This window comes from Mustela nivalis (genome assembly GCF_964662115.1).
Source record: "Mustela nivalis genome assembly, chromosome: 3".
Taxonomy (NCBI): domain Eukaryota; kingdom Metazoa; phylum Chordata; class Mammalia; order Carnivora; family Mustelidae; genus Mustela; species Mustela nivalis.
Window position 1 is genome coordinate 61323321 of NC_139022.1, and position 288358 is coordinate 61611678.

At 39.5% G+C, this 288358-nt stretch overlaps 4 protein-coding genes and 1 long non-coding RNA gene across 51 annotated transcripts in view; 1 reads left to right on the plus strand and 4 right to left on the minus strand.

Annotated features, from left to right (window-relative positions):
• Nucleotides 1-14195: 14195 nt before the first annotated feature.
• On the minus strand, nucleotides 14196-120023 carry LNPEP (leucyl and cystinyl aminopeptidase). 3 transcript variants are annotated; one of them, XM_082723855.1, is made up of 19 exons: nucleotides 117199-117268; nucleotides 84179-84259; nucleotides 79631-80471; nucleotides 75052-75190; nucleotides 73605-73736; nucleotides 54219-54339; nucleotides 53376-53530; nucleotides 51082-51195; nucleotides 49536-49670; nucleotides 45559-45690; nucleotides 43076-43236; nucleotides 42761-42849; nucleotides 36023-36206; nucleotides 34749-34905; nucleotides 28226-28410; nucleotides 26821-26982; nucleotides 24426-24566; nucleotides 23657-23738; nucleotides 14196-22806 (listed from the first exon to the last, which is right to left on the minus strand). In XM_082723855.1, exons 3-19 carry the CDS (start codon nucleotides 80446-80448, stop codon nucleotides 22675-22677), a joined length of 3039 nt encoding a protein of 1012 aa, XP_082579981.1. In that variant the 5' UTR covers nucleotides 80449-80471; nucleotides 84179-84259; nucleotides 117199-117268; the 3' UTR covers nucleotides 14196-22674. The 3 variants fall into 3 exon arrangements, with proteins under 3 accessions (XP_082579981.1, XP_082579979.1, XP_082579980.1); XM_082723853.1 differs by lacking the exon at nucleotides 84179-84259 and having other exon boundaries at nucleotides 117199-120023; XM_082723854.1 differs by lacking the exons at nucleotides 84179-84259; nucleotides 117199-117268 and adding an exon at nucleotides 116322-117151.
• A 9736-nt stretch (nucleotides 120024-129759) lies between these two features.
• Nucleotides 129760-170571, minus strand: ERAP2 (endoplasmic reticulum aminopeptidase 2). 3 transcript variants are annotated; one of them, XM_082723876.1, is made up of 20 exons: nucleotides 170080-170183; nucleotides 168401-168483; nucleotides 166680-167374; nucleotides 162268-162406; nucleotides 158640-158774; nucleotides 156867-156987; nucleotides 154175-154329; nucleotides 150586-150699; nucleotides 149356-149487; nucleotides 148989-149120; nucleotides 145915-145980; nucleotides 144531-144706; nucleotides 142316-142395; nucleotides 141157-141340; nucleotides 136776-136932; nucleotides 136125-136309; nucleotides 135336-135497; nucleotides 134678-134818; nucleotides 132541-132622; nucleotides 129760-131597 (listed from the first exon to the last, which is right to left on the minus strand). In XM_082723876.1, exons 3-20 carry the CDS (start codon nucleotides 167231-167233, stop codon nucleotides 131454-131456), a joined length of 2859 nt encoding a protein of 952 aa, XP_082580002.1. In that variant the 5' UTR covers nucleotides 167234-167374; nucleotides 168401-168483; nucleotides 170080-170183; the 3' UTR covers nucleotides 129760-131453. The 3 variants fall into 3 exon arrangements, with proteins under 3 accessions (XP_082580002.1, XP_082580001.1, XP_082580003.1); XM_082723875.1 differs by lacking the exon at nucleotides 168401-168483 and having other exon boundaries at nucleotides 170080-170571; XM_082723877.1 differs by lacking the exon at nucleotides 168401-168483 and having other exon boundaries at nucleotides 170004-170129.
• Nucleotides 170572-226712: 56141 nt separating this feature from the next.
• Nucleotides 226713-231921, minus strand: LOC309861213. The gene is made up of 3 exons (XR_014309818.1): nucleotides 231623-231921; nucleotides 227574-227696; nucleotides 226713-227207 (listed from the first exon to the last, which is right to left on the minus strand). It is a non-coding gene; the product is annotated as an uncharacterized lncRNA (long non-coding RNA).
• On the plus strand, nucleotides 231447-271949 carry ERAP1 (endoplasmic reticulum aminopeptidase 1). 3 transcript variants are annotated; one of them, XM_082723873.1, is made up of 19 exons: nucleotides 231447-232518; nucleotides 237487-238030; nucleotides 240643-240781; nucleotides 243428-243562; nucleotides 246320-246440; nucleotides 247221-247375; nucleotides 247706-247819; nucleotides 248988-249119; nucleotides 250460-250591; nucleotides 250744-250815; nucleotides 252308-252462; nucleotides 259673-259752; nucleotides 260313-260496; nucleotides 262079-262235; nucleotides 263592-263776; nucleotides 264647-264808; nucleotides 265262-265402; nucleotides 266137-266218; nucleotides 270232-271949. In XM_082723873.1, exons 2-19 carry the CDS (start codon nucleotides 237504-237506, stop codon nucleotides 270385-270387), a joined length of 2829 nt encoding a protein of 942 aa, XP_082579999.1. In that variant the 5' UTR covers nucleotides 231447-232518; nucleotides 237487-237503; the 3' UTR covers nucleotides 270388-271949. The 3 variants fall into 3 exon arrangements, with proteins under 3 accessions (XP_082579999.1, XP_082579998.1, XP_082580000.1); XM_082723872.1 differs by having other exon boundaries at nucleotides 237491-238030; XM_082723874.1 differs by having other exon boundaries at nucleotides 232434-232518; nucleotides 237524-238030.
• A 1250-nt stretch (nucleotides 271950-273199) lies between these two features.
• The window catches only part of CAST (calpastatin), a 113721-nt gene continuing 98562 nt past the window's right edge, over nucleotides 273200-288358 (minus strand). For 24 of the 41 annotated variants that reach the window (XM_082723915.1, XM_082723895.1, XM_082723894.1 and 21 more), the window contains 7 exons: nucleotides 287133-287240; nucleotides 285742-285834; nucleotides 284765-284809; nucleotides 284264-284353; nucleotides 282909-282980; nucleotides 274736-274800; nucleotides 273200-273784 (listed from right to left, as the gene is read on the minus strand). In XM_082723915.1, coding sequence (XP_082580041.1) covers nucleotides 274750-274800; nucleotides 282909-282980; nucleotides 284264-284353; nucleotides 284765-284809; nucleotides 285742-285834; nucleotides 287133-287240 — 459 coding nt within the window. In that variant the 3' untranslated portion in view covers nucleotides 273200-273784; nucleotides 274736-274749. The remainder of the gene's footprint in view (nucleotides 273785-274735; nucleotides 274801-282908; nucleotides 282981-284263; nucleotides 284354-284764; nucleotides 284810-285741; nucleotides 285835-287132; nucleotides 287241-288358) is intronic. The other 17 variants (XM_082723917.1, XM_082723897.1, XM_082723896.1 and 14 more) reach the window with 1 other exon arrangement.

Here is a 288358-nt window from a genome sequence, read left to right on the forward strand (position 1 = left end):
CTGCAAGGTAACAAATTATTGCAAACTTTAGCGGCTTAAACACACAAAATTATTACCTGACAGTTCTGTAGGGCAGGAGTTTAATAGGGGTCTCATAGGCTAAAATGTAAACATTGGTAAGGCTGAGTTCCTTTCTGTAGGCTCTGGGTAAGATCCACTCCCTTGCCTTTTTTCAGCTTCTAGAGTCAATGCATATTCCTAGGCTGGTAGTTCCCTTTCTCCATCTTCAAATGCCACAAAAACGAGTGGAGACCTGCTCACATTGCATCATTCTGCTCGGTCTTCTTTTTCCACTTTTAAGGACCCTTGTGACTCCATCGGGCCCAACTAGATAATCCAGAATAGTCTCCCAGTTTTAACGTCAGCTACTGACAACCTTAGTGCTACCTGCAAACTTAATTCTCCTTTTTTTTTCCATAAGGTAACAAAAGCTTCCTACAGTTAGGACATGGACTTTGGGGGACCATTTTTTGCCTACTACATTGTACTTCCGAACTTCAATCAGAGGCAGAAATGAATCCAAAATGTATCTGTATAAAATGAAAGAGAGGCAGGATGCCTGGGTGGCTCAGTGGGTAAAAGCCTCTGCCTTCAGCTCAGGTCGTGATCTCAGGGTCCTGGGATGGAGCCCCGTGTTGGGAATCTCTGCTCAGCAGGGAGCCTGCTCCCTCCTCTCTCTCTTTACCTGCCTCTCTGCCTACTTGTGATCTCTGTCTGTCAAATAAATAAATAAAATCTTTTTTAAAAAAATGAAAGAGAGGCAAACTGTTTTCTCCCCTTGCAAAAATGCCCGTGCTTAAATGGCTTTGGAGTCTGTCCCATAAGTAGAGAGCTGCCGAGCATGTGTACTTCTCACCAAAGTCTGGTGCAGCTTGCCAGCTACAGGTCCTATTGCATTAGGAAGATGGGAAAACAATTTAGTAGGTTGTGACTCATGTTTTAAAAAGTCACATAAGACAAAACGAGAGCATACTGAACATAGTGAAGGTAAATAATGATTTGTGAAACATTTGTTACAGCTAAACATAGGTTGCAGGGTAAAATGCTTGTTAAAAATCACGTTTACTCTAATTAGTTCATGTCATATCTTCTCACTGATCTGCAGAAGTTCCATCTCTTGTTTTATTTCCCTTAATCTCCCATCCTCCACTTTCATTTACCTCCTTGTCCCCCATAGGCAACCATTATCATGTGTTAAATGTGTTAACTTTTTTTGTTATACATGTATGTCTTTGTAAAATATTCCTTCTTCTGGGCTCATGCTTTTTATAAGTTACATGAAATGAAACTAAAAAGACACTATCTCTACTCTGGTCCATTGCTTTCATTGCTGCAGAGTCTTTCATGGTGATATCTACCCTGTTTGCTGTATGTCTTTCTCAGGGTAGAAGTGAAAAACATCTGAAAGCCACTGGTCTAGCGAGAACACCCAGGATTCATTGGAGACCTTTTAGAAAGGAAGGAACTGGAAGTTTTCTTCATCCAAGTTGCATGTCTAAAATGTCTGTTTAGTCTTCTTGTTCCCAACCGTTAAGACCTATGGATGTCAGTGTTCCCAAACTTGGTCCTATAGGAGGAAACAGGTGGACATATACCATAAACAGAGAATCCTTTATCCACTGATGTGAGAAACACCCTCTTCCTGCCCTCTTCCCTGGGCCCTCCATCATTTTAACAGACAAGTATTTAAAGATAGTTTGATTTCAAGGAATAGAGACTCACTCAACATAAAATAGAATTTCTTGAAAGGGTTTTGGGTATCTTGGAAAACCCAAGAATGGGAAGAAATCCAGGCCTCAAGACCATCTTTATCTCTACCAAATTGCCTAAAACAAGGTGAATGGTCAATAAACTTTGGTCCAGTATTAGATGAATAGGTGAGAAGAGGAAGGAACTGGAAAATCATCAGGAGAAGAGGCAGCAGCTCTCGCTGATTCTAGGGCTAGCCCTGTAATTCTGGATCTCTGCTCACATACGTCTGCTTCCCTTGCCTACTTCTGTACCAATATGTATACTGGCTCCACAGTATACATATCGGCACCCTTCTAGGGTGACAAGCTACCCAGTTTGCCTGAACTGTGGGGGTTCTTGTGATGCAAGATTTTCAGTGTTAAAACCAGGAAAGTTCAGGCAAACCAGGAGTTGGTCACCTTACCATTGCATCAGGATAAGCTTTAAAAATCAGCTTCATAAATGCAACCAGTCCCTGTGAGTTGATGGATTGAGTTCCTCCAAGCCCCAGTGTTGTGAAGTTTGGAGCACTTGATTGGATTTACCCAAAATGTGATTTATTTCCCCTATACCAGGTGTTCATTCCTGGGTCAATCAATCTTGACTGAGCTATAGTGAAGAGGCTAGGCAGGTACCTAACTCATCCATAAGCCAATGCAATGGACCAGCTTCACCAAGAAAGGGTGTTGAGGCAATGTTGGGCCTTTGTAGTTCACAGATAGGACCTAGCACATCACTCAGAGATTTCCAGCATGAGCTCTCTGTCCAGGATCAGAAGAGTGAAGGAATGATAACAGTGAAATTATTAGACTTTCTAAATGAGATGTACCTCATCCCACCTTTCACTTAGTATGATATTTCCAAGATTCATCCATGTTGGAGCACGTTATCATTACTTCATTCATTTTTACAGCTGAATACTATTCTGTTGAATGGATATACCACTTCTCTTATTAATCGATGAATTAACTAATGACACTTGGATTGTTTTTGCTTTTAGCTAATATGAATAATGCAGCAATGAACATCCACACATACATCTACAATTTTTTGTATAAGCATTGTTTTGAATTCTTGGGTACCCGAATGTGGGTCTTATAGTAACTCTCTTTAACCCTTTGAGGAATTTTTTTTTATATGCCCACCAGCCAATGTATGAGGGTTTCAATTTCTCTATTTCCTCACCAACACTGACTATTTTCCAGTTTTAAATTATAATTGTGAATTGGACCTCATGAGTTTTGATTTGCATTTTTTGATGACTAATGATGTTAAGTATATTTTCATGTGCTTGCTGACTATTTTTACATCTTCTTTGGAAAAGAAGATCAGATCCTTTGCCCATTTTTCAAGTGGGTTGTCTTTTTACTGTTAAGTTATATGAATACTTTATATATTCTGGATACCAAACTCTCACCAGACATATTATTTGAAAATATTTTGTGCCATTCTGTGGTGTATCAATTCATTTTCTTCATAGTGTCCTTTGATGCACAAAAGTTTTTAATTCTAATGACCTTGGGTTCATTTCACTTTTGTTGCTTGTTGGCAGTTAGGCTATTGCCTAACTTAAGGTCATGAAGATTTACAGCTGTTTTTCTTCTAAGAGTTTAATATCTTTAGCCCTTACATTTAGGCCTTTGATCCATTTTGATTAATTGTTGGTTTTTGTATATGTTATGAAGTAGTGGTTCATATTCATTCTTTTATATGTTGATATCTAGCTGTTCCAGCACCATTTGTTGAAGACATTGTTTTTTTCCCCATTGCATTGCTTTGGCACCCTTGTCAAAAATCAATTAAGCATGGGAGTCTGGTTGCCTCAGTCTCTGGGACATGCAACTCTTGATCTCAGGGTTCTGAGTTTGAGCCCCATAGTAAGTGTAGAGATTACTTTAAAAAATAAATCTTTAAAAAAATCTTTAAATCTTTAAATAAAACAAGTCAATTGTCTGTAGCTGTATGGGTTTATTTCTGGACTTTCAATTCTATTCCATTGATCTGTATGTCTGTCCTTATGGCTCTACCATACCTGTCTTGATGGCTGTAGTACATAGTAGGTTGTGAAATTGTGTAGCGTGAGTCCTCCAACTTTGTTCTCCTTTCAACATTGTTTTGGCTATTCCGGGTTCCTTGAGTTTTCATGGAATTTTAGGATGTGGTCATTGGCTCCTACAAAGAAGCCAGCTGGGATTCTGATAGAAATTGTGTTGAATCTCTAAGTAAGTTTGAGGAGTACTGACTTAACAATACAAAGTGTTCCATGGGATCTTTCTATTTATTAAGATCTTCTTTAATTTCTTTAAGCAATGTTTTATAGTTTAGAGCATACATATCTTGAACTTCTTTGGTTAAATTTATTCCTAAGTCTTTTAATTTTGGGGTGTGCTATAATACATGGAATTGATATCTTAATTTCATTTTTGGCTTATTCATTGTTAGTGTTTAGACACACAACTGACTTGTACATTGATCTTGTCTTCTATAATCTTATATACTCATTTCTTAGCTCTCATATATATATATATATATTTTATACTTTAGGGTTTTCTATGTGTAAGATCATGCCAACTACAAATAGAGATGGTTTTTACTTATTCCTGCCTAATCAAGATGCCTTTTATTTCTGGGTTTTTGTTATTGATGTTGTTTTTGTTTGTTTGCCAAATTGCTCTGGCTAGAACCTCCAGTATGATGTTGCATAGATATATTGAAAATTGGCCTCATCATCTTCTTTGTGATCTTGGATAAAATCTTTCAATCTTTTACCATTAAATGTGATATTAGCAATTGTTATTCACAGATGCCCATTAGCAGGTTGAAGAAGTTCTCCTTTATTCCTACTTCATTGTATCTTTTTTCATGAAAGTACATTGGTTTTTGTCGAGTGTTTCTGTATCTGGTGAGATGGTCGTGTCATTTGATGTTTTATTCTATGATGTGTTACTGATACGAAGGGCTAAACTAGTTTTTGGGTATCAAACCAACCTTGCATTCCTGGACTAAATCTCATTTGGCCATGATGCGTAATCCTTTATATATATATTGTTGGATTCATATAGTTGAGCTCTATTTACATCTATATTTATATATATATTATACTATATTTGCATCTATATTTATAAAGAATGTTGATTTGTAGTTTTCTTTTCTTGTGATATCTTCTGCTTCTACTACCTTTCTTGGGCCAGAAATGATTTCTTTTTTTTTTTTTTTTTAACTTTTTATTTTTTATAAACATATATTTTTATCCCCAGGGGTACAGGTCTGTGAATCACCAGGTTTACACACTTCACAGCACTCACCAAAGCACATACCCTCCCCAATGTCCATAATCCCACCCCCTTCTCCCAAACCCCCTCCCCCCAGCAACCCTCAGTTTGTTTTGTGAGATTAAGAGTCACTTATGGTTTGTCTCCCTCCCAATCCCATCTTGTTTCATTTATTCTTCTCCTACCCACTTAAGCCTCCATGTTGCATCACCACTTCCTCATATCAGGGAGATCATATGATAGTTGTCTTTCTCTGCTTGACTTATTTCGCTAAGCATGATACGCTCTAGTTCCATCCATGTTGTCGCAAATGGCAAGATTTCATTTCTTTTGATGGCTGCATAGTATTCCATTGTGTATATATACCACATCTTCTTGATCCATTCATCTGTGGATGGACATCTAGGTTCTTTCCATAGTTTGGCTATTGTGGACATTGCTGCTATAAACATTCGGGTGCATGTGCCCCTTTGGATCACTACATTTGTATCTTTAGGGTAAATACCCAATAGTGCAATTGCTGGGTCATAGGGCAGTTCTATTTTCAACATTCTGAGGAACCTCCATGCTGTTTTCCAGAGTGGCTGCACCAGCTTGCATTCCCACCAACAGTGTAGGAGGGTTCCCCTTTCTCCACATCCTCGCCAGCATCTGTCATTTCCTGACTTGTTGATTTTAGCCATTCTGACTGGTGTGAGGTGATATCTCATTGTGGTTTTGATTTGTATTTCCCTGATGCCGAGTGATATGAAGCACTTTTTCATGTGTCTGTTGGCCATCTGGATGTCTTCTTTGCAGAAATGTCTGTTCATGTCCTCTGCCCATTTCTTGATTGGATTATTTGTTCTTTGGGTGTTGAGTTTGCTAAGTTCTTTATAGATTCTGGACACTAGTCCTTTATCTGATATGTCGTTTGCAAATATCTTCTCCCATTCTGTCAGTTGTCTTTTGATTTTGTTAACTGTTTCCTTTGCTGTGCAAAAGCTTTTGATCTTGATGAAATCCCAATAGTTCATTTTTTCCCTTGCTTCCCTTGCCTTTTGCGTTGTTCCTAGGAAGATGTTGCTGCGGCAGAGGTCGAAGAGGTTGCTGCCTGTGTTCTCCTCAAGGATTTTGATGGATTCCTTTCGCCAGAAATGATTTCTTATCCACAATAGGAAAAGAGATACAAATGATATACAAGGATACGAGGAAATAAGTACCACTATACACCTCAGAGGTTAAAAGCCTTAATCTACCTGCTTTTCTCGGCCCCCTCCCCAGTAATTGGCTGGCCTTCATGAAAAAAGGGAGAGGCTTCCTGGCTCCAGGGATGCTTCTTAGTCTGCTAGGCAAGTCTGCAAAAGTGGACTGTTAGTGTGTATGGCACATCCAGTAAGCTTGGAATTCCAAATCATGAATCATCTGCCTCAAAGCATCATCACCTTGAACAAACCCTGTGGAGAGTAGAGCCACAGAAGTTACAAGGTCATGTTTGCTAGACTGCCTTCCCCAAGTCCAGGACCCAATACCTGTAATACCCAACCTTCCTGTTAGTCTGGTCTCAATGTATCTTCTGTGTTTTTCTACCAACTATTTACAGAGCTGGCCTGGTAACAAGTGAAAGAGGACATTTCCTTGGATCAGCTGGAGGCTGAGGACCCTGAGCTGCTGTTCTCTTCTGTATACTCAGTGTGATGCCCTTTGGAAGCACATTTCATGGCAAATAGTCAGTACTTTGGCCTCCATATGGATGGCACATGCTCCTGGGCTAACTCAGGACAACCATCTGCAAGGTAACCAAGGAACAGCTCTGAGGACCACACTCTTCTTGCCTAACCCTCAGAAACCCTTATGTCACAGATCCTAGGGAAGATACCTTGCCTGCAAGGACCTGGCAGCACATTCCCACCTCTGGGAGTTGGTAACCTCCATCCAAGGCCATGGCCTGACTCCTCCCAGATGGGATCTGTCTGTCCTGGGAAAGTACCACCTTCCCAGTCTCTTGCTGCAACAAGTCCTGCTTAGGACAGCTCAACTCATTTCTTGGTCATTGGAGATTTCTGGGCTGCCTAAGTCAGATTAGAGCTCTGGCCACTTTGCAGGAAGGTATGGGATGTCTATTAGAGCTGACTAGCCATCTCTTTTAAACTAGAGAGAAGTACTTCTGTTTTTGTCCAGTCTTCACAGACTTGTTTTCTTTAGTGTCCTCTCACAGGAGCACATTTTCCAGAATTCCTTCCATTTCACTCAAATTTCCCTATCTCTATATGAGTCTGGGATTCCTTCTGCATGGACTGTATGGACCCTCAGCCATCTCAGGACAAACAAGTCTTCCCACCTGCTCTTGATCACTCCTGGGGAGCACTGGCAAGGACAGAAGCCATTAGAGGTTTTTGGTTTTTATTTAATCCACTGGCTGCTGCTGATGCATCCCAAGCATGTTCTAAAAGGTCTCTGCAGACTGCTCTTAATTTAAAGCAGGGAACTTCGAGAGATCAAGCCTCCTTGCTGAGGCTCAGGGGCAGTCATTGAAATAAAAGAGGCACAGTGCCTATCCTTTAGAAGCCTTTCAGACAAGCAGTGCATTTCCCATATTGCGCATTTCACTCATCATACTCTGGGACATCACCTATTGGCTTTTCCACGTCAGGCAAGCCCTCTACCTTTTATTGAACGTTGTTGTAAATCAAGACTCCCTCATTTATAAGTCCACCTTGAAACACTCTTCTTATTCTTGCTTGGCTACACGGAGCAACTCAGACAAGAAAGCACTCTTACAACTTGGGTTGAGGTGAGCCAAGCTCATTTATGGCTAATTAGAACTTGGGGGGAACCTGGAGTAAAACTGCAACAGGCAATTAACTTCCAGTCTCTGGTGATTCACTTGGAACACCCTTAGGAATGAATACCTGCGTGGTCACTCAGAGCCCAGCCAAAGTGCCTGTGGTTCTCAGTCAGTGACACAAGGCATTACATGTGGCCACTTATGCAGTCCCTGCGGTGAGGCCTCCGTTTTTCCCTGGCGCTGCACACCCAAATGAGCAGAGGGGAATTCTGGTGGAGGACACGAGAGCCCCCCCAGCCCCGCCCCACTCAGGGCGGTGCTGTTACTGGGGTGGTTGTAAGCACTCCGGGCCTCAGAGTTAGAACCTCCCATGGCACGCCCTTCACTTCTGCTCCTCAGGAACGCAAATGTCCTCGTCGGACTACCACCCACTGCGCAGGCAGTGTTTATAAAACCCAGGTGGCATTCTCCCAGCTGGAGCCAGCTGCTCCCATTAGAGCCGAGCCTCATGTACCCACCTCTCACAAGGCCTGGTGCAGAGTAGATGATTACAAATATTTATTGAATGAATGAGCCATGAAAAACTTTGAAAACGACGGCCTGGTTTCCGTCTTCTACCAGATCAATTTAGGGCTGCTTTTCTCTCACCCAGAGTCAGGATGTACTCAGATATTATAAGCTCATTCTCATGTTAACCTAGAAAAAAACAGGAAAAAGTTGGTTGCCAATCAAATGAAGTGGATAAAGTTTCCTTTTATGAGAACAATGTGCTTGTTTGAAACATAGTGGAGAAGGTGCTGGGAGTAAGATTACAAGGAATATAGCAAAATAAATAGCAAAAGGCCACAGAGGGGTCCTCTAAATCACGGGGCCAGCTGTTCACCACAGGCCATTAGCTGCCCAGAGCTCCTGATGCACTTGGCCGTGTGCATCTGGGTGTGGTTGCTGATGTGCAGTGCCACAGAGGAGAGACATTTCAAGTTCAAGGAGATGTCTAGGAGGAAGAATGAGCAGTCAGTGAGGCGTCTGTGTGTTTGCGTGTCCCGGTGTCCATGTGTATGCACACTTTGGTGGAGTACAGTGAGTGAAAAGATCCCACAGAAACAACAAGGTGAGGGAAGGGCTCCGGAGAAGAGAAATATTAAGTGAGGATGAAGCTGTTTGTTGTGGCATGAGAGAGATTCTCCCCTATGTAATCCCAGGGAAGATTTGCAATGCTCAGTAATGCTTTGTCAGCAGTGGGTTTGTAGGAAGGAATTGTAAGAGGCAATAGGCTCTAAGTTCAGGTTTGCTCAGGACAGAAAAGAGACAATGGGCAGAGAGGCAGGGCAGAGGAAGGTCAACTGACATCCATTATGCCCCCCAACTCTCAATAAAGATTAAATATGTGAAAACGATTTTAAAATTACATGTTAATACTATGTCTTTTCCCACGACTGTAAACTTCTGTGAACTTCCTCATCTTCTACATGAAGTTGGTAAAGCTGATATCTATGTTCCTTCCATCCAGTTCATCACCCATGATGACGATGGCCCCCCTCACCATTGTTAACCACCGCTTTCTCCTCCTTGGGGTCTCCCGTGGGGGTGACAGAGGTCTGTCTGAACCTCTGTCTGCCCTTAGCATCTCCTACCAGAGAAAGGTTACTTCATTGAAACCCACTTACTTCAAACATGCACAAAAGGGTATGTGGATGAGGTATATGGATGTTAACGTCTGTATACCGATGCTTTGGAGATTGTAGTAGATCGTTCTTGTTGTTGAGTTTGTTTTTTTAAAGATTTTATTTATTTATTTGACATAGAGAGAGAACACAAGTAGGGGGAGAGGCAAAGGGAGAGGCAGGCTCCCCACTGAGCAAGGAGACTTATGTGGGCTCGATCCCAGGATCCTGGGATCATGACCTTGATCATGATCATGATCAAGCCAAAGGCAGACGCTTAATCGACTGAGCCACCCAGGCACCCCCACATTGTTGAGTTTAAAGGTTAAAATACTAGGGTAGTTTTTAGCTCCATACTCTACATTAAAATAATCAAACACCTCTTTCAATAGTGAATTCTACTACTCTTGTTTCCAAGGAAATGGTATCCTGCAGGCCAATGCATTTAATTTGTGTCAAAGGCAACACAAACTTTTTCTAATACAAACACACATACAAATTCAACATATAATGTTATATTCTGGGGGTCTTCGCTAAGGCATAGCCTCTGGTGCCCTTACATTATCAGTAAAAGGAGGGAATTAGACTATGTCATATGGGAGGTTTTCTCTAGCACGGAGATCTTTCTTTCTTTCTTTTTTTTTTTTTTTAAGATTTTATTTATTTATTTGACAGAGAGAGAGAGAGAGAGAGAGAGAGAACACAAGTAGGCAGAGCAGCAGGCAGAGAGAGAGGGGGAAGCAGGCTCCCCGCTGAGCAGAGAGCCCAGTGTGGGACTTGATTCCAGGACCCTGAGATCATGACCTGAACTGAGGGCAGAGGCTTAATGACTCATCCACCCAGGCGTCCCATGAAGAGAGATCTTAACACATTTGGCCAATTTCTCTGCCACATGCTAAGTTGTACCATAGATTTTCTGGCTAGAACTAAGACTTGTATATGCTTAATTCTTTTGCATATTTAAGGCAAATAAATCACTGAAAGGAAAAAAGAGCATTTACTGAGTACCTACAAAGTACCAGATTTATTTCCCATATATCTGTGCCTGCCTGATGTTATTCCTACAAAGTAGGTATTATTACCATTATTGCAGATTAGTCAATAATCAGGATTTTATTTCATACATATTTATAATTAACCAAATTCAGTGACAGGACATTATTTCAGTTGTGAAACCTATATAACTTCATGCTTTTTCTAATATACTATAATAATTCTCAAATCTGCATATCTATGGCTTACATTTACAAAGAGGATTAGACTAAAATTATTTCTCTAATTTCTTCTTCTTCTTCTTCTTCTTCTTTTTTTTTTAGTATATGTGCCGCCAAAGCGAGCACTATTTCTCTAATTTCCTAACTGGCAAGTTATATAACCTATTCAATTAAAAAAAAAAACAAACTCATTTCCATCTGGAACTGAGGGTATTAACATCTGTGTAGCCCAGAAAGCAGCAAAAAGTTATATCGATATCAGTTGACATTTACTATCTAACTTTGATAATTATAGGCATTGTGCTATGTAATTTATAGATATTTTATTTATTGTGAGGTGAACAACCTCATAAGGTGGGTAGTATCCCTGTTTCATTATTGGAGGAAACTGAGACTTGTAGGAATTAAGTAACAAGTGGCAAATGACTGAACCGGGAATTGATTCCAGTCCTGATCGATGCTAGTCTATGTTCCATGGCCTTTCAAATATTTTAAATTTCTAGGAATCATTACCTTTGCTACTATGTCAAAATAGTGATACTCCAAGAATTCAGCTTCAATTAAAAAATCACAAAGGGCTGGGAGGTGATATAAATGAAGATAGAAGCAGCCACTACACGCCTCGGGCAGCCAGTGCACCAACCTGCTCGAAGCACCCGACACTCGCTACATTCACAGAGAAGGGTCACGTCAGCAGACACCAAACTGAAGGGCTCGCAGCTAGCCACAGCTGCTTCTAGACAAACAGCCTGTGAATAAGCAACACCTGGGTCAGCTAACTAGCCTTCCTAAGAGGACGTGGCTTCCTGTCTGCCCCTTCAGCAACATCACCTACTCTAACCCATTTTTTTGATCATTTTATTATGTTAATTACATTATGCTCTTCCTTTCAAAGAAATAAGTGGGATATTAGGGGAAAAAAAGTTATTATACATATAAGCAAAGGTCCTGATTCTAATTCGGTTCAGGCAACAACAGAAATCACAATCACGTAACTGACTCGATGACTATCCCTAAGAAAGGTAATAAAAATGAATACCAAGCAGAAAGCACTGGAAACATATTGCTAATTAGTGAAGGTGAGCGATAATGATGATTTAAAAGTATGTTTTTGCTCTCTGGTAATAACATGCCTGTGGAGCATGTAAGTCAACTGTTCACCTCACACACAAGTTTTAGGAAGCCCTGGATGCTTGTGTGTGTGTGTGCACATGCGTGTGTGTGCTGCAGTGGGTGTGGGGGGCAGGTAGGGCTTTACGGTAAGAATTGAAGTAAAGCAAAAAGAAAATATAACTGAATCAAACTCTTCTATGCCATGAATCCTAAAAATGACTTTAAAAAACTAAAGTTCTATTATTACTCTCATCAAAAAGTCCATTGAAATCAAAGTGCTCTTCTCTACATTTATAAAGGGTTTTAGTTCAACTGTTTTTGCAGTATCAATGAATAAAAAAGTATAAAAACTGTAACCAGTAGCTTTTGATCAAAACCTCCCCAACTCCTAAGAACCTTTCTCTAGCATATTATGATCTTTAGTTGAAGTATAGTTGACGACACAATGCTACATTAGTTTTAGATGTACAACATGACTCAACAGCTCTTCCTTAAGCTCCCCACAAGGACAGCTGCCATCCGCCTCCATACAACACTGTTACAATACCATTCACCATAATCCCTACGTTGTGCCTTTCATCCCAATGACATACTCATTTCCTAACTGGAAGCCTGGACCTCCCATGCCCCTTCGCCCCTTTTGCCCATCCCCATACCCCTCATCACTCTGGCAATCATCAGTTTATTCTCTGTATTTATGGGTTTCTTTCTGCTTTGTTTTTAGGTTCCACATATGAGCAAAATCATATGGTATTTTGCAGTCTCATTTTGCTTAGCATAATAACCTCCAATTCATCATGTTGTTGCAAATGGCAAGATGATTCTTTTTTATGTCTGAATAATGTTCATATATATATATATATATATATATATATATATATATATATGAAATCCATTCATCTACCGATGGGATACTTAGGTTCCTTCCATGTCTTGGCTATTGTAAATAATACTCCAATAAACATAGGGGTGCATATAGCTTTTCAAATTAATGTTTTTTTTTTCCCTTTGGATAAATGACCAGTAGTAAAATTACTGGATCATATGGTAATTCTGTCTAATTTTATAAGGATCCTCCACACCATTTTCCAAAGTGGCTCCATCAGTTTACATTCCCACCAACAGTGCGTGAGGGTTCCTTTTTCTCCATATCCTTGTTGACACTTGAAATCTCCTGTCTTCTTGATATTAGCCATCCTGACAGATGCAAGGTGACTTATCATCGTGGTTTTCATTTGCATTTCTCTGACAATGAGTGCTGCTGATCATCTTTTCATGTGTCTGCTGGCCATCCATATTGTCTTCTTTTGAAAAATGTCTATTCAGATCTTCTGCCCATAATAATCCGATTATTTGTTTTTCTAGTGTTGAGTGGTGTAAGTCATTTATATATTTTGGATAGTTACCTCTTAACAGATCATTTGCAAATATCTTCCTCATTCAGTAGGTTGCCTTCACTTTGTTGATTCTCCAATATATATCAGAAGAGATTCTTAAAAGGTATAGCTTCAAGATAGTTTTGTGTCCCAAGAAATAAGGTTTTGGGTAAGGGGATGATGAGTCACTGTACTTGCCCTAAAATGCCCAACTTTAAGCCTTAACAACTACTTGTAAGAGAATATTGGTTCTAGTTACCCCATCTGGAAGGCTAAGAAATTTTTAATTGTCCCTCAAGACCACTCATGATGGGTTAGAATAGAGAAACTCTTAGTCGACCTGACCAGGAATGTTTAATGAATGAAGGAATAAATAAATAAATAAATAAAATATATAGTTTTAATTAAAAAAAAAAAACAACTCACCATCTCCCTTGAAAGCTGTGCACCCCCACTCCAATTATATGTGAATCACAGCAAGGGGGGGTTTCCTTGGTAACTTTCCGTGTCCTTTCACCTTCAAATTCAGATCGTGAATGATCTTTGGTTTCATTGGCATATGTCATTACACGTCTCATACGGAGTAAGGTACTTAACTATTACTGTATCAACTGGTACTGAGCATTCATAAGAAGCAGTTCGGTCTAAAAAGTAAATCATTGCCCTAGATAGAGCTCCTGTAACTGTTACTGAGCCCCCTGCTCCAAGCATCCACTGAAAGTTTTAATACCCACTGCATCACAGGAAAAATTTGGCAACGTCTAGAGGCATTTTTCATTGTCACACTGGAGTTGCCATTAATTTGTATTTGCTATTTACATTAGAGGCTGAGGATGCTACTAGTCATCGGAGAAAGCACAGGACAGGCCCAAATATCAATAGTGTGAGTTTGAGAAACCTTGAGTTACAGGCAGTAGAGATACTGGGGTCCTAGTGGGGTAGAAACCAAATCATGCAACACAATGAGTATGGTCACTATCCTGGTAGAGCATGTAATCTGAGAAGATGCACCATTTTACATACCTAATTTTTTTTTCATCCAAATAGGCCACACAACATTTATATTTAAATACTTTTATTTTCATTTCACCAAAAAAAAAAAAAAGCAACAGTGTTTGCAATTACACATGCCTTTCAGTCAGTGCTGGTCATATGCAAAACAAGTTATCAGAAATATAAAGAAAAATAAGCCTTTTCCCTTTACAAGTGACACAACACAATTTGCATATATATTATACATACTGTTTTCAAAATTTTCCACAAAAGACAGATTATGATACAAATTTAGAATTCCACCCACAAGCTCAAATTCAAAGAACTGGAGATCCACTTAGGTGTTTAAATACAAAAATGTAATACTTTTACAAGTTTCCAAGTAATTGCTTTCAAAGTGTTTGAAAGAGACTACTCTTCATAGCAACATGGAACACTTGGCTTTAATCAAGACGGCTATAAGACTAAGTTTTGTCTCAGTGTGAGTTTGCTGATTAATGCAAATGCTCCAATTATGCTATAATTCTATATATATATATATATATATCTGTATGCACACACACATACACACACTTACACACACAAGTGTATTATGTACTGATGGTTTATACAGTGCAAATTCTGGAACATTTCATTCAGCTAAGCCATGACCTTTACTTCTTTGAAGTATTTCAAATTAAGAACTGTTCAGAAATATCACTAATGACTACCATGACTAATTCCAAAAAGGTGCCCCTTTCTCGCTTATTTATGATCAAAGTTACATGTGTCATGAACAAACTCTTATTTTTTTCTACAGCAGCAGGTATAAATAACAGCAAAGTATAGGCTAATTTTTGAACACTAGAACCTGAGATTTTGATATGGTAAATGGTATCTTTTTGCAAATGTTCTAGGAGTCCTATCAACATTTCTAAAAAATATATATAATAAAATAATATGGCAAATCTTCAGCATTATATTCATTATAAACTGCAGAACAAACAAAGATTGCTCAGAAGCTTAAAAAAAAAAGCAAGGAAGGAAGGAAGAGAGGCAGAGAGGGAGTGAGAGACTTGACACATGCATTTTCTTTGATGCAGACAAACATGGAGTCCTAACATTTACCATGTGGTGGGTGAAGAGTCAGTACGACGCAAGAATGCTGAAAGTGAACACGCCAAGTCTGGATGTATGAAACACATGCAAAAACGTACAGCTGATGAGGCAACACGGGCTTACATTTTTAAGCATACGTGAGGGTAACATCTAATACCACAGGCGCTGAAGACAAAAAGAAAAAAACAAAACAGGAATGGTCCAGCTAACGGAGAACTGAGGAGAGAGAAGCAGCCACACAGAAGAGCTCTGGGTAGTAAAGGGCCAACTTGCCCTACCATAGATGGGCGCTGAGGGAGGGCCTGTCCCCCAAATCGTTGTGGAATGATTTATTTTGGGGCCCATGCAGTTATTCACTAGAACTATGGCCATAACTCAAAACACTCATTCCAAAAATCAACGTAAGTTGTATCGGTTACATAAGAACATGCTATCAATGGAACTACGGGAGACTTCTGTAGATAAGTCAGAATTCCAGGCCCCCCAAAGAAGCTACTCTCAAGGGTCTTCACACAAGTTCTAGGCAGCACTGTTATTACTGAAAGATTCATCAGCAAAGACCTTTAAACCTACTTTGTACTTAGGATTGTCTTCTTGGCTTTCTGAACTCTCCAAAGTACAGGTCTCTTCTCACCATTTCCTTCAGTTTGACTCAACACAAGAAATGCTGAATCTGATTAGCTATCCTAAGTCAACCACAGCCAAGTGTCTTCTCTCAACTTCTTTGCTCTATACTTGTTGCCATGAGTTACACCACCCCATGCCTTTCAAGTCAGAGGGCAGGGATTCAGTGGGACTTGATTTTTTTTTTTTAGATCCATGCACAACCCGGAAAGGGACTATGTATTAATGAAAAATAATGAAAAAAAAAAAAAAGATTAGATATGTGCTTATATACACTTATATTTTTAAAGGCATATATCTAGAGAATAAAACAAAATAACCACAAAACAACAACTATACTTGGCACTGTTAAATGAAGAAATATGTGGGAAAGGAAGAAGCGATCTGTCAATTTATGAAACTGAATTTTCATTAGGTCCCAATAGAGATAGCAATGCAAAGAACTAAATACAAAACGAAACAAAAAAACCCCCACCCATATTAAGAATATTCCCCTGCCAAAAATATAACCCCTCCCCAAAAACCAAGTAAATAAGCAACACACAACTATTCTATTCACTATTGCCAACATAGGCAATAAGGGAAAGGGGAGAAGGGGAGATTTGTCATACACTGATCCTCAGTTTTCATTTTGTACCTGTACATCACGCTAAGACTAGGTACAAAATCAGTAATAGGAAAACATTTATATACAGTTTTTGAAAGTTCATATCCTGTCCTTTTCCCCTCCCCATAACCCACCCAAATCATCCTCCCCCTTAAAAAAGTCACCCCAAATTATAAAACTATTGCCCATGCAGGCAGTGAGGGAAGGGACGCAGAGGAGATTTATCATACGTATGGACCTCCATGTTTCATTATGTAACTACAAGTCCTACAAAGGACTGAGTACTAAGTGAAATAACACACAAAACGTAGCAAACATTTATATACATTAAAAAAATTTTTACACACACACACACATACGCGCGCGCACACACACAGAGTGTGTGTACACACTCTCTCTCTCTCTCTCTCTCTCTCACTCAGACTACACCCACCCCCCACCCACCCCCCAAAAAAGAAACTAAACATCTATTCTTCTACCACTGCCGGCCAGGCAATGAGGGAAGGGGAGTAGGGGAGATTTTTCATAGAATCAATCTCAACTTTCGGTAAGTACCTAAATCGTCATGCAAAGGTCTAGATTCAAAATGAAGTAAACACCAAAAAGAAGCAGAAACATTTATATACATTTAAAAAACCACCTATCTTACCTAATAAGCCCATTCCCCATTAAGAACTTCAAACACAAAAAACAAACACCAAGTCCTCCAGTATCCTCATACAGTCGTGCACAGGCTGTAAGGGAAGAGAGAACAGGTTTATCATGCCTCTGGATCTTGGCCTTTGCACTATGCTGCGTATCTACAAATCCAAACCAAAAAAAACCAGTTCAAAGTAAAAGACCAAAACAACCACCACCACCACCACAGCAGACGTATATGTACATCTTTTAAAATGTAAACCCAGAAATGCCCCCACCACCCTGCCAAAAAAAACCCCTCTAAACAACTATGCCGCTAGTCATTGCCTGGACAGGCAATAAGGGAAGGGGAGAAGAGGAGATTTTTTTCATAGAATGAACCTTGATTTTTATCATGTACCTAAATATCCTTGGAAAGAGCTAGGTACAAGATGTTGTAACAGAAAAAAGGAACAAAAATATTTATATACATTTTAAAAAGTACATATCCCCACCCTCTCTGAGGAGGGAGGGGTAGAGTAAAAAAACTCATCTAGAACTACTCTAAAACTACTGCCCACAGAGGCAACAGTGGGAGGGGACAAGAGGCCACCGTCATACATTCAGACCTCCATATCTCGTTAGGTACCCCCATGTCCAAGGAAGGGACGGGGTACAAATGGAGTAACACAATGTAGTAATGAACACTGTACATACAGTTTTCAAAAAAGTCTATATCCCACCTTTAGTCCCTTCCCACCCCCAAGATCTCAAAAAAACCCAAACTACTTGAAAATTATTGCCTACATAGATAAAAAGGGAAAGGAAGAAGAGGAGATTGCTACACATCTAGAACTCCATGGTTCTTTAGGAACCTATGTGTCCAAGTGGAAGACTGGGTACACAGAGAAGCACTATATAATAAGGAAGTAAACACACACACAACACACACACACACACACACACACACACACACACACACACACTTAAAGTATTTACCCCCAAACCCACAAAAGAACCCCTGAAACTAATTAACTACTCTACCAGCTATTGCCCACTTGGGCAATAAGGGAAGGGGACAAGAGGAGATTGTTATACATCCGGACCTCCGTGGTTCATTGGGTGAGTTCCAGTTGGGATACCCAATGAAATAATACAACTTGGTAGTAAAAACAGGTATATACAGCATGTACACATCCCTTCCCCCCCACCCCACCCCCCACCCCGCCAAACCCCACTCCAACAACTACTCTACCAGCTATTGCCCACTCAGGCAATAAGGGAAGGGGACAAGAGGACAATGTCATACATCCGGACCTCCACGTCTCATTGCGTACTTTGACATCCTCTCAGGAGGAGGCAGTACGAAATGAATAAGTAATGTCAAGTAGTAGGAAGTCTATTTACATATAAGTACATACCCTGCTTTCTCCCACCCCGCAAAACAAAACAAAACATCAGCTACTACCCAAGAAGGCAATAAGGAAAAGGGCAAACAGGAAATCTGTCATATTCTGAACCTCAATTTCACTAAATATGTATGCACACATCCAAAAGAACATACATAAAGTGAAACATAAAGAAAGGGGCATAACACAGATATACATCTGAAAGGATGATACACAACCCCCACCCCACAAGACTAGATCCAAACAAAAGCAGCTATAACTAATCTGTAGTTACTGTCCATGCAAGCAACAAGGGAAGCGATACCTGGGCATCCATCAGACTTCCGGACTGCCACCGTTCATTAGGAAAATGAACCACGAGAAAGACGAACAAAGTGCAAAATGAAATAACACCCACAAACAACAGCAAAAACATTCTGCATGGATTTTAAAAAGAACATACCCTGCTCTGCCCCCCACACCCCCAGTATCACCATCAACTTCCAAAAAAGAAACACCAAGTAACTACTGGGCAGCTGTTGCCCACACAGGCAATATAGGAAGGGCAGAAGAGATTCTCACAGGACAGTATCTCACTCTTTATCAGAAGACAGTACACAGAATGAAGGAAAATAAAAGTAGATCAAAACCACGTATGTACATTCAAAAATTATATACCCCTTTCCCCGCCAAAAGCCACTCAAAGACATCAATCCACTGCTCTATGGGCTATTGCACATGCAGAGACGGGAAAGGGAGGAGAGGAGATTTATCCCACGTGTGAACAGCCACTTCTCGTTCAGGACCTACTGCCAGTGCAGAGAATGAAGCACGAAAGAAAAGAATGCAAAAATTAGCAAAATTACACACATTCTTTTTTTAAAGTACAAACGGAAGTGTCAGAGTGGGGAGAGAAGAAGCTCTTTAGAAAGATTCATTGCAGTAAAAACCAAATAACAAAGGCAAAAGGGAGAAAAAGAGCTCTATCGGACCTATGGAATTCAGATCTCATTTTGCAAACTCCACCCAGGAAACGCTATTCTCGGCGAGATACGAGAGACTCCTACGCTTTCTCTGCATCCCCATGAAATGAAAGGGGGTGACATTAATACTCAGCAATCTGACCACACATTATGGGCCCAGGTGCTTTAGTTTGCATTGGCTTTTACAATACAACTCAGTAACAGGCTACCAGTAGTAATCTGACAAATTCAGCACTTAACTTTCATTTCTTACTTTCCAGTATTCAGAAAGGACTCTGTTCGGTCCCCAGGGAGAATGACACAGCCCCAGAGCCTCTATATACCCAGAACTCCTCTGACAACTCTTTTGTTCCTACAGAGGCTCAAGTACAATAAAATGAAAACATGAACTGCAAAGAGAATTAAGCGGAACCTGGGATGGAAAGAAGGTTCAGGAACACTCACACAATGGCAACACAGTTTCACTTACAGGGATTTCTAGAAAACGATGAGATGGGGACGGCAGCTGGGGGTACCTGCAGTTTAATGTATCCAATCTCTTGCTGATAAAGAACTTGGATGCCTTAGATTTCTACTTCATCTCCAAAGCACCAGTTTTTCTTCTACAATTCCAAATTCCCAACTTTACCTTTCTTAATCATCCAGCATAATGGGTGTCTTCTACTACGTTCAAGCAGCTCGTCCGTCTGCAATGAACATGAACACCCGACCGCGTCACGCTAGGCCTGGCGAGCCACAGGAGCACAGACGGGAGTTCTCAGAGACACCATGGCTAAGCCAAAGGGTGGGGAGGGGGCATAAAACTTCAAAAGCTACAGTTATGCCTGTTATGTCACATGTTCTACCTATTTCATAGCCTTATATCCTGACTAAGGGTTGTTTTTGGAAGTGCCATCGAGATGGGTTAGCTTGACATTAAAAATTATGGAATTCTGTGGGAAACAGTGAGGTGAGGGCTACTCTAAGGGGAGGCCTACAAATAGAACTACAGCCAGCAGGGATCCCGCATTATGGCAATGAACAGACTGAGTACAAAGAAAGCAATGGATTACAAGGCAGCTCTTCTTTTAGCCCATGTTTTGATAAGGATTACTTAAACATTACCCTCTGCCCACACACACATATACACACACTCAGGAAAAATGATATAATTCAAGATAAGATTTGCCATATGCAGAATTTACACACATTACAGGAGCAATGGAAAGATGGGCAGGTATAACTGAAGAATCTTAACTAATGTTGAGAAGTAGCAAAATTTAAACTCTGTATCAAAGTGGAATTCAGTAATATAACATGGTAAAAAACCAGCAACCAAAAAACCCCTCAAAAGTTTAGTATTTTCCCCACTCTAAAAATATAAAAACACACTAACTTCCAATATCAACTAAACTATTATTCGTCTGCTGAGCACAAGAGGAATAAAGACCTACAATCACCCCAGTTTCCATAACACATCTTTAGAGGATTCTGCAATTCTCAGGATATAATATTTTGTATTCTGAACCAGAGGTAAATGTTTAGAAAAGACTAACTTGGGGAAAAACACACTAGGATTAAAGAAAGCTACCTTTTAGCTTGCCAGCATTTTAAATTTTGGTATATAAAAATATTTTCATAAAATAAAATATAATTTTATACACAATCCCACATATTTTCACTGTATACCTGCTAACTTAAAAAAAGGTGACCTTTCCCATTGATTCTCTGGAGTGTTTTAAGTGCTCACAAATGGGTATCTACCCTTTTTATGTACACAGAAGATGTTTTCAAACAAAATATTAAGTACTCAAAAATTATTAGGAAGAAAGCTTTTCCCCTAAGAATCAAAGAAACTCAACAATCTAGGTATTAAGTCTGCATAGCTCGAAAAATTCAAGTACAGTATTTCTCCTTTACAAGGAGTGAAAATGCCATACGATTTCAGAAATCTTCCCTTTCTTTCTTTCCTTGGCCATTCCTTTTAATCAGTTAGTTTGGCCATGATAGAAACAAAATAAAACAAAACAAATAAAACCCACTGATTTTTCAACTAAAGAAAAGTACTGTTTTGATAGTAGAAAAAATTCAAAGCCCACCATATTAAATCTGAATCAAGTTACTCCTATCCCATATTCTCTTTATTCCTTTAAGGTACTATGGTGAACTTCAAATAAAAATGTTCAATTTCACAAAGGCCCTATTTTAAAATATGCTTCTAATATATGCTACCATATAACATGAAAATCTACACAGGAGTATGACTGACAGAGCAAGTGTCTATGATCAGGTAACATCAAAGGCAACCTAAACTAATTTTATTTTTAGTAACAGTGATAAAGTCATGATAAAAGACAACAGTACTAACAAAATGCTCGCCACACATGTAGACATATTCTTCTATAACACAAGGTATATCTATGGCAGGGAATGATAAAGGTGTACAGATTGGGAGAATATTGGAATTCATAAATAAAATAATTATAATTAAAGCTAGCTCAGTTTGAAACATTTTCCTAAAAGATGAAAAAATAAGTACTAGATATCTGGAAAATGTAATCTCTTATCCTTGTTACTTAGCTTTTCAGAACAACAAAAATTTAAAAATTCTGTAGCACCTGGCTGTTCTGCAGAAGAAAAAAAAAATAGAAGCTATAGATCTTATTTAAAACTTTGTTTCGGAAAATAAAAGATTAATCAAAACCTCAAACCAAAGTAGATCTGCACACCTGAGATCAGTTTTCTAACAGTTGTAGGATTTGCAGACTTCGTTACCATAGTTTTTGAAGCTATGTTCTGTACCACACTCAAGGAACATCTATCATCTATCACTAGGCAGCAACAAGACTGGCAAAGCAGCGCCCGCAGAGGCCGGCTCCCACGGTAGATCTTCCCTTGTTTCGCTGGGTCAGTACTTTCCGGATACTGAGAAACAGAACAGAACCAAAACAGACGTTCCCCCCCCCCCCCATTTGTGTATCTTCAAAGTAGAAAAATTACTCACTGTTTTTGTAGATGTTGGCATATAGGTGAATATAATTTTGTAATAAATAACTATGTATTGCCCAAAGACAATTCAAGAAAGACAGATGAAAAACACAGACGGGCCCTGAGCGAACTAGAACTCCTAAAGACTGCAAACGACTCGGCAGCAATTCTGACTTCACCTTGGCTTTTTGCAAAAGCAGCAGAGCCCACGTTAACAAGCTCTCTGAATGGGCAACAAAATGGGGCACAGTTGTGCATGCTACAACCACCATGTCAGAGTTTTGAGGTTCTTCTCCATCCAACGGATATTCAACTGGATGACTTCCAGAGCCTCCTGGACACAGCGAAGCCGAAAGGTTGCCTCTGACTGATTTTCAAAGAACGCCTGGACCTGTAAAAGTTGCATGGACAAGTATTTCAAAAGAACAGGAAATCATAGGTAACTCTGAATAAGTTTAACTGAGTCATGCCTATGCTGAGTTCTTGAAAGAAGTACAGAAGAGAAGGACTTTATTTTTGTTTTATTTTATTTTAACTTTTAAAAGATTTTATTTATTTATTTGAGAGAGAGAGAGAGAAAGCAAGAGAGAGTACGAACAAAGGGTGGGAGCAGGGAGAGGGAGACGCAGACACTCCACTGAGCAGGGAGTCCGACGCGGGACTCAATCCCAGGACCTCGGGACCATGACCTGAGTGGAAGGCAGATGTGTAACCAACTGAGCCACCCAGGTGTCTCCAAGAAGTACTTTAATATTTGAAGTATTTACATCAGTTCCTGATCACGTATGGTGAAATCTGAGGTAATTTTAAAAATGAATTGCCCTTAGTTCCACAAGCATGCATTTTTCCAGTTTAGAATAGGAAAAAAGAAAAAAAGCCAAGTAACAGTAAATGAAGTAGTCTAAAAATAAAATTAGAATTAGTGCCCAGTTCTACCTTTGGAATGGAATTCTTTAAAACCATTTTATTACCACTTAAAAAGAGACTTGGCATATGCTGGTCTTAATTCAAAAAATGATCTGTATCAGGCAGATGCAGGAATACTGTTGAGAATGGAAACAGAAATCTTCCTCACCAGAATTTGTCCTCATCACTGAGGACAACTTTTAGTAATCATCCCAGGGCAGAATTGCTGGCACTGACCAAGGCCAAAGAGAGAAGGGGCAGAAACTGGCATGACAAGGCACCATCTGACTTAGACTGAGCAGCCTAAGGGGAAAGGGTGACCCAATACAACCAACCTCAGACAAATGCGCCTTTGTTGAAAACAGGTGCGTCGACCCAGCAACAATACTTTGTATGGTATAGGACCCCAGATGAAACCTGAAGAAACACAAATACAAGAGCCAAAACAGCAAAAGCATGAGGCAGCTGCTAGGAAGCAAAGTTCCTAAATGCAGAAGAATTACTTGACCATACATTACACAGGCCAAAGGCGGACTGGGAGTCCTGCTCTTGGGTAATGAAGCTCAGTAACTTGGCAGTAACCCTACACACATTCCCACTATCAGTGGCAAGGAAAGGTGGGCAGAAAAAGGCAGGAGTTACGGATACCCAGATAAAATATTAATTCACTTATTTGATTCAAAAATCACACCTTACCCCAGAAATGCCATTACTACTTTGAAAGGAAAAAAAAAAGTCCTCCACATGCTGTCTGGGTCGCTGTTGAGTTCTTATCCATTCCCCTGGCAATGAAGAGGTGTTTTTCAACACACATAACTAAACAGCTCTTCTGAAATAGTCAATAGCCACGTGAAGCGAAGTGACCTAAGGGTCAAGCATGGCTGGGCTTAATCAGTACCGAATGGAGCACCACTGTCAAACGACTCACATTATGGGATTACATTTACAAGGGTGAAAATTTCTGGGTGTTTCAGTTAAACTGTCACTGAAGCATTTTTCCTCTCACAGCAGATCTTAAATCCTATGAATCAATACAACATTGGGAAGAGTTTCAAATGAAGAACTGGAGAATATGAAAAATTAGCAGTTATCTGAGAAACTTACTTCTGGACAAGCTTGCTCCAGTTCTCTTTGACAAAATCCCATGCCAGCAAGTGTCCAGGGAAGTGTTGGCCAACTGTTCTAATGATGAAAGACAGCTTTTGTGTTCGGATGGTATCGCCACTGAGGCTATTTTTCATTAACCTGAAGAGCAAAGCAGAGGTAGTTTCCAAAATAAGTATTCATCATGAAGTGATCACTGAACTTAAAATCAGTGCCAGTCTCCTAATTAAGGTTCTGAAGCAATTCAAAGGATGTAAGTTTTGGGTTGGTCTAAGATTGATCCATACATTGAAAACTCGTCATTTTTTTTTTTTTTTACATGAAGGCAGAACTCACCAATAAGATAAGGACTTAAATATACTGTCACACAATAATAAAATAGTTCTTAATGTAGTAAGGACATTTAGGAAATAAATTCAAGTAGAACTTTTATAACTCTGAAGACTGGATTTTGTTGTTGTTGTTAAAAACCTTATTTGATATGAGTAGATAGGTACATTGGTACTCTTAAAAAACTGGGCTGTTTGATGTAAAAAAGCAAGAACATTTTAGAATATGCTTTTAATATTAATAGTTAACATTTATCGATACTTTATATGTACTAGATTATGTTCTAAATTCTTGACACAACAAGGCTTCAAACAGGGAATCATTACCTATCTCCACTTTACAGTTTAAGAAACTGAGGTTATTTAAATTGACACCAGGACACAGCTGATAAATACTAAAGCCTGGTAATTAAATAAATTGCAATTCTCATCTATCGTGCTAGAATATCTGTTTCTAGCAGGAAAACACATATCCCGAAAAGAATGCAGAACAATTTTTTTTTTAAAGATTTTATTTATTTGACAGAGAGAGATCACAAGTAGGCAGAGAGGCAGGCAGAGAGAGAGGAGGAAGCAGGCTCCCCGCTGAGCAGGAAGCCCCATGCAGGACTGGATCCCAAGACCCTGAGATCATGACCTGAGCTGAAGGCAGAGACTTTAACCCTCTGGGCCATGCCCCAGAACAATTTTTAATGGGAGGAAAACCCAAATGCCCACCAAGATGTGATGGATTAAATAACATGTGATAGAGCCATACTGTGGAATGGTGTGTAGCCATAAAAACAAATGAAATAAGCTTTATGAATGAACAAGGCAAATCTCAAAGACTGATCACTCACTACAAAGAATGTTACGGAACACCCGGTACAGTATAAACTATGCTCAGTATATAAATACACACACCGGGACAGATGCTGTTAACAGAGAGAAGAGAGTAAGGATGGTAGTGAGGGGTCATATGAGAGGTGCTTTCACATTTTATTCCGTTTCCTTAGGTACTGTTTAAGTATTTATACTGGGGAATTCATCAGTGTACTACTAGTTCAAGACAAAATTATTACTGTTTAAAAACAAAAACTTTTTTTTATTTGCTTGGGTCAGAGGCCGGCTGCTACTTAAAAAAAAAAATGACTATAGTGCGTCCTCTGGAAAGTGGGTCTGGACAGGTGCTAACACCACCTCTGGAACACTAGAAGGATTTACCTGAGCAAAAAACAATGAGAGCCACGTGCCTCTCCTTTCCTTCCCACTGCTGACTTTCAAGATACCTTCATATTTCTCCTGGTTACCTACAGCTCCTCTACCTGACACTGACTGTTCTTCCTGCCAGGAAACCTCACCTCCTTACTGCCCCTCTTACCCCATGTGAAACTACCACCTCTAGCCCTTCATCTGCTGGATATTAAAAAGGAGGAAAGGTCTGGGGTGCCTGGGTGGCTCTATTGGTTAAGCAACTGCCTTCAGCTCAGGTCATGATCCCAGAGTCCTGGGATCGAGTCCTACATTAGACTTCCCGCTTAGTGGGGAGTCTCCTGCTCCCACTGCTTATGTACATTCTCTGTCAATTAAATAAATAAAATCTCTAAGAAAAAATAAAAAAGGAAAGGTCTGACAAATTCACATGAATGTATAACCCATGGTTTTTACATGTTTTACTGAAGTGTCTGCATTTTTAAAATGATAGCTTGGATAGAGAGCAATGCCTTGATCAAAAAAAAAAAAAAAAAAAAAAAAAAAGGAAAGAAAAGAAAAGAAAAAAGCACTAACTAAAGAGAACATCCCAAGCAGATCAAAAAGTTCTTAAGCACAAAGGAGAAGGGGACTGTGATTTTTGGCATCTCCCAATCTCTTTTAGCAAAGCCCCTCCTGCCCATCCGTACAGGTCCAGTCCCTGAGACGAAGCCCAACACATGTGGGCTCCACCACACACTGTCCAAGTCAAGGCTAGTCCACAAGTAAAGGCAGAAATAGGGAGATCCCAGAGAAAAGGAGCTCCCCAAACCTAGGAGCACCATGCTTTTATGCTTTGGGTTTTTATGTATCATATTGCTTGGGTGGTTTCATACCAGTAAAGTTTCCGTACATCCTCTGAGCTGGCAAGAGCTTCAAGTATTTTATTCTTTTCTGCTTCGGAGTCTATAGAGACATACTTGCTTAACAGGAATGACCAGCCTTTCTCTGTTTTTGCTCCAACCTTGAACACAGTACTCATGACATCAGTAGGTAGGCTGTAAGAAAGGTACGAATATGAGAAAAACAAGGAAAGGCAAGGAATTGACTAGTGGTGGTTGTGCACATAACAGAAGAGTCTTTACAACTCATTGTCAAGAAAATATTTAACTCAGTGGGCAGCTACTTCCTTGGTGGTGTGACCATAAAGAGTATCAATTCATCTTAATGCAGTCATTATTCACTGAGCACCCACAAAGAACCAGGCAGACACCTGGCTGGAAGCTGGGAAAGAGAAGAAGGAGACCCAGTCTCTCCCTCTGGGAATTAGAGGCTATCACAAGGTACAGAATAAATCAATGCATCACCACGTATTGTGGTGAGTTCCATGGTGGAAATACAGTGGTGAGAAGAGGGGAAGAAGCACAGTTTCCTGGCCTTATTAAGATCTCAGAGCTGGAAAGGATATCAGCAGGTTATCCCAATCCTCCACCCCAACTCCCATCTGACGCTTGAATCTATTTTCATAACGCCCACTAAGGAACACAGAGAGAACCAGTCATCATCAAAAACATGTCTACTAACTGCTAACTACACTTGCTATGGTATAGCACTAAATTAATTACAAGAGACTTGTTTGACAGCTCATACCCACACCGATGGCTGCTATAAAAAAGCAGAAAACAGCAAGTACTTGGTGAGGATGTGACAAAACTGGAACCCCTGTGCCCTATTGGTGGGACTATAAAATGGTGCAACCACTATGTAAAAAAACATGGCGGTATCCCCCCCCAAATTAAAAATAGATCTACCATATGATAGAGCAATATCACTTCTAGGTACACATCTGAAAGAGTCAGAAGCAGTCTTGAAGAGGTATTTGTATACCTACATTCATAGCAGCATTATCTACAAAAGCCAAAAGGTGGAAGCAACTCAAATGTCTATCAATGGGTGAATCAAGAAACAAAATTCAGTGTGTATACACCATTTACACTGTATACACACAATGAATATATTCAGCCTTAATAAGGAACAATATTCTAACACATGCTACAACACGGATGAAACTTGAGGGCAAGTGAAACAGGTCAGTCAGAAAAAGACAAATTTTATGCTTCATGTATTTTACTACGGTTTAAAAAAACAGTCTTGTTTGACAATACAAGTATATAGAATTCACCTATGCTAACATTCAGTCTTATAACATTTTTGAGCCAGGATGAAAAGATCCTGGTTTCAGTACATGATACCAAGGTAAGGAAGAGGAAGAGAGCTCATTTGAGTAGAAGGACATGTCACCTTTGAGTTCCATTGGATGCCACCCAATCGTCAAACAGCTTCATGGCCACAGTGCTGCAGTTCTCGAGGCTGTGGGCGCATGCGAACTCCAGCAAGGCTGACCGAAGCTCCCGGGCAGATGGGGGGCCTTCGTCAGTCCAAGTCTGCTGTTCGATTTGGCTTCGAAGTAATTTAAATACCCTGGCCTACAGAGACAAATTGTTAACAATCATTAGGACAATCAGAAAAATCAAGATGGCTAGATCGTTCTTCCCCAATGTTCACTCAGGGAGATAAAGAGGATCTAGGTATTACTTCATAAATATCAACTGACATACAAAGCGTGTGTACAACTGGGCAAAACCATTCAATAACAAAGACTATACATCAGCTTCTAGAGCCAAGGGGAGAGGATCTCTTAATTACATAACACAGAAAGAATGGATGACTTCACTGCAGTAGAAAGCCTGTCTTCTGTGTGAGAAGATATTTTCCTGCTAGCAAGTATCACTTATAGCCACTGTCAGAGGCGAGCTGGAACTTTCTAACCTCATGACTTTAGACTCCATAAACCCACAAAACAATGAGAAAAATATACTTCTTTACCGACAGGCAGATGTTTAAATGTCTCTAAATGCAATATTAAAGGAATACTTAAAATATCAGTTAGCTTGATGATGTAATAAATTAATCTAATTGAATTAGCAAGAAAATGAGGCATGCAGAGTTGTTTATCGTTATCTCCCCACCCTCAACTTTTTATGTAAAGTATTTTCAGACCTGTAGTAAAACAACAAGAGTAACACAGTGAATACCCATATGCTAGATTCATTGGTCTGTAACACTCATACGCCCCAGAAAATCAGCTCAAATTCTCCACGGAGCATCTTTTTCTTGCAGAGTACCACTGTCAATACCTAAAATGAGTCCCATTTGGAGCTTTTTAAACTGCTGACGCCATTTTCCCAGCAGACCTTCTCTACAGAAGTCTCCCATGGAGCTACAAGAAAGAAAAAATGGAATCTGGGCAAGGGGAGGGACTCCCAAGTTTGTGATAACATGTCCACTCGCTTTTGTTTGCTTCAAAAGCAATGAAACAGAGAACAGACACCTTGTGGAATGTGTGAATAACAAAGCCTGCGAGTCATTGAGAGGACATGAAGTGGAAAAATACTTGCCACGCTGATGGATAATCCAAGGGACATGAAAGCAAGGCAGGAGATCCTACTGATACACACGGCTGCACCGAGCATGCTGCCCGCCACTGGCCTGACGTTCTCAATGGCATGACGGCAAAACATCCCAAATGAATAAAGAATAAAAGAAAATTCAGAGCGACTCAGAACTGTCAAGCAGAAACAAGCGAAGAATGAGAAGAAAAAAAGTTACATGCTTGAGATACTACTAAAAAAAAAATTCAGTGGAGAAAAATGTCAGTGAGAGTTTACTAAAACATATAGAAATGAATAGGGGGAAAAGAACGGCACGTTAAAATACTGGAAGCTAGGGATGCCCAACCCTTGAAGAAGCTCAGGCTAATTCCCAAGCAGTTATTCCACTAGAGTTACTGGGTGCAATCTTACTAGTTATTTCTGGTACCACAGAGTTAAGATGAAATCCCCAAAGAGTTGATTTTATATATGTTTCAAATGATAACATAATAGAGCAAAAGATTTTATTATAAAAATAATTCTGTTTTTAGAAAATTCCTGTTTATCATTTTTATAAGTAATCCAGGTTATATTTTTCATATTAATAAATCATAGAGCACATGCTTCTTTGCTGAAGCCAGCGATTCAAAGAAAGAACCCATTCTTCCATGACTCTAAATTTTGTTTTGTAAACAATAGAATCCAATCCTCTGATTTTATAAAATGAAAATGGCAAGTGGGGAAAAAAAATAAACGGATGGTTATACAAGCTACAAACATTGGGTATGCAATAAAATGCAAGAACAGTTACACAAAATGATTTTTAAAATAAAACAGACAGGAAAGATGGAGGCATTTATATTATGTACTACATTTTGATTTACTGCTTTAATTTTACACTGATATGCCCAGGGAGTTCTTTCTTGGGTCAACTCAGCTTCTTAAAAGTGATGTGTCAGCTTTTATTGCAAAAGGTTTATCCCACCAATCCCTCATCTGTAAAAGAATGACAGACTTGTAAGTGATGAAACAGGAATATGGCTGGGATCAGACGATAACATCAGATGTGAACCATTTGACACCATTCAAAAGTGCCTGCAGACCCAATCTACCCTAACGCCACAGCATGCATCACAAAATGTGATAGAGATGTATGTACTGTGTAGGTATGTGCAGCCTAGATAACAAAATGACCAATATATGTTCAAAATGCTCTGGTGACAACAACACAGAAAATTAGACACGAGTCTTAATCACAAATACTATTTGAAGATTGGATCCAAGGACTCAGAAATGTCTACCATTCCCATCTCTAACTACAGTATCAGATTTTATACTTTGAGTGCTGTGATGGTACCAGAATGCCCTCTGAATTTAAGAGACAATTTCTCACTCTTGGTTAACTAACCTGACTTTTAACTAACGATCAAGTGTACAAAATCTCCAGCAGTTATGGGCCCATAGGCTCACAGACACATATTAAGCTGCAATTTTCCTCTAAGCATCCATCCCCTGGGCCCCGCCCTGGCGTATGTTCTTCATAAACACATTCCGGCCCAGCACACTGGAAATCATCATCCAGGATGAGGACTCAGAGTTACTCAAGCGTCACAGAAAGAAAATACTCAAAAGATCTAACTCCTTGGATTGAATTTAGCATCTGTGTTCACAGCATAGAGACAGCCTGAGATAAGTATCAAGTGCTTTCTGACACTAGGACCCGGAACAGAGTTACTGGAGAGAGGCAGGGGGAAGAATGGCTTCTGTCACCATGAAATTTAACTAGCTGGGCAGCTTCAAGAACATTCAGCTAACTTTAAAAAAAAAAAAAAAAAAAAAAAAAGAATTCTTTATACATTTTTTAAAAAGATTTTATTTATTTGACAGAAAGAGATCACAAGTAGGCGGGGTGGGGTGGGGAAGCAGGCTCCCTCCTGAGCAGACAGCCTGATGCTGGGCTCCATCCCAGAACCCTGGGATTATGACCTGAGCCGAAGGCAAAGGCATTAACCTACTGAGCCACCCATGCGCCACCATTCTGCTAACTTCTTTAAGCATATTCACTATCAACATGCTCCTTCAATAGTAAAAAAAAAAAAAAAAATGAGTGATACATACTCAAGTTATTTATTGTATCCCCCCAACATTCATGTCTGCTTAGAATCTGTGAGTGTAAAGTTATTTGGGAATAGGTATTTGCAGATGTAATTGATTTAAGATAAGGTCATACTGAATTTGATGGGCCCAGATCTACTGACTGGTGCCTATATAAGAACAGGGAAATTTGGACACAGAAACAAAGAGAGAAAGTCAGGTCAAGACAGAGGCAGAAATTGTAGTGATGCATCTACAAGCTAAGGAATGCTAAGTACCGCTGGCAATGGCTCAAAGCTGGCAGAGACATGAAGACAGTCTCCCTCAGAAGGAATCCATCTGCCCTGCCAACACCTTAATTTTGGCCTTCTACCTTCCAGAACTATGAGAGAATATGTTTCTGTTGTTTTAAGACAACAAGTTTGTACTAGTTTATTACGGCAGCTAAAGGAAACTAAATTACTACCGCAAGTGGTGTTGATTTGATATGGCACTAATAACCCCCAAAGTAATCATAAAAATTCAATAATAAAAAAATCTATGCATACAATAAAGCACACTGGTGACGGATCAACTGGATGGCCATATCAAAAAAAGAATCTTTGTGTCTAACTCATACCATACACAAAAATCAATTCCAGATGGATCATTGTTCTAAATGCGTAAGGTAAAATCATAAAGTTTTCAGAAGGGAACAAAGGAGAATATCTGTGGGTTGGCAGATTTCATACACAAAAATTAAGAATTTACGCTAATCAAAAAACATCATAAAGAGACTGAAAAAGCCTGAGGGGGAGAAGATACTTGGAAATGTACATGAGCAACAAAGGACTCCTATCTTGACTATATAAAGAGCTCTACAAATCAATTAGAGAAAGGCAGAAAATCCAATGGGAAAAACGTTAATCACCTGGGCACTTAACCAAAGTGTACGTCTACTGGTCAATAAACAAATCCAAAGGAATTCATCTTCACTAGTCATTAGGGAAATACAAATAATTTTTTTTAAAGATTTTACTTATTTATCTAAGAGAGAGAAAGAGCACAAAAGTAGGGTGAGGGACAGGAGGAGAAGCAGGGTCCCCACTGAGCAGGGAGCCAACGCGGGATTTGATTCTGGAACTCTGGGATCCTGACCTGAGCAGAAGGCAGATGCTTAACCGACTGAGCCACCCAGGCACCCGGGAAATACAAATTAAAGCCAAAATTGTGATACCACTATGCATCCAACTGGATGGCTAAAAGGAAAAAGATCACTATTAATACAAAGTGTTGATAAGGATACAGAACCAGAATAGTACTCAAATTCTCATAGCCTGCTGATGGAGCACAAATTGATACAACATTGAACAACGATTTGATGGTACAGTATTAACTATAAATATGTTATGACTCAGCAATTCCACTTCCAGACATATACCCCATAGAAATGCATACATATATTCAACAAAGCTATATATAAGAATATTCGTAGCAATGCCATTCGTAATAGCTCCAAATTGCAAACAACTCAAACATTCACCTACAGTAGCTGAAGTGGCTACCACAAAGCCAATCTCTTCCATAGACTAACAGTACAAAGTCAGTGTTGGATTCTAAATTTGCCCTAAAGAGACCAATAAGTTATTTGCATACCCTTCGAAGTGTACACGGAGAATATAAATTTTATTAACATTTTAAATATAAAAGAAATCTCAAATATTAAGTTGACAACTTTATTTTCAAGGGCACTAAGTGTAAGTCTGTCATCTTAAACCTTAAACACACGGTCTACAAATTTTTCAAATGGCTTTAATTTATAACCTCTGTTTAAAAAAATGATAGCAAAGAAACAGTCTTGATTTTTCCAACCAAAAGGTATCCTTTGAAAGATGACATTGCTAGAAGACAAATTAAGTTAAAATACAACAACATAACACAAAACCAGTGGGCTTCAGAGTGGAACTAATCTGGGTTTGAAGCTCAGCTTTGTAATTTACTAGGTAAGTGATGGGAGGGAGGTTATTGGGTCTCCCTATCTATTCAAGGAGGGTAGAGATATCTGTCTGGCATAGTGTGAGGATTAAATGAGGTAATCTACATTAAACACTTAAGCATGCTGTACAGAACATAACAAGCACTGAAATGAACAGTTTCTGGTTTGTTTCACTCATTTGTTTGCTTAGTATTTACTATGGGTTGAGTCACATTTTGAAGATACTGGTTTTTATTAAGGATGGTAAGAGCCTCATGATACAGAAGAAAGATGAAAATCGTAACAATGAGAAAAGCCCTCAGAAATCATCTGACTTAAGTATCACCCTTATGGGAAGGAATAGGCATAGCTCTTTTGGGGTCAGATCAGAGACCTGGGGGGAAGAGTGCTTCTCAAGCTCCATATGGCCCACCAGCTGGCCTTGCCTCCTCACACTGAGAATAGTGTGTGATGGGAGAACTCATCACAGAAGATGTGCAGCAGCCTAGCAAGAGGCAGAAAAGAGGTGTTTAAAAAAAAAAAAAAAAAAAGATGTAATCCAACCTCTTGCCTTCCCCAGTGAAGACACCAAAACCCTAAAAGACGTTCTAATTTCTGGTTCAATACTTTCTTCCTTTTTCTGAAAGCTGCCTTTTGCCTAGTGCCTGGAAAATCTAACTGGTCTCTAAAGCAAAACCTGTTGTCAGAATGTGATGATTCAGAGTCAGATGAAAAAAAGAATTAATCTCTTCCTCCTACGCTTTTACTCTGTCAACAGTATAATACTGAGATATCAGTATTAAATCTAATTTAACACTAATTAGGCAACTGGTTTTAAAAAAGGGAAAGCAGTCCCCAATACCGAGACTCCTTTAGTACTTTGCAGAGAAATATATCCACCAGTATCATCCTCCGTAAGAGAGGTATCAGTAAGAACTCCTAAAACAGGATATTCTCAATACAAACATCACTGTCATTTCATAATGACCAACTAGGAAATCAGTGGGGAACACCCCATTGCAAAAGGACCTACTTCAAGCATTTATTATGTAAAAATAGACTGGGATTTGAATAGAGGTTTTCTTTCCATGTGCCCTCATTTTGACAGCAGTGTCAGAATTCTTTATTTTGATATTCAAACAAGACCATGTTATGCAAGCCTTTTATCAACACTTCCTGGTAAGCAATGTCATAATGATTCAAAGTAAAGATTTCATAACTAGGAAAATGAAGAAAAGGGAACGTGGCTGGTTGCTTTTTCAGCCAATTACTCTGCTGAACAGAACTGTGAATCACAACATTAAAGGCAAGCAACAAAGACATACTGGCAATAAGGGAGACTTACCACAACTCTTGAGGCCAGATCCATGTATCCTAGCTTTTCAAGGAGGTTATAGATGAGGCCGGTCTGGAACAGGGCTTCAGTGATGGGTGCGGTATAGGTCTCATTTCCAAGGTAATCAATCAAATCAAAAGCCCTCTGAAGAGATACCTTGCCTAAGCTAAAAGGTAATAGAACAGAAAAGTCAATATGCTGAGGGAGATGAACTCTATAGGCATGCAGAGAAATGTTATGAACAGATGGTGAGTCTTGAAGAACTAAAGTTTTAAGCTTAGGGTGGTATTCTGTAAAGTCAGACTAAATATTATTATCCTTGATTAAGTTCATGTGTATGACCTAAGGTTAAAGATAGATTTCATGAGAAAGATAAACAAGAGCTCAAGTTTTATTCCCCGTCACCTGTAAATTGCTACAGACTCATGGAAAGTATTACAACGTCCCATTTCGTGGGAAACGATGAAGAGTACTACCTTTATTTATTTATTTATCACTTATATTTACCAGGTGAGGACAAGTAGCATAAAGAGGATTTGAATCAAAAAGAAAATATTTTGTTATTTGTATGGGAATTTGTCAAACTTGTTACAGGTCCACTGTGAATTTATGGTGAGTATATTTTAAGAATTAACCATTTAGGAGAAGTCAAAACAATGATGGCTCAGATAATGTAAGGTCACTTCATACAAAATGAACCAAAATAAGGTCAACAAAGGTCAGAAAGAACACTTTTGAATATTCCATGTGTCTCTAGACCCAATAACAACCCAAGTTGATACTCTCACTTTTCAGAGGATAGCTACACACATCACTTCCATACATGGTTTTGGGATTCCATAAGGCACAGAGTAGTTAGGAGGCAAGCTGTACACAAGTACGAAGGCCCCACATCTCAGACACATCGCTCAAACCAGTGGGTAGCACTAAGCTTCACGCCTAAACTAAATGCTGTTTGAAAAGAATTCTCTCATGAAATAAAGCCAGAATGCCTACTTTATTCAGCAAACAGGTGTCCTACTTGTTGGTATGGGCAAGTCTTAAGATACTATTTAAATCTTGTTATTTAACTGTTCACTATGTTTGTAGTGGATGTTGCTATATAGATTATAACACCCCTGAAGGCAAGGATTAGATCTTACATTTTCCCAATCATCCAAAACAAGTACACCTAAGAGACTCTACATGCGCTAGTTCTCTTGAATTGTTTTTCTAAAGTGTTTTTTTTCTGCAGAACACTTGTTTGAAAACCAACCCGCCAACCCAAACCAAGCTCATGTTACCCTGCAAGCTCAAAGATGTTGTTGATGAGGTTGGCTCGGTCTTTGTCACTCAGGACATAAGGATTTGTTTTCAGCTGTTTGATTAGTGCTTCCCAGTCGTCATCTTCATAGTGTACAACATAATAGCCGTTCATGTTCGTATTGACTTTGACCCACTGCACTTCTTCTGTAAGATTGATGACACCTAATACAGACCAAAAAATGAGAGAAAGAGAGGAGAGATAATAGAAGAAAAAGTACTGAATGGGCATTTTGTTTCAAAGTTAATATAGTATATTGTTACATTTAATTATTCTACTAATGAACTAAATGTCTGTCTCCTAGTGCAGTTATTTTAAAGTCAGCAAAGATCACCACTCATTCATTTCAAAATTTTTTTTACTTTTTTTTTTTTTTACTTAAGATCAATTAGCCAACATATAGTATGTCATTAGTGTTTGATGTAGTGTTCAACGATTCATTAGTTGCATATAACACCCAGTGCTCATCACATCATGTGCCCTCCTTAATGGATAAAGAAGATGTGGTTCATATATATAACAGATTATTACTCAGCCATCAGAAAGGATGAATACCTACCATTTACCACTCATTCATTTAACAATTTTTTATTTAATGGTGAACAAGGGAGAAATGCCCCTTCTTCCCCAGATCTTACAGTCCAATGTAGCCAGGCAAACAGAGTATCATATAAATGTAATTGACGGAAAAAGAAAATTTGGCATCCTATGGAAGAACATAGAAGAAATGCTCCACCACCAAGTGGAGGTTAGGAGAGGTTTCTGGGAAGAAATGACATCCAAGTTGAGAGAGTTCAAGATATACAGGTGTTTTAAGCAGGTGATAAGAATGTGTAGGGTGGGGGCGCCTGGGTGGCTCAGTGGATTAAGCCGCTGCCTTCAGCTCAGGTCATGATCTTGGTGTCCTGGGATCGAGCCCCGCATCGGGCTCTCTGCTCAGCGGGGAGCCTGCTTACCCCTCTGTCTCTGCCTGCCTCTCCGCCTGCTTGTGATCTCTCTCTGTCAAATAAAATAAATTAAAAAAAAAAAAAAAGAATGTGTAGGGTGAGGAAGCAGGGAAGATAGTGAAAAAACTATGTAAAAAGTGTGCCATCTCAGTCTTTGTCTTTAATTACATTGGAGAAAGAATAAGTGAAGCTATTTAGAAAAGTCACGTAATTCAAAGCTAGCAAAAATAGACATTAGGGGAGGATGAAGATCGCATTACGCACAAATATATAAGTTGGTTAAAATAACAGGAAAGTGATATGCATTTTTGAGTCCCTACTATTAAATATACGAATGCTAAAAGAATTGTTGGAAATTTATATAAAATGATTTCAATTAATAAAGAGTTATAAAATATATGACTACCAAAATATATTACTACAAAATCTGACTACAAAATATATGTAGGAATTTTTCAAATTCTTTAAATTACGAATCAAGAAATGTCCTTTAAGTAAGTTGGCAACAAAGACTTGGACTTAATTTAATAGTTAAGGGTATGCTTCTGAGCATCTCCAGATTTACTTTTTACTAGAATCTAGTTCTATGAGCTTACTATTTTGTTTACTGCTAATCCCTCAGTGCCCAGAACAATGTTCCTAGCAGATACTAAAAAAAAAAATCCTAAGTGAATTAATAAATGAATGAACAAAATAACCATGTCATAGTAAAGGTTTTCAAACCAAATCTAAATATGGTTTATAGATACTTACGAAGTAAGTTTTCTTCCCAACTTTAAGGAGTACTTATTTTTAAAAATTATCAAAGAAGAACAGAGACAAGGAAAATAATCTAAACACAGACAATGATAGCTTTGTGGGGGTGTATTCTGTGCCAAGACTTTTCCCATACACATTTTAATTAATGTAATATTTCACACAGTGGACAGATATGCATTAATATTTGTATTGCTTTTTTACCTATCAGTTTCTACCTCAGCCATTTTCCCACTGTCTTCACATGCAGTATTCAAGTATGTTCATAAATTCCATTTGAAAAACTACCATAGTTTAACCCATCTTCTATTTGGAAATACTTACACTGTTTTAAAATTTTCATTACCATAATAACTCTGTATGATGGCTTTTGCACATAAAATGCATTAGGAACACATTTAAATTTGGTACCTAAAATCTCAGGGCCTATCAACTTCAAAAGCATGAATTATTAAAATTTATCAGATTCTCTTAATACCTGAATTTCTCCAATTCTACTGAAACTACAAAGGATGTTTAATATGGAAAAGACTTACATTCTGATCATGTCCTAACATGACATACCAAATAATCAGTTTTTTCCATTAAAAAATCCTATATTAATGTCTGTTCTATGGCTGATAGAGCAGAAGATGAGAAAAATCAACTACATTAATAGGATTTATTCCTTTTCGTAGAGCAGAGTGCAGTTCTAAGGAATAATAGGAAGACATTTAAAAAAAACAATGACTGATGAAATGATAACTTTATTAGTAACTACGGAAAAAATATCGACCTTCTCCAGGTTACCCAACACAATTTCCTGCAGAGCTTTTATCAAGAAAGAACCTTGGGAATCAAGACTAAAGAGCTCCAAATCTCCCTTTGCCAAAAAAAGAGGCAAGAAATGAGAAGTATGGCAATTCTTCCCCTGGATGGATACAGGAAAATACTGAAATACAGTGTATTTTGACTGATAAGCAATTTGCCGTGTTGTAAACTTGGCCAAGTCCAGATGGTAGAAAGGAGGAAGGCAGCTGGGAGTGTACTCGAAATTATTACTGTCATCTCGATGACAGAATACAAAGCAGGGTAGCTAAGAACAGAGAGGAGAGTTATCATTTTAAAGAATCAACATATTAGTCTCCCTCAGGTCTTCTGAATGATCCAGAATGAAGGATCTTAAAACCACAGGTATCAAAAAATAATAGCTTTGCACACAAGGGAGGTAACTACATCCTACAGCTCAAATGTGGATGAGGCTACCCTCATATGTTTTTAATTTATCGTAATCATTAACAGATTAAGAGTTCAATTTTCACAGTCCATTGAGTATTAAAAAAGACTCACTCCAATCTTATATGGCAGAAGCCCAGATGAAGCAATTTAGTAGTGATTTTAAAAACCACTTGTCAATGAGTTATGAAAATCAACTACTGTTTTATACAGAAACACTAAAACATAGAAACAAAAAACAAGTTCTTACACAAAGTTGAGAAGCTGCCTGTGCAGCTTGCTCCAGAGGGCTAGCACGATATGCGCAGTTACACTACATTCCCTCTTGTTCAAAAGCATTCCTTTCCCCAGTACCCTTTATTCTCTTTTATTTTATTGGGGGGGGGGCAAGAGCAAGAGATGGCACATAATAAATACCCTAATTATATGCCCTTCCTTATTCTGTTCTTCCAAATGCCCTTTATTCAAAGACAACACCTGGTCTTTTAGTTTGAGATACATACTTCTGGCACAGTGGTATCATCAGTGTTTCAAATTAGATTTAATATAAAGATTTCCTACAGTTAAAGAGCTTAGGTCTGAGTAAGATGTGGATGAGAGAGGGAGTGGGGAGGGAAAAGAGGAGAGAAGGGAGAGGAAGACACTCATTATTTTAGTGAAATTTTCTCAATATATAGCTTGACAAAATGGCCCCTTTCACACCTTCTTAGGCCCAACTATTTTTTTTTAAAGATTTTTATTTATTTATTTGATAAACAGAGAGAGATCACAAGTAGGCAGAGAGGCAGGCAGAGAGAGGGGGGAAGCAGGCTCCCCGCTGAGCAGAGAGCCCAATGTGGGGCTCGATCCCAGGATCCTGAGATCATGACCTGAGCTGAAGTCAGAGGCTTAAACCACTGAGCCACCCAGGCGCCCCTAGGCCCAACTATTAATCACTCAAAATTCACGTATGTGGGAAAAAGTGACAAAGATATTGATCAAACATAACTCCTATAGTTGACTGAACAAACAGACTAACCCAGCAGCCCTGGCATTAGAACACATGGAAATATACTAGAGACTTAACAATTCACACACCGCACTAAAGTCATACAGCAAAAAGTAAGCCTCTGTAGCCCCTGTCTCTACCACACTTCTTTTGGGAATAGAAAAAAATTAAAATGCAATTAAAATAAGAGTGCTTCTCACCAGAGCATTAGGAATCAAGAAGACCCAACCACCCTCAGGGTCAATAATTTTTAGTGAGGACAGAACATTTTCAGTGTGGACTCTGAAAACCTGAACTGCCCGGAATTGAAACAGCAGGGGCAGCAGTGGCAGCAGTGGCGGCAGCAGCAGCAAGGGAAAGCACATTTGAGAAGAGGAAGTAACAGACACTGCTTTCATCATCTGTTGGCTCCATTCCAGCTCCAGATTAAACCAATTACATTATGGCACATTTTGCATATTCCCCTTTATTAAGAATACTTGCAAAGGAAGTATTATTATCATTTCATCAGGCTTTGCATGCTCTTTTCCTAAAACTTTTCACAGTGAGACCTGAAATTGAGTCACCTCGTTACATACTAAATTTTATTCATTTAAAAAATGTGTGCGTACTGGGTGCTAAGGTCGCAAAAGTGATTCACCTAGCCAGGAACTCTACCTTAAATAGGGAACACATCTAATGTGCGGACAGACCTAAGGGAACCAGTATTTACAGTATATCAAAAGAAGAAAAGCAGAGCGTATTGTTAGAGCACACAAGCAGACATCTAACCTGTCTTGAGGTTAGGGAAGGCTGCCTAGAGCAAGCAGTGAGCACGCTGAGATCTGAAGAATGAACAGCAGTAAATCAAGGGAGTAGAGAGGTAAGAGTGTTCTTCCTGGAGCGCAAACAGCACGTGCAAGGGCAGGAGAGCACATCTGAGGTGTGAAACAGTTTCTGTAGAGCAGAAGCACAGAGTGCCAGGGAAGGGCGGAGGGAGAAAAGGCTACAGCAGGAAAACAGGAGCTAGACTTTGGGATATGAGACTCAAAGACAGTTTTCAAAGCTCACATTCAAACTGAGCTTTAAAAGTTAAGGGTCTTTTATAAAAGCAGGTTTCTCATTGCCCAATTATTTCTAATACCACCAAAAATTTACATACTATTGGGAGGTCTGGAAAATTTCCTTATTGGTCCAAAACAGGGATGGGATGAAGTGTTCTTTCTTTAGTCAGGGACCATCCTTCCAAGGACACTTAAAAGTAACGAGTTTTGTTTTCATCAAAGGCAGCCCTTCCTTGAACCCCTGGTTATGTTATATTAATCAAAGATATAATATCAAGTGTTCTTAATGTTTTAAATGAGATTGTGTTAACACTCCACTCTAGTTAAACAGCAATGCAACTGGTATGCTCACATATTTCACCTGGCATTATAAATTATTACATCATAGAAAGGCAACTTAGAAATGTGTATTAAATCACAAAAGATAACAGTCTTCATTTCTGAGAAGCATTCCTATGAAGAAGTTCATATAACGGCAAAACATTAAGATCACAAATTTTTACTAAGACCTTTTTTTAAAATAGAGACAAATGGTGAATCAAGTGACCAACAGGAAGGAAAAATCAAATCAATATTCTATATGTTTTTCAAAAAGGCAAGATAAAAATCACTTGTACACAATGGTATCAACTAAGTAAAAAAATATTTAAAAATTATTAGAAAGAAATAATCATGAGAATAGTTGTGATGGGTTGATCTGTTCTCCATTTTCTACCTTTTATATAATGTGGATATACTATGTTTAAAGATTTTTCAATAATAGCATGAATAACAACAGGTAACTTGTATATACCACGTAACACATGCCAGACATTACTCTAGGTGCTTCACATAAATGAACTCAATCTATAACACTATAAAATAGGGTCATCATGTCCACTCTGTAGCTGAGGGAATGAGGCGCAGAGAATCACAGAACTACATGCAGGCATACAAGTGAACCAGATAATCTGGTTCCAAAGTCCATTCCATTAACCACTAGACTATACTCTCTTCTCAAAAATATAGGTGTGAAAACCAGACACAAATTCAAACAAGAAATGTTCCCTTTTCATAAATCTAGAGTATCACTAATGGTTTCTGCAGGACCCAAGATCTTCATGTTCTTTCAGGATGTAAATTAAGAGGGTGCATGGTGTGGCATTTACAGTGGTATTTAACAAATGGTTAGAAACTACATTTCAATTTTGCTTTTTATAGACTCCTACGGGTCCAACAACATATACAATCTTTACATTTTCTTATCCCCCTCTTCAGAATCATAATTTCTTACCCCATTTTCTTATTAACAAAAAATGTATACTATGTTCATAGGACATTTTGTAATGATTATTTGCTCTAAATCTAGATCATGAGTCAACCTTTATTATGCATGAGAATCACCTGAAATGCAGTTGCCCAAACTCACCACTAAAACGTAGAGAGCGGAGTATACTTTAAGAGACTGCTCTGCTTCTACTACTTTATACCTAGTAACATAAAATATTAATCTAGGATATAAAAAAAGACAGCATTTGCTGTTTTCTACCAAGACTGCTAGCACATTCAGGGCAATTTTCTATACCTTACTTCCCATGAACAAGAAAGACGAACTTCATACATGATATAGGGACCAAACTCACTTTAGTCCTATCTTGTGTAGGTGATTGGTAAAACTAGTTCCAACAGTGTGCACTTAGAAAACCATAATCTCCTTCCTGCTGCTAGGTCAGAGTTTTAAAAAAACATGCTGTTACATATTTCTTATCAGAAAAGAATTAGAGTCAAACCTGACTTCTTGTCCAGTAAATATACCAATGGGTATTTTGAGAAATTTCTTCCCTCAGTGACATAGGATAGTGGAATATGCCAGAGATAGCTGTAAAAAAAAAAAATTTTTGGAAGATTATTACTCTCTCCAGTATTTCAGTCAGTTACACATAATTTGTTGGGTCTTTTTTTTTTTTCCTTTTGGCAGGAAGAAGAAATTTTCAAGCTCTTCCCAGAAAAAGATCATCTTGTTAGGTTTCATAGAAACCTGTGACTACAAATACTCTAACCCAAGGGTGAAAGAGAGAGAGCTGGAGGAGAAAGCCGGAATGTACCTTGCATCTGAAGGTTGAATTTCAGTCTTCGTATTTAAAAAGTATCTTTCTTGCTGCACATGAAGCTCCCTTCCTTTTCTCTGAACAGTCACTAAAGGAAGTCCTTTTTGCAGGGTCCAGGTTTTCATCATTTTTTTTACATCTAGTGTTTTGTTTGTGATCTACCAAAAAAAAAAAAAAAAAAGAATAAATTATTTTCGCTTAAAAGTGAACAGCTTAAAAACTATAGTTTGTACCTTTCCCTCTCTGTCTACCATATTCTATGAAGACTACACATTCTATTAATAGAAAACCAGAAGCACAAATACAGAGTTAAATTTATACTTCTGATCTAAGTGAATGAGCAGCTGCCAAAAGGAAAGTCACCTGGAACAGAACTTTCTCTAGATAACTAGAGAAAGTGAGAGAAACCCTGTGTTGAAAAAGAAGTACACCCAGTGTTTGTCCAAATCTCTATGTCAGGACAAGCACTCTTTCAGCTCACAATACCACCCTATAGAAGGTATGAATCATGACAAATACTCTAGAGTAAGAAGCACAGCTTTCTCCTGTGAGTCAGCCTGCATCCAGACCTTCTGCTTTCCGTACATGTGAGTGTCCACCTTGGAAAGAACGAATACCATGGGGAGTGTCAGAAAGCAGCAACAAAGTAAGATGCTAATGGGCCCAGTGCTCTCTCCCAGAAACTGCATCAGTATCTACGAAATCTAGAATCCAGCGTCGGAGGTTCACAGACCCTCTAAAGTCCACTATCTCTATGACACTGGAATCATTGATTAAATAGAAATTCTGGAACTATCTCTTTAAAGCAGGTGAGTTAACCTTCCAATTCCAACCATTTTCTAGGTTGCATATGGATTTGAACAGCAAGTGCCTAAAATCATTAAGCACTTTAAGTGTTTGCTAACAGTATCGTTGCATGATGACACGCCTCACCTCTACCTCCATATGCCCATTTATTTAAAGCAGAAAGGATGGATGAAATCTACCCAAATTCATTGCAATATTAATATTACATTTCTCATGGCTCTGATCTATTCATCTCTAGATAAGGAATTGGGAAGAAAACAAACTTTGCCAAAGGCACTTTTGGGCCTCTGAAACAGAATGGAAATGAAAAGCCCAGTGCATTATTCGAACCCGACGTAGGTGCTGAAAGACCTGGAGATAGTGTTAGGGATGAGGTTGGGATAGGAAAACATTATGATGCAAAAGCTGAAGACAGTCAGAAAGGCAGAAATATATTCTAAATGTCAGGAGATAATGCAATGAGTATAGAATAAATAATGTGGCTTTCAATTGAAATGTTACCATATAATGAGAGCAAAAACAGTGATTTGAAAGCAACTCTTAAGTAATAGGGACTAATTCGTCTTTGCAAAGAGAACTCAGAGAGAAGGGAAGGTCTATCTTCTGGGCGCAGGGTTAACAGCTAGAAAACACAAGGTTTCAGATAAGATAAGGAAGCAGAGAGAGTATATGGGAAAGATTGAGAGTAGGAGGTGTTTTTGTTGTTGTTTAAGATTTATTCACTTATTTGAGAGCCAGAGAGAGTGAGCGTGCCTGGGGGCTGGGGGAGGGGGGCAGAAGAAGAGCGTCTTAAGCGGACTCTGCGCTGAGTGTGAAGCCTGACATGGGGCTCAATTTCATGATCCTGAGATCCACGACCTTGAGTTGAAACCAAGAGTCAGACAATTAACCGACTGTGCCACCCAGGTGCCCCCAGAATAGGAATTCTTAAACCAGGGCCCTAAAATTTTGAAACTTTGTGTATATATGTGTTTTTTCTGGGGAACATGTCCAGAATATTCTTCAAAGTTTCAAATACGTCTGTGATCTTCCAAAACATTAAGAACCATTGGTCTGGATCAGGGTGACATACCAAAATGCTCATAAGGGTTATGCAATTAGCATAAATGTACAATGCAGGCTGGGTTCATGCACTGCTCTGAAGCCTAACTTGAACTTCACTGCTTGTTAGAACACCTGCAGGAACAACAAAATCCAAACAGCAAAATGATCCAAGGGCAATACGCAGCCCATGGCAGCAGCTTATGATCTATCCTCTATGAAGATGGCCTTGTAGGAACATGGCCACAAAAGACAGGAGGATTTATAGAGCAGAGTGTAGGAAAAAATTATGAATCAGAGATAGATAAAGATGCAAAAGCATAAGAAAAGGAAAACAGATTTTTGAAAAAATCAAATAATGAAAATATAGTAATATATATTAATTCAGGAAGAGCAACTTTCCTACAAAGTAGGAATTTGAGATTAAGGTATAGAACAAAAATAGTTACACAAGGCCATACACAATAATCTCAATACTTAAGATGAGTACTTCCATTTCTTGACATTTAATCCAGTCATCCCCCTTTTCTCAAATAACTATCCTTGGTACCATGGCTTAGTTATATACTTGATAAAAATATAAATAGAAGAACTCTTCTCTCAGAACTAAATGAAATATTTGGGTCACTTACCTCATTAAAACTATCCCACAGATCATCACTTCGAATGGATGCATAGCTATGATTATGCAGGTAAAAAACAATAGCATGTTGAAATACATCTTCACTGAGGTAAGTTTTCAGCATCAACAAGAGGGAAGCTCCCTATGTTAAAAAAAAGTGAGAAAAAGGGGAAATCATGGGAAATGAAATAAAGGTTATAGAATTGAGAACCTAAAATTCAAAATATAATTATTCTAAGTATATTCTTATAGAGAACCAGTTATAGCACACAGTTATTTACTGTCATATAATCAGATGTGAATTGTGCTCAGATTTACTGAAAAATTATTTTAAGGGATTTGAGAAAAAATAATGGGAGCAGATTCCCACGTGCACTAATTCTACTATAAGCTATTTTATGTGGTCTGTCAGTTCCTGTCTCAGGGCTATGATAAGTGTTTATGAATACATCTTTAATAGAAAAGCATGCCACATTTTTCTGTGGAATCCCCATCCCAATCCCAGAGCTCAAAATACCAAAAGTTGAATTCATGAGTTCACTGCCAGAGATAATCAACAAGCAGAGCTCCAGAGGCCTCTCAGCTTGGGAGTACATTAATTTCCAGTTTTAGTACATCAAGTTGCTAACATAACGAAGATCTCTCTTCTTCCTGCAGAGTCACTTCAAAATATGCTGGGAACTAGTGAATGCATAGGGCAGAAAGCATACACTAATAATTCTGAACCCGGCATGCAACTGTTAAGGCTCTTCAGTGACACTAGACTGTCGCAGAAGCCCAGGTCATCATTTCCAAACAACATCTTTGGGCGGCCTTCCATGATTCAAGATAGAGTTCTCCAACTTCAAAAACAATTTATATCACTCCCTGCATCTGCTACAGATATGTATTTAATATATATATTTAGATATTTAGGTAGATATACATTTAAGTATGTATTTATAGATGTAGATATATACTTATTTCCTCTTCTAGACTATATGCTAGCTGAGGGAAAATCCAAAAAGCTCAAATCTAGTGATTAAAACAGCACTTAGTAACAAAGGTACTCAAATAATCTTTGAATTTCACTTCTGGTAAAAGTGTAGCAGTATTAAGCCATCAAGATGATCAGATATAGACAACTCAACTTAATCCCTACTACTCCCTTTTTTCTATTTACTCCCTTTTTTCTATATTGTGCTTCATGTTGTTACTTTTTCTATCAACTTAAGTACTCATTCCTGTTCCCAACAGATCCCTTTCACCCCTGCATCACCAACTTTTCCTCACTACTGTTCCATTCCCATTAACAAAAAAACTATGCAACATTCCTCATTTAAAGCAAATAAAAAATGTCCTTCCTTTCTTTAACTCCATGCCTCTTCCAGTTATCACCCTATTTCTTGTACCCCCTTTGTAGTAACTCCTTGAAAGAGCTGTCCACATCTGCCATCTCTATTTGTTCTCTTACCACTTTCTCTAGACCCATCATCCAACCATCACTAAAAGTGTTTTTATCAAGGTCAATGGAGAACTTCATGGTGTCAAACCAATGGTAATTCCCACACTCAACTTATCAACCTGCTAGCAGCATTTGATATGACTGATTACTCACTCCCCCTTTAGAGTCTTTCTGCACTTGGCCTTGGGACACCCTCTTGATTCTCCCCCTAATCACTGCTCATCATTCTCAGTCTCTTGCTGGATCCTCATCTCCATGGAACCACCTCATTTTGGTGGCTCCTGGCACTTAAATTTTAGACCTTTTTCCTTTTTATTTCAAAATTTACTTCCTAGTTGATCTCAACAGACATCCTGTATCAGAATTAGGCTTAGAGATTAAAAAACCCAGAAAGAATATGTCTGTCAAACACATTTCCCTAATCATGCTTATTTGTCCTTAAATACAATATTGGTAAATTACTCAGTGTCCCACTTTTTCCAATTATGTGGGATATTTGCCCAAATATTCAAAAATCCTGATTCCAAAATCCTGAAATAAGTAGTTAACCATACTGACAGGAGTTAGATATGCTGTAGAAACCAAATGATCAGAAGACACTGAATTCAGGGTTTAGGGGGTGGGAGTCAGAGGATGATGGAGCTCAGTCAAAACAAATCCTGAACAGCTCTGTACAAGAACAGAACCACAAGTTTAAACATTTTTGTCAACAGATCCAATACAGGCTTTAAAAATCACAGCAGCAGCAGCTCTGATTGGAATATATTTAATATAGCTAACTAAATTCCTGATTCCTTATTTGTTAACAGTATAACTATTTTCCATGCCAGTCAGGTGTTCGCCTGGAAAACATGGCTACCTCTTTGTTTACCTGCCTTACCCTGTCACTAAATCCTTCCAGAACTTCCCTCTACCCAGTGCTTTTACAGTCATCATTTTCCTTCCACTTTCAGTACCACTCCTAATTTCACACTTTGACCACATCGTGTTAGGACTTTAGCAGCAACCTTCTGACTTTAGATCTCCCTCCGTTTAAATCTACTTTGTAAGCTGGAACAAATTAGTTTTCCTAAACAGTAACTTTAATCAAGGAATTCCTCTGTTTGAAAAATCTTCTAAAGCTTACTATTGCTTACAGAAGAAAGGCCACATTCCTGATGGCATTCAGAACCTTCTACAACTGCCCCAACCTACCTTCCTCATCTTTCCCCTTCTCCACCTACGGCTTCCACCACAGTCAAGCATTTACTCCCTAAACAAAAATGCCTTGCCCATTAGCATTCCTGACTTTTCTTTATAGACTTCACTGCCTTATTCCTGACCTACTCAGTGCTTCTCATTCCTCTTTATCTGTACTCTTTTTATTTTTTAATTCTCTTCAACTTCTGTTTTCCTCCAAAAAAGTTTTCTTCAAAATCCTAGGTAAAAAAAGTCTATACCATTCATTCTACCTGCATCAATTTTTTACTGCTTCAGAAGCACCCACCACCTAAACTTTGAGTTTCTTGATGATATGGTCTGTATCTCACAGGTTTTGTGTATTTCCTCTGTCCAGTACAGGAATTCATTTATTAATCAATTAATCTGACAGCCAGAGTAAGGAGGCAAATAAGCCCAAATATTCATGACTCCCATCACAACTGTGAGTGGTACTGTTCTGTTCTCTGACCTATGATGATCCTTTTTTTTTTTTTAAAGTGCATGAGTGGGGGTGGGGGGAAGTTGCAGCGGTAAAGGAAGAAGAAAACTCCCCACTGAGCAGGAAGCCCAACACAGGGCTTGATCCCAGGACTCAGAGATCATGATCTGAACCAAAAGCAGACACTCAGCCATCTGAGCCACCAAGGTGCCCCTGATCTATGGTGATCCTAGTCAAGTTTCTCGTTTTCTGTTTTTGCTTTACTCCCAAACCCGGAGTCTTATGTTTCTGGTCCTGCAATCTACTTTTCAGTTCTTATAGTCTCTTTTTATTTATGTGTTTTGGCAATTGTGACTTTGGAACATGCCTCAATTGTCAATAACCCAGCCAAGGGCTTGCTTAGAACATCCTCTGGATATATTCTACCTGTAGATCTATAGACTGAACCAACTTTAAGAGATATATGGCTGTATGATCTGATTAACTACCCAGAATACCAGTCACAGAACTTAAATGAGAACAGAGATATGGAGAAAAACCCAGAAAAGTTAAAAACAAGATTTAAATAGAAGCAAACATGAAAATAATCTTAAAATATAATCTTTAAAGTAATCTAAATTATGCAGCTTGCTCACATATGAAATTAATTTGAGGGGTGCCTGGGTGGCTCAGTGGGTTCAGCCTCTGCCTCCGGCTCAGGTCATGATCTCAGGGTCCTGAGATCGAGCCCCACATCGGGCTCTCTGCTCAGCAGGTAGACTGCTTCCCCCTTCCCTCTCTGCCTACTTGTGATCTCTCTCTCCCTCTGACAAATAAATAAATAAAATCTTAAAAAAGAAAGAAATAAAGGAAGAAAGAAATTAATTTGAAACCCACTTCAGGTACTTGGTGTATAGAGCAGTACCTTAAAATAGGAAAGAGAATCAAACATTTCTTCAATCTGTTCTGAAGATTCAACAGATGATGATGATATTGGATGAGATGAATTCAAGGAATCTTTCTTCATGGTTTTAAATCGAGCATCTAAGAAATCTTCATACTAGCAAAAACATCAAACAGATTAGGAAACCACAAAAAGTATCAAAGGCAAAGGCAAGTATAGTGATTATTTATATGAGTTAGACTAATAACTGTTTAAGTTCATTATTAAAAAAAAATCTTCACTAGACTTTATAAAATAAGCTTTTAAAATGTAGGAATACAGCAACTTTCATTTGTATTCCTTAAATTAAAAAAAAATTATAACTTTCTAGCCACATGAAAAGCATTGTTTCCTAAACCACGCCGTAAGAATAAATTAAGAATCTATTACTAAAGCAACCAAATGTGCCAAGTCCAGAGAGAAAATCAAAGTAAGTATTCTAAAATGGTTAGTGTACATTTTCAAAATAATATCTGAAATTAAAAAACAAAAATAAAAATCGGTCCTTCAGCCAACTTTTCATACATGGTTTCTATTAAGATAATAGACATTTCCCTTAACTGAGATTTATTCAAAATAAAATATGACACTTAAATCGAATTCATTGATAGCTCAGTAGACAAGCTCCCCTAGAATGTCCATTAGAAGGTTTTAAACATTCTGGGCACCACCAAGTGGTGAAACTGTATATCTCATTGCTCAATTAAGTAACACACATAGATTTAGAATATTTTGCTTAGTATTCTAGTTCCTTCTACCCACCTGAAGTTTTTGAACAGGACTTACATAAAAATTTCAGATTAAAAGCTCTTAAGAGTATCCCTATTTTGAAACAGTCTCGGATCATATACCCAGGAAGTTTAATATAAAGTCAGAGAATTTTAGGGCTGAATGGGATCTTTATTTACACACTCCCACCTATTGGTTGGATTATTTGGTAATACCTATTGTACTATGGCCTGGTGTGTTCAAATATCTCTAATGATAGGAAACTTCTCCAGAGTCTAATAATACAGTTTCATTATTATGACCTCTATGACAGAATGATATCCCAATGATATCCCTTTAGAAAGGGCACAAAATATGGTTTGTATCTTAACGGGGCAAATTACTTGTCTGTATCAATCTATGTACCATGTTACAAGAAGGATCATAGTAATAACAGAGAGATAGCATTGTTACACATTGTCTTAATTTCTTTCTCTCTTTATACAAACGATAAAATGTTTTGTTGTCCACAAAAGGTTTTTCAACTTTATCTAAATTCCGTCAAGGAGAAGGGCTAAATCTCTTAAAAATAAAATGTAACAAAGTGATTTAAAATGTTCATCTTAACAAAGTATAAAATAATTTCACATAACTTCAGCTTTCAATGAAACATTTCAATAAATAAAAGCTTAGTTTTCATTGCCAGATGTCAAGAGGTTGAAGATTTATCAGCAACAAGGATCAATTTTATCTTTCTAGAAACACTTTCATTTCTCCAAATGGCAAATATGAGAGTATATATAATAAACGGTGTACTTACACTGGAGAGCTCTTTAAATATTTTTTCCAAAGAGAAATACTCCATGAATGTAGCAAACCCTTCATTTAGCCACAGATCGTTCCACCACTCCATTGTGACCAGATTACCAAACCACTGTGGGGAAAAAACAAACTACTAACCAACACAGTATTTACATTCTTAAAAATGTCCTAGTAATTGAATTGTCAGATTAATCACCTATATCCAGATTATAACTACTTAAAAATAGTTATTAGTTAAACAAACTACGTTCAAATTAAAGACTTATGAGAAAATTTGTATATATTTATTCTAAAATGAAAATAAAAATTTTAGTATTTTACTCTGTTAAATGGGAAAACAAGCAAGAAACACAATTAGCATATTTCAAATTAACACACACACTGTTTGCTAGGTAAAAACAGTTTTTAGCCACTTCATTAAAAGTGTTATTTCCTAGTATTATTCTTTTACCTTCTAATATTAAGTTACTAAGATTATTTCCATCTATCTACAGCCATCCATGTAACTAAGAAATAAGTTTGTATGTGACAGATTTTCCTACATAAGCCCAGGCTTCATGTTTCTCCTCAGGCACCTGAGAGGAGGTATTTACAGGATTCAAAAAAGAATTCAAATAACATCCTTAAGATAGTTGGCATGCATATAAGTAAAGGACATCAGAAAGTTATTTAAATGTCTTCTTTTATGATGTAACCATAAGAAGAATAACAATGATAGGAGACTCCCCTAAAAAGAGTATCTCAAAAATCCCCCAAATGGAGAGTGGTGGGTATGCAATTTAGTGTGGCCTACGGCTCATCTCAAACTAGCAGCAAAATAATATTACTAGGTATTGAAACAGAACAGTTTTGAGAATTATAAGAACGTGCTTTTCAAAGATATTATCTTTAAACCTGTTTCAGAGGAATATGGTTTCTAAGACTTAAAGCAGAAGTAACAGAGAAGTGGTGATGGGTGGCCCCAAGCATAAAAGACCAAGAGGATATCCTCTAAAGGACAACGTGGCTACATGCCCAAAACCATGACTGTCAATAAGGACGTGCTTCAGATGTCAGCCTGTTATGAAGTGTTCACAAGGGCTCCAGAGTTGCACATATATGGTGTTGGAGACAGGAAGCAAACTGACCAGATCATGTGCTACTCTTCTTCCACATTTCCCTTCCGTCATGACACCCCCAAACCATACCCAACACTGTTTTGTTTTTTTTAGATTTTATTTATTTATTTGACAGAGAGAAATCACAAGCAGGCAGAGAGGCAGGCAGAGAGAGAGAGGGAAGCAGTCTCTCTGCTGAGCAGAAAGCCCAATGCGGGGTTCGATCCCAGGACCCTGATATCATGACCTGAGCTGAAGGCAGAGGCTTTAAGCCACAGAGCCACCCAGGCACCCCCATACCAACAATGTTAAGCCCCTCAGCAAGGGACAAAAGAAAGACAAGGTGTTGGGGAAGAAAACAGGATGTTCACATACCCACATAATTTTCTTTCTTTTTTCTCCTCATCATACAAAGAGTACCCTCCCTCTCTCAAATTAACAAAGGACACAGTTTGGGCAGGAGAAGAAAACATAAATCTAGTTCTGACAACTGCAGTCCAAGAGTTATGAGAACAGAGTGAAATTTAGGGGAGGGGTTTGTCTACCACAAAGCTATACTGAACAGCTGGCATCTGTCAGGGCTGAAATAGATCTCTATCATTACAGGGCAAGAAATGAGAGGCAGATCTTGAGTAGACAGTGGTCTTCAAGCCCAGTGCTGCCAATTATTAATTGTATGACTTTGGATAAGTCATTTATTTAAACTGAGTCTCAGTTTCCATATCTGTAAATTGGGATTATCACCTGCCTCAGAGCAGTTATAATAAGTAAGTGAGATAATGGATATGCAAATGCTTTACAAACTGTAAAATCCTACACAAACATGAGAAAGCATTTTCATTTGAAATCAAGTTTGTGTTAGAAAACACCCAGGGGCACCTGGGTGGCTCAGTCATTAAGCATCTGCCTTCAGCTCAGGTCATGATCTCAGGGTCCTGGGATTGAGACCCACATCAGGCTCCCTGCTTGTCAGGAAGCCTGCTTCTCCTTCTCCCACTCCCCCGCTTGTGTTCCTGCTCTCACTATCTCCCATACCAAACAGAATCCAAAAAAAAAGAAAGAAAGAAAACACCACTTTATTATGAAAGAAGGCGATACTACAATAAAACGCTGAATTTCTTATTAGCATTAATTCTACTCTAAAACTCCAGGATATAAAAGAGAAAGGAAATACAATATTCTTGGCTACTAATACCTGATGGGATAGTTCATGAGCAATAATTTTAGTAACCAGTTTTCTGTCCGCCACTGAAGAAGTATTGTTGTCATACAGAAGTGTTTCTTCTCGGAAGGTGAGCAAACCCCAATTTTCCATTGCTCCTGCTTCAAAGTCAGGAATAGCCACCAAATCTGGACATAAGAAAGAAGTGATCAACTTTCCTTCTTCTAGGGCACTCCCTAAATAAAAATATTTTACCCATTGGTTTAACACTGTGAATCAAGAGACAGTGAGGTCATTTTATACTCAGCAAATGGAACCCTGCTCCTGTCTTGTACATTCCCCACCTGTCAGTCAGTTGAGAAAGACCTGAACCATCCCTTTAGAGTCACTGCTCCCCTGTCACTTAGCGAAGGAAGAGAAACCTAATTCCTTCACAATGAATCAACTTTCTAGAGCAGGGAGGATAAGGTGCAGATCCGACATTCCCCTATCTAGCTCCTGGTTAAATAGCTCTGATATGCTCTTGCTTTCCTGAGCTCCCAATACTCAATTCTTGTTATTTGAGTCAGGAATTTCTTAGGAAGTTAGAATTAGTCAAACTCCAGACTAAGCCCTAAGCAAATTCCCACATACACAGCTTATACACTGTGTAAGCCCTTTTAACACCTCCATAAACTTCTAAATGTTTTAAGCTCCACATTTAGATGTTTTTATGGAATCTGAATAATCTCAACAAATAGAGACAATTTTTAAAGATTTAAGTGTTTCTTAGTTTTCTTTTAAAATAACTTTGGCAAAAGTTTTCTAAAAAAACATTTGCAAAATGAATCTAGGTTGTAAAAGCAATGAAAATCAGAGGCACTGTTTGATTCTTACCCAATTTCTTAAGCGGGTATTGAATTTCAAAGTAGCTTTGATAGAATTCAAGAAGCTTCACAGTTGTTTCCAAGGCATGGTGAACTTGACCAATCTTTTCTGGTACAGCATATATAGAAACCTAAAAGAAAACATATATATATATATATGTATATATGATGTAAAGACAGGTACAACCAAAATGGCATGATAGTCATGTGAATACTGTGAAGCATATGTGAGAACTGAAAAAAGAGTTTTATGAGATTTTATAGGACAGAAACTCTTGCTTCCAAATCAATAAGCCCCTGGAAAATTTAGCAAGTCACTTCCACACATGCCACCATGTTCAAAAACTTACTGATTTTTTTTTTTTTTTAAGATTTCATTCATTTATTTGACAGACAGAGATCACAAGTAGGCAGAGAGGCAGGCAGAGAGAGAGGAAGAAGCAGGCTTCCTGCTGAGCAGAGAGCCCAATGCGGGGCTTGATCCCAGGACCCTAGGATTATGACCTGAGCTGAAGGCAGAGGCTTTAACCCACTGAGCCACCCAGGTGCCCCCTGATTTTTTTTTTAAGTTAACAGAACATCCCAAATAAACTATTTGGGTCATATCATAGCAACATACAAGCAGTTGCCTATTAATTTCATGATACGTATCTTCTCCATTACCTAAAGTTGCCCTTCCTTACCTATGAGCTATCAAGACTGAAAAATTTGAAGGACAAAACAAATTTTCCTCTTTTGAGCACTTTTACAGTACCTGGCATCAAACAGGCACTCAACACAGAGAAGTCACATAAGGGAGTTAGCTCTAAAGTAAACATACAAGGCAGAAATTACACATTTGTTGAAATTACCCTGGGAAAATCTGTTACAGACCAATGCATGCTTTGTCAGTAAGTATGGCAAGCCTGTTTTTCTTCTAGCCTTGGGATAGCTTACTTTTTTCCAGTTGTCGGCTTGTTTTCATGGGTCATGTTGTGTAAGAAATAATCATACCAAACAGAATCCAATGCTCAGTGAGTGGCACACAGTAGCTAAAACCAACGAAGGGGATGATGAATCCATACTCCAATTACCCATTCCCTTCAGGATACATGCTCACAGAGGGGAGGCAGGCAGATCTGATTGCCCACATCATTTAAATTGCTATTTTTTCTCTCTTTTTCTAAGTGCATAAGTTAAACACATAAGCTATAACTAACTATAAACATCTTATTCAATAAGTATCAAAAGGCAAGTTTTAAGCAATTTTGTTAAAAGCAATGGGTTCTTAAAAAGCATTATTCATAGTTTTTTAGTTGATTGAAAAAAACAGAAGCCCTCTATACTCACCTGGGAATGTGAGATATGGCCAAGACATAGTAGAAAATAAAAACTTTAAAAAAAAATCTCAACTGATGGGAAATGGAGACTTACTGAATAAATCACCACTTGCAAAAAATGCACTGAACTCTAATTCAATTCTCTCATTAAAGGGCTAAAAAACTGTTGACAATTTCTAAAAAGTCAAATAGTTTTCAGTCAGAGTTGTCCTTATGTGGGGCTTTAGTCTACAGTTAATCACAAAAACATAGAGGTAACCCAGAATAAAAATTAAATGTAAGGAAAAAAAATTAAGTAAACAAAAATAAATCTCTGCTAGTTATATGACGTTGAGCAGTTTCGTTAACTTTCCTTGTTGGGTGAGAAAAGTAACTACCTACCTTCACTGGGTTGCTGGGAAGATTAAATGGGCTAATACATATATAGAACGTAGACTAGTTTCTGACACGATGTAAGTGTTCAATAAATGGTAGTTATTATTATTATTATTATTATTTTAAAAATACAGAAATGGGGTAAAATATGTGTGAGTAGAGCATTTGTGCCAAAGGTTACTGGAAAAATAACCTCTCTAGGACTAGAGTTAATCAGTTAAAACTATATTGTTAAGGGAACTATGAAAGAAATTTAACCCTCTTGCCTCATGTGGCCAAGAGTACGTCACCGGCCCAGGATTTTGCCATCTGTAGCCCTTAGTAACCAGTTTATTGAATGCAGTCACCACTTGCCAAAGGAACTATAAGCTCATTCCATTGATGTGTTACTTCCTGCACCCTTCCCCTCTGCAGTCAATGTTAGTGGGGGCAGGGTAGAGACTGACATATTCTTTTACACTCTCTAACTTCCATTGTAAATGACTATACCAAGATCACTAGGAATTTGAGACAAATCTTCATTATCTCTGCCTATTCTTTCCAGAAACACATATTTTATATTATAGTCAACACATTAACCTCCAAGATGCTATCCCAATGGAAATACCACCCATGTCCCCTAGATTCCTCCTCCAACATCCCTCTGCCACACATACCATTTGGCCATGCCTCTCTCTATGTGTGAAAGCACCTTTCTTTGGAGGAAAAGTAAAGGAGGAAGAAGAAATTCACGTGAAACTAAAATCTGACCAAGGGATCCATTTAGTTCCACTTCTGGAATACAGAGATTAGGAAAAAAGATAGTTTATTATTTTCTCTCCCCCGCCTTTTTTTCCCTTAAAGAATGATGTGCTATGAGTTCTCACTAGATAAATCATCTGGTAATTATAATTATTAGCAAGCTTGTTTTAAGAGCAAAAGAAGCAGTAAGAAACAGAACAACCTAATTCAACAACAACAAAGAAGTCTTGACCAGTACTCTGGGCTGGATAAGAGCACTCTAAACACTATTAAATGGAAGTCAACTAGCATTCAGACCTTAAGACTTACAGCTTAAAACATGGTATGTACATCTGATTAACCAGCACTGTACTCTATGATTCTACAAATTAGACCTGTCTATGATAAAAACAAAATCAGGCAATGGCAAAAATAAAACAAAAACCTCAAGACAAAGCGGTGTATTTCAAAACTGGTGTAGAATTTTCTAGGTAATTCTGGCATTTCTAAAAACAGAAAGAGGTGTAAAGAACACTGAAGACCAGACAGAAATGATAAAAACAAATGTTCCTCTTTCTTTAAAACTTTGACAATGTAGTGATCTTTATCACTAAAGAGGGCATGTTTAATAACTTTGACATTTCTAGCTCTTTGGTAAGACTGACATTAGTAAATAAAGCCCCACTGCCTTATTCCTGAATTTTGTGAAATAGGCCTAATGTTAACTACTACACAAGATAGAATCCATCCTAAAGATTACCACATTTTAGTGTAAGAAAAATCCTTTGTTAGACTTCAAGTTGAGATTTATGGTCACCAACAGAAGTTATTTCTGTCACTGGGTATAAGCAGCAACACATTGTGGTGGACAGTATAATCCTGACTCTCACTTACTATGTAATCTTGGGTCACTTAACGCAACCTCTTTGAGACACTGTTTCTTCCTCAGCAATACAGGATTAATGTTTCCCTCTCGTGTGGTTTATGAATCAAAAAGGTATTTATAAATGAGGCAAGACAAAGGCCAGCACAGAGTATAGCTCCATGAGTATTAGAGTCTTCCCTCATCCTAATAAAAAGAGAGAAAATTAATGAAACAACTGTTTATTTGTATAACTTTTTTTTTTTTTTAGAACACGTTTTGAAATACGCAGGTGCTGGGTAGCATTAAAAGTTATGACTTTACAATCAGAAAAAGACAATTATCATATGATCTCTCTGACATGAGGAACTTGAGATGCAGGGCAGGGGGTTGTGGGGGCTAGGGAAGGAAAAAATCAAACAAGATGGATTCGGGAGGGAGACTACCCATAGGAGACTCTTAATCTCATGAAACAAACTGAGGGTTGCTGGGGGGTGGGGTAGGGAGATCATGGCTGTGGGGTGATGGACACTGGGGAGAGTATGGGCTATGGTGAGTGCTGTGAAATGTGTAAGCCTGATGATTCACAGACCTGTACCCCTGGGGCAAATAATACACATGTTAATAAAAATAATTTTTAATAGTTATGACTTTATATTCACAGACATATAAGGAAGTTTATGTATGTTTGCCAAATGGATAAAGAGTACCATGTGGGGGCGCCTGGGTGGCTCAGTGGGTTAAGCCGCTGCCTTCGGCTCAGGTCATGATCTCAGGGCCCTGGGATCGAGTCCCACATCGGGCTCTCTGCTCAGCAGGGAGCCTGCTTCCTCCTTCTCTCTGCCTGCCTCTCTGCCTACTTGTGATCTCTCTGTCAAATAAATAAAGAAAATCTTAAAAAAAAAAAAAAAAGAGTACTGTGTGTGTGTGTGTGTGTGTGTATTACTATCTCCCAGGCAGTAAGTATTTTACAAAAAAAATCACCATTTAATCCTTGAGAGGGCAGGCTAATATAGGCATTACAGTATTAGATTTGTAGAAGTTGAGGTTTAGGCAGGATTACAGAGGTATCTGCTCTCTTGAGCACATCCTAGGAAGCTATAGAGGAGGGACTCCAGAGTGCATGTTTAACCATGTTGCTTCATAATACACAGAAATTAAAAGGAAAGAGAAAGCCACCCCAAATTCCTCTCTATCTCAGTCTCAATCAATCACTTTCATGCTCTCTCCATTTCCCCTGCCCCCCTCTCTATATATGAGAATAATATAGAGCAGTGAATAATTCAGCTTGGCCAAATCCATACTGAGGCAATGAGAAACAAAGACGGATTTCTGAGAGAGCCCTGAAGATCTGAATGATGACTTTAAATATAATCCTAGAGGCAGTAAGAAGGAAGGAGGAAGGGACAGAGGGGAAAGAAAAAGCCAAGACTGCATATATTTTGGGACACAATAAAAAGTGCTAGGGATTTTATATCAAAGAGTATGATAATTACAACAGAGATGTAACCAAAGTGCTATGAAAGATCACAGAGGGAATGATTAATCCCAGCTGGGGAAAGAATGAACTGCTTCAAGGAGAGGATGGTATTCAGCTGGGTTTTGAGAAGCAAACCTGACTCTCCTCGGTTGAGCCTTTGGGATTTTATCCAGGCTGCAACATCTGAATCAATAGCCCGATCCGTGGTGTGATGCTTGAAGAAAAATTAATTGAATTTTATCAGATTTAAACCAACCTCACTATCCTTTTCAAAGGATTCAGAAAAATTCTTTGGTTTAGACTTGAAAAAAAATCTTTCAGGCCAAAGATTTGTAAATCATTTAAGCACTTGGCCACTACATAGTCTACACCTAAACTTGAATGCTGAAACTTCGTGAGTCATTCCATCTTTTACTGCTGAGCATAATGGCATAGGGTATCACTGCTGATGAAAAGCCATAATCCTCATCTCTGCCCTTACCTCTCAGAGTTATGCAGTAGCCATTATAAGCTTTTCTAACAGAATGAGTATATGCTTTTTGATTAGCAAAATCTAAATATAATGTGATTAAAATAAAGCTTTAAATCTAAAAAGGAAAGCCAGCTCCAACTGAATGTGCTCAATGAGTAAAAATATTTCCTGAGGTAATCAAAATATGAAAAAAAAAATCTAAAAATTATATTTCTATCATGAAGAATAATCATTTTTAGTTTAAAAAAGACCCTTTCGTATCATGCTTACTGAAATAAGTCAAGCAGAGAAAGACAACTATCATATGATCTCCCTGATATGAGGAAGTGGTGATGCAACATGGGGGCTTAAGTGGGTAGGAGAAGAATCAATGAAACAAGATGGGATTGGGAGGGAGACAAACCATAAGTGACTCTTAATCTCACAAAACAAACTGAGGGTTGCTGGGGGGAGGGGGTTTGGGAGAAGGGGGTAGGATTATGGACATTGGGGAGGGTATGTGCTTTGGTGAGTGCTGTGAAGTGTGTAATCTTGGTGATTCACAGACCTGTACCCCTGGGGATAAAAATATATGTTTATAAAAAATAAAAAATAAAAAAAAATAAAAAAAAAATAAAAAAGACCCTTTCTCCTATAGTGTTAGTGTATAAAAATATTAACTAGGTCTCTATGGTGAAATTAAAGAGTAAAATCTAAACGAATAATCATTTATTGACAGGGACTAATGACCTAGAAAAGCAGAGAAGCCTAATTAGAACAAATAATTTTTACAAATTATAGATACATAAGACCTTTAAATAGTCTTACTCACTATTCTAAGGAAACTCAATCTGAACTTCCTCTTTTAAGGAGGAAGATTAAATTAACTTTTATAACCTGGGGTTTATCTCCTAACTACATTTGTACACTATCTCTTAAATCTGCATATTTTAGATATAGTGCTGTCCAATAAAATTTTCTGCACTGACGGAAATGTTCAATATTCATGATATGCAACATAGTAACCACTAGCCACAAGAACACTAGAAATGTGACTACTCAGACTTGAGGAAGTGAGTTTTAAATTTAAATTAATTTTTTGCAACTTTACATATTGATATAATTAACACGTAACATTGTGAAAGTTGAAGGTGTGCAATGTGTTGCTTTGATACACTGTTATACTGTGAAATGATTACCACAGTAGTATTACTTAGGACATCTCCATCACCTCACATAATTACCGATTCTTTTCTGTGATGAGAACTTTCAAGATCTAGTCTCTCAGCAACTTGCAAGCATATAATGCAGCATTCTTAATTACAGTCACTATGCTATACATTAGATCTCAAACTTATAACTGGAAGTTTATACCGTTGGACCAACATTTTCCTATTTTCACCCTCACCACCATTCTAGTCTCTAAAAGTTCAGCTTTCTTAGATTCTTCATGTGAGATTATATATAAAGTCTTTCTCTATTAACTTATTTATGTCATTTAACATAATACCCTCCAGGTCCATCTATATTATTGCAAATGGAAGGATCTCCTTCTTTCTCATGGCTAAATAATAATCTATAATACGTTTACCACACCTTTTCTATCCATTCATCTGCAAAGACCTTTAGGTTGTTTCCGTATCTTGGCTGTTGTGAATAATCTGACAGCAGACATGGAGGAGTAGATATCTCTTTGAGAGCCTGGTTACATTTCCTTTGGATGTATACCCAGAAGTAGGATTGCTGGATCATATGGTAGTTCTATTTTTAATTTTTTGAGGTACGTCCACATTGCCTTCCATAGGGGCTTTATCAGTTCACATTCTACCAAGAGTGCACAAGGGTTCCCCTTTCCACCACATCTTCATGGAGGTCATTTTAACAATTGTGAGGTAATATCTCCTTGAAGTTTGGTTTGCATTTCCCTTGTGATTGGTGATGTTGAGCACCTTTTCATGTACTTGCTGGCCACTTCTATGTCTTCTTTGGGAAAATATCAGTTCAGTTCCTCTATTTTTTTTAAGAGTTTATTTTTAAGTACTCTCTACTCCCAATGTAGGGCAAACTCACAACTTCAAGATCAAGAGCTGCATGCTCTGCGGACTGAGAGAGACAGGCACCTCTCCTCTACCTATTTCTAAATCAGATTGTTTATATATATTTTTGCTAATGAGTTATAGGAGTTCCTTATATATCTTGGATATTAATCCCTTATCATATATATGATTTGCAAATACTTGATCCCATTCTTTCGGTTGCCTTTTCATTCTGTTGATGTTTCTTTTTGCTGTGCATAAGCTCTTTTTTTTAAAGATTTATTTATTGGTAGATTTATTTATTTATTTATTTATTTATTGGCTCTTTTTTTAAAAGATTTATTTATTTACAGAGAGAGAGATCACAAGCAGGGGGAGCTGCAGAGGAAGAAGGAGAAGCAGGCTCCCTAGTGAGCAGAGAGCCATTGCAGAGCTCAATCCCAGAACCCTGGGATCATCACCTGAGCCAAAGGCAAATGCTTAACTGACTGAGCCACCCAGGCATCCCTGTGCAGAAGCTCTTTAGTTTGATGTAGTCCCACTTACTGATTTTTGCTTTTGTTGCTTGTGTTTTGGTGTCGTATACAAGAAATCATTACCAAGACCAATGTCAAGGAGGTTTTTTTTTCCTCCTAGAAAGAAGTCTTATGGTTTCAGACCTTATGTTTAAGTCTTTAATAGGTTTAATTTTTTTGAGTGATGTAAGACGAGAGTCCAATTTCATTCTTAAACGTGATTGTCCAGTTTTCCAAGCACCATTTATTAAAGAGCATATCCTTTCCCCACTGAGTATTCTTGGCTTCCTTGTTATATATGAGTCGACCAGTTATGCATTTTTTTTCTGGGTTCTTAATTCTGTTTCTTGGTCAATGTAATGTGTCTATTTTTATGCCAGCACCATATTCTCTTGATTAGTATACATATGTACACATATACATATATTAGTACACATACATAGTTTTGATTACCATAGTTTTGTAGTATAGATTGAAATTTGTAAGTGTGATATCTCCAGCTTTGTTCTTTCTGAAGAATTTTCTAGATATTCAAGGTCTGTGGTTCCACACATATTTTAGAATTCTTGCCCTTTTTTTTTTTCTGTGAAAAATGCCATTGAAATTTTTATAGGAACTGCACTGAATCTATAAATGGCTTCGTGTAGTATGGACATTTTAACAATATTAATATTTCTGATTCATGAACATGGTATATATTTCCATTTATTTTGTCTGCTTTAATTTCTTTTAACAAAATCTTATAGTTTTCAGTGTAAAGATCTTTCACCTCCTTTGCTAAATTTATTCCTAAGTATTTTATTGGTTTTGAATGCTATCATGAATGGGGTATTCTTTATTTATTTTTCAGACATTTCATTGTTAGTATACAGGAATTCAACTGACTTCTGTATGCTGGTTTGAATCGGGCAACTTCACCAAATTCATTGATTAGTTCTACCAGTTTTTTGGTAGAGTCTTTAGGATTTTCTATACATAATATCGTATCATTTGCAAATAAAGACAATTTCACTTCTTCCTTTCCAATATGAATGCCTTGCATTTCTTTTTTCTTTTTTTAAAGATTTTATTTATTTATTTGACAGAGATCACAAGTAAGCAGAGTCAGGCAGAGAGAGAGGAGGAGGCAGGCTCCCCACGTAGCAGAGAGTATAATGAGGGGCTCAATCCCAGGACCCTGAGAACATGACCCAAGTCAAAGGCAGAGGCTTTAACCCACTGAGCCACCCAGGTACCCCTTGCATTTCTTTCTTTTCTTTTTTATTTTTTAATGAACTTTTTTTTTTTTAAATAAACATATAATGTATTTTTAGCCCCAGGGATACAGGTCTGTGAATTGCCAGGTTTACACACTTCACAGCACTCACCACAGCACACACCCCCACCCCAATGTCTATAACCCCACCACCCTCTCCCGACTCCCCTCCCCACAGCAATCCTCAGTTTTTTCTGGGAGATTAAGAGTTTTTTATGGTTTGTCTCCCTCCTGATCCCATCTTGTTTCATTTATTCTTTTTGTACCCCCCAAACCTCCCATGTTGCATCTCCACTTCCTCATATCAGGGAGATCGTATGATAGTTGTCTTTCTCCGATTGACTTATTTCGCTAAGCATAATACCCTCTAGTTCCATCCACGTTGTCGCAAATGGCAAGATTTCATTTCTTTTGATGGCTGCATAGTTTTCCGTTATATATATATCTATATCTATCTCACGTCTTCTATATCCGTTCATCTGTTGATGGACATCTAGATTCTTTCCATAGTTTGGCTATTGTGGACACTGCTGCTATAAACATTCGGGTGCAGGTGCCCCTTTGGATCACTATGTTTGCATTTTAGGGTAAATACCCAGTAGTGCAATTGCTGGCTCCATGGGATAGCTCTATTTTCAACTTTTTGAGGAACCTCCATACTGTTTTCCAGAGTGGTTGCACCAGCTTGCATTCCCACCAACAGTGTAGGAGGGTTCCCCTTTCTCCGCATCCTTGCCAGCATCTGTCATTTCCTAACTTGTTAATTTTAGCCATTCTGACTGGTGTGAGGTGATATCTCATTGTGGTTTTGATTTGTATTTCCCTGATGCCGAGTGACATGGAGCACTTTTTCATGTGTCTGTTGGCCATCTGATGTCTTCTTTGCAGAAAAGTCTGTTCATGTCCTCTGCCCATTTCTTGATTGGATTATTTGTTCTTTGGGTGTTGAGTTTGCTAAGCTCTTTATAGATTTTGGATACTAGCCCTTTATCTAATATGTCGTTTGCAAATATCTTCTCCCATTCTGACAGTTGTCTTTTGGTTTTGTTAACTGTTTGCTTTGTGCAAAAGCTTTTGAGCTTGATGAAGTCCCAATAGTTCGTTTTTGCCCTTGCTTCCCTTGCCTTTGGCGATGTTCCTAGGAAGAAGTTGCTGTGGCTGATGTCAAAGAGGCTGCTGCCTGTGTTCTCCTTAAGGATTTTGATGGATTCCTGTCTTACAATGAGGTCCTTCATTCATTTTGAGTCTATTTTTGTGTGTGGTGTAAGGAGATGGTCCAGTATCATTCTTCTGCATGTGGCTGTCCAATTTTCCCAACACCATTTGCTGAAGAGGCTGTCTTTTTTCCACTGGACATTCCTTCCTGTTTTATCAAAGATTAGTTGACCATAGAGTTGAGGGTCTATTTCTGGGCTCTCTATTCTGTTCCACTGATCTATGTGTCTGTTTTTATGACAGTACCATACTGTCCTGATGATGACAGCTTTGTAATAGAGTTTGAAGTCTGGAATTGTGATGCCACCAACTCTGGCTTTTTTTTTTCAATATCCCTTTGGCTATTTGAGGTCTTTTCTGGTTCCATATAAATTTTAGGATTAATTGTTCCATCTCCTTGAAAAAAATGGATGGGATTTTGATAGGGATTGAATTAAATGTGTAGATTGCTTTAGGTAGCATAGACATTTTCACAATATTTGTTCTTCCAATCCAGGAGCATGGAATATTTTTCCATTTCTTTGTGTCTTCCTCAATTTCTTTCATGAGTACTTTATAGTTTTCTGCGTACAGATTCTTTGCCTCTTTGGTTAGGTTTATTCCTAGGTATCTTATGGTTTTTGGTGCAATTGTAAATGGGATTGACTCCTTAATTTCTCTTTCTTCTGTCTTCTTGTTGTTGTAAAGAAATGCAACTGATTTCTGTGCATTGATTTTATATCCTGACACTTTACTGAATTCCTGTACAAGTTCTAGCAGTTTTGGAGTGGAGCCTTTTGGGTTTTCCACATATACTATCATGTCATCTGCAAAGAGTGATAGTTTGATTTCTTATTTGCTGATTTGGATACCTTTAATTTCTTTTTGTTGTCTGATTGCTGAGGCTAGGACTGCTAGTACACATGTTGAATAGCAGTAGTGATAAAGGACATCCCTGCCGTGTTCCTGATCTTAGTGGAAAAGCTTTCAGTTTTTCTCCATTGAGAATGATATTTGTGGTGGGTTTTTCATAGATGGCTTTGATAATATTGAGGTATGTGCCCTCTATTCCTACACTTTGAAGAGTTTTGATCAGGAAGGGATGCTGTACTTTGTCAAATGCTTTTTCAGCATCTATTGAGAGCATCATATGGTTCTCATTCTTTTCTTTTATTAATGTGTTGTATCACACTGATTGATTTGCAGATGTTGAACCAATCCTGCAGCCCTGGAATAAATCCCCCTTGGTCATGGTGAATAATCCTTTTAATGTACTGTTGGATCCTACTGGCTAGTATTTTGGTGAGAATTTTTGCATCTGTGTTCATCAAGGATATTGGTCTGCAATTCTCTTTTTTGATGGGATCCTTGTCTGGTTTTGGGATCAAGGTGATGCTGGCCTCATAAAATGAATTTTGGAAGTTTTCCTTCCATTTCTATTTTCTGGAACAGTTTCAGGAGAATAGGAACTAATCCTTCTTTAAATGTTTGGTAGAACTCCCCTGGGAAGCCATCTAGCCCTGGGCGTTTGTTTGGAGATTTTTGATGACCGATTCAATCTCCTTACTGGTTATGGGTCTGTTCAGATTTTCTATTTCTTCCTGGTTCAGTTGTGGTAGTTTATATGTCTCCAGGAATGCATCCATTTCTTCCAGATTATCAAATTTGTTGGTGTAGAGTTGCTCATAGTATGTTCTTATAATTGTTTGTATTTCTTTGCTGTTGGTTATGATCTCTCCTCTTTCATTCATGATTTCATTTATTTGCATCCTTTCTTTCTCTCTCTCTCTCTCTCTCTCTCTTTTTTTTTATAAGTCTGGCCAGGGGGTTATCAATCTTATTAATTCTTTCAAAGAACCATCTCCTAGTTTCATTGATTTTTCCTATGGTTTTTTTGGTTTTTTCTTTGGTTTCTATTTTATTATTTCTCTTCTCCTGCTGGGTTTAGGTTTTCTTTGTTGTTCTTTCTCCAGCTCCTTTAGGTGTACGGTTAGGCTGTGTATTTGAGACCTTACTTGTTCCTTGAGAAAGGCTTGTATTGCTATATATTTTCCTCTCAGGACTGCCTTTGCTGTGTCCCACAGATTTTGAACAGTTGTGTTCTCATTATCATTTGTTTCCATGAATTTTTTTCAATTCTTCTTTAATTTTCTAGTTGACCCACTCATTCTTTAGAAGGATGCTGTTTAGTCTCCATGTATTTGGGTTCTTTCCAAATTTCCTCCTGTGATTGAGTTCTAGCTTCAGAGCATTGTGGTCTGAAAATGTGCAGGAAATGATCCCAATCTTTTGATACTGGTTGAGACCTGCTTTATGACCCAGGAGGTGATCTATTCTGGAGAATGTCCCACATGCACTAGAGAAGAATATGTATTCTGTTGTTTTGGGATGGAATGTTCTGAATATATCTGTGATGTCCATCTGTTCCAGTGTGTCATTTAAGGCCTTTATTTCCTTGTTAATCTTTTGCTTGGATGATCTGTCCATTTCACAGAGGGGAGTGTTAAAGCCCCCTACTATTATTGTATTATTGTCAATGTGTTTCTTTGATTTTGTTATTAATTGGTTTATATAGTTAGCTGCTCCCATGTTAGGGGCATAGATATTTAAAATTGTTAGAGCTTCTTGTTGGACAGATCCTTTGAATATGATATAGTGTCCTTCCTCATCTCTTATTAGAGGCGTTGGCTTAAAATCTAATTGATCTGATATAAGAATTGCCACCCCAGCTTTCTTTTGATGTCCATTAGCATGGTAAATTGTTTTCCACCCCCTCACTTTAAATCTGGAGGTGTCTTCGGGTCTAAAATGAGTTTCTTGTAGGCAACATATTGATGGGTTTTGTTTTTTTATCCATTCTGATACCCTGTGTCTTTTGATTGGGGCATTTAACCCATTAACATTCAGGGTAAATATTGAGAGATATGAATTTAGTGCCATTATATTGCCTGTAAGGTGACTGTTACTGTATATTGTCTCTGTTTCTTTCTGATCTACTACTTTTAGGCTCTCTTTGCTTAGAGGACCCCTTTCAATATTTTCTGTAGAGTTGGTTTGGTGTTTGCACATTCTTTCAGTTTTTGTTTGTCCTGGAAGCTTTTTATCTCTCCTTCTGTTTTCAATGATAGCCTAGCTAGTATTCTTGGCTGCATGTTTTTCTCGTTTAGTGCTCTGAATATATCATGCCAGTTCTTTCTGGCCTGCCATTTCTCTGTGGATAAGTCTACTGCCAATCTAATATTTTTACCATTGTATGTTACAGACTTCTCTTCCTGGGCTGCTTTCAGGATTTTCTCTTTGTCGCTAAGACTTTAGTAAATTTTACTATTAGGTGACGGGGTGTAGACATATTCTTATTGATTTTGAGGGGGGTTCTGCTCCTCCTGGATTTTGATGCTTGTTCCCTTTGCCATATTAGAGAAATTTTCTCTAATAATTCTCTCCAATATTATTGCACCTCATTAATAGCTTTTTTTGATTTCAACTTGGTTAGATTTTCGTTCTTTTATTTCTCCAGAAAGGGCTTTTATCTCTCCAGGGAGGGTTTCTCCAATATCTTCCATGCCTTTTTTGAGCCTGGCTAGAATCTTGAGAATCACCATTCTGAACTCTAGATCTGACATATAACCAATGTCCATATTGATTAGGTCCCAAGCCTTCGGTACTGCCTCCTGTTCTTTTTTTTTTTTTTTTTTTTTTTTTTGGTGGTGAGTTTCTCCGCCTTGTCATTTTGCCCAGATAAGAATATATGAAGGAGCAAGTAAAATACTAAAAGGGTGGCAAACACCCCAGGAAAATGTGCTTTAACCAAATCAAAAGAGACCCCAAATCGTAGGGGGGAGAGAAAGGGGATAAAAAGAAGTTTGGAAATAAAAAAAAAATTAGAAAAAGAAAAGAAATAAAAAATATTAAAAAGAAATATATATATATGTATATATATATTATATATATTAGACCCATGACTAGAACAGGGTCACCCACTTAATTTGGGGAGTATTTTGGTCTCTTAGAAGAAACTACCTCCCAAAATTTTAGTTTGTTTATTTATTTATTTATTTATTTATTTGACAGAGAGAGAGATCACAAGTAGGCAGAGAGGCAGGCAGAGTGAGAGGGAAGAAGCAGGCTCACCGCTGAGCAGAGAGCCCAATGTGGGGCTCAGTTACAGCACCCTGGGATCATGACCTGAGCTGAAGGCAGAGGCTTTAATCCACTGAGCCACCCAGACGCCCCCTCCCAAAATTTTAAAGAATGAAAAACATATGAAAGGGTAAACACAATGAAGGGATGGAATATGCCTATAAAGATGGAAAAAAAACCATTTTTTTTTTTTTAATTTCTAAAAAAGGAGTTGATAAAGTAAGTTGGTTAGGAGAATAAAGAGAAAGAAAGTGGAGAGAATTTGCTTGGGCTGGAGACTAGAACAAGCCCGGAGCTAGATTTAGGGTATATTTTGATCTATTAGAAGAAGTTGTACCCCAAATTTTTTTAGAAGAAAAAACTGTATGTATATACAAAAAAATAAAGTTAGATACAATGAAGGATAAAATATGACTATAATAATGAAGGTTCAAAAAAGATTATTATTATTATTTTTTAATGAAAGGTATTTTTAAGATAATCTAGCTAAAAACATTAAGAGGAAAGGTTAAAAGTTAAAAAAGAAATTTAGCAGAAGAAAAAAAATAAAATTAAAAAAAATTAATTAACTGAAAGACTAAAGAATCATGGGGAGAAAACCATGAATTCCATGCTTTGCTTTCTCCTCTGGAATTCTTGATAAGTGAACTTGGTCTTGGCTGGATTTCTTATTGATCTTTTGGGGGAGGGGCCTGTTGTGATTCTCATGTGTCTTTGCTTGAGGTGGAATTGCACCACACCCTTAAGGGGCCAGGCTAAGTAATCCACTCAGGTTCGCTTTCAGGAGCTTTTGATACCTGAACACTTTCCTTACAGTTCCGGAGGATGGGAATGAAAATGGCAGCCTCCTAGTCTCTAGCCCAGAGGAGCCGAGAGCTCGGGGTCCCACTCCTCAGTGCGCCCTCAGAGAAAAGCGTCCAATCACTCCCGTTTCCCTGGCCTCCGGCTGCACTCCGAGCTCACCCAGCCTGTGACCAAGCGTCTCTGTCTCTGGCACACAGCTCCGCCTGGAGTCTCCGAACCCCGCAGATCCCTGAGCTCCCCCAGGGGATGCCTCCTTGGATCTTGTGGGGACCTCCTTCACAGAGCAGTGGCCTGTGTCACGGACTACTGTTCAAGGTAAGCCCAAGTTAAGAGCTCACTTCTGAGCTCCGTCTCTGTAGCTGGCTTCCCTGCTCTAATACCTGCAAGCTCTGTGACACTCAGACACCCCTGATCCTTCTGTAACCCAACAGGACTTGGGGCCACGCTGACCCCGCGTGGGCTTCACCCCAGTTTAGCCTCTGGAGCAATGTCCCTCAGTGGAGCAGACTTTTAAAAGTCCTGATTTTGTCCTCCATTCTTCCACCGCTTGCCTGGAGCCAGTCCCTCCCTCTGTGGTCTATCTTCCCGTGGCTTTGGATTCATTTCACCGGTCCTACCTTTCAGAAAAGTAGTCGATTTTCTGTTTCTAGCATTGTTGCTCTTCTTCTCCTGGATCTCCTATTGGATTTGTAGGTGTTCGCAGTGGTTTGATAAACTACTTAGCTGATCTCCTGTTACCTGATGTAGTCTCAGCCTGCTACTTCTCCTCCATCTTGACCCCTCCGCATTTCTTTTTCCTTGTCTAAGTTCTCCAGCTAAGATTTCAAGTACTATTTTAAATAAGAGTGGTGAGAGTGGGCACCCTTTCTTGTTCCTGATCTTCAGCCTTTCACTGTTGAGTATAATGTTACCTGTGGGCTTGTCATATATGGCCTTTTATTATGTTGAGTTATACTCTTCTATACCTAATTTGTTTAAAGTTTTTTAATCAGGAAAGGAAGCTGTACTTTGTCAAATACTTTTTCTGCAGCTATTGAGATGATCATGTGCTACTTATCTCTCATTCTATTAATGTGCTGTATCATATTTAGGATTTGCATATGATGAAACATCTTGTATCCCAGCGATAAATCCCCTTTGATCATGGTCTATGATCCTTTTAATGTGCTACTGAATTCAATTTGCTAACATTTTCTTAAGAACTTTGTGCAGAGACAACTACTGCATATATATTCATCAGGGACAGTGGCCTATAGTTTTCTTCTGATGTCTTTATCTGGCTTCGATATGAGGGTAATGCTAGTCTCGTAAAGTAAGTCAGGAAGTATTTCCTCCTTTCCAATTATTTAGAGTTTGAGAAGAATTGGCATTTTTTTCTTTAATGTTTGGTAGAATTCACCAGAGAGACCACCTGATCCTGGACTTTCTTTGCTGGGAGGTTTTTGATTACTGATTCAATCTCTTTACTCATTTCTGATCTGTTCAGATGTTTTATGTCTTCATGACTCAGTCTTGTTAGGTTGTATGTTTCTAGGAATTTATGCATTTTTTTCTAGATTATCCATTTTATTGGCCTATAATTGCTCATAGTAGTCTCTTATGTTCCTTTGTATTTCTGTGTTATCAATGGTAATGCCTCTTTCATTTCCGATTTTGAATCTCATGTTTTCTTAGTCCAAGTAAAGGTCTGTCATTTTTATTTATTTTTCAAAAAAACAAAAATAAAAAAACCTGGCTCCAGTTTCACTGATCTTTTCTAATGTTTCTCTGTTACCTCTTTCATTTATTTGTCTTCTGATCTTTGTTATTTCCTTTCTTCTGTTAACTTTGAATTTAGTTTGTTCTTTTTCTGGTTCCTTGAGGTATAAAATCAGGTTGTTTATGGGATCTTTTTTGTTTCTTAACATAGGCATTTATCACTCAAAATATCCTTCTCAGAACTGCTTTTTATGCATTCTGTTGGATGCATACACCACCACATGATACTGTAAGAGTATTCTGAATTTGGCTATATACTTACCTTTACCAGTGTGTTGTGTATTTTCATGTATTTTCATTTTACTAATTAGTGTCCTTTTTTTCAGCTGGAAGCACTCCTTTCAGCACTTTTTAAGGGAGAGCTAATGGTAAAGGATTCCTTCAGCTTTTGTCTGGGAAAGTCTCTCTCTCTTTCATTTCTGTAGGAAAACATTGTCAGACAAGAGTATTTTGACTGGCAGTTCTTTCTTTCAGCACCTTGAATCATCTGACTCTCTTCTGGTTGCTAAGTTCTCTGCAGAGAATCCACTGATAGACATATTCCTTGAAAGATACAAGCTTCTCTTCTTTTGATCCTTTTAAGATTCTCTTTGATTTTTTGACAGCTTTATTATCAGGTCTCTCTTCAAGCTGTCTGCTTGATAACCTGTCAATTTCATAAACTTGATTATCCAAATTTCTCACCATATGTGGATAGCTGTCAGCCATTACTTCTTTTGAATAAGCTTTCTGTCCCCCTCCTCCGTCTCTTCCTTTTGGAACTCCAGTAATTCACAAATTGTTTCTTTGATGGTGTCCTATAAATCAGGCTTTCTTCAGTCTTTTCTCCATTTTTATTTGTTCTCCTGCTGGATAATATCAGCTTTCCTGTCTGTCTCTCTCTCTTTTTTTTTTTTTTTTCTTTTAAAGATTTGGGCTTGGGGGGACAGTGCATGTGCCAGGCTGAGGGATAGAGGGAGAGGAGGAATCCTTGAGCATGTTCCCTGTTCATGGGGAGCTCATCATGGGGCTCCATCCCAGGACCCTGAGCTCATGACCTTAAATGAAATCAAGAGTTGGATGTTTAACCGAACGAGCCATCCAAACGCCCCTCAACTTTCCTGTCCTCTAACTCACAGATTCTTTCTTTTGCTTGATCCACTCTACTACAGATGTTCTCTACTTCCCCTTTTTTATTTCACTCATTGTATTTTTCAGCCCCAGAATAAATTCTTTCTTATGTTTTCTCTATCTGTTACAACTCTCATTTTGTTCATGTATTGTTTCTAGATTCCACTGAATTATCTTTTTGTTTCCTTTAAAAAGCTATTTTGAATTCTTTGTTGGGTAAATCAGATCTCCATGTTTTTGGGATCTGTTACTAGAAGACTATTGTGATTCTCTGGTGTTGTCATGTTTTCTTGATTTTTCATGTTCCTTGAAGTTTTACATTATTGTCTTCACATCTGAAGTAGCAGTCACCTCCTCCACTCTTTAGTAACTGCTCTTGCCAATGTATCCAAACTTGCATTTCTTTCCTCCAAGAGTGCTGAACTTTTTGGCTAGAAATGTGGACTTCCACAAAGGCTATTTTGTCCAGGTGTTACTATCTAAGACAGTATTTCTCAGATGATCCCACACCATGGCCAAGAGGGCTAGAGCTATTTCACATGCCATTACAGGGTCCACAGCCAGGACCATGGTCTATATGCCTAGTACCTGATGCATCAGTGGGCAAAATTCCTCCCAGGTCCTTTGGCATATGGTGCTGGATTCCATAGCTTCCATTTTTGTCCATGAACAGATGTTAATTATTGTTGGGGTGAGAGGACATGAATGAGGGACACATTATTCAGCCATGATGCTATCATCTAATTTTAGTTAATTTAAATGAAAAACCACATAAAGCCCTTGACTACCATATTGTGCAGCCCAGTTATAGAAGCTTTGTTATACATATACTGTCTTACTGGAATTCTCTTGTAGAAGTAAAATTAAAGGAAACTTGAAAATTATTGACTGGGTATTTAATTAATGAAAGTAAATAACATTAAGCAAAAAATAACATTTCTAGCATAAGTTGTCAGAGTTGTGATCCAAAAGCTTGTTTTCCTATGTGGAACTTAAGAAACAAGGCAGAGAATCATAGGGGAAGAAAGGAAGAAATGAAACAAGACAAAACTAGAGAGGGAAACAGACCATAAGATCTCTAAATCATAGAAAACAAACAGAGGGTTGCTGGAGGGGAGGGTGGGGTAGGGATGGGATAACTGGGTGATGGACACTGGAGAACGTATGTGTTGTAAGGAGCACTGAGTATTATATAAGACTGATGAATCATGGACCTGTACCCTGAAACAAATAATATATTTTATGTCAATTGAATTTAAATTTAAAATTTTTTTAAAAAGCTTATTTTCCTTCATAAATCAGCTGTCAAAAGTCATTAAAGAATCTCTCTTAACCTCTTATGAAACAGGCTTTCAAAACAATTACTACAAAACATACCAGGGTTCCATTTACATCCTGACTCAGGTTCTTCATCTCCCCAACAATGAATGCAACAAGGTAAGTGCTCATTTTCACACTCTCAGAAAACTCATCTTGAACGAGTCCATCTTCCATGATGACTGATGAGTTCTACAAGCAAAGGGGAAAAGATATCTAGTTAACTATAAGAATAAATGACAGTAACAAACTAAGAAGTTGAAAATTCAAATAGGATACAAGTAGGGAAGATGTTGGCATATTTTAGTCTCTCAGCACAAGAGAGCATGACTCTTACTCTAAACAGAGCATGGCCTTTACTCTCAACCTGCTCCATTGTGCCTCATCATGCAAATATACTGAGTACAGTGAAAATCTTTAAGGAATTTTAATTTCAAAAGATCCACTTTAAATAAATGTAACTTAGAAATAGTGAATATCAGTGGTTCTGTCTTTCCCCTTTAAAATACCACCCAAACCAAATCCTTCCTTATGATGTAGGAGTGCTCCACTCTACTGCTATAAATTCAGAAGAAGGAGCTACAGATAGGATATCCCTCTGAAAGATCTGAAACAGCTTTTTTAAAGTGTCATGTTGATGACCTTAAGAAGGCTTAGCAGAATCAAATGTGATAAGTCACTAGAGAAGTATGCAGTAGACACAAGATGAAAGAATGCATGCAACATTGCAAGATTTTCTGACTATGAATTAAGATACCTTTTGGGATATTAGGCAAGTAGGTATCTCCCCTCTTTTAAAGGAAGATTAAGGTGAAGAGTATGGCTAGGAGTGGAGCTGCTGAAGTGATGTCCCTATTGAAGGACGGATCACATCCTCTCTTCTCTACAAAGGTTGACTCCATAGTCTGTTAGATGCGGCTGTTCCTCTCTACTAACCACATGGGTTCCACATGGCCACTCACGTGTCAGGGAAAAAACCAAAACCCTAGCTTCTGTTTAGCATAAAAGAAATTCTGCTTTGTTTCATCCTCACTGTCTCCCACACAGAATTTACATCTAAGAAACAGGTACACGCTCTTGTTAAACCTCCACATTACCATAGAGATTTTTCAAATAACCAATAAAACACAAAGGTCAGTCATGATTCAACACTATCATGTATCACTTTTTAGAATAGCAAATACACATCTCAGAAAATACCACTGTGATCTTTAGTACTAGTTCATATAATATTATTATTTGTACAGCTTTAGTATATGGCACACACTTCCATTTCCTGCCCACACATTCCACATCCAGCAGGTCTTCCTCTTCCTTCAACTGCTCCTTGGGCTGACTTCTTGATTAATTTCAATGTATATTTTAACTTTTACTTAGGTATTTTAAGAAGGAATAAGAATGTATATAATTTTAATCATTCTCAACATTATCACAAAGAGGAATTCAAGTATTAATTACAAAGAAAGAGATCCACTCAAAGGTTTTACATTAAGGAACAGAACAGTACCTTAGGCATATTTGATAAAGCAGTGTATTGCTCATCCCTTATGATCCTGATGATAAATGTGGCTTTAAATCCTGGTTCATCAAAACAAGGAAAAGCAGATCTTGCTGCCAGGGGTTCAAACTGAGTTGCTGCAAAGTACCTAAAACAAATGTAAATTCATCCACAGTTATTGAGCACCTACTCTTGAAGGCATCTTGCCAAGTACTAGGGACACTAAGATAAACCTGGTAAATCCCAGTCATTAAAGGATCTGCAATCAGCTGGGAGAGGCACAGGTTATATGATGAACAGACCCCTGTCAGGCTGTAAACTATGTCATTAATAATGAAAATAAAGCAGTGGAAAGAAAGGATAGGAAACAAATTCTGAGTAGCGGTTGAAATACCGTATGGAAACTGGTGACAAAATTTCAACAGTCTTAAAAAATGAGGAATATTTCAAAAGGTGGAAAAGGTAAGAAAGGACACTGCAGAAAGAGTGGGAAGCACAAGACAGAGTGATGGATACTCAGGGACTGGAGGTGGCTGTCCAGGATGGCTGGAGATAAAGCCACAAAGGTAGCCTACAATGGGCTACTGAGGTCTTAAAAAGGTTTCAGAAGGACATCAGTATGAAAGGTGGTCATTAATTGCCATCAATCATCTACCCAGACTCTGGCTTCACAACACTAAACCTTAAACTTACTACTTACACTTTCATGAAGACTAAAAAAAAAAAACAAACAAAAAAACCCCTAGGCGCTCTGTAGTATGATGGTCTTCACAAACTTCAGAAGTGAAAAAAAAATATTTCCTCCCTTTCCTACAGCACAGCAACAACACATGAGACTTAAAATCATACGAAAGTCCTCAGTTAAAAGTTGGGAGAAGAGCATAAAAAGAAAAAGAAGAGAAAATCAGATTTTCAATTAAAACGGAGGAATAAAAGAGATCTGCAATTGGGAAATCATCCCAATATGGCCATAGAGTAAGCAGGGCAAGTATGGCCCTGTTGCACATATTTTAGGTACAAGCCAATATGGCACATGTACAATCACCGTGCCTCTGGACATGATGGCCTCACTTGCTTATGGCTTAGTTTCCACTTCGAAAAGACATACAGAAAAGAGTGTGGGATTTAGAGTAAGAAGACGAAACCCTGCATGTGACTTTAGGCAAATCAGTAACATACTCCTCGGTTTCCTTATTCATTAACTTAGGACTGCCAAACAGTTAGGGGTTTTGTTAGAATCTATTAAGTCTATTCAAAATAAAAACTACTTGTCTGGCACAAAGTCCAACATAGATGTTTATTACCAATGCTAGATAGTCATAACTCTTCATTCACACTTATAATTATCGTGCTTTTGTTCCCATAAAAATTTGCCCAAATAATTGTTTCTATTGAGTAAACTGCACAAAAGATAGCAATCAACATACAGGAAACAATTTAAACATATTATGTTGCTAATACTCAATTTCTTCACTTCACTACCAAATTCTTACCTACTTAACAGAAAACTATGGAACAGGGCCACAAGGGACCAGGGGATAAAGTTTAATAATATCCGTAACATGCATATAGTCTACTTAGACCACTGCTTTATTAGATAAAAATTGGATTATAATGTTCTGAGACAAAGAAAATTTTAAATTACTGTTCAAAGGGATGCAATAATAACTTTTACATAAAAGTCGCTTTGAGAAGGTTGCTGCTTGAGGATACTTATAATCTATCCTATCTATGTTGAACACCCTGAAGCTTATGCTTTCATTAGTGATTTCCTTTGCTTTCAGAAATATTAGCTGCACTTTGAGCATTACCTGAAGTGCTGAAGACAATTATGAATTAGCTGGGGGTCATGCAACAGAATTCTAACCACTGGGAGTAACAATGGGTAAATGAAAAGGTGGTGTGAACTAGGGAGCCAATACATCACAGTGGTTAAGAACAGAGCTTCTAGTGAAAATGACATTGAGGTCCCCCTCTGCTACTTGCTAGCCGATGTTAGATGAGTTGCTTTATGTGCCTCTGCCTCATTACCTGTAAAATGAATGAAATATTAATATCCACCTCTTGGTGGGTTTGAAAAGATCAAAGACTAAACACAGAAAGTGCTTGGAAAAGTTTCTAGCACTTTGGTTCTCAGTAAATATTATTATTATCACTGGAATTCAGGAGAGTCACATGAAGTTCGTTATGGCAGGTGAGGGATAGAGATAAAACAAGGGCCAGATCTGTTGAAATCTTGAACTGAATCCTATTAGAAAAGAGGAAGTGCTAAAGAATCTTAAACCAAAGATCAACATGGTTAAATGTGTATTTCTAGAAATATGTGCCTGGAAACTGTGTGTAAGATGGTGACAAGAGAAGAGTAGGGGATAAAGTGGCAAGTTTGGAGGCCAGGAGACCAGTTAAGAGGATGCTTGAAGAGTTCAAGAAAAAGGACTGAAAAACTGAAGGACAAAGAAATAAAACACATCCCCATCCTAAATTTGTTTACTAGTTCTTTTAGTATCAGTTTATTATCTAGAACCTTAAGTATATCATCAACACCTTCTAGAGTGAACTCCAAGTTCAATGACCCTACATCTTAGGGTCATTGATGTCTACATCTTAGATGATATCGGTAAAGTTCCCTGACCAAAATATATGTTTGACATTTACATATAATCTGGTTTTCCCATCAATAAGGAATGTATCCCTTAATTATTTTATCTAGTTGTTTAAGTAGTTATTCTTACTGCACTTTGGAGGGGGCATGCAAAAAATTTCTCTAATAGAATCATGCAAAATTAAAAGTTGGAGAGAAACCAAAAATATTGCTTTGAATTACAGTTCTCAGATACCTTGAAAGGTAAATAATCTTCTCAACTCTTACTTTCCATCAAGATATACAACCATGTGGGGCATTCATTTTACTGAAGTAGGCAGGTTAACAGATTTATATACTTTTTTAACAGCAGTATTTCACATACTAACTTGTTTTAATATATTTAAAAACACTTTTTAAAATAATATTCTATTTCTTATTTTTAAGGAATTGTCTTCTCTATTTTTCTAGCATTTTCCACAACTTGATCTAGCCCATGGCAAGAATCAACAAGTGACCATACCCCAAATCACCTTTCTCTGCCATACATTTATTCCTTCCATTAGATAGTAGTTGGCCCAAGGGACTCCAAGGGCAATAATCTGATTAGAAGAGATGACCACAGGATTTGTCTTCCAGGTTTGTTTGTATTGTTTTTATGTATATCCTGTAGTTCCTAGAGATGATGATTATAAAGGGAGAAATAAAGGCAAGAAGCCATGAGCTGCCATAATTACAAATTTGCCCTTTTGGGGGGGGAATCCTGTTTACTATATTACAGTTCAGTTTTCTTTGTTAATAGAGACATTTGAACAGGTAAAATTCTAGTTTTAGATCAGAGTGAAAGTAAAAAGAAAAGAAACATTGACCCACAAAGGAAATGGGTATGAACCTATCGTGGGTCACATTCACCTCTGGCAATACCCATCCCCACATCTGACAAATCATAAATTTGTTTTTAACATCAGATCTCACACAAGCTCCAGAATGCCTTTTTTTTTTTTTTTTTAAAGATAAAGGCAAAGAAAAAAATTACTTTTCTGCATAGGTATAGAGATCTTGCTTTGTCTTTCATCATTTAAGAAGGTTCAAACCATTTCCTTAAGATAGATTTTATTTTATTTTTTTTTTTTAAGATAGATTTTAAATGTTCATTGCTGTTCTATTTTTCTCAATATACCAACATACATTTGCCAAACGGCTAGCATCAGTAATTCAAAAACTGGCTTACAAAGTAATATGAGAGAATGTGCCAATCAAATTAAACAGCTCTAATAAGATTTCATGTACATTAAGAGAAATGACATTATTGCTACTTAAGAATAACCTGTATGCAGTGTATACTGCATCTTTCCATATTCATATATACTATGAATACTAAGATTCAAGTGAAAAATAACAGTCTAAATAGGGGGCTGAGTACTTTTATGTTTTGAATCACCTTTTTTAAAAACCAAATTAAGTCTCTCCTAGATTTTTTAAAAAATTCCATCAGAAATCCAAATCAAGTGACTTTTTTAATGAACAGCAAATATCAAGGACACTAAAAATGATATATGTAAGCATACAAATGTTCTTCCTGCCCTCTTTCTCCATCTCACTAAGCACCTCCTAAAAGCTCTGCACGTTAGGAAAATAGGTCTTAAAAAAAATAAAAATTCTTTTTTGCATCCACCGAGATCCCGTGAGGTGACTGAAAACTAGATTCACCAGCATTAAAAGCTCAAAATAACTTAAGATTTTGTGCTAGAGACTATAATTGATATAATCTTCATCCATTTCTTCCCACCCACCTGCCTAAGTCCCTCCATGACATAGTTGCTAATGACTTTGACTAAGACAGAAATAGTATATTCTTCCAAATCACCATTCTACTATTTTGCACATAACCTCCAAAAAAAAAAAAAAAAAAATTCCAGTTAATGTCTCTTGGTACGGGCAAAGGAATCCATATTATGTAAGTCATCACAGAGCAAAGAAGTAGAATCATTTAGGAAGACTACATACTTTTTCTCATTACTTTCATCTGTGTAGGAGATTCCATAAAACCCATAGTAAGAACTAGATATATTCGCTGAATACTCTATCTTCAAGGTATAATTGTGTCCTTCGAGAAGGGTTTCAGGGGCAACAATGGCAATTTGTTCATGAAATGGGTATTCCAAGACCTCAACTTGTTTTTCTTGGCTTGAAACTGCTGACATAAAGGTCACTCTCGAAATATTATGGCCTGTACTGTGAAGAACGATATTCCACGTGGCCTGAAGAGCCTGAAGTGAAATTGTCACAGAACCCTTGAATGTCATCGAGGTGAGATTTGGGTGTAGGTTAAGTTCATAGCGTAGTGGCATAATGGTGGTGGGAAGCCTGACTTGTGCCCACGGAAACACCTTTCCATTTGTCGCAAGTGGCTGAATTAGTCTCATTGATTGGTTTTTTTTATGGCAGCCTTCTTTGGTAAAGGTACATCTGGGCAGTAGATAAATCACCATGATTATAGAAACAGCAACCACAATAAGAAAAACACAGACCACCATGGTCCTTGCAGACGGTACGGAACAAGTCCCATCTGGGCTCGGCCTATAGCCAGCTGCACTGTTCCGAAGGCCTGAGCTTCTGTTCATGAAGGACATGCCCAGCAGTTTCGCAGATGACTCATAATCCTCTTCATCCTCATCCATCTCATGCTCACCAAGACCCCGCACCAGCAGTCGTGAACCCCGGGGCTCATATTCCACCTCATCAGGCTCTAGAGGATGCAAACAGGGCTCTTTGGCTAAATCTACCACATCTGGTTCTTCCTCAAACATGCTGTTTTCAATCATATTCCTGGGGAGCTGAAGCAGATCTAAACAACCAAAACATAAGGACAAGGCACAGAATTAGAAAAAAAAAATTTTAATAAAATGCCTACTATCAAAACCACATTTAATCTAAGAACTTTTTTTTATCACTAAGACTTATTTCCATCTCAGAGCTACTGAAGGTGCTTATAATTATAAGGTGCTTATAATTTCCTTGTGTCATCCATTAAAAACTCAAGCATAAATAAAAGTATACCATAGTCATGAAACAAGAAAGCTAAATAAATGAGCTAGTATCAAAAAAAGGCAGTGAAGACTAAATACTAATTTCCTTAATACACTCCTGTCTAACAACCTGGGCCCTTGTCTTGAGCTTTAAAGGCCCATCGAGGCCCTGGCTTTAGAACTGCTGTGCCTGTCCTCACAGATCAGAGATGTGCCCACCCATGTTCTATGTCCCCCTTCTGGAGAACTGGGGTTTGGTCACCAGAACCACCAGAATTCCTGCCTAAAAGGCCTCAATCCTACTTCTAAGGCACTTGTGGGTCTCTTCGCTGAGTCTTCACTAAGATTCTCCCTACAGAGGAACACAAACTGTTGTATCTAATTTATAGGCTCGAATGATAGTTAAGCAAGAGGCTGGGCTATTTTTTGCCTCTGTAAGGGGGATGTTTCTATTTCACAACAAACCAAAAGTGGCAAATTATATACAAAATTTTCATAATCAAGAAATCATTTAAAAATAAGAAGGAAGAACTCTAAAAACCAGATACAACTACAATCCAACCTATTATTTCATGCTTCCAGAGCATTCAGAAACACAACATATTTTCCTCTGTAAAACCATATTATATACCATGAGAATAAGTGGATCTTGAGTTAAGGAGAGCTCTTATAAACTACAAAGAACATTACTTGGCAAAAATGAGAACACAAGACACAAAAAGTAAAAAGGGTTAAATCATATACAGATCAATCATTCCTAAGATAAGATCACCCAATATTCTTTATTTAAGAATAGTAGAAATTTAGCTTCAAGGGATCTCAAAATTTGGTGATTGAAACCTCCATTAATCTTTCTCTGCTAGGTACTTCATACATTATCATTTCTAACTCTCACAACAATTCTACAAAATGGCAAGTATAACTATTTCAGACATGAGAAAACAAAAAAGAGAAATGGGTTAATTTAGCTTCATTAAGTCATAGTTGTTTCAACACACAACTGATACTGAAGTCCAGGTCTAAAAATCTAATTCCAAATTTTAGATTATTCCCATTATTATACTGCATCATCTTATTCAGCTAATTCAATAAAAATAAGAGTTTATACCTAAATTATTTATTTGCCCTTGGCAATGAAGTTGCTAAGAGTATTATTTTACCATCATCAGAACAAAACATATAAAATTATTTAATATCTAAATATCTACCTTAACAGAAATGCCATGTATTTTGCAATATCCAACAAACACTGAACAGGGGTAACTCATAATCCATGAAACAAAGTATCAGTAAATATTAGGACAAAATTGAGTCTTGAGCCAAGTGTGGTCTGTGGACCAGTGCATCAGCATCACCTTGCAACTTTAGGGAAGAGCAGACTCTCAAGCCCCCTTCCTGAGACGGAATTTTAGCAAATTCTCAGGTGATTCATGTGCACATCCGCTTGAGAAGCACCGGTTTCAGCCTTCTCTACAGTCACATCCCAGCCAGCATTAGACACTTCACTCCTGGCTGTACTCGCTGCTTCAAACTGCTTCCTCTTTTGAGAACAACACATTGCTGTTTCAAACTATCCTCCACGTGCCTGTTCTCCCTGTTCCCCTTGCCAGCAATGTCACCATTTCTCCTTTCCATCCCAGACTACCAGGTGAACATGTTATGCCATAACTCAGGTTCAGTTGCTACGATATAAATTAAGAAAAATTAAGAAAAGTTATTTTCTTTTTGTTTCTCCTTTTTAAAAAATTACATTTAAAAAAGAAACTTTCTTTTCCCTACATGTCACCCCTTTCTGCTTTGGGGAGCACAGAGAACCCAACGAGGTTACATTTTCCTACCTCCTCTCTATCCTGAACTTCCATACAAGCCATGCTACTACTTTATAAAGTTTTCTTTGAATAAAACGTTTGGTCACACTCTAGGGGTGGGTTTAGCAAGCTGCCATTTTCCCACCTCCTGTGAATGACCTACAAATGGAAGAAGAGTGACTATAAAATCCTGCTTTAGGCATTTCATCAACTACACATCTGACAGAACTTCTACTTCTCATAACAAAGTGTTGGGGTTTTTTGTTGTGCTTTGTTTTTTGATGGTTAACTGTGTTTGGAGGTCGTTTACTTCTTTAACAGAGCAAATATTGCTGTAACTGAACTTAAAAAGAATTTAACTCTTAATGAACTCCTAAGGGTCAGAAATTTTCTGTGTATCTTTTAGTCCTGGTACAGTGCTGAAGCTTAATTGCTTAATTCACTTTTTTAAAATATCTGAAAGGCTTTTTCTGACTTTTTTTTTTTTTAACCTCATATAGGAAAATTATGTTCTCTTAGCATTTGCCCATATTGTTTTGTTCTGTGTCAGACCTAATGTAGACAAAAAGGAGGTTGGCACAGTATGGCTTTTTTTATTTAATCAATTTCTAAACTAACTCTAGGTATAACTTTAGTTAACTTAGAGCACACCCACTCTTGAATTCACAACCCCTTGGAACTTTGGTTTTGTGTGTTTTGATTCCTCAGCAGTGCCTTTTTTTAAAGGCAAGTAGTGTTCTACCATCTGACCATTTAAGCATCACCTGTCTGTAGTTCATTTACTACAAATCTTGTGATAAGGGTTTAGTCATTTGTCTAACAAATCCAAATACCCTACTTTTGTTATTTATCACCTATTCAGATTAATAGCTATGTAGAATTTTAATCTTTCAGAAGTAGAATATATTGACTCATCTGCTATAATTTATTGCACATTAAAGGGAAATTTTTGTATATGCGTACAATATCAAATTAAATATATGAAACCAGGGGAAATCATTCTTGTTATAGGTAACCCATGAAGACTATTCTTCCAACCTATTTAAGAAAATTTTGCCTTGGGGGCACCTGGGTGGCTCATTGGGTTAAGCATCTGCCTTTGGCTCAGGTCATGATCTCAGGGTCCTGGGATGGAGCCCTGCGTTGGGCTCCCTGTATCCGGCTCCCTGCTCTGCAAGAAGCCTGCCTCCCCCTCTCCCATTCCACCTGCTTGTGTTCCCTCTCTTGCTGTGTCTCTCTCTGTCAAATAAATAAATAAAACCTTAAAAAAATTTTTTTTCTTTGGACTCCTAAATTGATACACTTTGATTTTAGCATTAAACTGTAATGGAACATGATTACTCCTTGCTCTAATGGATTTACTTATATTAAAAGAAGGTATCCTACAGAAACAGGAAATTTTCTAAAACCTCTTAATCCATATATACACGCTATCTATAAGCCAGAAGCAAAGAACATCCTAACTGACATGTTTCCATTTTAAATAAATAAGCCCATCTGGTAATCTGAGACAACTAAAGACATTTCTCTTCCTCAGATACCATGAACCAGTGCTCCTCAATGTTGTCTGTGGATCAGTGTCAATCTACAAACTGTTATCTGTCTGTGACAGGATATATGTGGACGATTAGTATTTAAAAACTTTCATAGCAGTTTGTCAATTATTTTATGGCTATCAAATTTAATTATTTTAAAAATGGAGCTTATAGTTCACTTACATTTTTCACTTCAGCTTTCAATAATTCATATTTTTTTTCTTTTTTTCCCAATAATTCATATTTTTAAATGCTATAAAACTTCTGCAACAGATTAAAAATTTTAAAAAAATTAAAAACCTCTATTATTTAGCTCAGGTAATATGGGAAGCAATGAGTTAGATTGTCACTATAATGGCAATCCAGATCAATATGAAGTTCTCAACTATGACAGCAGAAGAAGTGAAAAGGAGGGAATGATTATAAGTCCTGTTAAAAAGGGAGAATACCCAGGAACTGAGGCTTCCTTGGGCCAGACAGGTCTGAAGATGGAACGACAGAGGGAAGTCTACGTCAATTCCTGACACACATTCTGGCTTGGATAACTGGAAGAAAGAATGCCATTCATTGAGATTGAGAATATAGTTTTCAAATTCTCTCTCTTGGTTTTGTTTGTTTGTTTGTTTTGTTTTGTTGCAGGGGAGAGTATAAGAGGAGGAATAATGAGAACGGATTTAGGGATGGCATTCGTTATGGGGCATGACATATTTAATACATCTCTCAGATAGCCAGGTGGAGATGTTTAATTAACAGCATTTTACAGAGTTAAAGACCTCACTTTAGAAAGAAGTTCAAATTCTGCCTCTGCAACTGACTGCTTGACCTCAAAGAGATAACCAAACATCCCTTCACTTCAATTTCCTCACCTATAAATGTGGAAAGCAGAACTATTTTGTAGGATTGTTATGAGGATCAGGTCATGTGGATATGGATTCAAAACAGGGATCTGCGTAGAAGATTCAGATTTCAGAATCACCTGGGTATACAAAACGAAAACCATGCAGATGAGTGACACTACTGAAAGGGAGGTAAAAGAGAGCATTAGCGCTGAAGACATGGGCAGAAGAAGAGGGGCAGAAAAGAATAAGAAGGAGTGTGCCACAGGTAGGAAAATCAGGAAGTAGTACCCAGAAAACAAAGAAGTTTCATGAAGGAAGTGGTCAGCATTAAACGTCTTAGAAAAGTCACAGAAAATGAGGCCTGGAGAGGTCACCAGATTTGGCAACCAGGGAACCAGTAACTTTTTGTAGAGCACCTTCAGGGGACATAGTGGATATGAAAGCCTAACTTCAACAGTCCGAAGAATGGAAAATTAACACGGGAAGGCAAGAGCTACTGCCCATTCCTTCAAGGTACATAGTGAAGAGTCAAGAAAAAAAAAAAAAAAGCACAAGGTCAAACTAAAAGAAAAGATGGCACAGGGCACCTGGGTGGCTCAGTGGGTTAAGCCTCGCCTTCAGCTCAGGTCATGGTTTCAGGGTCCTCAGATCAAGTGCTGCATCGGGCTCTCTGCTCAGTGGAGAGCCTGCTTCCTCCTCTCTCTGCCTGCCTCTCTGCCTACTTGTGATCTCTGTCTGTCAAATAAATAAATAAAATCTTAAAAAAAAGAAGAAGAAGAAGAAAAGATGGTGCAGATAAGAGTTAAGTTCTTTTGTTTTGTTTTTTGCTTATTTGTCCGTCTTTAAGATGGAAACAACTTAAGCATGAAGGAAAAGTAATGAATGACAAAATGTGGAGGTAAAGGAGTAGACAAGATGAAATGCTGGAATAACATCCCAGAGGAGTAGGAAGACGTCACAAAAACTCCAGTAGGCAGATTAACCTTGATGGGAATGAGGCACTTCTCCTCTGAGCCTGGGAGACAGAAAGTAAAGACGGAGAAGAAAAATGTTTAAGCGCATGAAAAGCTTGGATGTGAACACAGAGTGCCTCCATGTTCTCTGTGATGGAAGAATCAAGGCCATCTGCTCCAAGGCAGTTGTGCAGAAGGCATAGGTGGCTTAAGGACAAAAATAAAGTACAGAAGCCATACCAGAGGACCAGGGAAGGATGATGCAAGGATGGAGTATGGCTGAGAAGTTCAGTATGCCCAGCAGAATTTGTTGTACTACCAGTCTCCATAAATGCCTTTGGCAGTGCTCACCGGCCCAAGTCTACAAGAAGAAAAAGTGTGTTATGTGTATTTTACCACAATTACAAAAAGGAAAATATAAATGTCAAAAAAATTTTAAAGAGTAGAGAAAGCAGATGGGTTAATTCAGTATTCAATGTATAGAGAGAATATGGTGAAAAGTTAAGAGGAAAATGCACAAGAGGTGCTGGCAAGAGAGAAAACGATTAACAGAGGGATTCAATTTAGAAAACACAACAAAAAGGAAAGCTATGGCAAACAATGTGGTGAGCAACTCGAATTAAAACAAGAAAACTTCCCACAACTCTAATCCCTTGAAACTACCATTACATTTTCTGAGAAGATGAAATGAAATGGAGTGTATTTTCAAACCAACAAGGCAAAACAACTTGAAAAGAATAGGCCTGATTTCAACAAGGCTTTTTAGGCAGATGCAAGATTGCTATATTCAATTAGGTAATAAAACAACTTGCTATATTCAAATTGGGCCTTAACAATAAAGAATTATGCTTCTTCAGAGGCCTTCCAGACATACTTAAACAGAGCTAAAAGCTTCAAGCATGAGACAGCTTTTATATCTTCTAGATCACTGCCAAATGGAAACTTCATAAAATTTCTGAGTGATGGCTAATTATCAAATACAGTAATTATTTCCCCAATAAGCAATCCTCTGCCATCAAAAAGAGACTTTATTTTTTAAAAGATTAATATTAAAAAGGAAAGAAAACAACTAGAATTTAGAACAAAAACAGTGATTTTTCTGTACAGCTCTGATCTGACAAAACATTATCCCACTCCTCCTCAACAGACACACTCAAAGAAAATCTTTCCTATTTATCACAATGCTTCTGCTAAGTTACATGCTTAGATACAGCATTTTCTCACCAGAATCTGGAGAGTAGTCACTAACAGAGGACAACTTTTCAAGATGTTTTCAACAGCCCCTTTCCCTGATACACCCTGTTTGCTTACCCTTCAATGTATGAGCAGTGTCATAAAATACTAACACAGAAAGCCCTGTATGTGTTCCTACTTCTGTGTAGTGCCATTTCAAAAGCCACATTTAATTTTCCAATTGATAGGTGCAAGATCACAACCTATGATGCATGACCCAAGTAAGGTCTTTCTTTCTTCTGTTCCCCCTTCCCACCTTGTCTCTCTTGGGAATAGACAAGACAGCAGTGAATGGAAGACTAGAGGTGAGAGGCAGGAAGATGAGAGAGAAATGGTCAGTTCATACATACCATATGCTCACTATTTAGTTGTAGAAGAAACTAAAAAGTAATTTTCCCTTTCAAGTTACCTCTAAAGTTCACTTCAACACATAAAAATGCTGTGAGAGACTTCTACTTCCAATATGACACAGTAACTGATACCAAACTTTTCTTCTCATAAGCAACTATTACCTAGACAAAATGATGCAACTATTTTCAGTTACTGGATAAACGAGCAATAACATGAGCTTACATTTGTCTGCTTCTCTGCCTTGGGAATACTTTCTAATTTTATTATGCTGAGATAGAGTCCTAGCCGAGCAGGGCTGATGGCAGACACAAGACACTGGAGAGGACAGAACTGTGCAGAGTGGGGACCACATAAATTTGTATAGGGTTACCTGAGAGTCCTTAACCAATGCTGGGCATAACTACATAAGGCTTACCTAAGAGTGGCTGTAATAAGGTTAATATGGAGTAGAATTACTAGAGGTCAAGCAGGATAGGGAAACATTGCCAGTCTAACCCAACTTGAAGAAAGAAAACTATGAAACTCTGCACATCAATTTGAAAAGCTTGAAAGACTTCACTTTAAGGGAAAAAGCACATCCTAGAATAAAACCAACTCTAGACCACATTAACAAAATTTAAAAACAAGCCCTAACAAAACCCATAGAGCAAAAAGAATCTGGGGGCAGAATTGTGCTAAGTTAGAGAAGCCTGAGAAAAACTTGAGCTTTCCACAGATAGTCCCCAGCAAACATATACAGGGCCATCAGCCAGTAACTAAACTACTAAAACAAACACCACTCTACAAAGAATTTTTTTTTTTAATCAGCATCTCTACAATGTATCAACACTATTCAATAATTAAAACATTACTAGGCATTCAACAAAACAAGAAATGTGACCCATAAGAAAAAATAAGTCATTAGAAACTGACTTTAACTTGGCCCAGATATTGCATTTCATAAAAACTTCAGAGCTACTATTTGAAATATGTCTTAAATAAAGGAAAATGTTTTGAACAACAAAGGAGAATACATGAACAGATGAGACTCTCAACAGAGAAACTGAAACTACAAAAAAAAAGGAATGAAATTGGGGGTGGGGGGGAATGGAAATTCTAGGACTGAAAGCTTCAATAATTAAAATAAAAAACTCATGGAATGGACTTAATAATAGATCAGAGATGGCAGAAGAAAACAGTCCATGAACTTGACAGATCACTAGCAATTACCAATTTGAGAAACTGGGTGGGGGGGAAGACTGAAGAAAATGAATACAGCATCAGAATTTTATGGAACAATATCAGAATGTCTAACACTTATATCATAGGAGCCCCAAAAGACTCTGAAAATAAAGCAGAAAAAATATTTGAAGACACAAAAGTTAAAATTTTATTAAGTTTGGTGAAAACACTATTTACCAGATCCAAAAACGTCATCAAACTCCAAAAACAATAAATACAAAGAAAATCATATCTAGCTACATTACAGTAGAACTGCTGAAAACCAAAGACAAAGTCTTTTGAAAGCCTAAAAACAGGACAAAAATAATACAAAGAACACTAAGTTTTTATCACAACAATGGGGGCCAGAAGATGGCAGAACAACATTTTTAAAGCACTGCAAGAGAAATATTACCAACTCAGAATTCTATATCCGAAGAAAATATCCCTCAAAAATGAGATAAAGATCTTCTCAAATGTATAAAAGCCGAGAGAACTAATTTCAAGCAGATGTGCACTTCAAGATACTACTAGGAGGTTCTTTAGCCTGGAGGGAAATTATACCAGATAGAAACTCAGATCCATAGGATAGGAAGAATACTAGAAATAACTAATAAGTTGTTAAAAATAAGTTTATTCTCTTTATTCTGCTTAAAATTTCCTTAAAACACTGTATATTAAAGCTATTTAAAAGTAAGATATGTGTTTTTAACATATATAAAAATAAAAAATACAAGAGCACAAAAAATAGAGGGTGGATAAGAGGAATTAAATTATACCTGTGAACTGAGAAGGGGAAATGTTAAGTGTCCAGTGAGAAGCCAGAAGGGTCAGGTATAAAATATTAAATGGCATAATATTTACAATAAAAAGATTTTAATAAGTTAAGGATACATATTATTAACCCTAGAGTAATCAATAAAAATTTAATTTAAAAGACAGCTAAAAAACTAGTAAAGAAAATAAAATGAAATACTTAAAAAATACCCAATTAACCCCAAAGCCAGCATTAGAAAGAGACAGAAACAAAAACAAAATGGACAAATAAAAAGGTAGCAAAATGGCAGATTTAAACACAACCACATGAATAATTTCATCAACTGTAAATGGATTAAGAATTCCAACTAAAGGACAGGGATTATCACACTGGATTAAAAAAAGCAAGACTCAACTTATATACTGTCTAATAAGAGATGCCTTTTAAATTTAAGGACACAAATAGATTAACAAATCAGAATAAAATTTTGATTAAAGAAATTCATCAGGATAAGATACCAAGCTAAAATATGAATGTACCTGGGGCGCCTGGGTGGCTCAGAGGGTTAAGCCTCTGCCTTCGGCTCAGGTCATGATCTCAGGGTTTTGGGATCGAGCCCCACATCGGGCTTTCTGCTCAGCAGGGAGCCTGCTTCCTCCTCCTCTCTCTCTGCCTGCCTCTCTGCCTACTTGTGATCTCTGTCTATCAAATAAATAAATAAAATCTTTTAAAAAAATATGGGTGTACCTAATAAGAGAGGTTTAAAATTCAAAATAGAAAATGGCAAAACTCAAGAAACAGAAACATCTCCAAACATAATTGGAGATTCTATTATCTTTCTCTTCATAATTAATCAAACAAGTAGACAACAAGCAAGCCACAGAATATCTAAACAATACTATCAACTAATTTGGCCTAAAAGACATTTATAGAACATTACACCAAACAACTGCAGAATATCTATGTAACAGTCACCAAGGTGGGCCATATACTGGGCTATAAAATAAATCTCAATAACCTCTAAAAGACTGAAAGAGGGATGCCTAGGTGGCTCAGTGGGTTGAGCATCTGCATTCAGCTTAGGTCATAATCCCAGGGTCCTGGTATCAAGTTCCTCATCAGGCTCCCTGCTGAGTGGGGAGTCTGCTTCTCCCTCTACCTGCAGCAGCCCCTGCTTTTTTTTTTGCTCTCTCTTTCTTTCCCTGACAAATAAATGAAATCTTTAAAAAAAATAATAAAATACTTAAAGAGTTTTTTTTTAGACTATGAACTCTGACCATAATAAAAATAATTTTTAAAATTATTTAAATAGTAATAGTAATAAATTGCAATAGTAATAAATAACCTAGACGATCTCTAGATATTTGGAAAACAGAAAAAAAAAATTCTAAATTATTCACAAGTCAAAGAATAAACCACAAGAATTTAGAAACTATGAAATAAATAATAAAAAATTTTAATTTTAAAAATTGAGAGAAATCTACTGCTTTAAATACCTTTACTAGAAAGAGGTTTAAAATCAATGATATGTTTCCACCCTAAGAAAGTAAAAAGAATATAAATAATAAAGAACAAAGCAGAAATCAATGAAATAGAAAACAGATACAACAGAAAATTAATAAAGCAAAAAATGCTGGAGGGCAGGAAAGTAATATTACTGGTTCTTAATCATATTCTCCCAGAAACTGGGCTTCAGTAAACATTATGTCAGGTCCTCATGGATCTCCAAGACCAATTTTTCATTTCTCAAAAGTCTAGTTAGGTTCATGTAAAAGACAAATCAGAACTGGGTCTTGGGCTAGAGACATAAATTCTCTTTCACAAGCCTCACCATCTTCTGTCTCTTCTGAGAGTATCTGATAAACACAAAATAATTTAGCCAGTGATAATGCTAGCAACACCCATATGTTTTAGAATATTAAAATTTCAGACAATTAAAAGATCCATATGTATTCCCCACCTCTTAAAATAAAAAGCTAGGGTTTTTTTTTTGGGGGGGGGGGGTTGTTGTTGTTGTTGTTTGTTGTTTGTAAATCCAAGTACTTAAAGAAATTGGGGAGCTATTTAAAGGAAACCTCTTATAATCTCTTCAACAGTAAAAAAAAAAAAAAAGCATTCTTATGCAAAAAAAAAATGTACTTAACTCATCTATTTCTGAATTTAGATTTTTGTATATTGTTTTCTTAAAAAGAGAAATCTTTTTGAAAACCCTTTAAAAGAAACTATACATTTAACAGAAAACCCAAGCATACATGTGTAAACAAATTAATGTAAAAGCATCAGCTATTACTTATGCAGCTCCTACACCAACAGTATCCAATTCAAGGACAGGAAAAGGCTGCAAAGCATTTAGTTTCCACCTTTTTTGAAACCACACTGAGTAGTTTCCAAAAGTGAATGGACAACACAAAGGCTGCAAAAAATATCTTTTTAAGTGTCGATTTAAAATTTTAATGAGTACTTCTCAATAAGAAAAAGAAAAAAAAGGGGGGGGCCTCGTTTTTTAAGCATTTGATTTAAAGTGTTCAATTTATTTGGGGTAAATCATAACTCTGAGGTTCATTCTGCAGAAATAAAACCATTCTGCAGTAGTTCAGGTTAGTTTTGTGGAACCAAACTCCATAGCCAACAAACACCTTTGTTCTAAATCTCAGGGAGTCAATGACCAAGCCTATATTTAAACTAACTAGACCATTCCTCAGGTGGCAACAAATCCTTAGACACATACAACCACAGCAGAGTGCCTGTGCTGCCCCTGACCAGTATGTGAGACCATATATGCGTAACATACGTCTGTCTCAGTTTCTCTCAAGCATGGATGGCTGTTGCGGCCACTTCACAGTTTACCCCTAGCCCACCCTCTTCACTCTTCTCAGCCCAAAAGACTCTTTTCTCCCTCTTTATTACACTAGTCCAATGTAGTCTTCTCAAATCCCTAGTTTCTTTCACCTTTTAAAAATCTATTCAACTATTAATGGGAACAAATGTCCTACTGTGACCCATTACCCTACTCTCCTTAAAATAGCACACCATAAAAATTAAGATGTCAACTGTTCTCTCAGAATGAAAAGGTTAGAAGGACTGCAATAAAGAAATGCTTAAATGGGCCTTTAAAAAAATAAGTGAGTGAGACTTTCACAGATAATACCTTTGTCCCCTGTTGTAACTCATGAGACCAAGTAGGGAAAAGCAACTTGATTTATGTAAACTTGACATTATCTAGTCATCATTTGCAAGGAATCCTGCCAACGTGATTATTTATCCAGTACAGGCTTTCTTCTTTGGTCACCACTGTCCACAGAGTTGTGTTTATAATTAGACTGTGCAGTGTTAATTACTCTGGCCGCCCTGCCAATGTTCTATAGGGTCTACAGGGAGAGATCAAAACAATCATTCCCAAATCATGACTCACCTCACTCTTTCCACACTACAAACCCCTGGCAGCCTCTCAAAACTGAAAAATGATAGTTGTGTACACAACATACTTATACAGTCTTTCACATTTAGGATGAAATACGAAGTTCCAAAAAACCAGCTCCATATATTTTTCTAGAATTTTTCTACATTTTAATTCTGTAACTTTTTGCTTATTACAGAATTATAATTTGAAGGCGAGAAGGTTTAAAAAAAATTCCAAGGCTTGGTTTAACCTATAAAGAAGGGAAGTTCTGCATAGGTGAACTGTAATTACAGATTTTGCTTCACATTTAAACAATTCCTCCAGGGAGGGGCTCTTCTCGCATTCATCTTGGTATCCCTGGCGCCCTGCAGGGAAAAGAGCTGTAATAAATGCTGAAACGAAAGTAGCAACAGCCAACACATTACAAGTAAATATTAATTAGTGAAAATTACCTCCATGTCCATTCATAGATTCCCCAAGGACTAAACCCAGGTCTACTGAAGCTTGGAATAAGATAGAATTAATATGCTAACCACGAGGTAAGAAGGCCCTTCTAACACCTGCTGTGGGGCTTTGAGTCACACTGCGTTTCATTTCTTCCAGACACTGATTCTTTGGACTTCTTATTACATTTCCTCCTCTTTCCTCACAGCCGGTATATAATTTAAACTGATTATGGTTCAGTTTAGTGTTGAGAAACCTGTGGATTCGGGTTCTGGCTCCACCACTTAAGTATGCTGTTGGGGTCTCAGTTTTCTTACAGGTAAAATGGAGATAATAGCTGCCCCATCTGCTTAGATGATCACAGGGGTTGAATCAGATAAATGGGTCATGACACTCTGCAAACTGTGAGGTGCTCCATTAATAGTTTATTGCTCATATATTAAATAATTATGGTAGGAGCTTCAAAATCATAAGCAAATAAACACATCTTCTACTTTTCAGTCAAGCACACTAGCATTTCTCTTTAAGATTCACCAGTACAATCTCCCACCTCACACCTTTTACTATAAAAGGTGATGCTTCTATGTCACCCACAGCAAACATCAGTAAATAAATTCATAAAATAAGTCAAGTCCAGAAACCCCATTTTGTCTTCTGTGCCACAAATACCAAAGGATAATATAAATAACAATTCTGGCCTCCTGATGTCTTTTAAGATCAGCATCAGCAAGGTCCATAGAGGATTTCAGCCAGTATGGAACAGGATAACTTGAGATCATTCTATCTGTTTCACAGAGACTTTAATACACAGGTTTTATATTTTAAGTCCTCTGACTGCTGAGATATTTGCCAAATGGCTGCCTTGATTGTAAAGATACTACAACCCTTCCCAAAATATCTCTAGGGATTAAGTGTATTTTAAGGCCATGCTCATTTACTATAATTGCATTTACACAATAAAACTCAGATAACTAATGACAGCTACAATTTATAAGAAGGCAATTTAAATTGCTCACACTTTCTGATTAAAACGACCTAAAGGGCAGTATTACATAGCCATCAATTTCACTTTACCAAACTAAAATACTCAGTCAATAAATTTTTCACCATCTTCAAATTCTACACCGCACTGTATTCTCTGAGTCTAATCACAGGTGGTTTTTTCTGTGCAGTTTTGTGTCCTATAAGCAAAAGCCAACATTTTAGTTCAGAAGGGAAGAAAAAATTAAGATGAACTGGCTAGCTTTATGTTGCAGCTATGAAGCACATTATTTTAAATATCAAGGAGAACATTTAAGATGAAAAGGAAGCATTCATTCTACTAGAAAAAGCTAATGACCAAAGAGTATCAAACAGGAACAAGGGCCACAGCACCTAAAGAAGCCTGCTATGAAATGCTTCAGATAAAGAACTGAATGTAAAAGATCAAGGAGAGGGATACATAAATATCTGTAGTTTAATACAAACCTTAATTGTAAAACAAGAATAAAAAAAATGAAATTTCCTTTAATAAAAGAAGAAAAATTTTTACCTCAACAAAGTAGGTGTCCTCTTAACTTATGTCCAGTTACACCTCCAAATTAACCAACGTTCTCCACTGCCCTCCAAAGACATTTTCTGATGCCAGGTGCCCACTGAGTGCCAGAAGGGCTACTCCGTAGAAGGTCCAAGCACTATGTCCCCACAAGAGCAGCTGTATTCTTGCCAAGGATTAGCTGTTCTCCAATCAATATATGCTAGCTAAAATTATAACTGCAGTTATGTAATAATTATTGCATTAAATGAAAAAAAGAAAGAAAATCATTTCTGTTCAGTTCTGAAAACTGAACATGCAGCAGAAAAATCCCACAAAAGTGAGTCCCCCAAATAAAACGGCTGCCAAATTAAGTATTAGCAAGTAAAACAAAAAGATTGAGGCAGGAGGACCCTACAGAAGAATTTTTGCCCCTGGGCTTCAAGGATCTAAGTTCTCAAACCCCTTGAATAAAAAATAAAGACCTGGAAGTTACAGATGCATCATGGGTAGCACAGAAGAAATGTGAAGAACTCTTTTTTTTTTTTTTTTAAGATTTTATTTATTTATTTGACAGACAGAGATCACAAGTAGGCAGAGAAGCAGGCAGAGAGAGAGAAGAGGAAGCAGGCTCCCTGCCGAGCAGAGAGCCCGAGCGGGGCTCGATCCCAGAACCCCAGAACCACAGAATGTTTAAAATAATTTCTCATCAACTCTTAACCTCACAAAACAAACTGAGGGTTGTCAGGGGGAGAAAGGTTAGGAGAGGGTGGTGGAGTTATGGACATTGGTGAGAGTATGTGCTATGGTGAGTGCTGTGAAATGTGTAAACCTGGTGATTCACAGGCCTGTACCCCTGGGGCCAATAATATATTATATGTTAATAAAAAAATAATTTCTCATCAATATATGTCAAAACTTAAAATATATTCTTTAACCAAGTTACTCCACAAGAGAAATGCATCCCATGAATAACTGAAAGATGTATGCATAAGAATGTTTACAGCAGTCTTGTTTACACAGCAGGAAAAAAGGAAACAACCTAAGTACGGAACGATAGGGGATAGGTATATTCATAGCTAATAAAATACTAGGCAGGCATAAAAATTATTTACATCAATTTATTTCTATTTTTAAACATGGAAAGGAATTAAAAATATAGTATTAAGAGGCAGGTTACAAAATTTCAAATAAATAAATATTCATCCAGTTGGATACACTGTAAATAAAAATGTTAATACTAGTTTTTTCTGGGAGGTTATTTCTGGGTATGCTGGGTGTTTTTATTATCTATATTTTCCTATGTATAAATAAAGGAAAACATCCTCAAACAGATCATAATTTAATTTTTCAAGATCTAAAGTTAATGAACTGATGAAAAATTACCATCTAATTTTAGAAATGGTCCTGGATGATGAAATCAAGTAATCTGGATACCAGGACAGTACTTGTTACTAACATCCCACTGGACCTCTTAGTAAGAAGTGGAGTCTCGGGCACCTGGGTGGCTCAGTGGGTTAAGGCCTCTGCCTTCAGCTCAGGTCATGGTCTCAGGGTCCTGGGATCGAGCCCTGCATTGGGCTCTCTGCAGAGCAGGGAGCCTGTTTCCCCCTCCCTCTCTGCCTGCCTCTCTTTCTACTTGTGATCTCTCTGTCAAATAAATAAATAAATAAAATCTTAAAAAAAAAGAAGAAGAAGAAGAAGTGGAGTCTCTATCTCCACCCCTTGAATCTAATGGTTTTAAACCTTCCTGCCATCAATGGAACATAGAAGTGACACTGCAAAATTTCCAATCCTAGCTTTAGGAACCCTTGTCACTTTCATTAGTTCTCTTCTACTGACCTGCAACCCCCATGAGCATAAATCTGAGCTAGCCTCCCTGTGGATGAGGATCTACGTTGGAAAGACAACCCAGCCAACAGGCAGCACCAACTGCCAGATATGCCAGTTAAGCTATTTTAAATCTTCCAGCTCCAAATTTCTGCTAAATGATGGCTGCTACAAGTGACCTCAGGTAAGACTAGTGGAAGAAACATCCAGCTGAGCCCAGTACAAACTGTTGAATACAAAATTGTGAGCAAATAAAATGGTTATTATTCTAAGCCATTAAGTTTTGTCATTTGTTACACACCAAGAGATGAATGATTTATCCACCACTCACACAGTAAACTTTTAATATTGTAGTGTATAATTCTTACAGACTAATCTATCCCCTAAGAAAAAATTGAGATTACACTGTACATATAAGTTCTATGACTCTATGGCATCTTGGCAATGGGAACATAAGCAGGGCCTCATGGTCAGACTTCTACTTTGACCCATTCGAGTAGAACACCTGGTATTCAGAACACACAGCATTCTTTATACAAAAACTGTGTGTAACTGTGGACTTTTCCTCCGAAGCCCAAGGGCCTTGAAGTATATGACTTCATAGTTTCTTACTCCCCCTCATTGATAGATATGAGGGTGCTCTGCCTTGGCTCTTAGTACAGGACCACATCAGACAATGAAAAAAGACCAAGTTCATTATCACAACCACTGTCTTAATGCCACCACCAACAATGATGATGATAAAAACCAACATTCACTAAGGGCTTTAGCATGTGCTAACAGTGAGCTGGGCTAAGCAGGGTAGTTAAGAATGTCTCTGAAACTGGAGTGTTCTGTCACTGTCACTGTATAACCCTGAGCAAGTTATTTCATCTTTCCAAATTCAGTTTGCTCATTTGTAAAATGGAGGTAATGGTACCTATCTCACTGAGTTGTAAGAATTAAATGAGATATGTGTAAAGCATTTAGAACAGAGCCTAGCACATAGTAAAGTGCTAAATAATTATTAGCTTTCAGTATTATTAGTCAGCATTTTACATATGTCATTTCATTTAATTTAATCCTCACAACATTTTATAGATGAAGAAGTGAGAATCAGAGAGGTTAAATAACTTGCTGGTAAATGGCATGGCCAAATTTCAAACCCACATTTTTCTGACTGTAGTAGCTAAATCCTTCTAGGCCATGTGCCATGACTTGAAATAGCCCAGAGAATGTCAAACCAGGTCCAATGTGCCAGAGAAAAGTCCCATGTCTCTGCAGTCTCTGGATCCAGGGTGATCACAGAGTTGCCTCTATGTCAGGCTGAAAGGCTACAGAGAGGGTCAGGATGGTGCCAGAGATTGAGGACACTACCACCGTGTGTCAGACACTGACACTACGGTTTACACAACTCTCTCAGCCAGACGTTTAGCAGTATTCAAAAAGTGCTATTTGATTTTGCCCAATTATATTCCGTTATGACTTCATCATGGTCTGTAAATTGAATGTTCTCCCACTCATTAGGATTATGAAATTATCCAAATATAATACCCATTTTACTGAAACTTTACTTTTTTGCTACTGTAGAGAAATAAAAGGGTTCTTTCTTTTTTTTTTTAAGATTTTATTTATTTATTTGACACAGAGAGAGACATCATTAGTAGGCAGAGGCAGGCAGAGAGAGAGGAGGAAGCAGGCTCCCCACTGAGCAGAGAGCCCAATATGGGGCTCGATACCAGAATCCTAGGATCATGACCTGAGCCAAAGGCAGAGGCTTAACCCACTGAGCCACCCAGGCACTCCAAGAACTAAAAGTTTTTATGAGACCCTCTAAGCCTATTATATTTTATGGATAATTAATTATTGTTCATAGTTACTCAGCTAGTTAGTAAAACTGAATGAAATCAAAACTTTTTAAAAATTTTTAAATTTTAAGTTTTCTATAAGAAAGTTGGAAGTGAAACAATGAACAAATTTAACCCACAGAACTGCTTAGCTAAGTTTAGTTCTACCCAAATTCAGCTCAATGATTTTGAAAACAACCACTTTCTCAGACTTACAGGAAATGGTTAAGCAACCTCAGAGAAGTCATTTCTTCTTCTGCCATAGTAGAGAAGATAGGTTTTTTTTTTTTTTTTTTTAATGAGTCCCTTCCAGATAATAGAACTTTGGAACATTGTACAAGTGCTCATCAACCTAAGTAGCAAGTCTAAAAGATGCTACAGTTATTACTTTATTCTATTCTTTTTCCTTCGAAAAGAGCAAAGAACTCTGATATTTTTTTTAAAAAAATGAGTTTTTACATTTCATAATAAATGAATTCTCAAGACTTTAAGTCCAAACTGGAAGAAGAAAAAATGAACATATTAAAATTAACAGACAGGGGCGCCTGGGTGGCTCAGTGGGTTTAAGCCACTGCCTTCAGCTCAGGTCATGATCTCGGGGTCCTGGGATCGAGTCCCGCATCAGGCTCTCTGCTCAGCAGGGAGCCTGCTTCCTCCTCTCTCTCTCTGCCTGCCTCTCTGCCTACTTGTAATCTCTCTCTGTCAAATAAATAAATAAAATCTTTTAAATAAATAAATAAATAAATAAATAAATAAATAAAATGAAATTAACAGACAGGCTGATAGCTCAAGACCGAACAACATGATTCCATCCTGATCTCAGACAAAACAGAGACTAGATACAATTGAAAATGTTATAACTTTTAGGGAAATTTCACATGTTATACTATAGCTTATTTTTTTCAGAAAATCTATTTCCTGTCTCTTTCTCCCCTGTAGCACTATTTGAATCCTGGTATTGGAAAACATAATACTTGGGATGACAGACTCTGCATAATCATCAATATAGGAGTTTTCTGGCTAAGAGATGACACTTTACCAAATTCTAAAATTTGTTTTTAATGCAGTATTTCTAACACATTTTATTACATTCCCATCTTCTTACAAAGACTGGTCTCAACATAGTCCTCACTGAGGAAAAAATAACTGCATGACTCTGTTGGGACACAGAACTCACTACTGTAACTGACAGACTACTGATACAGAAAATGACACCTCCATACCCAAGCACCAAACTGGCCAATTTGCTTAAAAATACATTTCGTCAGCAACTTAAAAGTTTACAGCAAATCATATCGTGCGGGGTTTTTTTCAAGTTTCACTCTAGATTTCTTCACTGAACCAAGTTTCACTGCAGCTCATTACTCCAGCTATTTTTCGGGGGGTTTACAAGCTCAACTAAAGGCCAATTTTGATTATGATTTACATATCAGACAATAAATATTTCTTTTAAACAAATTATTCTATTTGAAGAACCCAGGGAAAAGAAAGATTGAGAAAAAAAAAAAAAAAAGAACAGTACCACAAGGACCTGTAAGAAAGTAGCAAAATGATTAACATATATGTAACTGGGAGTTCCAGAATGACATGAAAAAAAAAAAAATACTGAGACAGAAAAATTATCAAGAAACAATGGCCCAAAAAAAGAACTCCTGGGACTTCACCAAGATAAAAAGCTTTTGCACAGCAAAGGAAACAGTCATCAAAACCAAAAGACAACCCACAGAATGGGAGAAGATATTTGCAAATAACATATTAGATACAGGGCTAGTATCTAAAATCTATAAAGAACTTATCAAACTCAACACCCAAAGAACAAATAATCCAATCAAGAAATGGGCAGAAGACATGAACGACATTTCTGCAAAGAAGACATCCAGATGGCCAACAGACACATCAAAAAGTGCTCCACATCACTCAGCATCAGGGAAATACAAATCAAAACCGCAGTGAGCTACCAGCTCACACCAGTCAGAATGGCCAAAATTAACCAGTCAGGAAACAACAGGTATTGGCGAGGATGCGGAGAAAGGGGAACCCTCCTACACTGTTGGTTGGAATGCAAGCTGGTGCAGCCACTCTGGAAAATAGTATGGAGGTTCCTCAAAAAGTTGAAAATAGAGCTACCCTATGACCCAGCAATCACACTACTGGGTATTTACCCTAAAGATATAAACGTAGTGATCCAAAGGGGGCACGTGTACCCGAATGTTTATAGCAGCAATGCCCACAATAGCCAAACTATAGAAAGAACCTAGCTGTCCATCAACAGATCAATAGATAAAGAGGATGTGGTTATATATATATATATATATATATATATATGAATACTATGCAGCCATCAAAAAATGAAATCTTGCCATTTGCAATGACATGGATGGAACTAGAGGGTATTATGCTAAGCGAAATAAGTCAATCAGAGAAAGACAATTACCATAGGATTTTACTGATTTAAGTAATCTGAGAAACAAGACAGAGGATCATAGGGAAAGGGAGGGAAAAATGAAACAAGATGAAACCAGAGAGGGAGACAAACCATAAGAGACTCTTAATCTCAGGAAACAAACTGAGTGTTGCTGGAGGGGAGGGGAGAGAGAGGGAAGGGGAGGCTGGGTAATGGACACGGAGGAGGGTATGTGCTATGGTGAGTGCGGTGAATTGTGTAAGACTGATGAATCCCAGACGTATACCCCTGAAACAAATAATATAACTTGGAACACTGAAAAATAAATTCAAGAAATTCAATGGAAAAGAAAAAAAAATCCAAAGACAACCAAACCAAGACCCAAATAAACAAACTGCTAACAACCAAAAGTAAAGAAAAACTTGAAACCAGCTATGAAAAAAAAAAAGTGATATATTACAAATAAGGTAATACCAGTTCAAATTACAAAGGTTTTTTTTTTGTTTGTTTTAAAGCAAATTCTACCCCCCCATGGCTCAAACTCATGACCCAGAGATCAAGAGTCACATGTTCTATGGACTGAGCCAGCCAGCCATCCCACCATAGCTTTCTTAACAGAAAACTACAGAAGTCAGAAAATGAAAGAGTAACATCTTTATTGTTTTTATATATATCGAACTATTATTATATATGTATGTGTAATATATATAATACATGTGTTATATATATTATACATTTGTGTAACTTGTTTAATACCTTTGTGTAAACACATACCCAAAATACATAAGCAGCCCTTGTAACTCAATAACTGGGCAAAAAGATTTGAACAGCCATTTCACAAAAAAAGATGAACTAATGCAAAAAAAAAAAAATATGAAAACATTTTCAACATCAGTAGTCATAAGGAAAATGAAATTAAAACCACACTGAGTTACCACTATGCACACACTAGATTGGCTAAAATTTTAAAAAACTAATCACACCAAATTTTGGCAAGGATGTAGAGAATAAGCACTCTCATATACACTGATGGAAATGTGAAATGGTAAAACCAGTTTTGGGGGGTTCTTTAAAGATTTTATTTGTTGGGCACCTGGGTGGCTCAGTGGGTTAAAGCCTCTGTCTTCGGCTCAGGTCATGATCCCAGGGTCCTGGGATCAAGTCCCTTGTGGGGCTCTCTGCTCAGTGGGGAGCCTGCTTCTCAGTTTCTCTATGCCTGCCTCTCTGCCTACTTGTGATCTCTGTCAAATAAATAAATAAAATCTTAAAAAAAAAAAGATTTCATTTGTTTACTTGACAGAAAGAGTGCAAGACAGTACAAAGGTGGGGCGCAGCAGAGGGAGAGGGAGAAGCAGGCTCCCCACTAAGCAGGGAGGCCTACGTGGGGCTTAATCCCAGGACTCTGAGATATGACCTGAGCAGAAGGAAGATGCTTAACCAACTGAGCCATCCAAGTGCCCCAGGTAAAACCAGTTTGGAAAACAGATGGCAGTTTCTTAAAAAGTTAAAACATATAGCTACCAGATGACCCTACCAATCATCTCCTAGATACTTAAATAAGAGAAACAAAAACAAATTGTCTACACAAAGACTTGTATTTGAGTTTCCCAGCGGCTTTACAATAACTCAAAACTGGAAAGAAACATCCAGTAAGAGGTGAATGGACAAACAAATGATAATATATCAACAAAATAGAATACTATACAGCAATTTAAAAAGAAAAAGAACCATACTAATACATGGATAAATAAATTATACTGAGTGGAAAAAAACAGGACAAAAAAGATAGTACATGATCCCATCGGGATCTATATAATTCTATATAATTCTATTTATATAAGATTCTATAAAAGTAAGGGCACCCGGGTAGCTCAGTCAGTTAAGAATTTGCCTCCTTCTCCCTCTGCTACTCGCCCTGCTTGCACACACGCGCACATGCTCTCTCACTCTCTCTGTCAAATAAATAAATAAAATCTTTTAAAAATTCTGTGAAAGTAGAAAATAAACTAATCTGTAGTAACACAAAGTGGATTAGTGACCGCTTAGGAATCAGGATGGAGGGAGGCATAAACTCTAAAGCTTTTTTGTTTTGCTTTGACTTTAAGTTGAAAAAATGTAACACCAAGAATCAGGAATATGCAAAACTTTGGTACTCTGATTTTAATTATAAGAAGGCCAGTTTGAGAGGTTTATTTGAACAATAATTACAAATTCACCCACCAGACTTCAGGACTTCATTACAAAATTACTTTTTGTCCACTCACACAAAGGAAGCATAAAAGGTCTCCTGTTTATAAGTATTCCTGACACTTATTATAAACACCTAGAGAGTAAAAGGCTTTCTCTTAATATTAATAACTATTTCAAAGTACTTAAAATGGATGTGTTAGCATGGGTGGTCTATTACCTATTTTTCTAGAACTCTAGCTCAAGTTATCTGAACTGACGTGTGCATGCCAAGGTTTCCATGTTTACATGCGATCACAGTTTACCACATGCCCTGTCTTGGGGCAAGGCAGTTTAACTAGATAAGTCCTAGTTACTCATGGCCCCAAAGAGCCAGAGGAAAAAAGAGGGTTAACTTCAGTTCTCTTAAAGGTCTAGATCATTTTATGATGGGACAAGTATGGGACGAAGGCTTTTGTTTCATTCTGGACTCCACAGATCAAGACAAGCAGAAAAAAAGAATTGAACTTTGTAGGCCTTTATTTTTTTATTTTAAGATTTTTATTTATTTATTTGGCAGAGACCACAAGTAGGCAGAGAGGCAAGCAGAGAGAGAGGAGGAAGCAGGGCTGAATAGAGAGCCTGACATGGGGCTCGATCCCAGAACCCTGAGATCATGAACTGAGCCGAAGGCAGAGGCTTTAACCCCCTGAGCCACCCAGGCGCCCCCTTTGTAGGCCTTTAATTCATTATAATTAAGATAAGTCTAAGTCCCCATTCAAGGGCTGAGAAGTTAAATAATGTATCCATGTTAAGTGTATGTTGGAGGAAGGGGGTACTGAGAAATAGGGGCAGCTTGTTGAAAAATCCTGCAGGCGTAAACAGAAAATAGATAAAAATCAATTTTTAAAGAGATAATTTAATCATTTTTTAAAATTTGTGCCTCCCTAAAACCATCCAGGACTAAAATAAAATGACCTTAGAGTCCACAAATAACCGAGGCATCCGAGGTGTGGCTCGTCAGATATGCCTGGCTAGAACATTTCCTTCTCCTATGACCTAGATCTATCTTAAGACACTTGCTGCCCAGTTCCATCAGCTCCACTTTCTAGCTGCTATAGAAGGCATGTGAAGGTATTCTTCTCCAGGCCCTATGAAAGGCAGGTTTAATGTTTAAAGTAATAGTTTTCAAGGTGCAGTACGGGTACCCCTGGAAATCCCTGATACTCTTTTAGTGGCCCTCAAGGTCAAAAATTGTTTTCATACTGAGATGTTATTTGCCCTTTTCACTCCCATTCTCTTGTAAGTATACAGTGGAGTTTTCCACAGGTTACGCAACACGATACAACAGACTGAACACAGAAGCAAATTTGAAAACCCAGTAGTCGTCTATTAAGCCAGACATTAAAGAGATTTGCAATGACATAATTGCTCTCACTAATTTGTTTTGGAGGATAGCTATTTTTCATTTAAAAATGTCATTTATGTTAACATGTAAAAAAGGTTTTTTATTGTATGAAATCCACTAATTTATTAATTTTCATTTTTTTTTAAATTTCAGTGTTAATTTCTCATGCAACAATATCTAGAGATACAGCCCATAAAACAAAATCACTTAGGGGTTCACAATCATTTCTAAGAGTATACAAAAGGGGTCCTGATACCAAAAGATTTGAGAAGCATAACTTGCTTTCAAAAATAAAGAAAAAAATTCCCAGCTCTCCAGATATCATAATTCAAGCACTGCAGTTTCATTATATCATTTGAAAAAGCATATAGAGGGGGCACCTGGGTGGCTCAGTGGGTTAAAGCCTCTGCCTTCGGCTCAGGTCATGATCCCAGGGTCCTGGGATCGAACCCCACATCAAGCCCCACATCCGGCTCTCGGCTCGGCAGGGAGTCTGCTTCCCCCCTCCCCACTCTGCCTGCCTCTCTGCCTACTTGTGATCTCTGTCTGTCAAATAAATAAATAAAATCTTAAAAAAAAAGAAAAGAAAAAGCATATAGAGTAAATATGTTAGGTAAGAAAAATAAATATATAGCCGGTCTGTATAACTTCATAGCAGGCCAGGAAAGGACAAGGGGTTCTGAATCATTTTGGAGTCCTAGGTCCAGAAAAAAAGAACTGAACTGTTTATATTCCTTTTAGCATCCTCAGGCAGTAGAAATGTAGACTTCAATAATTTGTTCCTACAGAAAAACACAAGTTTCTTTATCTTGAGATAAACTATGGAAAAGGATGGCTTCCTATTTCCCCCAAAATTCATACATTGAGGTGTTAACCCCTAATGTGACTATACTTGGAGACAAGGCTTTGAAAGAGATAACTAAGGTTAAATGAGGTCATCAGGGTGGAGCTGCTAAGACTGGTGTTCTTATAAGAGAAAGAGACACTGAGCTCTGTGCACAGAAGAAAAGCCATGTGAGGACACAGCAAGAAGGTGGCCATCTGTAAGCCAAGAGGGGGCTCTCACCAGAAACCTACCATGCTGGTACCTTGATCTTGGACTCCTAACCACAACTGTAAGAAAATAAAATGTCTTTGGTTTAAGCCACCCAGCCATAGAGCTTTTGGTTATGGCAGGCTGAGTTAATACACTGCCTGTACTATTTCTATATAATAACTCCATAGACCTATGGAACAAGGGAGAGGGGGGAATGCAGGTTCCTTTTAAGGGGGAAGGAGATGTTGAATACATGTCTTCACTGTTTACATATCATAATTTCTGTTACTTGGCCACTAAGGAGTTAAGGTTTTGTTCTTCTCAAAATGTCATTTAACTTTTTTCCTTTAACATCAGGACAGAAACATCCATTTTTTCCTCCTGGTTGGTGTCATGTCTGAAATTCATGCTATCATATCTTAGCTCATATTGCACTACAGTAACTCAGACCATTAGTTATTCTGTCCTGTCAACTAACAGAGAACCCTGCCTTTCAATGGCATAGCTTCCCCTACATAATCCACAAGGCCACTTGAATTCTTATGCAGACCAATTCTTGCCTTTTTACCAATTCTGGGATAGTAGGAAATTCCTTTTTAAAAGTCCCTTCTAATTGGCTTGGTATCTGTTTCTGTGGCTCTCTAATGAAAGACAAAGTACCCCAAGAACAGGTCAGCCAGAAGGCCTGCAGCAGGGCAGGAAGAGAAATTGATTTAACTGCATTACTCTGGTCTCAAATGCAAAGCAGCTCTCTAGCGATGCAATAAGAACACAAGATGAAAGAAGAGGAAACTATCGGGTTATTCTTCAATTATGATTCTGAAAATGCTTCAGAGTAAGAGATTCCCTCCTGCTAACCTTCATCTTCCTTCCCCTCAAACACTAAGACCGTTTCTCATTTAGCACTATCTTCCCTGCACAAAGCAAAGGGTCTGAAACACAGCAAGTACCCAAAAGGCATTTCAGTGAAAAGGAAAGCTGAATGAATACTGATAAGAATATTCAGGAAAAGAGATTTGGAATTACTCTATTTGCTAGCGAGAAATAATATATAGAAAAAGGAAAAGAGCATTCACATTCAACTTTTTTGGGGAAAAAAAACAACAACCAAAATTAAAGGAGTAAGAACAAAAACACAATTGTTACTTAAAAGTTTGTTTTGGAGTTGCTTAAAGTAGTATTAGTCTCAGGTAACATTTAAAGAACATCTGACATATAGGGTACTATTTTGGGTGCCAACTCTAGTAAGAACCAAATATAAGACAACTGTGTGTTTTCTGTCAGATGTAATTGATGTTTCCTGACTGAAGAAGCACGTACATACATATAGAACTGGAAATGTGGTTTTCACCATTCAGAAAGTGGGAGTCCTAAACAAGTGGTACCTCTGCTTTCATAAGATACCATTTATGCCTCTCTGGACATTCTTGGGCAGAAATGTGACGTCCAGTAACTTACTCCTGTGGGAAAACACTGTCTTCTTCATGCTGAGGTTTCCCAAGAACAACTGTAACTCAACGAGAGCAATGCCTCTACTCTGTTCCCATGCAATACACCCATATAGCCACCAAATACTTGAAAGATTATTTCCAACCTCCCTCGCTCGCCTTGCTCTTTAGTCAAAGTCACTACCTTATATGATTGGGAAGTTCAGAATATTATCTTTGTGAGAAAAAAACAAATAACAGACCCAGAGACTTCTGGCAGGGTGGAGGTAGGGAGGTAAATTACCAAAATGAATAATAGATTCTCAGAGCCCAAAAGGTGCTGCCAAGTAACATTCACTTAGCCAAAATAGTAATAAAAAAGGGTGTCACTGTACAACAGAAATTGAAATTCACTAGTAAAACTAGTTTCTTATTAAGCTTCTGTGAGAACACAAAACAGGTATGAATTGAAACACATTACATTATAGACACGTTTGTCTGCATTCCTGATGCCTATGAAATACAGGCAATGTTACCAGTTAAAGAAGTACCTTTATTCCATACCTTCATGTTAACACTACCTCTTTTGGTCTTAAATTCCAAACTATTTCAACCTCATTTAAGAGACAAATATATTTAATACCTGATTTAGCACTGAAACAAAATCTATCTGTATAAACAGCAAAGTGTAGCATATTACATTTGCTGGAAAGAACCAGAAAAAAACATGTAAGCCAGAATTAAGTTGAATGTAGAAATGAATAGCTCTACTATTAGGCAACACTTCCCTGGAAGTGTTACAAATGCATAATTGTTAAAAATATTGAAATAAAAAGAACCCTTCTATACTGGCCTTGAGCCTTTAGTATAAATGAAATATCATTTGTTTCCCAATTTTCAAAATCTCATTATGGCAGGAATATGCCCAAACCACCACGTCTCCTAGATCTCAATTGTTACCAGAAAAGGTTTTGAGTTTCTTTGCACATTTTAGTTTTTTAACATAACTTACTAAAACATCTTGGTAATATCTTTAAATAAGAGTCACAGAGCTAGTGAGTGAGGAGCCAGGATTTGAATGTTGGCCGATTGAATTACTCTTCACCATTACACTACACTACGTAGTAGTCTTACAAAAGGAGGTAGATTCATGGGTAGATCTCTAAAATGAAAAAAATAAATATAAGTATAAAGCCAAATATATTTAAGGAAAGTAGTGTGGGATCGGACCTGTACTCCTCCAAGCCTGACCATTTTCAAAGACAGTGTGCTAATCTGTGTGTTCATATACATTTGTTTTAAATTTATCCCGCTGGAACTAAGTTTTCCAAATGCAGAGCTCATACTGCATATTCTTACTTGTACGCCAGCTTTAAGAACAAAGCCTGGAACAAGTCAGCACAGAGTGAAGGTACATTTTAATGTGTTTATTTGAGAGGAGTATATTTTTTAAAAAACTATTCTTTTTAAAAAGAGATAATTGAGGTCTGTCAGAAACAAATTAAAAAAATACTTGCTAATTGACATAGTGTAAAATGGTATGCAAGAAGGATTTGTATTCATATATTCCCTCTGTGCTGCTTCTCTGACCCCCAACTGCTGACTACCCAAAAGAAGAATGGAGCAAGGAGACATGGAACACTAATTTTGGTGTCCAATATTTTTAGTCTTGATGAAAATAAGAGACAAAGAAAAACTATTAGCAAGAAGTAAAAAGAAATTCACAATAAAATAACAACAAAAAAGAAAATAATTTAAGTATATTTGAATCCCAATATTACCTGGTTTTAATAAAACAGACTTAAGCCCAAAGCATTCATCTTCTAAAAAATGTTTTGAACAGTAAATTCTGTGTATATATGTATATATTCTTGTATTTATTTTCTCTGGTTGTTAGTTAGAATGAAATTAATAAAGAACCAAGAGAAAATATAAAATTTACAATAAAATACAAAGTCCTAACAAAAATCATTTAATTCTACCACCATTCAAACACATTGTCGATTCCACAGAGGAAATACTCTAGTTAAAATTCTGGCTAGAGGACACCTAAAACACATCAATTAACAAGTGTAACATGATATCCCATGGACTAAGGAATACAAACAGTGCAGAATACTGTCCTAATGAACAGAATTTACATAAAGATATGCCATCTCATGCCCTTAAAAGTTAACTAATTTATCCTTCGGGTAAAAATAAAATTATTGAGCTTAATTTTCAATTTCATTTTCCTTTTCTAATCATTTTCCTTTTCTAAGCTAAATCATTTACTATAATGTTTATATTTATATCAACTTGTACTCCAATCAAATTTATACTCTTTATCAGATTTGGTTGGTTTTTGGTTTTTTTTTTTTTTTTTTTTTTTTTCATTTCCTTGTAACACAGGCCTCCCAGCCCTTGACAATCCTCAGGGGACCTCTGAGAAAGACTTAGCTGTACAAATAACTGAAACTGTTAATGATGCCTAAATACATGAGCTCATTAATCTCTCATGAAAATCTACATAACTGCAAATACTTTCTGAAGAGCAAAAGTTCAAAGTTTATTTTTAATTCCATCAATTATTTGTAGTTTCAAAAGAATGTTAACCTATCATAATTCTTTATTTGAAATGAAGAATGGATTTAGGCCTAAAGAATATCTGTGAGTGATCTAAAGAGAATGCATAACCACTGATGGAGATCCACAAAGAAAATGTATGAGATCTCTTCAATGTATGCAGAAAGCTTATGGGTTAGAAAAGACCTCAACTGGTGAATAAATTTGCTAGAGCTGATGTCAGATGGATTTGAAAAGACTATTTTGCTGATAATTTTGAAACACTTTTCCATCTGATTCACCAGACTGATAAAAGGCAAGGGAGATGATAATCTTAAATCTTCATAGCAAAAACGTTGATATCAATTTACAACTTGCTGAGGGTCACTTTGACTATCATTAACTCATTTAAAAATATATGATGATTACCCAAAAGTCTGGGTTTGTAACCACATTTTGGTCTACTAATAGTCATTGTCATCTCATTATCTGCCAAGAAAAGCTTCTATGCATGAATTCTTCAAGTCTTTATCTCAGTGTTTCCTAAATTGACAATTAATTAGAATAGAGCTATGTGCCCAACTGCAATGAACTGCACTGAAGCAAAGTTAGCCATATTTTAGTGAACATTTGCTTACTTCTACCTAATTCAAAACACTATTATCTAATCCCCAAATCAGGGTGGACCCTCCTTCGACACTCGATTATTCTTCTGTGTACTTCCCCTGAATAACAACTTACCAAGCCTCTCAGTAGCCTATACTGATAGAGATGGACGCAAGGCCCTATTCTAAAGAGCAAAGCATCCCTTAGTCCCTTCCACTAACACTCAAATACTCTACACTCACTGAGTTGTTTTTTTAAACTAGCCACTCAGTCTAGATACTAAAAGGACAATGTCAGTGACCCAAAGGGCTTACGTACTTAGCATTTAATTTAAAGGCCAGAGAAAATAGTGCTAACAAGTATAAAGTGGAATCAGCCTAAATTCATGGATATTATTTTGATAAATCTTGAACATACTAGTTCCTTCCACCAAGCTCCATGGTTCATAGCAGCCTCCTTTACTTAACCATTAAGGACATTTTGACAATTATGGAATGAGAAGAAACTAGACAAGGATTACACTACTTCTGTCTTCAAATCATACTACCAATAACAAGTTAAAAAAAGATCTTTAAAACATTTAGCTGTCCTCAATTACTCCACTAATCACTATGCATTTTTCCTCTAAAAAGAACCTAGGAATGGTGTAATGCTGCTGAGATGCTGCTGTTCTAACAACTTATTTAAATTTTATGAAATAACAGTGTCAGCTGTGAGAAATACCATGGCTCAAAATCTCCTTGCCCAGTGAATGAGACCAGAGGCAGCTGGTCTAAGAAACACTACCACGCAGCCCTGGTTAGTATTTGCTGCAAGGGCCAAGATGGAAAAGAGCACACCCAATCCACAAATACCCATTCTCTCACTGCACTTCCCATTCTCCTGTTAGCCCAGCTTTGAAATTCTCCCCATAGATCATTAGGAAGCCTTTACCTCCCTTCAACCCTGATCACTGGCTTGGCTTCCGTGGACAGCACCAGGGGTCTAGAGAAAACTCTGGAGCATCCAATCCCTCAACTTACAAAAAGGCCAAACAATTAGCTTAAGTTTTATTTTGGTGGCTGCATTCTTGAAATTTGTGAAAGGAATGCTCAGGATACCCTCATTAAGCAATACACACTAAAGGAAAAGAACTTCAAAGGGTCTTTTACTATTGAACTTGCTTCTTTCACCATTGTTTTTTCAAACTCCCTTAGAAGCCTGAACTTTCTTTATTTGGTAAGTGAACTGGTTTCTTCCTAGTTTAGATGCTAAGGCTGAAATTTGTAAAAACTAATTGGTTCACTGTTCAATCATAAGCATCAGTAGAAAAGGGAAGCAAAACCAGGCACTAAAAAAATAGTAACTGCGATCACGATGCTCCTACAAAGTCAATGGCTCTACATTCCTCTTAGAAACGTTTTTCTTGAAATCTAAAACATTCAGGAAAGTGAACAGACCTTTTTTTTTTTTTTTTAAAGTAGTCTCCATGCCCAATGTGGGTCTTGAACTCACAATCCTGAGATCAAGAGTTGCATGCTTGTACCAACTGAGCCAGCCGGATAGTGAACGGTCTTAACTTAAAAGAGACAATGGATTATTTTTACTATCAGAGAGAGAAGTACACTGAATAATTTAACTTGAGGCAAATGTTTTCTATCTCCTGCCAGGGCTTCCAAACGCCAGTTTAAATCACTCATCCCCTCAACCCTCAATTGCTTTTCTCTAACCAGTCCCACCTGCTTGCCTCTTCCAAACCCAATTCCTCCATCATTCGACCTCATACGTCAGTGTCCTGATCCCCAAAGTAAACTCATTTCTCAGCCAAACATGAGTAAGGCTCAAGATATGACCATTTTGGAAATCTCTGCTTATCAGCCTCCTGCTTTACCTTTAATCTCTACATTTCTTTCATCTTCATCACTAACTCTTAAGTCCCAGTTTTCCCTAAAGATCTTTGGGGTTTTTGTTGTTGTTGTTGTTCTGTTTTTCCTAAAGATCTTTGGATTCAAAGTCCTACAGGTGCTCCGAGGACAATCACAAATGGATTACAATGAATCAGGTTACAAGGAAATCCTTACCATAGACTAAGGAACAAAAACTACTTTGTTTCTGTCATATTTGCTGAATAGAAAGACCAGGGCAATGAGCAGCAATTGTAAAGCAATGAGTGACTTTACAAAGTCCACTAGACACGCAAGTTGCTGAACCACCACAAAGGCTCCAAAATTTTCCTTCATGCCCAATCCTGGTTGCTTTTAAAGATTTTATTTATTTATTTGACAGAAAGAGATCACAAGTAGGCAAAGAGGCAGGCGGGGGGGGGGGGGGGGGGGTGGAGCAGGCTCCCTGCTGAGCAGAGAGCCTGATGTGGGGCTCCATCCCAGGACCCTGAGATCACCACCGGAGTCAAAGGCAGAGGCTTAACTCATTGAGCCACCCAGATGCCCCCCTGGTTTCCTGTGAACACTCAGTAAATGTACATATCTAGGAATTCAAATTAAAAAAAAAAAAAACAGACTTTCTCTGATTGCTCCAATAATATTATGGAAAGATCTACTAGTATTATTAGCTCTAGTTCCAACCTCTCACAGTTTCAAGACATGAGGTAACTGACAGAACACAGTGACACTGTCCTAACCTCAGCTGCCAAGAACCATGGGCCTAATCCAGCTCCATCATAACTTCAGGAGTAACCCTGGCTGAATTCCTCCATATTGCAATTTCCTAATACTTCCATAGAGAAGGTTCAGAATGCTGTTGGTTCCTAACAGGAGTATTACACTGAATCATCACAAATGTGAACTTACTGATGACATATGTTACAGGAACAGGTTATAAAGACAATTTGGTACATTTATTTCACAATTAGAAAACTATCTTAAAGTTTTATTGCTTTCTTGTTTCTTCTGTATTTCCTAGTCTTACATTAGCATGAAAGCAAAACTAGATTTTTCCATTTCATTTCTCTTACTGAGGTCAGCTTTATCTGCGAACAGGTTTGTGGGTTTCCTGCAAGTGTGTCCAGCAGAAAATCTACTTGTAAGTGGGCATTCAAAAGACAGTGTTCACATGAATTACTGAAGAGGAAATCACCCCTGGCTTATTTCTGCATGATAATTTCCTTATAACCAATCTTTCTGGTTATGTATTTTTCAGCTCTCAAGGATCCTCTATAGATAAGTGATAATCACTGATTTTAGGCATGCCTGAGTGGCTCAATTGGTTAAGCGACTGCATTTGGACCCCAGAGTTCTGGGACCCAGTTCCACGTCAGGTTCCCAGGGAACCTGGTTCTCCCTCTGCCTGCTGCTCCTCTTGCTTGTGCTGTCTCTCTCCCTCTGTCAAATAAATAAAATCTTTTTTAAAAAATCACTGGTTTTAATCATTCCTAAAATACGCTGTTTGTCTCAAAACACACTTTTTTGGAAATTGTTATGCAAAGCAAAGGACTTTCCCCCTACTGCTTTCCTTAAAAACTGAATAGTTTCTAATTACATCCTCAACCTTATAATATTAAAAGATGTTAACATTTGATCTAAGTCATATTTCACTTAATTGAAATAGAAAAATCAAGACAGAAGGATAAAAACATATTTTATTTATATTCCATTCATTACAAAGAACAACAATGATCTTCCATTTTAAGGATTTTCTTTCAATGTGGCCATTTATCATAGAAAAGAAACATATATATATATATATATATATATATATATATATATCTCACACACACACACACACACAAAATGGGGTAAGCTCATATTTTTGACTGACCATGCTATTTTATTTTTTAAAAGAAACGCACAGCTATAGGACAACTGTTATTTGTAAGATCAAGAAATGAAATCACAATTTGATACTGCCTTTCAACCCATGAATATCGAATTTGTTCTCCAGACCTCCCATTTTGGAAGCTGGGTAATACTTCCAATTGGATGCCAATCCGAAAGCAAAACAAAGATAGTTTGCAAGACAGGTAAATCCCCCTTGTTTGATTATATATCAGGTGGTACTACCAAAGTGATTCCTGGGAATTTTGTTCATAAGGAAAAAATGATGAATATATATCAGGAAAAGAAAAAGTTCTTCTCCATAAGTATGCTTCCAAATCCTGAATTTGCTGACCTAATAAAGTTCTCAAAAGCTCCCTTCTGGTGAATACTTCTAGTATCCTCAAAATGAAGTCACACATTTCTAGCCCTAACCTCAGAACTCCTTGATCAGATCCTAAGACTGAGCCTTGGCATTTACAGTCCTTAACATGAATTTAAATTATTCTCAAATACCCTAATCCTACATGTAAAGGAGAAGAAATAAAGAGAAATAAAATAATCAAATAACTACTTGCCCCAATCTAGTACATCTATCAAAACATCTATAGAGTTGCCATCAATTTTTTTCTTTTAGTAATATATAAACCACTACTTCCTAAGAGTTTCACCTCTAATTGCCTAATAGGACATAATAGTTACTGCCAAACCAATCTTGAGTACTAGTCCAGTACATCTTTACCCCCATAAAAAAAGTCACCAAGAATCCAAAGCCAGACTGGATATAGTCTGCAGTGTAATAGTCAGCAGTCCCCTCCCAAGGGCAAGATCAAAAATATCTCCTGAGCTAAATGGGAATTGCTGGCACTAAGGTCCCTTCTTATAAACCCTTTCTGGAGATAAGCCTTTTAACAGATTGTAGCAGTATGTTACCTGGACAGGTTAACATAGGATATTCATCAAATGAACCCAGTATTAGCAGGCAGAGAGCAGGGCCCAAGACAAATGAGACATATGAGCAGCAAGTTTTGATGGAAAACAGGGAAAGCACAGAAAGCCCTACTGGAATAGATGAGTACTGAAAGTTAAAAACGACGGAAGAGAAACTATATCTGCCTCTTTTACAAATTTCTAGGTCAGAGGGTGAAACCATTGACAATGTTTTAATTGAAAGACAAGTGGTTCTGAATTGCTGAAACTGGTTTTGCTAAGCTTTCACACCTCTCTCTATAAGCAAGGCTTAAATGAGAAAGTGTACGTGGTGAATATTTTATTAGAAGAAGGTGAATGTGCAAAAGCCAATATCAAGCTTGATAAATCCTGTCATTATAAATTCTAGGGATAATTAAATACTCTGCACCAAAACACCCAGACCTAGGGGAGAATTAGCTGTACAGATCGTTTGTACTAAATAGGATTAAGCAAAAAGATAAACCTACTTAAGCAAGTCCTGTTTAAAGACACTAGAAAAATTCTACAGCTATCCTTCAAAAGTTCTGAAATAAATAAACAGTCTACCTTAAACAGTCAACCTTCTCAAGTTGCTAGAAGCTAATTTTTGGTTGGCTTTAGATGTTATGGTTTCTATTTCCTTGTTAAAGGACACTTAAGATAAGCCCTCAACAAGTGATTAACACATTAACTAAACTGATGCACTGTCAAACTGTTTCCAGCAGATTGTGAAAATCTGGAAGATAGACAGCAAAAGGATTAAAAATTCAACTTCCTACACCGATGTTGAAGCATTCCTCCCTCTTTATTCACCTCTCTGGGACTTTTCCATTGCCCTCTCAAATGTGACAATCTGCAACTATTAACATTTAGAGGAACACATTTTAAAAGGGGAGAAAAGACCCCAGTTGGAGGATTTGCAAATGTAGTTTAATTCTGTAGGCACAGAGCCGCAAAATCAACTAGCACTTGTCTTGACCAAATAGGTGACTCAGCCTTGCGGGGAATTTTTTTTAAGTGAAAGTTCACATTTAAAATCCTACAAACATGGAAGCTCCAAGTATTCCACCTAGGACAAAGCAAAAGCCTTGGAATATTCATGTGAAATGATTTAACGATTTGTATTAAACATATTTTACACTTAAAATACTAGAAGGTCTCTAAGTTTACCTTCAGTTCTGTATTCCTTAATTCTCTTAGGGACTTTACCCAACTATTCTTAGAGCCTTAGAAATTACAAATAGAACCTGAATGAGAAAAAAAAATTCAGAATTAAAGTTACTATCATTAAGCCTAATTAGACAGTACAGACAGGAAGATGGCAGTAGAATAAAGCATTCTGAATTAGGGGCAGGGAGAATATAATGAGTAATTTGCAGTCCCATGAATGAAACAGCATACAACAAAGTCTGGCAACGGTTTGGGTTATAATGGAGACATATATATATATATGTCTCTATCTCTTGAGGGGCAAGTGGCCCACCTAAACCAGAGCAGAGGCTGGCTTCTACTCATGCGACAAACGGTCTACCTGAAGTCACCAACCTCCCACAAGAAAACACAGGTCAACGACAGAGTGAATCGTCTAATTATAAAGTGAATTCTCCCTTACTGGCATTCCTCCTACTTTCTGTCCCAAAAAGGGAATCCATATACTCAAGGCCACAAAATGGTAAGACATCTCACCCCTATGTTGTGACTCCGGCACGTCTGGTCCAAACAAAAGCCATCGGTTTTAACTAGGGTGGGATTTATTCTGTCCATTCAGTGAAGAGCTGTGGCTGTTTTGCAGGGCGTCCTGCAGGCTCCTGCTTTGACTCTCGCCTCAAGACACATTGTGATATCACCATGACGGACCCCGATATTTAATGAGTCTTCGACTGAAAAAACTGGTATTATCGGGAGCCCGTGAAAGGTAGCGTGAACGACCTGGGGAGCGCCTCACCAAGACAGGAGGGTGACAGTGCGGGCAGGCACCTCCTCGCAGAGCAGGACCAAGCAAGCCTTTCTGCAAGTTTCCCTTCCTTCCACTAAATTAACCTGCCAAGCCCCCCACCCCCTCCCCGCCCTATTAGGAAAACTCACGCAGGCAACTCGCGCGGAAGGACAGGGGGGGACAGCTCCCTGCGCACAAGAGAAGTTTGGTTTGGCAGTGGCCAAGGCTTAACCCTTCCTGCCAAAAGAGCCGCGGGCAGACACCACCTTCTCCAGGGGCAAACCCAGAAGGCCAACTTTCCCCTCCTCTGCGCAAAGCAGCCCAAACTTTGGTGTTCACCCACCTGGCCACGCAGCGCAGCTTGGGGTCTGGAGGCACCCGACGCCCCCAGGCCCTCGGCAGATGGTGGCACTGACCTTCACGCCAGCCCCCGGTCCCGCGCCGGCCTCTGACCACCCCCGCCCCAGCCTTCAGCTGCCTCCTCCAGTCCGCTTTCACCGCCCCCAAACCCTCGTGGGAAACCCACGGTGGGGGCGACTGCAGTCCGACTCCGCGTGTCTCGACGGCCAACATCCCTCTGCACCCCCAAAAGAGCCCCAAACCCGACGCCTCTGGCTGCCTACTCACCATTAGTAAAGGGATCCATTTTCCCCCCGCCGCGGCTCCTTACAGCCGAAGCGCCCAAGCTTCCTACTCCAAGAACTGAAGCGGCCCTGTCGACTGAGCATGCCCAGCGCGGCCGCCAAGGGCTGTCGGGGAGGTGCCGCGAGAGACGGCGCCGCTCCGCCGCTCTGAGGTTCCGCTGCTCCGGGTTTTTGCAACAGCTGCAGCAAGAGCTAGGGAGGCCAAAGGGAAAAACACCGCACGGCCCGAGGCCAACTCCTCGGAGAGGAAGGGGAGGAGCGGGTTGGAGGTGGGAGCAGCCTCCTGGGCGGGGCCTGAAAAGCCACGCCCCTCCAGGAAGACCAGGGGCTCAGGCTCTTCACTACATGGGGGAAGTATTCAGTCATTCAGCAAAGAAGACGGTCTACTGCATCCCCGCCCGGCCGGGACCTAGGCGCCGGGAACCCCATACTGCGCCCCAAAACATCGACCACTGCCCCCTGTAGTGGACATTCCAGAGACAGACAAGAAACACAGAAGGCACACAAGACTGAAAGAAATGTCCCGCTGAGCATTAAATTAGGGTGATGTGATGGGAGAGTGAGTGGATAGCTAGTGCGGACAGCTTGGTGAAGAGAGGCTTCGCCGAGAGGGGCCACTGAGGCCGCGATCTGGAGGCACAGCTGCCGCCGGCGGGCGAGAGTCGCTCTCCGGAATTCGAAGCTTCGGTTTCCCCGCGGAGACTGGCTCGGGATTGCTCACTTCGCCAAGGCCAGTGGGAGCAGGTGCTGTGGGTCATCCCGGAACCGCTGCCGGCCCACAGCAGAGTGGTCCCTGACCGGTCTGAGGCCGGGAGACCGAAGGGAGGGCGGGACTCCCGCTGGGCCCCAGACCCGTAGGTTCCAGTCCTCCCGCGGGCAGTCCAGGGCGCGGCCTCGACATGCAAGCGGATCACAAAACCTGGAGCTGGATTCGCCGTGGGTGAGGGCGCCGCAGTGTGCGAGCAGAAGGCCTGCTGGAGCTGAGCTTTAAATCAACACCTGCGGCTCCAGTGGGTACAGCCGCATGGGGCCCGCGGACCGGACAGACATTGCTACCCAGTTGAAGCGGAAACTCTAAGTTGCTTCTGCCTCCTCTACTCTCGCCGTTGCCTCCAACCGCGAGCCAGCATTGTTTTCAATGTCAAATCCAGGCAATACCCGGCGACCCTTCGGGATGGAACAACCAGGGCCCCAGGGACCCCGGGTTCGTAGGGGCCCGCTTCTTTATCCCTTATTCGAAGTGTGCGCCGCCGCCACGCTCGCAGTGAAAGCCTCTGCCCTCCCATCGCGCAGCCACAGCCTCCTTCCCCTCCTCCCCACCCCCACCCCCCTACCCCCGCCCCGCAGCCCTGGCCCCTGCAGCGACTTGGCTCTGGCTGTGCCTCACCGCGCTTGCCAACTGTCACACACTCCTCTGAGGCTGTTAAAAGCAGGACGTCGGGTGCAAACAAGCCGGCGGCAACCGCAAACAGCCTGGGCAAACAGGGATGGCTGGGGTGTCGTTTGACCCGTAAGGAATTAGAAATCAGGTTTTAAAGAAGTGAAATCGGAATGCAAGTTTATTATTAAATGTCAACTGTATTAAATCACGCTCTTAACATTCCATCTTTAAAATCTCCAATGGATACCCATCATTTAAAATAAAAGTGAAACTCCTGGTCTAACTGGATCCTCCTCTACACGCGCGCAGGATGCTTTGGCCACAGAGGCCTTCTTGCGGTTCCTGGAAGTCCGCAAGTTCCGTCCAGCATTGTTAACCATTCCCCTTGCATGTTGCTTGCGCAAGAACGATTCCTTCTGCCTGGTACTTTGCCTGCTAGTATCTTCTTGTCCTTTAGGTGTCAGCTCAAATGTCACCTCTGCAGAGAGCCTTTCCCTGACCACACAACAGAAAATAGCCACAAACACAGTCTCTTCTCTAAAGACCCGGCCCTGCTTTTCTTCACAGCACTCCTCACTCTGAAAACTCTCTGCTGTTTCCTCATTATCAGTCTCCCTCTCAAGAATGCAAGCTCCATGAAGGCAGAGTTACTACCTTTTTAAGGGCAGTATCCTAACCCAAGGTAAGTATGCAATAAATAATTTATGAATGCATATGGGAATATATGCAATGGTAGTTAGGGTTCTAGTTCATATGCAGTGTTGAATTCTGCCAGAAACAATAGTGTGTTTGTGATAATTCCGGAGAAGATGTCTGTATCCTGTGATACCTCAAAGTTACTCTCTCCCTACTGTGTTATGCATAGCCAGAGCCCTTGGCACCCTCCCTCCCCCAGGGCACTTCAGAATCCCAAACAGGAAGTGAACCACAGGGTTGGTGCCAATGGTGTTCAGAGGTTATATAGTATATGCAGGGCTGGATTTTGTTAAAAGGACTCCATACCTTATATTGCTCAGATAAGAGACTCATCCTTATACTTTAGGTCAGGTCATGTTCCTTTGGAGTTATTTTTTGCAGCCAAAGCACTTAGTATCAGAGATATTTAAAACAACACAGAGTGTTAAGTCTCCTCACCTCACCTTACCTGTAAGCCAGAGTCTATCATGCTTTTAAGTGTGAAACATGTTATCTTGTGTTTTGTCTTAAATACCTAAATTCTGCAGGCTTGTGGTTAAAAACGCTTCACCACTGCAGTAGCAAATATAGGTGGGGCATCATGTCTTCCTGAGATTTGAGAAAGAGATAAATAACTTCTTTACCTCTTTGCCAACCTCTTGCCTTCCATCCCTCCCATTCCTACACACACACACATTAAGGACATTTACGGACCTGTGGTTTTGTAATGGAGGTAAAAAAAAAAAAAAAAAAAAAAAAAAAAAAAAAAAAAACCGAGCAACCCAAAGGTTTCATAATCCTGCCTATTCTCAAAAGAATAATAATAAATTTTGTTTTGCTTTATTCTTGTGGTATTGTTTTTGTTTGTTTGGATACCACTTTACATTTGACTTCATGAAGACTTTCTGAGAAAACACAATTTCATAAATTTGCTGCTGGTTCTGTTTCAATCATTAACCTCCTCTTATCCTCCTACACAGAGCGGCTTTTTTAGTTTAAGGATCTAATACTTCAAATTATTATGAAGTTACTATTCATTATCAGAGGAGATAGTGTGACATTATCTGCTATACCCATCTAGTTTCAAAATCCTTACCGTTTAACATTTGAAAACAAAGTATTTGGAGGGCTAATTATATAATAAATAACACAAGAGGAAAAAATGTAAGCTCCCTGAGTAACAAACAGCATTTATTTATAAAGAAGCAGCAAATTTGCTAAACAATGAATATAGAAACTTTCATCAAAATAAAAACTGGGTCTGCCATGGATCAACTCATCCAAGTCTTGATTTAATAGGTGAGATGAATTCTGGAAAGGTTAGTCACTCACAGTCCGATGGTAGATGCAGACTGGAACTCAGGTGGTCTATGTTCTAAACCAGTGCTCTTGAGTTTATTGCTTCCCTATTCCCACAGCAAATTTAGGGCCAATGACAATAATACACAAGAAATAAAGGGTAAAGAGAATTATAGCTAAATTCAGGCTACTGGAAGACTGTTCCATTAATTATTTAATTGATGTTCCAATTTACTGATATTCCATGTGAACTTTTATTAAGTTTAATGTTATTAAATATGTTTTCTAATTATTTTAAAATAAACTAAACAATACATTAATTCAGTGTATACCTCAGGAAATGCTGTTTATTCAGCACTCCTGAATAAGTAGAGGATGCTGCTTGCTTCCAGGACCGAGATGACCACCCTGAGGTTTCCAGCTATCCCAGACTTCTACCTAGTCACCCTAAGGATGAGAGGAGTCAATATCTAATTACACCGGTCACCTATTTTCAACACACATGCTGTGCCTCAATTAGTGATGTTTGAAGCTATCACAAATCTAGAAATGCTTAGAGCACTAAGGAAAGCAACATAATTATCCAACAGAGTTTTGGTAGAGCTTAGACATTAGCAAAAAGATTCAGCTAAATAAACGGAAAGGTTATTAGGAAGGAACAATTATATAGTAGTTCAGATGCTTTGGGCTACAAAAACCAAAATGTTGAATCAAATTAGCATAAACATAAGGAAATTTATCATCTCACATAAATGCAGAGATAAGACAATCTCTAGTTACTGCTCCCAACCTTACCAAGAACCCCGCTTCTCACTCTGTCTGCTCTGGGAGCAATTTTCCATTAGACTGAGTGTCTCGTGGACAGATAGGGGATGGCATCAGAGAAGGGAGAAGGAACATTTTCTTTGGTCTCTTTCTCAAGAGCAAGGAAACCTTTCTCAAAAATCCCCCATTAGAACCCTTCTTAGGTTTCAACTGCCAAACTGAATTTTGTACATTTCTAAGCCAAACACTGGAAATAAAAACAGGGTTACTATGATTGATTTCTTAAACAAAGCAGAGTTTAGGAATGTTGAGTTTAGGATCACTGCCTTGTTTCATAGGGGGAAATGGGGGGAACTTGGATAAAATCATTTTTATTATTTAAAAGAGAAAAGGGAGAGTCAAGTAACCAAAATGTCAAGTAGGCAACCTAGTCCACTGAAGGTTATAAACGCTGGTATATTTTAATAATAATTTGATAATAATTTCTTTAAACCCTAAGGTACTTTTCACAGGAAAAGTAAAGACAGAGCCCAATGCGATGTAACTTTTAATGTAATTGATCAATGAGATTAAGATTCCAAACCAAGAAATGATATATTATTAAACTTCAAATGCTGATCTGGAAGTAACTACTAAAATGGAAAAATAAATTAGGCATTTATATTAGTTTGCAAATGCTGCTACAAAAAAAGTATCACAATCTAGGTAGAAGATTTATTGCCTCAGAATGTATTGCCAACAGTTTATTGCCTCATAGTTCTGGAGGCTAGAAGCCCAAGATCAAGGAATCAGCAGGGCCATATTCCCTCTGAAGGGACCAGGGAAAAGTATGTTCCAGGCCTCTATCCTAGGCTTCCTTGGCTGGTGGCAGAATAACTCCAGCCTTCAAATGGCATTCTACCTGTGTGCACACCTGTGTCCATATTTTCCCTTTTAATAAGGGAACTAGTCATGTTGGATCGGGGCCCACTCTTCTCCAGTATGACCTCATCTTAACTAATTACATCTGCAATGGCTTTATTTCCAGCAAAGTCACATTCTGAGGTAATGATGGTTATAACTTCAACATGTGAATTTTGGTTGGGAAGGGATGCACTATTCAACTCATTATAATAGCATCTTCCTAACAGAAATAAAAGTTGAAGATAAGTATCAAGAAAGATGTAACTTCAAAGGATAGCAGTAAGAAGTAAAAAGACAACCTACAGAATGGGAGGAAATATCTGCAAGTCATATACCTCACAGGGACTTACATCTAGAATATATAAAGAACTCTTAAAACTCAATAATAAAAGACAGATAAATCAATTAAACATGAACAAAAGCTCTGAATAGACATTTCTCCAAAGAAGACATACACATGGGGCACCTGGGTGGCTCAGTGGGTTAAAGCCTCTGCCTTCAGCTCAGGTCATGGTCCCAGGGTCCTGGGATGGAGCCCTGCATGGGGCTCCCTGCTCAGCAGGGAGCCTGCTTCCTCCTCTCTCTCTCTCTCTCTCTCTGCCTGCCTCTCTGCCTACTTGTAATCTGTCTGTCAAACAAATAAATTAAATTAAAAAATAAAAGAAGAAGACATACACATGACCAATAAACCCATGAAAAGATGGTCCATATCATTAATCATAAAACAAACGCAAATCAAAATCACAATGAGGAGCCACTTCACAGCATGGCAAGGTTCTGGCATAGGAAGGCTAGAATCAAAAAGGCACACAAAATAAATGTTGGTGAAGATCTAGAGAAATTGGAAACTTAATATACTGTGGTGGGAATATAAAATGATACAATTGTGTTGGAAAATAGACTGGCAGTTCTCAAAAAGCTAAACATAGAGTTAACAAGTGATCCAGGATTTCACTCTTAGCTATACAGCCAAAATAATTGAAAATCTATGTTTATACAAAAACTTGTGTGTGAATGTTCATAGCAGCATTATTCATAATAGCCAAAAAGTGTAAACAACACAAATGACCATCAAAGAAGCCAGTTACAAAAGACCATATATTGTATTATTCCATTTGTATGAAAAGCTCAGCCTGGCCAAATGATAGAGAAAGTGGATTAGTGGTTGCCGAAGATGGAAGAGAGGGAGGAATGGGAAGCAACTGCTCATGGGTATGGGGGACTTCTTCTTGGAGTGATAAAAATGTTCTAAAAGAACCATGTTGATAGATGCACTCTCTAAATGTCCTAAAAAACCATTGCCTCTGGGACTGGGGCAAGATGCTTAATCTTCCTCAGCTTCATTTTCTCCTCTGTAAATTGAGTAGATAAGTACCATGCTCTTAGGGTTATTGTAAGAATAAGAATAAGACGAATTAACACAAATGTTCAAATGTGCTTTGAACAGAGACTGGCACAAAATAAGCACTAAGAATGGATTTTCTATTACTATTAGATGTGAACTGTGAAATTTTAATACTATGAATATTGCATGCAAAAAAAAAAAAAACGCTTAGACTTGCAAAGCATAACGTGAGTGCAAACAAATTTATATGATGCTGATATATATTACTTATTTATTTATTTGACAGAGAGAGAGAGATCACAAGTAGGCAGAGAGGCAGGCAGAGAGAGAGGGAAGCAGCCTCCATGCTGAACAGAAAGCCTGATGTGATCTCAATCCCAGGACCCTGAGATCATGACCTGAGCAGAAGGCAGAGGCTTAACCCACTGAGCCTCCCAGGCGCCCCTGAAACTGAGTTCTTGATATTGATATCTAAGCCCTCCGTCATTTAATGGGTCCCAGCCAGGCTAGGAAGTGTCAGGGACGGTAGGCCCTGCTTCTAGCTATGAAAACCAATCATAGGTCCCCTTCTATAAAAGTCAGAAGATATAAATGATATTTTTAGAAATTATGTCTAGCTGGCATTTTTGATCGACCTGCTCTTTCGAGGGAGATGTTTACACTCCTGAAGATTCTGATTCAGTTTTCCCTCTCCTTTCTTTCTAGCAGCCTTGCTAACACAGAGCCTAAGATTCCTTCCCGTTAAATGTGTCCTTCAGGTTTTGTGTTTGTTTTTGAGCATGAAAAGGTACTGTAATATTTATACCGAAAATTACACTTGACTGTGATTCTTGGCTGACTCTGGGATGACTCAGATGCTTTTTCCCTCCCTCTGGCTGATAGCTGCCAGCACAGGCTGTCAGTCAGTCAGCAACATTTGTGGAGTGCCCATGGTGCGCAGAACACCAAAGAGACTAAAAACAAAACAGGAAAGACGTTTTTACTTTTAAGGTGCTTGCGATACATTGGGCCAGTCGGGACAAGTACCCAGGACATATGCATCGTGTACAATGCATGACACAGAAATATAAAAATATACTAGCAGGATCAGGCTGGGGCAAAATTGACAAGTAGGGGGCTCTGAGTTCTGCTAGGTCCCATTTTCCATTTTGCTTCCTCAGTTATAAATGCTGCTTCACACAGTCAACAAATATTTATCAAATGCCACCTGTATATAATACCCTTGAGTAAGTAACAGATACTGCCTTCCAGAGCTTCCTACCAAACCAGTATTTTCTGGAGTGTTGTCCTTGTCCCAGAACCCACTCACCCCAATCCTCTCTCCCAGCTTCAGGTTTCTCTCTCCCCTTAGGGCTCTTTTCTCAGCTAGCTATTAAAGAACTAAATAAGTATTCATTTAAACAAAATTAAAAAGTCTCACTAAAGCATGACTAATGAGTTACAATTGAATACTTGAGCTTTTATTAGCCCAAAGGAATGAATCTGTAATGGTGAAATTATAGAAGAAACCCAACTGGATAAGAGAAGATGTATTTGGGGGAAAAAAAAAAGAAGTATATGTGGTTTCCTTTTTTTAGATAGCATTTTTTAGATCTGGACTTGCAAGGGCAACACTAGAAATTGTTATTTCTATCTAGGTCCTCAGTGAGTTGGAGGAGACAATAGTGTGTATATTCCCCTTGGCCTTAAAATCCAAATAGCTAGGCTGCCCAGAGAAACAGTTACCTGAAACTAGGAGAAGAAGATGCTTTTTCTACCAGGTAATTGTTTTACTAGAATATAGAACATTATTTTTAAAACAGTGCTTTGGAAAATAACAAAATAAAATAAAATAAAAGTAAAATAGTGCTTTGATCGGTAGTATCATAACTATTGCCTATAGTTAAGGTACAAGTTAGAATAAGAAAAAGCAAATGCAAACCTTTAAATGCTATACAGCCTCTCTCATTAACCAACAACTTATTCATTGTTGCTTAAGTGACCCTAATTTAGTCCTTGGGGTGAGTTGAATTAACTTGCCCAGTCTGACTCCTGAGGGCTCTGTCTGATTCACAAGAACTGTGCATAGTTGTTTCAGACCAGAACTTGTCTTTGATCTTTATCAGCTTGAGTCTCTTGACCTGTTTAATCCTTACCAGCTTAAAAAGCTCTTGTTTATCCTTCTAGTCTATTCCTACTACTAGTCTTTGAGCCTAGATCTGGAGTCATGAACAGAAAGAAAATAAAAGTATATGCTAACAGCCTTGGGCCATGAAGACAATTGTTTCTCTTTCAGAAAAAGTTCTCCAACCACCATCCCTGCCTCTTGCCATATTTGAGTGTTCAGAGTGTTCAACTTATCCTTTTCCCAACTCAAACTCAGAATAATTAGAAATCAGTTAGAATTTTCAAGCTCAGTTTACCAGAGAACAGTATTTAATGAGGAACATGGTTTTTAAAACCAAGAAATAATGTCCTTTGTATCCCGTAAGTCTTTCCATAGATAATTTACTCCGCCCACCTTAAAATGGGGTTTGTAATCATAACTGTAGCATTGTTTAGATGACTGCAAAGAAATGTCAGGTGGATCATCATGTGAATCCCTTACAGAAACATGAACCTGAAATGATACATTGAAATAAATATGGCATAATTCAACAGAGGGAGACATGAACTTTGAAGAGTGGGAAATCATATGTGTTAAGACCTAGAGGTGAGAATTAATTAATCATGTACTGAGAATAGAAAACTGGTTTCCTGACTTTATCTGGGAACATGATAGAAGATGAAAACTTTTGGAGAAAAGAGAATTAGCAAAAGATCTTAAAGTCATGTTTGTAAAGTAAAGCTTGCAGAAGTGATTGAGAGAGAAATTCTTTTCACCCAGTCAATTATGTCTACATTTCTCAGACTTTCTAGTCATTTCTCCCTATGAATATTGGAAAATTTTCCTGATTTAAATCCTGAACAAATGACCTGTTTATACTGCTAACTTCCTGATACAATGTTAAGCATCCCACAAGTTTATTTATGAAAAATCAATACTGTGCAGTCAATACTGCAAACCAATTTCCATCCTAAGGAGTCACTTATGTAAAAGTGTTGGACATTTGCACATTGTTGAAAATAAATCATTATAGCTTCTGGGAATATGCTAAACTAGGTACCTCGAGTGACCTTCTTGCTAAGAATAATTAAAAATGTAGAATTCAAGAATTTTTTAATTGTTTGAATATATTGGTGACCTGGAAAGCTAATAAGAAATAGTCATGGATCAAAAACTAATTGAAGGCAGGAACCCTGAGGGGTAAGCAGAAGGCTGAAGTCCGTGTTCACCTTGAGGGCATTTTTTTTTTTTTTTTTTTTTTTTTTTTTTTTTTTGGCCTTTGAGATTGGAAAGGATGGATGAGAGAGCCTGAGCTTGCCCAAATTGGGAAACATAATAGCAAACAAAATTCAGGTACAGGGCGCCTGGGTGGCTCAGTGGGTTGAGCCGCTGCCTTCGGCTCAGGTCATGATCTCAGGGTCCTGGGATCGAGTCCCGCATCGGGCTCTCTGCTCGGCAGGGAGCCTGCTTCCTCCTCTCTCTCTCTGCCTGACTCTCTGCCTACTTGTAATCTCTCTCTGTCAAATAAATAAATAAAATCTTAAAAAAAAAAAATTCAGGTACAGCCTCTCTATGAAAGACTCATCTGAAACTAAACACAGAAAAATTCAAAGTAAAAGGATACAGAAAAATACATTAAGCAAATATCAACCAAAAGTGGGGCACCTGGGTGGCTCAGTGGGTTAAGGCCTCTGCCTTCAGCTCAGGTCATGATCCCAGTGTCCTGGGATCGAGCCCCGCATCTGGCTCTCTGCTCAGCAGGGAGCCTATTTCCTCTCTCTCTCTCTCTGCCTGACTCTCTGCCTACTTGTGATCTCTGTCAAATAAATAAATAAATAAATAAAATCTTAAAAAAATATATATATATATATCTCAACCAAAAGAAACTAGTGGCATAGCTATGTAAACATCTGGGGAAGCTGTATTTTACTAGGGAAAGTTTACTAGACATAAAAGATTAACATTTGGTACTGACACAGGATACAGGCATAAAAAAGGAAGTGAATTACAGGCTCCTAGGTGGCTCAGTAGATTAGGAATTCAACTCCTGATTTCAGCTCAGGTCATGATCTCAGGGTCATGGGATCAAGCCCCAAGCCAGGCCCTGTGCTCAGTGGGGGAGTCTACTTGAGATTCTCTCTCTTCTTCCCTTTGTACCTCCTCCTGCTTGCTCTTGCAAACACAGGCACTCTCTCTCTCTCCTTCTCTCCCTCTCAAATAAATAAATAAATAAATAAATCTTTTTTTTTTTTTTTTAAGAAAATAAATTAAACCCCCTTTCAGGAAGATAATTTGGCACTACCTATTAAAATACTTGATTACATAAAACACGCATGTGCTTCAACCCAGCTAACCCACTCCTTTCATAATATTTTTTGCCCTTTCTTCTTTATGATTTGGAGACATGACTTTGATGAATGAGATTAAGTTTTCAGGGAGCAGACAATATAGCAGGTAAATTATTTAAAGCCTGTAAACATAAAGGTTGTAAACCCTTATATGCTGAAATGGAAAACACTGATGCATGATTAAATGGAAGAAAGAAGGCCAATAACAAATGTAAGTGAAGGGAAGTTGCAAAGAAAAATGTGGCCATTTTAAGCAGCCTTGTGTTTGACAGCCATCAATGTTCAACTGGAAAACTAGCCTCCAGGACTATTTGGAGATCCCCCTTACAGTTAGAATGGAATAAGCCCCCCACCCCACTCCAAACAACAACAAAAAACCCCAAAACAAACAAACAAAAAAGCTCCAGGAACTTCCCTCTGAAAATCAAGACCTCTGATTCTGTGGAACGTAAAACCGACCCAACGACATAGCAAGAAACAAAATGCACAGGGGTATACATGAAATAGGACAAGAAATTCCTATTATGGGGCGCCTGGGTGGCTCAGTGGGTTAAAGCCTCTGCCTTCGGCTCAGGTCATGATCCCAGGGTCCTGGGATCGAGGCCTGCATTGGGCTCTCTGCTCAGCTGGGAGCCTGCTTCCTCCTCTCTCTCTGCCTGCTTCTCTGCCTACTTGTGATCTCTGTCTGTTAAATAAATAAATAAAAATCTTTAATAAAAAAAAAAAAAAGAAATTCCTATCATGGTGGTAAAGTTGGACTCTTGAAGGCTGAATTCCCCATTCTCCCCCACACAAAGCCCCTCATACAGAGCAAGACATTGGTTTTAGGCTCCTTTGATCTGGAAGATTTCTCATTCAGAGTGGGCTTTGGAGACCACAGAATTCTCCCAAGTCTCTGTGGGAAGTCAGCAGGCCTGGAGCCCTGTCTGCTCTCTCCATCATCCATTCATGAACTTGTCTATAAGTATTTCACAACTTGTTTGTTCATTTGGGGTAAAAGGACGTAAAACTAACTTTAGCCAAGTCTTAGTTGGTGCTGAAGGTTTGGCATCTGCCATAAAGATTTTGAAATACTACACTAAGTACAATAGATTTCTTTCTTTTTTTTTTTTTTAAATAAAAAATAAAAATTTATTGAGCCTTGTTTTATTTTATTTTTTTTAAATTTTTTATTTTTTATAAACATATATTTTTATCCCCAGGGGTACAGGTCTGTGAATCACCAGGTTTACACACTTCACAGCACTCACCAAAGCACATACCCTCCCCAATGTCCATAATCCCACCCCCTTCTCCCAAACCCCCTCCCCCCAGCAACCCTCAGTTTGTTTTGTGAGATTAAGAGTCACTTATGGTTTGTCTCCCTCCCAATCCCATTTTGTTTCATTTATTCTTCTCAATAGATTTCTTTTTTAAAAATTCCTTATTTGTTAAACCATTACTGGCACAGTACTTACTGTGTTCATTTTCAACAAATGATAAAACTGCTACTTCTACTACTTCTGTACTCAATTCTCAAGAATCTGAGAACTTACAAAGAACTTAAAAAGAACTTACACAAAGAACTAAAAGGAAGAGAATCAAAAAGTTGGAAATTTATGATAGATAACTTAGTATACAAAGGAAACTACTTATTTATGGAAATAAATATGACGGCAGAGATCTACCAAAACTCATACACATTCTTCTGCTTAAATTACACATTATCTTGGTGGAAAAAATAACATTCTTCACTCTTTCAGTTTCTTTATTTGAAAGTACGTTTAATTCCAGATGGGTATTACATGTTACACAGATCTTGGTAGGACCACAACCAAGTCAAATCTAGAGTCAAAGATGCTTCAAAGATTCCAAGAAATGATCTGAAAACAAACTTAGCAAAATGTGTTAGGTCATGTCAATGGTCCATCCAAGCTGTACCCTGTCTCTGTCCGTGGCACCAGAGAAAGATCTGTCAACCTTCAAGATATCACTCTAAAATGGATGGGTTAGCGCTCTGCCCACCTTACTCGTACCCCAATATCCCAGCCTCCCTTAATAGCCCAGATAAATTAATCTGTGTATTGATTCAGATTTTTCTAGAACATATTTATATCTTCATAGTGATCCATATGTGGGCACATGAATTTATTAAATTTACAACCTGATATCTAAGAGTGGTGGTTTCCTTATTCATTCCAAATACCTTATTAATAAAACAAGTAATTTAAGCATTTAGAAAAGCATTTCAGAGATCCAGTTTCCCTTAAGAATATGAAGAACTGCTAAAACTGAGTTATAAAACATGATCCATTTAAATATTTACATTAAACCTTAAGTTAACAGGAAATACACGCGATACAATCTAATTTTGCAATTTTCAAAAGATGTTTTAAAACTGTGATAGTGTACAGTTTAAAGTGGTGAGGTATAATTGTTCTCTCCTTCACCTCTATGACTGCAGATTTTACTGCCTGTGGAGATGACCTCAGGAGGCTATCCTTGAGGCTCTTAATGAAAGTGAGGCTCTGGGGATGCCTGGGTGGCTCCGTTGGTTTAGCCACTGCCTTCGGCTCAGGTCATGATCCTGGAATTCTGGGATCAAGTCCAACATCAGACTCCCAGCTCTGCAGGGAGTCTGCTTTTCCCTCTGACCTTCTCCCCTCTCATGCTCTCTCTCTCTCTCAAATAAATTTTTTAAAAAATCTTAAAAAAAAAAAAAAAGAAAAGAAAGAAAGAAGAAGAAAGTGAGGCTCAAGCCCCCTCTCATGCTCTCTCTCTCAAATAAATTTGTAAAAAATCTTAAAAAAAAAAAAAAAAAGTGAGGCTCAAGCCAAGCAGCCCTCCTGGCTTTGTGGGTAAACCCTGACACCTAGTTTCTAATAATCAGAGATTTGGTGACAAATTCTCTGGTTTTCTGATCCTTATACTTCATAATTGGATTCAAATTTTCCAGGAATGGTAAAAATTAGAAAAAACTATTCAGGCTGAGATGAAGGAGGAAAAGGGGGAGGAAATGAAAGGATGCGAATGAAAGATTTTTTAAAAAAAGAATTGGCTATGTTTCCTTGAAGGTAAAACTGGCTGGGCAAAGTCCAGGATGCTAAGCAAGGCTAGAAAAAACACCAAAAAAGCAAAAAAGTAGCAAGTAGCATGCTGTAAGGCAGTGTAGGGAGTGGGCGATGTGGCTAATCTATCGCAGCTCTGTCTGTATATCTACATTCACATCTCCACATATCTCCAGTATTCAGGAAGTTTACATTTAAGTAAGCTACTGAACTGGACTTCCCCTACCTCAACTTCATACATCTGTCAGCTAGAGACAACTGCTGAGAGCCGGCAGCTGTGGTGGCTGGTTTCTTGGGGCTTCTTACTGGTTTAGACAAAATACCCAAGACTTTGACGTGGGCTTTACTGACTTCAAGCCCACATGTGATGAGCTCTTTCTACTGACCATTTAAGAACTAACCAGTAGCCAAGTCCTCAGAGTGGGAAGATTCCTCTCCAGCCACTTAATATTTTTGGCTATGGTTTCCAAAATCATTTGAAAAGTATCCAGATGTAACCCTTGTGCCTTAAGAGACTCAAAAAACAGTTTCACCTGAAAAATAAGCAAGAAAAAAATTACTGACATGGTTCACGAAATACTTGTTCTTGCAAAGGGTTTCAAAAGAGCTTGCAAATCATACGTACAACAGAGTAATCCTCTCTCTTGCAAACTTTAAATGGTTATTTTCCTGTCTTTTGGGGGTTTAATTAGTATTTCACTTTATCTTCAAACAATGTAAGACAGGAATGATAAATACTCATCTTACAAGTAAGCTCACTATGGGTAAAAATGTTAAATGATTGAGCCAAGTCATATGGTAAGTAGTGGGCCAAGACTTAAGTTCTAGAATTCTGAGTTTCCTTCGAGGGTAAATAATTCAAGATTTATTTTGGAAAGAAGATGGAAAACATTAGAATGCTTAGAAAAAAAAAAAAAAGTGGAGGGGCACCTGGGTGGCTCAGACCACCCTGGGAAGCCTCTGCCTTCAGCTCAGGTCACGATCCCAGGGTCCTGGGATCGAGCCCACCGTCAGGCTCTCTGCTTTGCAGGCAGCCTGCTTCCTCCTCTCTCTGCCTGCCTCTCTGCCTACTTGTGATCTCTGTCTGTCAAATAAATAAATAAAATCTTTTAAAAAATTAAAAAATAAAAAATTTTTAAAAAGTGGAATTATCAACAACAGTAGTTTTGTTAATAAAAGACCTTTAAGTACTCTTCCAAGCTTCAATATAGTCACTTCTGCGATCATACACTATGAAGGAAATAATAAGCAAGGACTCATCTCTGAAGTGTAAGTTTCATTTTGAATGTTATGAACACCTGTATTTTAAGAGGGTCTAGTCCTGTCCCTTCCATTTACTGGCTATGTATCATTGGACAAACTACTCCTTTTCTTTTAATAAAATGAGAACTTTACACCAGATTATATCTAAGTTCACTTTCATTTTTACAACTTGAATATTTATTTTTCAGTTGTTAGCAGAAGAGAATCACAAACCTCTTGCAGCTCTTCCTTGGAAGAGAAGTGAGATGTTGGGCCAACGATGATCATTCTCATAGCAAATGAGCCCAAGTCAAACCTGAAAATGAGAAGGAAACCCACAGATTTAAGTAATAGGAATACAGACCTTATCTTTATATGTTTTTAAAATATAGGACATTTATAACTATATGATAAGCTTGCGCAATACAATATATTCTATTAATTACCCTAAGAACAACTCATTCATCCAGTAAAATCCCAAAGCTATGAAATGTATCAAATTTGACCACAAGATAAAAATGAAGATAAAGACTATTTAGGAACTGGGGGCGCCTAGGTGGCTCAGTTGGTTGGGTGACTGCCTTCAGCTTGGATCATGATCCTGGAGTCCCAGGATCGAGTCCCGCATCGGGTTCCCAGATCCATGGGGAGTCTGCTTCTCTCTCTGACCTTCTCCCCTCCCATGCTCTCTCACTCACGCTCGCTCTCTCTCAAAAAAAAAATCTTAAAAAATATATTTTACAAGACTTTTTAGGAACTGTGACGATCTTACTCAGTAGTGTTTGTGTTTAAATTTATGTTTTTGCTTAAAGAAGCATTCTCTATTTTTTTTTTTTATTATGCACTCTATTGGTAAAGATTTTTTGCCGAAGAACTTACCAATATACGTATTTTTACTTATGTATTACATACATGTACTATGTTGTAGGTTCAACAGAAAGTATAATAGCATAAGAACTTATATATGTAGTGAGATGTTCTCCTTGCACTCTCATGTACTATCTTGCACACTTCCCCATCCCATTTTGGAGATCCACTGCTTTTTATACACTGTATTTTGTGGGGGCCGATGTTATTCGGTTAAACTCTTCATTTCCAGCCCCAGAATTCATCCTTCACCCCAATGTTGTCTACAGAGGATTTATAGCATAAGTCCAAGGGATTTGTGCTAAAGAGCAGAGCACAGATACATCCCAGAAATGACTCCAAGTCTAGACTGTGCACATGGTCAGGCACAAGGGTCATTTCCAGTGACAAAGGAAATCTACGGCATTGCAGAAAAAGTATGATCATATCAGGGGAGGGAACAGATAGTCAAGCAAACGACCCAACCAATGCTTCCAGTGATCTTTAAGGAAACACACACACACATTTTATATATACATATATATATACATATATATATGTATATATATATACACACACACACATATATAATAAAAATATACATTTTTTAAAGCAGTAAAGCAGTTTCTGTTTGGTACCATGTGAATGTCAAACTCCTTAAAAGCCTGGGAGGGGGTGCAAATGTTCTTTTTGCTTACACAAGATTCTGGGGACTCTAAGTCCTTCATGGCTAACAAATGAGAAGGAAGAGGAACCAGGGGTGACTGAAATCAAAGATACTAACTGACACTAAAATAAACAGAGCAGACTACACAGGTCTCAGATTCTGGATATTTTCCATATAGTTCATAAGTGACATTTTGGTTTTGGATAAGGAATAGCTGAGAACCTTAGCAGGGGTTTGTTGTGAGAGAAAGCACTCCTATCCTATACCTTCCACTGAAGTCTAATCATTACTTGTTCTTTCTGAGGGATATTTTAGGGCCAAGAGCATGCTGGAGTGAACTCTGGTTCTCCCAGGGGTTGAAACCCTAGAAAAGACGCAGAACTGATGAAGTTTTAAAGGGGGGGTGTCTCCCAAAACACTTCTGATCAGATTTCTTTCATCTCCTCTAAGCTCTCCACTGAGCCAGTTCCACAGGGGAACTGAGGGTGGGGATTAGTGTTCATCAAAATTCCTGAAACTCTCCATGAACAAAGCAGGCGGAATGTGTTCGATGCACTATATATGGATTGCTTGGATTCTTCTGGGCTGGTGAGGAAGCTAGGAGGACCATGGTGGCCCAGGAGTTCTTTGCCTGGGAAGGGTGAGAGAAATCTCTTTCCCACTCACTTCTCACTCCTCTCCTCACATCTGGACAGGGTAATTCAGGGTATTAAATTTTCAAACGAATAGAGCTCATCAAACTATTTGGGTAGAAATAAGATCATTTATGTGCTTTGGGGGATGCATCATAGTACTTGGTTTCAGGTAACTGAATCATCTAGGTAGAAGAACACACATTGGATGTAAATGAATACCAACTTTTTTAGGAGATGGGTCCAATTTTCTCTTAAAAAATTCCAGGCTAGTTGCTGCCCCTTTGGATTTCTGGCAATCACATAAAAAAGAGTGGACAACTCCTGTGTCTTGATGACTTCTCCTTCCATTCCTAGTTCAATTAATCTGAAGAAATAAAGATCATTTGACTTCTCATGGCATGTGTCATATAATGGAAATTAACTCAGGTTATCAATATATTAAGAGTAGAAGAGAAAGAGGCATGATAGAATTATAACTTACCAAAAACAGTAATAAATTCCTTACTAATATTTTTAATGTTCCAGCTAAATTTTATTTTTTTTCTGGCAGTGATTTTATTCACTTATTATTTCAAAGAAATTAATCAGCATCTTGTAAAACACCTTATACCCAAGAATGCATTCTTGCGTTCACTTTTCTCCAAGGTTTTGAAAGTAAAATGTAGCTATTTGTCCAATATTGGCCACCTGATTAATAACTAGGAATATCTGTTTTGATCATTTGCATTTTGTCCATATGTATTTTTCAGAAGTAAATTCAAAGCAAATCAAATTTTGATTCAATTCTTTTATGACTTTGAAGTTAGTGATCAATATTTTAGTGACTTCATTGGATTTTTATCAGTTTACTTTTAACAAGTTGGTTTAATTAATGCACTTACTTTTTTAACTTTTCCTGATGTTGGCTGGTTGACAATGCATACAGAATTTTCTTTTTTTCAGCACCTGACATGGACAGTCCATATTGCTCCAAAAGGTAATTCCAACCTATTGCTGTGTGAGCACCCACAGAATACACGACCTCTAAAACATCCGACGGAATGCTATAGTATGAGGAACAAAGTGAAGGAAAAAGTCCTATGAAACAGCGTAATCCCTGTGATCGCTGGGCATCTTCCTGATTGTAATAAACACCAGAATCCATTTTGCCACCACATACACACTTTTGATGCCCCCAAGTCATTGGTTTCTCATCAAATATGAAATCTGGGGTCAAATTTCAGGTCTCTGGTATTGGGTGATGAAGAAGTAGACTTTTTTAAAAGGTAACCTCTCAAAAAAAAAAAAAACACCAACTTTTAACAAATGATCACTGCTGTTTTGACTGCTTGTATATTTCACATTGCTTTTTATCTTTAAGACACACTTTCGGAGCTTGTGCAACCCCCTCCCCCCACTTCTACCTTCTGGCAATCTTTCTGTCACCGTGCCAATCCCTCCAAGCCCTCCCACTAAGGGGACCTAAATCTCACTTCCCACAAAATCTATTGAGCACTTACTATATGCTAGCATGAAACAAGGGTTTGTAATTCCCAGCATGGCTTTCCCCTACCATGCCCCCTGCCCCATACCATCTTCCCTGAAAGGTTTCAGATCTAACATCTTGCTTGATCAAAGACTTTTGCATCAAAGTGAAAGGAACAAAGAACAGGACAGATGTCTAGGTTTACTTTAATTTTCCACTGGATTCCATCCACTGAGAGAAGAGTTCAGTTGCCTTCTGGATGCAAGGAGCATGGTTCAGGTAACAGGCCAGTTTTAGGATGGTCGATCGAAGCATCCTGTCCCAGACAGAGCCCTTGTCACTCCAGCTTTGCCTGTCAATCACTGGCTTAAAATACTGGAGAATGTAATGCTGCCGAAAGAAGAGGATGATTTACAGAGAGGCTAAATTTAGTACTTAACACAGCTCTTACCCGCCAAAAAGGATCAACTCTAAACTGCCTGCATGAATCTTGCCCAAACACAGAACTATTTGGCTTTGTATTTTCTCCTTGTTTTCTGGGCCCCACCTACCATATTTAAACAGAGTTTTTGCATTAAAATAGGGTTTAATTTCCTATCTGAGGGTAGAATATCATTGACAAAAGATAAAATCACACTTAGAAGGAATATTTTGCTCACGATCCTGATAGGATCGTCTTAGGTTGGTGATGACAAGAAATGAGAGATTTCCAACCACTCAGTGCAGTTGACCGTGCCATCAGCCAGTTCCCTCAGCTTCTTAAAGATTTATCCCCAGAAGTTCACACAAACAGACCAAGTCTCGCCCATCCTCCAGACATTCTCTACTTAGTGAATTTCCTGGAAGTGATACAAACCTTGAGGTTTTCTGTGACATCTGAAACATTCCTTCTCTCCATCATGCGGTAAAACAGCTCTAAGTATTCCAGACCTTTGAGAAGTGCGGGAATGCTTGCTTCATGTTGGAGATAACGAGTCAGGTCAAGGGCTTTGTCTAGGGTCAACCTTCCTGCACTGAAGGATGAAACAAGGTTGGGTGTGTGTACATAACTTAGAGTTCTTACTATTCTTTTTTTTTTTTTTTTAAGATTTTATTTATTTATTTGACAGAGAGAGATCACAAGTAGGCAGAGAGGCAGGCAGAGAGAGAGAAGGAAGCAGGCTGACTGAGGAACAGAGAACCTGATGCGGGGCTCCATCCCAGGACCCTGAGATCATGACCTGAACTGAAAACAGAGGCTTTAACCCACTGAGCCACCCACACACCCCCAGTTCTTAGTATTCTTAATATTAACACAAATATGATCTAGTGAGCAATAGGAGGAACAATTCAGCCAGACCATTGGGTTTGAGTCCTAGATCTGCCACTGACTAGTTCTATGATCTTGGGCAAATTACCTAACCTTTCCCGGCCTCAGATATATCCCTTATACATGAAAGTAACAGTAGTATCTTGTGCTGTTGTAAGGATTAAGTGACTTCATTCACACAGAGTGCTTGGAGTCATTCCTCACATGCAGTATGAGATTTATAAAGGAAATATTAGCTAATATTAATAGTTAGGACCAAATAATAGCAAGGTTTTCACATGTTGGGTGATTCTCTAATGGTTTCACTTGTGGATTTGAATTGTTCCTCCAAGTGGATTTGGAACTTTGAGGACAAAGTTTGTCCTTCCTTTTTTTAATGTCCCTTCTAGAGCCTAACAGAGAAGTAGTGTTTATTCTGAGTAGGAAAAAAAAAAGTATTTCCATCTTTTTTTAGAATCTAATTAGATTCCAAAGTTATATGGCTTCTTTGTATTTTCTTTTAATGAAAAGAACAAACAACAAAACTATTATTCTGAATACCAAACATTAGGGCCTCTTCTGCAGAGGAAATAGACCATTATATTGTCATTTTGCAAAGTGGTTCTCACATGTGTTTCTGACAGAACTTGTGTCTGCACGTGGTCTGTAAACTATTACTGCCAGCATTCAACTCGAAGATTAAGCAAAATAGTCTGATATGGAAACAGATTCAAGAACAAAAGACATTTCTATTGAATTTTCATTAGCATAATGCTCTACCTCCTTTGGGTTTTTAAATGTTCAATTTTTATCTAAAAAGAGGAAACCGAAACTAGCAAGAAGTGAAATTAAGAAGAACCAACTCTTGAGACTTTTCTTAAACACAATTATATACTGCTTTCAAACAGACTTATGGAAAAGTTTCCACAGTTTTTGTCTGAAGATGGAGGGCTGAACCATATGCACTATGATTCTATGGTTTGCTGTATTTTTTAGTGTAGTTATCTACAAAACATCACGATTCCTTCCCTTGTTTGTTACTGTCAAACGTACAGTGTAGCTGTACAGTATAGCTGATACCCTAGAGGATCAGCAACAGGAAAAACTAGGTAAAATATTCCAGGGTCCCATTTTAAAAAGGGTGTTGAACAACACAAAAATTACCTCATATTAATCCTGTTTTTCTTATTTGTCAAGCCTAATTTGTTTCTTACAAAAACAAAAATCATTATTTACTTTTATACTTATCTATTTAAAAAAAAATCAATCTTAACATTCATTTAAGAGGATTGCTTTTCTTTTTATGTAACTATTGTTTAATAAAAAGCCAGCTCCTCACCACCAATCATCATGCAAAATGTTACCTGAAGGTTGATTCAGCTTATAAATAAACACATATGTGAGCTTTATACTTTAGCCCAACAGAAAAAAAAACCTGTATCTTATTAGTACACCGTTCTATACTTATGAGTATACAGTTTCAGCTATTTGGTACCTGTGTGAAATAAAACGATATTCCTGAAAAGCCAATTTGGGTATGGGACTAAAAGGAACAAACAGTTTTTCTGTAAAGAATTTAAAGTTGTCGTTTCAATTCCATTCAACCCAGATGAGATTCAAGAGTTAAGTTATGCTTAATTAATATGAAAATGCAATTAAAATAAATGTCCATTCCTTGGCCAAATTCTGTCTTCAGAACAACTCTGATCTGTGATTACTTCTTTTAACTCTTAAATAGATATTTTATAAAGCAGGGAAGATGCGATAAATATTAAGGGAGAGTAGCAAGTAAAAATACTTTGACCTAGTATGAGAGTTTTAAATTGTTTCCTTATTGACTGAGTTTTATGATAATGTTAATATAAACAAATTATGAAACAGTTGGAAATTAGAGAGGGAAGGAAAAATGCCTCATAATTTCACTACACATCACATTCACTAATAGCACTTTGGAATATTTCCTCCTCTTTTTCCTCACACTTTTAGCTAATAATTTTTTTTTATATAGTTGCAACAAAATAATACACAAATTCAGATTCTTCTTTTTTCCAACTTCACATTATTTGAACTGCATTTCTATGCTGTTGCTTCATCTTCCTCTTCAAAACAGGACGTTTTAAATGATTTTTATTAGATAATACTAATACTACTAATAGCTAACATTTATTGAACATTTATTGAACTGTGCTTAGTGCTTTATTGGCATTATCTTATGCAATCCTTGAAACAGCCCTTTATATTAGATATTATTATTTAAATCTGGAATTTTAAAGACTAGAGAAGTACTAAAGACTAGAAAAATTAGGCTTAAAATGTTTAAATAATTTGCCTTAGGTCAAAGAAGAATTGAAGAGGTAATACTTGAAGTCATCTATTTTATTTTTTTTTTTTATTTATTTTTTTTTTTAAAGATTTTTTTATTTATTTATTTGACAGAAATCACAAGTAGACGGAGAGGCAGGCAGAGAGAGAGAGAGGGAAGCAGGCTCCCCGCTGAGCAGAGAGCCCGATGCGGGACTCGATCCCAGGACCCTGAGATCATGACCTGAGCCGAAGGCAGCGGCTTAACCCACCGAGCCACCCAGGCGCCCCAAGTCATCTATTTTAAACCAAAATTTGTATTCTTAACTTCATTAATCTGGCCACCTCGTTTTTCCACTGATCCATTAATAACAGTAGGGTTTCTTCTGCTAAATTTAGACAACCCATAAATTTATTGGCAGAAAGAGCAAAAGAGATTTTGCAACTATTTGAAATATTGGTTTTCATTGTTAAGTTGTCAATATTCTTCAGTGTTCCTATTCCTACATTTTTAACTCATCTTCTTTGCAATCTACTCAGAGCTTCTCCTTTGACCAGACAGACCTCCTCCAATGAACTGTGGCTTACTTCCCAGCTAGTCTATCATGTAACCATCCCCACAGTTTTGGGATGGCCACATTCCTAGCCCATCCTGACTTTAATGTGCTCTGCTACAAGTGTTCCTGAGACATGAGCTGAGGATTAAGCTTTCAATCTCTCCTTTTCTCCTTACTAAAGAATTCTGTTATTGTACAGAGAAGCTTCTCCTGAGAAATGTCCTGCTGGTTACTCTCACTCAATTTGACCTAGATAAACATCTGAAAGGAAATAATATGTCACACTAAATAAAATGAATATAGTAATTCTCAGAATAGGAAAAGCTTACAATGCACATTATTTCACCTGACTCCTAATTTTTTTCCATTGGGGATCTTGTGACGGGATTTATTCTACATATTTTTCTGCTGATGATAAATGAGAAAAGAAAGAAAACACTTTGTCTTTCCAGGAAAATCTAAGGAGGAATAAACATAAGGAGCCAGTTTCTCCTTCATTTCCCTTTCAATTTCATATTGATTTCTACGGTGTGAGCCAAGTAACAAATGGATTGCGCACTTGATTTAACATTTAAAATCATAAAGGTTAAGACTATATTACACTTTTTTTGTTCAACAGATTACATAGGTATTTGGTGAAACAGCAAGCTACTCACCTTAATTTTAAATCTGTCATCAAAAGCTTAAATGCTTAGAAGGCCCACCCTAAGTGACTGAAACAGGTCACTCATGTACCATTTGGGACTTTGGTGCATGGGACCAAAAAAGCCTTGCTTCAAGAAGGACGCTGCATCCTCCTCTACGTGGGAATGAAGGTCCATAGTTGCCACATCTCACGTTCAAAAGAGACTCCAGAAGTCAGGATTTGTACATAAATTTCCCCACATTTTAAAATGTCAGATTACGTGTTTAAATACTGTATTGGTCAAAAACCTTATCAGTAGATAAGCTTTGATCTAGTGGCCAGTATTTGACCTTCATTCAGATCCATCACATACGAATGAACAATACTGAATGTTTGATTTTAAAATCTATCATATCTGGTTATGAATAACTTATTTCCTGTGAAATGGAATGAAATTTTGCATTACCTTACTAGCTGAAATGCATCATGAATCAGACCTACTCTGTCCTTAGGTCTGAGAAGTGTGTGGTTCTGATTCAGCTGTGTGATTAGTTGGTCCCATCCGTGCCCCTCATAGTGAACAATGTAGTAGCCATTTGAGTCCACGTTGAATTTCACCCAGCTGGTCTTTTCAGATAATTCCAGAGTATCTAGGAGGAAGAAATTGGCATAGCATTTTATTAACAATATACATACCGGGAACATCTCCAAAACTGTTAGTTCTCATGCTATTACTAATTAATCAGTAGGAAGACAAAGTTTTGGAAGAATCATTATGATATTCATTTTCACAGTCTACTGAATGGGTTTTTTTTTTTTGGTGAATTATGGTCTTATTAAATTAATAAATAAGTAAATTTGTTCTCAAAAGCAGTCTCTGCAGGTCTAAGAGGCCCAGTTCATCAGATAATAAGCATGATCAGAATTTGACTTATTTGTGGCCTTGTCACTGGTCATTGCAATATGTATATGTAGATAGGTGATACACTTGTCTAGTCCTCATTTTGGATGAAATAAAGATTCCAGGTTGAACATGACATTATGACGGAAACCTTCTCATATTTCAGTGAGGTATTCAAAAGTGAAATTAAAATTATATTATGTATTTTTAATATGACAAACATTATCCTATGTCATCAAAATAACATTATCATATTATCTCAATAGATCTGTGAGACTTAGTCCTCATTCAAATAAAATGAGAGAACTGAAGCTCAGAAGGAGTAAAGAAATTGTCTAAGGGTCACACATCTAATAGGTGACATAGTAAGGAGTTGAACCCAGAGCCAATGCATTCCAAATTCATTCCAATACGTATTTTTGCCTTGTGGCATAAGAGCTGGGTAAGTAGTTTTTAAGGGATATAAGAAAGAAAGCCCTCATTTCCTGATATAAATACAAACCTATCTCTGAATGCTAAACGCACAAGAAAACTTTCCAGTGAATAGAAAATTCAAATTTTCCAACTAAAGAGTTCTTTTTGTAATTAATAAATGGAGAAATGAGGACTTCCCTGGACATAAATCTTTTATTTTGAAATTTACTTACAGTAACTTTCCTCCACATAGCCCAGAACATGTTTAATTTCAGAACTGAAAGACCTATTTGGCTCATGAGTTCATTACCTGTCCTTGATTTTAGAACGTGTCTATGGATCACATTAGAAGAACTCGTGGTGTAGGTCAATGGAATATGCCACAGGTACCTGTGTCAGAAGATGGAGATGGTTACAGACTGAACGAATGGCCCATTTAATGTTCACATTGTCAGACTCAGATAGGTTGTAAAAGGCACTTAATGGCCCATCTTTCACACCACCAGGGGCCCTATAAATTTTATAGGCTAAGACTTTCAGATCCTTCAGTATGCAAAAATTCTTCCATACAATTATAGAGGTGCTATATATACCTGGTTGAGCTCTGCCACAATTATCTGTGCCATTGTTGTCCAAATCTCATACCATAAATTCTGCTGATTGTTTTCTTCTAAGCAAGAGAAAAAAAATCCAGTCTTCCTTTCATATTTCCAAAAACTCTGGCAGCCTGATATTAATTCAGCCAAAGAAAACTTCAAGAAAAGCCTCAAGAGATAAAGATCTGACCTCAATATGATTTCCACTTATCCTTTTGTTCAACACAGCTACCCACACCCCACCCTTGCAACTGGTAAGTAACTGTAAGTAGTCACAACACCGCAATCTAGGATCTGCTGATCAGCCAAGTCCAGAAAAGCCGAATGGATTGGAGGAAAAGACCAATTTCAATGATACTTTGGTTACTTCTCAGTGGTCCTACTATGATAAATAACAGAAATTGGCTGGTGTATTTTTTTGCTTGCTAGCAGGTTTTACAATTCCTCTATCTCCATCAAGCCATATTAGCTATAGTAATCTTGTACATGTAAAATCAAGTCCTTGAAAATACCAACAGGTGAAAAAACAGAAAAAGGAATAATTGAGGATGTACCTATTAGTCTTCAGAAAAATATAAAACAATGAAAGAAATAGCATGTGTAGACTTTAATCTAGTAAAGGGTCAGAAGGGATAATCTACACGTTAACCCATAAGGTATTGATAATTAACAAAGCAATTGAAAAATTATACAAAAAGGTAAAAGCAGACACATAGATATTGCCAAGATTTAACAGAATGATCTGGATTGACCTTTGGCTCCAGAAGGAAAGGGATTTTTTTCCAGATAAACATAGCTGGGAGTGAAAAAGAGGGAAAGTAGCATTTCTTGAGTTTGAATAAGCATGAATCAGATGATAATAATTTTATAAGAATCATCTAAATACAGAGGAAAAATACAGATCGTTGTAGTAGATATTTGTTACTCTGGCCCATCCACAGCATTGAACTCCCTCGTGATAGTTTGTTAAGTTATAAAAGTGTGAATCCTGCCTTCCCAGGAATGAATCACCATTAAATTTTTCAGGTTGTGTTGTCAGGATATAAATAGTTTTAAGCTCTCTGAGTTTCAGACTTTAGAAGGACATACAGAAAAATGAAATGTGTGGATAGAGAAGTGGCATAAAAGTTGCTGTTGGATTGGAAATGGGCAACTGACCAAATAGAAAAGAAAAACAATATGTTGTCTGTGTTAAAGACCTTGAATTTGCTTCTGATTGTCAGAAAAATTCTAGAATTGTTATGAGACAGATACATCCCTAGAAAAAGAAATAACAATAAGAGTCAGAACAGATTCACTTGTATTATTTCATTTTAAAATTGACCTCATTCATCTTATGGATGGAACTAATAGATCAGAGAAATGTGGACAGTGTTGTGTTTCTTGATTTTAGTAAAGCCTTGAACGCGGCTTCTTGGGATAGGCTGGTGAAGGAGATATGATAGTACGGTTCATTGGATTCACTTTCATTATTACCAAGACACAGCATATGTTTTAAGACAACGCATTCACAGTCAGTGACTGAAAAACAAAAGGCCACAGGAGGTTGAATTCACAGGATTCACAGGAATGTAATTCACCCCCAGGGGATATATTTTCCCTTCTGATAGGATGTAGAACACTGTCATAACAATTTCTATGTATGCTCTAGTCACCCAACCTATGAGGCCCCAGAAATCTAGGATGGAAAAGAGTGGGACATATTTGAGCAGAGCTATGCATCAGAGCCCAGCGGCTGCTGCAGAATTATCAAGAACACAAGGACACAGTAACGCTGTCTGGGGCCCGGCCTGAAGCTCTTTCAGTCTGTTACCAAGGCTGGGTCAGGCCTCTGCTGCTTGTGTAGAAAGAGCATCCACCATGTTGCCCAAGAAACTAAAGAGCAAGCGGAGATACAGTGACCTAGGCGAACAGAAGAAAAGCAGCCACCTTTCCTGCAGGGCCCTCCATTCAGGGTCCTCTCTGGAAACCCCGCTCAGGAAGCGCTCCTGCTGCAGCCTGAGGGAACGCCCTTCTCTTGTGATCACCACCAGGGGAATTCCTTTCTGCAGAGTCCAGGTCGCCATCATCTCCTTGAGCTCCGTGCTTTCCTCCCGGAAGGCGAGCTGAAATGACAAGTGACTTCGGTGACTCCAGAGGGAGGAGAGAAGCCCAGGAGAGCAGAAACGCACAATCTCCTTGGATGGCGGAAACAAGGCTTGAGGAGGAAGAGGGGGGGCCTCAGGCTGTCAGCTCAGGGCTGGAACTGGAGCCGGGCTGCCCCAGAGGTGCTCTCTGCAAGCTGACTGAAGGAGGGATGTATGCAGCAGCTAGAGGGTTAACACGCGGTGGCAAAAGTCCCAGAGGAAGGCCTTGCTCTAGACTGGAGCTCCCTCCTGCTCCACTGCAAACCAAAAGCCCAGAAAACAAAACAGAACAAAACCGCCTCTCCATTTTAAGGACAGTGGAGTGGAGGTGTTTCAGAGAGAAATGTCTATCTTTAGGGGAGCTTTAAATACTCCAAAAGAACTGTATTATATCAATAGATGTCGACTGAATGGAGAACAAAGCCTCTAGCTTCCTAGCTTCTCTTATGGACTTCTGATCACTGGATTATGCCGAATCTTCCTTTAAAAACTACAATTTATGGGATTCCTGTGCCTCTTCTTAAAAAGAGTTCCTCTTTTCTTCCACTAAAGTGTTCCACTAACTTCCCAGAAGTAAACAAAAAGACAGGGGCCTCTAGAAAACCATTCACCCTATTTCCAGACCTAACATATTTGGTTTGGCATTTTCCTGAGCCTGGAGGGTGCCAAGACAGCACTAACCAGGCAGAAGAATTCTGAGCCGAGATATTTTTAGCTAGCAGTGGGGTTGTGGGAAAGCTGAATTGTAACAAAAATATAGTAGTAACAGCATCATCCCCCTAAGAGGCCTGAACATTCCTTTTTCAGTCAACTTTGTTTCAAGGGAAACTGTGGAAGTCTCTTCCTTTCGAGTTATTTAAAGGGACAGTTGATGGGGCACCTGGGTGGCCCAGTCAGTTAAATGTCCAACTCTTGCTTTCAGCTCAGGTCATGATCTCATGGGTCAGGGGATCAGATGGAGCCCCACATCAGGCTGCCCCACCAAATGCTGGACCTGCTTGAAGAGTCTTTCCTTCTGCCTCTCCCCCCACTCTAGCACCCTCCCCCTCTCTCTTTCTCTCTCAAATAAATAAATAAATAGATAAATAAATCTTTTTTAAAAAAGGAATAGTTGGGCTCCTCTACATAATCACTTCGGATCACATGACACCCCAGATCTCTTCTACTCAAGTTTTTTTTATACTTACTGTATTGCTTGTCATCTTGGAATCAGAATAACAAAATTCACCAGATGTAAAATCACCTAGACAATTCTATAAAACAAGAATAGAAGAACACTGCCATTTGGGTATTGATAGTTGGCTGAACATGCATATTAGACATGAATATAGACAATAGCTCTATGAAAATTTAATTGCTTCAGACATGGTATGGAGCATAGTAGCTCATGAGAAAGGGGGAAGAAAAGCATCTTGGTAGTGACCATAGGAAAAGTTACTTATATACATAAAACAAAAAGTAATTTTTGTGTATTTCCTATGGTTGCTGCAAAGGCCCCCTTTTTTTTTTCCCATTTTCATGAACTGTTATGTTCCTTACCATGTATATCTAGATCAATTAAATTTATATATATATATATATATATATATATATATACACACACATATATATTTCAAGTTTTCTAAAGAAGTACAATGTAGTAGAATGATTGTTGTAAAAATTAATTAGTTTGTTGACTTTTTCTTTGTTTTCTCTTTCCCTTGGGAAAGGTCCTACTTTATTCTTTTATTGTACGTGCTGCTCATGCCCCTATTTAGCATTTAGGCAACTGTGTCTAGTAGTAAATGTCTCCTATCATATCACAAATCCCTTGACTGGGGAGGGGAAATGCCTTTGCTTACCTGGGCATTCCTAATGACTATCACAGTAACAAGAGAATAATAAACTTTGAATTCAGAATTAAAATGAGACCTAAGAAAATCAACAACTTGTCATCAACGCTTAAATAACTAAGACTTAATGCTCAAGGGGAACTGTACATGGAAAAATAACACACACACACACTTTCTAAGGCTCTCAAATGCTCTTAAATGATTTTATGAAAAATAACAACAAAGAATTCCTCTAATTCCCAAGTTACTATTGACACGTGTTAGAAATGATGTGATGTGACACAGTGTTGAGGAAGATATCATTTCATACCACAGTTTCAATTGGCATCAGAAAGTGGTCAACTAGACCTGAGGACCTTTAGGAAAAGGTTAGATGGGAGACTTTCCTGATAACTAGGAAGAAGTTGTGAAGTTATTAGGAAAATGAATACTGAGCTTGGAATCAGAAGATAGATCTCAAATACTGACTCCTTCATTGCCTGTGTCTATACAACCTTGCACCAATTTCTCCCTCAATATTACTTTTCCCACCTATAAAAATGGGGCAAGAATGCCTACCTTACCTTCTTGAGATGGCTAATAAGCATGATGTGACTAAATTTAACATAGGAATATCCACAGTTGGCCTAAAAGAATCCTGCAATTCTTGGCTAAATTTCTCCTCTAATAACTCCCTGACCACTATGCACACCAAGGACATATATTGTTTCTTGTTGAAGAAAGACAAGGTTGATGTCCACACACACACATAGCCAAGGAGAGGGAGAAAGTGAGGGATGGGAGAGAAAAGCAACATGAGGCTTGTTGAGAAGTTTAGGAGGACTCTGGAGAGCAAGCATCTAGATTTTCAGCAGGAAGTGATAGAAATTGATAAAAACATTTACATAGGTTGTACTAAAGACTCAAATGAGATAATGAGATAATGCTCTTGAAATATCTTTTTAAACTATTGAGTGTTATATAAATATTGAACAATATTATGACTGGCCCTGGGCCATGAAGTGCTTACAAAGAGGACTCTTCTGTCTACAATGGCTTAGGGTTTGTCTATCTCTCTGCGTAAGCCTGCCAGTCCAATGCATCTATAAAAGACTATTTTACTCACAGTTGAAAACTTAAGAGTATTTTAATAATTCTTAGAATCATCTAAGCCTACTACATGTTTTCTTCATTTTACTTATCATACTACTTGAATCCCAATGACAAAAGAGACCAAGTGTTCCTTCATTAGCAATTAACTGTTCATTAATCACAACGCTAAATGCCCTGGCACCTAGAATAGATATGATTCTTGTTCTTTTTTTTTTTTTTAAGATTTTTTTTATTTAGTTGACAGAGAGAGAGAGAAATCACAAGTAGGCAGAGAGGCAGGCAGAGAGAGAAGGGGAAGCAGGCTCCTCACTGAGTAGAGAGCCCAATGTGGGGGGGCTTGATCCCAGGACCCTGAGATCATGACCTGAGCTGAAGGTAGAGGCTTAATCCACTGAGCCACCCAGGTGCCCCAATATGATTCTTGTTCTGAAGCAAATTTTATTATTATTACTATTGTTATTATTAAACTATTATAAGCTATTAAAAGACGACATCACTATGGGGGATAGATTCGTAAACGCACTTTTAGGTATTGAGCAGAAAGGCAAACCACTGGGGCACCTGGGTGGCTGTGTTGTTAAGTGCCTGTCTTCAGCTGGGGTCATGATCCCAGGGTCCTGGGATCAAGCCCCACATGGGACTCTCTGCCTGGCAGGAAGCATGCCTCTCCCACTCTGCCTGCTTGTGTTCCCCCTCTCGCTGTGTCTCTCTCTGTCAAATAAATTTTAAAAATCTAAAAAAAAAAAAAGAAAGAAAAGAAAAGAAAGGCAAACCATTGAAGGGTGGAGTAGTCTGTAAGGAGAAGGTAAATTCTCAGCTAGAACTTAAAGGATGGATGGCGTTTGAATTGTTGGCAAGAAGAAAGGGTCCCCAGGTAGCAAGGACCCTTGAAACAAAAACGTGATGACATAAGGATTGAGCAGGATTTCTTCCGATGAGGGAGGAAATGTGTCTCACGCAATGGAAAATACATGCTGGACACTAAAGTTGAAAAAGTAGAGTTCAACCTTAAAATTGGGGCAGAGAAGTTTAGATATGCATGGCGGGAATTACAAAGTCATTAAAGATTTTGGAAAATGAGGAGATAAAAGTATTAGGTTATCCTTAGAAGGGAACCAAAGAAAAGGGCACCAGATACCAAAGGCCTGTGACTACCCCAGTGTGGATGGCATCTGGTTCCAAAGGAAAAAGAACGTGCTGCCTTCGATACAACTGGCAGAGTAGAAAGTGGAATACATGTTGATTGACTGACAATACAACTATTTATAAACCTTCATAATTAGCCTATTACATTTTAGATTTACCGACAGTCTACTGTTCCCCAGCATATGACTTACATTTGACAGACTGTTCCACAAATCATCATTTTTAGCATTTTCATAACTGAACGTCTTTAAGTAGTGAATAATTCCTTTGCGGAATTTCTCCTCATTCAGAAAATCCTTGAGCATATTCAAAATACAAGCTCCCTGAAAAAAAGAAAGAAAGACAAAAAAAAAAAAAAAAGATAAAGGAAAAGATAGTATGATTTGTTTTTTAAGGGAGCTTAAACTGTACGGAACATGGGTGGTGTCTGAAAACGGAACTTCAAATACAACAAAAGTATAACCAGTGGCGGGAATCAGCAACCAGTAAGTTCAACTGCTGATCTTACAAGCCTCATTACATTTCTACTGAAAGCAGAGCTCCCACAGCATTTACTACCTTGTTATAGGAAACGGAGTCAAACATTTCTGCTATCTGCGTAGGAGTTTCTGCTTGATTGGAGATAGGACGGGATGAATTTAATGAATCTTTTTTAATTACTGTAAAACACACGTCTGAAAAAGCATCATCCTAAAGAGGGAAGAAAATGTTTTCACTTTGAATTTGACACTTTCAAAGCAGTACAAAACACAGTAGGCTTAGAAAGATAATCATCATAGAAGTAGTCATTTCTTACAATTGATTGTAAGTTTCTTTCCCCTTATATAGTCCCCTGCCACCAATTCTCTACTTCATAAAGGCATAAATCCAACATTCCTTCAGACATTGGTTGAATGTGTACCACATACCAGGCCCTTGGATACAGAAATAAAATGGTTCCCATTTGGTGAACACTTGCTATGTGCCAGGACCTTATCTGTGATCCTTTCAACACTCCTGTAAAGTAGATGCATTATGTGCTCTTTACAAGTGAGAATATATGAAACTTTGGGACTCCACCATGGATTCAACACATAGCAAATAAGAAGACATTGACTTGGGCGCCTGGGTGGCTCAGTGGGCTAAGCCTCTGCTCTCAGCTCAGGTCATGATCCCAGGGTCCTGGGATCAAGCCCCGCATCAGGCCCACCGCTCATGGGGGAGCCTGCTTCCCCAACCCCACCCACCTGCCTCCTTGCCTACTTGTGATCTCTGTCAGTTAAATAAATAAATAAAATCTTTTTAAAAGAAGAAGAAGGAGAAGGAGAAGAAGAAGGAGGAGGAGGAGGAAGAGGAGGAGAAGAATGATGACACTGACTCTGAATCCATGACTCTCTGTACCATACTGGACCAAATGCCTACCCAAAGAGCTAAGTAAACATTACAAACCACCTTGATATGTAGTGTTCAGACTCTTTATGTGTAAAGAAAAAGACATGTTTGAAAAAAATCTTTTCATATATTTTAGGGAAGTGAATAGGCAGGCCTTTTGAAAATTCTAGAAGCGTGTGCCCCAATTATGCTTAATTTTCAGGTTACATGCCGAGAACTCTCCAGAGGATCTTTAACCACGAGCCCCATCTCATCCTACATCATTGTTCATGGACAGTGACTTTCTTTCCTCTCACCTCACATACACAGCTGTACATTTGTACTATTAGAGCTCTCTGCCCATAGATTTCTGGGTGATAGATTTGTGTTATGGGCTGAATTGTATATGTGGTACGACATACAAAATTGTAAACTTACAGATTGTAGCTCTGGATATGTGGCATTAACAGAGACGAGTTCCATGTATGTTGCAAAACCTTCATTGAGCCAAATATCATTCCACCATTCCATTGTAACCAGGTTGCCAAACCACTAGGAAGCAGAGACTCAGTGTTACTAGAAGTTAAACAAATATTGGGGTTCCTGGGTGGGTCAGCTGGTTGAGCATGGGACTCCTGACTGCAGCTCAGGTCAAGATCTCAGAGTTGTGAGATAGAGCCCTGAATTACCCCCTCCCCTATTCTCAGTGAGGAGTCTGAGATTTTTCCCTCTGCCTCTCTCTTTACCCCTCCCCCAGGCTCATGCACATGCTCTCTCTCTCTCTCTCTCTCTCTCCCTCTTAAATAAGTAAGTACATTTAAAAAAAAAGAAATTAAACTAATATAAAAAAATTATTAGGGGTGCCTGGGTGGCTCAGTGGGTTAAAGCCTCTGCCTTCAGCTCAGGTCATGATCCCAGGGTCCTGGGATGGAGCCCCGCATCAGGCTCTCTGCTCAGCATGGAGCCTGCTTCCTCCTCTCTCTGCCTGCCTCTGTGCCTACTTGTGATCTCTGTCTGTCAAATAAATAAAATCTTTAAAAAAAATTATTAACTAGCAAAAATATATAATGGATGCTGACATCCTTCTTTCAATGGTTCAGGCCTTTCCTCTCTCTGTTGCTCTTTTCTCTCTGTACAACTTCCTTCTACTGACTGCTTTGCCTTCTCTTCTCATCACCACGTTTTTGTTTCCTGTTTACTTTTCTTTGTGTCCTTCTTGTGTCCAGCTCTCCAACTTCCATTTTATCCTCCCAACATTTCTTAGCTATTAGATTTTATCGAGAAAAAGATATAAAATCTTACCTCATCCTTGATTTATGGTGATGGCCTTAGGAGAGATCTAAGCCAAAATATCTTTGGTGAAGTCACTTCTTTATATTAAGTAGCAAATATTTGCTTTATATTTAAGTAGCAAATATTTCAAATTCTTACAGAATCATTTAGGACTCTTGGATTGCTACATAGTATTACTGATGAGGGAATTTAGTTGTTCACTTTTTCTCTGACTTCTTCCAGAGATTAACCCAGACACTAAAGCTAAAGTGAATAAAGTTTTGAGATTTTAAATATATAAAAATAAAATTAACAGGGTGCCATAAGGAGAGCTAAACAGCAATTTACCCTGGACCTATATTTGATCTGTAACCCTGGCTTTAAGTATTACTACTTTTTCACATACTTTTGTATTTTATTTAGCCTATGTGCTTGGTACTATCCATCTAGTTTATCTGTTTCAGAATTGCAATCTCCAGAGAGTTGGGAAATTAAACAAAAAGATTCCTAGATTCAGGGACACCTGGGTAGCTCAGTTGTTTGGGCATCTGCCTTTAGCTCAGGTTATGATCCCAGGGTACTGGGATCGAGCCCCACAACGGACTCTCTGTTCAGCGGGGACCTTGCTTCCCCCTCTTTCTCTCCACTTGCCTCTCTGCCTACTTTTGATCTCTCTCTCCGTCAAATAAATAAATAAATAATCTTTTTAAAAACGGATACATAGAATCTTAAAAAATATATTCTAAGATTCAGAAAAGACTTCTTATAGTTATAGCTAGATATGTAGCTTCCAGAAACGGTTTAAGCTCTATTTCTTTTCTGACAACCCTCATATCATTTTGCAAGTGGGCACCAGTCTTCCTGAGAGCATCTGTGAAAATGGATGGGAGGTATTTCCTTAATTGGAGAAGTGATGAATATGAAAAATCCAAGTTGAGCTATTTTGGATAATTGACCAGTTAGTAAGAGTGATTTATCCATTCATTCAATAAATATCTTTTGAGAACCCACTACATTATTGGCAACGTGCCATATAGAAATAGAAAGATGTATACAATACAGCCTCTGCCCTACTACAAATAATGGAGGGCAGCCGATAGATAAATGCACTAAAGCGGTATGGTGCTATGATCAATGCCTGTACAAAGGGTAGAGAAGACTCCAGGAGTTAAAAATTTGGGGAGTTCTTTTTGGGGAGAGTTATTTTGGGGAGAGTATGTAAGTTAGTTAGGAAATGATTCATTTCCTGCCTCTTACAAGGGGTCTCAGGTATGTTGGGAATAGCGTGTACGCTAGGCAGATTAAGTAGCAAGAGCAAAAGCACAGAGGAGCAACACAAACTGGCACATTGGGGAATGGAAAATAGTCTAGGATCGCCAAAGCTTATGGTGTGGGTAAGAGATGAGGCTGGAGAAGTGGAGAAGAGCTTAATCTTGGGCCCCTGGTATGCCATGCTATGGACCCTTGGCCCACTCAGTTGGCACCGGGAGTCTTTGTCGGAGTGAATGGTCATAGGGAGATCAATGGGGGAGACAAAAGAGTCAAGACAAAAATTCCACTGCCGTCTGCCGCTTCAGCCTTGGATTTTTTACCTCTGTGAAAGAGAAATTGTAAAAGTGAAGGCCAGAGCAGCCTCAGAGGTAGAGTTCTCCAACCATTTCCCTAGGAACATTCAGTAGAAAGATTAGAAATTCCAGATTCAGTCAACTGCTTTAGAGCTACCAGTGACTAATAATCAAAAGCCCTAAGATGGGCCAGTGGGGAGATTCTAAACCAGAGGAAGCCATGCATATGTGCTTCGATTACAGTGCTAAGCATGGTTCTTATGTAATTGGGTACTTAGTTCACTGCTTAAATAAAATCCAACTCATTATTATAATAATGATAAAGGATAAAGTTAAAAATTAAAAACAAAAGTTACTAGCTTCTAATAAATACAATAACATGATCGTTGTCTACATGGTAAAAGAGAATCTCTGGGGCTCTTAATAATTCATTGTGTTACTAGGAATTTTCAGAAATGAAATAGAGCAGAAATAGTCTCTTATATCTATAGAGTTAGTTTTATGGTTCTGAATTTGCATCTAACACAGTGTTGATAGATGGGCTTTGGAAATCTTAGCCTGTAAGAAATGGGAGCAGAAGCAGAGATTGTTGCTGCTGTCACTAATAACTCACACTTATTGAGTGTGACAGGCACAGGCACTTATTTGTAATTCTTCACAGCAGTTTCAAGAAGCAGGAACTACTATTAATTTAATGTTATAGATGAAGACACTGAAGTTCGGAGTTAGGTAATGTGTCTAGGGTCAGCCACCCATGAGTACTTGGATTTGAAGTCCTTGCTATGGCCATATAGTGACATCTTCCAACTGAAGGGAGATTGATTTTGCCCTGGATTAGGGGGTAAGGAAAACTATTTTTAATAGAAACCTCTCCTTGTAGGGTTTCCAATTCTGCCTCCTATGTATCACCATAATCCATAACTTCTCTACTAAAATACATAGGAAGGCTTTGCCTTGAAGAGTTTTAAAGGATACAGTGACCATTTCTCTTGTGATAACACACCTGTGTGAGTGTCATAGTGTAGAGATTGAGATCTCTGCTACTGGACATACTGTGTTTGGTTCGATAGTCTCCAAGTTCCCCTCTAAGGGTAAAATGATATAAGTTTATGTTGTTTCAGGAAGCCCGCTGGTGTCCTGTACAATGCCTTTTGGACTGATGCTAAGAGAATGTCATGAGTGTTAGGTACCTGGTGGGCTAGTTCATGGGCTATGACTTCGGTGACCAATAGTTGATCAGAAGCAGAAGAAGTGTTAGTATCAAAGAGCAGTGACGTCTCTTTATATGTGATAAGGCCCCAATTTTCCATGGCTCCAGACTCAAAGTCAGGAATAGCAATTAGATCTAAGAAATAAGAACAAACATACTTGATCATTATGGCTTCTGCATCAGAAATGGGATTTGCTTCCCCCTCAAATACATTGTGACACTTTCATGTATAAGCAGATGTTCCGAAAACATAAAGACTATTGCAACATTGACCTGGGGTCTTGCAGATGTACTGAAAATAATCGATACCCATTATTAAGCAGCATTAATTCTATCAATACAATTTTGGTTATAGCTGAAGTAACCTGTTGACATTTACCCACTTGTTGCAAAGCGTGCTAAACTCAGCAAATACCTTGGGTGCATTAGTGCTAAGAAAATGATTTTTTTAGAAATACTCATATTGTATTTTATATTAATACTACTCAAAAACTTTGAAAGGTATTAAATAATTTTTAGTATGTTTGAGATTCACCAAAACATATAATGAACTAATTTCTGTAAAAAAAAGAATAATATGGGATTTCAATTTTAGGAAAACATCTTTTAGGAGCAATCTCTATTGTCAATATTTCAATTACTTTTTCAAGAATGTGTGGTCTCTATTATGAGCAAGTGTCCTTTCTAAGGCAGTAGAGGAAAAAAGCTGTAGGCATCAATTATTTCTGACCTCAATTTCCTTTTCAACATTGATATGTTCTCTACCCCTTGACAAAGTCTTGAGGGAAAAAGTGAAATTTAATCATTTTTAAGCAACTCAGGTATAATGTATATTAATTTATATTCTATCTGTGTGTGTGGTGTGTGTGTGTATGTATGTATGTATGTATACTCATTGCCATTGATGTCATGTAGGTGAGAAAACTTCTGACTAATATTTAATCTTGGAATTTTTACTTTTTATTCTGCTAGACCATTTTGGAAGAAATACGGTTTGACTAAAAAGAAAGGTAATTTTTTTAAGTTGAAATGAACCAAGTCACTTGCCTTGCGATTACATTGTCTGGAATTAATACTGGTTAATTCTAGTGGATAAAAACAAATACTTATAAGACAATCTAAAGTAAATTAGCACTAATAAAGATTAGTATTCATTAGAACTTCAAATGTGGGATGAATTTTTTTTGTAAATTGCACTGATGATTTTATAGTTGGATTATCTCCAATAATCATTAGAGATACTTGTATCTAGTTTAATTTTTCCTAAACTGCATCCTTCTTTTCAGTTATTTTAAAAATACATTTCACAAGGGTGCCTGGGTGGCTCAGTGGGTTAAACATCTACCTTCAGCTCAGGTCATGATCCTAGGGTCCTGGGACGGAGCCCCGCATTGCATGGGTCTCCTTGCTCATTAGGGAGTCTGCTTCTCCCTTCCTCTTTCCCTCTGCCTCTCCCTGCTTGGACTCCTGTGCATGTGCTCTCTCTCTCTCTCTTTCTCTCAAATAAATGAGTAAAATCTTAAAAAAAAAAAAAAAAAAGGTACATTTCATATGATCTTCAAGGTTGTATTGTTCAAGAACAAGGTAAAAGGGGGGGTGTCTGGGTGGCTCAGTGGGTTAAAGCCTCTGCCTTCAGCTCAGGTCATGATCCCAGGGTCCTGGGATCGAGCCCCGCATCAGGCTCTCTGCTCAGCGGGGAGCCTGCTTCCCTCTCTCTCTCTGCCTGCTTCTCTGCTTACTTGTGATCTCTGTCTGTCAAATAAATAAATAAAATCTTAAAAAAAAAAAAAAAAGAACAAGGTAAGGTTGTTGATGGTTGTTATTGGATCTTTCCTTGGCTTTTGACATAGAAACAACAATGGATTATGGGTATATTTAGTATATCTATACTAAAAAACAGATAGAACCTGCACTATAATAAATTAGCAATGAGACTCAAGAACAATAAGAATAAGCCCCTGGAAAAGCCTTTTGATGGTCCTTTTACCTCCTCTAAGGAAAAAATGGCACAGATTCGGAGGGTAAAGAGAAACAAAGACATGATAAGGAGTATGTCTTAATTTTCTCAAGGGAAAAATATGTCACTGTCAGAAATTCTGAAAACCAACCTACATATGTTATGAAACCAAAGTTATGGTTTAATGTGTTTTTCTTAAGATAGAAAATCAAAACCAGGATAGACTATTCGTATCTTCCTATGTAAAAATCTGTTACTACCACATTCAAATTATCTACTTCCTCCAAGTCTTCTTTTATTTTTAAATCTTTTAAATCTTATCTTTCAACTTCAAATGCACTATAAACAGATAGAGGGACAATTTCTAGCTATTTACATAAATCTTTGGCAAATTTTATAAAAGACTGCTGGTCTTATACAAATACGGCATAGAAAAAGGTTGTATGTTCCGGAAAATTCATCCAATTAAATCTAAGATGTGATACAGCTATTTTAATATGAACCAGATAAAAGAATAAATGATCCACACTACTCAGACTTCTCATAAATACTTTTCTTTTCTACATTCAAGAACCATCTCTGAGGTACAAATTATTGCTTCCTGGGCTAACTGAACTTCTTCAGTACTCATTTAAATCACATATAAAGACAAAAAGAGAAATCAAAGCAAGGTCTATAAGAAAAATAAATACAATGACACAGAATTTGAACCTACCCAGTTTGGGGAGTGGATAATTGATATCAAAGTAGTTTTCATAAAAATCGAGTAGCTTTAATGATGCTTCCAAAGCATAATGGGTTTGACTCCATTTTTCTGGAGATGCATAGACGGACACCTGGAAATGTTGATCAGAAGAAGTGGTCTTTGAATGTCACAAATCCTTGGCACAATCCCATTCCTAACAATCCTCACTCAAAGAAAGCTAGACTGAATTTTTCATGAAATTTTTAAAATAGATTTAGCATGTTTTTGATGGGGATAAGACATTTCATAAAGTATTACAGCAAAAGTCAGTCTTAAAAATTATAAGCTATCTTGTGTCTTCTATCATATTCCATTCCCTAGGTGCTAATCTGTAAATTTCAAACTATATGAACTCACTATATCATGAGAGCCCACCTGAGCTCATCACTATTATGCATTCTAGCACTTGAGTTCTAGCTTTCCAGAACTGTGTCTACCTGCACAAGTCAAATAAAACATAGATATATGAGTTGGAAAAGCCTTCAAGAACTTATCGTATCCACCTTTCCATCTAGTAGACTTTAAACTCAAAAATCCCCAAATATGTTTCTTTACTCCCCCTCAAGTAAATAACCACCGAGTGGAAAAAATTAAATTACATTCCACTTTTATTGGGTTTCAGGTATGCTGCTACTTTCATTTTATGGTGTGCTTTCATGCTCTGAATTACCTAAAGTCCCTCAGAACTTTTATACGAAGGATATATTAATAGTTACCATCTTTTGATGGCTTATCAGGCACAGTGCTAAATGTGTATATATGAAATCTAATTGAATCCTCTCAACAACCTTATGAAAAGATGGAAATACGTGGAAATTAAGTAACTTGCTCCAAGTCACCCAGCTAGAGAATTGCAGAGCTGCGATGTGAAACCTAGGAAGCTGAGCGGAACCCCTCCTCCTGAAGTTACGTGCCATGACCTCCCATATGTCTATTATCTATGCAGAATCTGACTGTAGAGCTGCTGTGTTACATATCTAGATGCACTGCTCATAACACGTATCTACGTATCTGTAAGCATGATATGTATACAAATTGAAATAGTCATTTAATAGCTATTTTTCATAAGAATTATTTTACAGTTCTTTGAATGTTTTTTGGTTCTTTGGTTCTTTGACGGTTATATTTAGTTCTTCAGGGTAAGCAGATGATGATGATGATGATGATGGTGGTGTCTCTACTGGTATTTACAAAACTCTGTAAGATACCCATTGGGTATTTTAAGTTTTTGCAAATAATGAAGACTCTAAAAATTTGAAGTCTACCTCTCTTTGAAGAAAAAAAAAATATAGAAAACAATTGGAAACAATGTGAATGTCCTAAAATAAGAGGATGACTAAAATTTCTTTTGGTGCTTCCATGCAGTATAACACTAAGCAATTGCTAACATAATATTATAGAAAGTTCCATAAAATATATTATAAAAGTACTATAGAAAATTTTAATGGCGTTCAGTTCTTAGGGCATATTATGGTGAAAGTAGAGTTAAATAATCTAAAACATTATTTTGTAAAAAAATGAGTATACACCATTATTGTATATACTCACATATATTGACATATATATGGAAAATATTTGGAAAACTTACACTAATATTATCAGTAATTCTATCTTGGTGATGGGATTTATGAGTAATTTATTTTATTTTTTTGCCTATTTTGTGAAATAGGCATGATAAAAAGCATAAGAAAACAAAAGCTCTTTGCTCTCAAGACTGTGTATAAAATTAGAACTCAGTCTCACCTTGACCCCTGAGGAGGTGGTGCCACTCACAGAGTTGAAATCACAAACTACATAGGCTACAAGGTATGTACTCATTTTTACAGTAGTTTCAAAATGATCTTCTAAGAGGCCTTCTTCAAGTTCAATTGTCTTCACCTTCAGGAATGGGAAAAAAATTTGAAATTTGAAAGTTGGAGTATTTTACAACAGTACCTATGACTTAAGTTGGTGAGTTAGAAGAAGATCCCACCACTTTGAAGGACTTGAAGATCAATGGCCCATCCCATTCTATGACCTCTACTCCCCTTTTTTCTCTTATCCCCGGACTTCCTCTAAGACATCATGTACCACTTTTGGGACCCCAAACGATGCCAGATCTTATTTTGTTGCTTGAAAGCATAAAAACATTTTAGGGGTTTCTACTTTCTTGAAATGCAGTAATCTCCAACACTGGCAGAAATCAAAGTTCTGCACTTCTAAGCAAAAATATCAAAGAATGTCTCCTTTCCCTTTGTTTGTTATATAATAAATCTCTGTTACAGAAGGAAATGGGATGCAAAATTGTGTGAGATGCTTTTCATTATCTTTTAGTCCTCTTATTTATGTGTGAGGTAGGTGCTATTTCACAGGTGAGGAAGCAGAGTTTCAGAAATGTTAACTGAATTGCCCAAGATCACATGGCTAGTTCCACAGGAAGACCAAAATGTGGATGTGACCGTGTGACTCCAAAGACATTGTTCATTCCTTCACTCGCTGTGTGACAGCTTGAGTCATAGTCTTATTTTATCTTTGCTTCATTGATTCAGCAATGAAAGCAGGCAGACCAAGGAGGTCATTAGTAATTTAAGCTTCGGCCTATCTGCGGAAGAAGAAAGAAGTTTTAAGCCTACAGACGGGCCAGCCACATCTATCAAGTTCACTGAGTAATTACTACTCTATCTTTAATTGTTCAGGATAGCTTGTCCTAGAGATGGCCTCTACCATGGTACAATGCCCCAAAATACTGAATGGATACAGATCCAATAATCTGAAAATACCACTTTCTTTAAATTGGTAACTGCTTAGACTAGCTTTCCCCTCCCAGCATCCCTTTCAAGGGATCAGGCTTGTGACAGCACTAACCAGGGCTTGTCAAGCCTGTTTTATCTATTTGGGTAAGATTGCAGATTGCTTTGGCAAGAGAAAATGCCTTGAAGTATTACCAGAAACTGCCTAGCCTACTTAAGTGACAAATGTTTATGTTATTTAATTCTACTAGCATTCGAGTCTATAGAATTCCATTTAAAAAATGAGGTCCTAAGTTTTAAGAAAACAGCAGACATTGACCAAATACTTTACAAAAGGTAGCACTATATATAGGACTGCAATATATGTACCTCCTGCAAGTTAACTTTGTAGAACAGCAGTCTCTTTTTTGGGGATCTGATTCAATGAGAATTCTATGAGCACATACTTCTATCAGACACGAGGATTATGGGAGAGGCCGGGGAGAGGGCGTTATGACTGCAGTCTTATGACCAAACTCCGTAAAAAACCATTTAGCCAAGTGGGTTAGAAGCAGGAGGGGAGAAGGAGGAAGGTTGTGGGACACTGGGGAGCCGAGACTCTCTGACAGGAGACACTGGTGGCAGGAGTGGTTAGGAGATAGATGGGCATTCCCTCTGATTTCTTTCCCCAGATGAAGATACAGCCCATGGAGACTGAGTTTTGTTCTGGAACCTGGAGTGAACCATGTAGATTAACATTGCCTTAAATGGAAGTGCATGGGGTGTTCGTGTATGTTCTTGCAGGATGGTGATGTAATCTCCAAGTACAGAACATTTGTTACTAGACAAAGATTTAGCTGTTTCTCACTGTTGGCCAGACTTTCCTTACACAGCAAGTATCATCAGCAGGTGTGTGTTCCTTTAAGGAAAGAAGGGGACAAAGAAACCCTCCAATGACATGCTGCCCCCACTAGTACAATTCCCTTAAATCTTGTATTCTCAACTAAGCAGTTTGAGAGCTCAGTGTGTGTTGCTCCTTCTCACTAATCCATAAACCAGATTATCTGCTGCTGTGATTGTCCAGAGTGTAAGACCGTAGCATGACTTCAGTTGTCCTTTTTGGCCAACCACAGAAACCTGGGTAGGGCATGTCGGTGAGAAGCAGAAAGTGAAGCCAGTATTTGTTGGAAAAGTCACTATCCAGGGAACGGGACAAATCAGTTGAGACAATGCAAATATTCAAGGATCGTATAAAATATTTTTGAAACATGCACTTATTTGTCTTAAATAGGAGAAGTTGCTGGAGGTTTCTAAAGATAAAAAAAAAATTTAAGTTCTAATATAATGAAATGGCAATTATGTTTGCATCACATTTTAATGAAAAAGCTTGAAAATAATTATATTTTTACTTTACCTTCCGTGATTACTCACGTGAAAAATGACATTAATAAAGAACTGCTGGGAAAGAGACTGAACTGCCCTTAAATGAACGTACAGTTAGAAAGCAGACCTGCAGTTCAAGTACACGATCATTTTTACCTGGAAATGAGTAGGCTAATTAAATTGCTGTCTGGATGATCAGGGAAAAACTAGGATATGTGTCACGTGGAGTATTGTCACTTTTCCCCTTGATCTGTTCTGCCAGTCTATCAGAGCAAATACCTTTTTTACCAGCACGAAACAGAAATCTAGGGAAACTCAGTGTCTTGTGTTATCGACTCATTTCTCCCCTTCAGGCATAGAGGCTGATCACTGTGGAGGGCAGAGAAAAAACTGGGGTAGGGCCCCTTGCTGGCTTATGATGGCCCAGCTGCCTTCTGGGCTGCTCATTTTTGCTGAAGCACGATCAGAAGAGCCTCTATTTTTGTCTCACTTTCCAAGCAGCAATTGTGAACTATTTTATATTTTGTCAAACATCACAAATGGCAAGCACATCATTAGTCAGGAAATATCAAATGAGGCCTGCCGTCAGCCGTATCTTTCAGAGTCTCCGAATTTTGAGGGCAAATAAAGGGTTCAAATGTCTCTTTCAGTTAAAAAAAAAAGTGTATAACTACCATAGATGATTTTCATAGATAATTTTAAGAATTACCCATGGAATTTAAAAAAAAAAAAAAAAGGGATTTCTAAGTTTCATCAGAGACCACTAGAGCAGAATTTCCAGGGAGGAACCCAGGCAGGGTTCTCTAGATCCTTCCCACTCTAAATGTGAGGTCTGGACCGGCAGCAGTGGTACCACCTGGGAGATCATTAAAAAGGCAGAACTTTGAGCCTCACCATGCCAACCCGAATCAGAATCTAAATTTTAACAAGATCCTCAGATGATTCATCTCAACATTAAAGTTTGAGAAGCACTGCTCTGGGTGGCTCTGAATTTCATCATTGGCCAAGTAACACAGATTGAAAAAGAACATTGTTTCCATATGAATACGAATCAAATATAAATCACTTTTTTTTTTAACTTCTGGTATAACAATGCCCCACACAGAATGATTTTAAAATCTAGTAGGATTGGGGTTATTATATAATATGTAGATGGAGAAAACAAATTAATGGCTTCAATCTTGAAAACAAAACAAAACAAAATATATTAAAAAAAATACAACAAAGACCAAGGCTCAACTTGAGAATGATTCCCCCAAAGTTTCTGCAAGTGACAATACCTTTGGCATGTTGGATAGTGCAACGTGTCCACTTTCTCTTCTTATCTTGATGGAAAAGTTGGCTTTAAATGATGGTTCATCAAAGCAAGGGAAAGCCATCCGGGCTTCAGTTGGCTCAAAATCAGTTACTGCAATTATTCTGAAATGAAGAAACCACCGGCCAGAATTTTACAAGTGAAAGCAAGAAAAGAAATGAACTATACCTTCAGAACACAGCTTATCAAACCTAGAGGTGATATATTTGACTTCTCAAACTATAATCTTAGTGAATCTAGGCTGTCTTTTTAAATAAAACAGGGGTAAATTCTGTTACTAGCTGCCAACCGTGAATTATAAACAGTGCTAGGTGCTCTGCTTATGTGACCTCCTTCACACTCATGGTAGGCAAGGATATTGAGATTCAGAAAATTCAAGTAAGCATACCAGTTCCTTAGCTACTAAATGAGATAGGCATGTCCAGTCAACGTGATGCCGAAACTGACTAGGATATGAGTAGTAAAATACCATCTCTAAGGATGGGGCTTCAGTTGGAGATTTGAGTACTTGTGAATGTGAGTGATACCTTAGGTTGTGTTCTCAGAAAGCAGACCCTGCTTCATTAAAAATATGCCTCCAAGAGATGTTAAGGAGGTAGGTAAGGAGTGAAGGAAGCAGGATAGGATAGAAGAAAAAGCAGGCTGGATCTGGCGTCAGTCCGATCTCTGGGGAGCTCTGGAATGGAAACTACATCTTTAAGATTTCCCCGACTAGAGGCAAGGAGCTGGGATTTTATATTTTGTACCCCATGGGCAGCCTAACTCCCAGGAACTTCTAGCTTTCTCTGCTTGCTAGTAGCTCTAGTTCTCAGACTATAATAGGTAGATAGATATTCTGATAAATCTCTGTACCCTATCACCTGGATAATGTCTGAAATTGTATAATTACAGATTTATTCTTTGGACTTAAAGCTTCAATTAAGAAAAAGAGCTGGAGGAGCACCTGGGTGGCTCAGTGGATTAAAGCCTCTACCTTCAGCTCAGGTCACGATCCCAGGGTCCTGGGATCGAGCCCCGCATTGGGCTGTTTGCTCAGCGGGGATCTTGCTTCCTCCTCTCTCTCTCTGCCAGCCTCTCTGCCTACTTGTGATCTCTGTCTGTCAAATAAATAAATAAATAAATAAATAAATAAATAAATAAATCTTAAAAGGAAAGAAAGAAAGAAACAAACAGCTGGAATGCAGACTTATTGGAGAAGGAGGGAGAATAAAACATCTCTAGGGTCAGATAAAGGATGAGAAGGGCTGGGAGGGGGGAGAGGGGTTGCCAGGATAATTGTGCCTCAATTTACTTTGTTTCTATAATATAGATTGGACAACGGGGCTAGGGATCAAAACAATTTGATTTGCTTGGAACTACAGGCTTTATTTGGTAGCAGCTACTACAAGTATAAAGGAATTCCACATGCCTGGAATAATTTTCACAAATGGGAAATTTTGTTTACAGTAAGTTTACAGTGGGAAAGGAAAAAGTTTAATATTTTTTTTTCTGGTACTTGCATAATTAATTTTAGCTCTGCCTGTAAAGTAATGACTTCTTACTTCTCAAAGAACTATTGTTGACAGGATTATTTTTATATTTGAAGTTAAGTTGTGTGTGTGTGTGTGTGTGTGAGAGAGAGAGAGAGGAGAGAGAGATCCATGAGTCTATTGACACTGTGCTGCAAATCATCTTATATGTTAGATCTACTATGTGACTGAGGATGAAGAGAACTAATTAATCATCAGAAGAGTCAGAAATAGCCTGAAGTTAGTTATGGGAGACATGTTGAAAAGTCCTCCGGCTCTACTTAAAATAATAATAATAATAATAATAGGGACGCCTGGGTGGCTCAGTTGGTTAAGCAGCTGCCTTCGGCTCAGGTCATGGTCCCAGCGTCCTGGGATCGAGTCCCACATCGGGCTCCTTGCTCCGCAGGGAGCCTGCTTCTCCCTCTTATTCTGCCTTCCACTCTGTCTGCGTATGCTCGCTCTCGCTCGCTCTCTCTCTGACAAATAAATAAATAAAATCTTTAAAAAAAAATAAATAATAATAATAATCTCCCACTCCAGTTTCCCACATCTTCCAAAATAATACCCTTAAAAAGTATGTCCTTGTGGTGGAGTCCTTGTCACTTGAAAAAATGAAAAAAGCCATCACTGGTCACATGCTGCCTTAGTGAGAAGTTGGTAACTTCCCTATACAGTACTATGCTGGCTGAGAACAAGACCCATAACAACTGAGACTGCAGTGAGGAAAGTGTCCCAAGGCGAGGAGCAAAGACATGGGCTTGGGGAAGAGCTCTCCTACGTGGATCACTGGGGACCGTGGGGGTGGAGAACATATGAGTCCTCAGAGGGTAGTGAGCACATAAGATGGGAAAGAAGAGACATGTAGCAGACATTGCTAAGGTCCCCTATTCATTCCTCTTCTTCAACTCCAGTGGAATCCTGATTTTACTCAAGAAGAAAATGTGCTCAATTTTTAAAAAATCACCTCTTCAGGGGCACCTGGGTGGCTCAGTGGGTTAAAGCCTCCGCCTTTGGCTCAGGTCATGATCCCAGGGTCCTAGGATAGAGCCCCGCATTGGGCTCTCTGCTTCCTCCTCTCTCTGCCTGTCTCTCTGCCTACTTGTGATCTCTGTCAAATAAATAAATAAAATCTTTAAAAAAAAAAAAAATCACCTCTTCAGAGCCCCTTGCTACTTCTTGGGGCAATAAAACTCCTGTCCTGATTGAAGTCATTGGGTGGGAAAACTTTGTAAAATACTCAGCTGGCATGTTTCTTTTTGCCTTTTTCTCCTCTCCTCGCCCACTTCCCCTTTCTTCCTGCCACAATGTGGACTTAATGCCTAGAGGTGCAGAAATCATTTTGTATTAGGAGGCAAGCCATATGCCAAGGGCGCTAAACAGAAAGATAGAAGCAGCCTGGGTCCTGGATAGCACCGGAGAGTGCTGTGGCAAACCGGTCCTGTCCTGTTTCTGGACGTCTTGCTGCATGAGAAAAGAGTGGGCCCCTATGTGGTTAAACCACTGTGTTTGGGTTTCTCTAACTGGCAGTGGAGTGTCACTGATCAAAGGTGTGAAAGCACCAAAACCCTCCCAGATGGACCCTGGCTCTGGACAACCAAAGAAGCCACCCCCATGGAACACCACGGATGCCTCTTTTTTTTCCTAATTTCATGTAACTGTCAGAAAATTCTGTTTTACTTTCCAAAACAAACGGCAAATTCAATCACTTCTCTCCATAAGCACTGCCACTAGCTTGGCCCAAGATACCCTCATTTCTTGCCCCCACCACTGCAATGACCTCCTAAAAAATTACTGTCCCCTATGTCTCCTTCTCTGTATCATACTTGCAACATACACTTGAGCTTTATGGAGCATACATACATCAGATCATAATCTCCTGATGAATTCCCACTGCACTGGAGGAAAAGCCTAAACTCCCTACAAGTGGCTCAAAGTCTTTGCCTGATATGACCCCTTTCTACTCTACTTCTGTCCTTTATTCAGTGTCCTTAAGCCATGCTGGTCAGTCAGTCCAACCTCAGAACCTTTGCACTTGCTGTTCCTTTGTCTGGAGATACTCTGTCCAAAGATGTCCTTATGATTTTCTCCTTTTTGGAAAACAAACAAACAAAGAAACAAACAAAAACCTCAAAACATTGCTCTCCATTTAAATGCATCTCCTTGGCAAGGACTCTTCTGACCACTTTGATCAAGGAGTTCCAGTCCCCAACTACCTTTTCTTTCTATCACAGCCCCTCAATTTATTTCCTTCTTAGCATTTATCATTTACCTTGCCCATTTAATTTACTTTCTTGTTCTGGTTGTCTCTTCCTACATATCTTACCACTCTACATTCAATGCCTAGAACATTGCCTGGCACATGGTATGTGCTCAATAAATGGGAGCTCATGAAATTGACCATATTTCCCAATTCTGCAAACACACTTGATCCTGCCTTCTAGATTTGAATCATGCCATTTCTTGGGGAATGAACACACACTCTCACTTCCTTTCTTTCAAACCAAACCTCACTTGTGGTTCTTTCTGGTCTCAGATCAAGACTCATCTTCTTTGAGAAGCCTTCCCTATTTCAGCTTTCTGTGCCATAACCAGCCTTCCCCCTAGCACACCAACATAGCTGTCTCAACACAGTCACATATTGGTCTCTCCTCCTAGTCATTCTTCCTCTAGCTGTTTATGCCTTAGCATTCTGTGTTCTCATCTTCACTGATATTTCCTTAAGAAACAGCAGAGCTGCTGCTTCTTCCAAGTTTCCATGGTTTATGGAACTTTTCGAAAATGACTGCTGAGATGTGCTCCTTGGCAAAGAATTGTAACCCATAAGGAAAGTATCATAAGAGACTAAACAGCTAGAGCAATGTCCTACCTTGTTTTACCACCATGAGTTCTGTATGTGCTTTTATAAAACCCTTGAAAACCATTGGCTAAGTTGGCCTGGAAGTCGATAGCCACAGAGTATCTCAAATCAGTCATTAGTGCCTCTGGAACCAACAGTGCAATTTGTTGATGAGCAGGATAACTCAAAACATTCAGCCTTTTTCCTGGTTTCCTGTATCTCAAATCTTCCTCTGATTGAAGGATGACATTCATGATTTCAAGGTCTTTGCTGTGCAAGATGATGAATTGGGTGGCATCTCTGACCAAGACTTCAATCTTCTCAGAACCAACAAAGTCCAGGGAGGTAAGATTTGGATGGACCAAAAGGTCATAGTGGAGAGGAATGACCACCCTCGGGAGCCTTAGCTCGTTCCAAGGAAATTGTTCCCCATTGGTGGCTACGGGGAAAGCCCCAGGGTCCTTATTGAATGGATCAATAGATGACGTTGAAAATTGAGAACAAATGCATATTTTGGCCATAATGGCTGAGCAGTAAAATCCCATGTAAATATTAAATATCAGTTTTCTGCATGGATTGGCCATTGCAGAAGAATAGATACTAAATCTATTCTCTAGAAGACAAATTAATATCCAGACTAAGTCTCTTAATTCTCTGTAGCACTGTACTCACTCCAGCTACATCACACAGGATCTGAACGATACGTTTCAATAAACGGATTTGACCTAGAAGGAAAAAAAAATTCATAGCATGTAGAAAATGAGTTCAATTAATAAATTACTCTTTTAAAAAAAGTGTGGGAATGGAGAAAACCTGCTTTCATAGAAAGAAGCCAAATAACCACAAAATGAAGTAGAAATTGAGTTATCATTTGATTATTACTAAAAATCCTGTGGAGGCCAAATGAAAGGACTATGCCTTAAAATTTTATGTGTAGAATTCCCTCTGCATTCCTATGCCATGAACTTCAGGCAGGTATGTAAATTAATTGAGTGCTAAATATTTTTAGTATTTGGCTACACCATTCTGGCTGTATCCTGGATGCCTGAAAATTAGCTGCACAGGTGGTCTCTATTTTGTCTTGAGTCACAAACTCTATATTCTTTGGATACCAGTTTTAATTATTTGCAGCATTGAACTTCACCTCTCTCAATGAATAAAAGTATCTGAATGGCCTTATTCTATGGTTGTTGTTGGAAAGGATGCTGGTCAACGTATATTTTCAATATATCAAAAGCTAAAGAAATAAAATTTGAGTTTATAATATTCTTAGTGAGAATACTTAAAAATTGTTTTGGTGTTCTTCATCTTAGGCTACCTTTGCAAGTGCAATTAAATCAAACTGAATGCACTGCCTCTAAATAGGACTTAGATGATTTATCCTTATTAGAAGGGTAAAATCACAAAATATAAAGTGAGGACAAACAACATTGTTAGTTTAGGTGATTCAACTCTGACTCCCACCTGGTCACCTGCTTCTATTGACCTCCTGCCAGCTCCAACCCAGTCCATGAACAGTCTCCTTCCCCGCCTTTTTTTTTTTTTTTCATTAGCAAGCTCTTCAGAATTAATTATCCCAACAGTTACTTTAATTCTCCAATTTGTAATATCACTGCAGACAAGCACGTATTGTTAAAGGGACAACAACAACAAACAAGAATGGTAAAATAAAAAATTTCAAAGCCAAGATAAGGAAACAACTTAAGGTGCCATCAATAGATGAACAAATCAAAGTGATGTGCTATATATACCTGCAATGAGATGTTATTTGGCCATGACAAAGAAAGCAATCCTGCCGTTTGAAACAACATGGATGGAACTTGAGGACATCACGCTAAGTAAAATAAGTCATGCAGAGAAAGACAAATAAATATTATGTATCAGGTTTCTGGGGAATATAAAATAGCTGAACTCAGAGAAACACAGTGGAGTAGCAGCTACCAGTTGGGTACAAACTTCAGTTGGAAGGTTTAACAAGTTCTAGGGATCTAATATACAGCATGGTGATTACAGATAATCATACTATATCTTGCACTTGAATGTTGACTAGATTCTCACGGTCCTCGCAAAAAAATAGGTCCGTGACTTTCTCACTGCAAAAAAGAAGTGGTGATTATGAGATGGGATGGAGGTGTTAGCTGATGCCAGGGTGGTAATCATTTTGCAATATAAAAATGTATCAAATCAAGGTGTTGTACACTTTATCTTTTTTTAAAGATTTTAAAAATTTATTTATTTGACGGAGACAGAGAGAGTACAAGCAGGGCAAGCAACAGAAAGAGACAGAGAAGAAGACTCCCCAGTGAGTGCAGAGCCTGATGCAGGGCTCCAATCCCAGGACCTTGGGATCATGACCTGAGCCAAAAGCAGACGCTTAACTAACTGAGCCACCCAGGAACCCAAAGTGTTGGACACTTTAAACTTACACAATGTTATAATGTCAGTTATATCTCAATAAAGCCGGGGAAGATTTTTTTTAATTGAAAAGATGATGACACTTCCTTCTTTTTCAAATAAGCATTAAATGGTGGCTAGGAGTGCCTGGGTGTTTCACTCTGTTGAGCGTCTAACTCGGTTTCAGCTCAGGTCATGCTCTCAGGGTTCTGGGATTTAGCCCTGCATTGGGCTCTCTGCTCGGAGCCTGCTCCCCACTCTGCCTCTGCGGTCTCTCTCTCTCTCTCAAATAAATAAATAAAATCTTAAAAAAAAAAAAAGAAAAGAAAGAATTCATGTGAAGATTTTGGCATAGCACCATAATTAGTAAATACAAAGCACATAAATGTTAAATATTAAACCATTACTGTGTTACTATTACTTGAATTCTCTGGCATAGATTAAGGACTGTTTCCGTCTCCACTTGCAGCAGACACACTCCAAGAAAGCTGTATTTTACTGGTAAAACTGGAGAGAAAGGTCTTGCTACTTACTTATATTCGTATAGCCTTTAGCCTTAGATCAGTAAGGACTTGAAAAGCCAGCTAATATGTCTTTGGTGTCCTGGTGAAGAAACTGAGGGGAAGTGATTTTACCAAAATCACATGAGAAATTTCAAGCAAAATTGGGATGAAAATAGAGCCCTTGACCCTTAGTCTGGGGACTTTCCTTTATATTCAATAGCACTTCAGTGAAAAACACGTCCTGGGATCCAAGACAAGAATTGCAGGAAATGTTTGGGAAAAGCTAAGAAATCTCCGGAAGAGAGAGTGAGTCAGTAAAGCTGAAGGATTCTTAAATCAAGTCCCAACCTTAACCTCACACACACATGCCAACGATGCAGTGCCAGATTCCCCCCACCCCCTTTCTCGGGAGCCTCACTTAACATGACAAGATCTCCTCAATATAGCAGTTTTATACCTTAAGTTCCAGTAATTATCCTCACTGAAAAGTTCTGAGTCTTAAGAAAAATGGAAGAGAAATGTTGAGGAGTTACCTTAATCCACGCTGTTGCAGATTTGAATGAAAGGGAATTTACTTTTGATTTCACTTTCTGTTCTGGTAGGACCCGGAACTTAGCATGCCTACTGATTACAACACTGGCTGGTCCATTAGAGTATAGACGAACTATAGATGGTCGTAGGACAAGAGCTTTAGCCCAAAAGGCACAAGACTTCCCCCTGCTTCAAGCCCTCCTCCGTCCTCTGTGAAAAGACCATATAATTGTTTTGATTCTGCCCCTCTCCAGTTTGTTATGAATTCCTTTTGATTCTTCACTTTCAATTTCTTTCTTTTCAAATTTTAAACAATGCCTCTAGTCATTAGAGTAGTCTAGGTCCTCACTACTTCTCACAATGACCTTCAATCAGGTCTCCCTGGCTCCTCAAGGTCAGGTCTGGCAGTTTACTGGTCTGGTGCCAGCCCGGACTCATCCTTGACGCTACTGCTTGATCATGGCGTGCCCAGCTTCAGACCTTCCTGGTGTTTCATCCTGTTTACACAGAGAGGCAGGTCCCCATGTGGAGACCACGGAGGACCCCACAGACTCTCTCATGCTCTGTCTGGTGGTTTTGTTCAGATCCTAGGGCATTAAAGGACAATGCCCCCATGCAAGTGCTATTCTCAAGGGAAACATAACAAGCTTGACTCTTACTGTCCAACAGCCTGTCCTCATGTTCTGGTGTTCGTGCCTCGTCCTGCCACACGTTAGAATTTGCAACCCGTGCTTTGGCTCAACATTCAAGTACTGCCATGATTCGATCTTAGCTAAATCTCATGCCTTAATTTTTTTTTTTTCTCTTTTGGGTTTTTTTTTTTTTTTTTCATGTCAACCTGGATAAATGATTTGATAAAGCAGAGGAGCGAATGTCCAAGAGGTGGCCTCCACCGAGGGCTAGAGGCACAGGGTTGAATGGGGACCCTAAGGGTGGCATTGTGTGTAGTTAGAGGGGCATAGTGGGGTGGGGAGGTTGACTGGAAACAGGTGTGTGTTGTGGGGAGGGGGCAAAGAAGAGAAGGCACCACTGGCTGACTCTTGGGTATGTAATTCTGCATCAGGGGAGGGAAGGGGCAAAAGTTGTAGAGGAAGCTGGGGGTACTTTGGTGACATTCTCCGTCACAGGGCCCAGCTCAGTGTGTGCATGTTCTCAGAACTCTGCCCCGCCCAGGATAACAGGGTTCTGGGACTGGGCTTCAGAAGACAAAGTTGAGGAAGTTCCAGGTGACTTCCCAGCTTATTACTTAGAACTGTTTCTCACCAAAATGGAGTCCTAATTTTTTTTTTTTTTTTCTGATAACAGAATAAGCTTTGGGATGTTTGTGGCCCAGAGAATTCACATATCTCACTCTTTCACTTTACCCTGGCCTTTGAACCGTTCCTCATTCAGACTCTTCTTAGTGGCTCTCTCTAACACAGGTGCACTCTTGGGATGCCTGGGTGGCTCTGTCGGTGAAGCCTCAGTCTTCAGCTCGGGTCCTGATCTCAGGGTCCTGGGATCGAGCCTCCTGTCAGGCTCTGCTCAGCGGACAGTCTGCTTGTCCCCCCTCCTCTACCCTTCCCCCTGCTCATGCTCTCTCTCTCTCTCAATTACATAAATGAAATCTTCAAAAAATATAAAACAATCAAAAATAAAAGAAGAGCCCTCCTACCTGCAGGCATGCTGACAGCCACCACCCAGTGTCTATCACCTCCTCTTCACCTCCTCTATCACCTCCTCTATCACCTCCTCTATCACCTCCTCTATCACCTCCTCTATCACCTCCTCTATCATCTCCTCTATCACCTCCTCTATCACCTCCTCTATCACCTCCTCTATCATCTCCTCTATCACCTCCTCTATCATTTCCTCTATCACCTCCTCTATCACCTCCTCTATCACCCCTGACTGCTTAGTTCCTTCCTTCTTAGCATTTGTCAACATCTGATACTGCATTATGTACTGATGTATTTGTTCATCTGTCCTTTCACTAGAACATAAGCTTCTTGCAGGCAGGGAGTTCGGCTACTTTGTTCATTCCCAAATGCCCAGAGCCTGACCTCTCAGTTCATACCTGCTGACTGAGGGAATGCGTTTGCAATATTTTCCTTTTTTTTTTTTTTTTTTCTTTTTTCCATTTCAGATAGCCCTGGGCTTGCTCCATGCTTCAGGCAGACAAGGGAACTTTACATCAATGGATGTCCCCAGCCTGGCCTGTCCCCATCTTCCTGAAGCTGCACTCTACATGTGAGATATCTCTCTCCATGTCCCCTGTGTAAACCTACTTGTCACAAGGCAAATACCACCTTGGAAGTGACACAGGCTCAATTCCAGTCCCTAACTATGGGGGCTTGTTCTGTTAGTGCTACTGACTCTTATCTTCTGCTAACAGGTTTGTGTTTCATATTGTTCCTTCAACGATCAACTCCTGAAGGCTAGGGGCCAAGCAGTACACCTCCACCTCTTCCCAGCACCCCACAGGTGTGTGTACCTCATAGGCCCTCAACAAACAAGTGAGAATGAATGAGTGAAAATGAATTTTCCCGAGAGTTGAAACTTACTTGGCAAAATGTTCAAAGATTTTTACTTATTTTTAAATGGAAAATTTCTCAAATATATTACAGATGTTTCCATCCCCTTAGGGTGTTCTCAACAGATTTAAATTTGAATGGCTCAAGGTTTTGTTTTTGTTTTGTTTTGTTTTGTTTTATTACAAACTGGACCTAAAGTCAAGAGAATTGAACTTGCCATCTTCTTAAAGTAAGTTACTTCCTTATGTCCAAATTAGAGACAATAATTCTCTCCTTAATTATTAAATAGGGTTATTGTCAATGTCAGAATCAATTTGAGACAATATGTAGAAATCAGTTTATAAATGTTTTATGGACTTTAAAGTTGTTTACATGCATACTACCTTGATAATAATAATCAGTGATTATGTTATGTTATAATAAAATGCTGCCCTTGAGGCCAAGGAGATATAACAAATTACCCTATGTTACTATATCTTTTTGAATTCTTTTGAATTCTTTTGAATTGGATACTCTACAAAGTTTATTTCAGTTCCTCCATTATTATTAGATTTGTATTTACTTTCTATTGTTACCTTCAACTGTCCCCAGCCTCCCCCCTAGAACTGTTTCAAGATTTTTCCTTCAAGAGTGCTACAAGTTGAGGGCACCTGGGTGGTTCAGCATCTGCCTTGGGCTCAGGTCAAGATCCCAGAGTCCCGGGATCAAGTTCAGGGTCCTGGTCAAGTCCAGGGTCCTGGGATAGAGTCCCACTTTAGGCTCCCTGCCAGTGGGGAGCCTGTCTAAATAATTTTTTTTTTAAGGGCTAAATGCTGAAAAATGAACAAACAAAGCCAACTGGATATTATTGGAGGCACTCAGATGCCTTAAAAATTATTTCCTAATGCTGCCTATGTTGTAGGTGGTGAGATTTCGCCATAAACAAACAGATAAATAGCCCTCCTGACAGCTGACATGTTACTAGCGTTACTAGCTTGGCTCTTGAATTCTGACCCCTTAACATATATACAGCTTGACCTTTGTCAGTGCTTGATGCTATCACTCTGAATACCCAGCCAGCCGACAGTTCTGAAAACCACTTCCTCTTCTCAGCCTCCCGTCTCTTTTCAAAAAGATCTCTAAAAATCTATTGGGATCTCTAAAATTCTTCACAGTATGATTGTGATGGCTCTGTTTATTTTCAAATAAATAGAGCCAGAATCTGTAAAATGGTTTTGATATTTTTAATTTAAAAAAAAGAAAAGAAAAGAAAAGAAAACTTCTGATGGTACAAAGACCCAAGGCCTATGCAAAATATGGAGAGAAGGGGTTTGCGTGGGGGTGGGAACATGAAATTCACCTAGTAAACACACTCGGTAGCTTCTTTTAAACTCCCTTAGTTTCAACAGAAAAGGAGAAAAGTATAATACCAGAATTTTAAACCAGCAACTGACAGGAAGGTGGTTTTTCAAAAATTGATATCTTCAGTATGCCTTCCGCAACATTTATTAAAAACAAAAACAGAAGACTGAAACAATAAAAATCTTACATTGCTCAAGTAGAACAGAATATTAAGCAGCCCTGACATTAGACAACTGAAATTGTACCACATTTAACATTTTTATTTAAAATGCTTCTGTCATTTTCTAAATACTACCTAAATAACTGATGACACATTTTCAAACAGGAAAATGGCTGCAAAAGAAAGCAGAGCGCTTCTGAGCTTCTTAAATACTTTATTTCGAAAGGCAATTTTAATGCTTCCAAATGATAAAACTTCTGATTAAACCAAAACACATTTCTTGGTTTCCTACTATTTAAAGATAGAGCTTAAACATCCATAAGAATTTTGACCCTGGCCAGGATAGAGGAGGGACTGCGATTTCTCCTTGCACTTGAGACAACCAAACAAATGGACACAGGACGGTTTGCAAGACAAAGAATATCAGGCAACTGGAGGCAGCGATGATCCCAGAAGAGAAGGAAACAAATGAGGTCGGCCCTGCAATTGTCCCAGTTTATTGCCTTGAGGGATTCCACACACCTGTGCCTGGAGCGAGACCTTGGGCAAAGCCCAGCAGACATTTTCTGTTGAAGAGATGTAGCTGAGATTCTGGGAAAGCAAGGAAACTCGAGTTCATAGGAAAAGTACTGAGAAGACAGAGGTACAGAAAGAGAGAGGGTGCTTTGGAGATCTGCCGAAGTTTCCACTTGAATATTCAGCGGATCACTGATCAGCACATGCATGTGCAGAAAATGCATAAGCCAGAGACAGGAGCACTGGCAAGCATCCGAGGTAATGGTACTGGGCTCCCATACCAGGCAGAAACTGCCTGCGTCTGTCTACCAGTCCGACTGGAAAACCTCAAGATCAACAAACCAACAGCTAGAGTACACAGAGGGGTCTTGCCTCAGTGGGAAGGAGCAATTCAGCCCTGTCTCCCAAATCTTAAAAGCAAGATCCAAAAGGATCAGATCATTTTCAAGTAGCTTAACTGTGTCCCAGCACGAGCTCAAGAAAATTTGAGTAATAAAAAAACATCACAACCCAACTGGGTAAAAAGGTGAGTAGCGATTTTTTTTTTTTAAGATTTTATTTATTTATTTGACAGACAGAAATCACAAGTAGGCAGAGAGGCAGGCGGGGTTTGGGGTGGGGGGAGCAGACTCCCCGCTGAGCAGAGAGGCCGATGAGGGGCTCAATCCCAGGACCCTGGGATTATGACCTGAGCCGAAGGCAGAGGCTTTAACCTACCAAGCCACCCAGGTGCCCCTAGCAGCGATTTTTTTTTTTTTTAAAAGCCGTTTTTTCAGTCACTGCAGTAAGAGAGAATGCACACCATGGAGAGGGGTAGGCATCTCAGAAGGCAAATGCTGGGAAGGACTTCTTACAGGCTGTGTCAGGTGACCAAGAAGGGCTTCTTGAAGCAGGGCCTTGTTTGGGTTCAGATGATCTCAGTGGTAGGGCTACTTCTGTAAGGGCGTTTCTTAGTAAGGAAGGAAGACTGGGGCGCCTGTGTGGCTCAGTTGGCTTAGCGGCTGCCTTTGGCTCTGGTCTTGATCCTGGGGTCCTTGGATTGGGCCCCACTTTGGGCTCCCTGCTCAGCGGAGGGCCTGTTTTCTCCCTCTCCCTCTGCCTGCCACTCTGCTTACTTGTGCTTTCTCTCTCTGTCAAATAAAGAAATAAAATCTTAAAAGAAAAATAGGGAGAGAAGGGTAGATCAAGGGTAAGGCTGTAATTCATAGGGAGACACCAGTCATTCCTGTGGGTCAGGATATGGAGGTGTTTGGTCATTTTTGGGTCAGTGACAATGTTCACGTTTTGCCCGTTTTCAGACATGAATCTGAAGTTAGCCTTTTTTGGTCTTCGTCGATCTTAGCTGTAGAGTAGGTTTGTCCAGTGCTGTTCTATGAAATAGTTCATGTTCAACAACAGGTCAACACCGAGGCCTGGCTGTGGGTACCAGGTCAGCTCTTGGGGGACAGGGACTGCTTTTTTCTTTCTCATTATGCTAAGCAGGTCTTGGACTCCTGATTTTGCCTCCCTGGGTCCTATGAGGCTTTCAAAAGCTTAGCTCAGCCTATGTTTCTTTTTTCCACCCCTGAAAATGCCCCAGGCGTGATTTCCATCCTCTTGGATTTCCATCCTCTCTAGACTCTTGGCTGAGTAACTCTTGGTCTTTGATGCTTTAAAGATGTTTTCATATTTTGTCAGTGTTTCTAGTTGTCTTCACTGTGAGTCCAATTACATAGTGTGCCATTACTGTGGTTAGAAGCACCCTCTCTTCTGCCCTCTTTCCCCTGCAAAGACTTCCCTAAACCTCAGAAAGAGTTTTACTAGAGCCTTTCCCCGGACATTATCCTCATTTACTAGAACTGTTTCAACCCACCGAGATATCTGATCGCCTTACAGTGGTTCCACAATTTGATGGTCAGACAATTAAGTAGTTTTCACTCCACTTGGGTTTAGTCCTCTCTAACCCTACATGCATCACACCCTTCAGCTTTCTCCCTGCACAGTCCAGAGTATCATCTGATCATGTTCTTTGTATATAAATATAGACCCTAACAAGCCCCACCCTAGCTCCTTTTTCCTTCTCCTTTGGGGTTCCTGTGACCCTCCTCTTTTCTTTCCTTTTTTATTTTTTTTTAAGACTTATTTATTTACTTTAGAGAGAGAGAATGAGTGTGAATGGGGAAGGGACAGAGGGAGAACATCTCAAGCAGACACTTTGCCAACCTTAGAGCCCCACACGGGGTTTGATCTCACAACCCTGAGATTATACCTGAGCTGAAATCAAGAGTCGGGCACTTAACAGACTGCGCCCCACCCAGGTGCCCCTTTGTGACTCTCTTCTATGAAAATTATATATCCACCTGTTACCCTCTAATACGTTTGTATACTAAGTAAAAGTGGGTGGGCTCAGGGTTATACTTCTGAAAATGTGTTTAGTAAGCTAATCCCCAATTTTTACCTAAGAGGAAATAGAGGCCTTTTCTTTCCACTCGTGTCCTATGTTTGTACCTCCCTCGAGCCAATAACTGGTACAAAACGAGTCAGTGTGCAGTAGGTGATGATGGGAATATTTTTAAAATAAACCGTTACCAACTAAAGAAACCATAGATTATAGTTCTAAGGGCATTTATGTGCACTTTAACACTTAACTCTCTGAATTTTATTGAAATTATCAAAACAGACTGGTCACCTTATCCTCAAAGCAAGGCAACCCTGAGTAACCCTAGGATTTTCAATTCCACATCAATGTCATCTAGTAGCCAAACAATAAACCCTATTGAGAGAAGAGAGCAAAAGCAGTGGTAGCCTCATCTAGTGGTGACATGTGTAACTGCAGAGAATCGTTTGTCCTAGCACTTTGCCTTTATGCAGACATACATCCCATGGCAAATTACACAATCCCAAAAGCTCTAATCAGACACATTTATCTAATGCACAAGCTAGACCTAAGAGAATCAGGTTTATAGATAGGCTTGGATTTCTGGTAAGTTGAAGGCTAGGGGTCAAAACTTCTAGGATTCCAATAAATCAAATGTGGATACATGAGTAACTCTGCTTTGGAGGCAGAAGCTTCATGCTATCAGTGGGAACATTAGAAATGGGGTAGCTGGGCCTCCCTCTAACCTGTACTGATAGGGTGCTTTCAAGTTCATCACACTTTTACATAGAAATTTTTCTACAAGATGCGGCTCTTGAGGGCTTTTCCTCTTGTCTGTAAGAATGTTCAGAAGCCTTTCCCATTATTTGGATAAGCATTTCACTCATATTGAAGACACAAGGAGTATCAAGTAGGTCACATATCAGTTGAAGGGGAAGGAATGCTGCATTCTGTCAGGAACCAGATTCTCATGGAGCCAGTGGTGTAATTCACATCTGTTCATTATTGACAAAAAGACCATAGACAGAGGGTGCCTGGGCAGCTTAGTCTGTTAAGGGTCTGCCTTCCACTCAGGTCAAGATCCCAGGGTGATAAAGCCCCGCATTGGGCTCCCTGCTCAGCTGGGATTCTGCTTTTCCTTTTGCCCCCCGTCTTTGTGTGAATGCTCTCTCACTCTTTAAAATAAATAAATATGGGGCACCTGGGTGGCTCAGTGGGTTAAGCCTCTGCCTTTGGCACAGGTCATGATCTCAGGGTCCAGCATCGGGCTCTCTGCTCAGCGGGAGCCTGCTTCCCCCTCTCTCTCTGCCTGCCTCTCTGCCTACTTGTGATCTCTGTCAAATAAATAAATAAAATCTTTAAATAAATAAATAAATAAAATAAAATAAACCTAAAGAAAGAAAGAAAGACCATCGAAAGAGTTTCAGAAAAAGAGCACAGAAGGTAAACTAAAATAAAATTTTAGCTTTAATCTGCGGTTTGTCTTTTTTTTTTCCTAGAGGGAAATATATTTTTTATTTTTACCTCCAAAGTACATTTTTTTTAAAAGATTTTATTTATTTATTTGACAGAGAAATCACAAGTAGGCAGAGAGGCAGGCAGAGAGAGAGAGAGAGAGGAGGAAGCAGGCTCCCTGCTGAGCAAAGAGCCCAATGCGGGACTCGATCCCAGGACCCTGAGATCATGACCTGAGCCGAAGGCAGCGGCTTAACCACTGAGCCACCCAGGCGCCCCCAAAGTACATTTTTTGCCATTTAAAAATTTTTCCAAATAAACGATACTTCAGTTTTCTCCTCCATTTCCTCCTCCCTTTTTTCTTGATTGGCAACCGGGTTGATCAAATGGACACAAGTCCATGAGAGTTGAGAGAAGGAAGAGATCCTCTCCCATCCTCTGCTCAAGCTCTTCATTTTTCCGCCTCTAGTTTTTTTCTGGGTCTTTTCTAGGATCAGGGAGGGATGTAGGCAGCTGGAAGGAAAGAGAAAAAATCCTTTTGTTTCTCTGGTACTGCTTATCCAACTTTTTCTTTGTCATTGATGTTTTCTGTGTGATAAGCTCAGATGTTTCTCTCTTATGAATTTTCTCTTAACGTTTTTGGCTCTCTGCTCAAATCCTGAGTGTCTTTCAAATTACGAACTGAGATTTGCATGTGTCGACCAATAAGTTTCCTACTGAACACATGCAGTTCTACAAATTTCTGAGAAGAGAATTTTACAGTTTTAACCTACATCTAAGTAAATCACTAAAAAAACAAAAACAAAAACAAAACAAAACAACAAACAAACAAACAAACAAAAAACTAGTATTGTTCCTCGGTCCAACATATCAAAACTTCCCAATATTCTAAGGGAATTACTTTTGAACTTCATCTTTAAGAGATCCGAATCCAAATTATCAGGTATAATAGAGTTCACTGAGGGGCAGAATTCCTTTTCAAAGTATTGTATCCCTCCAAGGGTTTATACAAGTTTCATTTATAATTGATTGACCCATAACATTTTGCTTTACCATTTTATGTTGTGAAAAATAACCTTAACCCCTCTACCACAGCGGAAACGTGATTTTTGTTTATCATTTGATGGAATATTTCTGTGCAATTTATAGCAACCTGGTGGACATAAAGGGAAGCAAAGCAAATCGAAGACTTTTCCACGATCATCTCTTCTGTACTGAGAAAAATGTCATTCTCAATGTACATTCACTTTCCTTGAAAGGCTCAGAACATCAAGTATTACTTTTAGAGAAGAAGGAAGCACCTGTTTGCTAATATGAAGGAAAACAGGAAGAAAAACATGAGGGTTCTACATATTTAGCATAGATTAAGCAGCTTTCAGCTCAGCTATTCTATTAAAAATAAGGCAATCTTTCTGTTTTGGAAGCTAACAGAGCTTTCTGCTTTGAAAGTGTCAAATCACCACCACTTACAGACAAGTGAGGGTAGCAACATTGTTCATTTCCCAGCTGTTTACTGTGGATACATTTTGGCAGAGTGCTACCGGGGACTGTAACCACCTTTGCCCTCATTTGAAACATTTTGTGTCCCTGTAAATGTGAACATGTGTATGTGTATGGATGTTTCCTCCTTATAAGAATCACAATAATATACGCCTAGTAAAAAATCAACTACTACAAGAATTAGAATGAAAAGCAACAGAAACTCTCTCTACTCTTTCCTACCTATGGTCACACTTCTCAGAAGTAGTCATTTGTAAACTTTTCTCTTTTAATTTCTGATGGTTATTCACCCAATTCTAAACAACATTTGGGGTCACTATATCTTAAAATAGGGTTTTTTTTTAAGGGTCTTTTGACTCCTGGTTTGAAATATGAAGATTTCATATTGGAGTAGACATTCCTCCTACTCCAAGTTTTATTATTTTTATTTTAGTTCCTCTGTTGCCTTTATGTCTTTATGCAATACACATAAGCCTTGGTTTCTGCTTCTATCAACTTTAGACATTATCTTTTTAACCTCATATGTGTGAGACAGCAGTGACTAAAATTTACTGGAGTTTTACTATTTGCCAAACATGATTAAGAGTGTTTTACATGAATTATCTTATTTCATCCTGATAGCAACCCTCTGAGGTGTCATTCCTAATTTATAGATAAGAAAAATAAGATATGGTGCGTAGGGAATGCCTTGCTTCAGGTCACAAGGCCAGGAAGGTGGCAGAGGGACCAGGTAATCTGCATCTGAACCTATTACCTTCCACAGGAGGGTATTACATCCTGAGTGTCCCTCCCTCCTTCCTCCCTGTTCCACTTCCACCATCTGTCAACCAGATCTTCACTTTTACAGCATTAAGCTAGATAACATTGCCAGTCTATTATGTAATTATATTTAAATCTTCTGTTTTTTTCCTTAGAGGTCAGATCCAAGGTTGAAAGTCATAAGTCCGTTTACATATTGTGACTATGCAAATATTATTCTCAGCAGAACTAAGAAGTATGCCAAGATTACATTTTCTTCTCTATCTCCCCCAAATATTTGAACTCCTTCCTTCTTTCATTTCTTCCTTTATATGCTCAAGAAACATCTGAAAGCCTACTAAGTGTTAGTTAGAATTTGGGGAGAGGAGGGAGAGATGAAAACAATGAAAAATACAGTGCTATCAAACCCATGGCTTCTGCCCTTAAGAATTTACCCTTAGTAGGGGCACCTGGGTGGCTCAGTGGGTTAAACCTCTGCCTTCAACTCAGGTCATGATCCCAACTGGGATCAAGCCCCGCATCGGGCTCTCTGCTCAGCAGGAAGCGTGCTTCTCCCTTTCCCACTCCCCTTGCTTGTGTTCCCTCTCTCGCTGTCTCTCTCTGTCAAATAAATAAATAAAATCTTAAAAAAAAAAAGAATTTACCCTCTGTATAGAATTTACAGTGAACCTGTGATCAAGGAAGGCTTTGAGGAGAAGAGAGCATATAAACTGGATCTTAAAGAATTATGAGAATTTGGAAAATGGGTAGAGGGGACATAAGGAAGTGATATTAAATGATGGAGATAGGATTATATTTTGTTTGTTTTAAGAAATGAGATTTCTAAATTGCTTGCTGAGAAGCAGGGGTTTGCGCTAGAGAGGTGTGGCAGGTGTAATGGAAGCTTAGTTGTCCGCGGCTTGAACACCTGGTAAGGATTTCCACATAGAAACCAGTGGGTGTTAGAAATGTGAACAGGAGCACATGAAAAATTCAGAGTTGGAAGTTGTAAAAAAAAAAAAAAGTGATAAAGTCTTTACAGTGGATGGGTCTGTTAAGAGAAAATACAGATCAGGAAGAGGAAGGGACTTTTGGAGGACAAGGAAAGGGAGAGAGAAGTAGAGAGGTCAGGGACAGGGGGAAGAGCTCAAACATGACCCAGAAGTCAAGAAAGGAGAGACCCATTGGACTGGGTGGGGATGACTCAGATCACACCTTTAAGAGATGACTTCAGGGGAAGGTAAAGGCTGAAACTTCACTACAAAGAGCTAAGAGAGTACGGAGGGAAAACAGCTGCTGGAGTTTGGAGGCTGTTTTTTCCAGAAGCTTACAGTTAAAAAGGACAAAGAGAACCAAGGCAGTGGTTGGGGAGGGAGCGGACGGTGGGCAGAGGTTAAGAAAGAGCCTTGATTACAGTAGGAGAAAATCGAACATGTTATTGCACAAGGAAAAAGTGAGGAAAGGACAGAGGAGTGAGATCCTGGAGGAGGCACGAGGGAACAGGGTGGAAGTCTGGCTTTGGGGATCAGTCCACAAAATACGCCTTGCCGTTTTTTCCCAAAGTACATTGGAAAACCCCCGGAGGATATTGAGCAAGGAAGTGACATAATCTAATTCACATTTTAAGACTGTGACTCTGACTGCCATATGGAGGATAGATCGGAGCAGGACAAGATTTGATGCTTCTCTTTAATACACACAGCCATCCTGGGGTTAGAAATGCCATCAGTGACTTTTCAGTGTGTACCAGAGGGGCGAGCAGGTTGGGAGAATCTTAATTTGAACCCTGACGCTCAAGAATCCCATTCCACATTTCTAAAGTCCAGAGTGCTGTGTGTAAGTGACTTATGAAAGTGCTAAGGTAGAGTGGTACCTAAGAGAATGAGCTGTGGGGTCCAACAGCCACCACTTACCAACTACTGTTCTGCATTTCCTCCCTGGGCCTCAAATGCCTTCTCTGGAGATTGCAGATAAAAACGGCTCACCTTGTTATATTTTTATGGGTACTAATGAAGGAGGCCTAATATCTCAACAATAATCATACAAGAACCCTCTTTATTGCTTTTCCACATTTTTTGACTGCCTGCATGATTATTTATTTACGTAGTCAATCTATAGAGGCTTCAGAGAAGGTGACTCTGTTGCCATCAGGAAAAGACCAGTTGACAGCGGAACAAAGGAAGTCCTTAGAACTCAGGAGCTACTAAAAAGTTAACCATTCACCAGACTAGGATAGAGACTTTTAATGTCCTTTGTTCATAACCACCTAAATTTCAGGGAATTTCTGTCAAAATTTCCAAATCCTACATGGCTGCCTGTCACACCCTAAGGTACTTGCTAAGAGCTACCTTCTGATCGTTTGTGGCTGTTTGCTTAACCTCATTCCCAGGACACTTTTACCCTGGTCAGGGGCCTTGATTCCCCTAATTAGAAGGCAAGTTTGTTTGATTGTTTACTGATTTAAAGAGTTCACATTTTATTTTATTGAGGCGCAGCACTTGTGTGACAATGTCTTGTCGGCTATAGAGCTTAGTAGTACTGATTACTTTTTCTGAAGATTGCTATAGCCCGGGGCGCCTGGGTGGCTCAGTGGGTTTAGCCGCTGCCTTCAGCTCAGGTCATGGTCTCGGGGTCCTGGGATCGAGTCCCGCATCGGGCTCTCTGCTCAGCGGAGAGCCTGCTTCCCTCTCTCTCTCTGCCTGCCTCTCCCTCTACTTGTGATTTCTCTCTGTCAAATAAATAAATAAAATCTTTAAAAAAAAAAAAAAAAGATTGCTATAGCCCCATATTTATGGGACTAATTTTTTGGTTCAAGCCAAGAGTTATGCTCTATGTGGGTTCACAAATCATTTTAGGATAAGAAAGGTATTAGGATGCTTTAAATTGCAAGTGTATTTTGATCAGAGAAAGTACAGAGCAGAATGATTGCTGGGTAAATGCCCAACAGTTTCCAAAAGGATGTTGCCCCCCCCACCCCCAGCCCCTGTCTTAGCAGAGTGCTGAGCACATGGGCTTTGGAGTTAAGTGGCCTACATTTATTTATTTATTTATTTTAAAGATTTTTATTTATTTGTTAGAGAGAGAGAGAGAGATACAGAGCGCAAGCACAGGCAGACAGAGTGGCAGGCTAGAGGCAGAGGGAGAAGCAGGCTCCCTGCCGAGCAAGGAGCCCGATGTGGGACTCGATCCCAGGACGCTGGGATCATGACCTGAGCCGAAGGCAGCCGCTTAACCAACTGAGCCACCCAGGCATCCCTAAGTGGCCTACATTTAAAGGCTGGGTCAGGAACTTACTCCACCTAGTCGTTGAGGGTCTGATGCCTCAGTGTCTTCATATACAAATGAGGGAGGATAATTTAAGTACCTACATAGAAGGGTTGTAGCACACGATCAAATGGGATGGGGTCTGGCATAGCCTAAATGCTCAGCGTGTATGAGTCAAAGTATGATACTTTTACTATCAGTAAAAGTATGCTTTTACTGATAGTGACCAATGTTAGCAGCATCAGGGGGAATGTTCCGAAATGTTCCGAAATGTTCCAAAACCCAATCAAGGCTTTTGGGAATATCTTCCGGTATCTTTGGAGCTGCTTATCGGCCTTAAGGCCATCACTGTGAAAGCTTTAAATGAGGTTCAGCAACTATTAGTCAAAAGCCACTTGGATTTTTACCTAATCTGCATTCAGATCCATTGGGGATGTTTGCTCTTCAGAAATTCTTCCTGAGAGAGAGCTCTTTGTCTTGCTGGGGTGTTAGTGGCAGATTGCCTTTCTGGAGGATTCGTGTCTTCATTATCTCTGCCACATCAAGGTATTAGTGGAGAAAACTCACATTGATGCCAGCAGCTTTGGGATGCTGCAGGAGGTAATAAGACCTGCAGATTTCATGGTGCCGGACCCTTTTTCACAAATCCTTTGCTGTGAAATGATTGGATACATTATTTGTGAGAATTTGTTAAGGGATTTTTGACAGTTTGAATAGTTTTTAGGAGGGCCATAGAAATAGATCTAGAAATTTCAGAGGGGACAACACCTGCAGAATCACATCAGCTTCCTGACCTTTCAATGATTGCTCTGTTCCATAGATAGGTAGCTGTCTCTGCCTACACTATTTAAAAAAAAAAAAAAAGGCCACAGGAAGTAGGTTGACCTATCTTGCTCACTTCTGAATCAAAGTCCTATAGTAGTACATTAAATTGGTGCAGCAAACTAACTGTAAGAGAGGCTGGGAATTTGAGTCTAACTTCCTTGGGGCAGTGGGACTGAAAATGTGAGATAATTGTACTAAAAATACCAAATAGCCACCAAATGACACGGGCCTGACAGACTCTTCCACCTCCCCTACCAATCTACTTCCCTGGGTTCTGTACAGTTCCTCCTCATGGAAGTCTTCCATAAATTGCCTGTTGCTGAAGGACTCTCCCTCGATGGCCTAGAACTGGGTTACCCACACTGTAAGGTCATAAGGAGGCCATGTCTGTTTTCCTTGGCACTGTCGCCTTAGTATCTAACACAATGTGCTTGGCCCTCAGTTGTTGCTCAGTAAGTTTGTTGAATGAATGTAAAGCTATTTCTTCTCTTTTGGAAATCTACCCCAATACCTCCACAGCTACCCATTCAGTCCTAAGTTATAATTAAGACATATGAAATACTGTCATATTTGTAGATAAAATATATTTTGGAGCTACATTTTGTCTCAGTAGGTTGCTAAATCACACACGGAACACTGTTCTATGTCAAGTTACTAAACTATGTAGGTCAGCCCAGGTGCTCAGGGCAGGCCATATGCTGGCCATTCTTTTCTTGTCCTATATTTGTCCTATATTTTTTTTGTCCTATATTTCGGATTTGTCCTATATTTCGGATTTCATGTGTGAAAATCCCTTCAACAATAACAAAACCCTGTTAACCTCACTGATTTTATGGGGCTGGGGTCAGTAGATCAGAGTCAAAGAAACCAGCCAAAATTGACAATGCCACAAATACCACCAATAATGCCACTTATATTTATTAGGTTTGCTGTATAGTCAGAAAAACACTTTCATATATAGTATGCCATTGATCCTCAGAACAATTCATAAACAGTATGCCATTGATCCTCAGAACAATTCAGAACAATGCATAAATCAGGGCATGTATCATTTCATTTTGTGGGTGAGGAACCTGAAGCTCCATGAGGTAAAGTGATTTGCTGGAGTCTTTAACGGTGACCAGCGGAAAAGGTCAGGGCAGCGGTGTAGCCTTTCAACTCTGTCCAGGGTGTCTGCCCTCTTGCCATGCAGCTAGAGTTACCACTGAGACATAGGGTGAGTCCATGCTAGAAAGATATGAGCAGAGAGTCCTCTACCCCGCAGAGGAGAATGTCTGTCTTGGTTGGGTCAGTTTAGTATCCCAGAACAGACAGTATGGAAGTTTGAGGCAGCTCTGTAGCCAACTGCACTGTTCTCTTGACTCAACATGCACTCAGGAGAGCATCTTGTTGGGAATAGGAAGCTGAAGCACAGCCCACTGGTGTGCTTGTGACCTGTGTCTCCAAGGAGCTTTTGGTCCATGTGGAACAGAGCCTGGGTACAGCCTACAAGGTCAGGAAGAATGTTCCTGTATGACTCAGAGAGCCAGTTCTGTAAACATCTGATGCCTAGGAAGCAAGACCCTGGGCCAGCCACCATGGCGGAAAGAGATGAATGAAACGTGTCTGCCTCCCACGGCGTGTGCATGTGGACAAGGGGCATGGGCATGGCACTGGTCTAACATGAGTTTCACCTTCTTCATTTGTAAGCATAACAGCTAATGATACGTTTTGAAGTCTCAATCTTCAGAGTGAGGCTTCTTGGAATTCTTTTGCGGTGGATACTGTTTGCTGTGTGTGTGCCTGTGAACCAAGGACATGGGGAAGTTTGGAGATGATAAGAATATACTGCCAGCATTCCACACCTCACTTTTATTTCATTGTTAATCTTCTGTTCTGGAAATGAAGTATTAGCTATATTGACTATTTATTTATTTACTGTGATTACATTAAGAGATTCTCTGGGCTCTTTAAAGGCAGCATATATAATAAGTAAAATGTTGGCTTGGCGGAGAATTGTCATGTGGCATAAATCAAGTTAACTTTATTACTGAAGATAAATACTGTCACCCAAATTTAAGGTTCTGAGAAATATGAGAAATAGTATTCTTTGCCATAAATCTCCAAGTCAAATGACTGTCACGGATCATCAAGTTATTAGCTCAAGGTTTATTAGGTGCAATTAAGTGAAGAGGAGATTTATAATTGCACCACAGCTCAATGTTTGCGGTAGCCAAATTGATCAGATACAAATGATCACCTATTGAGGCTTAAGAGCAAAAACATATTAGTAGAATCTAGCCTTCAGCCTCCTAGTCCCTCCAATCTGCTGTTCCTTGCTCTTGCTCTCTAAAACGCCTACCCTGAACCTTGCTATCAGGCCCGTTTTTTACACATTTTGGGGATCTGATCGCGACTTCGTCCTTTGGACATGATTTCTATTATTTTCCCTCTCGCTCTACTTATTTTCTTCCTTTTTCTCCATCCTGATCCCTCGGGATCTGCCATCTAGAGCTGGACATAAAGTATGTGTGTTCAGTCAGGATTAAAATAAACTGAACATAAAACATTTATTCTCCCTCATATGTGGCTTTTAAATGTAAGCTTACTTTGAAGTAACGGCAAACAATACTATGTTATTGCTATGATCCTACCTCTAACTCAAAAGCAAGGCCATAGGGTACACAGTAGCAATTGTACTCTGAAAAGCCTCTGAAGCCAGCCCAGCTAGATTTTCAAGTAAGTTACATCTATATTTCCTAGCTATGTAACTTTGGGAAAGTCACCTAATTTCTCTCTGCTCTGTCTCCTCATCTGTAAAACAGGAATAATGATGATGATGTAACTGCTTTGCAGGGTTCCATTAGAAGTATTCATAGAATTGACACACAATGTTAAATTAGTTTCAGGTGCATAGTATAGCCATTGGACAAGTCTACACATAATGCAATACTCACCACAAGTGTAGCTACTATCTGTCACCATATAACACTATCACAAGAAGTATTATTATTTTTACAACATTGCTATTGTTTTCCTCGTTACATTAAAATTTATTGAGATTTTTTTATGTGCCGGCACTGTGCTGGGTATTGAGGAGAAAATGATCACAAGATGCCATTCCTTCCCTCCAAGTACCCACTTCTAGTTGCGGACACGGCCAAACAAAAAGACAACAGTACCCGGCGTGATGAGTGTGTGCCAGGGGTAAGCCAAGGTGCTCCAGAGCACATGGGAGGCTAACCTAACCTGGCCCTGGGGAATCTGAGAAGGCTTCTTTAAGGAAGTGACATGACATGGAGTCCTGAAGGATGAGAAGGAACGAGTCAGGCAAAGGGTAGAGATCACATCTTAAGCAAAGAGAACACAAGGCTGGCGGGGACGGGGGGTTGGAGGAGAGTAGGTCACACTTGGGGGGAACAGCAAGTGGATCAGAGAAGCAATTGTAGTAAGGCCTAAATTAAAAAGTTCATCAAAAAGCTGAGGCTCTGAACGAAAAAGCCCAACTGAGGGTATCAGGATGCAGAAAGCCCAGATAGGAATTGGGTTTCTAGAGAAAGGGGAGTAATGAGAACTGGTCAATCAGAGTCCATAAGATCCAGCAAGAGATAAGAGACGGAAAACTCAGCAGAAAGTGAAATGAGTAAAACGGGGAGATTTAGATGGGAAAGCTAGTAGTTTCAATTTGATATGGTATCACGTGGAAGGGACCCATGAAGACAGTGCCCCCATGAAAATGCTGTCGGCGATGTGGAGAGTGGAAATGCACCAAGCCCCACTGAGGGGTCAGCCGTGGATCTGTGGCCTGGTTAATGGAATGAGAGCAGCAGAGCTGAAGTCACAGCACAGTGCACACGATTCCCTCCAGTGAGAGGTGAACTAGCTCTTTAAATGTCCCTGGGAACAAGACGGTCACCAGGATCTGAGGTAGGGTTTGAACATGCTCTGGGAAGGTGGCGGCTGGTATCAAATTGCTCAAACGCTAGCAGACTGAAACATATTCATATCCCTGAAAGACTAATAATTTATCCCCTTCCAAATTAAGATTCTTCAAATAGTTGTTCAAAATATCCTTACAGGGAAGGTTGGCTTCTTCCGGTGAGGAAGGGAGAATAGTTTTACTGCGATTGTCTCGGCCACCCAGCTGGGGTTGCACAGTCATTCCCACACTGCCCTTATCAAGACCCGCTCTTCCTTCTCTTTCTTAGATGGCAGTAATTTGAATGTGTTGCTGGTGTCTCTCATTCTGTTTTCCATCTCAAGGATTTTAACACTGTTCCTTCTAACTCCATATAGTGGTCTCCTGGATGGAAGTTGCAGAAAATACGATTTTCCCCATCAGGTGACATGTCCAGTGATGTTTTAGCTGGGCGGGAGGCATTGAAATATTTAGTAATCACTACTGCACGTATAGAGACCACAGACCAACGAGGATGGTAACTGCCTGAACACAGAGCAAAGCCTGTTTGCCCACTGGGCCAGGCATTAGATCTTTTGTCTCTGGTTGGTGATGAAGTCCAGAGTGGGGTGGGGTGGGATGGAGAATTTCTGGAAGTTGTAAGGGAGAAACTAGGGAGATCAGGATGGTGGTCTGGAGACTTGTGGGCTCAGGGAAGCTATATAGAAGTCTTTCAACATTTTAGCCACTGGAACAACTATGATGTGCATACTCGTGAACTATCAGCCCTGATTTTGACGCACACGTCAAAACTTTGTGACCTAGAAAACTCCTTAGCTCTCCTATTTTTGAGCCCAGCTCTGGGCTTTAGTGGTGGTAGGAGAGGTAGAGGGGTAGAAAAGGCAGGTACATAGTCCACATGTGGAACGTTGGGGTTATACTTGAGCAAGAAAACACAGACCCACAAACATATATGAGCACACATGTGCCCATGTTTGTGTTTACACTAATCACCAGGGAATCAAAAATCACCTTCTTCTGCAACTTTCCATCCCCTTTTACCTACAAGATCAAGAAGGAGATGTCTTGGGCCTCAAATTCAGTTGACTATGGAAGCAGATTTCAGTGTAGTTCAAGTTGTTGAGTAAGTGGTAGAGAGGTGGAAATGACCCAAGTGTGGCCAAAGTTGTGGTGCAATTGCCTCAGATTGGCAGTGAGCCAAGGTTTAAAAAATGTCATCATTCTTCCCCCCCACCCCACCCCCGACAAAGTGCCTCATTGCTGAGTTATGAAAAGGAATGGTAGTCTTCACGCTGAAATCAGAGGTTGCTGTGCAATTACCTAGGGAATTCCCACTAGGAGAATTGATCTAGTTATACATCTGCCCACCCATTTGGGCTGACCTTTCCTCCAAAGCCTTTTTTTTTTTTTTTTTAAAGATTTTATTTATTTATTTATTTGACAGAGATCACAGTAGGCAGAGAGGCAGGCAGAGAGAGTGGGGGAAGCAGGCTCCCTGCTGAGCAGAGAGCCCGATGCGGGGCTCAATCCCGGAACCTCATGACCTGAGCCGAAGGCAGAGGCTTTAACCCACTGAGTCACCCAGGCACCCCATCTCCAAAGCCTTCGTGACACACAGTTGTTTCAAGAACGAGAGATACAATGTATGCTATGAAAGTATTTTGACAGTTACTGTTTATATTCTGCAGTTCAATTTCATTGGATATTATTTCGACTTTCTTCATAGGTTCAAAGTACTTTTCCATAGGCAAGAAGGCTTAGTGGTGAGTATCACCATTACAGTTGTTACCATGGTCATGCTGATGCAAACATACAGGCTGTTCTCCCATAGTGTGTTTTTCTTTAACACTAATTTATACATTGTGTTAAAAGATAAAATGAGGCATAATAAAGATTTTAAGCATTTATTTGAGTAACACTCAATTTGAACCAGGCAACGTTAGACTGGACATAGTCAGGATTGTGTCTGTCACAGACAGAAGCTAGGGGAAAGACACCTATAGAGAAGAGGTGGAAGCAATGCAAGAAAATTATTTGGCTGTAGCTTAAACATTTATATCTGGGAAAGTGTTGTTGGCTGTTTGTGATTGGTTGTCCTTGGGTTGCCATTTCTTAACCTTAAGGCATTTACAAGCTTATGTTTCGGATTGCCCACTTAAGGTGCTGAGGTATTAGAATCCCCTCAGTGTCATGGCCTCCATGTTTAATTAATTTAATATGTGCGATTCATAAATTGGAGAATGAGGTCAGTGTATTACGGAAGTTGTGTGAAGGCTGCTCTTGGATTGCATTTTCAGTTTTGAAAATGGTGAAACTGATTTCTGTGGAAGTGCCTGTCTTCAGGGACTTTATTTCAAAAGGCTAAGTAAGCATGACTCAAGTGTAAAGGGCCACCGAGATTGCAATGACTGAGATTCTTTGGCAAATGCCCATGGAATTTAGCTATAAGAGGATAATTTCCTATTAGGATTTTAATTGGTTTTGTTTTGCATGTTGATTTCAAAGTTGCGTTGTTTTTGACTATTCTGCCCTTAATGCTATTTTTCCCCATAGACCCTATGGTTTTTAGTGTGCAATTTTTGCAAATGCAAAATTTTTAGGAACACATAGAATTGTTACCTTAAATGCCTATCTTTGTCACTCAAACAAAATAGATGAAAATAAAAACCGAGGGTGTTTAGAATTCTTTTACGACATTGGCATTCATTGATTTGAGTCTATATATCTGCTTAATTTTATATTTATAAAATTTATATTTTTATTTATAAAAATCTATTTATAAATCTAAGTAAAATTATGGGCTGCCGACTACTTCATCAATATCTGTTTACATACTCGAGGTGTCTATTGAAAAAATGCACAGTACTGATTTGCATCAATGTACAATCTTTTATTGACCTTTACCACCTTCTAGATGGCCAGTCTGCTAAATACATTGCATGATCATCTCATTTGTTCTCACAACAGACTTTGGAGGTTGATATTATTACTTGCATTTTATAGGTGAGAAAAATAAATTTTCAGAAGACTAGGTAATTAACTCTGGGAGCACGTCTGTATTTTTGTGTGTGTCTTCAAGACTGCTCTTAGGCAAGAGAGCAGGATTCTTTAACTCAAGATGGGGTAAAAAATGGCAGTGAATACAGATTTCCTCCAATGAAGTAATGTCTTTTAAAAACCCACCTTTTACTGTTCTTTCTAAGTAAATGCTTCCCCCGCTTTGGGCACAAATGCAATTGTTAATGATAATAAGAATTTGCATGATTTTGCCTGCCTTTCTAAGCTGCAGGAAAGCTATCTTTTCTTAGCTGAAGTACTTTGAGGCTGATTGGACTTCAAACTTGTAACACTATCTTCTGTTACCTTGGGCACTCTTCTCATAAAACAGAATCTTCAAAGATTTATCTATCTGAGAGAGAGTATGTGTGTAAGTAGGGGGAGGGAGAGGGAGAGAGAGAGAATCTCCAGCAGACTCCACAATGAGTGCAGAAACCCATGTGGGGTTCATCCCACAACCCTGAGATCATGACCCTAGCCAAAACCAAGACTTGAATGCTAGGTTCATTCACTGAGCTACAAGGAACCCCCTCACAAAACAAATTGTAAAATATTGCATGGGGAAATCAATCTTTCCAAAGCCACATTTCATTGTGAATTTCAAATTTACAGCTACACTGGCCTGTGTGGGAAAGGAACTTTGCCTTTCCAGGCTTGTTCCCTGGTTTATAATGTGCAGGAATACAACTCAGATCATCCAATTTGGTCCACTGGGCCAAATTAAGTTGATAACAGTTGCCTTTCTTACCTAACAGGTGCCTTTATACCTTCCAGTTCTTGTATCTGCCCATCTGTACCATGTTTAACTAGAGATAAGTATGCACAATATTGGAACTGAATTTTGGAGTAATTTTTGGAATTTGATAGTATACATATTCATAATATGTGTGAGGCTAAGGCAAGTGTAGCCTTTTTGTATTGGACTCATATAGTCAGTTTTACCTGTAGACTTCTGATCTATTTTTGCTACAGTCTAGATTCTGTTCTCCCTTACCTTCTGTCCACAGGTTATTTCCAACCAGAACAGAGAGCAACAATATCTACCCTGGAACCAGGCGCCCCAGTCCTGTCCTTAGAGAATACAGACTGGTCTTTCCCTCCTTTCCCTATCTTCTAGACTTGAAAACAGATTGGCTCTTCTTTGTTTTAGCAGAGCTTCTGGTCTTCCTCCTTTATCTGCTTAACTCTGTATGTGTTCAATGAGCGAACCTATGCCCACACTCCCAGCTCGGCCCAGTCTCTCAATTCTGCCCGCGAAGTAAATCCAGGGACATGATTTTTAGCCACGTAAGAGAAATGTTTTAATAAAATATTTCTACAAAATCAAATTTAAAATAATCTACCATCTACTACATATTATTCTGCCTTATTGTGGGTAGAGTGCATTCATATTTCAAGGTAGATGAATCATAAGATAATTTAAAACAGTTTAGCCATGAAAATCCCTGCAGCGTGTGCAGAACTAAGATTAAATTTAAGGCAATAATAATTCCCTGTCAGGAGAAAATGAATATATTCATCAAGGTACTTATTTGAAAAGTAATTGAGTTACCATTTCTATTCACATTGCCATCTGAACATTGTAAAACTAAATTTAAAACTATGGGATTTTAATATGGTTTTTTGAAAAATCTATTTTAATTGTCAGACTTGACTATGAGCCTCTGAATCTAAAATAAGTTATTTTTTCAAAAGCAAGAAAGTACTAAATTATATTTATGGGACTATAATACCATTTTTGTTGCTGTTAAATAGAGGTGCCATAACTTGCTATAAATTTTAACTAGAAAATTCTGGGAATGAGTTTTCCCTCAAAATTTATTTCCAAACAAACATAGGAATGTAAGTTTCTTGAACCACAAATCTAGTATGCAAAAACTGTATTTTTTTTTTTCTATAACTGGTTTGAACTGACTGAACTACCCTGATTCTCAAATCCACCCAGTCTAGAAATTCAAGAGTCAAAGCACAGTTTTCTTAGTGGATTTTGGGATTCTGCCTTGCTTGTTCAGGGTTTATTTTCTATCTAGAGATGGGGATGGGGATTTATGGTCCCCAAAGATTGGGGATGTTAGAGATAGCATTCTTGTCTTTGGTAGGCATTCGTCCTTACTTCTCATAAAAATAATAGTGTTCATCTGTGTTTTCTGTGCCAGACATCATACTCCTTAGTATATAAGGTCAGAAAAAGTAGTGACACTCTTTTTGCTACAGCACATCCAGGAATCTAAGAGCCTTGGTCCATTAGAATAGAAGAAGTGGGAGTTTGGAAGAAAACCAAGTTTAGGATTCCCAGAGTGAGAACTCACTCTTTGTTGGATGAATGAACAACTGAATAATGAATGAACGAATGAATGAATACCTAAGTGGATGCTTTCACTGATACCCTTCTGAGGTCTTGGAGGCGGTGTGACCCTCTTTCTACATAAAAGAACCACTCTAAGTTGATTGCCTTTTCTCTCCTCAGCTGTCAGAAGATTTGCTGCTTGCTTGTATGCCACAATTTTTATCTGCACTGTTTTTGCTGTTGGTCTCCTTTATTCTTCCTGGTTTTCTCTTTTTTTGGTATTTCCACTGGCTCTTGTCCCATTCTTCCTCAGTGAAAGGAGACACATGGTGTAAGTCATGGCATAGTCCGAGGAAGTTCACCCAACTTCGACAGAGACAGAGTTATTACTTAGAAAAGTACTTTCAGATAATCAAATCTCAAAGTCGTGCCTTCGGTTAGAAGAAATTTTTAATTACTATAATGTATTAATTAAATATAGACCATAATTTAATTATCACAGGCTTTTAATTACCTGAAAGCCTTTCTTATCAAAAATAATTTTCATGGCTTCTGTTTATATGTTAAAATAGGTATTTTTGAAGAAGGAGAAAGAAAGTGAAAGAAATTGAGCAGCCCAAGATGTTTTCTGGCCCTCTCAAGCTCTATTATTAGGCCTATGACTCTAAAAGAGCATTTTTACAAAATGGGCACCATGGGTGCTGGGGTAGGGACAGGTGGACAAGTGGGTGATGGGGAGAATTTTTTGGAATAATAGGTAGGAAAGCAGTGGTCTAGAGAGAGCTGAGGAGCTTAATTTTGTATTTTTAATTTTTGCAAGAGTCTTTAATAAGGGACCCATTAATAACATGCCAGTAATGTAATATAAATCTCCAAGGGGGGAGTGCCAGGGGGTGGCTCAGTCTGTTAAGCATCTGACTTCAGCTCAGGTCATGATCTCAGGGTCCTGGGATTGAGCCCCACATCTGGCTCCACACTCAGTGGAGAATCTGCTTGTCCCTCCACTCTCCCTCTGCCTCTCCCCCTGCTTGGGCTCTCTTTGCCTCTCTCTCTCTCTCTCTCTCAAATAAATCAATAAAATCTTTTTTAAAATTAAAAAAATAAAAATAAGTAAAAAATAAAAACTAGCAAGATTTAATGGAAATCAATCTTATTTCTATTATTGTTCAATCAAATAAAAGCTTATTTAGATAGAGGGAACTTCTATTTCAATGTTTTAATATATATAGTAATCACAAAATTATCTTAAAGAGTTCGTAAGAGCCCTCTCCCCAGTTGGAGTTTTTTATTCAATAGGGAGGTGTCATCAGGACAAGTTTCTCATAAGCAATATTTCAGCATCCATTTATTTCTCTCAACTCTTCTTACTTACAAATAGGGGCTTTCCGATTATCTTGGTCTAGCACATTTTAAAAAAGATTTGTCTCATGTGAACTTAACATTTAAATGGCATTTTCCTGAACACTCATTATGCCATTCCAATGAGCAGCTGATTACAGCACCCAAATAGGACCTTAAATTCATCATTTGTCCCTTTTTTAAAAATTTACTTCTATCAGCAGTAGCAGTTCTAAATCAACTAATCCTTTTACCATTACTTCTCCATTTCTGAATTTTTGAATTTTGACATATTTTCTCATTGTACAGAGAGGGAAGAAGACGTGCGGGTTTGGGAAAGAAAACAAAATAGGAAATTGTCATCCACAACTTCACTTCTCAGAGTGCGATCCTGGACCAGCAGCAGCAGGATCTCTTGGGAGCTTCTTAGAAATGTAAAATTTTATGGCCCCTCCCAGACCTACTAAATCAGAATCTGCATATTAGCAAGATTCCTAGGAAATTCATATGCACATTAACATTTAAGAAGAACTGGTAGAGGACACCTGTTCTCAAACTGGTTTGCATATTGCAATCAACTTGGGAGTTATAAAAGGTACTGATGTCTAATCTCCTTGTGGAGATTCTGATTCAGTGCACAGTCTGGCCTGTGTCAGGATTTTTTAAAATTCTAATTCCAGTATAATTAACATACAGTGTTTTATTGGTTTCAGGTGTACAACATTCAACAATTCAACAATTCTATATGTTACTCAGTGCTCATCAAGATAAGTGTACTTCCTTTCATCTATTTCACCCATCCCCCACCCACCTGCCCCCTGGTGATCATCAGTTTATTCTCTAATTTAGAGTCTGGTTTTTGGTTTGTCTCTTTCTTTCTTTCTTTTAGGTTCCTTTGCTTTATTTCTTAAATTCCACATATAAGGGAAATCATGTGGTATTTTTCTTTCTCTGCCTGATTTATTTTGTTTAGCATTATATCCTCTAGATCCATACATGTGGTTGCAAAAGACAAGATTTCCTATTTTTTATGGCTGAGTAATATTTCATTGTATATGTATATATACCTCTTATTTATCCATTCATCTATCAATGGATACTTGGGTTGCTTCCACAATTTGACAATTGTAAATAATGCTGCCATAAACATGGGGGTGAGTAAATCTTTTTGAATTAGTATTTTTGTATTCTTGGTTAAATACCCAGTAGTGGAATTAATGGATCATATGGTAATTCCATTTTTAATTTTTTGAGGAATCTCCATACTCTTTTCCAAAGTGGCTGCACTAGTTTGCATTCCCACAAATAGTGTAAGAGGGTTCCTTTTTCTCCCAAGTCTCACCAGCACTTGTTGTTTCTTGTGTTTTTTGAATTTTAGCCATTCTGAGAGGCGTGAGGTAGTATCTCATTGTAGTTTTGATTAGCATTTCCGAAAAGATGAGTGATGTTGGGCATCTCTTCATGTGTCTGTTGACCCTCTGGATGTCTTCTTTGGAGAAATGTTTGTTCAATGTCTAATGCTCATTTTTAAATTTGATTATTTGCTTTCTGGTTTTGAGTTGCACAAGTTCTTTGTATATTTTAGATACTAATCCTTTATCACATATGTCCTTTACAAATATCTCCTCCCATTCCATAGGTTGCCTTTCAGCTTTGTTGATGATTTCCTTGCTCTGCAGAAGATTTTTGTTTTGAGATAGTCCCAATAGTTTATTTTTTGCTTTTGTTTCCCTTGCCTCAGAAGACATATCTGGAAAAATGTTACTGTGGCCAATGTCAGAGAAATTACTGTCTGTGCTCTCTTCTAGGAATTTTAGGGTTTCAGGTCTCACATTTAGGTCCTTCATCCATTTTTAATTAATTTTTGTGTAGGGTGTAACAAAGTGGTCCAACTGACTCTTTTTTTTCCCAAAACCATCTGTTGAAGAGATTATCTTTTTTCCCATTGCCTATTTTTTCCTGCTTTGCAAAGATTAATTAACCATATGATCATGCTTTTGTTTTTGGGCTCTCTATTCTGCTCTAATGATCTATGTGTTTATTTTTGCCCTGTGCCATATTGTTTTGATCACTATAGCTTTTTAGTGTATCTTGAAATCTGAGATTACAATACCTCCCAGTTTTTATCTTTTTCAAGGCTGCCTTGGCTATTCAAGATCTTTTGTGGGTCCATAAGAATTTTAGGATTATTTGTTCTCATTATGTGAAAAATGCTATTGACATTTTTCTTTATTTTATTAACATACAATCTGTGATTTGCTTCAGGGTTACAGGTCTGTCAGTCCTCAGTCTTACACAATTCACAACACTAATCATAGCACATACCCTCCCCAATATCCATCATCCTATCCCCCCTCACCCCCAGCAGCCCTCAGTTTGTTTCTTGAGATTAAGAGTCTCTTATGGTTTGTCTCCCTCCCTGGTCCCATCCTGTTTCATTTTGTCCCCCCTCCTTTCCTCCCACAATCCCCTGCCCTGCCTCTCAAATTCCTCATATTGGAGAGATCATATGATAATTGTCTTTCTCTGATTGACTTGTTTCACTTAGCATGATACCCTCTAGCTCCATCCATGACATTGCAAATGGCAAGTTTCAGTTTTTTGATGGCTGCATAGTTTTCCAGTGTATATATATATACCACATCTTCTTTATCCATTCATCTGTTGACAGACCTCTAGGTTCTTTCCATAGTTTAGCTATTGTGGACATTGATGCTATAAACACTGGAGTGCACATGCCCCTTCTGTTCACTACATTTGTATCTTTGAGGTAAATCCCTATAGTGCAATTGCTGGGTCCTAAGGTAGCTCTATTTTCGAAATTTTGGGGAACCTCCATTCTGTTTTCCAGAGTGGGTGCACCAGTTTGCATTCCCACCAACAGTGTAAGGGGGTTCCCCTTTCTCTGCATCCTTGTCAACAACACATGTTAACCAGTCAGGTTAATTTTGGCCATTCTGACTGGCATGAGGAGGTATCTCACTGTGGTTTTGATTTGTATTTCCCTGATGCCGAGTGATGTTGAGCACTTTTTCATGTGTCTGTTCGCCATTTGGATGTCTTCTTAGCAGAAATGTCATTCATGTCTTCTGCCCATTTCTTGATTGGATTATTTGTTCTTTGGGTGTTGAGTTTGATGAGTTCTTTATAGATTTTGGATACTAGCCCTTTATCTGATATGTCAATGGCAAATATCTTCTCCCATTCTGTTGGTCATCTTTTGGTTTTGGCATTTTGATAAGGATTGTAATCACTCTGTAGATTACTTGGAGTAGTATAGACATTTTAACAATATTTGTTCTTCCAATCCATAAGCATGGAATCTTTCCATTTATTTCTGTCATCTTCGGTTTCTTTCATCAGTGTTTTACAATTTTCAGAGTACAGGTCTTTTACCTCCTTGGTTAAGTTTATTCTTAGGTATTTTATTTTTGTTAAAGATTTTACTTATTTATTTGACAGAGATCACAAGTAGGCAGAGAGGCAGGTGAGGAGAGAGAGGAAGCAGGCTCCCTGCTGAGCAGAGAGCCTAATGTGGGGCTTCATCCTGGGACCCTGAGATCATGATCTGAGCCAAAGGCAGAGGCTTGACTCACTGAGCCTATTCTTAGATATTTTATTATTGGATATTATAATTATATTGGTATTATAGTATTATATTGATATTATATAGGTATATATTAGGTGTTATAAATGGAACTCTTAATTTCTTTTTTACTTCATTATTAGTGTATAGGATTGAAATGGATTTCTGCACGATTATTTTGTATCCTGTAACCTTACTAAATTCATTTGCTACTATTTCTAGTAATCTTTTGGTAGAGTTTTGGGGTTTTATATATATAGTAGTGTCATCTGAAAATAGTGAAAACTTTACTTCTTCCTCATCAATTTTGATGCCTTTTATTTCTTTTTGTTGTCTGATTGCTGTGGCTAGCACTTTTAGTACTACGTTGAATGAAAGTGATGAGAATGGATAGCCTTTTCTTGCTCCTGATCTTAGGGGGAAATCTTTCAGTTTTTCATCATTTAGTATGATGTTAACTATGGGTTTTTCATATATGAATTTTATTATGTTGAAGTATGTTCCCTCTAAACCTACCTTGTTGAAGGTTTTTTATCATGGATAGATGTATTTTGTCAAATGCTTTTTCTGCATCTATTGATATGATCATATAGTTTTTATTCTTTCTCTTCTTCAGTTGGCAAATATTTGTTGAGGATTTTTACACCAATGTTCATCTGAGATATTGGTCTATAATTCTCTCTCTCTCTCTCTCTCTCTCTCTCTCTCTTTGTAGTGTCTTTATCTGGTTTTGGTATCAGGGTAATGCTGACCTCATAGAATAAATTTAGAAGCTTTCCTTCTTCTTCTATATTTTGGAATAGTTTGAGAAGAATAGATATGAACCCTTTTATTTTAAAAAAATATGTGTTTATTTATCTGAGAGAGAGAGAGTGAAAGCATGTGAATTGGGGGAGGGGAAGAAGAAGAAGAAGAAGAGAGAGTCTCAAGCAGACTCCTCGCTGAGCAGGCCACAGGACATGGGGCACCATCTAATGACCCTGCGATCATGACCTGATCTGAAAAAAAGAGTTGGATGCTCAACTAGTTGAGCCACTTGGGTGCCCTGAACCCTTCATTAAATGTTTGGTAGAAGTCATCTATGAAGCCATCTGGATCTGAATTTTTGTTTGTGGGGAGTTTTTTGATTACTAATTCAATATCATTGCTGGGAATCATTCTGTTCAAGTTTTCTATTTTTTGCTAAATCCTGATTCAGTTTTGGGAGGTTAAATGTTTCTAGGAATTCATCCATTTCTTTTAGGTTGTCCAATTTGTTAGCATATAATTATTCATAATATTCTCATAATTGTATTTCTGTGGTGTTTTTATTTCTCCTGTTTAATTTCTGATTTTGTTTGGAGTCCCCCCCCCCTTTTTTTTAATAAGCCTGACTAAAGGTTTATCAATTTCAAGGGTCTTTTCAAAAAACCATCTCCTGGTTTCATCGATCTGTTCTATTGTTTCTTTCAGTTTCTATTTTGTTCATTCCTGATTTCTTCTTTATCATTTCATTCCTTCTTCCTTTAGATATAAGGTTAGGTTGTTTATTTGAGATTTTTAAAATTTAATTCTTTAAATTAACATATAATGTATTATTTGCCCCCAGGGGGTACAGGTCTGTGAATCATCAGGCTTACACACTTCACAGCACTCACCATAGCACATACCCTCCCCAATGTGCATAATCCAACCCTCATACACCCCTCCCCCTGCAACCCTCAGTTTGTTTTGTGGGATTAAGAGTCTCTTATGGTTTGTCTTCTTCCCAATCCCATCTTCTTTCATTTTTTCCTTCCCTACCTCCAAACTCCCCACTTTGCCTCTCAAATTCCTCATATCAGGAAGAGCATATGATAACTGTCTTTCTCTGATTGACTTATTTCACTCAGCATAATACCTTCTAGTTCCATCCACATCATTGCATATGGCAAAATTTCATTTCTTTTGATGGCTGCATAGTATTCCATTATATATATACAGCACATCTTCTTTATCCATTCATCTGTTGATGGACATCTAGGTTCTTTCCATAGTTTGGCTTTTGTTGACATTGCTGCTCTAAACATTTGGGTGCACGTGCCCCTTCAGATGACTACATTTGTATCTTTAGCGTATATAGCCAGTAGTGCGATTGCTGGGTAGTAGGGTAGCTCTATTTTCAACTTTTTGAGGAACCTCCATGCTGTTTTCCAGAGTGGCTGCACCAGCTTGCATTCCCACCAACAGAGTGGGAGGGTTCCACATCCTTGCCAGCATCTGTTGTTTCCTGACCTGTTAATTTTAGCCATTCTGACTGGTGTGAGGTGGTATCTTATTATGGTTTTGATTTGTATTTCCCTGATGCTGAGCGATATGGAGCACTTTTTCATGTGCCTATTGGCCATCTGGATGTTTTCTTTGCAGAAATGTCTTTCCATGTCCTCTTCCCATTTCTTGATTGGGTTATTTGTTCTTTGGCTCTTGAGTTTGAAAGTTCTTTATAGATTTTGGATACTAGCCCTTTATCTGATTTGTCGTTTGCAAATATCTTCTATTTGAGATATTTCTTGCCTCTTAAGGTAGGCATGTATTGCTATAAACTCCATATTAGAGCAGCTTTTGCTACATCCCAAAGATTTGGACCACTGTATTTTCATTTTCATGTATTTTTCTTTTTCTTCTTTGATTTCTTGTTTGATCATTCATTGTTTAGTAGCATGTTACTTAATCTCTATATATTTGTGTTCTTTCAAGATATTTTCTTGTGATTGATTTCTAGCTCCATAGCATTGTGGTCAGAGAAGATTCATGGTCTGAATTCTATCTTTCTGAATTTGTTGAGGCTTGTTTTTTTTTTTTTTTTTAAGATTTTATTTATTTATTTGACAGACAGAGAACACAAGTAGGCAGAGAGGCAGGCAGAGAGAGAGAGAGAGAGAGAGGGAAGCAGGCTCCCTGCTGAGCAAAGAGCCCGATGCGGGGCTCGATCCCAGGACCCTGAGATCATGACCTGAGCCGAAGGCAGCGGCTTAACCCACTGAGCCACCCAGGTGCCCCTGTTGAGGCTTGTTTTGTAGCCTAATATATGATCTGCTCTGGAGAATATTCCAAATAAACCTGAAATAGGCACTGTAGTGGAATATATCATGCTACTCTCTTCTGGCCTGCAAAATTCTTCTGAGAAATTAGTTGGTAGTGTTATAGGGTTTCCCCATGTGTGTAATTGCTTTCTTTTCCTTTGTTGCTTTTAATGTTCTCTCTTTATTGCTACTTTTTGCCATTTTAATTGCCATGTATCTCTCCCTGGTGTGGATCTCCCTGGGTTGGTTTTGTTCAGGGCTTTTTGTGTCTCCTGGATCTGGATTTGTATTTCCTTCCCCAGATTTGGGACTTTGTCAGCTCTTATTTCTTCAAATAAATTTTTTGTCCCCTTTTCTCTCCTCCTTCTGGCATTCCCATAATGTAATGTTATTATACTTGGTGTTGTCACTGAGTTTCCTTAATCTATTTTCATTTTTTATTCTTTTTTCTCTCACCTGCTCAGCTTGATTACTTTTCATTATTCTATCTTCCAGGTTGCTGATCCATTCTTCTGCTTCCTCCAGTCTACTATTTATTTGCTGTAATGTATTTTTTAAAGATTTTATTTATCTATTGGGGGGGGAGAGCATGAGAGGAGTGTGCAAAGGGTGAAGGACAATCAAACTCCCTGCTGAGTGGGGAGCCCAATGAGGGGCTCTATTCTAGAACCTTGAGATCACGACCTGAGCCAAAGGCAGTTAACTGGGTGAGCCACCCAGGCAACTCTACTATATGTATTTTTAATTTCAGTTATTGAGTTCTTTATCTCTGATTGTTTTTTATGTTTTATTCTTTGCTAAGGATCTTACTGAGGCCTGCCACTCTTCTCAAGTCTAGTGAGTATCTTTATACTAATTACTTTATATTCTCTATTGAACATATTACTTATCTCTTTCATTTAGCTCTTTAGTTATGATTTTGTCTTGTTCTTTCATCTGGGACATACTCCATTCTCTCATTTGGCCCAACTCTCTGTGTCTGTTTCTGTGTGTTAAGAAAGTCACCTATATTTCCTGCTCTTGAAAATAGTGGTCTTAGGAAGAAGAGGTTTTGTAGGACCTCTTGTAGGACCTTGTGCAATGTTTTCCTGTTCATCAGAACCTAGCATATCAGGGGTGTCTCCAATGCATATTGCATGTGCCCTACTGTTGTGATTGAGTTGCTATTGCCTTCAGTTTGGTTGTCTGCAATGACTTTCTACCAGTTGTGAGTACTGTTTGGTCCCTGTGTTGTTAGTGAGTCAGTCTGGGGCTGCCTAGGGCTTGAGTTGAGTCAGACCAGGCAATTGCCAAAACTGCAGTAGCACCAAACTGCTGTTCACTTTGTCTGTGTTGTTCCCCAAGAAGCTTTTGTTGGCAGGGAGTTCCTGCAGTTAGATCATATGTCAGCCCCCAGCCTACTGCTGGGGTCACTATCTGACTGGTGTGTGTGGTTATATTCTGCTCTCCTCAGGTAGTCACTTTGGAGTGGTGCTGGCCCTTGTTGGTGCTGCTTGCACACTGCCAGACTTGTGGTACTTCTTTGGATGGATTCCTGCCAGTGATTTGCTAGAGGGGTATGTCCATAGGAAAACACAGTGGCTGGCTGGGTACATGGTGCCAGCAAGGTCTGCACAGATTCAATATGTAATGGGGACTTGCAGCTACCCAGGAAAATATCTGCTGAGGCTGGGATGGAGAGGGTGTTTCCATAGGAGAATGAAGGGGTTGGGTAGTGCAATTAACGAGGAGGTGGAAAGTGTTCATGCTGTGCTGGTTCCCATGCCTGTAGGCTGGTAGGCAGGGGAGGAAAATGGCCCTTGCCAGCTCTTTTGTTCTTGGGGATGTCTCTCATAGATCCATGTCTCTGCAGCATATACGTTGATATTAGTAAATAAATCTCCTTCCCTGGTGTTTTCCAAACTGCTGCTTCTATGCTATATCTCAGCAGGGCTGTTTGTTATGCTTTCTCTTTAAAGGCAGTTCCCTACTGCCCTCTAGTCTCCCAGGTCCAAGCCTGCTGATTTTTAAAGTTTCATGTATTAGGCACCCTGATTGTAAGAACTTGCAAAGTTAGGACCCTCTTGTTTTCAAAGCCAACTGTAATGGAGATGCGTCTTCCTAGTGGGGGATCCTCTGTACCTTAGGTGCCTGTTATGGGGTCTGGTCCTTTTGCCTCTTTAAGCCCTAGGCATCCCTCCCTGCTGTGGACAGTCTTGTGGCTCACTTTGACTCCCAACTGTGTCTCTGTCCTTCCTACCCTCTTTGATATGGCCTCTTCTCTACATCTTACTTTGGAAAACCTGTCCTGCCAGTCTTTGGGTCATCTTCTGGGTTATATACTGATGTGAGTGTTATCTAAGTGCATTTGTGGGAGGAGGCTCCACACTCGGCATGGGGTCTGTTTGTCCCTCGGCTGTCCGCCTGCTCACTCCATCTCTTTATGTCTCTACCTCTAAAATAAATGAATAAATAAAATCTATTTTTAAAAATGGGGTAATGACAATTATGTCCAAGTCTCTTCCCAAATATGCTGGAATGTTAAAGCATTCTATTCCTCAAAGTTTGCCAACTTGTCTACAGAATAGTGTCTATATTGCATATGACAATCTATGTTACTAGGGCAAAAATGAAGCTCTAGTGCCAATAATAGTTAAACTGGGAATAGAAAAATCAATAAAAATAAGAATGTCAGTTTATAACAACACTAATTATAGTCATTTATTCAAGCTCCTCGCCATTCAGGCTTCATTATGTTGCAAATTATTAATTATTACACATCAGTAAACATATGACCTATAAACTTGTCTCTTTAATTGACTAATTTATCCCTATAATACTTAACCCACACACTTTGGGCTGATGTGGTAGGTTTGTCTACTCAAATTTTTAAAAATTATCAGAACTATTGCTCATATTCCAACATTCTCTGTGTGACCTTGGGGTATTCATTTAATCCTTCCAGTCTTCCTTTTCCTCACCTGAAAATAACAGCTAAATTAGATGATGCCTAAGATCTACTGTAGCTCTAATAGTCATGAATCTAAATATATTTAGACATGCACAATTTCATGTATAAGCAGGGAGTAAGAAATTATGTAAATACATGACTTAAAATCTGATTCCCTCATTTAGGAGGGAGGACAATGATTCTAATTTTCTGAATATTGAGAATGAAATGAGTGGAGGCTCCCAATGGAGCTATTCCATAAAAAATAATAAAATGAGGTCTTCTGATTTTGGTGGTGGGGGTGTGGAGGAGAGATCGCAAATTTAAAAATGTTCTTAGTAATAAAAGCTGAACAAACAAACAGGGCATAATTTAACTCCTGGATGAATCTACTCTTGATACATATTAGATAATAAAACAGAAAGGTAATAGAATGATCACAGACATGTTTATAGAGATGCTTATGTCAGGTTCTAACTCAGTCGTAAAAATGAGAAACCAAGGAAGGTCTCCAGGAACTTCAAAGAGGTCCTTAAAGCTACCCAGTGATTATATTATACTTTCTTGGTCCAGTAATTCTTAAATGTGGGTTTGTCAGCTGGGATATGGGGCACATATCCCTAGGCCTAGGACCGGTCCTACTGCAGCAGCTTGGCCCTCCGTATTGCTTTACTTCTTTATTTGGTGGTGACACACACCAAAGGTTGAGAACTGTTGCTCTGATCTGTTTGCACTTCTTTTCCCCTTGAACAGTGGTTCTCAATGTTTTCTGCAAATTAGAATGACCTGTGGGGCTTTTAGAAATACCAACACCTTGTTTTGGGGAAGGTGGCAGAGTAGGAGTGTGTATACAGTATGTACCCCGCCCCCCCTCCCCCAGTTCTGTGGACAAGTTTGCAAGCATTGAGGAACAGAATGCTTTTGCACCCCAGCATATTTGGGAAGACTCAGACATAATCGTCTCTAGCCCACTTTTTTTAAAAAAAAGATTTTATTTATTTATTTTAGAGACAGAGATAAAGAAAGAGAGAGTGAACGGGGGCAGGGGCAGAGGGACAAGCTGACTCTGTGCTGAGTGCAGAGCCCAATGCGGGTCTCAGTCTTAGAACTCTGAAATCATAATCTGAGCTGGAAACAAGAGTAGGACGCTTAACCAGCTGAGCCCCCAGGTACCCCTACCCGGTTTGTTCTCTCTCTTTTCTCCGCCTCTCTTCCTTACTCCTCAAAGCTACAGTGTCTTGGCTTCTTTTAAAATAGGAGATGAGTGCTTGTAAGTAAACAACCCTAGCATCCTTAGCGTTTGGATCAATAGCCCTTTCAAAACATTTGCTGAATTCTCTCCAAGGGAGGTAGAGTGCCGGAAGCCATACTGGGCAGAGAATTCTGAAAATAAGGTCTGTTTCGAGCACTCCCTTGTCCTCCACTCCCCCTGTGACCCTCTCTTTCGTGTCTCCCGACAAGCACAAGAGAGCCTGCATGCTACCTGCTGCTCACTTAGCCTTCCTTCCCAGGGACTCTCCTGCCAGGCCTGCCCTGTTACTTCTCTCAGGAAACCAAGCATCTGATAATTAGGCAAACTAAAATTTTCATATGCTGAAGAGTGACCCCATGATTTTAGGATCTTTCTACTGCGCGTAGGAAAAGCTGGTTGTGAACAGCTTAAGCCACAAAGGAAAAAGGTACTTAGTGGAAGGAAGATGAATGAGACGGGCGTCTCTGAGAATTTAAGAGTCGCATCACTTAGTCCTGGGAAGTTCAGGAAATGGGGTAGGAAGTGTACTTGAACCTTACCCGAGTTCCTGACTTTAAGATGACTCAGCTCTCTGTGTGTGTGTTGGAGCTGGCTCAAAGTGGCTTGGGAGAACCCAATGTTACATTTTCAGGAGTTTTGCAAACCAGATGATAGTATATTAGTAGCTGGAAATTGGCCACAATGTATGAACACCAAGGAAATCATCAAAAGCTACAAACACCATTACTGTCCGTCAGCTCTAATTTTGTTCCAAGCTTCCAATTTTAAAGAGAGGTTGTTGGAATAACGTGGTCAAGGCATCCATTTCTCACGTATGGCCATGAGCACAGGGTTAGAATATAGGGGATTTTGATGAATGAGGGCAGCAACCCAGAGGGCTTTCTACACAGCTACTGTCCCTTTTTCAGATAATATATTTGCACATTCACCAGGGTTAAGCCATTAGGAAATTAGGAGATATGACTGGTGCTCTTGGTGGGAGCAAATTTACGAACCCAGCCATGACTGATGGATCCTGCAGCTATCCCAGTAGGACACAGCAGCCTGCATGTGATAATCCCTTGGGACCTTTAAAAATAGACACATGCTAGGGCCCCATCAGACAGAGATTCGGCTTTAACTGAGTTTCAGTAGGTTTTAAAAGCACCAATGAGGTGACAATAGTTAACAATACTGTTTTGGGCGTCTGACAGTGGCTAAGAGAGTAGATCTCAAAAGCGTTCATCACAAGAATAAAAAATTGTAATTCTATGTGGTGATAGATGTTTACCCAACTTATGGTGGTAATCATGTCACAATATACACACGCATCAAACCTTTAGGTTACATCCCTATTCTAATCTGATGTTATGCGTCAATCATATCTCAATTTAAAGGATAAAAAGCCACCCCCATGTAATTCCAGTGTGCAACCAGGGTTGCAAAAAACAAAGATTATGAGTTGACATCATTAAGGGTCTTGGGAGGACCTTTACACTGTAATATATGGCAGACTTCAATTTTACATTGTTACAGACTCCGAAGTGGACCCTGATTGGTCGTGGAAAAGGAGGAAAGAGTGAAAATAAAGCAGTCAAGGTGTCCAGGGTCAGGGGCAGCCTCTCCCTCTGGAGAATGAGAAAGAGTTTAATATGGGGTTGATAACTGAAGAGAGATGTCTCTAGGAACGTGGCAGTGATGTGTCGGGTACCCTGTTGGGGTTAATAAGTCAAAGTTAAAAGTTTTGAGACAGATGGTGCAGATTAGAGAGTTTTCATGATTGGAAAGATAGGAGTTCTTAAGAATGCATATGAGCAGCCTTTACTCATTTATTGATTCCATTCTTTCTTTCAGGCAGCAATTATTAATTGAGCAAGTATTATATGCAAGGTACTGTGTTAGGCTACAGATGCAAGGGTTCCCATGATACTTTCAGGTTGGATGATGTGCTGCAATAACTCATAGAACTCAGGAAAAGTACTGCACTTAAATTATAGCTTTATTGTAAAGGGTGAAAATCAGGAACAGGCAAACACAAAGAATCCCATGGGCGAGGTTTGAGAGGGTTCTGACGTGAGCCCCTATGCACCCTCAGTACGTCTCACTATCCTGACACACTGATGCATCTCACTGACCAGCGAGCTCACCATCTCCTCTACATCCAGAGCTTTTCCTGGAGTTTTATTACACCGTGTGTTTCTTTTGGGCGGGGAGTGGCTGGGAACGTGAGACTGATGGGGAAGGCTGGAAAATGACAATGCGGGACCATCTAGAATGTGCTGATATATGTCCTGAAGGTGATGAAAGCATTTTAAGAATAACGTCATATAATAAAGAATTTGGCCAGTTTTTGTCCCTGGTTCCTGAGAGATAACCTCTAAATCTGTGACATTTCTTGGGTAATGGGACTGTTCAGTATTCATAGTGAACCCCTTGGACCATTCCTGAGTTTATGTTAATGAGATACAGGCTGTGAACCCGAAAAAACACCCATGTCATTAGAGCTTAGAGCTTAGAGCCACATGATATCAGCCTGACCTCTGAGGACAGAAGTGGGCTGGAGATTGACTTCTGTCACTTGAGTGGATGATTCAATGATACCTTAGTAATAAAACACGGGGCTTGATCCCAGGTCCCTGGGATCATGACCTGAGCTAAAGGCAGACGCTTAGCCAACTGAACCACCCAGGCACCCACCCCCATGAGTTACTTTAACGTATAATCGAACCTGACCGTGTTGTGGGAACCCCTGAATTTGTAGCCGGCTTGTCAGAAGTGTAGGTGATGGGGAATCCCTAAACTTGCAACTGAGGTCTGAAGTAAGGGCTGTTCTGTGGGAGGCTGTGCCCTTGACCTATGAATTCTGCACATATTCCGGGTAGTTGGTGTAAGAATTGCAATGCAAATAAGTGTGTGTGTGTGTGTGCATGTGTGTGTTATGGCTGGTGATTTGCTCAGTTCTCCTCCCGTGTTGCTGTTTTAGGCTCCAACTTCGATCTCTCAGCTCCTCATAGAAATCTTTCCAGCCCGTTGAAAGCAGAGGTTGTAGCTTATTACTTGTGTCCCCAAAGGCTTTCATTTTCTTCTCTGTTCCGACGTTTACCCAATGTATTGAAATGATTGGTTCGCATGGCTGCATCAGTCCCTGCACTCATCACCCTTGAGGACAAGGAGTTTGTCGGATTCTTCTTAAAGTCTTCAGGCCCCAGCCCACGCCCTGAATAAAGGAGTAAATGAACGAGTGACTGTTCAGGTGGAACGCTGGAGAGGGACCTCAGCAGTTTTTATAGCTTCTTAGGTGGCTTCATGCCATTGTCACGGATGGACTTTGAGAGGAAATAAGTGGACAGCAATGAGGAAGTAATACAGCAGGGCAACTGTCCCATAAGTTTAAGAATTCAAGTTGCAAGGCAGTAACTGTTGTATTACTAAAATGCATATGGATAAAGGTATACATCTGAGCTCCCGTGCTTCTCAAAACTAGGAAGAAGGGAAACCTAGATCAAAGTGTATTTCTTAAATTGTAATCCTTAGCCTCCTGGCATTGGAACACTCCCAAGGACTGCCAGATCCATCTCAAGAGCTGGCCCACCTCGGACTTACTCAGTCTGAGCCTTTGCCTGGAATGGGCAAAGAACATTTGTTTTTTTTTTCTGCAACCGGGACAGTCCACATAACAATCTAGACATGTGTGTATTTGTAGAACCAGACATCTGCAGACAGCTGCGGATTATTCCTGGCCTACCAATGCTCTTTAACTGCTTTGCTGTGTCCTATAAAATCATTTTGAAATACTATATGTCTCTTAAATATTTAGAAAATTTAAATCTACCCCTAAATTTTAAATATCTAAAATACCAAGGTAGCTTTTAATGGTTACAAATGATGTAAATTTTGGCATGTTGTAAATATCGACATTTAAAATTCCTATATTACATTTTAAAAAATGTCCAGTAGAATATGAATGCCGTAAAGATTTGATATCTAGCATATTTGTACTATAAGATGAACATGTTCTTTTTAAATAGCTGGAAATTTCTCCTTCCTCCCCCCTTAACTTCCTTCCTCCATCTTTAACCTAATACATTCTATGATTGAAAGGCTTCACAATACCATAATTTCCTGAAACAAAAATATGCATATAAATGGAAATATAAACGAACATTTAATTTCCAATGACCATAAGGCTTAAATAATTTAAGATTTTTTTTAAGGCTTAAGTAATTTAAAAATCTTCTGGCTGGCCCTATCATTTTAATCATAACCACTGCACCATTGATCAAAACAACAAAAATATATTATAAGTTTTGATGATTACATTATTTAACATTATGCATCTATTAAGGAGATGAGTCTTATTCTTCAGGCACTGCATCTCTGTGTGACTATTACTAGAATGAGTCAGGATTCAGTATCAATTTTATTTCCATTTTGAATTATTTTTATATAAGTGCTGAAAAACTTTGTTCCTATAAGTTATTGGTGGAGAGTCCTGAGTTTTGTTCTTGCAATGTCACTCAATTACTCAATTCTTTGAACTCCTTGCCATGTAGATGCCAAAAATCACCTAGCAATGTATCAGTCAGAAGTATTTTTAATTATCTAGTATCTAGATTTGGCTTTAATTTTATTGCAAGCAAAGATTTAGAAATCATTTTCAAATGAAGAAGGATTTGTTACCCAATCTTTAGAGGCCTTCACTTTCTCAATATCAACATAAATAGTTCACCTTTCTCTTTATTTGCATCATGGAGGTTTTCTCAATGGAGGGATTGCTTCATAGTAAGAACAGCCATGGAGAAAGGTTGGCTTTTTTTTTTTTTTTTTTCCATAAAGTGAAAGCAAAGGTGGAAAGGAGATCCTGTATCACCCCAACCCCCAGGGTTGTTCTCAGACCCTGTTTGGATAGGGTACATATGTAGCTGAGGCTCTGAAACTGATCACCTAGGGGCCACCTGTCTCCCTGGGTGTCCCTTAGGTCGTCTTTGTATGTTCCCAGAGATCTGATTATTCCTTGTGGAGACGTTGACCTACTTACTGAGATTTGTGCTAACTAACAATTAGGATGGGCCTTCCTTATTTGCGAGCCTTGCTACTCTGGCTTTTTTTTTTTTTTTTTAAGATTTTATTTATTTATTTATTTGACAGATGGAGATCACAAGTAGGCAGAGAGGAAGGTAGAGAGAGAGGGGGAAGCAGGCTCCTCACTGAGCAGAGAGCCCGAAGCGGGACTCGATCCCAGGACCCTGAGGTCATGACCTGAGCTGAAGGCAGCGGCTTAATCCACTGAGCCACCCAGACACCCAGTACTCTGGCTTTTGAAGTATTTATTCATGTTGCTACAACTGAGTTTAGTTCTCATAGTGCAGTTTAAATACTTTTTAAAAGATTTTATTTATTTATTTGACAGCAAGAGAAAGAGCAGAAGCAGGGAGAGTGGGAGAGGGAGAGGCAGGCTCCCTGTTGAGCCTGATGGGGGTGCTCAATCCCAGGACCATAGGATCACGACCCAAGCCAAAGGCAGATGCCCAACTGACTGAGCCACCCAGGTGCCCCTCATAGTATAGTTTAAAACAGGGTTTTATCGGAAAAACATGGTTATATAGGAAAAACACACTGTAGACTTAGACTTTAAAATCAGACACATAGAGATAATAAATAACCAAATAATCAGCATTAATTTTTTAAAGCATCTGGCATTGCTTTACATTATTCCATACAAATAAGTTTTCTCTACTTAGGGATATTCCATTTTATTGTTGCTGTGAAATGATATTTGACGGGAAATTCTGACCCCAGGGTTGGTATTTGAGACTAGCATTTGAGCTTCTATCTGGCTTTCATTTGTGTTTTTCAAGATCCCTGTACTGATTCGTGCATTTAATGGGACAGTGTCCTGTCCTCTGTGTCCTCAGGGAATTTGACAGGTCCCGAGGACCCCATCATGTGATAAGAATCACTCAGCAAGTTTCAGAGTAGTTTCAAAGTGGCATGGGTCATAACCTACTTGGCAACGCCAATTATCCTTGAAACTCCTGGGTCAGTCAACGGAAGGGTTTCACCTTTCTCAAGAGGCAATGTCATAATTTTACCTCAAGCCACAATGTCATAATGATATATTTTTCACTGATACCAAAGCTATCTTTTCAACCACCAGTATATTCCTAACAGCCCTGTAGTGTTCCTTAAGATCTGGAAGGGCTCAGCACACAGGATTTACTAAAATAAAAAGCCCTATTTCTACTGGTTCTAAACTGGTTATGTGCTTAAGAGTTACAAAAAGAGTCCTTTTTAAAAAAAAATTTATTTATTTATTTGAAAAAGATAGAGATAGAACACAATTGCAGGTGGGAGGCTCAGAGGGAGAGGGAGAAATAGATTCCCTGCTGAGCAGGAAGCCCAGCCCTGGGGCTCCGTCCCAGGAAGGACCCCAGGATAATGACCCAAGCTGAAGGCAGCCATGCTGCCTTCTACTACAAATCCATGAGTTAAACATGTTGACAAACTATCCACGTATTCTAGCAAAATGAAAATGGATTTATTGAAGAAGATTCTTGTGACAGTGAGGTCATCAGAAACATTTTTCTTTCATCAAACCTCACTTTAATTGTAGATGTAGTTGAATTCCCGAACCAAAAATCCAATGCTACTCACAAGTTAGGGCAACGCTTTATCCATTCTATGGAGATATACCTAAGATTTCAAGTTAATGTTGAAAGTATCCTCCTTTGTTTGCAGATACGAAGACAGAGATGTATGGACAGAAGACACAGAAGACACATAGGGTGTTGCAATTGGAAAAAGAAAGTCCTGTCAATGAATTTGTATGCTGTTTTCCTAGGCAAGGTGAGGTCAGGAGCCATGTGACTAAATTCTTTTTATTTTGTTGTCTTCTCAGTCTCTAAAGTAGTGATCTATGTATAGTAGTACCTCATTGAGCCAACATTTTGAACTGACTTTAGAATGGAGTTCATACTTCTTAAAACATTTATGTATTTTCCATCTTGTAAAATATGGTTTAGAGAAAGGAGAGCTTGCAGTTCTTGAGTGAAAAATGGAAACTTAGAAATTTTAGGGCAGAAAATTTAGGGTAGGGCCCTAGGTATTATCTAGAAGAGTGGTTTCAAATTTTTTTTAGAATCTGAGAAACTCCTTTTCCCAAATTCACGAGTTTGATATCAGTAAACAAAATTGACACTTCCCAATCACTTTATAAGGAAGATCTATGTGATCAAAACACATAGGAATGAACATGGACTCTTGAAGTTTAGGATCCCGTTTTTTAGAGAGGCATCATGGAACATAAAGAGATTGTCAATTTGACAAAAGCAATCCTAAAAATGTCACCATTTACAGGTTGAATAATGCAACCAATAATTTTAGCTTCAAAGTATTTATTGGTTCCGAACCTAATTAGCCTAAAGGAACTGTGAATTCAATTCAAGTGTATGCAAGAGTATTTCTATCAAGAAATCTAAAACTTTGGGGCACCTGGGTGGTTCCGTGGATTAAAGGCTCTGCCTTCAGATCAGGTCATGATCCCAGGGTCCTGGGATTGAGCCCCACATAGGGCTTTCTGCTCAGCAGGGAGCCTGCTTCCCCCCTCTCTCTCTGCCTGCCTCTCTGCCTACTTGTGATCTCTCTCTCTCAGATAAATAAATAAAATCTTAAAAAAAAAAATCTAAAACCTAAGATATTTGTTGCATCATTCTTCCTTTGTATATTTAAAGTCATCTGTTACATATAGCACATTTTCAGAGACTAAATGTATTTTACAAATCCTGTCTATTTTTATAAAGATGATATATTTTTATGTATAAAAAAATCACAAAATGACACAGTTGGAAAGGACCTGGAAATAATTTCCTCAGATTCTTTAAGTTCTACACATTGCTCATTTAAGAGGAAGACTGTAATGATTTTGGTGAAACAATCTAAACATAACACCCTACTATATTCTTATATTTTTTTCTCAGTCTTTCACAGCGGTTGTATTCACACCCAATTCTATTGAACTTTATTAAGATTTTCCAAAATAATCAGCTTTATCTTCATAGATGCAACAACAACTTCCCTTTACTACTCATTGTTTCATCACACTTCAACAACCTAACTACATCAAGGACACAACTGACATTAACAGGTAGGGAACAAACACAACTGACTCCTGGCCAGCATTTATCTCAGCTGGGAGCACACAGTTCTCTGGCACACCAGGACCAAGTTTGCTGTGAGGTCTTATCAGTCAGCATGTTTTCCAGAGGGACGAGAAAGCTTGGCTTAATCCAGAAATCAGTTTTTGTACCCAATTACTGTACAATCGGTATGTTAGGTGGAACTCTTGTTTAAGCAAATTTACTCTTTACCCATACCATTCCTGAATGTTCGACCCCATGGAGCTGGCTGACAGGTGCCATGGTTCTGGTTATTCAGAGAAGAGAAAAAATTCTAATTAATTCCATCTCAAAATATTCTCACTGCTTTTGTCATATAGAATGGTTTGCTGTAATAATAAGTGAAAAAAACCTTGAAATTCAATCAAAGCTATAGCTCTCCTCAACCTTAGCTTGATCTTGCTTCAAGAGACAAATCTGCAGGGGGAAAAGAGGTGGGCACAGGAGAGCTGCTTTGAGAGAAGCATGTTTCACATCTACCTCGGCTAAGCCTAGATTCTGGAGGAAGCAACTGCAGCATTTCCCTGACCAAATGTTATTCCAACGACTGATGGGACAGAAAAGGACACTGTAGGCTATATCGAACTGATGTGACTTGAGAGAGGCTACACGTTCACATTTTGCAATGAGACCCTCTGGGACCAGGTACCGGGGGGTATTGATCCAACTAGGAAATGGAAGGAAAGCAGCCATTGCACAAACTGCAGACTGGCCTTATAACCTATAAAAGGAATGTCCTCCTTGTCTTTCCAAAGTGCATTTGCATGCCGAGGACAGATTTGGAGGATCCAGAATGACTATTTCTAAAAAGGATGTCATTACTATGGCTGAAGCTCCCTGTACCAGAGGCAACTGTTACCCTGAATTTTGTTTGTTGTTCTCTTGCTTTTAAGCTTGGGAACACATATACTACATAAGCATTTATTCCTAAATAACATATTGTAATTCATTTTGTTTTGTTTTGTTTGTGCATTTGTTTGTTTGTTTGTTTGTTTATTTTAAGGTAGATTCCATGGCCAGTGTGGAGCCCACTGCTGAGCTTGAACTCAAGACCCTGGGATGAAGACCCCAGCTGAGATCAAGAGTCAGAGGCTTAACCTACTGAGCCTCCCAGGTGCCCTGAGGTTTTTGTTTCAGAACTTACATTATTAGAATCCCATTACATATTATCTTTTGCTACATTATTTTGCCGAATATTATATTTGTGAGATTTGTCTATACCAGTGCACACAGCAACTGTCCATTTATTTGTCCTGCTCTATGTTGTGTTCGATTATATGAATAGCACATTTTGTTGATGAACACTTGGATTATTTCTAGTTTTTAGTTATCACCATACTGCAATGAATATCTTGGCGCATGTCTCCGGGTACCTCCTGCTACAGTTTCCTGAAGTTACGTACCTGGATGAGGGTAGAGGGTTATATACACATCATCTTCCGTTCCAGAGTCAATTTGAGGCCTCAGATGATGTTATGGAAATCATTCCCTTCATCAAGTATCAAAATCGTCCTCCTTTTTCGGGGTATCCTTGAGGAACTCAAGCTCGCCGGCAGTCTGCATGGGCTGTTTTCCTTCCTGATTTATCTTTCCTCCTGGGATGCTGTCTTTGTGAGACAGGGATTCCTGGGGTCCCCACCTCCGAAGGGCCAGGACCCTAACTTCTTTGAGATTTCTTTCAAAAGGATCTTGAATGTCACTCCTTGACATCTTGTTACTTCTTTGATGCATTGGGTAAGATTCTTTTCAAACACTTTCAAGCTTTTTTCATGGTCACTGGGAGAATTGGTCCAATTTACCTAGTCTTCCACTCACAGAAGTTGAAATTCCACACTTTCAACTTTACTAGCTAATGCCAGTTTGCTGTCTAAAAGGGTTAATCCACCCACTAACAGTGAATGGCATGTTCACTGATGAGAGATATTTACTTTTCCATGTGTCCCATTTTGTACTCTTGGCCTTTTGTGTTCTGTGAATATATTACTTATTTAAAAATACATATAAAAATTATTAAAAATATTATGAGTGAGTCATCATTAATTTGGAAGGTAGATGCCCTCAAGAAAACTAAGCCACATGTTGTAATTTCTTAACCCTGCTTCCTAGTATTTTCTTTAATTCAATATTGTGCTGATTTTTATTTCAGACAGGAAATTTTTTTATACATGACAATGTCTATATTCACAGAATCTAAAATGATTAGCATCACTGGATTAGAATGGATCAAAAGATCACAGTGATGGGGTGCCTGGGTGGCTCAGTGGGTTAAAGCCTCTGTCTTCGGCTCCGGTCATGATCCCAGGGTCCTGGGATGGAGCCCCACATCAGGCTCTCTGCTCACTAGGGAGCCTGCTTCCCGCACTCTTTTTGCCTGCCTCTCTGCCTACTTGTGATCTCTGTCTGTCAAATAAATAAATAAATAATCTTTTAAAAAAAATAAGCCTTTAAAAAAAATCACAGTGATGAGAAGAATTCAATCAGGAAGTCTTAATGTGTATCAGAGAAAGATTAGTTCTTTTGTTGCTATGGGGAAAATGATGTTTTCAGTTCCTTTCCCATTAAGGGCATTCTTAGAGTTAGTAGAAATCAAAACAGGTCAGTATGCCAGGAGTACTCAGGCTGTAGGATACAATGTGGTAAAAAAAAACTCAGATGAATTTTAGAAATTCACTGTATTTTATTTAGTATATGGAAAAATCTTATATGTAAATGAAAAGATATTAAAAGATAAAAGAATCTTTTATCAGGGCAATAATATCTACATATATGTGTAAGTTATTTGGGATTAAACCACAAGGGACTTCAGAATTTGTTTAAAGTCCTGAAAAAGCAAAATTAAAATATCATGAAGAAGCAAACTATTAATCTTGATTGCCAGTGAGTGAGTAATTTCTTAACATCTAGATTATTATGAAGTTTATTGGCCTTCCCTCCTTCCCCAGGTGTCTAGAATTGCTGAAATGTAACATGTTTAAAACTAAGACAGATTCCCATTCATCAGAGATAATGTCAGAGTGAGCTTTGTTCTCATACTGAAGGATGGTTCTGAAAGTCTTTCACTCTCTCTTTACCCTGAAGATTCTATAATCCCCCCCAAATGATGGGTGTACCACTATTCAGGGTGTGTGGCAAAACTGGTTAATTGGAGAACCTGTCTATAATGAATAAACTAGTTTTTTTTGGAAATAGCCTACTAATGCCATTGATTCTCAGTTAATTTTTCCTCTTAATACATATTTACCTAGGTAATATTTATGATTGAGAATTTAATATTGGAAAAGACTGACACCTAATAAGTGCTCAATAAATGTTTACATTATTACTATTACTAATACACATTTATACTGAATTTAGAGCCTTGTATTCTTAGTAATCCATTTACATTCAATAACTAGATTTCTTGGGGCACCTGGGTGGCTCAGTGGGTTAAAGCCTCTGCCTTCGGCTCAGGTCATGATCTCAGGGTCCTGGAATTGAGCACCACATCGGGCTCTCTGCTCTGCAGGGAACCTGCTTCCCCGCCTTCCCCTCTGCCTGCCTCTCTGCCTACTTGTGGTATCTCTCTCTGTCATTTAAATAAATGAAATCTTTAAAAAAATAATAACTAGATTTCTTTTTTTGAAATGTATCAATCTTTACTTTGTGGTCATAATTAAAATCTAATAACCGATAACAGATTTATAAATTAGATAATCTCAAAAGATGCAGAAAAAGCATTAGACAGAATACAACATCCTTTCATTATAAAAACCTTCAACAAATTGCATATAGAAGGAACATACCTCAACATAATAAAGAACATATGTAACAAACTTGTATCATCCTCAACAAGAAAGGTTAAAACTTTCCTTCTAGGATCAGAAAAAGACAAAGGTGCCCACTCTCTCACCACACTTATTTAGCACAGTACTGGATGTGCTACCTACAGCAATTAGGCAAGATAAAGAAATAAAAAGCTTCCAAATTGGAAAGGAACAAGTAGAATTATCTGTGTTTGCAGATGATATGACCTTACATACAGAATAGAAAATCCTAAAGACTCAACAAAAATGCTGTTGGAATTAATTAACAATAAATTCACAGAAAGAAAACACACATGCAGAAATCATTTGCATTTCTACATGCTAACAACTAAATATCTGAAAAAGAAATTTTTAAAAATTCCATCTGTAATAGTATCAAAAAGAATAAAATACTTAGGAATAAATTCAGTCAAAGAAGTGAAAGATCTGAAAACTGAAAGACTGATGAAAGTACAAACAATTGAAGTGGACACAAACAAATGGAAAGATATCCCAGTTCATGGATCAGAAGATTTAATATTACGAAAATGTCCATACACACAAAGCCATCTATAGATTCAATGCAATCCTCATCAAAATTTCAATGCATTTTCATAGAAATAGAAAAAAACATCCTAAAATGTGTATGGAAGCACAGAAGACCTCAGTTGCCAAAGCAATCCTTAAAAAGGAGAACAAAAAGAGTGAAAAGGAGAATCACACCTCCTGGTGTCAAGCTATATAACAAACCCATAGTAATTAAAACAGCATGGTACTGGCATAAAAATAGACACATCAGTGGAACAGAATCAAGAGCCCAGAAATAAACCCCTACGTACATACAAACTAATATTTGACAAGGGAGCCAAGAATATTCAATGGGGAAAGGATAGTCTCTAATAAATGTACTGGGAAAACTGGATAATCACAAGCAGAAAAGTGAATCTGGATCCCTATCTTACACCACTCACAAAAATTAACTCAAAATAGATTAAAGACTTAAACATAAGACTGGAAACTGTAAAACTCCCAGGAGAAAGCATAAGGAGAAAGCTCCTTGACTGGATCTTGTCACTGATTTTTTATGTCTGATACCAAAGTGCATGCAACAGAAGCAAAAATCAACAAATGAGGCTATATCATAATGAAAAGCCTCTGCAGAGTGAAAGGTACTATTAGAAGGAAGAGGCGGTGTGCAGAATGGGAGAAAATATTTTCAAAATATATATCTGATGAGGGGTTAATATCCAAAATATCTAAGAAACTCATACAACTCAACAACAAAGATAGCAACAATAAAACCTGAGGTAAAAATGAACACAGTGGGGTGCCCGGGTGCCTCAGTCAGTTAGGCATCTGCCTTCAGTTCAGGTCATGATCCTGGGGTCACAGAATCAGCCCCAGGCTGGGGGAGAGGGGCTTCAACCACTACAGGGTTCTCAGTGTTCTTCAGATGAGCATTTGGGAACTTTCATTGTTTTCAATGCATGCCGCGGGTAGGAGGCAGGGGAAAGGCGAGGTAAAGAGGAAAAGTGAAATGGAAAGTACTATTACTGTTTTTCAAATTAAAAGCAGCCGATTCCAGAAAACATTTTTGTACTTTAATGCCTTAAGCAGAGGAAAACATTTCAGTGTTATTTTTTAACTTCTTACTCACGTGTCTTCTACCTCCAGCTGACTTCGGAAGGAAGATGAAAGAACACGGGTCCCTTGCGGCCATGAATTAAAGGGCTCACTAGAACTTCTCTGAGACTCTACACTTTCACCCACCCTTACCTCCCTCTTCCTGTGTTCAACTAAACCCGAGCAAGAACATGGGGAGGACGTGGTTAGAACGTGTGAACTAGCCCCGGGCTTTCGGGGGTGGGGGACCCTCAGATCCCAGACTGTTCATGCCCTACTAAATGTTAACACTGTGACACACTTCGTTAATCCCATCCACCCCCTCCCTTCTCCAACACTGCCTCATAAATACCACGGGTATGTGAACTTTGTGGTAAGAAAGGTGGAGATTATTTTTAGAGAGACACCCCGCACCAGCAAATGTATCTAATAAACATTGCTATAACCAGTTTATTTCATCTTTGGGGCATAGTTTCCCCTACAGTGAGAGAAACTGACCCATCCCTAATGGCCAATTAATCTTAAATGAGGGTGAGAAAATTAAGGAGACTTGGTAAGCTGGAGGTCCTTCTGGAGAAGAAAAACCACACATTCAAGGCAGGGGTCAAAAATTCAGACACTTTGAGAGGTCCATGGGGTAATGGGACTATATGAACCTACCATAGTACCATGGTTAGGAAACGATGTGCTGGCCAACTAGAGAATGTAGAGCCAATTCACATGTTTAAAAACAAATAAACCACCATGCTGGCTAAACTGAGAGGCTACGTTCACTCCACCACGATACTCATTTGGAAGCATTCTTTAACTTTTTTTTATTTTTAAAATTTTTTGAAATCACACAGGGCCTGAACTCATGAGATCAAGACCTGAGCTAAGATCAAGAGTTGGACACCCAACTGACTGAGCCACCCAGATGCCCTGGGATCATTCTTTTATTTTTTAAAATTTAATTTAATTTCATTTACATTCAATTAATTAACATATAGTGTATTATGAGTCTCAGAGATAGAGTTCAGTGATTCACTTGTTGTACAGAACACCCAGTGCTCATTACGTCATACAGCCTCCTTAATGTCCATCACCCAGTTACCCCCTCCCTCTGCCCGCCCTCCTTCCAGCAGCCCTCAGTTTGTTTCCCGTGATTAAGAGTCAGTCTCTTATGGTTTCTCTCCCTCTCTAGTTTCATCTTGTTCTATTTTTTCCTCTCTTCCCCTGTGATTCTCTGCCTTGTGTCTCAGATTCCACATATGAGTGAAATCATGTAATTGTCTCTCTCTGAAGGATCATCCTTTTAAAGTAGTCCTATGTAAACGGGATTAAAAGGAATCGGGTTCATTTGAACAAGATGAAGATCCGTGAGCTTTACTTATTTCTTTTTGCTTTCCCAAACAGATATTCAAAATAAACAAAGCTTAGAGAAAGGCCAGACCTCGGAATAGACAGCAGTAATGAACAACTTATTTGAAGTTTCTGAAAGTTCTCCCTGCCCAGATTCTCCTCCCCACAGGTTTGCCGCAGCACCTAAAACATCACGGGCCACATCACTAGGCTCATGATGGAGGCCTGGAGGGAGTGCTCAGAGTCTGGGAAAGGACGTTACTTTCTCACAGTAGCTCCAAGAGCACACAGGTGAGTCTGGCAGATACTTAGCTGGAATGTACCTGACAGGCTACAGCAAAATCATGAGACAAGTGAAAAGGTATCACAATTTTGTGGAACAAATGCGATTCAAAAGAAATTAAAATCTCTGGCCAGCCAGGAGCCCTGACAGCTTGAGAGCACAAAGGCTATGAGGCTGGGGAGTGAAGGAAAGCCAGGTGTCTGGTGGTGGGGAAGGAGGGACACATCAGATGACTGAACTAAAGTCATTGAGTGTCTATTCTGTGTCATGTCCTGTATTTGATACTGGGGACCCAAAAATGAATAAGCTATGGGCCCATCTATCATGCAAGACAGACTTGTAGCTAACACCAATATTTTATCAACTCTATGACTCATGTTTTTTCATAGCTAAACATCTCCAAAATTGATAGCATCTCACAATTTTCTTGGCAGTAGGTTTTCCCCCCTTCTACCGTAGTACATAAAATAATTACATTTGTTACAGAAGAAATAGAGTAAATAGATTGTGGCATATTATTACTGAATAGGAAAAACAATAGTTAAGATGTATTGTATAGATTATAGTGAACTATAGAAATTTTTTTTTTTAAGATTTTATTTATTTATTTGACAGAGAGAACAGCAAGAGAGGGAACACAAGCAGGAGGAGAAGGAGAGGGAGAGGCAGGCTGCTTTAGCAGGAAGCCCAGCAGAGGGCCCAGCCCTGGGATCAGAGATCAGGACCTGAGCCAAAGGCAGACACTTAAGGACTGAGCCACCCAGGCGCCCCTGTTAAAAGCTTTTAATTAGGGGAATGACATGTGAAATCTCTGTATCCGTTCTTCCTCTCCTCCTGCTTGCTCCTTGTCCTCTTAGTCAATAATTTTTTGGAGCACATTCTATGGGTTCTGTTCTCTGTTATATCCCAGAGATTCAACGGTCAAAAAGAGACATAACCATTAACTAATGGGCTCTAATTGGCATTTATAGAATACTTCTTCTAATGGTAGCAGGGTGACACATTCTGCAGCACACATGGAACATTTGCTGAGACAGACCACAGTCTGGACCATAAAACATACTTTACCAAACTTAAAAGAATAAATATCATACAAAATATGCTTTCAGACTATAATGGACTCAAACTAGAAACAAATCATAGAGAGATAGCCAGAAATCCCGAAGTAGCAGAAGACCAAATAACACACTTCTAAATAACACATAAGTCAAAGAAGATGTGTCAAAAGAAATTAAAAGTATTTTGAACTAAAAGTGAAATATATTTTTTTATTTAAAATGTAGGAACCCTTTGCCAGCAATGATAGAGCTAAGGCATGACTGGGTTGGGGGTGACGTTGGGAAATTTGAGGGAGATTAGGCAGTGGAATTATTCTGGTTTCTCAGAGGGCTAGACTCTTTTGGTACCTATATCTTCTCTTGCCCTCAGAGAGATAAAGCAGGGGCATCTGAGAGTTGGAAGAATTAGAGTAAGCTAGGAGAAGCAGGAACTAGGGGGACTCAGACAGCTAGAAGAGTATGTATGAAGTCATGGGTCTGGAAGATGAACAATGCACTAGAAAAAATAAAAGGCTAGTATGGGGGCACCTGGGTGGCTCAGTGGGTTAAGCGTCTGCCTTCGGCTAAGGCTTTGATCCCGTGGTCCTGGGATCAAGCCCTGAATCAGGCTCCCTGCTCAGTGGGGAGCCTGCTTCCCCCTCTCCCTCTCCGTGTCATTGTGCCTACTTGTACTACTCTCTAGCTCTCTGTCAAATAAAGAAATAAAATCTTTAAAAATAAAAAAACAAAATATAAACTAAAAGGCTAGTACGGCTAAAGTGCAGAGAGGAGGGTGGGAAATGAGGCCCTTGAGGTTTAGGTGGAGGAGAGGACAACAGATGATGGGAGGAGGTGGGGCTCATCTAAAAGGGGAAAAGAAACAGGGAAAGGCCCTACCAACTCACATAGCAGCCACTGTCGGGCTTCCCTCCTTAGTGTGAGCTACCTCCTGATTTGCGTGGGTGGGTGCATTAAGGTGGGGTGGTTAGTGAGAGAAAGGCCAGTGCTAAGAAGGACTCTTTTCAAGGGAAATGTCCCCAGGAAGTGGGTCTGTTGGAGTGAGAACTTCATCAAGTCCCTACATTCATCTGCCTGGCATGGGGAGTCTAGGAAAAGGAGTCTTCCATGAGCAGGCTTCGATTTTTGTGTAGGAGATCTTGTCCAGGGCAAGATGCTTCAACACAGGAACCCGAGTCTCATCCTCTTGGAGGCCATGGGAAAGGGTGGGATTTTCTGTCTGAATATGTAGATATACGGAAGGAAGATAGTGAAAGAAAATTAAAGTATTAATTTGTGTGTTTTTCTCCCCCTTCTTCTTGAGTCCTCTATCTCAAGCAGATAACTGAGTTTTTAATATACTTGTTTTAGGTCATTTGTGTGCCCTAAAGCAGAACTTGCTCAAAAGCAACATCTGACTGTGAGGAAAGCCAAATATTTGGGTGACTCAGTGGGGGGTGGAGGAAAGGGAAAATAGCAAGAGGTATTTTTGAATTCTCAACCTAGGTCAAGGTGAAGTTGTGTACTCCCAAAGATAGAAGGAGCAAGTGTACCACCAGGTAACCATGTCCCTGGGGAGGGCCCAAGATCTCAGAGAGGCTGGGCATACCCCGCATTCAGGAAGGTTGGCACCTAGGGCCAAATCTATCTCTGAACCAGCAAGGCCTGGAAAAGCAGATACCCTTGACTTGAAGCTGAAGAAGTATCTCCGTGGTAACGAGTAAAACCCAAGACCCGGGGCTATTTTGGCAGTGCTTAAAGCCTTAGGACCGTGGTTATGCTCTAGGGGGAAGGGTGAAATGAGGCCCATAATAATTGAGACTGGATATCCCAACAATCCAGTGGGATGAAATCTTAAGGTAGAATTCGTTAATTTAAATACAATTTTAAAATGTGTTAAATTTTGCACACTTAAGTGAGGGACCAAGATTCTTGTCTATTTGAAGGAGACAACTTTGCCTGGTGTGTGGAACGCTCTGTAAGGAGGCAAGCCAGAAAGGAGGAGAATTTGGAGGCAAGAAATCGTGTGGCCCTGGATTAGGGTGATGGGAACAGACCTTTGGGGAGAGGTAAGGTAAGAAGTGGTGTCAAAATTTCTTGATACCTGTGATGGATAGACACCTGAGGTGACCCCTCTGATCCCTGCCTCCTGGTATCTATGTCCCTGTGTGATCCTCTGCCTGAGAGTATGGGCAGGAGCTGCCACTTGATGCCAACTAATAGAATGTAGCAAAGGTGATGGGATGTGTATGATCTTGTGATTGTGTTACTTATGAGTATAAAGCACACCTTGATTGAGTTGCTCTCTGCCTTGCTGGCTTTGAGAAGGTAGATAGCCATGCTGGGGAACCCTACATGATAAAGAACTGCAGGTGTTCCCTAGAAGATGAGGGCAGCCTTCAGTCAACAGCCCCAAGAAACTGACAAGCCCAGTTCTAGAAACTAAAGAAATTGATTTCCTCAACAGCCCAAGTGTGCTTGGAAGTAGATCCTTCCTTAGTCAAGCCTTAGATGAGACCACAGTCTTGGATGCCATCTTTATTTATTTATTTATTTATTTATTTAAATTTTTTTAGAGGCAGAGAGGGGAAGGTGGGAAGGGGCAGAGAGAGAATTCCAAGCAGACTCCATGCCCATCTCAAAATCCAACATGGGGCTCAATCCCACCACCCTGGATCACAACCTGAGCCGAAATCAAGAATCAGACGCTTAGCCTACTGAGCCACCCAATTGCCCCCTGGATGACATTGTAATTACTGTCTTATGAGACCCTTAGCAGAGGACCCAAATAGGCTGTGCCTCTAAGCCACACCCCCAGAAACTGTGAAGCAATAAATATTCTTGTTTGCAGCGACTCAATTTGTTACATAGCATAGCATGGCATAATATCCTGTTCTTTTTTTTTTTTTAAGATTTATTTATTTATTTATCTATTTATCTATTTATTTGTTTGTTTATTTGACAGACAGAGATCACAGGTAGGCAGAGAGAGAGGAGGAAGCAGGCTCTCTGCTGAGCAGAGAGCCCGATGCGGGGCTCGATCCCAGGACCCTGGGATTACCACTTGAGACGAAGGCAGAGGCTTTAACTCACTGAGCCACCCAGGCGCCCCTAATACTATTCTTAAGTGCACCTGTCTCTTCCCACTCACAGGCAAATCTAAAGTTCTATATAAGAAATCAGTACCTTCTTTTTTTTTTTTATTAACATATAATGTATTTTTATCCCCAGGGGTACAGGTCTGTGAATCGCCAGGTTTACACACTTCCCAGTGCTCCCCATAGCACATACCCTCCCCACTGTCCATAACCCCACCACCCTCTCCCTACCCCCTCCCAAGAAATCAGTACCTTCTATTCACACACTTTCTCAGCTTGTTTTCCTGGCTGAATCTAGTTGTAGCCTCTCTGCTTGAGACCCAGTTTTGGGATTTCGTTTGGTTCTAGTTGGAAGGCTATCTTCTCAGGACTTTATTTAGGTTTCTGAGTCCATGTTTTCACTGGACAATATTTTTGATTCTGTGTCCCTCCTGTCCCCTCCTTAGACACTTCCCCCACCCTGTTCCCCACATACTCTCCCCTTCTCCCATCATAGTAATTGCTTTTTTTTTCTTTTAAAGATCTTTATTTATTTGAGAGAGAGAGTGCATAGGGAAAGGGAGAGAGAGTCCACAAGCAGACTCCCCAGTGAGTGCAGAACCCCAACATGGGGCCAACGTGGGGCTCGATCCCACCACCCTGAGATGATAACTTGAGCCCAAACCAAGAGTCAGATGCTTAACCAACCACGCCCCCAGTCGCCCCTGGATGGTAGCTTAGACAGATGACAGTATAGAAACCAGATTGAAGAAGAGGAAGTTAGAAGTTACAGTACTAGTTAAGAGGGTATTTATAATAGCACAGGTGAGATGGCTGGAGGCAATTGGAATGAACAGGAGGAGAAGGATTCAAGACACCCTTTGGAAGTAATATTGACAGGCCTGGGGAAGGTTGAGGGGTAAAGGAGCAGAGGTCCGAGATGATAATGTTGTGTTAATGGCTCATGGCTCAGGGGACTAGATTGAAGGCAAGATCACAAACGCACTTGCCCCTCACTGTTCCCTTTTAAGCCAAGATGGCAGGCAAGTTAACCTACACTAGGAGAGCTCTGAGAAGCTGAAGCACTTCATCTCTAGAATTCATCCTGGTTCCACCAGTCACCTGGCTCTGTCGCTGCCTCGCTGTATACCCCAGCGGTAACTTACCTTACAGAGCTTCTGTTTTTCTCACTGGAAATGATAATAGAACATACCCTAGAGTGTTCCTGAGAATTAAATGATGCATTTCATCTGAAGCGTTTGACACAGCACTCAGCACACAGGAAATGCTCAAAATGCACCAGTTTTTATTACTGAGATGCGCTGCCTTTGGCCACTCATGCTTTTACCAGTTTCAGTTTCCTCCTGCTTTGAGAGCTCCTTTCTGAACTCTATGCCTCATCTCCCCATTTTCACAGAGCTCCTGGATAGGTCTGTCTTTTTCCTGCTTTGACTTTGGTACTTGTCTAGGCTCAGGACATGATCGGGAATCCTTCAACCTCCTTTTCCCCTCACGTTTCAGCTGGGCCCAAGGGACCGAATGCCCAGGCCTGCTTTCCTTCTCGATCTGCCAGCAGAGAAGTCTGTAACAGCAGATTTTTGCAAGGCTTTGCACGACTGCAATTTTAAATACATTTGAGTACATATTCTCTCCTGTAAAATGCAGTAAAGTGAGTTTTAAAGCTTTGTGACAGCTTTAGGCTCCTTCATGAAATTTTAGAAATGCAGCTTCAGTTTTGTTTGTTTGTTTCAGATTTTTGCCACTTCAGAAATTGACCATGCCTGTGATGATGAACAGAGAAAAGCAGGATTGGACAGGGGTGTGGATTCTGCCTGGTTGGTTGGGCAGGTCCACTCAAGGATCAAGGGGCTACTCCTCTCACATTAGGCCAATATAATTCTTTTTTTTTTTTTTTTAAGAATAATGAATTTTTTTAAAAAGCATTTTATTTATTTATTTGACAGAGAGAAATCACAAGTAGGCAGAGAAGCAGGCAGAGAGAGAGGAGGAAGCAGGCTCCCTGATCAGCAGAGAGCCTGATGCAGAACTCGATCCCAGGATCCTGAGATCATGACCTGAGCTGAAGGCAGAGGCTTTAACCCACTGAGCCACCCAGGCACCCAGGCCAATATAATTCTAATGCATACCTCAGGGAAATTACCAACGACTCAAGTTCTAGATATGGAATCCTCCCCCAGAGAGTCAAAACGGCGAATAGTAAATCCACGGCTGATGAAAGTCTATTATGTGTTCATTTTTTTGCTGATGTCCTGGAAGGCAACGATATCACTCACAGAACATGACAAGACTGTGCTGAATGCACACATTGTTTAGAAAGGGGGATGTTAATCAATCCTCAGAACACACCCCTGATTTAAAACATCGTTGTGAATGATTATTTCGTATGCCATATTTCTAAATGCTGATTTGATCTGGTCTTGCTGTGTCGGAAAAGACAGATTCTGGGGCAGATTTTTTGCCATTCAAATTTACAGTAGAACTGAGCTTTAAGGACACTGAAAGGCAAGTAAAAGAAATACATCTGAGTGTGAATGGTAGGAAAAGTTTCTAATTCCTCTTTATCCCTCTCTGTCACACACACACGCACGTGCATCCCACTTAACAAAGCCTGACCCATGGAGCCATAGGCTCTCCTCCCTTCCTGGTGCCACAGTCCTTTTCTTTTGGTTGCTTTGCATCGCCCGTGAAATTTCTGGGGCTCTCCAGACTATCCAACAGTCAGTTGTAGAGAAGATGTGATGATTCTGCTTTGCAGCTTCATCAAGGAGTCTGTCAAAAAATGGAGTGGACCTGGGGCGCCTGGGTGGCTCAGTGGGTTAAAGCCTCTGCCTTCAGCTCAGGTCATGATCCCAGGGTCCTGGGATGGAGCCCTGCATCGGACTCTCTGCTTAGCAGGGAGCCTGCTTCCTCTTCCCTCTCTCTCTGCCTGCCTCTCTGCCTACTTGTGATCTCTGTCAAATAAAATAAATAAAATCTTAAAAAAAAAAATGGAGTGCACCTTAGGGGGGGTGCTTATCTGAAATTGAGGGACATTATCAAAATTACTTAAATCAAGTTGGTTGATGTAAAATATAGTTCAGGTTTAGGCTTCATTGGAATCTAGGTCAGTCAACTTCAAACAATGTATGGGAAGTGAAGGAAAAAAAAAACTCACATGTCCCATGCGACACAAAGGACACCACCTTCCATTAAGTGACTATTGGAGTTAGTGGCTTATAAAATTGAGACTGTGATTTTTTTACCTCTCTTAAAATTGCATGCCGCTGATAGCCAGTTCAGTAAGCTTTAATCCAAAAAGAGCTGGTTTGTTGGAAGTTTGCTGGATGGCGCAAAGGCCTGAAGAACTAGCCTCAGGAAGGAGGCAGCTTCAGGCCTTGAGGGAGAGATCAGAAAATATGTACAACAAAGGGATCTCACAAACTCTGCCCCTTATTTCTTTTTGTCCTCTTTGATATGGGGTTCGTTTTCTTAGGCATTGTCCTAGTGGGAATTTGGCCCTGTTAAGTCCAAGGCCGTATTGTTCCAGCACTGGGATCACAAAAAAAAAAAAAAAAAAAAAAAAAAGATAAAAGAGGCTTCTTTGCCAGCATCAGCCGGAACAATGCTGGGCAAGGCCTCTTATTGCCCTGGCTTTTGTCACATGTCAGTCCTTGTGAGACAGGGTAATGGAAGGGACTACATGAAGAACTCCTCCTTATTTCTTTTCTCCTTTCCTCTTTCTTTTCTTGCTAGGACCTACACCCCCACCTTACATATGACTTATAGTAGAGTGAATGTAGGTCCTCCTTATAAAGGCCAAGGAGTTAATGGTTTTTTTGTTGTTGTTGTTGTTTTTTCCAGACACCTTGACGCCAAGACCCCTGGCTCCAGGTCCTAAGTGATTTATGAGGGACACCTGAACACTCGCCCTTGTTTTGACCAATTCCTAGATGCCTGGAGGATATGTACACCAGATTGTAATTCTCAGTAAAACCCCCAGACCCAAGCAAAGACCCAGTTTCCCAGATGGTCTGTCTATCTCTAGTCTTTCTACATCTTCAGTAAATTCTGCTCTCACTTCCTCTTGGCTTCTCTTTTATTTCTAACCTGCATGAAGCCAAGGACTGTATTGGTGGGTCCTGTGGAACCTCTTCTGCGTTCTCAGACCCAGCCAGCCTATGTCACTTGGGCTAATCACTGTGGCCAGAGAATGGGGTTGCTATGTTCATCCTAGACTGAGATTGAGTTATGAAACTATGCATTTTCCAGGAAGGGAAGAACACATGCTGAACAGACAAAAGTGGGGAGAAAAGCCCCTAGAGACATTCAAAGATAATAAATCATAACTTGATGGTTGGCAGTGTGTTTATATCACAGAGATAAATAAATATTCATCATTCACCTAAGCGTCCCATGCCTCTCATTAGATTTACCATCAATTTTCCAATTACTGTTTTTTGTCCATAAAGATGTTCAAAATTACTTGGGACCTCCTTATAATTGTTTTTGTATTTGTTCAGTTTCTTTTAAAAAAAATTATTTATTTATTTGACAGACAGATGGGGAGAACAAGCAGGGGAGCAGCAGGAGAGAGAGAAGCAGGCTCTCTGCTGTACAGGGAGCTGGAACGGGGCTCAATTCCATAACCCTGGGATCGTGACCTGAGCTGAAGGCAGTTGCTTAACTGGCTGAGCCACCCAGGTGCCCCTATTTGTTCAGTTTCGATACAGTTTAATATTTATGGTGCATATTGTAACTGGCTTACTCGGCATGTCTTCCCACCTTGTATCAGAATTCCTCACTCCACCTTAGAGTCTGGAGAGCAAATACTTCTTTTCCCACATCTTCCTGCACCTAGGTTCTGGGTGTTCATTAGGCTCCATTAAACAGAAGCACTGGTAGGGCAGCTGAATTTGAAACTGAGTTTTAAGTGCAGAGAGAGGCCCGGATTGAGCTACTCATTTTGCTGGACAGACTGTAACATCATGACATGGTTCCGAAGCCAGCCCCTGTGCTAGCTGACGCCCAACTGAGCAGATGGCTTCTGAGTTGTGGCAAGAGAACTAGTTCCAATGGTGGCCAAGTTCTACATTATGGCTTTGGAATTTGTTCTTGGAAGCTCCCCCTAGTGTGTGTTTTTAAAACGTCCGTATGATTATTATGTAAGTCATGTAAAAGCCGGCAATAAATCCTTTTTTCATTAAAGAGCTTGAAAGGATTCTGTTCTCTGTGGTTCAACCCTCACTGAAGCAACATAGACATTAGTCTTTAAAATGTCACTGGACATTTTGGCTGTTTCATTTTTCTTTTACATCTTTTTTTTTTTTTTTTTTTTTTTAATGATACAACTTCCACATTTCTTTTTTTTTTTTTTTTTTTAAGATTTTATTTATTTAACAGAATGAGATCACAAGTAGGCAGAGAGACAGGCAGAGAGAGAGGAGGAAGCAGGCTCCCCGCTGAGCAAAGAGCCCGATGCGGGGCTCGATCCCAGGACCCTGGGATCATGACCCGAGCTGAAGGCAGAGGCTTCAACCCACTGAGCCACCCAGGTGCCCCCTTTTCCATCTTTTAAATTACATGCATACTAAACACAAAATGAGGTTGGCTTTATTTATTATTTGTTGCTTTCAGTGAACAGGTGAATTGGAAAGTGATCACAGTTCCTGCTAAGGGGTTTGTTAGATTCTTAGGGAACACCTGCTATTATTCAATATGCCTGTGTTGGAGATCTTCCATTTGTCCCTCTAGATCCACAAAGCATGCATGAATTTACTGCATAAGAAGTTCTCATCTGAGCAAAGCAGATCACTCACTGACATCTGGAGGCCTTGGAGGCTATAGCGATGGGCTGACACACCTGCCACAATTGCAAATGAAGAAAAAATCACCTAATCCCAAAGTCCATTTCTTGCTGAACTGTAAAGAAAACAACTTGCCTTGCTCTCACCCTGTTTGGGGCCAGGGACAGAATGTTATTTTTATATTACAAAATATCCTTGACTGGAGAGAATATGCAGAACAAAATATATTTTGTTATATTTCAAAACGAACATAAAATTGAGAAATAAAAGTTGAGAAATACTGTTCCAGTGACTTGGAACCCCAAACTCTCAAAGGGAAGGCTAGGAAAGAAAAGATAGGAGAAAGCCTGAGTACAGTAAGAAAAAGATCCCGGAGGTGTTGGTCCACTCACCAACTTGTAGCATTTGATCAATATGAAGCCTGTGTTTTCTTGTCTTGTTACCTCATTTACCCTCAATTGTTTAAAGATGGGCTTTTTTGGATATTTCAGTCCAGTCTTCATGTTCTAAGGGGAGCGGAGAAATGGTTATCTGATTTGAAAAAGCAGAGGAAATGTTTTAATGTGGGGAGCATCAACTCTTGGGGGCCCGAGAGTCCCTAGGGGGTGGCGGGGAAGTTCCTGGGAGGCTATCTGTATCCCCTTCCTACCCTGAAGCATCTCCTAGAGTAACTCTCCTCTATTACAAGCCCAAGGATTCAGCATTTCCCAGAATGAGTCGCTGGGCGGCTCTGGTTCCTTTCGGAGGCGGGCCACGAGCTCGTAGCCCATTTGCAGAGACGAGATGATGGACACCGCTTGAGTCCAACTGGCGTGGAGCGCGTGCAGTCTCCTTGGAGGGGCGAGCTGGAGTCCAGCCTGGGTCACTTTCCGCAGCACCCACCCCTTCTTAATGTTCTCTAAGCCCTCGCTGCGCCGGAGGGTAATCGTCGAAAACTACAGCCGCAAAGACACACTCAGAATGGTCTGCGTTCGGGCAGGAGTGCTCCTCCCCACCGATGCCCCCTGTACTGCAACGCGGCCGTTTCCCTTGCGCGCAGCACGCATTTGTGAATTCCCGTCCGGGGTCCCGCGGCCTCGTTCGCGCGCCCCCACGGCCAGCTTTCTCCTTCCCCAGCTCCCGCCTCCGCCGGGGGTTCTCCGGCGCCCGTCAGGAGCGCCCCGGCCGACGCGCACCTGGCGCGCTCGCGCCGCTGCCCGGGCTCCGCTTTCACTTTCTGTTCCGGGGTAGCGGAGGCCGGCGGCAGCGGCGCGAGGGCGAGCTGGTCGCGTCGCGGATCACCCCCCAGGTACAGCGCGCAGGTCCCCAAGGCACCCCTCGGGGAGCGGTCGCGGGGCTGGAGAAGGGCTTTCCGGGCAAGAGCCGGATGCCCGCCGGGGAGGCCCGAAGACTCCTGGCGCGCGGCGGAGGAGAGCGAGGCCGGGGGACGCCGGGCCGGGGAGAGTCGTGGGACCGGGGCCCGGGTCCGCGGGGAGGCGCTGTGTTGGGCGACCAGCCTAGCCTTGCTCGGGTCCTTCTCGGGCGGGAGAACGCGGGGGGCTCAGGGCCAGTGCGCCTGTTCCGCGCGTTCTCGCGGCTGCGCCGCTTCCCGACTCGCGGGAGCCTCCCTGCGGTGCACGCCTCGCCGCTGGGCTCCTGCCAGCCGCTGGGCTCCTGCCAGCCTCCGGATCCCCCCCGCCTCGCGAGTGGCGCCAAATGGAGGGGGCGGGGAGGACGGCGCGTTCGGCTGAGAAGGGTACTTTGGGGATAGCTGGCAGAGAAGCGAACGTGGCTTGGCATTAACTTCTGGTTGGGCGTGTTGAAGGATCGGAGTCCATGAAATGTCCCTAAGATCAGTTCTTTCCTTGCTTCTCCTGTACTTACTCCCAGCAATCGTCTTCCCTTCACTCTGGCTCTAGCTGAGTTTTATTCAGATAAAGTTCTCCTGTTGGAGCAAACTAAAGTTTCCTCTCTGGGTGCCTTATTTGCCAGGGGGGCCTGCAAGTTAATTTCATGGAAGGAGAAGAGCAGTCCCTTCCTTGCCATTTTCCTGGAGGTTCTTTGTGTAGGTCGGGTTCGGTAAGAAAAGTTCAGTTTTCTGGCAGAGGGTCAGAGTATCATCTGCTCTCAACTCAGGAGGAAAAACAAGAACAAAAACCTTTAAAAAGTTGGCCAGTGCTTTGCTTTTCCCAAGGATTTGGAATGGTGCTGGCACCATAGCCCATTTTCAGGTGGGCCTAAAGGAAAAAAATTCTAATTGGTTAAAAAAGAATATTCAAGTTAATTCAGCATTTTTTGTTTGTTAGCCATCAGTGACGAACTATTACAATGCCTGTTAATTTCATCATTCAGACCATTTTGGGAGAAAGTCTCTTACCTGTTGGTGGTAGATTCCACATTGAGGAGTGTTCCAATAAAGGGAAGGCTGAGCTAATCCAGGATCTGTTGCCTCCGCCTCCTTCGTGCCTGAGAAAAGTCATAATCACCCAAGGCGGGCTAAGTAAATTTCCTAAAGTAACTTGAACTCTTCCTGGCGATGAAGTTAGGAACTCTGTTACCACCACCTTGACTGGAAGAGATGCTTTATTTAGTAAAATCAGATGCCAAAGGCAGGTACTTTTTAAAACTGTAAAGAAGTGCAGTAAAGGACAGGAACCTCCTTGAAAACTTCTTTTTTTTAATCTCTGTGCCCTAAACACGTGTATTCATCTGTCTGCTGGTATTTTTCCTTGGATATCTCAGAGATATCACAAACATTTAAAAAATGAACCGTCAATGCCCTCTCCTCCCTTTTAGAACTCTCCCACCTCTGGTCTTCTTCTCGGAAAATGGCACCTAGGACTGCACAGATGCTCATTCTAGAAACCTGGCAGCCTTTCTGATGTGTTCTTTCAGTCACCCTGCACTTCCAGTTCACCCCAAATGTAGATGCCTGAGTGCATCCATCCGTCTGTCTCTCTCCTCTCCTACTCCCTCCCACTCTCAGAGTACAAGCCACTAGTTTACTTTGTCCAGACTCCTTTCTAACTGGTTTCTTGGCCACCCCCCAGCTCCTTTCTCGAGCCATGTAGTTTCTTAAGTGTGAACTGCATCCTAGGACCTTCTAGTTTGACACCCAGTACTACTCATTGCACTTGGGCTGGGAGCCCAATTCCTTAACAAGCCTACAGTGGAACGGTGGTCTGGCCCCCATCTTCCCCTCCAGAGGTGTCTTTCTGCTCTATGCTGTGCCTCAGCTTCCCCATCCCTCATAACCAGGCCTCTCTACTGCCTCTGTGCCTACATATATGCTTGCTATCCCTTCTGTCTGAAAACTACCTTCTTCTTTCCTTAGCTAATTTGAATTTGTTCTTTAAATCTCAGCTAAAATATCCTCCATGAGCCCTGGTTGGAAATCGCTCGGCCTCTTATTCTCTTTCAAGAGGTGTGTGTGTTTTAACCACCCTAATCGTGGTTAAAAATTCCTCCCCACCCTGAGCCCCATAAGCAGTCTGAGGTTACAAACTTATATTGCTAGTGTCCAGCCAGATCCCAGGCCCATAACAGGTCCTCAGTAAATATTTGTGGAATGAATGATTGAGAATATTTTAACTCAGTCTTTACAACATGCTGTGACAGAAGTATTATTTTCTCAGTTACCCATGAAGAGAACGAAACCGGGATTAAATAACCTGTCCAAGGTCACATAGTTGGTGGCAGAACAAGAAAGCAAAACCAGGTTTTCTTTTCTGACTGTAAGTGTAATATGTATTACATATCAGTATAAGTCTTCTGACATTTATGCCATACACGTTACATGTTCCATTGTGGTTTCCTGGCATTCTGTCCTCTTTTGAGACACAGCCATGTTCCCTTTGACTCCGTCTCCTCATGGACTCAACCTTGCAAAGCCTTGGACATGGGTCCCACTGCCGACTCCTTTAACTGCCTGTAGGCCTGGCTGTCAGCTCAGAACCAGCTGGAATTTTTAGATTTCCTCCTGGACTTTTGGGAACACTTGGGGACTTCTGGGGTCCTCCCATGCCTGAACCTACCACCTTCATGGTGTTCCCTACCTTCTTGGGGGCCTGGGCTGCACCCACAAAGCCACTACCATCAGAAATTCAAAATGGAAGTCTCACGCAAGTTCCCTTTATTTCTCATGTCCCAGCTTCAAGGGAAATCCATCGTTTTGCCTCTGCCCTAGAATTCTGCCTGAGGAAGTCAAAGGGGGAACCCTTTACAATTTTGATGTTTATACTTCATACATCTTCAGATCGCTCAGTTCTCCATGGCCAGAAGCATCCTCTAGTGGGTTCCTACACACACATACAAAAAGAAGAAGCACATAAAAAACCTGTTCTCCCTGTTGAAACTTTAATTCTCTCTTCCCTTTCGTCTGGGTGAAGACTTTTGAACCGAGGTTATGGTGCCTCTGTACTTGACTGTCTCTACTGTAGTAGGTTCCTTTCTGTTTGCCTCCAGGTCTGCTCTGTGGGGAGGGGGATGTAGGCACCTTAAGCAGGGGCGCAGGATGGGGAGTGAGGGTTTGGGAGAGCACATCGGTTGTTACCTTGAAGTGGTATTCCTCCACATAGGGTTCAAGACCAGGATTTGGCAAGGATTGTCTAGAAGGTTCACAGATTGGCTTTCCAATAGAATCTCTGGGAAGATTTTTAAAAAAATTCTGGTTCCCTGACCTCATCACCATAGATTTCAGTTTAACTATTCTAGACTGGGACCCAGGCCCCTGTCATTTTGAAAGCTTCCTTGGTGATGTTAATACGCAGCTAGAGTTGAGAACCACTGACATAGAGGTAGAATCCCGTGTACCACACTGTAGCAGTACTACTTTTCTCATCTGATCTATATGTTCAGGAGCCCAAGGAGCTTGAGGGAATGGAGACCGCTTACCAGGACTCATCTAACAGATGCATCCTGGCAAACACCCATTCGAGAAGTGTCTTTGTTTAAGAGAAATGTTCAGTTCTCAGCCATGGTTGCCAACTCCCTTATAATTCACATTCCTTTAAAGGTCTGTCCCCAGACCTTTAAAATAAAGTGTCTTTAATGCCCTCCCTTCATTTCCAAACCCAACCCATCCTTCCAAACCATGCTCCAGTGCTCTCTGTGCAGCAATGTCACTCTCTTCTCCCCCAGCAGTATCTGTCATTATCATTCTTAGAATGCTTCACGCTTTCTCTGTTGCATTCTGCCATTTGTGATGAATGCTTTCTGCCTTTCCAGATTTTGAAGTCCTTGATTGTGGGGTCTGTGTCTTGTGTATTATTATACCTCACACCTACACACAGGGAAGCAGGCTCCCTGCGGAGCAGAGAGCCCAATGGCAGAGGCTTTAACCCACTGAGCCACCCGTGTGCCCCCAAAATATCTTTGTTGGATGACTGTAAGAGGGTATCCAGGAGATTGTTATGTTTGACACAAACTATTGCTGTGAAAATCACCATAAACCCTTTAAGTCATCCCTGGCTAATACATATTAGATGAACTATTGGCATGACATTTGACAGATACCGCTGGTATTAAGGGTTACTGTTAATGGATACCTGCCTCCCTTCCCCCCCCCCCCGCCCCCCTGCTACTCAGCATCTGTGTCTCCTACCTATGCTTCCTGTATGTGACAAATTCTCTATTTGGAAGCCTGGCGGGGAGCCAGACTGTCCTCTACTGACTGCAGCAGCTGTGAAATCCAGATTCTTGCTCTTCCCAAGTCCCAGACTGGTGGTGTGATACCCTACTTCACCTGAACAAAGTCCTGCGAAGCTGCAGGGGCAGTAGGGACCTCACATTGGCAGTGGCTGCGGCAGCATCCAATAGCTGGTCCCTACACAGCAGGGCAGCTTCCTCCAAGGCCTAGGGTCGTGGGGCGTGGCCATCAGGTCAATCTCTCCGACATGGTTCTGGCTGTCCATGTTGGCCTCTTTCATGTGGCTGGCTTCCCAAGTGTCCTGACAAGTCTGTGACACTTTTGGAGAACTACTTAGCTCGTTCTGTTGCTTTCAACCAAGAACCCTGACAAATAGAGTTCTTTTAAACTTGGGGAGCCAAATGATACATTTTAATAGGTGTGAAGATTGTTGTTAACCAGTAACTTCTTTCTTGTGTGAATCAATAGCATAGGGAAGGTCATTTTACTTTCAGGTAAAGACCTAGAACTTTTGGAAGTTTGTATCAGTTAATCCTGGGTAGATACATTGTGAAATTTTGCTGTCTTGATAATATTTTAGTGACTCAATTTTTTTGGGGGGGGGGGTGCTTTTATATATTTTGCCGCTAGGTAGTTGGAGCAAGAAGATGTTATCTCTGTTCATCAGGTGGCCACCGGTAACCATGCCATTTCTACCGTCCTCACTGTTGATTCTCTTAACTGTGTCAACTCCTTCGTGGTGTCAGAGCAGTGACACTTCATCTCCAAAAGCTAGCAATGGGACTCCATTCCCTTGGGAGAAAATGCGACTTCCTGAGCACATCACCCCAGTGCATTACGATCTCCTGATCCATGCAAATCTCACCACTCTGACTTTCGAGGGAACCACGGAAATAGAAATCACAGCCAGCCAGCCTACGAGTACCATCATCCTGCATAGTCACCTCCTGCAAATATCTAAGGCCACCCTCAAGAAGAGAGTCGGAGAGAGGCTGTCTGCAGAACCCTTGAGAGTCCTGGAGTACCCGCCTCACGAGCAAATCGCACTTCTGGCTCCCGAGCCTCTGGCTGTCGGACTCCTGTACACAGTTGTCATCGACTACTCTGGCAATCTTTCTGAGCATTTGAATGGATTTTATAAAAGCACCTACAGGACCAAGGAAGGGGAAGTGAGGTACTTCTTTCTATTTTTTTTTTTTTTTTAAACTCCAAGTGCTGCCCGTGCTATTTCATATGGATTATTTCTTAACACTCCCTTGATGGTTGAATGTTTTGATTTTGTGTTTCATTTATGTAGCTAAAAATAGCCCATAGATTCTTTTGTTTTTTGGATCTCATTTTTTTTTCATTCTGTTTTAATCAGTTTTCTTTCCTTCAGCTCTGCCAAAGTAACTATTTGTTTATTTGTTTAGAATTCTGATATATAATAAACATCTTTAATTCTCCTGGCCTAGGATAAGCTCCCTAGAGCTGCTATAATGAGGTACCATAGACTGGGTGGCTTAGAACAATAGAAATTTCTGCTCTTTCAGTTCTGGAGGCCAGCAGTCCAAATCCAGGGATCAGTAGGGCTAGGCTCTCTCTACATCTCTGCAAAGAGCCCTTCCTTCCCTCTTTCTAGTTTGTGGAGGCCACCGATTGTTGGCATTCCTTGACTCCTACCGACATCTCTCTGGACTCTGCCTGTTATCATGTGGTCATTCCCCAAGTTTTCCTCTTCTTTTAAGGACACTAGTCTTCCTAGACTAAGGTCCAACTTCATGGCCTCATCTTCATTTGATGACATCTGCGAAGACCCTTTTTCCAAAGTCATCTTCACAGATACAAGGGATTAAGACTTCCATGTATGTTTGGAGAACGCTATTAGAAGAAATTTTTTTTTTTTTCTTAGTTAAAGCTTTTTTAAGGACCCTCATCTGCCTTGCTTTTGTTCTGTTTTTAAGGAGGCAACCTTTTTGGGGGGATTTTATGCTGAATTTTATTTATTAGTTTTTAATGTGTTTATTTGAGAGAGAGAGAAATGGAGCAGGGGAGGGGCAGAGGGAGATGGAGAAACAGACTCCCCACTGAGCAGGGAGCTGGGACTGGGCCTCCTTCCCAGGACTCTGAGATCATGACCTGAGCCAAAAGCAGAGCCTCAATCCACTAAGCCACCCAGGCACCCTTATGCTGTATTTTAAAATCAAATTTTAGGGACGCCTGGGTGGCTCAGTTGGTTAAGCTGCTGCCTTCAGTGGTCATAATCCCAAGGTCCTGGATCGAGTCCCGAATCGAATTCCTTGCTGAGCAGGGAGTCTGGTTCTCCCTCTGTCTGCCAATCTCCCTGCTTATGCTTGTTCTTTCCTTCTCTCTCCCTCTTTCCCCGCTTCTTTCTCTACATCAAATAAATAAATAAAAATCTTAAAAATAAAGTAAAATTTTGTTAGTAGATTTAAAATTTTGTTAGTAGATTATACTCACTTTTTTCTTTTCTTTTGTTTTTTTATTTTTAATATTTTATTTATTTATTTGACAGAGAGATCACAAGCAGGCAGAGAGGCAGGCAGAGGGGGATGGGGAAGCAGGCTCCCTGCTGAGCAGAGAGCCCGACGCGGGGGCTCGATCCCAGGACCCTGAGATCATGACCTGAGCTGAAGGCAGAGACCTAACCCACTGAGCCACTCAGGTGCCCCTATACTCATTTATTTTTCTGATTCCATATTATTCTTTTGAGGTAAAAAAAGGTCAGATGCTACCCAAAATAATTTTTTAGAAAGTAAATTTTGTCCCTATCACAGCCCCTAAAAATAACTACTACTTTTATTTTAGGGATCATACTTCCAGACTTCTCTCTGGGTATGGATATACATTATATATATAATGGAGCTATATTTTCCATCTTATAAAGGATCTTATTTTAATATGTTGAGGAGATGTTCATGTGGATATCTATCACTGTATGTTATTTTAATGAGTTTATTAAATGTATGTGCTCTGATTTAACTCATACCCCATTGACAGAGATTAGGTTGTTTCCACCCTTTCAGCAACAGCAATATCTTTGTTAATTATTTCCTTAGAGTAAATGCCTTGACATAAAATTGCTAAGTTGAAGGGTTTACAGTCTTTTGATATCCCTTGCCATATTCCTCATCTGTAGCCAATACCATATATGGGCAGTCTTTTTAGAGCCAAAAAGCCAATAGATATGTCCCTGTAACTTACAGTTCATTGATTATTAAGGAAATTGAGCAGGTTTTGATAAGTTTACTATTTGTAGGTTCTTCTTCAGCGAGTTGCCTGTTTATTACCTGTACCTGCTGTCCCCCTTGGTTGCTGGCATAATGTTACTTTTTTTTTAAAAAGATTTTATTTATTTATTTGGAAGACAGAGATCACAAGTAGGCAGAGAGACAGGCAGAGGGAGAGGAAGGGAAGCAGGCTCCCTGCTGAGCAGAGAGCCCGATGCGGGGCTCGATCCCAGGACCCTGAAATCACGACCTGAGCCAAAGGCAGAGGCTTTAACCCACTGGGCTACCCAGGTGCCCCATGTTACTCATTTTTAAGTGTTCATCCTCTGTCAAGGCTATTAACCCTTTTTGTCAAATAGCTTTCAATCCTTTTTCCCAGTTTTTTTGTTTGCCTTTTTACTTAGTTTATGATAACTTTTGTTCTATGAAAGATTTTTTTTCAGTAGTGAAATCCATAATCTTATGGTATCTTTAGAAATTAAGAACCAAACACACATCTCTTTTAGAGTCCCTGGTGCTTTATGCTGTACTTTTATTTCACTCCCCATAATTTTAGAGTACTGGCATCAACGCACTTTGAACCCACCGCAGCCAGAATGGCCTTTCCCTGCTTTGATGAACCTGCCTTCAAAGCGAATTTTTCAGTCAAGATCAGAAGGGAGCCAAGACACCTCGCCATCTCCAATATGCCACTGGTGAGTCAGAATGCCTGTGTGTCTGCTCACAGGAAAACTCTGTCAACATGCTGTCACTCGCATTACCCCAGGGACAGTTAATATTCAGGTCACCTGTGTTTTTTGTTTTCTTGTGTGACAGCTAACTTTTCTTTCTTCATTTCCAACCCGTGCTTTTGTTTCAGGCAATAATTTTTCTGTAGTCAGAGAAAAAAAATTGTCCCTAAAAATATGGAGGATTTCTGTCCAAGAGGCATTCCAAGTCCCTGGTATGGCAGGAGGGACACTGTAAGGGTCTCACGTCTGGTTTAAATGAGAGTGCCCTTCCCAAAGCACTTTCCCCCTCCTCTTCTCAAATGATCTTATCAAGGACACACTTGGTCACATAAGGCTATATTTCTAGTATATAGTTCTCTATAATTTCTATATAGGATATACCGATAGTAGCCATATGATTTGTAACTATATCTATGAAATTGGCGAACAGAATAAAAGTAATCTTATCTGAATATCACGATACAGAAGGTAAGTTGTGATAGATAGTTGAGTTCCCTTTAAAGAGACCATCATCCTCCAATTCCAAAGCAAACGTGGACAGCGTCCCATCTGATTCTCAAAAGTGGTGAGAAAACGCCCGTGCCGAATGAATGTAACTACTCAGTACAAGCCATGGAGCGATGATTCTAGCAGCTTAGAACAACTCATCCACTGAGCTCTCAGCCTGCCACAGCTGCGGATCATCTCGTGAAACACACAGCCTGTGTTCAGGGAGCTCGCTGTGGATGAGACTCAGGTGGAAGACACTTTGCCCAGAGTCTTAAAGGGTGTCCCAGCTCAACCCTGTGATCACACCAGAGAGGCCGAATTTTAGTGTGGGGCTCTGAGAGCCACAGCCAGCCTCTAGGACAGTAGCTTGCAACACTTAAAACTCTACAGACCACCAGCCATCTCCCCCAACACCCACCCCCCAGCACTGAATCCCTTAAAAATCCCTTCTGCAAATAAGATTCTCCCAGGCCCCCCTCAGAAGGCCATGCTCTTTGAAAAGTGCTCTTCAGCACATCTCTACCAGCTAAGAACTTCTGTCTACTCCACCCACATTTGTCGGTGAAGAAAACAAGAAACAGTTATGTTGTTCTCCTGATAGAAATTTGAGATCGAGAACATGCCTGTTCCAATTATCCTTCCATTCCTCAATAGTACAACATTGCTCCCAGGTTTGTGAGTTCTCTAATTAGAGAATCAATCACAGGTTTGGGAGAATAAAGACCAGGGGAGGATGAAATCAAGGGGGAGACTGATGACTAAAGAACACCGATAGAGAAACTCATAGGTTTGCAGGGTGAAGGCTGGGAGCTCCTAAGACTTCACAAAGATACCATAGATATCCAGGACCCATTTGTTTGGGAAAGGGAAGTCTCTAATGTGATCTGGCTGGCGTCTTGGACAGGAAGGCCCACCCATCGGCAGAAATCTTACAGGACCAGCCTGAAGTCAGGCTGCCGACCCAGAGTTCAGGGAAAGACAGTGGAGTCTCCAGCTATCTCTTCGGTGGCTGGAAAAGCAAAAGTGAATTGAAGTGTATGGGCAGCAGGCAGGATTTCATCCCATTTAAAGCTGAATTAATCAGCTTCCTTTCCTAGTAAATAGTGTATTTTCATTCATTCAGGAATGAAAATTTTGGTTAGGGGTGGGTAGAAGGCACTTGAAAAGGTAAGTTGGAGTTTTTCCAAGAGTAAACCTAGGTCGGCTCTCAGAGTCAAGGGAGCACAGAGTGACCAGCAGACACCAGAACCGGTGGGGGGGGTGGGTATTACGAAGAAGGAGGAGGTCGCAGAGATGGAGGTGGAAATAAGATTCTAGGGAAGATGTGTTAACGTATTCATATGGAATTGGCAGGCTCCTTCTTCTCTTGCTCTCCTTCTCCGGGGCCCTGTCCCAGCCCAGTACTTGGTGTTTCCTGACATATTAGACTTTCCTTTTGGGGAGCACACCGCTGAGACTGTCCCTCCACCACCCCACCCCCACCGCACTACGAGGCGTCTCCTGGATTGCACCTAAAGCAGATTCCAGTGAAGCAAATCTGAGTTTGGAGGAAGCTTGGCCATGTGAGGCCCAGGCATGGGTTACTTTCAATTTTGTAGGAAAATAGAAGCTCTTTTTTTAAAGTTGTACATGGTTACATGTTTGCCCACTGTAGAAACCAAACTAGACAGTGCGTTTCCAGATAATTCTTATACCTGTATTTAAGGTCTACTTCTTGGCAAAACCAACAATCTCAGTTTTGCTTCCTCCCATTCGTATTATCAATCCTCATGAACCAAATATGGGCCAGTTTGCAACTATCTGGGGCCCTGAAAATATAGTGCCGATAGTGGCACAACTCTGTGACCATAATTAAAAAAACACACAACTGTATACTTTGAAAACAGTGAATTTTATGATATGTGAATTATATCTCATTAAAATTTGAGTAGAATGGCCTTAATCTCAAAATTACAATCAGATATTAGAAAGAGAAATTTTAAAATAATTATACAAATGTTATAATATATAATGCTATATATTCTGAATATTATGTCTGGTGGCTAGGAAATTTCTCTTTATAGATATTTTCAATGTATTGATAATTGGATTATATGATGATTTCAGTTATTGTGATTTTAGGTTAAATCTGTGGCTATTGCTGAAGGACTCCTAGAAGACCATTTTGATGTCACTGTGAAGATGAGCACCTACCTGGTGGCCTTCATTATTTCAGATTTTAAGTCTATTAGCAAGATGACCAAGAGTGGAGTTAAGGTGAGCCCTAGGATTGTCAGATTGTCACACAGGGTGACCAAGTTGTCCTTGCCTGCCTGAGACTGTCTTGGTTTTAAAACTGGAAGTCCCACACCTCTGAATCTTGGGCAAAAACCGGGGTGGTTGGCATCTTCTTGTCACAGATGCTGGTATTTACAATGAGGTTCTTATCACAAAAACGTGGAGAGGCTTGGCCTGGCCTGGGTCATGGTCCTGGCTCCACCATTAACTGGTTTTCTGACCTTGACCATGCTCCCTTTGGAACCTAGTTTATGCTTTTCCAAAATATGTAAGTTGGACTAGATCTTGCAGGGGTTTCTGAAGTTGTTTCTGGCTATCACTTTCTGCTGTTGGGAAGTAAATGTCATTGACCATCTGAACAGATTCTGGCTTTGAGAAGGAAGTAAAATAGAATAGTCGGCTTAACGTATTACATGGCTCTGGGGAGAGCATTTGTGCCAGCGAATACTGGAATACTAAAGAGAATATCTTGTCTCAAGGACCACTTGCCCCTTTTCTGGGTACCATTGTGTAGTGAACAACCTGTTCAACTGTACAAACAATGCAAACAATTTTCTTTTCTGGAAGGGAGGGCTTTAATTTGAAGATACCTCATTTATTGGTGCTGGTTTTCACTGAGGCCTGAACAGGCAGGACTTCTCTGGTGAATAATCTTTTGTTGCCCTAGTGGTTCTTATTCTTGTAGAGATATTTCTGCTTACCTGGAGATTTGAAGGTGATGCTTGAGACTTGGATTTAAGGATCGATCTAAATTCAGCAGGGAAACTATCAGGAAAAACACTCACCCACTGAATTGCCTACTCTGGGGAGTCCTTTATGAAAGATTTTTTTTTTTAATAATGTCTCTTTCATGCCGTGATACTGTGATTTAGGATAAGAAATATATATGCGTGGTCTTTGTCCCAGTCCCTAGCATGGAGCTCTTAAAACTAGGAATTTTCTGCTACCAGCTAGAAAGGTGTCTCTAGTTAGGTTAATGAGATGACTTGTGGGAAGCACATAGGTAACCTAAATGGGGGAGGGTTTGGTTGCCAGAGAACCAGCCATGTGATTGGACGGTTGGAACTTTCAGTCCTGCCCCCTTGACTTCCAGGGAGTGGAGAAGGGCTGGCGTTTGAGTTTAGTTACCAAGGGCTGATGACCTTAGCAGTCATGCCTGTGTAATGAAGCTGCCATAAAAACCGCAGAGGACTTTTCAAAGAGTTTCTGGGTCAGTGCGAGTGTGGAGATTCAGAGGGAGCGGACGGCCTGGAGATGGCACGGCAGCTCTTTGCCTTTTTGTATACCTTGTCCTGTGCCGTTGTTCCATCTAGCTGTTCCTGCGTCATGTCCTTTTATACTGAGTAAAAGCTTTCTCTCATTTTGTGAGCTGCTCTTGCAAATTAATCACACCTAAAGAGGTGGTCGTTGCACCTTCCAAACGCGAGCCTGTTGGTCAGAAGCACAGGACGGTAGCCTGGACTTGTGAATGTCCACTGAAGTGGAAGTGGGGGCAGTTTTGTAAGACTCGGCCTTTATGTTGTGGGATCTGGTGCTCTCTCTGGGTCGTGTCGGAATCAAGTTGAATTGTGGGGATACCCAGGCAGCGTTGCAGAACGGCTCAGAGGTGTGGGGTTAGCCCACACACACATTAGAATTGGGGCCCAGAAGTCCTTTTACATATTCATATTTTCAGACCTTTTATTTCTTTGAACACATTAAATGTACATTTTATATTCTAGTAACAGTCCTGCCTGAAGTCTTTGTGTGTCTGGTTCTGTGGCTTTTTGTTTCTGCTGGTTCTTGCTTATGGTGTCTAGTTACTTTGTGTGTATTGAATTTACTGCCTGATTTGAAGGTGGATTCTTCCAGAGAGAATTTGTTTGCTCCTGTCAAGTGACTGGGAGCACTTATGAACCCATGAACTACTTTATTTAAAACTACTGGCTTCAGATTTTCTTTTTTATTTTTTAAAGATTTTATTCATTTATTTGAGAGAGAGAGAATGAGAGAGTGAGCATGAGAAGGGGGATGGTCAGAGGGAGAAGCCGACTTCCTGCCAAGCAGGGAGCCCGATGTGGGACTCGATCCCAGGACTCCAGGATCACCCCCTGAGCCAAAGGCGGTCTCTTAACCAACTGAGCCACCATGCACCCCTGGCTTCAGATTTTTGGTTCGTGTGAGCCCAGCTGCTAACCGGCACGAAGATGAACTTTTACTGATTCTCTTAGGATTTCAGTCGACCTCCCCCATATAGTACGAAGGGAAGGGGGAAGCTATTTTTAGTTTACCTTTACAGCAAGGGTGTGGTCCTTGAGGGTCCAGCTTTGTGCCTGGTACATCTTCTCTTGGGCTTCCCAGCCTAGGCAGGCTCTGAACTTGATCTCCTAGCCCCTGAGACCGTCAATGCTGGGAAAACTCCATCTGCATTAGGTTAGTGTCCTCGGGACAAAAGCTGTCTGCAGTCCTCCGCTGTCTATGGAGGGTCCTACCCTTACCTCGTTTTTGGCATCTAAGTTTTCTTTACTTTTCCACTATGTCATAAGAACATCTAAAAAGACATTTTTGTATATGTTACCCAGCATGTTGTAGTTTTCAGAAGGGGAGTTAATTAGAAACAGCACAAAGACAAGAACTAGAACTGCTACTTAATTGGCAACCATGTTGCAGAAGATGAAGGCTTTAATGTCCATCTTCCATACAGTTGTGGAGAGAAGCCACGAGAGCATTTGAAAAGCTAACTTTCTTTCTCTTCAGGTTTCCATATATGCTGCACCAGATAAGATACATCAGGCAGATTATGCCCTGGATACCGCAGTGACTCTTCTGGAATTTTACGAGGATTATTTCAGCATTCCGTATCCCTTACCCAAACAAGGTAAAGATTTTGCACAGTTTTTGCAAATGGTGGCATTGAATGACGTCAGCTATAGATTATAGCCTCCTAATTGGTGTTCCCGTGGTTATCTCAGTAGCCCTTCAGATCCTTAAACTCTGGCAGGTGTCAGCCATCAGGTTGATCCTTCTGAGCCCTAATCTCTACAGTAAGTTTCTAATTAGAGCAGAAGCAGATCTTGATTAGGTTCTGAGGCACATGTCATGGTCGTTTTATCTTCTGACTTGAAAGATAAACCCGACTAAATTAGTGGGCAGAGAGTGAAAGGCAGAAGCTGTATTTCTTTTCTCTCCCCCCCCCCCCAGGATTGACACATACTTGGGAGGAATACAGAGGGTGCTCAATAAATTGTTCTTAACAAATTTATAGTGTAAGGAAAATCTGCATTTTCCTTCTTAAATGGGCTGTTAGGACCATCGTGTGTTAGAGATTTTAGGTGAACAGGAGCCTGGGATGTCCCAAGTCTAGTGGATTACTGAGGAATTTGTTAATATTCAATCCCCAAACTCATGGACAGACAGCTGGAAAGGGAGTCAGGAGGCCTGGGGCCCACATCTGACTTGGTCATACAGCAGCAGAGCAATTCAGTGAACCATGGAGCCTCTTTTTCTCGGTTGTGAAAGGTTCTTCCAGCCTAGAACAGGATTCCACAAAACCAACCTGGCTTTTCTTAGGATCCCTGCACCCATCCGTTCTGAATGTTAGTGTGTATGGATGAGGTCTCGTTTAGAGGCTGGTAACAGATTTTGTGTCCTTCCCGAGATCTTGCTGCTATTCCTGACTTTGAGAGTGGTGCTATGGAGAACTGGGGACTGACCACATACAGAGAATCGATTCTCTTGTTTGACCCTGAGACGTCTTCAGCATCAGATAAGCTTGGCATTACGATGACGGTGTCACATGAACTTGCCCATCAGGTACACAGTTAATCACACTTTTAGAAATTGTGGTGAAACTACATTGCTTTTATGGGACAGAAGAGACTATTCACACTGACACATGAAATGGATCAATTATTTTCCTGTGGAAAAAAGGCAAGTAAAAATGAAAACTCTTTAATGCGTTAGGTAGCGTGTTTTAAAATGAACATGGAAAGGTTTTTTACTCTGATAAAATATTCTGTGAATGTTGCCCGTATATCGGCATCGCACATGTGAACTCTTTCCTCCTGAATACCTCATGTTTACGGCTGTGTAGATAATCCGATCTCCCTAGAAATGTGTGAATATGTACTATTTTCCTTTTAGTGGTTTGGGAACCTCGTCACCATGGAATGGTGGAATGATCTTTGGTTAAATGAAGGATTTGCCAAGTTTATGGAGTTTGTGTCGGTCAGCGTGACTCATCCTGAACTGAAAGTTGTAAGTACTTACTTTTTAACAGGTTGATCTGTTTTATTCAGCACTGCTGGAAAATACTTACTGATCCTCAGTGATAGAACTCCTAGACCTATCAACTCCTTGATAGTTGAGATAGGAATCAGGTTCACTATGGGGCATGGTAGTGAACTTTAAAGGTATCACAAAGGCTTATTTCCAGACTGGTTTGCTTATTTCCAAATCTATGATTGTTAGGAAATGAAGTCAAATCTTACCCTCCTTTAATATCAAAGAAATAGAAGTAATGACACCCTATCTGTTGCATATCACTTCCTCGGCCTTCAGGTTGCTCACTGAAAGATTACCAAGTACAGATAACTGTACTTCAGTAGGATACCACTTGTCAAATCAGATAGGATCCCATGTGCTTTAGGTAACTGCGGGTTTGTTTACATATAAGCCTGTACTCAGGAGTCACAAACTGAATGCTTTGGAACCTTTGTGTTTATTTGAAAAATCAGGTATTCAATTTCTGAAAATCACATGCAGTAAAGTTAGAGAGAAACTTCCTTTATGTAAAAACAAAAAAATTTCAAACAATCCTTTGCCTTACTATAATTTTGAGTTAAGCATATATCAACTTCCCATTTTCATCTTCCAATATACATTATTTATAATGTCCATATAACTGTTACACTACAATGGATCATAAATATTTTCCCATTTCCACATAACCCTTACTAATAAAAATGATTCTGTGTGTATGTTATCCTATTGGGTAATATGACCTAAGAAATCAGATTACACTTTGAGTTTGTTATCCATTTTTTTTTTTATTTTTTACTACATGGTTTAAATCTAAATTTCTTTGCTTTAAAATATGATTGGAGATGTTGCAATCACTACACACTTCAGTTGTTTTGATTCTATTTGGCTACAGGCCTCATGGTTTTGTTTTTAAGAGAAAATGGTCTTCTAAAGCAATAGGTATTTTAAGAGGAACAAATCCTAAAATGTTAACCTAAAATCATTTCTTGGAGTCTCTTTAGCAATGACAATTCTAGTTTATTTTGTAAACTCTATAAATACAGAAGAGGTTTGGACCATAAAATGGAAGTATAAACCTATTACTCCAGACCAAACATTAGTCCTTTCATATTTATTATCTAAAGTAGAAGTCACATGGGTGATGTTGTCTCTGTGTCGACAGGAAGATTATTTCTTCGGCAAGTGTTTTGATGTGATGGAGGTTGATGCATTAAATTCCTCACACCCTGTGTCAACCCCTGTGGTGAAACCTGCTCAGATTCGGGAAATGTTTGATGAAGTTTCTTATGAAAAGGTAAAAATGGATAATAAGGGGACATTTTGGACACCAAACTGCTAAAGACTTGGATGGAAGGATGATAGATAGGATTGTGGGGTAACTTTCCTTCCTGAGGAACAACCCAGGTTGAATGCCTTCTATGCTGCCCTGTGCTGCTGGCTGGAGTTCATTCTTGAAGACCCAACGCAGTTTGATCGGTAATCCTGAAGAGAAACTTTGAGTCGGTTTCTCCCTCAACAAACGGGTCTTGACTGAGCCTCACCTTTGTACCAGGCAGAAAGTCCTGCCTCCTGTAGCTTGGCTTTCAGTGCCTTCAGAAATAGCTGGTATTGTGGAACTGCAAAATACGGTCCTGTACGATGTGTTTAATAACAGAACTGGTTGCTAACATTTAATGGGAGATCTTACGTAACAGTCTTCACCTGGTTTCTCTGGACAAGGGAAAGGATTCTAGTCACGGTGGTCACACGGGGCCTGTGTATTGCCCTCAGGAATACAAGCCAGAGCTAAAGTCCAAGTCCCTGCTTCGTGAGATCAAGCTTCTGCTTCCCCAGTTCTCTTCCCATTGCCAACCATTCCACTGTCTTCAACAAGGCAGAGAATGTCATTTATCATGGTACTTGGCCCATTTATTTGTAGTAAACAGTATTTGTAGTATTTGTAGTATTTCTTTGTTTCCATCAGCAGTGCAGGGGAGATAAAAACAGACCTACAGAGGCCTAGCCCAGTGGAACAGATGAGAGCCCAGAAATAAACGCACACCTATATGGCCAATTTTTTTGTGTGTGCCACAGTCATGGGGGTGGAGAGGAAAAGACTCTTCACCCAGGAATACTGGGTCTTGAGGCATTCTCTTGCTCCTTTTCCCTGCATTCCTCTGGCCCTTTCTGCTCCAGGATACCTGCCCTCCTCTGTTCCTTAACTGGGACCTCTGTTTCCATCTCCTATTACAGCTACTTTCCCCACTGCTGGGCTGGAGTGACCCCGGGGAAGGCAGGAGGTGGTGCCAAGTGTGGGTTCTGCACCACTGTCCACTAACCTGGGGACAATGGCAGCTGGCCAGTGGTGGTCATTTGCCCTGTGGGGAGCCTTGGTTGCTGTTAGAAAATGATGGCACTAGGGGGTGAAGAAGAGAAACAGTCCTGTTCAGTCCCCTGCCCAGATAGGTCCAGGTTTACCCACTTCCTTGAAAAGCACTTTTTTTTCTGTAAGTGCACTTTCTTTAATTGTGTCACAAATCACAGACTTTGAAAATGTTACCGCGGTTGCATTTTGAAAGAGTTCTTCCAAACTAAAAGTGTGACAACAGATCAGATGATGATTCAACTTAACAATTACCCACGCTGTCTTTACAGGGAGCTTGTATTCTGAATATGCTAAGGGATTATATCAGTGCTGATGCATTTAAAAGTGGTATTGTACAGTACCTCCAGAAGTATAGCTACAAAAACACAAGAAATGAGGACCTGTGGAATAGTATGGCAAGTGTGAGTATGGTTTGGTTTAGTCTCTGCCTTGGGGATTACCAGGCTTATTACCATGTTTTGTTTTGTTTTCTTACACCCTGTTAATCCTTCTGAGAAGAATCCTGACTGTTTTCTAGAGAACCGGGAATAACACATTTGGTTTTGGTTTTTAGATTTGCCCTACAGATGGCTCAGAAAGGACGGATGGCTTTTGCTCCAGGGGTCCTCATTCATCTTCAACCTCAGTAAGTTCTTGCAGCTGTATGTGGTACCCCGAAACACATGTGTTTACTCCGTGTTCTTTGAAGGAAGCCTCGGGGCCAACCTCTCTGAGGTCTTTCATTCTATCACCGTAACTCCACATAAGACTGTGGTTAGGGGCGCCTGGTTGGCACAGTGGGTTAAAGCCTCTGCCTTTGGCTCAGATCATGATCCCAGGGTCCTCGGATCGAGCCCCACATCGAGTTCTCTGCTCAACAGGGAGGCTGCTTCCTCCTCTCTCTGTGCCTGCCTCTCTGCCTACTTGTGATCTCTGCTGTCAAATAAATAAATAAAATCTTAAAAAAAAAAGACTGGTTAAATTGTAGCAGACTGACAGCCTTTTTACAGTTTTTTTATAGTTTTTTTTTTTTTTTTTTTTTTTTTTACAGTTTTTACAGTTTCCCTGAAAAGCTGTCTATGCAAGGGGGTGGCATAGCGTTTGTGGGAAACGTCTATCACTGGTACTAATTTGTTCAGCTTTGTTCTCTGGAAAGCTGTGAATTTATGACCTGTTCCTGTGGTAGACTGGGGCTGTGTCAGTCAGCCCATGTGGGTCACTCCCCTAACTTTTCATTCATGAAAAAACAAACGAGGGCAGCAGGCAACCTCGAGCGCGTAAGCATTGGGCATGAGCTGAGCACTTGACTCCTTTACATCTCGGAGTGAACCTGTGAGCTTAACTGATAGGGGTGTGAAATCCAAAAGCCTATGTTGGGTCAGTTGCAGAGTGGGGATTTGAATTTAGATCTAATTCACATTTTTTACTGCTGAGCTAGAAAGAATCCTTAATATTTGAGTCCCAAAACCACGTGAGTCTGTTTATCTGGACTTGTAGAGTTTTTTCATAGGAAGTGGAAGTTGAGTCTAGAGAGGCAGCTAAATTTTATTCACCCTATTGTCATTTTTGAGGACTTTATGGCTTTTAGAGACTGCCTTACTCCGTGATCTCTAGATTTGTTATGTAGTATGTTTTATCGTTTGGCTCTTCAATATCCTTAGAAGCTTTTTTAGTATATAAGAATAGATCAGTTTTTAAGACAGCTAAATGTGGACCGTCTTGATGTTAGCACTGGGAAGGACAGGCTAGTGGCTGAACATTGTCTCCCACCTTGCCTGTCTGAGCCAGCATTGTTACATGGTTGTTAAACACCTGACCCTTGGTCTCCCTTCTCTACTTCATTCATTCACTTGCCTGCTGGAGGCAGGGTGCCAAGCCCAAGGGATGCCCAGTAGAACCAGATACAGTACCTGCTGGGGAGCCTAGACCTACACAGATGGAGGAAGGGAATGGAAAGGCAAACAGTCAGTGCTCGGGTGAGAATGCTACTGTGGGACACAGTGTGGGGAAGGGAGGAGGAGAAGGGGTGAGGAAAAGCTTCGAGGGACTTGTCAACAGGTCTTAGCCCAGGAGTGCAAGCCTGGGTTCTCCATTAGCATCGGGCGAGTGGTCACGTATCTGTTTTCTGTCTACCTCAGCACTGGCGACAGGAAGGCCTTGATGTAAAAACCATGATGAACACATGGACGCTGCAGAAGGGCTTTCCCCTGATAACCGTCACGGTGAGAGGGAGGAACGTGCACATGAGGCAGGAGCACTACACCAAAGGACCCGAGGACGCCGCAGAAACTGGGTAATGTTTCTGTTGTTGCCTTGGTAACACCTGCCTTGTGCGACAAAAATTCATTTTTCAGAGCGTTCTTGTCTTGACCGCTAAAATATTTCAACTAAATCTCTGCATCCTATGAAGTCGAGTTACACACCACCATCTTCCAAGAGGATAAATGTGGCTTTCAACCTTGGTTCTTCTCAGTAAAGCTGTTACTGTATCATTATTTTAACATTGCCATGTCCTGTAGTTGGATGGGTTGGTAATTCCGGGTTCTGACTGGAAACGAGCTCTACACGAGGCAACTGCCCCTGAAGGCCGATAGTGCCTGGCGTTTGGGTGAGTGGAGGACATAGACATGCGGGTGTTACCTGGGGCGTAGGGGGAACTGCATTGGTTTTTGGAAGTCTGCGTTAGATCCTGGAGCCTGTTTGTCAGCTTTACCACTTCAGAAGGGCGTCACTGGAAAGCAGATTGTGCACCTTGACCGACCCAAATGGACAGTACTTCAATTTGTTTTGAAATAATTTCAGGGGTGCCTGGGTGGCTCAGTGGGTTAAGCCGCTGCCTTCGGCTCAGGTCATGATCTCAGGGTCCTGGGATCGAGCCCCGCATCGGGCTCTCTGCTCAGCAGGAAGCCTGCTTCCCTTCCTCTCTCTCTCTGTCTGCCTCTCCATCTACTTGTGATTTCTCTCTGTCAAATAAATAAATACAATCTTTAAAAAAAAAAAAAAAGAAATAATTTCAGACTTAGAGGAGTTGTAAGAAGAGCACAAAGAATTCTCATGTATTCTTTACCCAGATACACATGTATGTTAACTTTTTACTACATTTACTTTATCATTCTCTCTCTCCCCTTCCCCCCCCTTCCTCCCCTCTCTTTACATATAACCTGAACTATGTGTATAAAATGTAAAATAGAACCTTTCCATGTATAATCCAAAATATCAGTTAAAAATACACTCTTTAGGGCACCTGGGTGGCTCAGTTGGTTAAGCGACTGCCCTCGGCCCGGGTCATGATCTTAGAGTCCCAGGATCAAGTCCCACATTGGGCTTCCTGATCAGTGGGGGTCTGTTTCTCCCTCTGACCCTACCTGCTTTCCTGCTTTCTCATTCTCTCTCTTTCAAATAAATAAAATCTTAAAAAAGAATACTCTTTACCTTTTTATATGCTCTCTACATAGCATATATACTATTCATATATTATTGAAGTATAATTGACAAACAGTATCCCATTTCATATATAGTCATACTGATTCATTATTTTTACATTGCAAAATACCAATAAGTCTTATTACCATATGTAATATGATAATAATGTAATAAGAAAGTTATTATAGTATTACTAGGGCAGCTGGGTAGCTCAGTGGGTTAAGCCTCTGCCTTCAACTCAGGTCATGATCTCAGGATCCTGGGATGGAGTCTCGCATCAGGCTCTCTGCTCCTTGTAGAGTCTGCTTCCCCCCTCTGCCTGCCTCTCTGCCTACTTGTGATCTCTCTCTCTGTCAAAAAATAAATCTTTAAAAAAATTATTACAGGGGATGCCTGGTGGCTCTGTGGGTTAAAGCCTCTGCCTTCAGCTCAGGTCATGATCCCAGTGGGATCAAGCCCCACATTGGGCTCTCTGCTTGGCGGGGAGCCTGCTTCCTCCTCTCTGTCTCTGCCTGCCTCTCTGCCTACTTGTGATCTCTGTCTGTAAAATCAATCAATCAATCAATCTTTAAAAAAAAATTATTACAGTATTGACTGTATTCCTTATGCTATACATTATATCCCATGACTTATTTTGAAACTGGAATTTGTAACTCTTAATCTCCTTTACCTACACCCCCACGACCCCGCACCACCCCCCACAACCAAGAGTTTGCTTCCTTTATCTATGAGTCTTTGTTTTGTTTTGTGTCTCAGATGACACATAAGGGAGATTCTACGGTACTTGTTTCTATCTGTAAGAATTCTTTCACGTAGCATAATATCCTTTAGGCCCATCTCTGCTGTTGCAAATGGGAAGATTTCATTCTTTGTTTGGCTAACACTCTATTGTGCGTGTATGTACGTATGTGTATATATACATCTTTTTATCAACTTATCACTGGACACTTTGGTTGCTTCTATATCTTGCTATAGCTACACAATGCTGCATGAACATACAGGTTCATGCACCTCTTCAGAGGGGTGTTTTCATTTTCTTTAAATCAATACTCAGAAGAGGGATTGCTGGGTCATAGTGTAGTTCTACTTTTAATTTTTTAAGCAACCTACATACTATTTATGATAGTGACTGTACCAGTTTACACTCTAACCTTCAGGAAAACGGAGCCTTCCATTTCCTCAACTTTCTTACCTATACTCGTCATTTTTCTTGTTTTTATTGCTTTATTGTCTTTTCATCATGATGACTATACTTGTGAATCCCCATTACCTATTTCACCCCCCCCCACCTCCCCTTTGGTAACCATCAGTTCTCTATGGTTGAGAGTCTGTTTCTGTTTCCCGGTTTCTCTTTTTGTCCTGGTTTGTTTTATTTCTTAAATTCCACGTAGGAGTGAGGCCATATGGTATTTTTGTCTTTCTCTGTCTTGTTTTACTTAGCATTATACTCTCCAGTTCCATCCATATCATTCCAAATGGCAAGACTTCCTTCTTTTTTATGGCTGAGTAATAGTCATTATATCTGTATATAATCCCACATCTCCTGTATCCATTCATCTGTTAATGGACACTTGGGCTGTCTCCATAATTTGGCTACTATAAGTAATGCTGCTGTAAATATCGTGGTGCATGTATCCCTCTGAATTAGTGTCTTCATATTTCTTGGGTGGATACGCAGTAGTGCTATTGCTGGATCATAGGGTAGCTCTATTGTTAATGTTTTCAGGAACCTCCGTACTATTTTCCCGCATGGCTGTACCAGTTTGCATTCCCACCACCAGTGCAGGAGGGCTCCCCTTTCTCTACATCCTCACCAACACTTGTTTCTTGGGTTTTAATGTCAGCCATCCTGACAGATGGGAGGTGATATCTCATTTTAGTTTTGATTTGCATTTCCCTGATAAGTGATGTTGAACATTTTTTCATGTGTCTGTTGGCCATCTGGATGTCTTCTTTGGAGAAATGTCTGCTCATGGCTTCTGTCCATTTTTTAACTGGTTTCTTTGTTTTTTGGCTATTGAGTTTGATAAGTTCTATACATTTCGGATACTAACCTTTTATTGGATATGTCATTTGCAAATACCTTCTTTAGGCTGCACTTTAGCTTTGTTGGTTGTTTACTGTGCAGAAGCTTTTTATTTTGATGTAGTCTCCATAGTTTATTTTTTGTTTTCTTTCTCTTTGGTTCTTTGGTTTTCTTTCTTTCTCTTGCCTCAAGAGACTTATCTAGAAAAATGTATCAGAAATTACTGCCTGTGCCCTCTGAGGATTTTTATGGTTTCAAGACTCACATTTAGTCCTTTAATCCATGTTAAGGTTGTTTTTGTGTATGGTGAAAGAAGTGGTGTGGTCTCCTTCTTTTTCATGTAGCTGTCCAGTTTGCCAATACCATTTGTTGAAGAGCTTTTCCCCACTGTATACTGATTCCCGTTTTGTCAAAGATAAATATATGATCATGGGTTTGCTTCTGGGTTTTCTGTTCATTGATCTATGTGTCTGTTTTTTATGCCAGTACCATACAGGTTTAATACTACCATTTTGTAATATGACTTAAAATCTGGTGTTGTGGTACCTCCAGTTTTTTCTTTCTCAAGATGGCGTTGGCTATGTGGTTCCATACACATTTTAGAATTGTTCGTTCAAGCTCTGTGAAAAATGCTGTTCGTATTTTGATAGGAATTGCATTAAATCTGTAGATTGCTTTGCGTGCCATAGCCATTTTAATGATACCTGTTCATCCATGCCATGAGCATGGAGTATCTTTCCATTTCTTTGCATCATCTTAAATTGCTTTCATCAGTGTTTTATAGTTTTCAAAATAATAGGTCTTTCACGTGTTAGGTTAAGTTTATGCCTAGATATTTTATTGTGTCTGGTGCAAATACAAGTAGGATTGTTAATTTCATGTTCTGCTGTTTCATGGTTAGTGTATAGGAATGCAACAGATTTCTGTACACCAAATTTGGATCCCACAACTTCACTAGACTCAGTTATCAGTTCTAGTAGTATTTTAGTAGAGTCTTGAGAGTTTTCTGTGTATTGTATCATGTCATCTGCAAATAATGAGAACTTTATTTCTTCCTTACCAATTTGGATGCCCCCACCTTTTTTTATGCTGTCTGATTGCTATGGCTGGGAATTCCAGTACTATGTTGATTAAAATTGGTGAGAGTGGACATCTTTCTCTTTTCTTGACCTTAGGGGAAAGCTCTCTTTTTCACCATTGAGTACAATGTTGATTGTGGTTTGCCTATAAGGCCTTTATTATGCTGAGGTATGTTTCCTCTAGACCTACATTGCAGAGGGTTTTTTTTTTTAAAGCATAAATGGAGGTTATACTTTGTCCAATGCTTTTTCTGCATCTGTTGAAATGATCATATAGTTTATCCTTTCTCTTACTGATGTGATATATCATGTTAATTTGTGTGTGTGTGTGTGTGTGTGTGTTTGTGTGTGTGTGTGAATATTGAGTCACCTTTGCATCCTGGGAGTAATCTGGTTTGATTGCAGTGAATGATTTTTTTTTTTAATGTAAGATTCGGTTTGCTAATGCCTTGTTAAGGATTTTTGCATCTATACTCATGAGAGTATAGGTATAGGTCTACTATAGTATAGTGTAGGTCTACTATAGTATAGTGTAGGTCTACTATAGTATAGTATAGGCCTGTACTTCTCTTTTTCATATTTCCTCCTGTGATCTTTCCTTTTCCTCTTATGACTCCTTAACAAGTATAGGCCTGTACTTCTCTTTTTCATATTTCCTCCTGTGATCTTTCCTTTTCCTCTTATGACTCCTTAACATTTCTTATAAGGCTAGTTTGTGGTTCTTCTTAGTTCAGTGAACATCTTTATGACCATTATTTTGAACTCTTTATCAGGTAAATTACCTATTTCATTAGGGTTTTTCTTTTTCTGGGATTTTTTGGTTTTCTTTTGTTGGGAATATAATCCTTGGTGTCCTTAGTTTGTTTGACTTCTGTCTATTTCTGTGATTTACTGTTAGTTGTGTAGGTTGCGTGTGCCTAGTGGCTTTGGCTGGCCAGCTGAAGCCGGAGTGGGATGGGGGAGAAACGTCCCAGGGCAAAGTGAACCAAGGCTGTTCTGGTGAGATGGTTGGAACTGGAGTATGCATGGGCTGGGGAGTTCTGAGACAATCTTTCCCTGGGCCACCCTGTAAAAATTGCTGAAGTTGGAGGAGATGGTGCCCTGGTTGGAGGTCTAGAGCTGGAGTGGGAGCAGGTTCAGTCCATGGGATCCCAGGTTGTCCTGCGTCAAGGCCACCATGGTAGGATGGCTGGGGCTTGACTGGGTATAAGCCAGGAGGGTCCCAGAGTACTCTGCTGGGGCCACTGCTGCAGGTTGACTGGAATTGGTATGGGCTAGGAGTCTTGGAATGGCTGGGGTGGCCCTACGCAACTGGCTAGAGTGAATGAACCCTGCCCCTGTCCACAATATCACAGTGGAGGGGGAATGTACACAGTGGTTCTCACCAGCGCCTATGACTTCAGAGAGAGTTCTAGCAGTTTGCCCACTGTTTGGTGGATGCTCTAGAGTTGGTCAGTGGGTTTTCTTCACTTATAATCTAGTTATCCTCTAAATTGCATTATATTCATCACATCTCAAGGTGGGCAAGTCTGATAGGGGCCTTCGGTAATAGCCCTCCCTCATTACCTTGGGATGGAATTTCTGTTATCCTGGCTCTTTTTCTGCCTTCTATGTGTGGTCCCTCTATCATTTATCATGCAGAAGATATTCAATCAGCTCTTGATTCTTCTTCAAGAGGAATTGCTCTATATGTAGATACAGATTTGGTGTATCCACAGGGGAGGTGAGTTCGATGTCCTCCTATGCTGTCCTCCTGGATCCACAGTAGCATATATATATATATATATATATATACACATACATATATGCTTATATATATATAGTATATATATACATATATTTATGTATATTATGTATATTATGTATTTATGTATATATATAGTATATATATACATATTTTATGTATTTTATGTATGTATATTGCACAATGTAATACATATATATATATTTTACTACAGGTAAGTTGGAAACATGATGTCCTCTACTCTGAAATAGTTGTGATATTTCTATAAAAAATAAGAATATTCACCATGTAAGCACAATATAATATCAAAATTATGAAATAAAATTGATCTAATACTTGATCCATAAACCTGACTTAACTTTTCCACCTTTCCTAATAATGTCTTCATAGCAAAAGAAAAAAGCTGCAGTTCAGGATTCAATATAGGCTCACATTGCACTGTCACACATATTCAGTTGTATTTTTTTCTTCTTTTCCCGAAACAGTTCTTTAACATTTTTCTTCTTGCCCTTGATATTTTTGAAGAACACAGGCCAGTTCTGTTCTGTTCTGTTCTCTTCTTTCTTTTTCCTTTTCCTTTTCTTCTTTTAATAGATTGTCCTCCAGTCTTTGTTTTCTGCTGTTTTTTCATGATGGGATTCAGATTGTGCATCACTGACAGGAATTCCACTGAAGTGATACTCTATTCTTTTTTTTTTTTAAAGATTTTATTTATTTATTTGACAGACAGAGATCACAAGTAGGCAGAGAGGCAGGCAGAGAGAGGAGCAAGTAGGCTCCCTACTGAGCAAAGAGCTTGATGTGGGGCTCGATCCTAGGACCCTAGGATCATGACCTGAGCTAAAGGCAGAGGCTTAACCCACTGAGCCACCCACGCACCCCTGTGATATTCTATTCTTAATAAATGTTGTAGGAGTCACAGGATGGCTATCTGTGCCATTTATAGGGGTCCAGGTCTTTAAGGTAGGACCTCTGAGCTCCAACCTCTACAGAGGGTGCTGGGGTTCATTGGAGCTCAAATTCCCAGCTCTACTGAAAAAGTCTGAGAAGAATGAACAGTGCTTGAACTGGTGCCCCTTGCAAAGCTGGAAAACAGGCTGGTGACATCTTGACCTCTTGGCTTTAGTAGTTTTGGTACCATCATTAAAACTCGCCCGTGTGTGGCATATGATAGATGATTTAATAACTGTTTGTTGGACTGAATCAACAAATAATCTGTCCTTTCTCTAAGGTACCTGTGGCATGTTCCACTGACATTCATCACTAGCAAATCAAACTCAGTCCAAAGATTTTTGCTGAAGACAAAAACAGGTAACTGATCGTAGAAATAACTACGTTAAATACGGAAGAAACTGGAAATGTGTAAGACTTGCTAAGTTTGTTTTACTGTTGATCATGATTAAAACAGAAGGATCAGGTCAATCTTTATATTAAGCAAATTGTTGGCTTTCAATTTCTAGTAAAGAAAGGATTGAAAATATTCTCTGGTAGCAAAAAAGAAAGCCAGTGTCTTGCCAGGTGGGGAATAAAGCATCTGAGTTATATATGTTGAGAGGGAGGGATTACGAGTGAAAATTCCCCCTTTTTTGAACCCTGCTGGATCATATCATGTGTATGGCCTAAAGTATGGCTGTATTCTCATAGATCTATAAATCTCAAAATATCGGTGGTCTAAAGCTAGTGCTGGCCTTTGCTTATTAGAATGGACTTTTCTGTTTTCTGAAAGAAATGTGTCCAAAAGGAAACTCATTTCAGTATTAAAATTGTTCAATATTAAACTTGCCTTTAGTTTCTTTGTCCAGTCTCTGATCAGAAAAGCTTTCATCAGCCAAGACAGAAAATGGAGCTCTGATGTATTTTATTTGCTCTAGATGTGCTCATCCTCCCAGAAGAGGTAGAATGGATCAAATTTAATGTTGGAATGAATGGCTATTACATTGTGCATTATGAAGATGATGGATGGGATTCTTTGACTGGCCTTTTAAAAGGAGCACACACAACAATCAGCAGCAACGATCGGGCCAGTCTCATCAACAATGCGTTTCAGCTCGTCAGGTAATGACAGACTCCTCAAGGTCTTGGTTTATTTCTAAAAGCCGCTATTAGCATCAAACGCTTGATTTCTAAAGACAAAAATGATTCCTTGCTCCTAAGAAGCTAGATGGTGTTTTCTCCTAAGTTCTTAAATTCCAAGGTTGCGTCTAGTCTTAGGATTAACCAACCATGTGTCTTAGAGTAAAGCTAAAGCAAGAAACCTGTATTTTAATGTTGCTAACGACATAGATCAGACTGATGCAAACGTATAGAAAACCAGGAGACCAGCCTTGCGGAGAAGCTTCTGGTCCCTAAGCCTTGTCTCGTAGCTTTTCTGGCCCTGCTGAAGCTTAGGAGGTTTCTGCCCTGGTGGGTCTTTCCCATTTTTAAAACCTTCTTAGAAGACTACGTGGGTTAGTACCCAGTTGTTTGCATTTGTGTCTGGGGTTAACCCAGATTTCTCCCCCCAGTTCTCAAACTAGATACCTGAATTTCATGGAAGGTTTCTGGAATAAAGCTTAGAAAATGTGGCGCAGTCACATGATGTTGGAGTTGTTAAGGATAGTGTTCATTCTTTTTTTTTTTTTTTTTTGCCTTATGTCCATGGTTTTTAAGGAAATGGTTCTTAAGCCTGAAATTCAAATTTGTTCAGTATTTAGGCAGAGCTGCAGTCCCCAGAGGAGTCACGCAGGTGGGAAGACCTGATTCTGTAATTCTCATTTCCCATGTCCCTTTGCTCTAAATTTTGAGTTCATTTGCTGGACCTCTCAGGGTGGCCAAAGGCAATGGGGGATAAAGATAGAAGTGGTTTTTCTAGTTGTTTCTGCCTACCTGAGACTATTTCCCTCTGTAATATTGCTGAATTCTTAGAGGATTTTGCACTTAATATATACCCTGCCACTAAGATTTTGGACACCTGCCCTCCATAATGAAGGTTTGGTTTTTTTTTTAAGATTTTTAAAATTTATTTCATAATGGAGGAATTTATCTATGTTCACTTTCTTTTTGAAATGGAGACAAGAATGTGTTTAATGCAGATGCTCAGACTTTTGACTGGGTGGCAATCTCTCTAAGATGACTGATTTTGATAAAAATCACTATCTTACTCTGGTTGTTGAGCCCCCTGTCTGTTGTTTCTCAGAGGGACAGATGCTGATCTGTCTCCATTTTGTCTTCACCAAGAGTTAGCACTGGCTATATTATTATTCAAGAAACTTCCTCCACAGTGGTAAATAAGCCAGTGCTATGTGTGAAAGAAAAGACACTTATATAAAGGCCCCGTTAATAAGGTAGCATTTATATCTGATTGAATGTTTCACTGGAAGATTAAAGTGTCTTTTAGGGGTGCCTGGGTGGCTCAGTGGGTTAAAGCCTCCGCCTTCTGCTCAGGTCATGATCTCAGGGTCCTGGGATCAAGCCCCGCATCGAGCTCTCTGCTCAGCAGGGAGCCTGCTTCCTCCTCCTCTCTCTCTCTCTGCCTACTTGTGATCTCTGTCAAATAAAATAAATAAAATCTCTTTTTTTTTTTTAAAGTATCTTTTGAAACAAAAAGTTGATTTCCTGGTTTTTGTTTAAACTGCTAACCATGGTTTCTCTTGACCAGCAATGGAAAGCTATCAATTGAAAAAGCCTTGGATTTAGCCCTGTACTTGAGACGTGAAACTGAAATTATGCCGGTCTTCCAAGGTTTGAACGAGCTGATACCTATGTATAAGTTGATGGAGAAAAGAGAGATGAAGGAAGTGGAAAATCAGTTCAAGGTAGAAGCCTTCGATAAATTGAATACCTGTGGGTATATCTCTAGAAAGTACATCAGAATTAGTATTCGGATTAAATAGCAAAGATTTGGGTTTCATCCTGACACTAAAGACAGAGCACAGTAAGAATCAGTACTTAAGTTTTATGGATTTGTTATTCCCTTCTTTTTGCAAATCCTTTATTTCATTTTACTTGTCTTTTGAGGTTTACTATTTAATTTTTATTATATTCAAGTTAACATATACTGTATTATTAGTTTCAGGGGTAGCACTTAGTGATTCATTGGCTGCATAGAACACCCAGTGCTCATTCCATCACATGCCTTCCTTAGTGCCCATCACCCAGTTACCCCGTCCCCCCATCCCCTTCCCCTCCAGCAACCCTCAGTGTGTTTCCTGTAGTTCAGAGTCTCTTATAATTTACTTCCGTTTGTACCTTTTATTTTTCCTTCCTTTCCCCGATACTCCTCTGTTTTTGTTTCTTTAATTCCACATATGAGTAAAATCCTATAGTATTTGTCTTTGACTTTTTTCACTTACCATAACACCCCGTATTTGGAGCCACATCATTGCAAATGGAAAGGTTTCATTCTTTTTGATGGCTGAGTAATATGACACACACACACACACACCCCACATCTTCTTTATCCATTCATCTGTCAATGGACTTCTGGGCTTTTCCCATATTTTCACTCTTGTGGACATTGCTGCTATAATATTGGGGTGTAGAGGCCTCTTAGAATCACTCTCTATCCTTTGGATAAATACCCAGGAGTGCAATTGCGGGGTCATAGGGTAGCTCTATTTTCAACTTTTTGAGGAACCTCCATGCTGTTTTCCAGAGTGGCTGCACCAGCTTGTATTCCCACCAACAGTGTAGGAGGGTTCCCCTTTCTCCAAATCCTTCACAACATCTGTTGTTTCCTGACTTGTTTAATTTCAGCCATTCTGACTGGTGTGAGGTGGTATCTCATTTTGATGGTTACTCTTAAGATACTCCATGACTCAGGTACTTGAGGAAGAGGGACAAAATCGTTTTTGGCAAAATGTTATGAAGTCCTATTGTATGATTTGCTCTCAAACTTTAGTTCTATAAACCTGGTTTCAAAAGTGGCAGTTCATCACAATTTTTAAATCGGTAAAGGTATATTTATAAAAGATGCTTATGCATATAGTAAAATCATGATTTTCTTGTTTTGCCCTCTTTTATAAATAAATATAAATAGAATCACATGGTTTAAAAAAAAAGAGTTGGATCCCACTTTACCAATTAATCCCCACCCCCTGTGGGTATATCAACTCGTCTAAAACACAAGGCAGCCCAGGACAGTACTGGTGACACGTGTGGCTTTCCCGCAGGCCTTTCTCATCAGGCTGCTGAGGGACCTCATCGATAAGCAGACGTGGACAGATGAGGGCTCCGTCTCGCAGCGAATGCTGCGGACTGAGCTGCTCCTACTTGCCTGTGTGCGCAAGTATCAGCCCTGCGTGCAGAGGGCAGAAGCCTATTTCAGAGAGTGGAAGGAAGCAGATGGAAATCTGAGGTCAGTGCTTACCAAACAATGAGTCTGTTCCTGTAAAGGCTATCTTTTCTGTTTTTCATCGTCAGTGCTAGATGTTGGGAGAAAAAAACAAGTAGAGCCAAACCTCCCATGCTGTACTTCTTGGGAAAATAAATTGCTTCTTGAGATTTTTCTGTGTATCTCTCAACTTTCTGTTTTAAGAATGCTAGGAGGGAAATTCTATATATAAAAATCAAATATCTGGAGAGTTAAAGTGGGATCAGAATGATTTCCGTCTAATGGAGGTAAAGACCACAAGTGAAACAGCTGTCCTAGAGAGGAACAGTGGTAGTGCATGCACGCCACAACAGTAGCTTCGTTGGGCTTCCAAAGTCCCTGTGTAGTAGTTGCTGACACCATTGAAGCAAAGTAGGGTCTTCCTGTATTTAGAATTTATTCTTGAACTTTAATATTTGGAGCTTAAATCTCTCTAGGAGATATTAAGCCAACAATCTACATGGCTCCATTTAAAGAAAAACCTGCAAACAGTGGTCCTATTGGATTCCTGACTTTTGTTCATGGACTACATCTTGAGTCTACTTTGAATTTCTTTCTTTTGGCCTGAGAAGTGACTGTCTGTCCTGTTCCCCAGCATCATGGTGTTATATATGTAGGTATTTATCAAAGTGGCTTTTCCCATTATGGTTTTGAGAAGGGTACTTAAAACCTAATTGTAGATACTTCCTTGTGCCTCTCCCATAAAATATGAAGAAAGAGGTAATTTTTGTTTATATTTCCAGGCATGTTGCTCCGCTCACTGGGCCAGTTTATTAGTTTGTCATTGGTCATCACTCTACATCCAGACACACTTCCTGCCTCTCAGACTCTCACCAGTGATGTTCTTTCCCACAGCCTGCCCAGCGATGTGACCTTGGCAGTGTTTGCTGTGGGGGTCCAGAACCCTGAAGGATGGGATTTTCTTTATAGAAAATATCAGTCATCTTTGTCTACTTCCGAGAAAAATAAAATAGAATTTGCCCTCAGTATTAGCCAAGATAAGAACAAGCTTCAGTGGTGAGTAATTCATTCATGTTCACGTGGCCAAGAGGAATTAAATGAGCTCAGATCCTTCTGACATCTCTTTGTTCTCTTGGCTGGGAACTGCCTTTTCTGCTGGGAACATTTATTCAAGTGGGCATATGTGTAATGAGTGTGGTCATTGATTAGGGGAGAAGCAGGTGTTAGGAAAAATATTTAAAGGGATATATATTTGTGTCTCTTTAATATGTTTAGAAACACATATGGCAAAGGCCTTTCTTCAGTTGTCTTATTAACAAATGAGAATACATGAGCATGGGTGTTGGAAACATTATTTAAATGAGTTTTTATTATGTAGCTATAGCAACTATCTTGTGCTTATTATTGACAGATGGGCTTTTTTTTCTGTCACACATTATTTTACTAAAGAAATTCATAACTTTTCTAGGGACTTCTCACTGTTAACATTTCATCTCTTAATCGTTCTAGGCTACTAGATGAAAGTTTTAAGGGAGATGTAATAAAAATTCAAGAGTTTCCATATATTCTTGGAGCTGTCGGCAGGAACCCGGTGGGATATCCATTGGCCTGGCAGTTTCTGAGGGAAAATTGGGATAAACTGATAGAAAAGTAAGTAGTGTCAAAACTTGTGCTGTGCCTAGAGCGGTCCATGAACCTGCATGTGTTTTAGCTTTGTTTGTTAAACAACAGTTAAAGTCTAGACGGATTTTTTTGATTGAAGAGAGCAAGTAGAGGTACTTAAAAAACTCTTCTTAGAAAATACAACACTTAAATTTAGTGCTAATGAATCTGGATAGTCCAGTGTTCCAGTCCATCTGGAATAATCCTTTTCCACACCACGGACCAATCTCAAGGCCTCCTGTGCGCAGTTCACCCCAAACCGTGGGTTAGCACTTCGCCCTGTTTGTCTGTGCTCTTGCCTTGCTCTTGGAGCACTTACGAAGCCTCTACCACTTTCTTTTGGGTACTGAGTCATTTACTCAGCAGTAGGTGTATTTTTTTACAACTACATCTTAACACTTTTGAGGGTAGAGATCATGTCATGGATTTTTCATGCCTAAGCAGTTTCTCGTTAAATACTGTAAGCACATAAGGTGCTTAAAAACACATGCTGAGGGGTGCCTGGGTGGCTCAGTCACCTCAAGCCTCTGCCTTCGGCTCAGGTCTTGATCCCAGGGTTCTGGAATCGAGCCCTGGGTCAAGCTCCCTGCACAGTGGGAAGTCTGCTTGTCCCTCTCCCTCTGCCTACTTGTGCTCTCTCTCCGTCAAATAAATAAATTAATCAAACCACAAGTCGAATGAATCAATATTTTATGATACATCTTGACGATTTCCATTTCCAGGTTTGAACTTGGCTCAACTTCCCTAACCCATATGGTCATCCGAACGACAAGCCAGTTCTCCACAAGAGCACGGCTTGAAGAGGTAAAGAAAACTTAAATTTAAGCAACAATTAGCTAATAAATATGGGGTAGATAAAATAAGGGTGTGATGAGTTAGGAATGGATTTTGTCACTTAGTAGATATTCTTTGGTAACCAAAATTACTTACAAATGAACTATTGAAACCTATGCACTTCCCCAGACATCACAATAAGAAGCTTGGCTCTGCCATTACAAACCTTTGGGCTTAAGAAATTACTGGAGACATTTAATTCTGTATTTCTTAGGACATTAAAAGTGATCATTAGAGGTGTACATGACCTACATGATCATCCAGCTATTATGAATGGGGCAGGTCTGGAATCTTGGCTCTCTGCTATCTAGGTTCAGGATTTCTTGTTACTTATTTATATGCATTTTGAGAAATAATTTTAGGCAACTTACAAGGTCCATATATAAAAGAAAAGTTAAATAACAAGAAGCTGCATGATTGACAGAGGTAACTGTATCAGGGATTTATGCTGAGGATAATTTATTTCCATTGAGCCCTAAATACAGCAAAGGTTCCTAGCGGTCAGGAAAAAAATGAGAAAACAGTATACGTCATTCTCATTGTCTAGTAAGAGGGAAGGAACCACAGAACATAAGTTTCCCACAAAAGCAGACTCTTCACTCAGTCCTAAACTTTGAGGAATTCGATGTCAAGGTCATTGATGTGCCCCTTCTATAAAAATGTTTCCAAAGGCATAGAAAAATCTTACAAGGCTTTTAAAAATAGGTTGCACATAAATAAAAGCTGAGAGCCTAATACTGATCTTTTTAGGAAAACTTCCATTGTATGTTCTGGTTACACCATGATAGAGCTTGATATGGGGAGAATGCTTTGAAAATGAGTAAGAAATGTCCCATCCCTTCTCTCTAGTTTTCATGCAGGCTTGTCAAATTAACTGGCACATAGTCCAAGGTTGAATTCAAGTGAGCAGAGCTATTCTGCGTGATGATGGGGACCGTCAGGAGCTAGGGGTAGTTAAGACAGTTGTCCATAACCCGAATCTGTAGCAACAAAACATTTCATTTAGTCAGTTGCTCATTCCTTTGTTTTCTCAGTAGTTCTCTAAAGATACATTTTTACTGTAAGGCTGATGTGGATTTAGGTTCTAGGGCTATGGCAAGGAACAGAGTAGACAAAGCCTTTGTCCTCATGGAGCTTAAATTCTGCTGGGGGAATAAGTTATAAAGTGACCTACGTCGGGCTATATGCTCAGAAGATGAATGAGGCAAGGTAAGGAGAGTGTGACGGGATAAGAACTTTGTTTTACGGGATGGTGAGGAGACTTTTGAGCAGGGACTGAAGGAGATGCAGGTGTGTGTTGTGTGTGAAAGGCCTGAGATATATATAGGGCATGGAAGTGATAAAAGCCTGGATGTCATCAGAAGGGAGAACGTTCTCCTGTGTAGGAGTCAGCCCGGAAGCCTTCTTGGCCTCCACATCCATGTCATCCCGGAGCCTGCCTGGCTCTGCTCCCAGCATCTCTATTGTATCTGTGCGCTCGGCTGCAGTTACTCCACCCTAGGCCTCTCTCCGCTCTTATCTGGCCCACGACGAGAGCCACCTGCCTGGCTTCCCACTTGGCCAACACTAGACCATTTTCCACATTTAAATCTGAAAATCAGCCCATGACTGATCCTTCCTTGAAACTTGACCTGTGGATATCTTGGAATAAATGCCAGACCTCCCCTCCCCACACGCACGCAACCATGGTGCCTGGGGTCTGGCCCACCTCTCCAGCCAGTGAGCACACACTGTCCCATGTCACCATCCTGCAAAAACCTTGAACCACTCAGCTGCCTCCTGCTCCTGCACCAGAAAGTGCTGATCCTGTCTCAAAGCCTCTAAACTTCTCTCTGCCTCGTTTGGTCTGCCCCTAACTTGTCAGTGGAAAGGCTCGTTGAGGCCTTCGATCCCAGGTCACATGTCACCTTTCCAGGCTGCTCTGTGGAAAGCAGGCCACCTGTCCCAATCAGTCTTCCAACCTCTGTGTATTTTGTCCACGATAGTATATTAACAGTAGCTGTGTTGACTGCTTGTTGTCTTCCCAAGTAGAGTGTAAGCTCTAGGAGTCCATGGCTTCCTTGCCTGGTCCCTTGCCACTGCCTCAGTATCTAGCACAGTAATTAGGCCAGAGTGATGAGGACATGTTAGAGGACATGTTCATGAAGAGATGGATGAGGTTGAGTCCCGTTACAGACTGAGGTTTAAGCTCTGCCCTTGACCCACATTACATAACTACGTCCTCAGCAGTGCTCTGGGAGGGAGAGCTCATCCTTATCTCACTAAAGAGGAAATTGAATCCCAGAGAAGTGAAATCATTTACAAAGGGTCAAACAAGTTAGTAGGATAAAACTTCCTCCCCACCCATCCCATCTCTGTATCACACTGCTGATTGCACAGGACTCTGAAGGAGGCAGGTTTGAATCCAGGGCTCATTTGGGATGCTGCATTTTCCAAGGTAGATGAGGGTAGGAGAGAGAATCTGGAGTCAGGAAAAGTCCGAGGGCAAGGCTTATCAGCTGGCTTGGTTATAGCTCTTACAGGTTTTTGTTTGTTGTTGTTTGTTGTTGTTTTTTTTAGTGGTACTATTGTGTGAAGGGCTCCTTCAGGATTATTTCAAATAATTTGAAAATATTTAAGAAGCCATGCTTAATCATTAAAAAGTTAGTAAAATTGGGACCCCCGGGTGGCTCAGTGGGTTAAGCAGCTGCCTTCAGCTCAGGTCATGATCCCAGCGTCCTGGGATCGAGTCCCACATTGGGCTCCTTACTGGGCAGAGAACCTGCTTCTCCCTCTGCCTCTGCCTCCCACTCTGTCTGCCTGTGCTCACTCTCTCTCTCTCTAATAAATAAAATCCTTAAAAAAAAAGTTAGTAAAATTATCGATGTGACTGGACTGCTGAAAAGAACAGTTGTTCTCTGACCTGAATATTAATCTGGAGTCTGAGAGTCTGAAAGAGTGGGCTTAAGCTTCAAGCGAAGGCAGGACCTTGAGGCATGGTCTGCGTTCTTCAGGCGGCTACAGCAGGAGGGCGGGCCTGGAGCTCCCTGAAAAGTTGTATTGAGATAGTTTGAAAAAAACCCCAACTCATTTAAAATTGGAATTTGACCTTCAAAAGCCTGTTCTTACCCTTCTCTTTTTCTTAAACTTAAGATATCATAGCACAGATTTTTAAGGAATTAACTGTCTGGAATCCATGTTGAATAAATACTACATCTTGGCTTACACTTACTTCCTGTCTCCACAGTCAAAAATTTATGGATTAATGCTGTGAAAACTTAGGGGGCAAGGTTAAGAACCTTTTAAGGTGAAACAATACTACAATAGTCCGTGCTGAGGCCAAACCAGACAGTGTCTCACATGAGCTTAAAGGAGTTAAGAAACCCAGCCCTGAAACAAGAGGAGGCAGCGCTCTCTTATCTCGTTAAAACCATGGGCAACTTGGTGTGGGTTTTAATCTTAGAGGAACAATACATGAATTGTGAATTAGGATAAAAAAATTTGGCAACCCTTGGGGGATTACCACCATAACTTGCTAAGAACCCTTTTCCTCAGTGTTCCTCTAATGATCTACAAGGCCAGGCCCATGGAGAAAGACTGCACTTGTGTGACCGAAACTGTTTTACTTGGCAAAGAAGAAACTGCACATTCTGCTTTTTAGACACCATGTTTTAAAAAAGTTTGCATCTGCCTGTATATAAAAATACATATTAATACACTCAAACCCTAATTATTAAATGGTACACAGTGAAGTCTTTTACAATCTGGCAACTGTGAATAAATAAAAAAGCTGCGGAGAAAAATAAAAATTTGACATCATGAGGCATGAGCTCATTTCATATAGCTTCTTAAGTTTATGTGTACATAATTGTATCCAGACCCCTGGCGCTGCCTGCTATGTAGAATTTTGATACATGCTGGAAATTTGGCTTCGGTTTTCTTTTAACTAGCCCAAACTTAGATTTCTGTAATACATTTTTTAAAACTCTGGTTTTCCTTACCAGGTAAAAGAATTCTTTGGCTCTTTAAAAGAAAAGGGTTCTCAGCTACGTTGTGTCCAACAAACAATTGAAACCATTGGGGAAAACATCCGTTGGATGGACAAGAATTTTGAGAAGATCAGGGTGTGGCTACAAAGCCAGGAGCTCGAACTGCTCTAACAGTTTGTTCCTTGCTGGTTCCTGTGATGTGTAATCGCTACAACGTTGTTGTCGAATGGGATTATTTTCAAATCAGAGATGGCGGTTTTGGCTCCACTGAAGAGGATTCCTTTTCCTTCTTCCTCCTTGGACTATTCCTGTGAAAAGACTGGTGACTAAATTGTCCATCGATGGGTTACTGCTACGGTGTCTTTTGATAGGTGTTGCCTTGCTCTGTCAACCCAGGGGGTGGGTTCCCGACTGTGGAGGGGTACCTTATTCCTTTTGTTTCCTTACACTTATGCCTGGTGCTTTCCAAAGTCCTCCCCATGTATGTGTGTCACCCATAAGCTGTTGAGTCACTGTCTTCTAGAGACTTGTGAATAGTGCAGACTACTGAACAGTGAACGGTTGGATCGATGACTAAGCCGGTACGTTCTGCCTTTCCGTTCCCTGCTGCAGGCCGAGGCTGACTTCTAGACCCATGTCCTCAGGCTTGTTTGCTCTCTTTTGGTCAGTCTCCCAGGAAGGCAGATGGGAGCCGGGGTAGGAGAGAGTATGGGGGGGTGGGGGGGTTTATTACCCTGGTTCCCTTGGAGGCTGCCTTTGGCTGACCTCCACTCAAGCTCGGCTCCTGAGAGGCAGCCCCCCACCCCACTAGTCCTTACCACACCTGCCTTCTGGAAGCCGCTTCCTGCTCTCATCCCTCCAGGCTGAGGGAGGGGTGAAGGGCAGGCCTGGCTCTCACTGGCAGTGCTTATAGGTTCCTTCCATCCTCCCCACACCTTTGTTGAGAAAACAACACTTTATAGACCCCTCCTCAAATAGAATTTGAGTGTGTGGTCTACTTCCTCAGGGACCCCGACTGATACTGTCCCTCTGAGAAAGCAGGGAGCATTCATTCAGGTCTAGCAGAGAAGCCTTTCATCTGAAGTTGAACCTGGGAGCTGTGGACACTTGGGTAGGTGATGCTGCTTCTCCCTGCTCCATATTTGGCCTAGCCTGTAACTCCCCAATAACTTGTTACTGGCACTTACTGCCACCAAGTTACAGCAGAGTCTCCCATAAATTATGTACTGTAAAACTGAAAATACTTATAATTAGCTTATGTGTGGACAATGTATTGTCTCTGAAGCCTTTTATGAGTTTTAATATAGTGCAAAATTTAGGATAAAAGAATGATCTGAAAAAACGTCAATGTGTTCCAAAACACTGTGGCACAGAGTGACTTCTGGACACCAATGTGTTTACAATTCTATTTTGGTATGTATTGTATGGTCCTCATGGTTTGAGAAATCAAAACAAAACCAGAAATCACTGGTAATTTCCACCCCCCGAGGGATTAACCTTTTAAAAGACATACAAAGCCAAAATTTCAATGTAAAATATTTTTAATCGTGGGTAATATTTTTGTATTTTCATTTAATGAAACATGGAAATGGTGGTTTTCATTTTTGGTCACCTGTGGAACCTCTTCTAATTTGCTTTTGTTGGCGAAGTCCATTTTCTAAATAGATACAATATTGCTACACCAATGTACAAATTCCTTTTTTTGTAATAAAAGTTGTCTTCCTGGTCTCTGAGCAGACATCTGCAATGATTTCCTCCTCATGAGACAGGTGCAAGAAGACGATGATTCTATAACTTAGTCTTGCCATCACTAATAACCAGTAAACACCCAAGTCTTGAAGCCCTTTGTGATGAACAAAAAGGCCTCTGTGGAGAACCTTTTATGTTTACTATCACAAGCAGGTCTTCAGGCTTTGGATTTAAAAGTACTTGTATATAGCATGGGAATCTGTAATACTGCAGCCAATTCCCTGCACACTGTCAATGCCAACAGTTTCACTTCAGAAAACAAAAGCAACCCCCCCCCCCCCCAACTTTATACTACCTAGTTAGAAGAATTAGAAAGTTAAATCCCAGAGGAACAGTGCTTTTTTGAGTGTGTTCTCATTAGTGCCTTGGAAAGGGCTGTTTAGTCACCCTAACACCAGCTTTTATTTCCCAGATTTAGAATGATAGAATAATGCCGGCATCTCTCATGGGATAGATACACAGCTTTTAAAGCGGGTGAAGCTTGAAACCCTATAGGTATGTGCATGTTTTTTGAAGAGAATTAATTTTATGCCCCATTCTAAGCCATTCTTTTGCTGTGGTTGCCCTCCCCCACCCTTCGACAGTATTAGTGATACTGAGTTTTAGTGAAGTCAGTTAAGTTCTGATAAAAATTTAAAATACCTGCTTGACAAGGCTGGTTTCTTTGGAAACAAATTGCAAATCAGTTTGACTACAAGGACCTGATATCTTTTCCTGCCTTCAGGACCAAGAAATAAAGATGATATTTATCAGAATCCCCTCAAGGCTATCAGTGCTAGGTTCGCAAACAACTCATTCCAGAAGATCTGAGAAACCCACGTCTAGGGTCTCAGAGTCTGGTTCTTAAATTACTGTGGGGGGAAAACCAGGTTTTTAAAGTCTGGTAGCTTTTTTTTTTTTTTCTTTAAGTAAAAGTTTTTGTATTTGGTAAACCCAACTTCCATGAAGCCAGTCGGGATACAGTGCACGGACTAACGTGGCAATGGCTCTAAGCAAACAATTGCTGCTCTGGTTACGTGTGTCAGAAATGGAAAGCATAGCTTAACACAGTAACCCAAGTTCAAGGCATATGCATATTCTAAGGATTAGATTTTACTACTCTCGGAACACATTATGTGGTGACACAGACGGCATTTTGCTTCTCTGACTTGATTCAAGTCTCAGTATCTTTTGTGCTGGCTCTAAGGGGCAGAAGCCCTAACCTCTGGCAAAAAAGGATACTGATGGCAGTATGTCCTGGTCTGTCCAGGTTATCTATTAATTTATTAGCAGCCCAAGAGGAGATAATGTGCCCAATGTACAATATTTTAGGTTTGACTTATAAACATTAACCCAAAGAAATCTCAAGTACAATTCCAAAGCCCAATAGGAAATGGATCATGAGAAGTCAGGACATTCGACACATTCAAAGCACTGTTTTCCAAATGCTAACAACAACAAAAGAATTAAGTGCTAACTGAAAATACTAATGAGATTTACAGGCACTGTGTGTAGAATGTGCAAAAGTTTGCAAAGGTTTTTCCTTTTTTTATGTGTTGCTTTAAGAAACTATCAAATATATCTCATAGAAATATAAAGTTCCCGTCTCTCCCAACTGAAGGCATTTTTTAAAAATTCAAAGTTTATCAATACTCAGTACAGTAACACAGATGAACCACACAAATTCATTTTCTTTCTGGGAAAAGAATAACCAATGTTTAGGATATCAAGATTGGACAAGTAACACTGTCTAGAAGCCACCCAGAAAAATCTGCTGCTGTTCAAAGCTTTGTCCTTCAAAAGTCACCATCCACCAGCTGAAGATTTTATAGGCAGATACCTTGAAAAAGTCAAAAGGAAAAAAAATCTAGTAAACCATTTGATATGTAATTTTCTTGACATGGGTAGAGTCAATTTAACATTTACTAAAAGCACTAACAGAGACAACAAGGAATTTCCTATAAGTAAACATGAACATCTTAAAAAAATTCTAGAATTTAGAAAATAAAAAACTTGTAATTTGGGTGAATATCTTTGGAATAGGTCTAATAAGGATACCTCCCTTGTTAAAGGAAATACCTTACCATGGTGACAGAAACTAACCCAATCTAACCTACATTTTTAATTTCTTTAGGCTTTGGTCAGCCAGTGGTCAGGAGGTTTGAGGGTTAGAGTAAGACCCATTCCTTGGTAGGAGGAATTACACAGTACGAATGGTAAGGGCTTTCAGCATAAATCGGAGTCCTTCATCTACATTAGTTCTTAAGTCACCATCAAGTAGGATTAAACAAAGTGCTTGACTTTGACCACTTTTGTTCATCTTAGTTTTTTGCAATCTTTTTTTTCACCTTTGTTCCAGAAAACCCTGTAATTTCCACTAGACCATAAGGGGTACTGCTGTCTAGCCCACCATGTTGGTCTTTTGAGGACATGAGCACCCTAAGAACACTGGTCTGTAAGATGTCACAGGCTAATTGGGCTTTGTCACAGTAACCGGTAGTCACAAACATTTGGGTTTTGAAGGCCCGGCTAGACTTAGGCAGTCATTTTCTTTAGGAACCTGGCTTGAGATTTTAAAAGAACTCATAATTATAAAATTATTATTTTTAAACATTGTAGTAGCCCATGATTTCATTTATTGCTTTCATTGAATTAACCTCTAGACACTGCAATGTGCATTTCATGCCAATAGTTAACAGAAAGCACGAGTAAGAAGCAGACTTGGTTTCCCTGCCTGTAACACAGGTCTATAGAAGGTACAGTTTTCATTTACAACAAACACCCAACTTACCAATAGTGTGAACTTTAACTTGTATTTTTTTCATCAGCCTTTAGCTTCTTAGTTTCCTCCTTTGCCTAAAAGGAAAAGCAGAATGATCACTGAACTCCTGGATAAAGTATCACAAAGCAGATCTATCAGAAGATGCTTAAGAAGAGATGGGCTTTTCCGAATTAAAGGGTCCAAAGATGACAGGTCAGTGGAGGAAAGTTAGATTAACCTAAGGATTTCCTTTTCATTTTATCCCAAACTATGAATTATTCTCCTTCAAGTCTGTAAACTAAAAATAACCTTAGGCAATTTAAAATTTTTTACTCTATTTTTTTTTTTTTTGAAGGCTACGATAGTTGAAGAAAAACACAGGAATTCTTGAATGCTATTCATTCATTCTATAGTGATTTCTTTCTTACTTGGGGGCACTGTTGGGAAGCTAATCCACTGAGATACAAGTGCATGAGCAACTAATTATCAAGTCTGGTTTCCTATATTGATTACGGGTTTCACTCCATTTTGAGGTATAAATTGACATGTAATTAGTTTCAAGTGTACAACAAGGATTTGATATTTGTATATATTGTAAAATGATGAACCTAGTACATCTAGGTATCATACACTGTTAAAAATGTTTTCCCCTTATGATGAGAACATTGAAGATCTCTTTTGGCAACTTTCAAATATGCAAATACAGTGTTATGAACAGTAGTCACTAGGTTGTACTATATATTCCCATGACTTTTTTTTTTTTTTTTAAATAACTAGGAAGGTCTGTATCTTCTGACCTTCACTCTTCTCACCCACCCCACATCCCTCTCTCCTATGGCAACCACCAGCAGATGAGTTTGCTTTTGTTTTTAGATTCCCCATAGAAGCGAGATCATGTGGTATTTATCTTTCTTTGAATGGCTGACTTCACTTCACTTTATCATGATGCTCTCAAGGTCCATTCCTATTCTCACAAATGGAAGATTTCCTTCTTTTTTATGGCTGAAGAGTATCCCATTGTATGTATCCACACATCTACTTGGTCCATACAGCCACTGATGGCCACTTGTGATTGTATCCATTTCTAGGCTACTGTAATTAATGCTGCCATGAACAGAGGGGAGCATGTATTTTCCTAAGTTTTCCTTTTCTTGGGATAAACACCCAAAGGAAGAACTGCTGGATCACAGGGTAGTTCTATTTCTAATTTTCTGAAAAACTTCCATACTGCTTTCCTTTGTGGCTGTGCCAATTTATACTCCCACCAACAGTGTATGAGGTTCCCTTTTCTCCACACCCTCCCCAGTACTTCCTTCTTTTTGGTAATAGGTATGTATCCTAACCGGTGTGAGGTGATAACCTCATTGTGATTTTGACTGGCATTTCCTTGATGATTAATGGCGATGAGCATATATGCATGGGCCTGTTGGCCCTCTGTATGTCTTCTTTGGAAAAATATTCTATCTGCCCATTTTTTTAAATCATGTTGGTTGCTTTTTGTTATGTTTTTTTATACATTTTCAATATTAAGCCCTTATCAGATGTAGGATTTGCAAATATTTTTTTCCCACCGGGTCTGCCATTTTTTTCATTTTGTTGGTGGTTTTCTTGGTGGTGGAGAAGATTTTTAGTTTGATCTAGTCCCTTTTGTGAATTTTTACTTTTGTTGACTTTGCTTTTGGTATCAGGTCCATGAAATCCTGGCGAAGACTAATGTCAAGGAGCTTACCCCCTCGTTTTCTAGAAGTTTTATGGTTTCAGGTCTTAAATTCAAGTCTTTAATAAACATTTTGAGCTTTTTAATGTATGGTGTAAGTCAGGGGTCCAGTTTCCCCAACACTACTGCAAAGACTTTCCCTTCCCCCATTGTATATTCTTGACTTCTTTGTTGTAAAATGACCTTATACATGTGGCCTCATTTCTGGGTTCTCTACTCTGTTTGGTCACCTATGTGTGTGTTTTCATACCAATACCATTACTGTTTTGGTAACTGTGGTTTAAAATTGGGAGTGTGATGCCTCCGGGTTACTTATTCTTAAGATTGTTTTAGCTGTTCAGGGTCTTTTGTAGTTTTGTAGAAATTTTAGGATTTTAAAAATATTTGTGAAAGTGCTCACTTCAGCAGCACATATACTAAAATACTTGTGAAAAAATGCCATTGCAATGGTGATGGGCATAGAATTGAATCTGCATACTGTTTTTGGTTGTATGGACCTTTTAATAATATTAAATCTTCCAGTCCGTTAAGTACAGACGTTACTTATATTTAGTTGTGCCTTCAATTTCTTTCATCAATGTCTTAGAGGTTTTGTTTTTTTTTTAAGGTTTTATTTACTTATTTGACACACACACGGAGAGAGATCACATGTAGGCAGAGGCAGGCAGAGAGAGAGAGGGGAGGGATCAGAGAGCCCAATGTGGGGCTTGATCCCAGGACCCCGAGATCATGACCTGAGCCGAAGGCAGAGGCTTAACCCACTGAGCCACCCAAGTGCCCCAATGTCTTAAGAGTTTTTAGTGGATAGTTCTTTGAGCTCCCTTGTTAAATTTATTTCTAGGTATTTTATTTTTTGATATAATTGCAAATGGGATTATTCCCATTTTATTATTAACATATAGAATTGCAAGATTATTATGTATCAGTTTTGTATACAGCAGCTTTACTAAATTCAACAGTCTTTGGAGGAATTCTTTGGTTATTTTTTGTATATAATATTCTATCATCTGAAAATATTGACAGTTTTACTTCTTCCTTTCCAATTTGGATGCCTTTTATTTTTCTTGCCTAAGTGCTCTGAACAGGACTTAACAGAATATTGAATAAAAGTGGTAAGTGGGCATTTATGTCTTCCTATTTTTAGAGGAAAGTTTTCAGCTTTTCACCACTAAGTATGATGCTTTGGGTATATCATATATGGCTTTTGTTATGTTGAGGTATGTTTGCTATATACCAACTTAGTTGAGAGTTATCCTAAGTGAAAGCTGAAAGTTATCCATTGCTTTCTCCACTTCTTTTGAAATGATAGGATTTTTTCCCTTCATTTTATTAATGCGGTATATAGCACATTGAATAATTTGGTGTACCAGCCTTATATCCTTTGAAAAAATTCCCACCTGATAATGGTATATGAACCACTTAATACTATTTTGAGGATATTTCAAAAATCTATGTTCAGCAGAGATACTGTCTGGTGATTTTCCTATGTCCTGTTCTGGTTTTGTTTTCAGGGTAAAGCTGGCCTGTAAAATGAGTCTGAAAGTGTTCTTTCCTTCCCTATTTTTGGGAGGAGTTTGAGAAGGACTGGTATTAATTATTCTTTGAATATGTAGTAGAATTCTCTAGTGAAGCTGTCTTGTCCTGAATGTTTGGGAGGTTTCTGATGACGGCTTTAATCTCCGTGGTAATTAATGAATATTACATCCTGCTTTTAGTCTTAGTAGGATGTAGGTTTCTCTCTTCTCCACAGTCCATTATGTTGGCATGTAACTGGTCATTATGTACTCATTGCCATTCTGTTAATTGTTTTATGGCTGTTTTGTAGATCCTCTTTCCTTTTTTCTCTTTTCCTTTGTGATTTGATGACTTTCTGTATTTGTAAGCTTATATTCCTTTTTGTGCATTTACTGTTGATTTACAAAGTTTACATATGATAACGTTAAAGTCTATTTAAAGTTGCTAAGAAGTTTGTCCTAAAATTGTATATATTTACTCTTCCCACGTTTTTTTAACATCCATTTTACAAATTTTAACTTGTGTATCCCTTAATGGATTATTATAGTCAATTTCTACTATTTTTAACCTCCGTACTGGCTTTGGACGTGACTGATTTATACCTTCACATTATTCTATATTTTACTATATATTTACCTTTACAGTGAGATTTGTTCTTTTACAAATTTTCCTGTTACTAAGGAGCACCCTTTATTTTCAGCTTCAAGAAGTCCCTTTAACCTGGCTTGTAAGGCTGGTTTAATGCTGATGAACTCTTAGCTTTTCCTTGTTTGGAAAACTTTTGTTCTCCTATTCTGAATGACAACTTTGCTGGGTAGAAGATTCTTCATTGAACGTGTTTTTTTGTTTTGTTTTGTTTTGTTTTTTTTAAAGATTTTATTTATTTATCTGACAGGCAGAGATTACAAGTAGGCTGAGAGGTAGGCAGAGAGAGAGAAGGAGGAAGCAGGCTCCCTGCCGAGCAGAGGACCCTGGGATCATGACCCGAGCCAAAGGCAGAGGCTTTAACCCACTGAGCCACCCAGGCGCCCCTGTTTTTGTTTTTTAATATCGGCATTGTTAACAGATCCCGCCACTTGCTCTGGCCTGCAAAATTTCTGCCAAAATCTGCTGATAGAGACAATTGATTTCTTTTCTTTTCTTTTTTGCTATGTTGAAGATTCTCTCCTTGATTTTTAACTTGTGATTTTTCAATTATAATGTTATTTGGTGTGAGTGTCTTTAGTTTCCTCATTTTGGGGAATTGTATGGATGTCTGTTTCCTTCTGCAGGCTAGGGATTTCTTCAAATAAGTTATTTCTTCAAATACGTTTTCTGCCCCTTTATCTCCTCTCCTTCTGGGACCCTGGTAATATTAATGTTCGGTTACTTGATGTTGTTGTCTGACAACATCTTAACCTATCTTTACTTTTTTTCCCCCCATTCTTTTTTCTTTTTATTACTCTAATTGGTGAGTTCTGCTATGTCTTTATGTTCACTAACCCTTTCTTGTGCTTCATAACCCATTCAGTGTTTTAGTTCAGCTACTGTATTCTTTAGCTCTGTGACTTCTGTTTGGTACTTTGTCATTATTCCCATCTCTTGTGGAAGTTCTGTGCTCATCCATTCCTCTCCCAAACTGGGTGAGCATCTTTTTCTTTTCTTAAGATTTGAGAGAGTGTGTGTATGGCAGGGAGAGGCAGGGAGAGAATCCCAAGCTGACTCCCTACTGAGCATGGAGCCCGTGGGGGTTGACGTCATGACCTAAACCAAATAAGAATTGGAAGCTTAACTGACGGAGCCACCCCTGGTGAGCATCATCTTAACTATTATGTTGACTTATCAGGTAAATCCCATTCTGTTTTTCGTTTGTTTTCCTCCTGAGGTTTGATCTTTTTCTTTGATTTGAAGCCTGTTCATCCACTGCTTCATTTTCCTTGACTCTGTGTTGGTTTCTCAAACAGACAGTAGTAGTCCTGAACCAGGAGATGAACCTTATTATTCAACCCTGCCCGGGCTCTTGGTTGTCTCTCAAACCTTTGTGACAGGCTCTTAGACAATTTTCTTTTTAGTGGCACCTGGTAATTTGAGAGCGTGCCATGATCTGTCAGGGTCCCAAAGGGGAGGATCTCTTGTCAGCATCTAGATGGAAGCTAACGCCTTACACAGCATCATTTAAAGAATGCACATATAAACAGTCCTGTGAGACCACAATCTAAGTCCTGCTGGCTTGCCAGAGCCCAGTGATCTGGGGGTCCTCCCTTTGGTGGCAGTCAAAAAAAACTAGCTCTCCAAATGAATATATTAACTGCTTTCCAGGAGATCCTGATAACCTGACGTGAGGCAGGTGGAGACTAGAAAGATGGTGTCCACCACCCTCTGTCTTGCCAAGTATTTGAACCCCCAGACAAGTGCTATGTAAGATGCCTGACCCTCGGCCCAATGTGTAAGATGAGCCATGACAGTTTCACAGAAAGTCTGGGTGCTTCTCAATTGGATGCCTCCATGCTGGACTCTGGAGCAGATGAGTCTGTGTTCTCAGGCCCTTTCTCTCTCAAATGCAGGTCTTAAAAGGACAGGTGCCTAATAAGGGGTTCAAATCCTTTGCTCCTCAGGAAGAAGCTGTGGGTTTTGAGTTCCCTTTTGATTACGGGTCACGGTTCCTGGGGTGGGGTTTATGTTAAAACTATTCCTGTCCTGGGGCACCTGGGTGGCTCAGTGGGTTAAGGCCTCTGCCTTCGGCTTGGGTCAGATCCCAGGGTCCTGGGATAGAGCCTCGCATCGGGCTCTCTGCTCAGCAGGGAGCCTGCTCCCCCCCCACACCTTTCTGCCTACTTGTGATCTCTGTCTGTCAAATAAATAAAATCTTAAAAAAACAAACAAACAAACAAAAACAAAACTGTTCCTGTCCTGCTTCCATTTGGGATGTTCTCATTTGCTAGATGAGTCACTCAGCCAGTTTTGGGCTTTTTTTTCATAGGACATTGTTGGATATGTACCTGGAGATTGTCCACAGGAGAAGGTGAGTTCAGGTCTTCCTAGGTCACCACCTTGCTTCCTAGACTTTTGATGCAGCAGGAGTATGGTTTTTAAACTATAACTTCAATTTCTCATTATAGTCAGAGGATCATAGTACTAACCATTTTAACTAAATTTCTATGTCCTTGGAGTAGGAAAGGATCTAGAAGTTGTCTCACCTAACTTGCATTCTTGCCTGGAGCATGTGGAGTAATTTTGAGTAACAGTTTTGCTTCATTAATGCCCAGCTCTAAGAAACTGGACCTTATAACTTTTTTAGTAAGTTTTTAAGTAATCTCTACACCCAACATGAGGCTTGAACTCACAACCCCAAGATCAAGGTTTTCAGCTCTACTGACTGAGCTAGCCAGGTACCCTTGGACCTTGAAACTTCTAATCAGTCATTGGTCTTAGTTCTACTTTCTAGAGCAACATGTAAAATGATGTACTAAGAGTTGTCCTTTCGAGGTGGCATCTAATGAATATTCTGGATCATAGAAACCCTCGGATCTCCTCTAATTCTGTATGCTACTTCCATGTCCTAAGCTTTATACCAACCCCATTTCCTGGCATTATCTCCCCCACCGCTGCCACCACCATTTAAATATGTCTGAATTTGATATGGTTTTTACAGTGCATAACATCACATAAATTGCTGACTTTTTTTCCTAATGGCATTTTTTTTAAAATAACTGGGGATTTACATTTAATGAAACATAGTACATGAATCTGAACTGTCAATGTGTTATATACATAGTAGTGATGTGGGTCTTTAGAGGGGGGAAGGTATAAAAAAATTCACCCTTCCCAGTATTAGCCAAAGGCTTAATCTATCACAGGCTCAACTCTTAATGCTCCAAAGCCAACTACTGAGAGATCAAGTAAACAAAGGATTGATAAGGACCAATGAACTAGCAACCAGCAAGTCATCACTGATCACAGGCAGGGCTCAAGCAGAGGAAGCAGGAATTACAGGTGTCTTAGGGAGGTGAACTTATGGAAGGAATTGGGCTGTAGGCTTATAAGTTGGAGAACTGCTTTTAAAGTGGGGAAAACTAGAAAGTTTATAATACAAGGACAAAGCATCAAAATGAACAGACTGAAGAGAGTTGATTATTGACCACTCAGACGGAAGGGCTATATCAGGGCAAGGAGGGGAGAGGGTTTCCAGTGGGAAGGTTGGTAGAGGACTTTTGGGATTTCGTGCAGAGTGGTCTCAATTTTCTCCATGAAACTGAAGGCAAAGCTAGCTGCGCACACTGGCAGGCAGTAGCTGGAACTGATCATGGGCTACCACAGCTTGGTGGGCATTGCGCACCGTAATACTTTGTGTGACAAAGGGGGGGGGGATGCAAGGAACTTGAATTGGGTTAAAAATGATCATTGAGGGGGACGCCTGGGTGGCTCAGTGGGTTAAAGCCTCTGCCTTCAGCTCAGGTCATGATCCCAGGGGCCTGGGATTGAGCCCCGCATCGGGCTCTCTGTTCAGTGCAGAGCCTGCTTCTCTCTCTCTCTCTGCCTGCCTCTCTGCCTACTTGTGTTCTCTGTCAAATAAATAAAAAAAATCTTTAAAAAAAAAAAAAAAAAAAAGATCATCGAGGGGGCATCTGGGTGGCTCAGTGAGTTAAAGCCTCTGCCTTCGGCTTGGGTCAGGATCCTGGGATTGAGCCCCGCACTGGGTTCCCTGCTTAGCGGGTGCCTCCTCTCCCACCCCCGCCCTGCCTACTTGTGATCTCTGTTTGTCAAATAAATAAACTCTTTAAAAATATTATCATTGAGATTTCTAAAGGACCACATACTTTAAGTCTCTAGAACTTCAATTTCTTTAGCAAGATGTACTCTGGCATATACAGTGCTTAAACTATTAAACTACTATTTTATTCTGAATAGATTCCAGTTAGAAACAAAATGGATAAAAGGATAAATGCCACTCCATGTAGTTGCTACTTTGTAGTAATATTTAGAGCCGTTTACCTTGGCAGAATCCTTTGCTTTCCCTCCATTCTTGGGTGCTTTGGAGCTGGGAGCAGTTCTCTTGACTCTGTCCTAAAGCAAAGGCAACGTAATGAGGCCATTGTTATCATCAGTCCATTGAGTGCAATTAAATAATGGAAAACTTTCAATATACATAGAAGTGTTTAAAGGTAGAAAGTAAAAAGGATTAAAAATACAGAGGAAAACGTGGGTCACACTGATATTCTGCCAATGTCCACGAGGACATTTGCTCATGAAAACAGCTTGTTTCTGTCAGTACTGGTTTTTATGTGCCAACAGAGCAAGGATGGGATACTCATTTTCTGTGTTAAAGAAAACAAATTTAATAGCAGAAATTATCACAGAGAGCTAGAGGCAAGTTTTCTATAAAAATAAAGTCCTGTTTGCTAAAAAGGCATTATTTACCCAGGAGTGAGAAGCAGGATGCTGAGGGAGTTAGGAATTCAATCACCCAACATGAAGGGGACTAACAATTTAGTGATTGGGAGAGCTGTTTAGTAAGAGCAAAACAAGAGCAAACAGATCTGCACTATTAATTGTTCTGAAAATGGCCATCAAGTGCACTCAATTCACTTTTCTATTTGATTTATATAAGGGTGTATTTACAGGTTAAAGGCCACATACTTTATTTTCATTCCTCTTTAATCACTTGCTCTGAGCACCTGCTCTGTCCCAGGAATTTTGCTAATGCTGACCACAGCTGCTGCATAAAGTGCACCACTCCCTGGTATAATAAACGGACCAAGTGTAGCCCCGAGTACAGGAGAGCCCTTCACTGGGTGTGGGCAGGGAGAAGCAGTGAGTGTGCCTGAAGGAGCTGATGCTTGACCTCGGCCCTGAGGGACAGACGGGCAACAGCCATGAGAAGGTGCAGTGCAGGTGGGGGCTGCTCTCATCTTCAATGAGCAGAGACAGCATTATTGCCCAGCACCAATAGTGGGGCCATCAAACACGATGGCTGTGGGGAGGGTACAGCGACATGAAAAACACTTACGAAATAATATTAAGTAATGTATTAGATATGGGCTTGAACTTATATTACCTAAAGGAATGGATCACAAATACACACTTTAATATTTAAATACATATAAATATATAAGTATATACTAGTTTAGTTATATATATATTATATACACATTAGATATAAATTACATTACATACAAATATATAATGTATCATAACATATATATACAGGAAAAGATAAATATGCCCAATCATGTTGGCAGGGTAGTATAATTATGCATTTTTTCAACTTCTCTATGGCATCACTGAATTCGTTCTGCAGCCTCCAGTTCTAAGTAGACACAGAAAGTCCATATGAAGAAGCAAAGTACCTCGGCTGTGTTTGACGTTTCCTTGGGTGCAGGACAGCTGTCAAAATCGCCTGAAAGAGCATCGATGGGGTCATTGTCATCTTCAGGTTTCTGAGATATTAACAGAAATAACCGTGAATAACCAGTGAAGAAGCACAAGGCAAAAATACTGTAAGGGACGTTTTCCCCCATCACTGAAAATAAGGTATTAAAAGAAAAAGGAAACCTTGCTGACATTCCTTTCCTCAATTTAGACGTGAAATTCCTTACAGCCTTCCTTCCTTCTCTTTTAACAGTTTGCTTAGTATTGAGCCTCAATTGTTCAATCTGAAAAGATGGGTCTGTCTAAACATGCTCTCGTGAGGGCTGGAAGAGAGAAATCACACACCCTACTCATCTTCGCATAGTACCAACCCCAGGGCAGGCATTCAATAAATTCCAGATTTCACTAGAATGAAAAAAAAAAACCACAAAAAAAACAAAAACCATTGTTTATGGGAACATGGCTGCTGTGGTATTTACCTTTGAGTCCTTGGGTTTCTTTGCAGGTGGCTTTGCTGGTTTGCCCTTAAAAACAGGTAGGTTACTGGTTAGACATAGCTCTTTGTAAAGGTTTCCCTAGGTGTAGTCAGAACTTGTAGACTCTCTGGTCTGATGCCTTGCCTGAGATGTGCAGGAAGTGATAAATCTCGAGTCTGGTCGTGGAAGTGAAGGAAACAACTGTTTAGGAACTTCCTGCCATCATGTGTTAAAAATTCAACTTCCAATATTACAAGAAGTAACTCGTGTTTTTTGTCTTAATTATAAAAGCTTATAATACGTTGGAAGCATGTGAGGGGCTGGGACGGCATACAACTTTTCTTCAGGATTACAAGTGTAACTCTGCGGGGACCTTACCCATCTTCAAGGGCAAGGACGTTAAATGGTACCTCTCCCAGGGAATACAATCAGGGTCAGATAGCACTACCAAAGCAGGGAGGCTTCTAGCAGGATGCAGAATGGCTACCTTCAGGAATACAGAATGCAAGCAAGGAGAATTGAATTCTCTAAGAGACACTGAAGAAAACACCTCAAGCCCAGGAGTGCTCAGCCCCACCACCAGCAGTAGAGACTGGGAATGCTCTGAGGCTTCCTTGCTTCTCTCTCAATAGGTGCAGAACGGGTGATTTGTCATCTTGCTGACTTGCAATGCAGAGCTAAAAGCTGAGGGTACAGGCCCACCTGACCTGAGGACAACTGCCTGCATTTAGAGACAAAGGGCCCAAGACCTGACAGAGTATCTTTAGATCTAGCAGGAGGACTTGGGATGGGGAATCTGGTCTCGCCTGTCTTTACTCAAAACAGTGCTGCTGGTGGTATCGTGCATTAAAAGTATTCCTTCATGTCACATTTTTATGCTGTTGTGAAAGTGCGCCTCCTCTTCCTTGCAAGGGAGATCTGGATGTACGAAGCTTTGTGCTGTCTAGCCAACCTCGACCTCGGCCTCGGCCTTCATGTACCTCGTTGTCGTTGTCCAGGAGGTGCCTGTACTCAGGCGGGATGGTGTCATCTCTTTCTCCCAGCTTGTCTCTGTGTTCGGCTTTAGCTCTTTCCTGAAAACATGAAACAGATTGAATATTTGCTCCTTCACGTAGACAGTACTTTCTAAAACCTAGCAGCCAGAACTTACCCTACTTTCCCGAAACAAACACTCTATTTTCTAAGTAACAAGACAACAGGTAACTTCAACAGACATGACTTGATGGGGGAAAAAAAAAGTGAACCTCAGTGCTTCTACACGTCCATCCGTAAGTGTGGATTTCTATCTGTATTTTAAGATAAATGATGCAATATCTGTCCCTAGAAACTATGGAAAGAAAGAAAACCCAACAGTATAAGCTATCTTTGGTCATTATGTGAGTTTTTTAGATAAAAAGATCAAGTCACTGTATTTTGATATTTAGAGAGGAATTATTTACCACTCTGACATCTCAGAGCAACCCCGAAGGACCAGCTGGCACAGCCAACCTGAGTGAGTGTGCGAGTGTGCTGACTGCTTGAGCTGGGGCGGGGGGTGGCGGGGAGCACCTGCTGTTGGAAGCAGCAGCTACACCTCCCTGCATCCTCACCTCTCGGGGACACATCTGTCATAGATTCAGAGACATACACTCCACACCCCACCCTCTGAGGGGGGGCAGGCTGTATTTTTCTGCATCATTATTTCATTTGTCAAATACAGGTCAAGTTCACATCAATGATCCTATAACAGAATGAAGACCTAAGGATCCTTTGAAATGCCCTGGGCCATGGATCTGGCTGGTCACTTAGTTCCTGGTTCCAGGCTAAACGGACTATTGTTAGCATGGACAAGCACTTACTGATGTGCTGGGAGGTATGTAGAGCTAACAGTGTGTGCCTTGCACACGTGCCTCTGCTCAGTAGCAACCATTGGCCCAACGCTTCATTTAGGGCTTTGCACGCAGAGATATGACGGCTCAGGAGGCTCCTAGGGAAACCTCTGACAAACAGGGGAACTGTGCCCCTACAGGCACAGATTATGTCACCCTAAAAAATGCATGCATTTCTAGATGATATACGTGATTGTGCTTTTTGCCAGATCCAAAGACAAGTGAATATGGGAGGAGAATGTAAAGTAAAGCTATACTCTCCCCCCATAACTAAGTCTGGGTTCCTGAACAGGACATTCTGCCCAAGCATGTGCACTAGCATAGTCCTCCCGGAGGCAAAAAATTCAACAGACTACAGAGAAGGAAAAAGTGAGCATGAAGTTATCCAACGGTTCACTAAAACTCCCCACGTTGGAAGTGCTTTCCCCCTCCCCCGCCTTTTATGTGCACAGTAGGATACCCTATGCTACAAAAACCTTTAATTTCACTTATATATTTTTTACCTTGACCTTATCCTCCATTGGTTTGTTGTCGTCAGGATCAGGCTGCCTTTGTCCTAGACTGTCCGAAAGTTGGTCCAGGGCATCGTCCAGTTCTTTGTTGTCGCGCTGCTAAAAAGCCAATGTCAATTAGTCACTGTTTAGCCAAATAAATCAGTCCTCTTAGTGGCCCCAACGTGGCCACTAGGACTTCCATAAACTCCACGAGACTTTCACCTGGGAGATGGGCAGACCCTTGGGTGGCGCTCCTCATCTTTCTTTCTCTCTCTACACTTGCATGGGCCTGTCTACCTACCCTCTACCTACCCCCAGATGCTTCTTTCCCCTCAAAAAAAAAAAAAAGTCCCCTCCAAAAAAACAGGGAGGGGAGGGGGTGTTCCTGGCCTGATGGGTTAGAAAAACCTGCCTTCCTATGCGTTCAGTGTATGCAACACTCCCGGGGACAGTCTGATGTTCCAGAAAACACAGGATGATGGCTGATTCCCACATGTATTCATTTAAGTAAAGACTGGGTTTGTGTGATGTCTTCATTCAAAATATTAAATGAAACTAGACTTTATGGCAGGAAATAGAATGGGAAAGGGGTCATCCTGATTCATACTGGTAAAGGGCACAGAGGCTCGGGATTGCTGAAGTCCACCCCTCCCTCAGCCAGCACAGAGCCCTCATGTCTTAAGGACAGAAGGGTAAAAAGCAGCCTGGGTCATGATGCTTCTTCCTTTCTGTGCACGGGCACTTTCATCATTGTGGGCAGACACACACATACACCGGGCATTTTCCTGGTCTTAAGTGCTTCGTTGGAGCCCAGGATAAGAGCTAATCATGGTGGAGCTCCCCACGGCTGAGTCTGGACTTTGTCATTGGGGCCTCTGGATACTTTCAGATGATCCTGAGGCTGACCCAACAGGAGGAAAATTCATGCAGAATCTCCGACTAGAGCACTAAGCAGGCTTTGATGCTACATCAAAAGGAAAGGAAGTGTAGCTGACTTCACTAAAGCCACTTCATCTCCATCTAGCAAATGAGGCACTTGTTCTTATCCGAAGAAGATGGGGATCTGGTTTAGGGCGATCTCTTTGATGTGGTGTGGTCTCCTCGCCTCGATAATGTATAATTGGATACTGCGCAGAAAATTAATCAAGGAAGTCTGGAAAAGCTTTGGTCCCACAGAATTGCCTCAGGACATGTAAATAATTAAAACAATCCTGATGTTGAGGTTTTTGTATTGC

Excerpts from the sequence above, each read along its gene's own strand:
- ERAP1 (XM_082723873.1), top strand. The coding sequence starts at position 237,504 with ATGTTATCTCTGTTCATCAGGTGGCCACCGGTAACCATGCCATTTCTA. Across the intron at positions 250,592-250,743 it reads TGTGGAATAGTATGGCAAGT|ATTTGCCCTACAGATGGCTC; the intron begins GTGAGTATGGTT and ends TTTGGTTTTTAG. Across the intron at positions 262,236-263,591 it reads AAGTGGAAAATCAGTTCAAG|GCCTTTCTCATCAGGCTGCT; the intron begins GTAGAAGCCTTC and ends GCTTTCCCGCAG.
- LNPEP (XM_082723853.1), bottom strand. Across the intron at positions 54,340-73,604 it reads AGGATGTAAATGGAACCCTG|GTTTCTATATATGCTGTACC; the intron begins GTATGTTTTGTA and ends GTTTTCTTTTAG. Across the intron at positions 36,207-42,760 it reads TTTACTGGACAAGAAGTCAG|GTGTCATCAATCTTACAGAA; the intron begins GTTTGACTCTAA and ends GGTCTGTATTAG.
- ERAP2 (XM_082723875.1), bottom strand. The coding sequence starts at position 167,233 with ATGGCCAATCCATGCAGAAAACTGATATTTAATATTTACATGGGATTT. Across the intron at positions 154,330-156,866 it reads TTATCCACTCCCCAAACTGG|ATCTAATTGCTATTCCTGAC; the intron begins GTAGGTTCAAAT and ends CTTATTTCTTAG. Across the intron at positions 149,488-150,585 it reads CATATCCAGAGCTACAATCT|GATGATGCTTTTTCAGACGT; the intron begins GTAAGTTTACAA and ends TTCCCTCTTTAG.